Source organism: Pseudopodoces humilis, chromosome 9, assembly GCF_049639895.1.
Source record: "Pseudopodoces humilis isolate 2021_Gansu_Grassland_sample_001 chromosome 9, ASM4963989v1, whole genome shotgun sequence".
Taxonomy (NCBI): Eukaryota; Metazoa; Chordata; class Aves; order Passeriformes; family Paridae; genus Pseudopodoces; species Pseudopodoces humilis.
In genome coordinates this window covers 11,468,969-11,699,569 of record NC_142208.1, presented here as the reverse complement: position 1 = coordinate 11,699,569, position 230,601 = coordinate 11,468,969, and the positions used below count along the sequence as shown (strand labels likewise).

The following is a 230,601-nucleotide window of genomic DNA, read 5'->3' as shown; positions in this document are numbered from 1 at the left end:
GCTCCCAGATTACTGAGCTTGCTATCAAATGACAAGTGTTAGAATGATGTTGGCACTAACAAAGCCAATATCTTGGTTTGGAAGCAAACATTTAGTAACTCAATAGAGGACTTGAGATTCAACATTTGAAGTCTTGTAAAATGTATTGTCTTGTCTTAATGAGAAGAAAATTTGTTTTATTAGTCTTAACTTCTTACCTTTAGCACAATGGAGATAAATTTGATACAAGATAAGCTGTATAGACTGATGGCAATCAAGAGTGTTTGTCTGACACATTTACTTTACATCATTGACATATTAGTAATGTTAAAGCATACAATCCTGTACAACCATAGCTTCTTTTATGAGTTAAAAATAGGCCATACGGGATTTTTAGATTGAATTCATAGAATAGAATAGTCACATCATAGAATGGTTTGTGTTGGAAAGGAACTTGGAGGTCATCTAGTTCCAACTCCCTGCCCCCCAGCCCACTTCCCTGTTGTGGGGAGGGATACCTTCCACTAAAGCAGGTTGCTCAAATTCCCATCCAGCCTGGACTTGAACACTGCCAGGGAGGGATGTGGCATCCACCACTTCTCTTGGAAACCTGTTCCAGTACCGCACCACCTTCACAGTAAAGAATTTCTTCTTAATATCTAACCTAAACCTGCCTCCTTTCAGTTCAAAGCCATTCCCCTTCTCCTAACATTACATGCCCCTGTAAAAGACTCCCTGTCCAGCTTTCCTGTAGGCCCCCTTTAGGTACTGAAAGGCTGCTCTAAAGGTCTCCCCAGAGCTTTCTCTTCTCCAGGCTGAACAGCCCAAACTCTCAGCCTGTCCTTATAGGTGAGGTGCTTAGCCCTGTGATGGTCTTTGTGACCCTAGTCTGGACTCACTCCAACAGGTCCATGAACTCATTATGCTGGAGCCTCCAGGGCTGATGCAGCACTCCAGATTGGGTCTCACAAGAAAAGAGTACATGGGGAGAAACCCCTCCTTGACCTGCTTCCCATGCTGCTTTTGATGTAGCCTGGGATACAGTTGGCTTGTTGGGCTGTAAAAGCACATTGCCTGGTGATATTGAACATCTTTCCATTCTCCAGCCAGCCTTTGTGCTTGGGATTGCCCTGACCCAGGTGCAGGACCTTGTCTTGCCTTGTTGAACTTCATGAGGTTTGTGTGGGTCCACCTCTCAAGCCTGTCAAGGTCCCTGTGGATAGCATCCCTTCTCTCCAGTGTGTCAGCTGCACCACACAGCTTGGTGTCCTTGAAAAACTTGCTGAGGGTGCCCTCGATCCTGCTGTCAAACATTGCCCATCCCAATACCAACCCCTGAGGAACGGCAGTCTTCACTGGTCACCACCTGGACATCAAACTGTTGACAGCAACTCGGAGTGTGACCATCCAGCCGATTCCTTATCCACCACATGGTCCATCCGTCAAATCCGTGCCTCTCCAGTTTGAAGACAAGTATGTCACGTAAGACAGTGTCAAATGCTCTGCACGAGTCCAGGTAGATGGCATCACTCTTATCCACCAGCACTGTACTTCTGTCATAGAAGGATATTTGTAGGGTTTGCCCTTAGTGATGCCATGTGGGCTGTCACCACTTTTCCATATTTTGTCATCAGGTTCCTTAGCTGGTTTGGAACCTGATCTAACCCTATGGTGGGTGGTCCTTTATTCTCACAGTCCCTGCCTTTGCTACCTCAGCAAAGGGGCTCGTGTAAACTTGGGCCTCAGTGGCTGAAGAACTTGCTGGTGAAGACTGAGGCAAAAATGTCATTGAGTCAGCCTTCTCAGTGTCCCAGGTAACCAAGTCTCCCATTTCTTTCTGGAGAGGGCTCTCACTTTCACCAATGTACCTGTAGAAGTTTGTTTTTTGTTGCCATTGATGTCCCTGGCCAGATAGATTTGGCTTTAGCTTTCCTGACCTGATCCCTGGCTGCTTGGACAATTTATATGTATTCCTCTCAGGCTATGAGTCCTTGCTTTCACCCTTTTTTTGTGGGGGAAACATAGGCTTCCTCTTGTGTTTGAGTTTGCCCAGGAGCTCCTTGTTCATCCGTGCAGGTCTCCTGATGTTTTTGCCTGACTTCCTCTTTGTTGCATCGCTCCTGACCTTGCAAGAGGTGATCCTTGAATATTAACCAGCTTTCTTGGGTCACTCTTCCTTTCAGGGCTTTATCCCATGGTACTCTACCCAGAAGATCCCTGAAGAGGCCAAGGTGTGTCCTCCTGATGTCCAAGTTAGTGAGCTTGCTGTGTGCCTCCTCGCTTGCCTGAGGATCTTGAAGTTCACCATTCTGTGTCACTGCAGCCAAGGCTACCCTTGAGATTCACGTTCCCCACCAGCCTCTCCTTGCTGGAAAGAACAAGGTCCAGCATAGCAACTCTCCTCGTTTACTCCTCTGTCACTTCAAGAAGCAACCTACCCATGTATTCCAAGAATCTCCTGGATTGCTCATCCCCTGTGTCTTGTCCCTTCAACGGATATTGGGGTAGCTGAAGTCCCCCGTGAGGACCAGGACTTGTGAATATGAGGCAGTGCCTGTCTCTCTGTAGAGGGTCTCATCTGCTTGGGTCTCATCTCCTGGCTGGGTGGCCTTAGACCCCCACTATAATGTCACTTTTCCTTGCCCTCCCTTTAATCCTGACCCATAAACTCCTCATCCAACCCCAGTACAGCTCCAAACACTCCATGTGGTCATGGACTTAGAGGGCAACACCCCTTTCTGCTATTCCTGTCTGTCCTTCTGAAAGGGCCTATATCCTTCCACTCCAACACTCCAGTCATAGGAGCCATCCTACCACATATCTGATGCCAGTAAGATCACAGTCCTGCAGGTGTGCACAGTCTCCTACTGCTCTTGTTTATCCCCCATGCTATGTGCATTTGCACAAAGGCATTTTTGTTGAGCCCCTGATGGAGCAAACTTACTGGCAGGAATGGCTGGAATTCCCTTGCACAGCACTTCAGGTTGTCTTGCAATCTCTCTCCAGGCTCTGGGCATCCCTTGCTGGTGCTGGCATCAAATGAGTAGGAGTGGAATGGATTGAGGATTCCCTCTCCCAGCAACTTCAATTTAATGTCTTCTTCACCAGCTTGGCAAGCCTGTGACCAGAGATGCTCTGCCTGTTCCTTGGCAGATGGGCCCACATCAGATTCTCTCAGCCCAGGTTTTCATCGCGAGTCCCCAGGAGCAGCCAGAGCCCTGGCTGTGGCACTAGACCCCTAACCATTTGCTGATTTGCTAGATTCACCTGGCCCTTTCAAAGCCCTTCTCTTTGACAGGGAGGACTGATGAAAAAGCTGCCAGCACTTGAGTCCCTCACCGCCACTCCCAGGAATCTGTAATATCCTTGGTCTTCCTCAGACCAATCCTGGCTGTATCCCTTGTGCCACGTGAAACAACAGCACAGATAATGGTCAGGAGACTGTGTGAGGCTTGGCACAAGGCTCTGGGTGACATCCCTGCTACAGCTCTCTGGTAATCTGTCAGATTGATAAGTGGGTCCCTCTGTGCCTCTCAGAGGAGAGTTCCCTGCTACTCTCACCTGTCAACTTCGCTTGTGCTGGTTGTTACACAGGGAGCAGATGGGGCTGCCTTACTCAGCTCCAGCCTCGCTTCTGATGTGATGGGTCCTTCCTCTCCAGCCTGCAGAGTGCTGAAGTGGTTCTGCAGGGGCACCTCAGGCTTCAGGGAAATCTCTTCCTCCCACAGGTCATTTCAAGGGTTCATTCTTCTGCCTTACTGACACCCCCCCCTCCCGTCTGTGTGTGCGTGGTGGGGGAGTTTTTGCCTCTTTACTGCAGGCTGCCCTTGGAACCAGCCATCCAACTTCTTCACAGCCTGAAGTTATGTTGTCTTCTCACCCCCTCCTGCAGCTCTGCCACAGGACGTCCTCTGCCTCAGCATACCTTTTGCAGATATTCAAATACAGAGATTTTGTTTGCAGTATTCTTAAGTGGGTTGGAGACCCAGCTCTCAGCTCCAAAAGGCATATACTGCCATGCACAGAACACTGCCATCATATAATTCCAAATAAATCTAACACCTTGAAAGTAACAAATAAAAAACCAGTTGCACAGCAAAATTGGTCGAAAACACTACTGTTGAAACTACACAAGGAAAATGTCACTGGAATTATTTAAGGGGAAATACAAAAATGTTGTCCTTACAAAAGTGACTTGATATTTGGGAGAACAGTCAGACTGTGAGTCATGTTCTATGTGGAAGAGTAAATGATCAGCACTACTTTTGTCTTTATTTGTAATCTACCATGGTTAAGGGTAACCTTTAGTTTGCTACAAATGTTGGGATGTAAATCCCGAGTGACTCGTTGTTAGCGTTGTGATGGTTATTCTAAATAATCCAATTCTACCAAAGCTTGCTCCTGTCACAGTCCAATTTAGATGTTTCAGATCTGTTTTCGGATGTTGTTTTGTGTATCAACTTTATGTTTCCATTAAAGTCTGTGATTTCAGAAACATGGTCTTGAGTCAGACTGCCAAAACCTGAACACAGATTTTCATTTTGCAAAAAGTGGGATATAAAGTGGTGTGTTGGAATTCCCTGTTGGATTGCATACTTGAGCCTGTCCTGTTTTTGGACAAGCAGTAGGCACAGCAGCTTTTCCTTTGCACAGACATTTGCCATGTTGAGTAATGCTTCTGCACAGCAAACACACAGCTCTGTATGCAGGAGTGGCTCTGCTGTGATACCACGGTGATCTTCATTGGCATGACACGTCAGAGTGCATGCTTGGAAAACAAAGGGCACTGAAAATTAAACCCTTTACATGGGCTGTTTTTTTCTATTGAGGGATCTATGAGAAAGTAGACAAAAATTACACTTGTGGTAACTTCATGCTTTGTCTAGTTGTTTTCCTATATTTTATGTCTGTAAATGGGAGTTCCTCACTTGCCATGAGTAACAAAGGCATCAAGAATTTTGGTTTTGTCTGGGTTTTTTTCTTCCTTAAATGAAGAATGTAACTTTATCCAGTAAGTATCTTCAGCAACAGTATGCAACTGAGAGATGTGAAACACCCAGTGTCTAATCCCAACAGCCCTGTGACAACATTGCTGGACAGTAGGTGAGTGGGACAGTAAGTGATGCTGAAATAACCAGTGGATGCAGGGAGTAGTGTGTACTTTAGACTTTCAGCATAAGTCAATGTTGTTTCAGCCATTAATTTGTATGAAAAATTCACTAATAGTTATTGCTACCTATTCTACTGGACATAGATGATGCACATAAAATACATACACGGTCCATAATTACAGTTTCCATGCATAATAACCTGCATTAAGTGCAATTTAAAGAAAAATTACGTGTTTCCTAATCCAATTAATTTTTACTCCCTTCCTGCCTCATGAATGTTGGCAAGAAATAGATTATTGCTTTTAAGTATTCATTCATAATATGAAATCTTAGGTCTTCTGTGTAGGCTATTTTTGTAAATATTTCCCTTTAAGTGTTTCCTGTTTGTTCTGTGTTGCCACTGGTCAAAATGGTGACAATTTTGTTTCAGTTCCTCTTTAGAGAGTAAATGTACTTCCCACATGGGAAAAAAGTGATACGGCAGATGATTATTTCCATCGGTGCCAGAAATACTTATGCACTTGGCTGCCCTGAGGAAAATGAATTCAGAGGGAACAAATGACTCACCTAAATATACAGGTTGGAGGGAATAACTTTCTTAAAAATTCTGTCAACCTTTTCTAAATATCTGCAGAAATGATATGATTTACCTGATCGTGCTTTGAGTTGTGACACATGGGGGAGAGCATGAATCTTACATGTCAGTACAGTGCTTAGAACAGCACAAGGACATTATTGCAGTATTGGTTTCTACAAACTTCCAGAGGTAGGATACTCAGAAAATCTACTGTGAGCTTCAAGTTTTAATTTGCAGACATTAGCCTGTTTCATATAGTAGAAGTTCTTAAAAATATTATCCCATGGATATGAGGTATATAATGTTTAAATCATGGGGATTTCATCTACAATTCGTCATGCAAAATATGCATGAATCTCTGGTACCCTCAACTGGACCATAGCAATTCTCAAAAACATACAGTAAAAGCAAGCTTATATTCCTTATTGATTAAGTATCAGTCTCATATGAACAATACAAGCTTCTAAATACATATAAAAAGAATATTTCTACTCTAACTTTTCAAAGTTCAAAAAAAAATTGCTTATAATTTTGAAATACTTTGTTTCAAAACTCAGCTTACCTGAAACCATTGTTTCTCACTGTAGCTGCACTGGTAAATTTATAACAAAATACTGGAGATAATATTCAAAAGCACCTGCCCTTAAGTAGCACCAGGGAATGTTCTCCATGAACAGAGTGCAGATGGGCCATAATGTGATGAATGGTTTGATCTTTTCAGCCCAAGCAAACTTGCTGAAAAAGAACCAAATCATTCCTTAAAAATGTATGCAAGTACTTAAAATCTTAACAAGAAAACCTAAGCTGTTCACATCCTCTCTACCTAACTTCATAAAATTCAAGTAGTCCCTCTGAAGTTAGTGGGATCATTCATAAATACATTATTCATAGACATTTTCTGGTCTAAAATCCAATATCCCAAGAGTCAGCTAGCAAGAGTACAAAGGGTATTACCAAAATGTGTACAAAGCCTTGGTGTACCCATCCCTGGTACAAATTTTAACTTGCCTGTTGGGAAGCAGTCTGTAGAATTAAGTACTAGACACTGGAGAATAGGTAAGCACAAATAAATTTCTAATTTATACCTAGAAAAGACAGTGAACGGAGTATTTTTTTTGTATTTTTCAAGTTTTCCATTAAAGCTGAATTGTTGTTTTAAGCTGTGTTTTGTATTTCTCATTTCTAAACTTTGGGACAGCAACCTGTGTCTTCCAGTTACAACAGAGAGATAAATATGCCTAATGCATTCTGAGAAAATTAATAGTTCCTCTCTTTTTATAGTGTGGTTTTTTTTTTTGCTTTACCTGGTCTTTTAAAGGGTTACATGTATCTTAAAACAACAAATTTCTTGCTGAAACCTTTTTCTTTGAGCTGTTATCAAAGTTAATTTTGCTGATAATGTTCTGAAGTTAAATAAAAGCATATTGCCTGCCTGAGGATAGATAAGTAAATCTTCCCTTAAGATCATCAGAAATAATTAGCTCCTTATTTGGGTTAAAAAGGTACAATTCATAGAAATGCAACTTTATCTCATCTGAAAGCGGTTTCGTATGGATTACAGAGTAATCTAAACAGTGAGAACAGTTTAAGAACATTGCAGTTGTACTTGCCATAGATTTGAAATCCTGAACAATTCAGCCTTGATCTGGATATCAGCCAATCATTGCAGTTCCTAGTCTGATTTTTCTGCACTCAGCAGGTCACATAAATGATTGTTAAAGCTCTTATATAATTTTTCAGCTGTTCAGGACTTTCCTTCCTGACATGATCACAATCAAAAGAGTTTGATGTGAACACTGATTTTCATTTGGAACATGTTCCACTTTCATAGCTTCTTGCCAATGCAGTTTCTCTTCTGAATTGAGTGTCCTTAAGGATGGAAGTATTTTAAAATTTTTAATAAAACTAAATCAAATGAATATGTATTTTAAGCATTTGGTTTGTAAGAATCTGGCTTGCTTGTGTTTAGGTATATTTGAAAGTTATTTTGGGGGGAAAAAAACCCCGAAAACTCCACTTAGTCTTTCAGAGAATGTAATGTGGTGTAAACTATAGCCTAGCGAAAATCAATAAACCAATAGGATACACTCATCCTTCCTACTTTTTTTGCCAAACTGCTGCCAATGACAAGAATAGTATCCCTTTATTGAAGAGTATTTTACAAAAAAGGAAGAGATTCAGAATAAATTCTTGTCTGTTGGAAAAGCACAAAAATAAAAAGGGTGGCATCTCAGGTAAGGGGTGGCTGATGAGACAGATGAGGAGGCTGAGTGGGAGAGCTGATCTCATTCATTAAGAAAGCTGATAAAGATTCATCTTAAAATTAGTAAAAAGCTTGGAAGAGCATTGTAAAGACTGAAATATGGGAAAAGTGTATGAAAAGATCCAGGAGATCACTACCAGAGCTGTAGTACATTTTTTAAAATATATACAGAGCTTTGAGAACCAGCCAGTGACAAACAAGCAGGGTTAACTGTTCTCCAAGATAGTTTTTGTGTGGTCAAGAGTGTGTCAGCAGAAAACAAGAATTATTATTTCTGGTACAGGGTATAAATAATTGAGATTTTAGCATCGAGTCAGGAATCAGTTAAACGCTTACTTCACTGTTTTTCCTGTGCAGAGGGTTTCTGAACAGTGGCCTGGTCCAGCCAGCAAACAGAAAGGCATAAAGTTTATGCTGACTATAAGGGTTTTTATTTTAAAACATTGCTGTTGGAGGTCTAACCCAGTGTTGTTCTTCCAGGATAATTTGTTAAAATGAATTGTGACAGTTTGTTAAATACTGAGGAAAAACAGATGATGTTAGTTTTTGTAAAAACACTACGAAGGATACTTTAACTTATACTACACAGTATTGATTCCCATTTTTACATGCACAAAGATAAAGCAAGCACTCAAATTAGGCTACAAGAAGTTACCATCAGAGACAACTTTAGAACCAAACAGAAATTATGTTTATGGAATCTATTCTATTTGCTTACTGAGTCTCCATTATGGCTTCCTCATGTTAGAAAATCTGAAATGCATACTTTGAAATGCTAGACCTTAAACTAGATATTGCTTCTAATTGTTACCATTTCAAATGTAATTATATTTACTAGGCAACACATAGCAGAACATTTTTCAAAGGTATTAAACCTTGAAATGCAGTGATATGAATAGCACATATTACCTTCATTGCTATGAAAGGCATCAAGTCCACATTAAAGACCTTGTCATACAGGATTTAAACATAGTTCAGGAGGAACAGAAACATACATAAAATTATCAGCAGCATTTTAGCATTCACAAGTTAAGCTATTTTTTTTTGCCTCCTACACGTGGCCAAATTTTACGATTTGCATTTGTCTGCACTCATAATGAACATCTTCATGTTTTGAGTGTACATCAGTAATTTAAACACAGCTTGCACACAGCTTCTAAGATGCTTGAGTTGCAGAAAAAGTCAGTTTAGAAAAATTTTTATCTCTATGCTTATCCTGTCATAAATATGATTTGTTTTTTAAAATAGTGCAAATGCTTGCTTGTCTAGCATAGTGCCAGAACTGGTAACTGACATTCTTTAAATTCAAATTAAAAAGAGAATGAAACTGAAAGAGAAATGTCATTTACAACTATTCAATTCCATCTAGTAAATACTTCTGAACTTGATATTCCATCATTTAAATGGGGTGCAGGCTGCCAGATCAGGTCTTTCTCATTCTTGTTCTAAAAATAGGGACAGGAAAGGAGAAGCAAGAACATATTTTCCTTGCTCTTGAGAAGGAGTGGGAACAAATTCAAGTGATTTTCAAAGTATCTTGCTGTTCAGCTCTCCTGTAATTGCATTTCTAATGTAAAATCTTGCTTTGAATTAATTTGATTGGGAGTTTCATTTTGCCAACAGATGTGAGTCATTGTAAGGTGCTCATTAGCAAAACTTTTTCGTAACAAAGATAAAACAATAGTTACAAGTCAGCAATTAAAGAGAAGCTTGTGAGACTGCAAGGAATGCAGTGACATTTGATCCTTACTTTGCAAATCAGTTCATCCTTACCCACTGCTTTTATAATGATAACAACGAAGTCTCAATAGAAGATTTGAACGCTTTTCCAAAATCAGCCACTGCTTTTATGCACCACAGGAACAGATGCCAATTTCCATTAAAATCTAAACAAAGTATTTTCAACTGCTCAACTGAGGTGTGGTATTTTTTTCTGGTTGTCTGTTGCTATTCTGTGGCACCCAGGAGGGTTCTCTCTTGACAAGGGAACCTTCCTATTGCCCCGTGTTAACACTGTTACAGCCCTGTGGGAGTTTCCCAGTCATTGGTAAAGTACTGCTAATAAAATCAAAGTAGTTAGGTGATTTTATTATTACTTCCATGTCATTTTATGGGAGGAGTTTAAAAAGATGAAAAATGTTGCACTTAAAAACATTTTAATGACGTATATGCAACAATTAATAGCACCAGAAACAAGAAAAACAAATAATTTGTTTTTTGAACTGGCTGGAGTTTTCACTCAAACGGAGGAAGATCTTTTTTGGCCTGTGACAGACAAGTCACTAGCAAAAAAATCCCACATCCTAAAATGGAGTAGATAAATATTGCAAACAATGGACCAGCACAGTACAGACAACGAATAATAAAAGTTTCTTAGTCTCTGGTCCTGTCTAGTGAACGAATAAATGAACACTGGCTTTGTACTAACTGCTAAGCTATCAGCATGGATGATCATCTCTGTACTGGACCTTTGTACAGTTTTGTTGTTATTTTGTGTGGAAGGTAGTGGTGGTTTTATTGACTGTTGGGCAGACTCAGTGGGTACACCTGATCATGCAGTAAGACATTTCAAATACTTACATACTGAGTATTTTGTATAAAACATAAAGCATGTCAGATTAAGAAAGCCCAAACAGTTTTCTCTAGAGAGACTTGAGATACTTATGTGAATAACTTGAGCTTTGGTGAATGAGGCTTTCAAGCACAGAAAAAACACCAACCGGATAACCAACCAAAAGACCTTGATAATTTATATTGTTATCTCATCAGACAAGGAGTGTTCATGAAAGATTTTCTGACTTAAATCTTCTATACAGAATGTTCTAACTTCCTTCTTTTGCTGCATCCTAGGTAGTCAAGTCTACAGTTTAAAAAGTAATGTAGTAAAATTTATTTTAAATATGTTACTTTTTGGTATTCATAGGTTACTGTTCTGCAGTACTGAAGGACCAAAAAAAAAGGAATGTGTATTTTTTAGTGTGTTTTGCATAACACTGAGTCTTCCAGTCAAAACCCTCGTATTTGTTTTCCATTCTAGGTACAGAATAGGGTTGCTTGGACTTTGTTTTAGAGCTGCTTTGCAGTCAGTGTATTTGTGACAAAATTTTCATCTCTTTTTAGAAGAATGCCTGCAGCACTTCTTAGTGCTATTAGACAGCAGTAAAGTATAGTAAAGGTGTTTTTGAATAGTCAGAAATAAACCAGTACAGAATTCTAGCATTGCCTACATGGATTACTTTCCATATATGCTGTTACTGCTGACTCCAATGTGATACCCTGATGCAGCTGTGAGTGAGCAGTGGAACCCTGGGCACACAACCCATTGTTCCTGCCAGGAAAAATAAGGCCATGTGGCCAGGAAAAATGCTCAGCCACCACTGCAGAATATTGCCTGTTGCTCTCAGCTGGAGCATTTAACACAGCTCCCTGCTTGTCCCTTCTGTATTCCTTTTCCCCTGTGGCACCAGCCAGAGCAATGCTGTATTGGTGGTACAGGAATGTTTCCACAATCCATTTGCTACTGTCACAGAGCTCAGCAAACATTTGTTGCTAACAGCAACTATATGTTGGTTTCAAAGAGAAAAAGTTATTTGAAGAGGTTGTATCCAAAAAATTCTGATTTATCCTTCCATACACTTTTCCAAATGCTAAACTACCACTATTCAAAGAAAAAAGCAAGTGGACTACAGTAAGCACTTCTGTTATCAGAAGAAAGCCTTTTCAGATAGTAGATAAAACTAAATCGTGTTTACATTCACTTACAGCTCTGGTTGTATTGATTATGTTTTTATGATAAGTTGTTATGGTAAGTCTTCTTTCATGACTTAGTACCATAATTATTGAGTCTGCTTTAATGTATGGAAGGACTCTATATAAATTTAAAGTCAGTTGATACTGTTTTCTAATGACAGTTTTTGAAAGGAAGTAATTTAGCAACTGTGATCCCAAAACAACAGGAAAAGAGCAATCCATAGCAGTTAATTTCCCAAACATTATATAAATTATATGCTTCTGAGTCCAAAATTTAGTACATTATAATACCAAAGAATTACTTAATCCCAAAACACTCCATGAAAAAACATAGTCCTTCAGCACTCGAACACGTAGAGGCCAAAAGCCTAGGCATTGACAAAAAGAAAATGTTGCTCAGTGCAAAATAAAGGGCACAGAAACAATAAATACAGGAAGATTTTTGAGTGGTATGTTGGTACAAACTAATTTCACAGATGCACTGTCTCTCCTAAAGCTAAATCAAGAGATTATTGCAGTCTCTGAAAGCAGCAAGGTAAAATGCCCTGACATTCCAAGCACCTTTAACACACGTGGTTGATGCCCCACGAGGACAGTAAGACTGAGTCCTTTCAGAGGTACAGAGCAAGCCCTGGAGTGGGCTTTCAGTGCCCCAGCTGGTGTTGGCACTGCTGCACTGCCAGGTCAAGCTTGGCATTGCCCAAGGCAGATGGGAGTTAATTCTGTGAAACACATGGCCTCTCCCAAGACCCCGTTTCACTGCCCAGAGCAACAGGATGTGATTGGACAGGAGCAGTGACAAAGAGTTACAGAGTGTAACTTCATGAGAAGCTCAGATTGAGGATTTTAAGGGATATAAATCACAATGATAAAAATACTGTAGGAGGGTTGATTTCAGGCTATTAAAAATCCTTCATGATTTTGGTTGCATTGTTCAGTATCTGTTATAAATAATTTGCAACACTTAAGGAAAAAGAAAGCAGCTTCACATGGGATCATGTTGGAATTGTGCCATCAGTAAAGCTGAGCTGTGGTATTTGACAAAGCGCCTTGTGTCAAGACAAACTAATGACTATTGTTTGACAATTAAAGCTCAGAATTTTCAGGCAAAATAATGAACCATTTTTCTTACTCTACATGCACGTTTCATTTTGGCTCAAGAGGTTAATAGAACAAAACTATCCTTTGTTGAAGGATTGCTTTTTTACTTTTCTCCTTTGGCCTCATTTACATTACTCCTTCACTGTCGTATCATGTTCTCAGATCAGCTCTTCTCTTTCTTTTTCTTTTGTTTCTCCCCCTCCAGCCCACACATATGCTTAAAAAAAAAAAAAAAGGCACGAAAAAGAAAACCAAAACCACTAGAGGCTGGAGCTAATGCTGTTCTGGAAAACGCTTCTTTTTTGAATAAGCTATTGCCAGCCACTTCCTTTCTCCCAGCTGCACCAATTTAAGAACAGTGTTTAGCAAAGTTTAGGGAAACATTTTTAAAGTCTGTCTCCTAAATAACCATCCCATCATAATATTTTAGGAAAATTCAAAGCTGAGTCACATAAATTATAAATATATAATATATGTAATATTATATAGCTATTATATATAATATATAAATATATATATATATTATAATATATATAAATATCTATATACTATTGCCCTCAGATGCTAGGAGGTCTGCAACTACTTTAGAAAAATCCCCAGGCTGAAATGAATTGTGTCTTAAAACACAGACATTTCCTAAATGTTTTACTGCCTGCTTTATTCACAAACAACGTGGGAATTCCTCTGTAGGGGCCTGCTAAGATTAACACCAAATAGGAACTATAACATCTGTCAGCATAAATATAGGTCTGAGTTATGAAGGAATATCTAATCTTAGAATATTCTTCTGATAGAAGAATCAGGAAACTATACACAACATCACTGCAAACGCATCATTTTTCCTGACATGGTAGACCTTTCATACAGAGATGACTATGAATACTCATGTTGTTCCTACAAGAGGTTAAGAAATCTATTTTTTCCTTCTCTCAATCTGGAAAAAAACAACCTTTCTGGTAGAGAAGAAATTCTGGTAAAGAGAGAAAACTGGCACTTAGAGAAGAAGAAAAAGTGTTCTGTATAATCTGGAAGGCCCTGTATAGCTCTCCCCATATAGCTGCAACAAGCTCATGTGCAGGATAATAGAAGGACAATATTCAGAGTCTGGTGGCTCTCTGTAGGCCAGCCAGTGGGTGCTGCAGCATTGTCAGAGTTTGTTTCAGATCTAGAATATAGGGTTAGTTGACAAAATCAGTAATTTCAGTTATTTCCATTCCGTTATCTTCTTGTACTCACAAATATTATGTCTACAGAACACTGCCGTCTCCAGTGTGTCGGTGTCTACTCAACTCCTACTCATTATCCACAACAAAGACAACAAGCAAGATGTTCAACAGTCATCTGTAACATGCAATACTGAAACTTTGCATCAGGTCAGGTTTAAAATAGTAATGAAGCCACATTTAGCTAGTTTGAGGAGTGCATACGTGAATATTTAAAACCTGATAATTCTCTTCTATGAATATACTTTTCAAGTATATTTTTGAGGGATACTTAAAATGATGATCTAACATTGCGACAAGTTTTAATGGATAGGAAAGTGCCTGGATGGTACCTGAAAGTGCTGGTCATACCTGTCAAGTGTCTTTTCCCTGTTCATTTAAGGTATTCCCTGGAAAGACCTTTTCTGTCTGAGGGCTTGAAACGTAGACTGAACAGATCTGGTCCTTGGACACCCAGTCCCCTCCCACGCTATATGCTGTAACTATTTCTGAACAAATGGATTTCTGCCTGCCTGAAGACAAAGGGCTGCTCTGTGCTAAATGGGGTGCAGACCTCGGCAGAGCAGAAACATGACAAAGCATGCAACCTCTGCTGCTCACACCATCGGGGCTCTGTTCTGAAAAGCCCTCAGTGCTTGCCTTTGAGGCAGGTGAGCAGTCGGGCAATCCAGCAGAGTGATGTCAGGTTAGGGGATGCAGGCCTGTACATAATAAGCCTTTACTGGCTTTCTCTGTTCTTGATGAGTGGGACCAAAAACATTTGGTATATAGCTGTGGAAGAGCATTCATGCCTTACCTGCTTCCTGAGCTTTACCCTTTTAAACTGCTACAGGCCACCATTCATGCACGTGGCTGAAAGCTGCATGAGTTCCCAAAACTGTCTTCCTTTCAGGTCAAGCCTTGCAGAAAACTAATAATTAAAAAAAAAAAAATAGGGTAATGAAATGTTCTTCTGGAAATACAGAACTGTTCATAAATACTTGGATAAATAGAAAATAATTATTGGTAAATTCTGCTTCTTGTTTCCACCAGAAAGGCTACATCACAATTTCACGGTTTGGCTAACATTTGAGAAATCAGCATCACTGTGCTGCTGCCGGACCTCTGCGAGCCATAGGACTGGCAGAGCAGCTGTGCTGTGTGCGCTGGGCAGTGCCGCGCTGTTCCCGACAGGGTCCCTGTCCGGTGGGCAGAGCGGTGTCCCAGAGGTGCAGGGTCCCTGTCCGGTGGGCAGAGCGGTGTCCCAGAGGTGCAGGGCCCCTGTCCGGTGGGCAGAGCGGTGTCCCAGAGGTGCGAGCGGGCAGCGCACGGGCCGCGCCCGCTGCGGGAGCGCTCGGTGTGGCCGCGGCGCTGAGGGGCCCGGCCTGCGGGCGCTGCGGGCGCAGCTGCGGAGGCTGCATTGATCCGCCCCGGCTCTCGCCCTCAGGCGCGGGCTTCTCGCCGCTGCCGGGGCGCATCGCCGCGGGCGCGTCCCCGCCTCAGGGCGGGGGGAGGGACCCCCCCGGCCCGGCCCCGCCGCCGCGCGGCGGCGCCGGCCCCGCTTCCCCCGCGCAGCCCCGCGGGGGACGCGGGCCCGCCCCGGGGGCGGTCGGGGGCGGCCGGCCCGTCCCCTTTAAGCGGAGCGGCGGAGGGTCCCGCCCGCTCATTTCCGAGCACGCAGGAAGTGCAGCCGGGGCTCCGCGCCGGCCCGCGCGGTGAGTACGGCGGCACCGCGCCCCTCCGCCCTCCCGCTCCTCCCGGGCCCCGCACCCCTCACCTGCCCGCCGCTCTCGGCCGCCCCTCCCCGCTGCCGGCGGAAGGTGCCGCGCAGCGCCCCGGAGCCCGCTCGGCAGCGGCACCGCGGCGGGCCCTGCCCCGTGTCCCGGCCCGGAGCGGGCTGCGGCCGGCACCGAGCGCCCCGGGCGGCCGTGGGTCCGCGCAGCCGGGGCCGCCGGGGGCTGCCCCGACCGCCCTGGCGCGGCGGCCTGGCACACCGGGCCACTCGGTTGTACCGTAGCGCTGTCTCAACAATAAAATGAATCTGTCCCTCACGGCTGCGTTTCCATTGTGTTGGCTGGCCGTAGGCGTGCTGGGAGCGCGGTTGTGCAGCCGCAGGCAGCGGGATGCAGCAGGCGGCCCCCCCGCCACAGCGCAGCGCTGGAGCGGGCACGGTGGCAGCGCTCGGCCGGGCTCCGGGGGGGGCCTTTGGGCTTGCTGGGGCCGCGAGAAACCCCCATTCCTTCCTCCAGCCCCCCCAAAATAGGGGAAATGACGATGGTGGTGGTTAATTATCCTCAGTGGAATGCTGAGCGTTGTTTAAAGTATGGTTGACATCTGTTCGTTTTTGTCAGACGCGTTCTTGCTCGATAAATTCTGTGCTCTCGCAAACTGAGAGAGCTGGAACGTTTGGGTATTGAACATAAAAATAAATTGTGTAATTGTCACCAGCCAATTCAGATATGCTAAAGCAGAAACGGGGAGAGGGGTGTTGTAATTCGCAAGACCATTTTACCCCTAAATATGTAGAAATTTAAACTTGATAGCGCATGTTTTCATTGAAGTGTTATTCTGTGGTTTTGTTTGTGGTTTCTTTCTCTTCAAGTCCCTCTGTCAGGTGGAAATTGAGACACTGATCTCTTCTGCTAAACTTGTAGATGATGGATAAGGACTAACTTTATTCTCTTCTCACTCAGAAGAACTGCAGACAAGAGAGTGTTGTTTCAACACTGAGTCAGTATCTCTCAGGTTAGAGTCATACAGTAAAAATACTTTTTTTTCCCCCCTTTTCCTTGAGGACTGTAATGCTAGGCCTTATAGGACTGTTTCTTCTTTTCCAGCATGCACTAGCTGTAAGTTCCTATGCTGCTTTAGTGTGTTTGAAGGAAACTTATGGCTTTCCTTTATTTATTAGCTAGACAGTGGGTCCCCAAGGAGCACCAAAGACAGCAGTTTGGAAGTATTCCCAGTAGCTGTCAGTGGACGTAGATGTGTTTTGTGGAGGGGTGTTAGCTATGAGCCTCAGTTACACCCTGAGGTTTTTATGGGAGACTGTGTGCCAGTAAGTCCTTATCAGAAATATCAGGAGAGCCACACTGAGCATTGCTACAGCACCAGTGATGAACCATCAGCAGCTGAACATGGGAGGAAGAACAGTGGTTGTTGAAGTATATGACTGTACAGCCCAAACAGACATTCTTTAGTGTGTTTGTTGCTGGAGAAAACATGTGAAAACTTCAGTGTGATTAAGATTAGTTGATCTTGAATTTTTTTTTCCTTCTTGCTCCCATGACTATGTTTTAGGGTCTTTCTCAGGCTTAAGGAAGCAAGGAATAAAGGAAAAAAAGTAACCCCCCAAACCTGTCTGTACAGCTGCTACATTGTGGTAGAAGTTGCACCAAATTACTCTTGAATTTAAATTCTTTGCTTTTATGTTCCAACCCCAGGATATGGGTCTTCCCAAGTCAGTGAGAAACATCATCTGAGGGCATGGTTAAATAAGTAGCTGTTGTCTGTTACCAAGAAAACCCACAAGCATATCTGGCACGTGAATTTCAACCCCTGCATCACAGTCTGCTATTTCATGCTTGCCAGAAGTGTTCTGTAGACCTCTTTATAAAAAGAATCCATCAGAATCACCTGGACTTTTTTAAAAGAGATAAAACTAAACTCCCAGGAGGGCGGGTATGAGAAATATGAGGTCAGTTTTTTTCACTGCAGAAAACAAATTGCACAATATTTTTCTTGTCTCTGAAGCAGCCTGTCATTATGAAGCAAGCTTCATGACTTGCAGTATTTTCTCCTTAAATAATGCGGAAACAGGATCAGAGGTGGGATGAAAGTCAGGCTTTGGGTAAGTGCTGGAACTGATAATGTCCTTGGCTTTTTGTTAGCTCATCTGCCCTCTAAAGGATCAGCCCTCCAGAATAAAAGTCTGGGAAAAGGCCATAATAATTTTGCTTCTGGAAAAATAGCATAGAAAATAGGCATGGGTTCAAGAGTGCAAGACTTTCTTTTTTTTAAAAAAAAAATCATTCTTAGAGGGCACAATGGGAAGAAAACATTTTCAGGAGCATATTGTTCTTAGAAAAAAGACCAAACCACAAATAACTGCACTTTATCTATGTATCTAATTATGTTCTTTTAAGCTTAGTGCTGGAAATGGGGAAATGAGACCAGAACACATGTTGTTTATAAAACAACAGAACTCAAGATGTTTATAAAAGAAATAGAATGCTTTTTGAAAGGAATGGGAGTATAGTTTTATTTCTGAGTTGGAACCACAGCTTGTAAGAAGAATTTGTGGAAAAGCACTTCTTACTGTCTGCCACAACAGTTTCATTCTGAATGATGATTAGATGATGAATGATGATTAGAAAAGCCCAGCACATCCATTAATATTATAGCTCATAAAAAAAAAAACCAAAAAACTGAAAATGTGCATTTACTTTAATATTTTTGATTTATTTTTTATTAAGCTCTCTGGAATTTTGTTTTTTGAGGACAGGAAAAATTCTGCAAGTTGCAGCCTTCCAGTCATGAGTGCCTTTTGGTACAAAAGGAGTTGAACAGGGTACTGTTTTAGACCCTGGTTTAGAGGCCCATTTTAGGTGCAGCTAGATTCTGCTTTTATCCAGGCATTTTAAGAAATTTTTATTGCAAGGCTGCAGGTATTGTGTGTACCTAAAAATGTAAACAGACAAGTTATTCAGCTTCATATTTTTTGAGTATCTAATACTTTGTGGTGTGTGTAGTCTAAACTGGTGATTCTGATGGTCATTGCTAGCTGAGAACCTGCTTTAAAAAGAGTAACAAGGTAATCATTGCAAGCTATATATAGTCACTAAAGATGGGAGATTCAAGGGAAAAGAAAAATGGCTTTTTTCCCCCTAATCCTTGCCTTCAAGTAAGGTAAATGCTACATGTGGAAACATGGCACAATAAAATACTTGTGAGAAGCTTGCATTCTCTCCACTGTCTGTGCTGCAGCTCTGGGTTATGGTAAGGCTGGCAGGAGCCACTTGCTCCACAATTATTTCTGAATGGGGTGTGGTGGAATAATATTTTGGAACAATCTCTGCTTTACCTTACTTGTAAAAGGCTCTTTCCATTCACACCCCAAATCCTCTAAAAGCAAGTTGATAAAACTGGCAAGTTATTTCAAGCTGTGAGTGCAAATATGAGCTCTGGGAGGAGCATCAACAGAGTTGGTATTTCAGAGTGAGGTTCAGAGAATCCAAATCAGATGACATGAGAAAACTATCTTGAGGAAATCTTGTATGTACTTTTTAAATCTATTTCCTGATAATCCTCTCCAACTGTAATAAAAAGTGACTGTAGTGATTGGCCTGTTCACTGATTTGTGGCTGCCTGCAGTGTAGGTGCTTTCCAGCATGGTGTTGCTGGGTCTGATTGCTTCCTTTAGCCTTCCTGTGTTCCTGGGAAGGTTTTGTTTGGTCTGGAGCCCATCTCCCTGCCCAGCCTGTAGTGGAGGGTGCCCATGACTCCTTAGAGAGGTGTCTTTGAGGAGAGTGTTGGTGGCTGACAGTGGGGGAAGAGCTGCCTCTGTTTTACTTCAGCCTTTTCCCCCCTTTAGTTCTTTCACTGGTGGGGTGAGTGGGTGGTAAAGGGCAGGTCTGGTTGGCTTTTGTTCTTACCTTTCCTCCTCCCTGTACTAAATGGTGGTGTTTCAGTGGTGAAGCAGCTCGTGGCAGAGGATCCTTCTCTTTTGGTACTGGGCTTTCTGGTCGGGATGTCACTTAGGGCAGCTGTCGGGAAAGCAGATCAGCACCCGACAGCTACCATATGCATCCTGCTGTCAAAAGTGAGGCTTCCCATCAGCTCCTCTACTATGGCCAGAAATGACCTAAAATATCCATCAATGCATTGCTTCAGTAGATGGAGGGATAAGAATGTTTTCTGTGGGAGCCTGTGTACAAGTACACACTTGGCAACTGAAGAAAAAGTGTGCAGAACGGAAGTGCTGTAGCTGCCTTAGCAGCGTAGGGATGGCTGGGCTGATGCTGGGGGAGGTTTTGGTGGGCAGACACTTCTGGCACTTGTTCTCTCAAAATCTAGGGGAGGTAATTTTACTCTTCTCTGGCATACTGAAGGGAATTTCTGTTCAAGGAAACCAATATGCCAGCTGTAGAGCAGAAGTAAAATTCTCTCATGGCTAACAAATCCTCCGGAGATGGGTCCTACCCACATACTTTTAATCCTGTCACTGGCAGCAGTCGTCTCCTTTTGCTGAACATAGCTCCAGGCTGGTTCTCACATGTTCGCTGTTAAAATAATACAGTGCAGAACAGGGAGGAGTGAAAAGTAGCTTAGAAATACAATACCTGCAGTTATTATATTTCCAAGTAAAATTGCTGAATAGATGAGTCTCTTTTATATAGACACCTGCTTCTTGTATTTGACAAATGAACATCAGCCACAAAATGAGGTTAGTATGTCTGCACTGTTGATTGTGTTTTTTGTCAAGACAATAGATGAGTGCTTTCATAGAAGTCCAAAATTATAGGACACCTGTGTTCTCCTAAAGGTTGTATATGAATCTACAGCAGTTTGGTATTGACTAATCCCAGTTAATCATGTAAAAGGGCTGTAATAGTTTTTCCGATGCCGGTTGCCAAAGAAATGGAAGGACAGTTTCTGGCTTTCAGGTGTGTAATTGCAGGAAGACATGAAAATTTAAAGCTGATGGCTGAGGTGCTGCTGTACAGAGGTTCTGAGCTAATTGTGTGTGTAGATGTTGTGTTTGTAGTGTGTTGTGTGTGGTAGCCAGTTGCAGCCAGATGGGTAACCAGGCAGATTTTCTGCTACCCCGGTGCTCGTTTTTGGTGTTTGCATCTTCCCTGTAGAAACAGCAGAAATAATACTTAGAGAGTTCCGGGTGCAGTTTGCGTTGCTGCTGCAGGGGCAGGTGTTGAGCAGCAATGCACAGGAAGCAATTGAAGCTTGTTGGGAACACTGCTGAATTAAAGCAGAGGAAATGATGTAAATGAGCTTGTGTTTTGAAGCATGCTGTGAAAATACAAAACGCTAGTCTTGAGCACCGTTCAGAGTGAACCAACGGTTCTGAGGCTAAGTCATAAGTTTCTGTGAAATAAAATCTGTCCTGTAAGAGTGTTTCGGGTGACAGCTTTTAGATGACTTGTGGTAGCACTTCTGCTGTCTCCTGAAGGCTTCCCCAAGCAGTGGTGTCAGGAAGGATGGCACTTGTCAGCACCGCTGATGCTGCTCACAGCCCCAGGGGCAGCAGATGCCTTGCATGTCTTGTGCTCTGGCAGCATGAAAATTAAGAGCGCTGAGTGATAGTAGTTTAGTCCTTCTTTCATGTGCTCTGTGAGTTCCTGATGCACGTAGAAATCTTCTGAAGAAGAGAGACACAATTTGTGAAGTAGGAAGGTGAATATTGGTTGCAGTCAGTGCTGGCTGGACAGAGGCTGGCAGGTTTCTTCCCAGCACAGTCAAAGCATTGCTCCAGTAAGACGCCTCTGCGGGGCAAACTTTGCCCCAGTGTCCCCAGTGTTTGGCAAAGGACTGGGTGTTAACATCCAAAATACTGTATTAGATTCTCTGAAGTGCTGCTATGCACGTTTCTTTATGTTGGATTTTTTGAATTCGATTTTGGACATAATCCAGTGTTTTTGAATTCTTAGACATTCAACTCTTCAGAATTCCTCCTTAGTTTAAGGACCTGAGCTTCTGTTAGATGGGCAGTTGGCAGTGATAGGGATTTAAATCAACTGTGTGAGGGGAGAGGAAGGAAAGGAAAAAACCCAACTTTAAACCAGTGTTCAAACAGTGTAGTAGAAGTTGTTGCCAGTAGAACTGTGTATTGAAATACTGCACTCGTGACAAGTGTCTGTGGTAACAACCTGCATGTCCCTTGCTGTGAAGCAAAACAAGCAAAAAAAGTTAGAAAAAAAATAGTAGTAAAATATGAGCACTACAAAAGAAAAGTTCAAGGAACCTGCAAAAACTTAGCAGAGGTTTGCAAACACTCTTGGCTTCTCTCCCCATCAAACCACGATGGATCTCTTCCTGAACAAATGGGGAAGGAAGGCGGTTCAAGTGGTTCAAAGAATGACTTCAGGGACTTGAAAAACAAAACAAGAGGTGAAGCAGCAAAATGCAAAGTGTTCAGTGTTTGATGCTTCTAATTGTTCATACTGGCAACTTTTTCAATACAAGAAAAATACCAAGATAGATAGTTCTGACAAGCTGCTGGCTTTTTTCTTCCTGTGAAGCTTGGTATTGCTAGTCCTTTAAGAGTAAGTTAATGCTTAGTTATATTGTCAGTCTGAAAAATTACAGATGACATAAGCTGTGCTTCTGGAATGCACCAGATGTTTTTCAATTGTTTGGCATCCAGCTTTTGTGGCTGGTGACGTATTCATGGTTGATTTGTTGTGCTGAAAGCAGAACCTGAAATACTACGCTGAATTTTAGCCGTTCTAAAAACATTTGTAGTTTGTGTTCCTCCTTCCATCTTTGATTGTGGACTGAAGAATAACAGAGTGAGCACAGTTTTGAAAACCACATGCGAATTTAAGCTAGCTGATTCAGTTTTATATAAGAAAAACAGGACGGTGGTTGATTCTCAAAGCAGCGTTTTCTCAGGATTTCTGGATCAAGCAGTATTTTAAACTGGTTTTTGTTATTTTAAAACTCTCAGGCCAAACTACCACTTAGACAAAATGTACAGAAATGTCTTCCAGTGATCACTTCAGAGTCTTTGAACTTGCACTGAGGAGACTTAGGTACAAATATTCCCTGGTCCAGGTAGCCCTCCAAAATTTTGACAATAAATCCTGTCTTCAGTGAGATTATTGCTGTGGTGTATAATAGTTGTCCAACAAAACTTTTTTATTAAATTTCAATTTCCTATAAACATTTCTGTTTTTAAGATGGATATTAATAGAAGTTTGAAAGTAGTTTTAAGAAAGTTTTGGATGCACTTGAAAATTTAACTTCTCTCAGTTTTCACTTTAACTGCTACAGCTGCATCATAGTCTGGAATACTACAACCTTGAAAACAGTGTCACTCTTACCATAGAAAAAAATTCCCAAAAATGGAAAAAAAAATGAACTCCTCTACATTATTAAGTCTCTGACTTTTTTTTTTAAAACACTGGCCAATTTGCTGTGCAGCTCTTAGAAAGAACACTCTGGGTATGGACTGCCCTTTTTCATCTCTTCATAAATTAAGAAAAAGAAATCTCCATGAGAGAACCACCTGTGAGGGCCTCAAAGGATCTTTTTTACTCTACAGCATTTTCAGATTTGCTTTACAGTACGAGGAAACTGCATGTATGACCTTTATTATTCTCTCCCACATTCAGAAGTCTTCTGCTGGTTCCATGCATGAACTTGAATGGCAATTATTCTTAAAAAACAGCTAAAGAGTTAACATAGGTTGGTATTTATATTTTCACTATGCTTAGGTTACAGTAGCTATGCTATCTTGATCTCCATATATAGAGAAGTAGATGACAGAGAGATCTGAGAAAACAGAAGATAGCTTGATTCTGAGAATGTAGTTAGATGTGGAACTACATTCAAGTGAAGCAATTGCAAGAAAACCACATTATTCTCATCTCTTTGGTTTTGCCAGCTACCATTCAACAGTGGAATACTGTCATTCTCAGCAATTGGTTTTAATAAATAGAACATGGCATCAGTGGAAATGTAGGTGTGCTGTGCAAATGCTGTGCACATGAGCTGGGATCACCACTTCCCTTTTACTCTGTTGCATTTGAGGGAGCATGCTCATCTTCTGTGGGGGAAATATTTAGCTGGGGCCCTTAAAGTTGTTTAGACACTTTGAGTGCCTAAAGAATATTTCACCTTTCCTCATTCACTTTGATTAAAGGTGATGCTGTGTTGCTAAGCGTAACTGGTTTTCTGTCTTTCTAAAGCAGGCTGTTTTCTGTGCAAAAAAGCCGTACCTACAGCATTACCTTTTTGGGTGCTGCTCGGCATCTTAGATTTAATTTCTGCCTCTTGCTGCAGCTGTTGCCCTGTCCTGTAGAAAGAAGTATAAACATCTCCCAGCACGTGGCCTCGTTGAGACTACGGTGCATGCTTGAAGATAAGCTGCAGTTGCTGTAAGAAGTGTGATTTAGTTTTGCTTAAGCTGTCCTCCACAGTCTGTTTCCCTTCATTGGGTGAGCAGTGTTGCACAGGCTGTTGGGAGGCTCTGCCACCTTTCAGTGGACAGACTGCTGGGTGTGGTTGCTCAGGTGTTGTGCCCTGGCCCAGGAACTCAAATGCGGCTGTTAAAATGTATGCAGCCCCTTATGGGGGCTGTGTCCTTAATAAGGATTTAACAAAGCCTGTTGTAAAAGTAGGCTGGATTCTTGCCTAATGCTCGTGTGAAAAACAGCATTACTTACAAGATACTGGGAATACCAGGAGAAAGATCTTCCCTGATAACTGCCCTAAGGTAGCTCATGTACTTCTGTTCTTATTTCTAGCAACCAACAAAGTAGACACAGTAAGTGTAGTTATATAAAACTGCTGTTCCTTTAATTCCCTGACAGTAAAGGGAAGAAGACATGCTTCACCAAACTTGGAGTTTGTGGTTTTCTTGCCAAATTTAAAAAGAGGAATAGCACCAACAGCAGTGCAGGAACCCACAAGTTAAATAATGTAAGCTATAGGAAAAGTTGTGTCATATAGAAAAGCTACTGGCTTGTGAAAGCTGGAGGTAGACGAGCCTTTCATGATAGCTGTTTGATACAAGATTTAAAACAAGCAAGCAAATGAAACTCCTTCAGCTGGTCCTACCTCTAGGGCATTTTAGCTAATTTTTCTTGCCAAGCAGATGTCTCTGTTCATAAAAACAATAAATAGACTGTGAGAGCACTTTTTGTTTCCTGGTGTTATCTGAAATGGAATAATACTGACCAGTATGATTAAGGTGTAGCTTGTTAGATTTCAAGTTTAAATCTTAATTCAGCTTTTTCCAGACAACTGGGCTTGCTTTGGAATCACTGAAGCCAAAGAAGGACTTCTATTCATAAGCTCATTGCTTACTTTGGATTAGGTATAAAGTAAATAATGTGAATAATACTGTTCTTTCATTTGTCTACTTAACTATGTAATAGATTAAGTTTTGTTTAGGAGCATCAAATGCCAGAACAAGCTGCAACTTGCTTGCTTCTCTCACTTATAGGTGACAAAACTGCTTCAGCAAAAGGTTGCTCTTTTTCCTTGTTATTTCACAGCAGATGATGAAAGAATTGCATTTAAACTGCTACAGTACAGTTAATATTTCCTTCAAGGATGGCAGCGTGACTGCTTTTTCCAGGTATTGTCGTGGCAAAAATACCACCATTTTTAGGTTGTTGGGTGTCACCTGCTTTCTTTCTCTGAGAACAGAGATAATAAACCCCACAGTATTTCCTATTCTGTCAGCTTGGCAAGCTGATTTATTTTTTGGCCATGTACATGGGGCAGGGAAGGGGTGTGTGCTGCATGAGCAGGATGGGTCCTTCCTGCAGCCCCCGTGGCCTGTGTTGCTGTTGTAAAAACACATTCCAGGGAACTTGAAACTGAGGCAGAAATTGCAAGAGAGGGTTTGGGCAAGCTGTAAAGAGTGTGATCTGCTTGATTGTTCTTGATTTCTAAGATGATTGAACACTGCTATTAAAATGAAACCCTACTCTTTTCTATGTTTCTGTGTTTTAAAAGTTAGTACTAAGTGTATTGCTTTAGTTGCATATTCTGAAAAGATGTAATTAATAAGCAGGATCTGGTCCTTGGAAAAGGCAGGGCTTTTTATTGATTTTATCTCCCTGGTGTTGAGAGTGAGTTGATCTACCACATGAAACAAGGGAGATAAGAAACCTGATATATCTTCCATGTATACTGCATTCTTTAATGTGGCAGTGGAAATTTGTGGAGGTTTGGTCTTTATTTTGGAACACAGCATTTCTGCTGGCAAAACAACAATGTTGCTTTTTGTAAGAGTAATCATTTGCATGGAGAATATTATTTTCTGAGTAATAAATCCTGTGATCATTGCACCCTTCACTGAAGTAACTTTTTCCTCTGGTTCCCGTGCCTGAACTACTTATTTCTTGTGTACTGTGAGTTCTAGAATGGTCCTTGTGCCAAAGGCATGATTTTTTTTTTTTCCTTCCCATTTAGAAACTAAAGAAATGTCTGAAGTTACTTACCTATTGCATATATGTAAAATTTATCACAGGCTGTTCATAATGTGGACAGTTTACCACTGTTCATTGTTTTTTCCATGTCCTTCATTAAAAATGAAGTGACTTGCTCAGTGATCAGTGTACAGTCATCGTTGTCCCCGTTTCCCCCATGGGACTCTAGCTTTGGCAGAGGAAAGGAAACTGATGAAAATCAAGAGGTAGCTTGAAGAATTCCTTTTGGTGTCAACCAGGTAAAGTGAGCAGTAAAACTGAAATTCAGTGCTTACCAACTAAAGGGGGGAGTTGGGATGAATTAGATCAGTGTGTCATGCTCTAAACTTTGAAAAAGTTGAAAATAAGCTGCTGCGTGTGTTTGATGTGATTGATTTACCATAGGCAGTGGTTGAAATGTGTACAAGCAAAATGTTCAGATTTTTCAGAATTCAGTGTGAAACTGATAAGGTCTAAAATATATTGTGATTATTTTCACTTTCCTGTTGGTTTTATTGAATGCAGGTTGTCTTTCCGTGAATTGATAGTGGCTTTTAACTTCTCTCCCATTCAGCAATGCATATGTGTGTATGCTTGGGAGGCAGAGCAATAGCTGAAAATCAGATGGCAGAATTGTAAGATGATCAATAGAGAGGGTGAGATTCTTGACTAGTGTTCTGTGGAAAGTGAGAATTTCAGCAATTAATTCTTGTGATTTTTTTTTTTTCTCTCTTCCTTTCTTCCTAGTAGCTGACAAGTCTGACTTAGGTGCTGGCTCAGCTAGGACTGTGTCATAAAACCCTGGAGAAGTTATTTTGTCTTTTCTGAGACTATACCTCAGTGGACTGTCTGAGCAGTGATGATGTGGTACTTAAAGTATGATTTGAGGTTTTTCACTCTGGAGTTTATGCAAAGATTCTGCAACAGCAGATGCCCAACTTGCTTTGTGTTTGGTTTCAGCAAGTGAGAAGACAAAGGTGTACACAGTGTTCCTCTAACATTCCAAGCTATTCTGTTCTCAGTGGCACTGTTGTTCAGATTAAGAAGGGAATATGCAAGGGATGAGATTGGACCTTATGTTTTCATTGTATAACTTGCCAAGAAGAAAAATATGTGTGTGGACGAGGCTTAACACAGTGGCTATCTCTGGCATCTGGGTGAAATTATGAACAATAAAATAACTCTCAGCTGGAATTTCATGAGTAGCTAAACAGTGACCATCTAGGGCATGCTGAATGAAAAGGACATGTCTAAAGTAAAACATGCTCACACAAGGAATGTCCCCACGGTCTGGCTTGAAGCCAAGTGAATACTGAATTAGGTCACTGCTTTAAGTGTTAATGTTTCCTCACTTCAGAAAGATGTACTCACCCTTTGCAACAAGGAACAAAACCAGAATGCTAATATAATAAAATAAATGTAAAGCATTTTCAGTTGGCATCCTGGTCTATTCCCTTGTGCTTAAAGAATCAATGAACTTTTTTGTAAGGAATAGAAGTATTTCCATTGTTGAATATAGGGAAGGCCCTGGAAATGCAAAAAGAATTAACAACCAGGTGCTTCAGGAAAACAAGCAGATCTTCATGAACATTGTATAAGCCTCAGATGTCTCTTTCTTTGGAGATCATACAGACCATTGCAAATAGACATGTTCTGAAGAACTGATATGAAATTAAATACCAGCATGTGCAATTTAAAGTTTTGGAACTTAATCTTTAAGCGCTGAAATTCTAGGGACTTCTTTGTGATTACTTATTACCTGGTAATCTTACTGTCTTTTTTTATAAACTTCAAAATGTTCCATGTAACCCAATTAGTTTCCCTACTGTGATTTTTGGGATCCCATGTGCTTTTGCTTGTTCTGGGGTTTCACAGCCTGCTTTCTCTTGTAATCATATTCTACAGCCTAGTTACTCGAATTCCTAAAATAGGGCTGTGTCAGACCAAATTCATATCAAATTTGGGTTGTAAATATGCAAAAACAGGGCTGCCCCCTTTTTTTTTTTCTTCTGAAAAGAGAGGACAGTGCAATAGAATACTCATAAGCCCTTCTTTTCCAGTGGGATAATAAGGAAGATTCTTACTGCTTTCACTCAGTCTTTGAAGTATTCAAGATGAAATGTCTTCTTTATGATGACTTCCCTCAGCAGAAGTAATCCTGAAAGAAGAAAGAAAATGTCAATTGGCTCAGTTCCCACTGCTTTAGCAAACTAACCCATTCAGCTCTCCATGTGCAATTTAAAATTTTAATGTTCAGCATAACTGGTTGCACAAACATCCCTAGCCTTTAAAGGCCACGGTGAAGCTCTAGTGGGAAAAACACCTGTTCTTTATAGTCTATTGCAAAAAATGGCCAAACCTAAATAGGCAATGCCTCTCTCTGTAAAAAAGGCCATCTTGTTAATAGGATTGTCACTAGCCCATAGATAAAGGGTTTCAGCTAATGAATAATTAGAGCCTAGAAGGAAAAGTACCAGTGAGCTCTTTACAGCCCAGCTCATGTAGTTCTCATTGCTTCAGAAGTGGCTTATTGTATCTCTTCCCTGAGCACCCCTCAGGGCAGTGCTCCCCCAAACAGCCCTCTGCTGTAAATAGGTCAAATGCCAGTGGGAAGGGCCAGAAATCTGCAGATACCCAGCAGCAGTCCCGTGGGGTGTGTTGGCCTCCCTAATCCATGCTTACCATGATTTTTACCATGGTCTGTTTGGCCACAGTGAGGAAAGGTATTGAGGAACAAGAGTTCTCTCTCTGCCCCCTGCTATTCTCCAAGGGGATCTTAATCTCCTGGTACATTGTGTCCTCTTGACACCACATCAGGAGATCTGTTGTCCCTTGTTTCTAAGACATGAATGAGACCTAAAGTTAGTGACTCCTCAAAGTTGAGCACACGGCCATTTATTGTTAGAGCTAGGATTGGCTACAAAAGCCTACTAGAACTAATGCTCCATCTTCAGAGGTAGTGGTTTGTCAGTTCATGACAATTAGAATAGTTGGGGCTTGATTTACTGGTATTTTATACAAGTTAGATAGGTTGATCATTTTTCAATATGCCTTTACTGATTGAGGATGTATCAGCTTCTTCATAGAGTAGCTTCAGTACAGTTTAGCATTTACTGAGGTGTAAAGAAACTTATGGGTCTTTATGCTCTTAATTGTGGCTTCACCCCTTGCAGTCTAACAGAAGAAGAATTTGGTAAAGAAACATCATATGGACAACTTTGTACTGAAGAAAGTTTGGGATGATACTATGTCATTTCTGTGAACTGGTTTTATCCTGTAGATTTTTTTATTCTGTCTCCCTTGATCCATCACATCTGGACACTGGTCACTAGTCTGAGGATACATCTGGTGTTGATCACTCTTCATAGGCGTTCAACTTGCATTTATATAATGTTGTGTTTGTGCAGTGAGGAGTGACTAACTTCTGGCTTGTCTGGACTGGAAAGCATGTTATCTAGTATTCAGTTGATAAAACTGTTACTTATTTTGTATCAAAGTCTCTAGTAGCTTTCCATGAGTTCCAAAAGCTTCAGTTTTAGATGAGTAATTGTCTTTAATCTACTGTATTAAGACTTTCTACATAATCTGTGTACATTATTTATTAACATAGACTTTAGCACTACAAATACTAAAAGCTGCTTCAAGCAGTCCTATAGACTTCAGCAGGACAATTTCAAGGTGTGCAGCTCTTGCCCCAAACTTGGTGTGTGTGATATGCCTGCAAACTTCGGGTTGGCTGTGGCAGGCGTTGTGCTGGTGGTATGAGTAAGTCACTTAATCTTTCAGGCCTTGTAATTGGAGCTTTCTCACAAGTGAAGATGCTGAATATGATGATACCACTGGTATCAGGGGTATCAGTGTGAGTCAGGGGTACCTGATTCACATTGGAGCAGTATCCTGGTGCTGGAAGCTGAATGGGAAGGGAGGAGTGTCACAAAGACCCAACTGGGGAGACAGTGCCAGGTGTTTGCTGTAAACACATGGGGAGCATTGTGGTGCCCTGACTGACCCACAGGGTCAGCACAAGATGGGTGTGGGTGGCACCTGGAAGTGCCAGATAAGTTTGTCTAACCCATATAGAAGGAGTATGAGAGTGAGCATTTTTTTTCCTAGTCTCATAAGGATAGTGAAACTAAACTGGGACTCTAAGAACTTCCCCCAAACCATAATTGCATAACACAGTCAAAATGGATGTAGAGCTAATAGGTCCCTGGATAAATTTTAATGAGCTTCACTTATTTTATACAAGCAAATTTTAAATGAAAGAATTTTATTAATTTTGAAAGTAGACTAACATGCACTGAGCTTACTTCTTAGTTTTTTCTGCTGTCATTGTAAAACATTTATCTGGCTCTCAGTGCTGAGTAGGATCCTCCTCTTGCATAACTGTGGTCTGTCTCTCTGGTCTTTTGCTCTAGGCTGGTTTGGTCAGTCACATAAGAGTGTGACCCATGAAAATGGTCACTGCCTCTTCATGCTGCCCTAACCATATCAGAAGATGGAAGTATTAGCAGATGGATAATTTCAGGATCCCTTTCATCAGTCAGGGATTGGCGTTTGAATTTTAATTTCTGCTGAATTTGACTTAATCTGAGATGTGGTTTCTGTAAGCTTTGATATTTAAATCTATAATACTTTATTCATGAGTGAACAGTTATACCCTGAAAGATATTTACCTAAAGTAAAAACAAATGAAATTGCAAGTTTATGCTACTTCAAAATAGTTCATGGATTTTTTTTTTTGGTTGGTTGGTTGGTTTCTTGTTTTGTTTTGTTTTTTTAGTTTAGAGGAGTAGGAAAGGCATGGGGTTTTGGTATCTTTTTTTCCTCTCACAGAATAAAACAAAACAGAAGCCCAAGGAAGAATGGGGGAGTTAAGACAAACGTGAAATAAACTGTGGTGAGACTAGAACTGTTACTGCTTTGGCTAGCTGTGTGACAAATGTGTTTTATTGGACTGTCCATACTATTATTTTCCAGACACTATGTCAAAGGGAGTTGCTGATGGGTAATGCCAAGGAAATAAATGTTTTTTCTTTCTCCCTTTCTCACTCCCCCCACCAGCAGTCTTTTGCATGCATGTGTTAGAACTTTGTTCATGTGTTTCTCAAATGACTGTTTGCTTTGTAGTTCTAATTGCACCTTTCTTTTAATTTTAGGTTCTGTCTTCATTTTGCTGACTCAAACCACAGATTCCAAGGAAAGGAGGGGAAGTGGAATAAAATACTCAAGTGCCAGAGGAAAAGCAAGACTAGCCAATGAAAATTACTATTACTAAATTGTAGATTGCTCTCACACACAGTGGGGGGGGGGGGGGAAATTGCTATTCAAAGCTTACAAAATTACTTTTGCAGATTTCCCTCATAAAACATCAAATAAGCTAAGCCACTTCAACCAGGGCTGAATTAGGAAATGGAAATATGATTCCTTGCTGGTATCTTCCATCTTCCTCCCTCTTCGCAGTTTTTTTTTGTTTGGGGTAGGAAATCCTGAACAAATTGTATGGCGTCAACCGGACTTACAGTTGATGGTTATGGATGACATAGGAACTTCAGATTTACATCTTTGCAATAACACCTGATGCAAACACTTAAATGCAAAGCTTGAAAACTGCTCATCAGCTATGTTACCAGAACCTGTAGTAGCTATTATAGTTATGCTTTCTCTCTTTTTCTAAGATTTCAAGTGTGGGGTGATGTCCCCTGGAAAGCAAGAGCAGATAAGTCATCTTTTAGGATTGGAAACAGAAATAATATGAGAATGCCCAGAAGAGGCTTAGTAATTCAAGCCAGGACTCGTTGGCTATTGGTGGGCCTTGCTTTACTATTCAGTTTAGTCTTGCTCATGTATTTGCTGGAGTGTGCTCCACAAACAGATGGCAACGGATCTCTGCCTGGTGTCGTAGGTGAAAGCATGGGTAAAGAATACTATCAAGCTCTCTTGCAGGAGCAAGAAGAGCATTATCAGAACCGAGCTACGAGTCTGAAACGTCAGATTGCCCAGCTAAAGCAAGAGCTTCAGGAAATGAGTGACAAATTGAAGTCCCTGCAGGAAAAAAAGAGCCCAAAGGTCAATGGTATGAACTACCAGGGCACCAAAGAACAAACATCCAATGATCTCCTAGAGTTTCTTCATTCCCAGATCGACAAAGCTGAGGTGAGCGTGGGGGCCAAACTGCCTAGTGAGTATGGAGTCATTCCTTTTGAAAGCTTTACATCCATGAAAGTATTCCAGTTGGAGATGGGGCTCACTCGGCATCCAGAAGAGAAACCCGTTAGAAAGGATAAACGAGATGAATTGGTGGAAGTTATCGAGGCTGGCCTAGAAGTTATCAATAATCCAGATGAAGAAGATGGACAAGATGAAGATGATGGAGTAGGAGACAGGCAGCTATATAGTGAAAATGATTTTTTAGAAGGTATGTTCACATGCTTCCCAGCCCCTTAGCAGAATGTCACAACAGGCATTAAATGGTGTTTTTATTTTTAGATGTTTTACCTACTTGGATAGAGTCTTGAAGAGTAATTGCACAATAAGAACCTTTATTTCTAACGATGAGAATGTTACGGCTTCATTATCTTGGGTTTTTAGTGGAGTGACAAATGCATTTCAGAAGGGCTCACCACAAGAGGTGTACAGGGGAAGCTGTATCTATTTAAAATATGGGTGCATTCATAATTGTAGCCAAAGTCAGTGTGACACAGCTGCTTATGGTACTAAATAACAGAAAGACTTTCAGTGACACTGATGGCAGTGGGAGGGAGAAATTGATTCATCTCTCATGTACCAGAACAATTAAGCAATCCACTATGAAGCTACATGGTTTTTCTTCACTCATCTCTATACCACTTTTAGTTAATATTCAGGCATTTGACTCTCTTAGCGTTGACACAGTCAACTGGAGTCACAGTCTCTGGAGGGAGAGGGAGGCTGTGTTCTGGGCCTGTCAGCTGATGAACTTGGTGTCCTGAATAGACCTTTCATACACTTATGGGGTCTGCTAAGCTGTGCAGCCTTGAACTGTTCTCTTGCTCTCTCTTTTGTCTCGGTGTCTGTAAGTTTAATTGCAGAACACATATTATAAAGGCATATGTAGCAGTTAAACTTTCAACACTTTGTAAGGCCCTTAAAAGATGCAGTAGTGACAAATCCTATGGCAGGTGGCCTTCAAGGTATGGTCTCGTGCAATGGAGATCAGTATTATCAAAAGCTGCCCTAGTAACTCTGCTTTACACTTACTGTGTTAAATATAGTTCATGCTGCCATTAAAAGCCAAAAGGTGGACCACGATAAAAGACCATTATGTAGAAGGGATTCTGGAGTAAGTACTGATGTCTGTATTATTAAGCAAACATGCTGGAGAAAGGTACTGCTGGCTTTGAAATAATGGGTTCTTTCAGTCTCAGATGATGTAATTGGTCTGTAGTGCAAACAGTTTTAACAGCTACTGACTTTAAAGTTTGATGCAAGTTCTCTTCTTCATTCCAGAAGGTGGTGCAGGGCATGGAATCCACTCAGCTGGGTCAATGCAACACAGCCTGTGTTAGGCTCTTAGTACAGTTCTCATTTAAAAACCTCTTTATTTTTTCCAGGGGAAGTCATTCTTGCACTTTATTTCTACATTAAATATTCAGCCACTTTCCCATTGATGTTCTGGATATTGCTTATACTCTAGTAGATTTTTATTTTACCATGACTGAAATAGCTGTTGATTTTCTAGTGTACTGTCTTTCATGACAGACATTCAAGAAAGCAAATAGTTCTAGGACCTTAGAATTTTACTTCATACCTCTGCTTCTATTCACACCAGTATTTGTTTTTGGAAATCAAAGTGATTTCATTTTTCTGTAAAGACAGTAACTTCCAACACAGGGTTACAGGAACTATAGGGAAAGACAAGTCTTTCATGCTGCATACGGATGTGTTAGCAACCAGCCATAGCATTATCTATATCTACTAGTATCTTTCTTCGACAGAAGTTGTGGGCTGTGTGGGTATTCTGTGGGTTTTTTATGTGCAAATACTACTGGCTAATTTAGCCAGCAAAAAAAGGCATCTTCTGAATGGTAGCATATTTTTCCCCACGCTTATTTTTCCAGAACACAGAGGTAAGAAGCAGACTCAGCAGGTGTTGGTACATGCAGGTCCCTTGCCTGCAGCCCCATGAACAGGCTCTAGCACTCTGCCTCCACTGCCTGTGCATCCCCCTTTGATGGAAGTTCAGTTGGAAAACTAATGCCTTTCTGTTTGTAAAATACTACTCCCTTACACTGTCCTAAACTAGGATCAAATTGCATAGCAGACTTGGTGTGTCAGCTGAAGTCAAAACAGGTCCTGTAACTGTCCTCAGAGCATGTCAAAATTGTTACTGAATTAGTGTTGCTTATTTAGAGAAACAGTTTTTAAAGTTGGCTTCAGTTGAAGCAAATAATTCAAGTTCTACATCCTCTTCAGTTGGTAATTATTTTGTAATAAGTGGTTTGTGACTAAAACTAGAGTATTGTGCAATTTGAAACTGGAGGCTGAGAAACTTGGTGTGTGGATTTTCTTTTTTTACTTCTGGGACAAAAGAGAAAACATGGTACTGCATTAGTTAATACATAACCATCATGTTTTATGCTCAGTATAGATAAGTTGATTTTATCTTCTGACTTGCAGGATTTTTTTTCTCAAAACTCCTGTATATCCATATACAAAAACTTACCCACAAAACTGTGCTACAAAAAATAGGCATTTTTGTTCTAAAGTCTTCTAGCTTGTTACCTCAACAGGCTATTTTTATATAGGTCAATATTTGGTTCTGGAAATTATGTCTGCTATTTTTCTAGACTTGTGAAATAGTAGACTAAACTTTGAACCAAGAAATTTTTTGTGATATGTACTTTCAGGTACTCTCTCCTTAGAGAATTTAGTGACTGTTTAAATAAGTTTAGAATACATTTTCTTACAGACTTTTTTATTTAGCAGTGTCTTTTAATGTCTGCTGAATATGTCTGAAGTTCTTTCCCAGCATTTATGTTGCTTCTGATGCCCAGTCAGTGAATTGTCACTGTCTTCATTTGAAAAAGCATCAAGATCAAGAATGATTTTTTTTATACTGTGTTTTAGGATTTTTCTATATTGGAGTAACTTGACACAACAAATGCCATTAACTTGAATTTAAAATTTATTTGTTTTCTATTTTATAAATAGGAATTTCCTAAACAAACTTTTTTTTCTGAAAAAGTTACACTTAATTAGCCAAGAATATTTGTGGTAGTCTGAATCTACTGTCTTTTATTACTCTTAACACTGTGCAGGCCAAAAAAGTTCCAAATACCTGCTGATGGTTGCCAACTTTCTTGTTGCCACTCTGCATTTTTGCTCTGTGTCCTTGATTTAACTGTTCACCTATCTGCCTTGCTGCATGCTCAGCTTCTGTGGGCTCTGCATGAAGATGTTGTCTTCTACCAGTGGTGCAAGGAAGCTGTATCCACAACAGGGAGCACTCTGGCCAAGTGTTTTCTCAACTGATACAATATCTTTAGAGTTGCAGGACAAAGTGATGATCCAAATCTACTTTGGAATTGTGATAAGGCAGAGCTGCCACAGCCACATCTTGGTTATATGCAGGCCTTGAACAGTAACACTAGGTAAAAAAAAAAAAATAAAAATTCTAAGTGTATATTACAACTACAAAGATACTTTCTGAAAACTTCAAAGTATTTTTCACAAAGTTCAGTTGACTTAATCTGCTGATGAAGAGAAAACCAGCAAATTTTTGAGCTCTGTTTGCTGTACTTGTTTTCCTTTTCAGCAACCCATAATGAAACTTCCAGAATTCTAACATTAACAGAACAAAAATCTGACCTGAAAAAAAAGTCTTGTTCTGCAGTTGTTCTTTGAGAAACACTTTGAAGTTGTTTTGTTTTTTTTCCTTAGTGTTTACATTAGATCTAAGTGTATGAGAATCAAGAGTATCCTATTCTCTAGGGATGAAGAGTATCCCTAGAGAGGATAAAAGATGCAGTTTTACATATTTTCACAAATGAATACCTTTAGGATTATGAACAAGGGACCTAATTGCTGAACTGCACGTTCTATGACTGTACTCCATTAAAAATAGATTTCTTTGAGATCAGTATTTGATAATATTGAGAAATGGAGAGTAATTCAGAGGAGATAATTATATTACCTCTGTCTGTTCCCTTTCTCCAGAAGCCTGTAACATTGAGTCTTGAATGGTTGATAGAGAAGCCTTGACGAGCCTTCATGGACACACTTCACTATCAGTGTAACTGGCTTATTTGGGTTTACATTTACCAGTGTAATTGGCTTTTTTAATCAAGAGATTAAAAGCCCTTCCATTGCACAAACATTTAAAATTAACCTTTGGAAAACAGAAGCACCAGCATGTTTTCAGAAGCTAAATAGCAATTAGCTAATTGCTAGTAAAGGTCTTGTTATTGAATATCTAGCAGTGCTGTTCAGGTCCATTTCTCCTGCTTCTGTGTTTCCAATTGGAGCTGGGCAAAGTCTAGAAACTTTCTTTTAGGTCATCATCAAAAAGGAAGACTCCCCACCCATCCTTGTCATGTAAAATTCCCGTGCTGTCAGCTCCAAGTGCTTACCATCCATAGAAGAGTGGATGGTTGTTGAGCAAGCAGCCCCTGTCGTGTGTGCTGCATAAGACCAGAAACTGGCCACTGTCCTGGGAACTTCAGTGGAAAATTCTAATACACACCAAGAAAATCAGGTCATACATCTTAAATTCCATAGACCGAACACCTCTTTGGTAGTTGTAAAACAAGTAATATTCAAGGCAATAGAAGAGCAGCTTTTTGGCTTTGATAGTAACTGATCCCCAAGACTCCTATGTTTAATTTGTTTGGTGAGAAACAGAACTTTCTGCAAAGGGAGTAAAGCTTTGTGGACCAGGAATAGCAACTGTTAAATTATTTCTGCTGCTTTTTACCTCTTTGCTTGTGGAGTTCTGTTTTGGATGGCAGCCAGTGCATGCTAGTTGGAAGGTGAGATAACAGGTTTTATTAAATGAGTCAGTTCCAAGTGTTAAAAACCTGAATACACTAAGAAGTAAAGCAGATGTGGGTTCTTTTTCTGGCTATTCTCAAATCTGGCTTCTGTGTATAGAAACTTTAGTCCCATAAAAGTATTTGAATTAGTAGATTAGCAACATGAGGCTAGCTCATAGCAAGGAGAATAACTCGAGGGGTACATACTATTTAAAAGAAGTCTGGCTCTAGTAGCATGTTGAGATTCAAAAGTTTGGAATCTCGTATTTCAACATTTGAATGTTGGCAAGGCACTATTCAGATTTGAATTTGCATATTCAGGTCTATATGAAGTTACAGCACTGGGTTTTGCTTTTGGTTTTTCTTTTTTAGTTAATCTAGAAAATATTACTCTGTACTAGAGCCTTCTGTTGCAGACTGACATCTGAGCTTATCTTTTGATTAAAGATAAGCTATTGGCAGCTGATATGCTTTTTAAAAACTTCACTTACATTGTAAATGGTGTTTTTATCTGTAAATAGCTATTGGATAGCAGAGAAAATAATAAAATATGAAGTACTGAATGTTACTTTCCCAGGAGTCCTGGTACAGAGTATTTGCTTACATGAAAATGATGTACAAGCACAGTGGTGCATCAGCTGCTCCGATAACCAAGATGCTGTTTTCAAGCTACAGTGCTGGACTGTGCAGCACAAAGGGTTGGAATGGAAAAGGGTTAAGAGGGATTTAAAATCTTTTGCTCCTTCTGGCAGTCAGCTTTGTGGACTTCCATTGTTTGAAACACCATTTTCAGTGCTTGTAATTGACAATGATCTGAAAATAAGCATTAAAATGTGGTACATACTTATGCATCAGCATATGCTGACAGAAGCATAAATGTGAATTTCAGTCTTTTCAAGGAGAACATTGCAGAACTTTGTGCAAAGGGTAAAAGCCTCTCAGTTAAGAGGTTCAGTCATCTGACTTCCAGCGTGATGGACCAGCTTGTTCTTCTACATCATGTCCCACAGCCTCTCTGTGGTGGTCATGCATGTTTCCCACTGCATCTGCCAGTGCTTGTCCACAAGACAGGATGGACTACAGAGTGAGGATGGGAGGGGTGTAAGGAGCTTGCTGGAAAAGAGGGACTGCTAGGCAGAAGGAGGGAACATCAGTGAATGCAACTGGGTTTGGTTTGGGGATGGAGGCCGGAGCAGAGGAACACAGAGGTAGATTTAGGGAAAGGATTCTTTCTTTGTAAATGGAATCTGGGATATAGAGAAAAGTCAGGTCCGGGTGGTGTGCACAGTCCTTTGCTTCTTGTATGGAAAGGGAAGGGAACATGGAGAATACTGGCCTGGCCATAAGGAGAGACCCAAAGCTCTATCATCCATTCTTTCTGGTTCCTGAGACAGTCAAACCCAAGCTGCTCTGAGGCTGAGAGCTGTTTCTTTTACATACCTTGTCCAGTGTTGATTTAGGTTGTAGAAAAGATGACAAAAATGACAATATCAAAGCTGGGTACAAAAGAGAGCCTTTTGTGTTTCCAGAATGGCTTGTCTGCTCTGTGCTCTGCCACCAGCTGCTTTCTGGGTGGGAGGCCTGGGAGGGATTTCAGCTGCTGAGACTGGCTTGGAGAAGGGGCAGTTCAGGGCAGCCAGGTGAATGGAAAAGCATCGTGTGAGGGCTAGATGTGCATCACGCTTGGGAATATGCAGCTGTTTGTAACTTTCTCTATGGTCTGGGTGGCCACTTAACTGGAATGTAATGCCAGTTCATGGTATGGCTTGTGGTTCTTTTGGATTATACCTCTTTTCCTTGCTGGTGAGAGGAGAGCAGAGATGGGATGAACATAAGGCATTTTTGATGGAGGATTTTTCCTGTCATTGTTTCTTACTGTCAGGTTAGCATAGATGTGGAATTAGCAACACGGAGCTTAGCAGGGTCAAAAACGAAGATGAGCTTCAGTCCTTTCCTGTGTAGTGTAAAATTAGAGTCTGTTGGTTTAACTTCCTTCTTTGATGGTCCTTAAGTAAAAGGACCGTGTTCTGAAAGAAGCAGTTGGTTTTTTCTACCCATTAGGAGTAAAATATCTCTCAATATACAGTCCTGTTTCTGGAGGGACTAGCATTGTTGTCCAGAAGGTCTGCCTATGTCTTAAGAAGACTGTGGGTGTAGTAAAATACCACTTATTTATCAGATAGGAAGCATTAACTACTGCTCAGTAGTGAAAACAATTTAAAAGCATTCCAGCATTATCACACAGTTGTTTTGTTTAAACGGTACATGTCAGATTTTGCAGACTTTGTCAAGCAACTTACTGTCATTTGTTCTGCCCACAGAACAAATTGTGATTTTCTGGCCAGATGATCTCAGATTTTACTGTGGACTAGCTCAGAGCTAGATTCTTACTGAAGGGCTTAAGAGCAGGCAATATTAGATTTCAGCCATCCTTTTCCATAGCACATAGCTGAATTCCCTTTTTGTTGGGAAGACCAAACTCTTAATTCTGTCTGAGAAATTGGCATAGGACCATGAAACCTGTTGTCTGTAAGAAGCAGGGGAAGCTGGAGTTCATTTGGGATTGTTTCTCAGGTCTAACCTAAAATGGTATAAAGGGTGATTGTGACTAATAACAGTTTGTGGAAGTTTCATATGTTTTTAGGAGAAACCCAGAAGCTTTGCCCTGCTTCTTTAGTTCTTAGGAAAATCAGTTTCTGAAATACACCTGCTGGGATCTTTGACTTTACATATTACTTGTGTGACTTATTCTTCAGGTTACTATCGTACAGAAAGAGATAAGGGGACACAGTATGAGCTGTTTTATAAGAAGATGGATGGCATGGAGTACAGGCATGTCACCTTGTTCCGACCTTTTGGACCCCTCATGAAAGTGAAGAGTGAAACAGTCGATATTTCTAGATCGATCATTAACGTTATTGTTCCTCTTGCTGGAAGAACTGAGGCATTTGCACAATTTATGCAAAACTTTAGGTAGGTGCATGAGATTATATAGTGAGCTATGTTGCTGATTTTCAGTATTTTGTTACCTTTTCAATATGAATTCCTTTTCTGGTTGATTTGCAGCAGAGCTAATGATTCCAACATTGTGTGCAACTGCCTTGGGATGTTTGTAATTGAACCTACTGTATGGAGAAAATTCCTTCTAAAAGATTCCTTCTAAAAGGGCTTAAGAGATTCTTGAGTTGCAGCACAATGACCAAATGTCAGGGTCATTGTGAACCTGGACACAGATGATCTTGAACATAATTTTTGTGTTTACATCCATTGTAGAGTGCCTGTTCATAAAATAAGGTATTGGAATGTGACACACAGTATTGGAACCTTCTGACTTACGTGGACAAGATGGGGAAAGAAGAGGGGGAAACATCTCTCCTTGTTTTCTTTGAAGCCACTTGATACCTAACCAGAATATTTCAATCTGCTGATACTTTTTAATGCAGTAGCTTTTACGTACCTGAAGTTTTGCAAGTAATTACTAATACCAGCTTATCTTTGTGCTTATAGGGATGTGTGTATTCATCAGGATAAGCGTGTTCATCTCACAGTGGTGTACTTTGGACAAGATGGTCTATCAGAAGTAAAAAGCATCATGGAATCTGTAGCTAGGTAAGTGTATCAATCCAACATCAGTCAGTACAAACAATATTGATTGGTATTTTAAACAGTTTTTTTAAAAAGAATGGAGAAATATACCAAATAAAGTTTATACTCCATTACAGGTTATTAGGAAATTTATTACTTATTTACTGTACACTATGGTTGCCATTTTACAGCTTAGGTTGCAAAAGTTTCCTGAAGGCTACTAAAAATCAAGTTATAGCCAGAAAAGACTTTGATGTTTCTGACAGTCCAAAAAGCAACAGGCATGAGTTTTGCAGTGGATATTCAGTCATTCTAAGAGATTGATTAGCATTTAAGTTCTTTGGAACTGGGATGTACATTTTAATAGTTACTTCACTGAAGAAACAATTTTATTTAATGATAGGGAAGAGAAATGTAGTAGTCAAAGTAGGCCTGTACTTACTTTCAGCTGTAAAATAACTTAAAGCATCATCATGGCTGTCTCAGCAGTAGCATTACATCAGTATGGATGTAAAATTCCCAAATGTGTCTTTTATGGTTTTTGCTCCAGAGAGATGGGACAGGTGTCAGCATCCTTTACCCTATAGCCAAGGGGCTCCTTCACTACCTGAGCTCTTGGCACTCACCCCTGAGCTGGGATCCTGTTCCCCTTGAGCTCTCCTGTGATTCCTGACTCACCATGCTCACCAGGCTCCTCTCCATGACATAGATTAGACACAAGCTGCTTTGTCTCCAGCTTGGAGCATGTGATGGAAGTTGGTCTGACAGGTACAGGCATCTTGTAGGAAGGGAAGAGAAAATTCCTGCATTTTTTGTTGTGGTCTCTCTAGCACCTGCTGTGTGCTGCACCCCTCCATTTTTGAGGCCTCTGCTGCCTGCCCTGCTGCCTGTGAGATGTCCCTCTGAGCACTGAGTCAGTGCTGCAGGCTCACTGGGTATTTATCTGGTTCTGTATCTTTTTACTGGTTCTACTGTTGAATATCTTCAGTCTGTTCTCTTCAAGCATTGTCTTCTGAAGTGTCTCTGAAGTAGACACTTAAATTTGCTTGAAGATGTTCTCTGAGTGTGTTTCCAGTCTTCCTTGGCTGCTCCATCCCTCTTCTGCTGTGAGTACAGGCATGTGTGCCGCTGTTAAACAGCGAGGAGAGGCAAAGTGCTTGGGTTATGGTGGTGCCACCACACAGATGGCCTTTGCCCCATGAGTCTGGTGATGCCAGGACTCTGGCTTCCTGTTTGCCCTCTTCTCTGAGCTTGTGAAGACAGATATTTCTCTGTTAGTCAGGACTTCTTGGTTTGTGGGGACAAATTTTAGATGCCATTGTAATTCAGGAGAGCATTTTAATTCATGTCAGTTAACAAAAGGCCTTTTAATCTGTATGAATGATTAAACACAAAGTGAAGTTCTAAAGTAAGACTGATTCTATCATTTTAAAAGGTTTGAAATTAAAATAGACAAGTGTAACAGATATATTTTTCTCATTCTGGTCATGTAACTTTTTCTTTTTAAATTTCTGGAATTAAATTCCTGTAAAATGTTAAAAAAACTATAAATGATCCATCTGCCCCTCCCCACAGATTTATTTTGGGTTTGGCTGTGTTTTTCTTGTAGAGAAACTGACTTCCACAATTACACGCTTGTCTCTCTGAATGAGGAATTTAACCGAGGCCGAGGACTTGACATGGGTGCCAGAGCCTGGGAAAAGGGCGAGGTCCTGATGTTCTTCTGTGATGTTGATGTTTATTTCACAGCCGAATTCCTCAACAGCTGTCGCTTAAATGCTGAGCCCGGTATGTTCCCTTATTGTGCTGGAGGGGAGCCTTGTCACCTTGTGCTTGACTTCAGCTGACCTGTGCTGAGCACACAGAAAACAAAGAAGACTCAACTAGAACTGTGGTGCTTATTCAGTACCACACACCCTGGGAAATGAATCACACTCTGCACAAAAGGCAATCAGACTGAGAAATAACTTCTGCCTTAGTGTAGCTTGTTTTAAGAACGCATTGTCTTTTTTGTACAATTTTCATGTTTTCTTAAGATTTAGTTACCTGAAAGAAAGCTGGACAGTTTTGTAATTGTTGCTTTAACAATTACACTGCATGTAAATCTGTATAACAAAACTCAGTGTAGCTTCCACTTCCATCCGTGGAAGATGATTTTTGTTGTGCTGAAATCTGTAACAAGTTATGTTTATCTCTTCTCACACATGTACGCCAAGACATGTCACATGTGAATGGTTTTCAGTAGAGCTGCAATGTGCTCCGTATGGAGACTGAACTAATGTTCCACTGTTCCATCCCAAGCTCTGAAATATTCTGATTGTTTTTCTTAACTTTGTATGATGCTTGCTTGTTCTCCAAGCTTCTGCCAAGAAGGGCAAAACTTTTTAGAGTTAACAAGCATGCTGCTGAAGGCTTCCTCCTGTCAATCTGTGTTTGGGTTCTTTTTTTAATGATTACTCTTGTTTCAAATTCGTTGCAGTCAGAAACCATTTTCTCCAAATGTCAATTTGGAATCAATAGATATTTTTTCTTCACCTAACAAACAGGCAAGAAAATTCTTCAGAAGCCAGATATTTGGGTTCTGTTTCTTGCTTTGTCTTCCATTTCTGTCTGTCTCTCTACTTCATGAAACAAGTTGTATAAATAATTGGAAAAATTTTGGAGAGGATTATTTTGTGAGCTTTAACAGGGAAGAGAGTTCAAGAGACTGCTGGAAATTCATACTGGAAGTTTGTCACCTTTGCTTGAAATGAGATCTGAGAATGCTTCTCAGTCCTTCAGAGTTCATGCCCAAGTCAGGATAGTGAATATTCTTGTGGATTGTTGTCAATGCCTTTGCAGCATTGGCAGTGCAAAACATACATGGGAAAAAAATTTACCTGCCTTCTGTAATAGACAGAGAACTGGTGTTTTTCAGGATTCTCATGATGCTTGATGCCCTTGCAGGATATCCTGGATGTACCTGCTTTTACACGTTTGTGGAAAGACACAAATTCATAAAACTTAACAACGCAAGGTGTTACTTGGATTTGGTTTCTTTTTAGTTTTACTGCATATCATTATTGCAGGAATTTTTCAGTCACCTTGAATGATACTGAGATACCTAATATTTTATATAAACATGCACAACTATAGATAAATGTAAATCGAGTGTAATATGTATAATATATGTACTTTTTTTTTTTTAATCCTATGGGCTCTGTCCTACTAGATGTTACAGGCTTCCTAGGTGGGAAATGTTAGCAGCTAGAACTTGTTTTTATTTATTTCCACTAGATGCCTAATAGGTAATATTTTACATTAAAAAGAATGTTTCTGGTTTCCTTTTGCCTTCAGAAAGCATGCCCACAGTTACAACAATTACCTTTTGACTTCCAGGGAAAAAGGTTTTCTATCCTGTGGTATTCAGCCTTTACAATCCTGCTATTGTCTATGCCAACCAAGATATACCACCTCCTGTGGAGCAGCAATTGGTAAGCAGCTTGATTTATTCTGGATAGAATTAGGTGTGCTTTGTAGTAAAACAAAGCTAAGTGTAACTTAATAGTCTGTTTGGGATATCTAAAAACCTCTGGCACTGCATATCTAAACAGTTTTCTCCATTATGGGCAAAGCACTTGGAAAAAAAACCTTGGCAAACAGTACAAAATTCATTCTTAGATAAACTTGGAGTTCCATCTAGTTTAAAACAATTGCTATTAACCAAATAAAGGTGATAGTTCTGATCTGCTGCTTATTCTGGCTTCACAAGCCAGTATTTTAGGAGGATGGTGGCATTGCATGGCAGCAACTTTCATCTTATGTTCCAGCAAACAAAGCATTGGTGAAAGGCAAAAACCCCTGAATGATGTGTCCAGTCTGACTCTCTTTCAAGGCACTGCATAGATGAAATTGGGTTTTGCAGCTGAGACTTCTGGGATGGACAGGTTTGGAGGAGGAAGGAAGAGAGTAGTGTGAAGAAGAGCTGTACTGAAAGGAAAACATAATGGCCTTCATCCCCTATGTTGTTTTTACTGAAAGCTGGAGGGATGGTTTTGCATATAGTCTTGGATAATCACAGCTGAGAGAGGAGTGAGTTCCTGCCTGACAGCTCTTCTGTTCACTCTTTTAAATTTAACAGTATTATGCTTGCTGACTTCAATCACAAAACTTACTTTTCATGTCATATCACATCAAGAGACAAATGTGGCCTTGGAAAATGGGTAGGAAATGGAGTGTTGGGAACAGATGATTTAGCAATGGACTAATTTACTGCTTGGTCTGGGAAGATGCATAGGAAATAGAGGTGGTACAGCAGAAACTGCTGTGAAAACTGCAGTGAGGGTGAGCAGAACTGGAAGGCAGAGGGTGAAGTGAACAGCAGCCCACATGCATGAAAAAATGATTGGAAGAGCTTAACTTTGTGCAAAACCAAGTGCAGTGTACTCCTTGGTTGTATTTTACATTTCAAAATGATACTGGTTTAAAATTGCAGGTACACAAGAAGGATTCTGGCTTCTGGCGGGATTTTGGCTTTGGGATGACTTGTCAATATCGGACAGACTTTCTGACTGTTGGTAAGATGAAACTAAAGAAAAAAATGTGTTTAAAAAGTGGTTCTCTGGCCTTAACTAATGACAGGAAAGTAACACATTTATTTCTTGTATTATTTCCCCAAGCGCAGCAGTCAGGCTCGCTTGACAAGTTTGACCAATGAAATAAATGAGCTTTTCTGGATTTTGATATCCCATCTGTTGAGTGTTTTAAAAGACACAGTAGTTTCAGTAGAAACATTTAATTCTAGAACTTTTTTAAATACTGCTTTTTCTTTTTTTTTTTTACTTCATGTCTTTCTGAAGCAAATGAATCAAGTTTAAGAAACATGTCACTCAAATAAGCCACTCACATAGACAAGAAGCATTCAAATCCTTTCTTTTAAATATCCTTGAGAAGTTGAATGCAGTTGTTGGAGTCTTTAGCAATGTGCTTTACCCCCCCTTGTGGCACCTTCTTAAAACTGAGAGCAGCTTGGTGTGCTTAAATGTGGAAGATGGTGGTGAGGATAGTCTGCCAGAAGATGTAAATCTGCCAGCAGATGTACCAACACAGCCCTGTGTGCTGATGTCCGATGGCCTGAGTGCAGGCTGATTGCTAATAGCAGTCATATTGCCATCTGTATGGTATGTGCTGAATGAAGACTTCATCGTTCTGGAGTTTTGAAATTGTACAGGAGCCTGGGTTGCTCTTCACTGTGGTCCTGGAAAAACAAGAGAACTTAAAATGGTGAACCATGTTCCTTTCCTTAATCCAGCCTCTTGAATTGTGACCTATGGAGTAGTTGCTGGCATTGTTAGAGAGGATTTCTCATGCGGTGCATGACTGCTTCATTTTCCAGCTGCTAAAATCCATTATGCTTCCTAAAAATAATCCAAAAGCATAGCCACTGAGATTTGCCTACAGTTTTCTGCAGCTGTCACATGAGCTGTCATGCATAATGCAATTTGGAGACACTGCTCTAAGAGACTTTCTGAAGTCAGCAGATCTGTGTCCTGGACAGTTTCCACCGCAAAGGATGTGGTATTCAAGGGAAGCTCCTGTCCCTCAAATTGGCATGCTATGGCATGGGAAACTCAGATAATGGCAGCACAATTTCTGGAATGTAATGCCAGATCTGGTAACACGTTAGGCACAAAGTGTCGCTCTTCTTGCCCGTGCACGCAAATAACGATTTCTGATGCTGTTTTTGTAGGGGGATTTGACTTGGAAGTGAAAGGCTGGGGCGGCGAGGACGTTCACCTGTACAGGAAGTACTTGCACGGCGAGCTGATGGTGATCAGGACGCCGGTGCCTGGGCTGTTCCACCTGTGGCACGAGAAGCACTGTGCGGACGAGCTGACCCCGGAGCAGTACCGCATGTGCATCCAGTCCAAAGCCATGAACGAGGCGTCGCACTCGCACCTGGGCATGCTGGTGTTCAGGGACGAGATCGAGGCGCACCTCCGCAAGCAGGCCTACAGGACTAACAGCGAGGCCGTGGGCTGAAGGGCTCCCCGGGGCCCTCGGTGACTTCAAATTCACAGTGAACCAGCATCATTTTACAGCCTTAATTCAGCTTACAAATGCAGTGCCTCTCTTTTTCAGTGAAGAAGAGTTTAGAGGGTTTTTCGTTCTCGTATTTGTTTTCTGGGTAATCCTTTGACTGATATGCTCTTACCTACGTATCTTGTGAGCTCAAGCACCTCAGCTAAGTTGGACAGCATATGTAGTTGAAGGAAAGTGTCTTCAGTATCAACTGGAAAAATCTGTGGAATGTACAATTCAACACTTTTCCATGTGGTACATTTCTGTTCTTACATTTGCATTCTTTTGAGAATTAAATTAAATAATCTTTCGTGTCCTGAGTATTTTCAGTCTGTATGGCTCACTGCACTGTGACTTTAGAAGGATACTATGCTTAGACTCCATTATAGAGGCAAGAGAAAGGTGTGGAAAAATAATCTCACCGTGAAAGGTGTATGGACATGCTGACCATGACACCAGCAGCTGTGCAGGGTGCTGATTCCGCAGTAAGGGCTTGGTGCCACTGTTGATTCGCTGTATCAACAGACATTGACGTGGTTGAATAGAAATAATTTGGGGGTGTGGGAACGAAAATCCTTTTAAGTGGAATTTTCGAGCATATAATGGAAGTTCACACTGCAAAGGATACTTCCTATTTCAGAGATGGATCAGACAAGTTGGGAACATTCCAGCTGGGTGTTTCTGTGCCTGCTCCTTTCCCACAGTAGATGCCACATCCCTTCTATAAACTGAGCTGTGCTATCAAACTTCTTTGCTTAAATATTTTTGGCCCCACTCCTTCTTATTCCAAGGCCCTGCCTATGTATCTCATCCTTTAAGTTGAGGAACCATCTTTTCATTCCCATATGAATTTATTAGAGGCCTGTTTGCTATTATGCCAATATTTTCCTTGTGCATTCTTTCTCTTTTGGGCATTTTCCTGACATGTTTTTGTAAGGTGTCATGTATTCTCAGTTGTTTCAGTGACTGAAAAATCAAGTGCTATTGCAGTCTTTCTTTATACAATGCTCTTCATTCCACTGATCATCCTGGTAGCCTTATTCTTCACTTTTCAGTTGGAGGATGTTTTAAAGTGTTTGGTTTTTTTTCCTCTGGGTTTTTTTTTTTTTGCTTGTTGGGTTTTTTTGAGCATGTTTAAGCAGAATTACACTGTGGTCTCATTAGTGCCTTGTACAATGGCACTACTATTTTGGTACTTCCCTTTTGGTTGTTTTGAGATGCATAAACAGTTCAAATGCAGGCAGGTCACTTTTCTCTGTGTTGTCTTATATGATACCATATGGCATGCCTCATTTTTTAACACATTTGTTTATAGAATGAATGCAGAGAATGCCAATTCAGTGGTTAAACCATTTGCATGGTTTCTGCTGAGTTTAGCTATTAGTTGAAAACCTTTCTCAAACCAGGTAATTAAGATCTGTTTATGGATTTATTTTGCTCAAGAATTCTGAAGGCAACTAAAAATTCAAGTGATTGATTTCTGAATAGCAGATATGCTGTGCAAATAGTTCTGGGCACTGATCCTTTTTTATATGTATATAAAATTTGCCTTTATGTAACTTATTGTGGAGAACAGTGTACTGTATTGTATTTAGAGTGAAGAGAATGCATTGCAGGACTTCTTGCAATTGAAATTCTCAATATAATAAATGGAATTTCTGCATTTTAGAAACTGTTCTAAGCTGTTTCTTTGAAATATATTTTTACAATAATATTGTACAGAGCTTAACACACTGAATTCAAATAGCTGCACAAGAATAACCATCCAAAAATTCGTCTCACTGATACTACCAGTGCCTGACACACCCTGGAACGGACACGGAGGCAGGGCACAGGTATCCAGCCTTGCTGCACCTCAGCTCTCAGGCGCTGCCTCAGGAGGATCCAGTTGTCCCAGTTCTCATGTTTTGGAAACATGGCAGAGTGCTGATAGCCAGATGTCTTAGGTTCTGCTGTTTCCACTGCGTGGTTGTGCTTATCAGCCACAGCGAGGGAGATCGGTGTCAGCTGTCCCCGTCTGGGTGATGAAAACCAGTGCATGGTGTTGATGGGGGAGGGCTGGAGATGAATGTAGTCACCAGGAGCCACTTTGGAAACTTCCTTCCATTCATTATCCCAAAAAGGGGAAGCAAATGCATTGGAATTGAAAGGAAGTCAGAGCACAGAAACGTTGAATGTGTGTGTTGGACAGTGTACACAAGTATTCTGAATGGCTCATGATTTGAGGGTTTCTGTACCTACAGGAGCCCTTGCAGGCCTGGGGTTGTTTTCCCTTTTCTTAGTTCAGCTCCCTGCAATAGGCAGCTGTGTGAGATGTTGCTGTGGCACTCAGCAGCTCTGTGCACGCAGTGTTTGAGTGCACACCATTGCTTTTGCTCTGTAGTGGAACTGGAACAGAAATAGTGGGATATGCCTTTTTTAAATACCAAGTGATTTCAGTTACCTGAGGGTGTTCAGCTTCTGCCTGCCTTTGGGCACAGCCAAGCTGTGCTACAAGCACGTGTTTGTGAGCAGCAATGTTGCTGTTTTCGGGTGCTGCTGTCAGCTGCAGGGCAGGCATGTTCTTTCCCAGTCAGATGGGTAACTCCTCCTTGGATGTGTTTCCTAACTTCATCCAAGACAGGGAGCAAGTTAGTTGTGCTTCAAATATGAAAGTCTCTTGTTTGGGAGCAAGACCTGCTCTTGGCTTTCCCAAGGTGTGCTCTGACTGCAGAGGAAAAATAAACCCCACATTGGTGGGGGGGTGTTATTTGGCCTGGGGTGCTGCTGAGGCACTGCAAAGGAGAGTGACAGTATCAGGTTTCAGAGTCACAATCTGTGTGCCCAGGGTCGCTGGCTCAGGTTACATGGCCAAGTGCTGGGCCTTGTCCTCCTGTTTTGACAGATGCTGTTTACATAACACACTTTTTTTTTTTGAGCTGTGGTCCGAGTGTTTTCCTGGAGGAGTCACTGTGTTTTAGTTCTAGAGAAGTAAATATAGTAACACTTATTTAAATAGGAGCATGCTCCACTGAATCATGAAGTAATTTTTTTATTCTGTTGTGTGCTCTTCACATAAATTGTAACCTTTTCCAAGGAATTTGCCATCTGTAGTCTTCCCTAGACAGAAGTGCTGTTCATTAAAGGAAGTCGAGATTAGCTCAGAGTGCACTTTTACTTGAGACCCTTGCAGGGAAGAATGTGGGTTGTGCTTTTGAGTTTGTTTAAAAATACATCATTCAATGAGACTAGTAGATACTGGTTTGGAGAATCAGCAAATACACATGGAAAAGTGGAAAAAGCTTAAGGAAATAATTCTGGGTCTTCTGCATCCAGAAAAATTACTGGGGGTTTTAATTTTACAAAAGCCTTTGGACTTGGAGATGCACACATCTATGAAAAATCAAAACTTATTTGTAAGTTCAAGAAGGGAATTGCATCAGGAGAGAAGGAGAAGTGGTAGGTGAGCCCTAACCACTTGTAATCTGAGTGCAGACATTTAAATGGCTTTAGTTCATACAAAATATAAACTTAGAACAAAATTTTTGCCTTGTCAGATCCATAAATGAAAGGAGTAAAACTTCAAATAACCTTTAAAATGGTGTTTCATCATGAAGTAGTAACTTACTAATGCATCAGTGTAATGATAAAAGCTTTCTGTGTATTAAAGGTGGTTGTAGCTTTCATTTGCCTGAGGTGTTCTTTCTGTGTGTGACTCCCAAATACATCTTAAGGAGATAAATCATTCCAATTTACTCAGCTGTGAAAGAAAATGAGAATAACGAGCTTAAGCAATGTTTAGTTCATGCCCCAACGATGCTCACCTTTTCCTTGTTAGGCCTGATTGCAAACTAAAGGACTCCACCTGTTCTGACTGGAAAAGCTTCATGGGAAAGGAGACTTTGATAAAATTGGTTTTTTACGTTTCTGTGGTTTCCTTTATGGTATAGCACATACTATAGCATCATTTTTCTGAAAGCCTGGCCCTGAGCAGTGCATTTGGGCTGTGTAGGGACACAGCTGGGAGCTGCAAGCACCCACACATCCCAGTGCCCCTCTGCCTTCCCATGGGCCAGGCTCCCGCTGGTGCCAGTGTCAGCATCAGCATCACCTTCAGGCCCTGGGGAGCAAGGGGCTTTAGAGTTTTCTTAGAGGAGGTAGAATACTTTGCATTTGTACTTGACTTCCTGCTGAAAGAGGATATTTACTCATTCCTCATTCATTTGTGGCGGTTGTTCGTTTTGGGGTTGCTTTGTCAATTGCTTTGCACGTTTAAACCTCGGTGGGAGCACGTGCTCTTTACTGGCACCGGTGTGTTCTCTGGCTTTGAGTAGAAGTGCTGCTTTTACAAAAGGCTCTATCTGTGGAGTGAAATGGAATTTAATGCAGAGGCTGTGGAACAGCCTTCCCAGATGTGGTGTCTGATCTGGCTCCTGCTGAAAACAGTGGCAAATGTGCCCAGGCAGCAAAGTCGCAGCTGTGAAACAACCAGGGAGCTTCTCCTGTGAGAAGCAGGGGGAAAACAATATTCATCACAATATTCATCACAATATTCATCACAATGGGTGTGAGGGATGTGGAGGAGGCAGGAGGTGCAGCTGAGCAGAGCTGTGGAAACGTGAGCTAACAGGCACAGCACGGCTTTGGGCCTGTGAGAGCCTCAGCTCTTTGCAGATTTCCTGCAGCCTTATGCAAGCTTAAGTGGCTTCTTGCTGACTTCATTACAATCCATGGGGAAAATGATCATGTTAAAGGGATAGTCTGAAGCAAAAATAAAACCCTTTGAGATTGCTTGGAGTTTGGAACACTTTGGAGAGCAGCTCTGAGGTGGCTTTTGCTACTCTCAGGTTGCAAGTCACAGCTTTTCCTGGGCCACGCAGCTCCTGGGGAGCAGCTGGGATGCTGTTCTGGCCTGTGAATGCATCCACGGAGCAGATGGTGGTGGTGCGGGGGTGTTTGTGTGCTCTTAAAATCCTTGTCAAAGTGATTTTTTCTGGCTGCTGGATTATTGTGAAATTCTTTTTGGAGTACTTGGATACTTTGAAATTTTGAAGTAGTAAAGTGAAGGGGTGTATAGAAAAACAAAATGGATGTGTTTGCATCTGTCAAATTATTCATTGCTTGTTTGAATTTTATGTTTTTGAAATGTGTTAGAAGTGGGGGCTTTTTTCCCAAACTGAGATCAGGTCTTCAACAGTGAGCTATTATGTCCCCAGACAAGAATAATTCACTGTTTCATTAAATTCTGGTATTGTCCTAAACATCCAAGACTTCAGTCAACTCCATCAGTTAAAACTGTGTTTGCTGAGTCCCCCGGTGCTCTGTTGCTGTTACTGAGGATCTGTTGTACTTTGATTTAATAGATATTTGTGAGGTGGAGTATTGTTAGCAGTATCTTCTTTGAATGTAAACAAATGGATGTTGTGTAAATAGTTTAAAGGAAACTTTCACTGTTGACACTGATGGATAGCAAGATGATAGATTTAATTTAATATGCCTCAGAATCAGAATAGGACATAATGTGCTCATGTGACAGGGATTAAAAAGATGTTAAGTAGTTTTCTCTGTAATGAGGTTCTGTTGGAACTCATTTGACTTCTGCCCCCAAACAGAATTACATTACTTTTAAGATTGCTGCTTAATCTGAAGCAGCTAGATAAGATTAGGAATATTAGAAACAAATTTCCACTAAATTTCAAGTTTCTTCTTTTCTGTCCTGGATTAGGTGAGGATGTTTGAAGCTGGTCTTTTGGTTTGTGTTCACTTTGAGTTTTCTTTCCTGGAAGATGGTCTCCAAGCCTAGTGCTGAAGTAGGTTTGCAAACAGGACTCCTCTGTGTGGCCACAGCCCTGGCTTTTGGCTTTTTTGTTTGTTTGTATGTGTTTAGTTTTGGTTTGTTTGGGAGATTCAGTTTCCTGGTAGGTGCTACTAATAATTTCAAGTAAGTGTGCACTGCTTTTGCCAGTTTCTGACAGGACTTCTTTATGTAAAAGCTTTTTATTATTGGCTGTCAGGAGCCTCAATAACCAGTACTGTGAAGTATGCATCCTAACAGATCAGAAACAAGTTTATTGATTATTAACTGATTTATTGGCTGCTGCATTTCCTGGTGGTTTGAATTTCTTCCACTACACATCTTAAGGAGAGGGCAGAATGTGCCTCAGACTGTCCAGCACTCCCTGCTTGACATAGAACTTGATTGCTTTTTAGTATTTCTTTACAGAAATAAACCAATATCCCTAAGTTACCTTACAGCAATCAACTGCATCCATTTTCTGTGCAAAAGCTGAATGTGCTGTCTGGAAGCCATAAAAATATTGATGTCAAAAATTGTTTATAACATCGGGAGCACTCGAAATGCTTCAATTATTTATTTTATTTCCATGTTAGGGAGATGGTTATAATTTATGTTGTACCTCCACGTTACTGCAGAACTATACCCCCAACTGTGGTTTCTCTCTCTTCCAAAGGCCAAAGTCTACCTTGGGAAGCAGTGAAGGACAGCAAACCGCTGCACTGTCAGGGAACCTCTGTCAGAGGCCATTGGAACCTGCTGGGACCTCAAAATATTCCCAATTATGGGAATATGCCAGGGACAAGCATGAAAGAAGCTATTGCTAATATTGGCATGCTTAGTGGTCTGGAAACTTAAAATGCATTAACAGTTGTAGACTGATTCTTTCTGCAATCTGATTTTTAAAATTGTTTGAGTGTCTTGCTGTCCACACGGCCCTATTCAATTGCTGCAGAGAACAAGGTCAAAACTGTGCTTCCACACAAACTGCCTGTAGGCTGCTCTGGTTAGCTGGGAAACTGGGGCTGCCCTGATAAAATTGCATCCATTGAAGGCTGAAGAGAGAAGATCTGTCAGCAGACCCTCAGAAGAATTGCTGATTTCTCCCCTAAAGATGTACTGGTATCAGTTGGCAGCTAACTGCTCAGCTGAATTTTGCCCTGTGAGTCATCTGCTAAAAGAAAGCTGTTTCTTGGGAATTATTAACTTGATAAATCAAATTGCTGCTAACGTAACTAAGGATCCCTTACTGGCATTGAGCTACTGCTTGTCACACTGTTGTGCTCTAATGGCAGTGAAGTGCCTGGAAAGCAATTTTATTGTTTACTCTTATGCCTGTGTAAATAGCTAATTTATCCTAATGACTGGATGGGACATAATTGGAAGTGAGTTTTCAAGGATGCAATATTCATATTAATTATGAGTGTGAACTGGCCATCAGGAAGACTCTTATCTGCTCCATCCTCTTAATGCTGGTAAACATCATTATCTTTTCTGATGAGCTGTGGTGACTGAGTGTAGCACTGTTCAGCTCTGCAAGTGTGATGTGGGTGTCTGGTTACCAAAACCATTTCCTTAGAGACTTTCCAACAGATCAGAAAAGCTTATGGGGACTTCCAGAGCTCCTGTACTTCCAAGATGCAATTTAGTTGTTTTTCCCCCTCCAAGGCTTATATCCCTGAGAAGGGAGTGGCACTGGGGCAGGACAGCTGGGTTTTGCTCACAGCTCTGTGCTTGTCTGTTGTCTGTGTGACCCTGGAGAAGTGGCTTTGCTTCTGTACAGCAGGGCACGAAAAAGGGCAGTGGTTGCAAGCCAAGGTGCTGACAGGGGTGTTGAAATGCCAACAGAACCTTGCCACAGGAAACCAGCAGTCTGCTGCAGCCAGCAAATGTTCCTGTGCTCTGCTGCTCAAAGAATAAGCACAGGGGGAAGAAAGGAAAGTCAAATCTCAGGACACAAAATGCTTTTACACAGTGGAACTGTTGAACATTTCCATTGAGAGAACAAAAATATTCTGTAGCACAGAACCTATCAAATCCATAAAATACTACTGCAGAAAGAACATTAGAAGTGGCAGCATACTGTTGGCTTATTGTTGCTCTTGCCTTTGTTGAAAGAAATTTAAATATTTCATTCTATAGCTTTTCAAGTCAGAAAGTAACCACTTGGTTCATCGTGACCATGTTGCCTTCCAGACCTCATTCAGCTCCTGGGCTGTGGTTTGATACGTTTGCAAGTGAAAAATAACTATGGAAAAAATTAATCATGGTTGAAGCAATTTCTTTTTTTTTATTAATGCAAGCACATCCAGTCAAACACAGAATATCCTGCTTTATGGTACAGCTTTATATTTAGCATTTCAGCTCAGAATAGCAAAACACGGTATTTAAGGAATGTATCAAACTTAGGGAGGAAAAATAAAAGGGAACCAATGTAGATACTGCATGGATTTCAAGTATATACTTGGACTGATTGAAGTGCACATTCATGTGAAAGCTCTTTTATACATTTACAGAAAGTGTTCTAAAATTGAATTTCAAATATATATTTTTTTTTTCTTAAATTTTAAGCATCCCTTTTAAACTTCAGTTACATAAACAAAGCTGATATACAATCCCTCGTATAGTGTCCGACAATGTTACTAGCTAGAACATCTCTGAAAGTGCAAAACACTGTAATAATACAGTATAAATATTCTTTACTGGAATCCAGGGCTGAAGGCCAGTACTTCAGCACAGGAAAAATAGCAGCAGGTCATAAGAATTATCCCTTCCCCTTTCCTGGGCTGTTCTTGTTAACAGTTAATATTCTACTTCTTCCTTCCTCGTGGTGTAACTTGCTTTTGTTTCTCTTTGATGCCAATGCTATGGGAATAGCGAAATGTTGATTTGTCTCCCTTCCTTACATCAACTTACTCCTCTAATTTTAAGTATTTGTCAAGGGGGATGTGAAAGAGGGAAAGCTTTGTAATTTTTCACCGTGCTCCAGGGCCAATGGAGCAAATTTCTGCTAAGTGCTCTCAGCTGCTGCATCAAAGAGTGGCACTGCTCTTGGCTGTAGGCACTCAAGCAAGGAGAGTCTGCTGGACTGCAGCACACCAGACCCCCAGTCCAGCAAGTCTGGCCCCTTCTTCAACAGAAGGCAGAATAAGATAAACACCATCTACCTAGAGCTAGTAATTTTTAAAGAAGTCTGTTTGTGAGGCTGTAACCACTGTCACCTTCAGAGGGACTGGTTTTGTTTTTTGTTTTTTTTTTAAGAACAAAAAAAAAAAACAACAAAAAGGAAAACCCAGTCTAATTATCTGGCTCAACTTACTATCTTATATTCAGCCCTCAAGCCTTCAGAGGAAAAATTACTGGAAAAGAAAAGTAGGCATTTGTGGGTAATAATTTGTTCATTATACAAAATAATTTTTAATCTGAGCCTGTTTGTTTTTCTTTCCAAACTCAGAGATCAGTTGACAAAAATCCTAACAGTAAAAATACTGTTTTCATTTCTCCCTGGAAATGAATACCTTGAACTTAACAGAAGCTCTTCAGGTACTTAGTCAAATTAGGTGTAAACTCAATACTAAAAGGAGAAATTATAAATGGCAAGCATCAGTGGGTTTGCAGATCACCTCTAATTTTGGTACTGACCTGTTCAAAGGTTTGACTAATTTCTTAGAGTGTTTGCCCTTAGATTTCAATGAGTGCTGTCCCAGACAGTTAATCATGGCTTGCAAAAAAATAGAAAAACTTACATTCTAAGTTGGTCTTTGTTTTAATTGTCTGTAAGTGCAGAATACACTTTTTAAAGGAACCAGTGGAATTAAATAACCAATTCACAGAGACCATGAACTCTTCTTAAGCCTCTCATGAAACTTTAGCCTTAACTTTAAATTGGACATCTTGAGTTTACTTCCCTTTCCCATGCTGATTTTTTGTTTTCCAAAAATTCTTTTTAAAAAAGTGTATTAGGCCTGTTTTGCAGAGATTATAATCTAGGTTAGACATTCTTCTCTTCAAACAAAACAAAACAAAAAATTCCCTGATTTTTCAAAAGGAAAACACAAACTATTCTGACAGCCAGAATGTAAAGGATAGCTCCCAGAAGTATTAAAACTTAGACATGTGTGCATCACCACGTGAGCACACACACATACTCACACACAAACGCACAGACCCCAGCAGTTAACCCCTCTTATCTCTTTAAATCATGTAACAAAAATAGGTTTGCTGCACCATCAGTGTCACAGGCAGGCATACTCTACTTCATGTGCCGTCATTCTCCACTTTATTTAAAAATTACATTGTAGCTGGTTTCGAGACATCCATATTTTTATTTCCCTTACTTCCAGCCCAGTCAGAAGGTACAACTACACAAGCTCAGTACCTTGTAAGGCACTATTTGCTGATGGAGGAGAGGAACAAACACTTGTGAACAAATCTGTGAACAATTCTGCTGATTGGAAGGAGACCCTTGGTTTCAAAGCTAGGGAGACATACTGAGTGTTCTGGAGGATACTGGTCCAATGGGGTATTTAACCTGAACACTGGCTTCAGTTAGGATGTGTGTTTTAATTTGCATTTCTTTTGGTGGAAGTAATAAAAAATAAAAATTTGGATGCTGATAGAATAAGATACCATCTCCCATGATACATTTCATCTCTGAGAACAGGGCCCTGCCCTTGTATTTAAAATAAAAAACCAAAACCCTTCAGTAAGTGCCTTAAGGTTGACATGTGAAATATTTACCACATTTTATTTCATAAAAGTTACTGTATATACAAAACAGACCTCATCCAGTGAGGTCTTTCTTAGCTCAGTCCAAGTCTTTCGTTCAGGTTGTAAAAACATGTCCATTAGATGTGCTTCAAAGTCTGCAAATCTGATCCAAAAAGCTCAGGCTCTATTAAGCAGAGTTGTCCTAAAAGACGAAGCAATAAAAAAATAAAATTATCTTTTCTATTGCAACAAAAAGTTTTTAATTTTTGGCAATAGATCTATCTAGCATCATTAGTTGACAGCCTCTTTTCAAAGGATAGGTTTTCAACTGCTAGAAACTGGAATAAATCTGTGCATTTCAATAAAGATGCTGACATTAAATGAGATGAAAATTTAACTTGCATATAACATGCCCTCTGGATGAGCTCAGGCATGTAACATGTGTTATATGTCTGTCATCCTAAAGCACTGCAGGCTGAACAGTGCTGGATTTAATGCAAGGTGCATTGCACGGGGGTCATAATGAAGAGCTCCCATGGACATCCTTGGAAGCGTTGGGATCAGTGGGAACCTGTCTCTTGTCCAGGACAATAAAGTCCTAATGTGCCTCGACAGAGCTCAGGCCATGCAGGCTTTGTTCATCCTGTGTCTGGTACAGATATGTTAGGCCTTGTGTTTAGCACCATTCACAGATCTCTCTGCCTCGGCCTCAGTATTGGAAAAATTCTGAACAATTGATCTCATCATGTACACAGGAGGGGTGCTTCCCATTCTCAGAAGGATGAGGAGTCCTTGAGACTCTATCCCTTGGGCTAGGCTGACAATTAGAGTACTAGAAATTGTCATCCTTTTATATGATTTGTAAGAGCATAGCTGTGATGAGAGCACTTTCTTAGTGTCTCTATAGGTTTGCTCCCCTGAGAAAATCATGTCTGAACACTATACTACAAATGTACATTATTTTACTGTATTTGCCTAAACAAAGGATATTCTCTTTCACAGTCCCAGCAGTGATCTTGCAGCCTCAACAGATCTGGCTGGAAAAGCTGTATCAAAATCCAAGCCCCACTGATTTTTTTCAGATTGAAATTTTGAAGGAGAAAGAACTGTATTATGGTTTTAAGCTGGCTATGCAAATAGGACAGAAGAAGCTGATGGTTACATGCCTCTGTGGGTCTGCAGAAAGACTCATATTCTGAGGAAGCTTCATACCTGAGTGTTTTCCAGCTGTCTTTTTCCATGTGGTTTTCTGGACCTTCACTTTCAAAGGATGCAATGAACAGAGCTGGTAAAAAAAAGCAGTAACAATCAGATATGTGAGTTATACCTGAGAAATAAAATCTAAGAGTTACAATATAGCAAATATAACTTGGCAGTCTTCGCAATGAATATTGTTCTCATCAGAAGCCAATAGGCAAGTGGTAACACTTAGAAACATACTAATAAAATATGGTTTTGCATGTAGATATTTTTCATCTGCAGATTTTGTATTTTAACACATAGAAAGACTCACTAGAATGTTCAACAAAAGATTTTACCTTCTTCACTATAAATAGGTGCTGTGAGTAGGTAGGTCTGGATTTTCTTGTCTTTTTCAAAAGGACACTCAACCTGCTTCCATGTCAGGAAATCATGAATCTGTCTTGAAATTTCCCAGAACTTCTGCATGAAGTAATTAAAAGAATATTATTAAAGTAGTATTTGTTTTCTTTGAAATATTAGTTCATTTTTATTTCAGAGCCTCTCAGTCTTATTTATGCTGCTTTTCTTATTGTCCCTTACTCAGACTGACATGGAATTGGTCACAGCAACAACCTGACAGAATTCAAGAGGTATTTGGACAATGCTCTCAGGTACATGGTGGACTCTTGGGGGTGGTGCTGTGCAGGGCTGGGAGCTGAGCTTGGTGATCCCTGTGGGTGCCTTCCAGCTCTGCATATTCTGGGATTCCTTGTTATTCTATCTTCTTATGGCTCCCTTCATTTCCCTCTCTTGCTGCTAGTTCCTCATCTGCTGCCAGCCTCAAGTTTAGAACAGCCAACCATCTGATCTTTTGCCTTCAATTTTTTTCATCATCAACCCTTCCTTCCTGTATAATAGTGCCTATTTTCTGTGTTGAGTGTCTAAGGTCCTGTGACTGGAACTGGACAGTAAATAGCTTCTTCGTTTTACTTTTTACATTTCCAAACTAGTTTTAATGAAATATGACATACCTGATCTTTTCATAAAGCACTCTTTAAATTTAGGAAATCACAGTAACATACAGAAACATTTAGATATCCTTTCCTTCCTAGGATTTTAAGAAATCTGTCATTACTTAGGGTTTGCCCTGTGTCTTCTGTGTGCCCCCCCTCCACTTACACAGCCTTAATGATGACAAAAAAAATTTGCCAAGAAGTGCTTCAGATGGACTGTGTTCACTTGGACATGCACGTTTATTAACTGGGGAGAGAGAACCCAGAAGCTGTAGAACCTCCCTTGCAGACCTGATAAAACCATTTGCTGGTTATGTGTCATGTTTATAGCCAGCGAAACCAATGAGGTGAAATCAGCTAAGGTTGATGACTCAGGCTGAAGTTACCTATTAAACTTGATCAGATGTGATGGTTTGCTGCCACAGAAAAGCCACTGCTGGCTTTCCCAGAATTTGGTTCAAACCAACTGCTCTGGATAATGGCACCACTTGGTCCAGATCACTCGGGCACTGAGGGAATGTGTAATGTAATGAGCTAGAAGCCAAACGCTTGCAGGGCACCAGGTTGAAGTGGCAGTGCAGTTTCTGCAGCAGCAGAGTCCCACCTTGAAGTTTATCTGCCCGTTGGGCAGGCGGTTGGTGTGTATCTTGTGCAGGAAGTAGATGTCCTTGATGAAGAGGTTGAACACCGGGATGACGATTTTCTCGCGGTTGCTGTTGGCAGTCTGGGAGCGCTGCGCCGCTCCTTGCAGGGCTGTGCGGTAATTGCAGAAGTTGCTGGATGGGTCCATGTGGTGCTGTTTTTATAGAGAGGGGGGAAAGGCAGTCAAGTAATCCACGTCTCCTAAAAACTAAAAGCTTTGCTCTAACCATCAGCTTATTCTCTAAATTTTAAATTTTAAATCACGGTAGGGAACCTTTATACTGATCAGGTCTGGATGCAGATTTTTACAACTTCTGCCTTGCTAGAAAGGAGGGTTCTGCACTGGCTTTGCATCTATTCCATTAACAAACAGACCAAAAGGAAATCATAAATGACTGTCTGGGGGGGAAAACCAAAGTTCTCCTTTGCTGTCACCTCTGTTTCTGGTGAAGGTTTCAATTAGGTTTTGTTTCCATGCAGGTCTCCACCAGGTGGAGTCCTCTAATCAGTTTTAAGGGCAGCATTCACTGGAGTGGAAACTACCTTGAAGTTAAATCAGCAAAATTACACTAGGAAGAAATAATCTAGAGAGAGCTGGCATTCACTTCTCTTTGCAGACAAGTAGAGAATTTGAAATGGAGGAAAGATTCTCATAATGTTTATGTGCTGCTGACCACTGACAGAGGTGTCTCCTCTCCAACACAGTAATTAGCAGAGATTTGGATAAAACTATTTTGGCAGATTTCTGTGTAAAGTCAAAACTTTATACATACCTCTAAAACATCAAATTTGGCTGTTTTGACCTTGGACCAGGTTTTCTTTAACCGTGCCACAGGGCTCAAGTTCATGCCAGCTGAACACAGGGAGAGAGAAGACAAATAAACAACTGAGTAAAAAAACATACAGGGCTAATGTAACTGGGCTTATGGATCCACACCACGCATTCTGGAAGGTGTTTCAGCTTGACAGTCAGAAGCTGCAGCTAAAGCTCACCCACCCACACATTAATCTGTCACTGGCAGACGCTGTCCCTGTGGAAGTGTGCATGCTGGAAGTGTGGTCGGCCAATTCAGGGCGGGTGTGAGCGTGGTCTTGCCAGTCAGGCTGTGAAATGGAGTGCCTTTTGCCATCTGTGTTAAGGATACTCACAGATAATAGCCATCATTGAGTTGAAGTTTCCAATGTTGAAGCATTCTCTTGCCACATCAATGAAAAATTCCACCATTCTTGTACGCTGCTTTTTCTTTACAATCTAGAGAAAAACCCAAGAGGAAAGGGATTATCTGAATTTTGGATAGGATGTCCAGCCAAAGGCACTGTAGCAGGTTCAGTGAATAGACATTTCAAGACTTTGTCCAGATAAATCTTAATATAGGCCTCAGGATTTTTTGTTAAGATTAATTTTTAATAAAATAGCAGAAGTATTTGGGGTGACTACCAATTTCTTGTGTAGTTCTGGGGGAGTGCACATCTTTGTTTATACAAAAAAAGTCCATGGCTTTGGCAATTCTGCATAAACAGGCTGGACACTTTCAGCAATTTCCTGTTACTAGAAAAGGAAGATAATATGATGCTGCTATCAGAATATATGCAAAACATTTAAACCTCTCAAGAAGAGGGAAAAGCATTGGACAGATTTAAGATCAGGGTCATGGAACCTAAATGTGAGAGAAAGCAACTGCCACATCCTGCTTTTCTCGTTCTGCTGCATGTACTCCTAAATGACCTGTTGAGAGCAGGTAGTGATGATGAGCAAATATACAAATTCCCACTCACACAAACATGCACAGGATCAAGCAACTGATGCTGAACACCTCATCTGCAAATTCTTTTATAAACTGCAAAGCAAAATTAATTATTGCCTGGATTGCATTCATTCATGACAGTATTTCCCCTGTTTAAGCCTAAAAGTTCTGTCTGGCTGATATAAAAATGGCTCCTAAGCAGTGACTGCAGACTCTCTGACCTAAGTACTTTAGTTTCTGTCATATCAAAAGAAAATGCCAGTAGTCGAAGGCCTGGCTTAGCCCTCAGTGTGCTAAAACCTTTCTTTGATGATTTACTAAATGTATGAGCCCTACCAGCCAGCTCTGGAAGAGTCTTGGTGTGCCTCTGCAATATATTTCTGAGAGCAGGAAATCTCAAGAGATTAGGATCAGTACACTGGACTTCATGAACATACAGCAGGCACTGGGATTTTTACTGACCAAGCAGGAATAAGGGGAAAACAATTCCCATTTGCTAGAACTGGAATTAATAGAAATATTAAAAGAATAATAAGAAGATAAAAAGAGAACACACGTGAAAAAAAAAAAAAAAGTTTTCTGGGGCAGTACACCTGCCATTTCTTTGCCTATTATATGACAGAAGTTACCTGAACCTCCAGTAAGGTTATTCTCCCTCTTATATATTTTTTTAAAAACTTTCCAGCAATCCACTTTCTTTTCAGGTTTTAAAGAAAGCTTATTCTTGATTTTTTCTACAATGAATATTGTATGAATAAAATTAATGAATATAAAAAATTAATATATCACAGTGCTAATCTCATCTAAATGCAGTGAAAAGACAGCTGTTATTGGTAAATCTGCATTTAAAGATCCTTAAGAAATCTTTTGATGTATTTAAAAGAAGATAAATCCAAAAGAGCTGCTCAGTCCACACGAGCTCCCTTTCACTGCATGACTAATGCAGCTGCACAAAATTAGAGAATATATGCGAAGTCAAACATAGCCTTGAACTCTTAATCATAAGAGCATGCAATTAATTTAATGCTTAAATAATGCTATTATCTTTAATTGCACTGCTAATGTTTAAATCTCATTTCGACTACTGCCTGCCTCTTGTCCTTAAGGCCAGGATCCCTTTGCTGTCTTGTTTTCTATGAATACCTACCCGACAAATCTCTGTAGCCACCAGCATGCTGAGACAATTGAACCAATTGTCATAGGCCTCCAAATTATAGGTTTTGGTCACATCACTTCGGCACTGTAAGAGAACAAGTCACATGTTAAACCTCTCCTGTATCATGATAAAGTCAAAGTTTACCAAAAGATAAACTTCTTGACATATCTTGACAAAATCTTGTTGCACATGTTTTAAGGCATGAGCTTAAAAAAGCTTGGAAAATGTCAGTCTTTCTTGCACAGGGAATGTGATAAATGGAATACTCAAATTATGGAGTATTATTCTTTACTCTGGTTCATCTATGTTACCTTTTCCCTCTGTACAACTTTTTGTACCTTGTGATTATCCAGGGAGTCCATGTGGCTGACAATCTGCATCAGATCCTCTGGGTAAATGTTGCTCACCCTTTCCTGTGTTTGGAGAGAGGAGAGATTGTCATTGTACAGACAAACAGAGAGTTCTGTAAAAAAAAATCAAAGTTAGGAGAACATTTTGATAACTTTATTTTCCTACAGTGTAGATGTGCAAGGTTCTTTTATCAGTGTACCTAATTGGTCTTGTTCATTACTTGACTTGGTATTATTTTATTAAAACACTGGAGGCTTTCAGTGAAGCCATAGCAAAATTCATCTTGATGAGTATATTAATATTTAGTAAATTGAAACCAGAATACCCCACCCCAATCAGTGTCTCACCAGTTCGATGTAGGTCAGCTGCTGTGCCAGGATCAGAGGGTCACAGCACACACTCAGGATGTCCTTTTGAGTTGACTGGGGCTTGGTTTTGAGGATGGTGCCCTTGTCAGTAACAGGCTGACGGAATTTCTCTCTGATTTCCTGGAATTGGCTCCGTGCAGAGAGAGCCATCAGGAGATTCTGTGTCATCTGGCTAATGATCTTTTTCACTGTTCCATTTTCCTAAGCAGAAGGGAGAAACAACTGCTGAAAACCTTTAGCTATTGCAGACATGGATCACCAGAGAATTTCTGCCTGGGAAAAATAAATGCCTATTATCCATTTTCTTTCATATTTTCTGAGCTGATCATTCTGTGACAAATGACCTTGTCCTAAATACCCACACAACTCCATAACGACACTGTTCTGCCTGCCTTCCCAGCTCTGCTTTGCTTGGCTGGCTGGTCTGCTCCTTTGGGTAGTGCCCCATTTCGGAGACATCCGTGTCAGCAGCTGGAGTGGGCATGTGAAAGGTGCTGGAGTTGCTTGCACAAGGCTTCCTGGCACCTTGTGCACCAAATGCCAAAAGCTCTTATTCTGATCAGACCCACTGATGAATCCAGTCTGTCTAGCCCAAGCAGAATCCAGGAAATTCACATTATGTCCAGGAATATACCCCTAAAATATCCTATCTTAGCTCTGAACAGCTACAGCATCCAAATATTTATATAAGAGCACAATATACATCATGTTCTTGGACAACTAAAATGCCTTTCCTGTTTATCATGTGCAGATTTTAAACATAAGGTTTGTAAGGATTCATTGAAAGGCAAAGCCTCAGGAACACAATCCATCTGCTCACTGTTTTGACAACTAAGGTGATTTTTTTTTTCTGACATTGTGTCCTATAGACATTTCCCTGAGATCATCCCCAAACAGCTAATTTGATTGCTTTTCTATTCCTCCATCCTCTCTGCTATTGCTGTAAGTGACCCAGGTTTCTTCTGCTGCTTGGAAAATTAATTCAACCAGACAGTCCTCTCTCTTGCTTTCATGCAAATTACTTTTCTTGAAGTTAAGCACAAGGTTCACTTCTGCCAGTCAAAGGGACACGCTAGAAAGAGCTGCAATGAGTCTGTGAGCGTTCAAAGGAGCCACGAATGTGCAGCGATGACTGGAATTACGTAGCAGATGTGAGAGAAGACTACCAAATACTTGTCTATTGCCTCTTATAATTAAGCAATAATGGTGTCAGAATGGTGCTTTACAAGGCAATAATCTGACTCCCAAGTGAAATCAAATGAAAAGCTGAAGGCAGTGTAGCTCATCTTGAGGCTGGATTACTGCTGAACAGCAGCTGTCTGGAGTCATTTCTGATACTGTGCTACAAGTGTTCAGAAATGCCAAGGGAGCCTGGTGGAGGGGACTAAAACAAAGCAGAATTCTCCTCTCTGTTATGCTGAGCTTTCCACTGTGAATGGTTTGCCTTCAGCCACTGTGCTTGACTTGCCCATGTGTCTGGGAGGAAGCAGACTTGCTGGTAGGATTACAGAAAATGACACTTGAAGATAGGTGAGAGTATTGCAGATATTATGTAAAAATAAAGACAAACTCAGACATGAAAAGGTATGGCTTCCTTAAGCTATTAGGAATTATTAACATCTTAGTGCTTAGACAAATGTCCTTAAGAGTTTTAGCAGTTTTCTTTCATTACTAGTTTTACCATAATTTTCCCTACAACTTTGGAAGATAAGTCACTGACTGTACAATGATTTGTACTTGTTTGAGTTCATTTTTACTAACTTTGGGGTGCAATCCTGGATGTAGCTTTAGCTATTTGGTATGCTGCTGTCACCAGCACAACACCTGACTGCTTTGTGTGAGTTCTCAGTTGACTTTCTACCTTATGCAAGGAGAACAGTGTCCTAAGGGGATTTGAAAAAGTTTTAAAATACAAAATAAACCCACAACCTTTACCATAATTCCATGCTGAAGCATAGTATGGGGGGTTATTCGGTGTGCTAACAAAAACCTAGAGTGAGAGCTGCTTTTTGTCAGTGTCAAACTAGTATTTCCTAGGGGTCAGATGAGGCACAGCTCTTTGTTGATGAACCTTGATTGGTAGCCTTGTTAAGGGGGTAAATGAGGTGGTGCTGTAATTAATGGATGCCATCAGATGCCTCAGACACCACAGCACTGAGCCATTCCATGAAGATGGGTTTTTCTCAAATGACAATTATTCATATATAAGAGTGGGAAGGAAGGGGAAGAAGAAGAAAGGGCACAACTTCTTTCTAGTTCAAAGTAACAGACAAATAAGATAGAGAAGCTAAATAAAGCCTCTGCTAAGTCCCCTTTCACAGTGCTATCTCTGCCAACATCCACTCCTTTGCCTGCAAAGAGAAGAGGTTATAGTCCTAGTTCCTCTTCCCCTCCTCCTGAGGCACTGACATTCTCATCCAGCACCCACATAAACATCTTTGCTGATGCAACAAAACCAACTCACTTCCTTCTGAGGACTTGGTAACACCTCACTCTATTGTCCTGTCCCTGACTCATGCCATGCTGTCAAACCTGTTGCTCCTCATTTTTTCTCTACTTGAATCAACAAAGGCAGTAATACAACTGTTGTCCTGGTTCCTCCTAATTGTTCTCAGAAATATCTTGGAGTTGTGGGTTTAAAAATAGTACAAAGCTTCTCCTTCTGCATAAGTAAAACTTCACATTTGTACAAACACTTTACAACTTGTAATTCTCTTGCAGTTCTTGTACCCTTCCTTCTGGCTATTGCTGTTAACAGTGGCTTTCTCAATGAACAAAAATTGTAGGCTTTGTGAATGTTGGGAAAGAGTCAAAACTAACAAAAAACCCCCAACAACTCCCCCTCCCCTGGCCCCCTTGCTCCCCCCCGCCCCCCCCCAAAAAAAAAAAGCCTAGCAGCCCTTATTTTATTCCAATTCACTTTATCTATTTGCTTTAGAAGGTTTTTTCAAGGCCTAGTTTTCTTCAGAGGCTAGAAACTCAGAGCTGTTAAGACTGGTGATGGACTAGCTAGCAGAGGTCAAAGATAACTGGTTTTGTGGAAATACTGTGCCTGTCACCTGAAACATTGCAATAAACCAGCTGTTTTTTATTGTTAGAAGCTGGGAATGAGCTGCTAAATAACAAACACCTTCACCTTGGCCACAAGTACATGTGATACAACTAGTTGGCCTGTCTTGCAGAACTTCAACATACAGATTAGTGACAACATAAAGGATGGTATCTAATTCATTATTGAATCCTCTTGAGCCATTATAGTTACTGTTCTTTCTCCTTCTGCACCACAGTCATTTTTCACATTGCCATCACTATTTTCTCTCTTCTTACATGTGGTGATTAGACGTAGACAGCTCCTGCTAATGGACCATTAAGTCCATCAGGCAGCCCATGTCCTGTGGTTACCCTGACAACTTAGCAACTGCTGCTGTAGTTCATGTAGAAAATACTGCCTGCAGGATTGTACAGGACATGGCACAGTTCATGTAACAGCTGACAAACACTGCTTTAGCACTTAACTGGTTTTGCCCTCCCACCCCTACCTCATCACATTGTGTGATCCTGTGAGCGATCTCCTTCAACTCTTTCATGGATTTTTCATCTTGGAAATCATAGGGGAAAGTTTCAGTCCATTCCTTCAGGAGCTGAATGATTTTAGCAGCGAAGGATTTTAGTTTTGCCTAGAAAGAAACAATGAGTGAATTACTGACTGTAGACTTGTCTGACGGCAGATTAAACTGGCTGATAAAGGTTCACAGAAATCTAGAGACATCCTTGAAAAATACTTTGCATTAATAGTAGGTGATGGGGACAAAAAAAGGAACATATTTAACTGTGCACTAGATTCCTAAATAGCATCACTTAGCCTCCTTTCATGATAGCTTGGTGATGTCTCTTACCAAACACTTTGAAGATATTTTCAAGGTTAGTTGTATAAAACCAGGAAGATGACAGAACAGTTCAAGTGACTTATTTAACTGAAGTCCATGGCACTTAAGCTGATTTATGTCATCTGAGGCAGCAGTACTGTAGTGTTTGAATTCAAACATGTACAGACCACAGCACTCTAACAACCAACTTCCATGAGAAACATTTCCAAAGACATTTCTGCTCTATAGAATTTATCAGACCATCCAGACTGAGCTGTATATTAAATAAATGAATGAGAGGAAAGACGTGTGTATTCTCTCCATGACGTCTAAATCAAAGCAGACTTTGACAATGAAAGGTATTGGCTTTTGTTCAAGAAGCTATCAACCACAGAAAGGGCAGAGAGAGTATTTTTCTGGGTTTTTTTTTTTTGTTACCTGTGAACCTTCTAAGGCTTTTCATCAGTTAGACCTGAATTGGGTGCCAATTACTCCCCTCTCCATTGCATCAATGGACACCAGCACCAGTACATCCAAGGGAGCAGCCTTGTAAAATTGGAAGTGTGAGTGCTAAGAACACTTGTAATGAACTAGAAGAACCAAACCTTAATTCAGGTTGTATTTATCCTCCTACCCAATTTGTGATGCACTGAGGAAAAAGAGGAAGATTTGTGTTCCCTCCCCACTTGTGTAAGTGCAGCGGTCCCTGAGCATGTGAGTATTACCACAGGAAACTGGTGTAAGACAGAGTGTCTCCAAATACTGGTAGCAGCTCCTGCCAAACCAACATCTCATCGTGGCATGTCCCAGTTTATTTAATCAAAACCAAAGGTCAATAAAATTAATCTGGTTTTGATTTGCTGTTTTTTGTTGTTTTTTTTTTTATATCACCATCAATATGATGATCAATGAGAATATTAGTAATCATTGATAAGAACACTGAAGTTCTGAATCCTCAATCTGACAATTAGCCAGTAAGTCTAGAGGGAATTTACTTGGGTTGTTTTGGGGTTTTTTGAAGACCTGCAAATTGTTATCTGCTAGCATGCATTTCCTACCTGTTTTTATTGACAGCATTTAATTGATGCTGCTAATGAGATAAACACAGAATAGCTGGGGGGTGGGGTGGGCAAAAATAAAACATCATTATTCTTTTTCCCAGCAGTGGGCATTCCTGCAAAGCACAGTCTGTCAGTGCCCTTTGTGTGGAGCTTCAAGCTATTTCTCAACAGTGTGGGACAGTTCCAGATTATAGCTGCCTGTCCTCCGAACTCCCACTGTCATCTGCCTTGGGGAAAAGACAATTTATACTTATTTGCTAGGAAATGCATGGAGCCTGACATTATTAAAATAATAATCTGTAGGTGGTGATGGACGATTAATTAGCCAGGGAGTGCACTTCCATTCAATTAAAGTTAACAGGTATGTACCTACTCCACTTCTGTTTACCAAAAGCTGCTACAGAACTGGTTTTTAGTATTAACCATCCTGACTATCCTTTCTTTTTCATTTTTGGAATGAGGGCCAAAAGGTTTCAAAATCCCACCTTAGGCCATGGCAAGCATCTCCATATAAACACTCAGTTCATATTTATAGGTTGTCTAGACTAAACCCAGCAGCTGAAGTGACTAAATCAGTCATAGCTGATGCTTTTTTAATGCTGGTGTGTGTAAGATTGCTCCTTAAAGACCAGGAGCCCACTGCAGAGGTAGCACTAGCTGTCATGATTTAAAGTAGGTGCAGCATAACATCTATCAGGCTATGTTTTCTAACATCAGGCTATGTTTCATCAGTTTTTTTTAGGCACTGATATAGAAGGAAAAGGTTTGAAGGAGAAAAATGAAGCTTTGTTCTTGTAGTACTCAGCCAAACTACCTCAAATTATACCCCATGTACAGCTTAAAACAGTGATTTATGAACACTGACTTCCCATCTCTTGTATCTATTTTTGAGTTGTTATGGTTTGCCTTCTTAATAGGGCAGGCCAGGCATGTTGCAAGACGAACTGCAAACTGTATCACTCTTCAGGTTTAAAAAAGCTTAATGTTTCATCAGATGCTTTTTCAACACTCATGAAAATAAGGTGTACAGTTTCTAAGAACAATGCTGACAGACCTCAGTGCAGTAGAACATGGGATTTCTGTCCCACGTGCACTCTGCTGAAGCCCAAAGCAGCGTGACAGGCTTGGTGTGTGTGGTAACCCAGATGGAAACCTCACAGATCTGTGGGTAGCAGCACAGCTTCCTTCCTGTCATGGCTGCAGTAAACCTACCAACCTACTTTTCTTCAGTCCTACTCCAGACATGAGCCTCCCCTTGCGAGGCCTGACAGAGTCCTTGGGAATACTTCTCCCACACATACTTCTTTGATAAGAGAAATAATTCTATTAATTTAACTGTTCTGTGGATTTACCCTGTTCTGCATGAGACAAGACAGGACTGAAAAACAACTCCCAATTAGAAAGGAGTGCAATAGCAGTACTGTGCTTGTATGAAAGATTTAAAGGCAATGACCTGGTTATGAGCATCTTTTCATTTTTTGGTTTTAAAAAGGAGGACTTAGTGGCAAAAATCCCCAAGAGAAAGAGTAATTTTGAAGGAACTTACTATTCCAAGACAGGCAAAACAAACTAACTTCTATGTTCTTTTTTTATTTCTTACTTCTTTAACTTCAGATACATAAAGTACTCAAGCTTCAGAAAAAATGTACCACAGGTGTAACAACAGGAGGTTTTTCCATTCAATAATACTATACAAGTGATAATTTTGTTTGAGACTTTCCAATATCTAATGGACTTACAGAGAGTAAATTTTTTTCCTTTATGGTCAGTCTTAACTACTGACTTGCATGTTATAATTGATGTCTTAAACTGTGAAATTCTTGCATTTTATGAGTAGTTAAAAGGACTCTTAAGCAGACTCCAAGACACCCCCAGTGTGTTTTTATTTGCAATCTACTTTTCTCTGGGTTGTATTTCTGTAGAACTCTTTGGCTGGCCAGTAATGTCAAAACCAACAGAATGATAAGTATTGTGGTGTGTAACCTCAAAACCTGGTTTCTTGCCACTTTTTCAGCTCACATGCTATCCAGGCACCAAGTTGCCCAGCTTGTCTTAAGGGATTTGCATGAGCAAACTCTATCAGAGATGATCAGAGATGCTTTTGTCAGCTATTTCCTGCTATGCAGCCACTTAATTAGAAGGTGCTGGTAGCTGATGATACCTTAATGGATTATGACTGTGAATACTTGAGAGTATCTTGAGTGAAGAGTTTATAGAGTTTATATGCTGTATATGAAATGAGATTTTATTTGTTGCCATGTAGAAAAACAAATGTTTGCAAATGCTAGTGGCCAAACTATTCTAGAAGTAAAACATACAGGTGCTTGCAGTAGAGGGCAGTAAAGCAGTAATTTGAGAGGAATGTCAGAAGTTCATGTAGTGTTTCCTAAGAAGTTTGTGTTTAGAAGGCAGGAAAAAATTGTGGCTTATATTAAGAAGGTAGGAAGGGATCAAGGGTGTATACTAGAAAGAGCAACCAGAAAAGCATGTAAATTAAAGCCACCTCCCAGAAGTGTTATTGTCACCCTGCAGTTTGCTGCTTTTCCTGTAGATCCATGTCCCAGGTGCCAGCAGGAAGTGTAAGAGTGTGGGTGTTTGGAATATGAGCTGATATTAGACATCAGCATGTAATGCTATTTCCTTTCTATTAGGAAGTCAGGACTTTTTAACAGGTCTGCTGAGAATCCACACTAATACTACTTTACAATTAGCATTGTGTCTCTGCACAGCCAGCTGATTACTAAATCACCCCAGAGATGGCTTTCATTTGAGAATCTCTGAAGTGCATTGTTATTCACAGAAGCTTCATCTTATGTCCCATACATTTTAAATCCAGGTATTTCACAGATGTATTTAGACACTTTCTACTCACTGCAGTCTTTCTGTACATACATCTGCAGCTCAGATTGACTCATTCCATATTTCAGATGGTCCTGGCATCTTTTAGAGGTTCCCATCTCTGTTGTTTAGTTACATGTTGCTGAGGAACCATTACAACTTACAGAACAGAGTTTGCTCAGTCACAAATTAAGTTTGGCAGTGGTGCTACGGACATTTATCACCTCTGAGTACAAAACTGGATGCAGTGGTTCTGGCACCTTATGTCCCTGACCCTTGGTTTGCCCAGCATCTACAGGATGAGCTATGCAGACATTTGGAGAGTAGATCAGGGGACTGACCTGGATGAAAGTCATTTTGCACCACGGTTATTTTGTCCTGTAGAGCAATTTTGTGACATTAATAAGAGGATGCACATCAGGAATGGTGTGGGAGAAAAAGCCCTCAGGTCAGTATTGCTGTCAAAAACTCTTTATTGACCAACCAGAGTTGCCTTTTGTGCTCCTCTCTCAGAGTACTGATACACCAAGGAGTAAACAAAATGGGACTAGTAACATGCTGAAGTTTAGGAATGTGAGACTGTAATGTCTCATCAGAGAAGAACGGTTCCAAAACATGCCTAGGATTTGAACAATTTAGCTCTTTAAATACTTGTTGGTATCATCCTGTTTCTGTCACTCTTATTTACTGCCCAGCTTGGACTTTACTGGAATTTCAATTTCAGTCTTTCAATACACACTTTACAAATAAATGGTGACACTTAGATGGATTTAAGTTTGGTTTAACTGATTGTAATAAAACGTGTCAGTGCAGGTTACCATTTCAAGTAAGTGCATCTCTTTAATTTTTGGGAATTCTGAGTTAAAACACCCCAACAATAACCTGCAGCAGAGGTTATTGTTAACTCTAATAGGATGGTGAGGCTGACTGGAGAAAAGGAATTTCCTGAATCTGATTTTCCTTACTTGGTGAAAGCTCAAGAGTGCAAACCAGCTTGCTGGGCAGGTTTTGTGGCAGATACACACTGCTCCAGTGCACTGCAGCTGACTGGTAAGGCAGGACATAACCTCTAGCAAATGGGGCCAGCAAATGAAGTGAAGGTACTTCAAAGAGAAAGACCCAAATACAAGGGCATCCAGCAACAAATGCCAATTACAATTTTGTATTATTCTTTATCAGTCTATTTAGCTTTACAATGAAAAGGAGAGAGTGGAAAATAAATAACAGCAGCACAAGTAACTGGGGGACATAATGGTCCATTTACCTTTTCTGCCTCAGTCCCCGTTTCCAGCTGCTGCTTCTGTTTAATGCAGATCTGCCCCACTTTAGCCAGGAGCTCGTGTGGGTGAATGAAGACTCGTGAGCTCAGTAGGAAAGTGAAGATGTAAGTTCTCTGTGGAAGGAGAAAAAAAAAAGAAAGAAAAACAACAAGTTGAAAAGCTTTAGCAAAACTAATGTGTCTTCCTTGGAAAAACTAATCTGTAAACTATGAATGTAACTTTCCTTCATTTAAAATTTCTGTAATTTTTCCTGCCTCCAGAGAAATGGTGGTCTTTTCTAGCTCTGTTGAAAGGAAATGCTATAGGCTTCAAGGCTGTTAACTGTGGGGTTTTCCAATTATCAAATTATTTCCTTTTAAAATGCCAGACTGTGTGCCTAATTAGTCATCGCTTACCAAAGCCACAAATGAAATACATCTAAAGTAGGGTGTTATGACTCTTAAACACCACTATTTAATGCTGCTTTGTTTCTTTAAGAGTGATTAATTTTCACTGAGCTGCAGGAAACTGCTTCATGTGTATTCCAAACCACAGCTGTAATTTCTTCATGTATGGGGATTTTCATTCCTTTCTCCCCACAATCACTGACAAAAGTTTTCACTTAGTTTGGGGACACAGGACAACAATTTCATTTTAAGCTTGACTTTATTTATTTGGGGCTTGTTTCAGAGTCTTTTGAATATGAACACTGCTAATAAATACCGACAATGATGACGTCTCATTAGAAATAGCCTCTCCATTTGCAATTTAAAAGCTGTGATGCATTGTATGGCACTCTGGACAGGTATCCATTGTATCATATTCTGGATAGTTTAATTGAAATGAGGATGATTTTTTGTCCTAGTCTTGGTCGAATGTTTGAAGCCAGGCTTCTGTATTGGACTGTAATTGCCTGACTAATGACATCTCTTAAGTACTTCCATTTTCCCCTTAGGCTTTCTGGTAAAATTTGGAGTTGGGAAATTACAGGGGATCTCCTTGACATTGTGTTTCAATTAACCTTTGTTATGTTTGAAATATGCACTGTTACTTTGGCCATGTTTTAGTAATTTGACTTTGCAGGACAATGTGAGCTTGTACCACCTTGGGCTGGGCAAGTAAATTAAGACAGCTAAAATATTTAGGACCAGTTGTCTAAAATATGGTATCTCTACTATCAGCTACCAAATTCTGCTGCTTGCAGCCTCTAAAACAAGCTTATAATTAAAAACGAATGGTATCTTTATGACTCCAAAGGGGTTATGTGGTTTCTCTCTCTAATCAGAGTAAAACATACTATTAATGAAAAATATTTTCACTTTTCTAGTACTCAGTGTGCCCTATAAGACAAATTTAGCACTAACCGCCAAATATCAGGGGAAAAGGAATTTTTAAAGTAAGATAAATAATACTAACAAAAAGTGTTCTGGGAGTGAGTAAGAAGTATAATAGATTAAAGATCTGTCTAAACATACAGTTCTGTACTGAGTTTCTGAAGGAAGCTAATGAAAGTACAGAATGGAGTGTGATACAGCAGAGGCATTTAAAATGCTCATTCTGATTACAAGATCTTATTAGTTCTGGGGTTCATGTATTACATTAGGAACAGCATTAATTCTGTACAATCAAAACCAGAATTCAGTAGTAGTCTTTGCCTTGTTTGTTGTTTATGGATGGAGGAAGAGAGGAGGTGAAGGGACAGTTTGGGTCAGGTTCCTGAGCCAAAAATTCTGCTTCCACCAATGCCTACAGAAGATGCCCTGTGGGGCCATCTCACAATTGAGCTCTTGGTGACTTTGGGCAGGGCAGTGACAGGACGCTGACACAAGGCCTCCCTCCTTAATGGCACAGTTGCAAACATTCCCCACAAGTGTATGCCTGGAAATCTAAGAAATTAGGCTTCTGGTTGATATCTCGTGTCTCTCCAGAACTTCAGAGTTTATTTTTACATTTACAATGATGAAAACTTGAAGATCATCAATTCTATAAAAATCTGTGGTAGTGTATGTGACGTGTAATGTGCACTAAAATTAGGCTGAAAAGCTAACCTGATTCACAGAAGGGGACTCGGTTGTGTTATGGGGCAACATATCAGATCTTCTATTCCTGTGTGTATGAGAATGATTCCTAAAGTGATGTGTTCCCTACTCAGAATGAAAGCAACAGAAAGAACTGTGTTGAGTTGTGAGATCTGGGGTATGTGTCTTTAACTATGCTCAGTTATCCTCTGTTGCACTTCCTACATATCTTATGTGTTCATTGCTATCCCTGTTGTCCCTGAACTTAAAACTTGTGAGTCTGGACTATATGGAACAGGAATTTAGCTGTTGGGTGTGTCAGCTGTCACTGGGTTGTGTGAATTTTTTTGCATTGAAGACTTGAAGCACTTTTTACTATATTTTGCAATTGAGAGAAGAGATGGGGGGTGGCCGGGGGAGGGCAGTAGAAAAGGACTTGACGCTTTGATCCCTTCCCCACATTCTTGCTTTGGGAGTTGAGAGGGCCTGTCTGAAAGATGTCTGTATATGTCAGTAGCAGGGAACCACAACTTAAGGCACACTGCCCTAGCAGTGACCTTTGCTCTGATAAGCTGGAACACATTCTTTTAAGCAAAGATGTAATTTTGCTTCTCACAGTAATTCTAGTGTTGGTCTCCTTGGTGGAAGCATCTGTGATGTGGCACAGTGTTTATCCAGGGTGACTCTGAGAAAGGGCCACTCATTTCCCTGCTGTCACACAGCAAGAACAGTGTGACACAGATGACCTGTGCTTTTATTTGGTTTCTTTGATAATGTTTTATAGGATGCTCCTAACAGTTTTGACCTGGCAAGACACAGGAAGATACAGGCCATGACAGTGTGTACTTTCCATTTTGGGCTTGATGATGTGTCTCTGTAATCAGTAATAGCTGCACTGGACCCATGCAATGCTTTTTCAGACAACATCAAATTTTTAGGTTTTAGAAACAAATTATCATTCCTTCTGGAATCCATCTGCTGTATTTTTATTCCATTTTTTAGAGTCATTTAACTGGAACTATGTTCATTACTTTGGAAAACAAAGTTGTTCCATTGTGGTCAATCAAGATATGCTGGTTTACACTACACTGGTATCAAATTGAGGGTTTTTTTCATACTTTTATTACTAACACAGACAAGGACTACAATTAAGAAGCAAATTAAAAATGACAGCAGTACTGACACCTCTCTGCTAGTAGCCAGTCCTTATCCAATAAAGAAATTTCAGACTGAACTAAGCCATGCATTTCAGTTTAGTAGTAGGTCTCAGGGGCAAGGAACACAGTTTTGGATAGTAAAGATTTCATACTAATGTCATATGCCTTACCTAGATCAAGGATTTATGTGATTTGCTGCATCTGCACTACTGTACACAGTACAGTAATGTTTTAACAGTGTAAAAACCTACAGTCTCTCAGGCAGTCCTCCAGCCATGAAGGGGATGGTTTGGAGAAGGAAACTTAGCTCTGAAGCTAACTGGTTTGATAAAGAATGATTAAATAATGCATTCATAAGCTATAAGAGTGAAAGTTAAGCTCCATTTATCCTAAAAAGTGACAGGTATTTGGGAGGGGAGACAAAAAAAAAATCCTTTCTGCACTTGAGAGAACGTAAGTAGACACAAAAGAGGCTTGTGCTTTGCAAGAGAATAAGAAGCCAGATTCCTTTAGTGCCTAAAGTTGTTGCTAAGAGATGAGCTGAATTATATTAAAAAAAAAGAAAGGAGTGTGAGTGCACAAGACTAAAGAAGGAATTGTTACTCTCTGACCTAAGAATGCACTGATGACTTCTCGACGAGGGGGAAAAAAAATATTTCTCTGTGTGTGCACTCACTGCTCATTCTGGAACTTTGTGTTTGTGAAATATTTTCTTCAAATATTTTCTTGCTTGGGCACAAGGGTTGCAGACTGGTACATTCCATTCCTAACCTCCTGAACTCCTCTGTCTCATGAGCATACATTTTCCTATGTGCAGAGCAAGTCCCCGCACACAAACAAGACTCACAAGAGCAGTACGCTAATGTAGGCGCTTATCTTTCCTGTCCTCCCTTGCCTGTCTCGTGTTCTGCCAACATGGCAAACACATTTTTGCTCTGCCTCTGTAACCAGCACAGAAAGATACTGTGTGTTTGCTCTCTCTCCCCAACTCCCTTTTTCTCTGTCCAGAAGGTTACTGTGATCATAAGCTCAAGGTGCACATAGGTGGCATTCTGAGCATTGTGCTCAAATGTCGTGATCAGAAAACTTGGAGGAGCACTGCAACTTACAACCCTGACACTCTGAAACCAAGGTAACCTCTGCTCCAATATCCCCGCTAGCTTCTCTTGGTGAGAATTAATTGGTGATACCTTGCTGTCTTTCTTTGGATGAGTTATCAAAACTAAGAAGTTTTGATAACTTCTCTCTTGAACACACAGGAGTGGCTACTCTTCTGACAGGGTATCAGCCTAAATGGCTACCATTAACCCTCCGTGGCAACTCCCCTAAAACCACAAATGAGCATGAAAGGAAGTATAAACATGTAACTGAAGGGAAACAGAAAACTTGCATATGAAGATGACTCAAATACAGCTTCTTCTTTATGTTGTTCAGAGCTTATTCATCTACTCATTTTATAATTAATCTTTTCAGCTAAATTGATTGAGCTGGTTTAACTAAGGGTATGTGTTGTGCTGTAGAGGAGATGAGTTTGGCTTAATGCTGCTGTCCATCTCTTTCCCTGGAGTTACCCTTGACTGCTTCTGTTGGATGCTCAGCTGTGAGCTCACTGTGTATTTAAACTGCAGGGTGGGGTCCATGGCTGCTTGGTTTGTAATGCTCTCTTGTGTGGAATATGAAGGGATAACACCATGGAAACTAGCAGCATTCTAAAGTAAGTTGTAGACCCCTTAAGTAATACTCACTTTATGGAGCCATTTTCAGAGTAGCTGTGTTATAAATAGATTTTATGTTGCAAGGTACAATAAGGGATGTGCATTAGCAGCAACTTAAAAAAACTTAGCTACATTCCAAGTAACAAGTAGCCACATTCTAGTAACACACAAAAGACAAGGAACAGACTCCTTGGATTAGCCCAAAGCTATTCATTCCCCTGTTACACCACAGCAGCTCTACCCAATGCTTTCTTCTGTGCATCTGTTCTACAATATGAATTTGGGGGTGTGGAATGGGGATTTAATGTGTAACAAAGGTTATCCTTCCAAGTCTTAGAAAGGATTTGGTACTGGCAGCACAACTGTATGTTAGCCATATTTAAATACAAGGTTTAGAATTACTATCAGACTGGAATAGTAAACCACGCTGGTTTTGCTTTTTTAATCCTATACTCATGATTGATGGCAGTTCTGCACATTCCCATTGAACTCTCACATGGAGAGTCCCTTTTCTGTGGGTGACGACTGTGAGCATGTATGGTGTTATATGTGGGACCTTGGAGGGATTTTATTATGATTTAAATGAGACTACAATAAAATATTCTACACAAATTAGACTGAGAAATATACAAGATATAGCATGGCCCACTACAATAAACATTAAGTTTGACATACAAGTTAATAGTGATTGCACTTTCCTGCTCCCTTGTTAGTTTTTCAAAGTGCTAGGATACTTCTGTCATAGCTGCTGCTTTTTCAGAGCTCAAATAGAATGTAAGCTATATAGACTCTAATCTCTGGCCACTTGTTTCAATAGTATCTTTTGTTAATGGGCACAGAGAGTAATTTTAAGTGATAAAGTGATCTTAATATCCTAGGTTCAGATTCTTACTGCATACCCTAGAGTTATATATAGGTAGTGTTCACTTTGAGGATTGCACTGAGGATGTTCAACCAGTTGCAAAATCATTTTCAGGCTCAAGAACATACAGTATTACAGCACTGGCCCATAAAAAATGTCTTTAGAAATAGAATATTTTAATTAAAATCTATTTTGGGTTGTGATTTTTTTTTCTGATGGCCTAACTAGGATATGCATAGAAAATTGAGGGGAAAAAATACTAGAGCTGTTTTCAGGTCTGCTTCTCTAGGTAGGAGCTGGTTAGTAGTTAATCTTGGCTGCATTAGAGCTAAAGCAGCTTAGATGTATGAAAATTCTGTGGCTAATGCTGCTTTTAATTGGTTCTTAAGGCACTCATTTGAGCTCAAGATGGCTTTATCTTTCTAACAAGTGCCCTCATTTAGAAATAGAGAATATTCCTATTGAGCAACATCCTTAGTGAATGAATACTGCCAGCAAAATAAATGCATCTTTAGCCTACATCTTGAATCAGACAGAGGCAGAATTTCATGAGAGAGCACCAATTCAGATACTAATTCACTAAAAACCATGGGAAGTAAAAAAAACCCCTTTTGATGGCTACTTACATCTGGGTAATAGTCCATGGTGGGCACCAGGCGCTCTATCAAGGCCTCCAGTGATCCAGAAACAAGGTTCCCATCCTGATAAACAGGGTCCACACATCTCTCTCCCATGTCTGGCTGCACTTGCCCACTACAACTGGAACCAAGCATGCTGGAAAATATTGGCGTCTGGGGCATAGTTTCCTGCAGAAGCAGCAAAGAAAGGGAGAGAGGGTTAAGCTTTCTTCCAGGATTGTCTTATGTGTGGGTTTTACACAGGCATACATTAAACACAATTACATATTTGACTGAAGGCAGCCTCAGCATTCAGGCTGAGTTCTGAATCCAAGCAGTCACACATCTGCAAGCTGGCTTTGGCATTTGAAATGCACTTTAAGCGATGTCTCTAAGGCTGTAGATGCATGAGCTGTAAGAATTTTCCTCACTGCACTTATTTCTTCCTTCTCTTCAGTTTTTCCCTGGTTCATTATGCATAAAACTAGGCAGAGATGAAAATACAGAATGCTTTCTGAATTTCCAAGATACTGAAGTGATGCCTTACTGAACAAACAAACAAATACTAAGCCTTAATGTTCCCATTTTTACTCGTTTTGAAGTCAGCTCTTTGGCCAAAATACTTCACTTGTGATGATAAATCCTTCACCACTTCTGTAGCTAGATGTAATCCAGGTCTCAGCACAAGTGCATCTTCTAAATGTAGATATCACTGAAAACAGCAGGGGATATCCTGCCTGATCAAAATTGCCTTTTTTTTTTTTAACATGTACATGAAACCAGGAATTGGCTGGAACTGTGACATATACTCTAATATACAAGTCTAATTTAAACAGTCTCTTTGGAGATCTTTGCTTAGGATACAAACCTGTTGTCGCAACACAAAAACCACAGGAAGGTTTAGGGTTTGCACCTCCCTTCCCTTGGCTACAGCTGTATCACTGTACTGCAGCCTCCGAGTAAACTGTAGGGGGTTTCTTGTTTCTTTTAAATTTGCTACAGCTTAAATCTATGCAGAAGGCTAAACAAAACATCCTGCTACTGCATGTAAAGGTTGAAAATGCTATTCAGCATCAAAACAGTTCCCCCTGGCTGCTGAAATAGTCAAGACTGTTTAGGAGATCAAGTGCAAAGAAGGCAGCGTTAACTCTTGAGCTGCTGTCTCACTGTCTATGAAAGAGACAAGATTTTGACGTACATGAAAAGCACTTATGTAGATGAAAAGGATTAGGCCATTAACGGTACCTTTAACCTGACAGCTGTTTCTAACTGTGCTTATCTCTTGCACTTAAGTCTTCTCCTGAGCAATTTTTTAATGCAAGGCACATTCTACCTCTCAAACTCTCCAAAGTCAATCATTCATGTTTACAACTGGAATACAGAACATTTTTCTCTTCTTAGGCACTGATAAATGCTAGGTGCATTGTGAGGAAAAAATACCATTATTAACTGAACTTGTTTATCAAAGTGACAGATTTACTTATGTGTGGAGCTGATAAGTAGAACTGTTTCGTGGCTTTACCGAAAGACCATTGCGTACATACGTGATAAGAGATATAAGGGAAATGTAATTCCCTATAAGTTAAATATAGTAGCTGTTTAATAGCAGCCAGGGAGACCACAATGAGGAACAGAGTTCAGTTTCAGAAGTTCAGGACGTGGAGTCCAATAAAATAAAAAATGCAGGAACCAATGTCATATTAAAAAGAATTGAAAATGACAGTTCTACACAAAAGTGCACTGAGGTTACTCAGTATTTTACAGATTTATCTGTTAGGCCCAAACTTTGCAGTACATAGCAATGAGAAACGGCTGAAGCTAACGGCTTGGCTATCTGTGCTATGTAACTCGCCAGTAATTTGCTTTTTTCCCTTTTAAGGCCCATAGCAATACAGCCCCAAGATGCTTCTCAGGACGGTCTAGCTGTGAAGAGCACTTCCGGCTAACAACGTGAAGTTGCACAGGGCTTTTAAGCGAAGCTAACCATCAAACAAGTCCCCCCTGAAACGCCGCTATAGCGGGAAACGTACCCCGCTTTTGCATCATGCCTTTTAAACTCCTTTAAGGCGTTCGTTGTTGCATCAGTTTGGTTTTTAAAGACCCCTCTGGGGCGCAGCCCGTACCGCTCCCGGGCTCTCCCAGCGGGGCTGCTGCCGCATCCCGCGGTGCCAGCCCGCTCCCGGGGCCGGCCGGCTGTCGCCGCGGGGAGCGCTCGGCCGCCGGGCACAGCCGGGGCGCGTTCCGCCGCCGCCACCTCGCGATCCCGGGGCGCTGCCGGCGCCGCCAGCCCCGCTGCTCGGGCGGGGAGCGCTGCGGCACGGCCCCGCGGCACCTGCCGCCCTCCCCGGACTCCGCCGGGAGCCGCTCTCTGGAGTCCTCCGCGCGGCGGGACCCGCCGGGGCGCTGGCTCCACCGCGCCAAACCCACCCGTGCTTTCCACGCTTACGGGGGCTCCCGCTCGGCGGCACCCCGGCGCTCCGTCCCCCCGGAGCGCGCAGGTGGCGGGCGGGCGGGCTGGCTGGCTGCGGCAGCGGCGGCCCCGGCGCGGCGCTTCCCCCCATCTCCCTGCGCGCGGCGCCCCCCCGGGGGCGCGGGCAGCGGCCCCGCGGCCCCCGCGGCTCCCGCGGCTCCCTCAGCCCCACGGCCGCGCTCCCGCCGCGCCTGACGTCACGGCGGCCGCCGCGCGCCGTGGGCTGAGCGGCGGCGGGGCCCGTTCAAACGGGGCCGCGCGGGGGGGCCGGGGCGCCCCGACTTCTGAGAACACTCGAGCGTTCTGCTCGCCTTTGGCTGCGGGGCTCGTTGTTCCCTCCCCCCACCCCCCTCTTGTTTGTTTGTTTATTTGTTTGTTTTTTCCCTTTTCTGTGTTTTTCCCCACAGAAACGCGTCCTCCAGCCACCAGCCCGCCCGTCTTTCCGCGCCCCCGGCACTGCGCGGGTCCCTGCGCGCTCCCCCCGCGTGTGCCGGGAGCGCTCCCGGGGCGCCCCGCCCGGCCAGAGCCGCGGGACGCGTTGTCCCGGAATCGCGGCCGCCCGGCCCTCCCCCGATAATTGCTTTTATTCTTCTCTCGGTCGGAGTTGTTTCTCTCTTCTAGTTACCTGAGCCACTCATCTGATAGCCCTGGGCTTGTCCCAGGCCGTAGGGCTGACGCGGGACCAGACCCTGTTGTGTCACACACGGGCACGGGTCCTGGCTAGAGTCTGATCTCCCACGGAAAGGCTCCGAAGTGCATCCAGCCGCCCCACAGAGTCCCTCACCTGTACCCAGGAGCAGCTGAGGGTTGCCATCTTTGCAGCCTTTTCCCACACAAGCAAGTCTTTCTCGTCCTGTTGTTCGTTTTACTTGAATTGGGATGGTTTAGTAGTTGCTACGTTGTGTCCAGTCATTAATGAAATTTATTTTTGTCATTAAAATTATTTATTTAATTGCTGTGTTTGAATATGTAGCAGAAGCCTTCACTGGTTTCCATGGCGATTAATGTAGGAAAAACCTTTTTGGGACTAGGTACGCCACTCTAGGTAGGTGGGCATGGCAAACGAATTTGGGCATAATCACGTCCTCAGGAGTGTAAAGAATAGATTCATGATTGCTCACAATTTGAGGACAAGCACTGTCATCCATCCTAAATGCACATTAATTTTAGAAGGATGTGTATCTACTCACCATCTTTACTGTTTGCTTACTAAATTCCTTCTTGGTTTCCAAATTCTAACAGTTCTGCTATAGACATTATTTTCCTTCTTCAAAGTGAGGTTTTTCTTCCAAACAGCTAGTAGAAAAGTCACGTTTTTTTCCCCCCTGCCAAGTCTGCTTTGCTGTTAGTCTCAATCCTGTCTCTTAGCTGTACTCCACAACCATTAGAGCGTGCAGCTGCTGTAGCAGATCAGATGCCTGTTTATGCTGAGGCTTTCCTCAGCTACAGCACCCATCTGTCTTGGACACTGAGTAAGTTCCAGGCAGCAGCCCTGGGTTGGAATCCAGTGAGTGGTGTCTGACCTGCTGCCCTGCCACGGAAGGACCTTACTAGGTAATGCCACAGGAGGGTGAGGGACAAGTTTTGTTAAGTCCTGCTCAAACATCTTTAAGTTCTTTATAAAACATTATCAAAAGCAGAAGGTAAGAATTTGTAGGCTATCACTGTATAACATGATAATATTTCTTTCTGAATGCTATGAATATCTTTCAATACCTCATCTAGTATTTACGGCTAAGAGCAACACCAGAAAGCCTGCAAATGAGCATGCAAGAAAAACAGGTATTGGATTTCATTCTGTTTCTGTGCTAATCTGTTTTCCCACCTTACTCAAACATTTGCTGAGACTTGTAGAAGAATATGCCCATTAATCTTAGCAAAACATACCTAGTTAATTGAGCTCTAGTCACAGATTCAATCTGTTGTAAAAACAGCCCCTGATCTTTTTGTTTGTTTGGGGTTTTGTTGGTTTTATTGACACCAGAAATTAGATCTGTCCTGTCACTGGAACTAAGAAATGTAGGAATTAAGAAACATTCCAATAGAATTAAGGTAAACTATGCTAGTTAGGCATGCTGTCTCTTCTCTGAGACATGTATCTATACTGTGGTATTTCTCCACTCAGTGGCCCAGCAGAGTCTGTTTAGACTTTTTTGTATGCATATCTAAAGGAGCATATGCGTGTGTATTTCTTGTTTGTATACATACCTAGGTACGTGTATACAAATGTTGGGGGGTGTGTTAGGATAAAAGTTCAGTGAAATGTCTTTTTTCCTTTCCTAGGATACATGATGCTTGGTTTTGGGGACACCATATTATGCAGCCTTGTTGGAAAGGTAGTTTTTCCAAATCTAAGGAGCTGAAGGCTTAAATCCAGCTTGTACAGCATGTAACAGATGAATCATGTTATCTTTTTATTTCATTTCCCCTTCTGTAAAGTGTGGATGGTGACCTTTAGCTATCTATATTCTGAGTGTTGAAATCTGTTGATACAGAAACTCTCTGAGGTCTAATTGTTTTTGTAGTTATGTAAGTTCTGTTCCTCAGCAAATTGCTTGCATTTTGAAGATGTTTCCATCAGGCACTGCCTCATGTTACTGCTGGGTGGACCCTAGAGCAGGTTTAATCAGGAGAGCCTGTACTGTAGCTTGCTTTTGAGGCAGCACTGCTGTGGTTCACTTGAGCTGGTCAGAGCAGCATCTTGCTGCAGAGTGAGTCAGCAGCAGCCACGCCGTGACTGTCTCAACCTTCAAGGTTGCTTCAGCCTCTCTCACCCTGGCTAACATCACCCATCACCACGTTCCATTATCTTATGATTAACGACCTGGATTGACACTTGCAGTATTTGAGTTCTATTCCTGCTTGTGCTGTGAACACTTGACTGACAAATTTTCTAATCCCACTGTGCCCTCTGTATTCGTCTGTGAGATGCTGATAAGGTATTTTCACACTGTTGCACTTACTTTGTATGTTTTTATATTTGGGAAGTAAGATTTTGCTTTACTGTGTTGGAATATAGTTTCCCAGTACAGTTACATCTTGTCTTCAGTGGAAAATTGCTGGTCAATAGCTTGGTAAAAACAAGGAATTTTAGCAAAGAAAAATGGGTGAAGGTGAAGGAGAGATCAGTTTGAGAGTAAAGATTATAAAGAGAGTCAGGGGAAGAAGGAACACGAATTTTTTCCACTTGTCTTGGATAACAGCATTTTGGAAACAACTTGTTCAAATGTGCCTGTGTTTATATTTAAAATTCAATTGTACTTCAGAAAAGTCAGTCATTACAAATGCCATTAATGCTGATCTGAAGCCATAAAGTCAATTATAAAGGGACTCTCCTAGAAATGCTGTCCTTGGAGCTTTCATTGTTAAGCTACTCAAGTCACTTGCTTCGTCACCTTCCACACAAGTCTGTTAATAATAAACATTTGGTTTCATTTAACAGAGTATGTCAACATGCTTTAAAGCCCCAGAATCTGCAATGAAGGAAGTAAAGAGGGACAAAGCCACAGAAACTGGCATTGAAAATGAACCTAATTGTGTATGGCACTGTTCATAGGGTTGATTAAATACCAACATGGGATCAGGTCTTCATCTGCCCATTCCCACCCTTTTATGCACACAGTGGGATGAATACAGCGCAGTGATTAGGTCTTTGAAGGTTAGGTTTATGCCTAGTTTTGTCTCTTACTTGGAGGGGCAGCCTGAACTGTTACCCAGAGCTCTCCAGGCCTTGCAAGTGGCCAGGGTAACGAGGGTGACTGTGTTTGCATGGTATGTTCTCTTCCACCCGTTCATTATACCCACAGAGCAGTAGAGAAACCCTGCTCTATGCCCACCACCTTTCCAGGCGCAGTTACAGCAGAGTGTTCTGCTTCTTACCATTGTGGAAGGCTTTAAGGCATACACAGCCTGATGCTGTCATTTGGAATTTGAAAAAGAATGCTGTATTAAAAATGTGCATTATGTTCATGGGTTTTATGGATTGATGGCCTTGGTTGTAGACTGAACCCTTTTATGTAGACTTGAGATAAGGAATTTGTCCAGGAAATGCCATTAAACTCCACAGCAATGGCCTTAGATAGGGCTTTTACATGGACATGTCTTAGTATGGACCATTTGTAACACTTTATAATTTAAGGAGTAGAATGTAGTTAGAGCTTCAAAGCCTCAGGTGATTGTCTTCAGGGAGCATTTAGGCTCTGATCTTATTCGTAGGGCTGCACAAGTGTTCAAGATTTCCTTGTTGTACACAAATTTTAAGATTTAAAAGCTGTTCTCAAACCACTTATAGATGAATCTTTGAAGGCTTCTAAAATTCAGAGATTCATGCTGCAGAATAACTTGATGGCACATTAATAACTTGGCAGCAGATGGGAGTGGGAGGAACAAATTTCAAATAGTGGTTCTGAACTGAGCAAAGCTTGATAAGCTTGAAACAAGGTTGAACATGCTAGCCAGCAGTCTGTGACCTTGCCTTTGTCTCCCTCCCTCTGACCTGGGGCATGAGGAATCTTTCCACACAATATTTTTGTCAGAGCCAATGGATATTGTAGTTTAAAAATGTCATTTTCCATTTTGAAAATGTTTTGCTGAAGAGGTTCTGACCAGCTTAGATAGCCAGCAATTTTAAGAGCAAACCAAGATGAAAATACAGGAGCATCTTAAGATGTGGTTTGTAGCTAAGTCTGTTTTTAGTTCTACCTGAAAGGGAAAACTGGTTCTGAAAATTCTGCTCTGTGTCTGTGGAGCAAACTGCATTTTCACTGGCATAAGTTCAGCTCTGTGATACCACTGAGAAGAACTCTTTGCTGGGCAGTGTGAAACAGATTTTTCCTTGATGCTCAGTATGGTAGTTCCCCCTTGGACTGAAAGGAAAGGTCTTCCCCAGGATTTAGAGAGGACATGGTGCTAATCCCCAGGTATTTTTGTGCCTCTGCCAAAATAACAGATTTAACATAACCTGACACGAGTTGCCTGTGATACTCGTGTGTGGCTGTTAATTAACAACTGAGATTTTAATGGTTATTTTGGCACTGCTGCCAAAAGAATTTCACTAGTAGTCTGATTCCTGGTCTTCATAGGTACTCTAGTCATAGAAACCTGTGGTTTTTAAAAATTTTCTTGCCTGCTGATTAAGATTTAAGGTACATTCAGCTGGGAAACAACTGGATCAATTAGCTTTGATTAAATGAAATACAAATATAAAGGGTTGATACTTCTGCTTTGTATCAAGGATGTAACGAGATCCCTTAAAGGAGTCTGAGAACCTCAGCTCATTTAAAGGCAGAGGAGAGTTAGGGAGCAAACTAAAGTAAAAGATCTCAAGAAAGATGTTGGCTGGGCCTTCTCTGCTTAAAAGAGCTGCTAAAACTTGTCACACATAAATGGCAATTTGTGTGTTTTCAGGAACTGATGCAGCCTTCTTTATATATTTTTTTTTTTTAAGAAAGGGCAGAAAAGGCACAAAAAATCTATTTAGCTGCTTTTAATGTTTGTGATTCAATCTGATTTTGACTCCAGAAAGAAATAACAGAGGCATGTTAATGTAATATGCACTCTTATGCACAATATTAGTTTTATCTCAGGCCTTTTTAAGTTGACTATTTAAAAACAACCAATATTCTATTTTATATTGGGCTCAAGTTTGGGTTCAAGATGAAGGAGTTCTGGACTTATCCTAGCTAGTGTGTCCTTTACTTGCATATTCATGCTTGCTGTGACACTAGCAATTCCAAGACTGTGCCACTGAGCAAAAAGAGAAAATCAATTATGCCAAGAAGGGAGCATGTACATACATCAGTAATTTGGTGCCCAGGGGAAGAAAAATCTGCATGTCTGCTGATGTCAATCTTCTCAATATGGTATTTTTGTAAATGCACGTGGGTTGCTATTTCTTTTAACTAGCTCAACAAAAAATAAGTTTATTTTCAGTGTTATAAGCTTCAGGGCATCACAATTAACAGATCAAAATTGCCAGTTTGATTAGTCAACCTTCTGTTTGCTTTAGCAGAAACTATGACAGTGACATTGTTAGCATTCCCACAGGTATTTTGGAAGATTCATTACCATCAGTTATGGGTTCCATTTCCTGCCCCCCCCCAATTTTCATTCTCTTCGGTTCTACAGATTTTATATTTCAGCTGATGGAGAGAAATTCTGGGCTGATGAGCTCATTTGCAGTAACTCACCAGCAGCTGTATTAGTTTAAAAGCATTTCTATTAAACATGTGATGTGTCTTGTCTTACCTGAATTACTGCAAGTAATTCAGTTCCCATGAAGGTCTATTGCTTGGACTCCTTTTGCTGACACCGCCAAAAAGCTCATCAGCAGGTTTTTTTGGGAGTTTTACAGTAGTCTCAAGTCATTTTGCAGGGCTCTTAACTGCTGTTGGTTTAATTCTAATTGTTTTATTTGGAATAGAATCAAGGTGGGATAGTCTTGACAATATCTTGAGGAAAACATACAGAGAAGTATTGTGAAAATAGTTAAATACGATATAATTTTAGCAAGAGGCTGCCACCAAATGAAGTATTCAAAATTAATTTTTAAGGAAGCCTTTTGATGACTAACAAGAGCTAGTGAACAAATGGATGAGCTCCCAAGTAGGAGTAGTTTTAACTGAGTTTTAAGTAGTTTTATCTATAAGCACTTTTCTATCATCTACAGTGACTTTTAGCATAGTTTGGGAAGGACTGACACTATCATATCACAAGCTGTGTATTGAACTGGTGCTGGTTAGTTCAGAACTGAGGTTATTGTTTCATATAAATGTATGTTTGTCCTTTTTTACATAGCCTAGGACACAGACTATTCAAGCATAAACTCTTGAATGTGAAACTCTAAAGTAGTATGGCTCTATGTGGTCAAATTTGCACTGGGTTAAGCTGAGGACTGATCTTCAAGTGAGCAAACTCCCTGCTGTAGATACATAAATGTTGAAAGTAAAAAATAAAAAAATTCAATTATCTACCTGTGTGTTAGGGATATTAACTGAACAATTACTTAATTTTCTGTTTTGCTAAAGCATCTTGACATGAATCAGTCACAAAATTCACATGACTGAGCTACTTTGGCCCAAACTTTTATGAAAGTATCTTTACAAGGACATAAATATAAGTGTACTACAAATAAAAGATTTACTGTCTTCCTGGAGCTTTTCTTTTCCCTGTGTTTTGTACAGGTCAAGCCACAATTCAAATAGCTGATGAAAAAACAATGTGCTCATTGAACCTGTTTGCTTTGTCATTTAGGGCTGACACTCACCTGAAAGCTGGATAAGTCATAGGATAACAAGCTTCAATAATTTCTAGTTGTAAATTCTTTTAGGGGCAGGGGGAACACTTATGTCAGGAGTACACTATTGAATTTTTCACCCTTTTCTCTGCCTTTTTCAAGTTCATTGTGCCAGAATTAAAAATCATTTAGGGAGGCTGTTTTATTATTTTATTTGAATTTTACAACTGATATCCTTCTGCCTTCTTACCAGAGGAAGAATCAAATGGTATAAAACAAATATGATGAATTCAAGAGCCACGTACGTTTTGATGAGTCTGGATTTCAACCCTACAGCTGCTGCTGTGGCATGAAACAGATGTTGTGTCAGCCAGCTTCAAAGGGGATTCCCTAGGCATGAGCATGTGGGAAACTTAAAACTGATCCTATTTCCCCAGGGGAAGCTTGTTCCTTCTGTTGCTCACTTGTGTTCCCCATTAGGCTCTGTTCTCGGATTTGCAAAAGCTGTGCAGACCATGGACACAGCCTGGTTAATTCAGGTTTAGAGACTTATTTTAAGGTTGGCTGTGGGTGAATTTCTCTGTTTTGATTTGTTTGTTTTGGGGGGTTGTTTGTTTGTTTTTGACTTTTTATTTTCATTTGTGCAGGGATGCCAAAGCTCCCTAAAGTCTACGGTGATGTTAGTAAAAGGCTATTTAGAATAGATCCCAGTAATCTCTGTAGAAATTGGAAAGTGCTGTAGTGGTTGATGCTATTTTCCCTGCATTTCCTACTTTTTTAACTCCCTTTTTTTCTCCAGAGCTAGACAAGGTAGAAACAAATTCAGGCTGTCAATATACCTGAGGAGCGAAGCTGTAGCTTCTATATATCATATATCTATATGCTGGGTTTGTGAAATGAAGAGCTATCTCTTAGACATGGCTGCAATAAATGTAATAAAGCGTTAAGTGGTGTTCAGAAATGTGATCTCCACTTGCCCAGGAAAATATAGTCAACTCTGTTATTTAGTTTTCTCTCTATAAAGTCTTGAAACAAACAGCACTCTACATGCAAAGTGTAAAATGTTATGTAAATCTCACATACACCCACATTGCATAAAAACTAAAATATGTAATAAATATTTCAATTATTTTGGATAACAAGAATGAAAACAATTTTAAAAAAATATTTAATTTCCCTGCCATCCTGTCCCTCCCTGGTGCTTCTGTGTAACCTGAACTGATAGTTGCCTACTGTTTGACTGATATTTGAGCTGGTAGTTTAAAAGTAAAGGCTTTCCATGTCTTGGCAGATTTCCTGGCCAGTCTATTCATAATTCCTTTAACTTTCCTAACTATACAAGATTTTTGGACAGGTACTACTGTCACACTTCTTTAAAATTTGCATACATGAAAAAAGCTTCAAAGTGCCTTGTCCCCAAATGAAGCTGCATAAGCATAATGACTTAAAAGTGTTGCAGTACTGATTGTTAATTTGGGAATGTTCACTGAAAATCAGATTGTTTTTCTTGTGTAGGAGACTAGTTCCCAATGAGTATTTTATAATTTCCTCTTTTCTCACTCATGGCTCCCACAGAATACGTGCATGGCAAAGACGAGCTAGGAATCCTAAACTTACAAGACATCCCACTGGCAGTTGGTTCAGACCTAATAATACTGAAGTAAAAAATACAGCTTGTTTCACATGAAGTGTTGCAAATGCATTAAGTTATTTTAACAGTTATCTTTGCAAATTCTTTAATAAAATCTAGCCCAGTTTCAATTAGGGAGATCTAAAATGCTCTATTGTGTGTTTTTAGCATGAATGTTTTGTAGATTTGCATATCACAACCATTTTCTACCTAAGATACTATATTCTATCATTTTATGTTGTTCTAAGAATAATTAGGACCATAATATAAAGCATTATAGACAAAATTCTCCCATGATTACCCACCAGCCTGCATCCAATCCCTCTCATAAGAAGGCTGAGGAATTTCATATCACATTATACTTTGTGCAGAACCAGTCCAGAAAAGGGGGTGTATCACATTGTAACTACTGCCACGTTCCTTATTGGATCTGCTTTTTTCCTTTGGTATAAAAATTTGGTGATGCTGGAGAAATTTGAGGCTGGACAGGCACTCAGGTGTTGGCATTTTAAACACCTGTGGTTATGAGTTGAACACAGTCTTGCTGCTTGCCCTTGGTAGCTGAAGTTAAACACCTCCCCCCTCTCACACCTACGTCTATTGAAATAAAGAAGGGTTTGTTCAAGTGGAGCAGTTGCTTCTGGAAATGGAATTGTAATTTTAAGGCAAAAGATGACAAGCATTGAATATGTTTTTTTGGTAGCTATTTTCTAAAGTAAATGGAAGTCTTGAATGGCCCTAGCATTGCATGATACATAACAATTCATATTAGCTAGTAAATTAACTTTTGTAATGGATGTTCTGTGAATTTCTTGAAATGGCTGTTTTATGTTTTGCAGTTCCCAGTGAGTCTATTGAGTGAAATAATTATTTTTGTTGTTGATAAAGCTTGTTTACTGCTATTAAAAATCTAGAGAACATTGATTGTTTTATGTAATCACTTCATTTTTATGGTTTGCAAAATACTGGCAGACTTAAACTGAGGCTGGTGAAGGAAGGCAACAGAGGATTTCAACAAGGGCTTCTGTAAATAACCATACAGAAACCGGGACACAAACCATAAAAGATCATCTCTGGCCTGCTGTCTGCTACCCTTGTCAAAACTGTGAATAACAAGGCACTGAGCCTGAGTGCCAACCACTGCCTAACTTGGCACTGCCCACACTTACACAGAACTCTGGGAACAGCAAAGTGAGTCAAGAAAAGCAGGTCTCTGCTAAGAGTGCAAAAGCCAAAGGAGTAGCCATATTTATCTCCTCATTCCTACTATCTGCACTATCATGATGGTCATGTGAGCTCCAGTCTTCACAGAATCCACAAAATAAAGGAGAATTACAGATGTATAAGGCAACAGTGGAATGCTCATACCACATCTTTTTCTGTAATGTGGCATAGACATCCAAGGAAAAATAGCTTATCCAACTATGGAAGTATTACTACTTGGAAGATTTTTATTCTTTAATTAAAATGCTAGATTGTCAGGAAAATTTCCCAATGAATGGAAATAGCCTGCTTAGGCACCCTTTGATCTGAGCTGGTGTTTATCTCCTTGTTGGCTGATGAAACTTTCAAGATTCATGTTTTGACTGGGTATTGACTCCTAGGGTGCTATGGCAAATGACAAGACTTTTGGCATGGTTATTTCTTTAAAAAAAAGCCCCTAAATAAAATAAATCATAACTCTAGCTTCTAATTTTATCCTGAAAACATCAGAATTGCATTTGAAAACAATTTATAATCTGTCACAAAAGCCTGCTTTGACATGTATTTTGTTAATTGAACTACTGAGGATGTGCAATTCCAGTGTGTCTGTTTAAGGAAGCAGTGTGGCTTACCTGGTTCACGTATTCACAGCTAAGCTAAACTCTCATCTTTATTCTGTGCAGCATTGCCATTTCTACTAAAACCTAATCCATTATTCATAACTGCTTCTAATTTTGGCCTAACTTTGAACTGGAGATAATTGGAATGTCTCCAATTGTCTCGTATGTTCATACATCAAAGAGCATCAATTCAGAAGTTAGCATTGTTCTTGTGGTATATGTATGTGCATGTTTTAAAGAGTGAGGAAATATTGTTTGGTTAGTGATATTGGGATATTCCAATTTTTTCTTTCAAAATAAATGGTAATAACTTTTTAATCTTAGGGAAGGGGTGCCATAGGTTATCATGTCCAGATCCTGCAGATCTGCAGATCCTGGCTATTAGTATAAAACTTGTTAGAGGCAACAGAGCTCATCTAAGTGACCCAGGTAAAAGTTGATGTTCAGTGTTAATCCCTCCTTTCCCTCTGGTGTTGCTCATGATCACAAGTCCCTATTTTCATTACTAAGCAAAATGATCTTATCTTTTTTATTATTACTATTTTTCCTTATTTTTCCTTCCTCTATATTGTATTTATACACTTGGTTCAAAGTGATGCTGCATATATTTTGTGTTTTAAATGCAGAGAAAAATTACCTTACCAAGAGCAAAAATTTAAAGATTTTGCTATTTTTTAATTTTTTTTTCTAAACTCTGGATATGCTGTCTCTGTAAAAGTGACCACTAATAGTCTACACACCTAGGAGCTCCACTGAATCAAGCACAGCACTCCAAATGTTGCAGCACGGAAGTTACATCCCAGGTTGATACACATAGGAAATACTTAGATTTATCTTGAAATTGCCTGTTCAGTTTCCTGCCAAGATCTCTGCTCAGTTTAAAAGATAACCAAAGTTTCTACAGATCAGAAGCAGTTGATATCTCTTCACTGGCAACAGATAAAACCTAGCAAAACACAGTTTGTTCAGTGCATTTTTGTCTGTCTTTTTCTCCTCATGAAAAAGTAACCTTTGTTAGCAGCAGTTAGCTGTCAATACAGTCCTCAAACCTCAGCTAAGTAATCTGCTCACTTTTCTGGTTGCTTTGAGGAGCATTCCTGTGCAGCTATGGCAAATGTTCCAGCATAATTTTTCATATCCTTTTAGTGATAATTTGTGCTCAGTTTTCAGCTGCAAGGGACTAGAAGAACATTTCAAGCCCACACAAAGTCTGACGAGAGCTCGTGACTGTCTACAGTTTGGAACAGCAGGCTTCATGTTCCCTGTTGCAGCAGGGAAGATGGTCAGGATTTGGTTTACTTCTGGTTTCTTTCTTAAAATGCAGCTGATATCCACCAGGGAAAAAAAAATATATTTAAAACCAGCAATTTAATTTTTTTTTAGTTCCATGCCAGCAGAATAAATAATTTGGTAAGATTATGAGAAAATAAGAGGGTAAGGGTGGACTGAAGATGCAGTTTACTTCTTAACATGTTGGTGAATAATAAGGAGAGAAAAATCAGCCCAGGAAGAGCATCACTCACCTTGTAAGATTTTAACCTTTCCCCAGAGGCCTGTCCTGCAAATCCCTTGAAGTCCCATGTTCAGCTACCAGTGTTTTTTGCTACCCATCCTTTCCTTCCCCTCCTCCAGCCACCTTCTTGCCCCTTCCCCCCACTTCCTATGAAAAGGAAAGCTACTGAGAGCTCATAAGCAACAGACTCATGCTTTCAATCAAAGGAGAGAGCTGAATAGCCTTCCACTCCGAGCAAGTCCAGCGGATCTGCAGTCAGGGCCCCTTCATTAATGAGAAAGGAATCTGTTCACCTTCTGAAATCTTTCAGCACTCCCTCAAGCTGCCTGAACCACAAAACTTGCATTTCCCATAAACTTCCCCACTGTGACCACAGCTCCATTTCTCTCGTTCTCTCCTCCATCTCTTGGGAACTAAATATGCAAAGGTAATTTGCCTGCTTTTCCTGGGTCCATGGTCTTTCATTGCTCATTAGGAGATGCCATTTCAAATTAATTTCTTTCCCTGGCCCCTAAACCATTGGTTTCAGTGAAAAAAAAATAGGCTTAGAATTATATGCAAGAAAACATTACGTTTGCATCAGGCTTGCCAGACATCTGTGCAGTGCAGGTCCAAACACTGGTTTTGTTTCTAGGTTCAGTGGTTTCCACTGGCAGCTTTTTCACTCAAACGTCTTGTTTCAGTTCATACCAGTTGAGTTTTGTCTTGAGTTTATAGGGGTTGCAACAAACCCTTCAAATTCAAATGCAGAACTCAACTGAAACAGCTGCTGTCCTTTCTTTTGGTCCAAACTACATTACCACCTAAGATGCTAAAATCATCCTTATCTCCTGAAACTTACTTCAGGTTTGGTGAAAACCTCATAAACCTAGCATGGTTCCTGCTTGGTTTGGGAATGTTTTATTAGCTCATTTATTAGCTAATTAAACTAATTCTATATCATGAATATGAGTATGTACCACATCAGGAATTACATAATTTCATATGGCGTCAGAAATAGAGAGGCATTCTTAGTCATTATTAAATTTATTTTTTTTTTGCTGTGTCTGTATCTATGCTGTCCATAATGTGAAAGGAATAGTTACTGTCAATGAGGGAATAAAGGAGAATAAAGCAGTGGGGAAAGATGTCATACATGGTTTCTGTGAGAGGCACAGGGCAAGTACCCAATTGTTGTTCTGTGGATGGTCTTAATACTTTGGTCTGGGGAAAAATGTGTTGGTAGCACTCCTGCTATGACCACATAGGTAAATATAAATGACTTTTCTTGTTACAGACATGGGAGAAGATGCATTGTACAGAGGAATATGAATTAAAAAGGAATGGGAGTTGGTAAGAAATGGTTGTTTTTATAGATGCAGTGTCAATGAGCATTGGTTTAGGTTTTGATAGTGCCTTTGACATGAGGTAGTTTCAGTTCTCATTCTTATTTGGAAACAGTTATGCTCAAAATTCAGACCAAATACCCAAATTCTTTTGGTCTTTAGATCCATTCCACTTCAAGAGTTGTAATTTTCTATTAATGCATAACTGATAGTGAATATTTTTCTGTTAATCTCCCTGGTGGAACCATGTAGTACGACTTTTTCTACTAAAAAAGAGAAAGTAGATTGTTGAGTTCTGTTTGCTATTTTATGTTGATGTTGCAGCTTGAGGATATAGTGACTGACTGAATCTGAAAATCTGAGTGAAAAGTACATAGAATTCTTGAATAAAAAGAGATCTCTTGTCAAAACAAGCCCTGTGTGATAAAGATTTCCACGGCAGAAAAGAACGAGGAGAGAATGTACAACTGGAATGCTATCTATGGGATGTTAATTGCTGTGGGTGCTGAATGCTTTCTAATTTAAACAGATATTGTAACTACTCAGAACCAGGGTATGAAATGCTGGCAGTAGCTTTTTCTGCCTGACAATCATGTAAAAGAATATTTTTTGATTGGAATTAGAGACGTAGCTCTAAGGTTATAGGCACAACCAACTTATGTTTCTCTCTGCTCCCCTTCCACTTGGTTCTTGGGCTTTTTTTATGCCTGTAGTAACTTAATTGAAAATAATTGGGTCAGAACACAGGGACCAGAGTATCAGGAGCAGCAGTGCTGTAGCAGTGAGTTAAGCTCCTGAAGCATCCAAAGGCCATCATTGCAGCAAGCGGCTGTGAAATGTGCCAAACAGTGTCAGCTTGTTGTGACTCAGCCAGTGGCACAAGATCAGAAGAGCAGCTGTTCCTGGGGCCAGCGGTGAATGTCCTCAAGGCTCTGTGTTTGTGCTCCTGCCTGTGCCTGCTTTTCCAGCTGTTTGGTGGCAGTGCTTGCTGGCAGGCTCCTGAGCAGCCTACGCACTAGAGGGGAAGAGTTTTCTGCTGCTCTCCAGGCTTGGCTTTACAGCAGCAGGTTTTTCTGTCCTTGCCATCATCTCCAGGCAGAGAAGGCTGCCGGGGTGCACCGTGCTCGGGCTGTGCCCCTGAGTGCTCTGTGACCCAGCCCCAGGGTGGCCTCTGGCCCCAGCGCTGCCCAGATGGCTCCGCCACCTCACAGTCCTGCTTGCTACCCTCTGCCCTTTGGAAAATTCAGAAATCAAAGCTTTAAAGCACAAGACTTCTCCTCTCTCATTGCTTGGTACTAGCACTGCTTTGAAACATAGCCAGTATCCCCCTGTACTTCAAAGAGGCCCTGGAGGCTCTGCCTGTCCCGAGGGATTGTGTGTGTGTTCCTGAGCTTCAGGAGGGCCTTGGGCCCTGCTGTGCCAGAGCCAGGCAGAGAGGGGCTCCCGGCTGCGGTCCAGGCTCTCGGTGAAGAACCTGGGGAAGCAGAGGTGGAAGCAGCTGTCCTGGCTGTGCTCTTGGTGAGCTCAGGGCTGCAAGGAGAGCCTGCCTAGCCCCGACCTTTCACTTGCTGCTTCCTCACCAAGCACCATCTGAACATTTCACTTCCATTTTGCAGCGTTGCTTGGCCTCACCCCTCTGGAAACACAGGGATTGTTTGAGTCCCCATGAGCAACGACCTGCTTTTTTCAGGATTCTTCCAGTTAGGAAGGCTAGAAAGAACAAAACTCCTAGGCACAGCTGAAGCTCCTTGCAGTGATTAAAACTTGTGCGTTGCAGTACCAGCAAATGGCATGAGACATTTCAAGGACTGCTTGATCCTGAAATGTTCCCTGCAGATGTGCCCAGAAGAAGTTTATTTAAAACTTGTGTTCCTATTTCAGTTTTCTGAGAGGAGCATTCAGGCTCTATTAAATTCTGCCCGATAGAAAATAAACTAAGTTTTAGTGTCATCTACTTTCTGTATTCTTAGGATTTTAGAATTGATTAAAGACTTCTTTACTGTTACAGGGCCTGCTCTGAATTTTTCAGGTAGGCAAAGACGTGATCCTTTGAATTATTTAAGTCTGTGCTGGAACAATTACCTGTTTACTCTTCTGTTGCTACTAAATTTCAGAAAAGTCTAAGAAGTGTAGAAATTATCTCTGTTTATTCCTACAAAACATCTCTGCAAGTCCCACTCTTGCCCCACAGGAAGGACCACCCTTAAACCAGTTTAAAATTTGGGGCTGTAAGCCCAGAGCCTTCCATTTTGTTACTGCCGAGGTTAATGAGTCAAGGGTCATGGCATTAATCAGTGACTGTGGTGCAGAACAGAGCTGCAAAACTTGTGGTGAAATTTGAGCTGGCTGTCATGGGAACAGAGTGGGGAGGGCAACATTTGGGAAGAGGCAGCCCTACCCTGGCCAGGGGCAGAGCCCGGTAAGGGCACCTCTGCCTGGAGCACTGGTTTAGTGCTCATTACATCTGTGCATGCTGCACTTCATCTTAATTTATGGATCTTCCTCGATTCTTTTACAAGTCTGCTAGAGTCTGTTCCCTAAAATTAATGTCAGTCATCACATGCCTGATTATTGTTCTGAGTGGTGAGAAAGTACCAAAGACTAAGGGCAAACTCCACAACATCTGAAGTTTCTGAGATGTTATCTCAGTCCACTGGTGACTGATGCCCTAAATTCTTCTTTACTCAGGTCACAAGCTTTCTTTAGCACCAACAACCCTTAAAGAAAGGAGCTGTGAGCAGTGTGTACAGCTTTTACAGTACAGTTCTGAGTCATGTGAGCAGAAGTAATGCCTGTCAATTTATTATTATTAATTACAAGAGAGGACTATTTCATGCAGCTTCTCCCTTTCTTTCATGTAGTCAGCCTGACTTCTTCATTTTTATTGTTTAATTTGTGATCAAAACAGGAAGATGCTGCTTTTAAGAAATCCATCTAAATTAACAGATTGTTATTTCTTTCTTTAGAATACACAAATCAAATTTCATGGTCTCATTCAAGGCAGAGAATCTTTTCTCCTGGGTACCACCAGTCTACAGGGAAAGTCATTGCACTTTAATATAATTCCTGAAACATTAATTACAGGGACTATAGTTTTGCAAGAGGTGAAGTTTCAGTTGTTTACAGTCTGTTAAACTATTTATGTACTGTGTGTTCTCACTCCTCCCTTAAGACCTTCAAAAATGAAAAATATAAAGGGATAGGAGTTCCTTTTCTCATTTAAGTATGCAAACATGGTTTTCAGAGTTTTGGGGTTTTTTTTATCCTGTGGCAAAAGCAAGGTCAGAAGATAATATAAAATAATGAGTCTAAACTAGGTTCTGGTTATAATTTGAAAACATTCAGTACTGCTGTTGGGTTTTAGTTCTAAAATACTTATGGATACCCCATGGCACAAGGCAGGGAAACCTGGCAATTGCTTTATTTTGTCCCCAGTCTCTGCCCATAGACCTGGGCACCATGCAGAGGTAACAGGATCTGGTCATACCCCACCTCAGCTTAGTGTGTTTCCTGCAGCTTTGCTATCTTAACTTGCCCATCTACTCCAAGTAGTGCAGCATTATTCTCCTCATCTCAAGTGGTTATCAAATGTTAGACAGATGTTGTCCAGCTCTATGTCTGCAGACACCAGCAGGTGAGATAATGCCTACCCACCTCAGTGTAGTAGGGCTATTCTAGTTTACTTTCAAACATCTAATTTGGCTAAAGGAGTTGCATGGATTACTTAGATTTACAGTACCAGTTTTGGGATTCAGTTTCTCTGTCTTGTAAGGAAGGCTATTACTTGAAAAAAAAAATGCAACACACATTTCTGTTGCATTGGTTGCAAAAGCAGTAATGGGATGTCTACTGCTCATGATAAACATGTACAGTACCTAAAAACAAATTAAATTTTGGCCAGACTATTTCTAGATGGTATTTTCCTAACTTCTTGCCTTTTGGTGGATAAATAGCATTGCTTTTGCGGATTATATTTATTTCAAAACCTGTTTCTCATTAAAAAAATAAATTAAAACATATCAGAAAAATCAGACTTTTTTTCAGTCTCCTATTTTTCACTGTTAGTTTCCCAAATTATTTCCTTCCTCAAGGGATTTAAATATGTGAACTTCTAAATACAGAGATAGGCAGTTTCTCTCCTTCTGTTTCTTTTCTTTTTAAGGGATTTATTTTTTCTTAGTGCCTATAAGGCTGGAACCCTGGAGATTTGAAGCCTCTTTCATCCTCCAAAATGTCAGCAATTTCAAAGAAGTGGGTTCCCGTACACTTCTTTTGACATGCTATGTAATACTTTTCAAACTTGGCTTGGAAGCTCTTTCTCTGCAGGTGAGGGGCAGTATGGGCAGAGGACACATTTATACCTTAGACTCTGGCTGAAACTATCACCAGAGAGAAGAAAGCAAGCAAGCTGTGCATAGCCCAAATGATTGACAAAAATTTTGCATCTTCACCCTCTTCCTTCTGAAGTTTGCAAAGCATCAAACTCATACAGCTGAGAGCCAGCTTTAGGATGTCTTGGCTTTCTGTTCCTCTGGTGGGAAGACACATTAGAAACCATCAAACAAAACCAGCGGTGTCAAGTCCCTTTCTGTCACAGTCTGTGATCTGCACAGAGCAAGAACTCTCAGTCTTCAGCTAAAGTTTCTTCTTTCTGGGTTGCAAAGTACCAGGCGGCAGATCTGGGGATTTGCTTAGGCTCATGTGCAGGACTCCATCTCATCTCTTTGGTTAGACCAGAAGCTGATGGGGAGTGAAAGGAAGAGGGGAATGGAAACAAAATCCTCTTCCTGGAAACCAAAGCCAGCAGTGGTACTGAAGAGGCCAGCAATTGATAGGAGAGGAATGTAATTACTGCTGCCAAAGACAGCTGGGCCACATATTGGATTAGCACGGAGAAGGGATCAAAGCAGGAGGGTGCACATACCTGCTGGAGCAGCAGCAGGAGGGGTGGATGAGCTGGGAAAGTAGTGCATGTAAGGAGGGAATGCAGAAAAGAGAGTGAAGAAGTAGGAACACAGAAGTGAGACAAGGTCTATTTGACACTAAAGCGATTTAAAACTTCTGAAAAGTTATTTTCTCCACACACACATGTACTGCATTTTACTTCCTTTGAGGAAAGAAAGGCTTTTCCCATGTTAATATGAATGAAGAGTTTCAATGCAAATGTCTGCTTAGATTTCTGTCATGTGCTTTGGGCAAAAATAAATGGCTGTGGGGTTTTGTAAACAAAAATATATGTTTATTTTTTTAAGTTATATTATGTTATATATAGTTATATTATTTAGTTATATTATGGTGTTGAGGAATGATTACTTTTTCCTTTTGGTTTGTGCTCAGGATTTCATTATTTTATAATGTGTGAAGAGTACAGCTGTCATACCACTTGGTTAATGGCTTAAGCAAGGGCATAAGTGTAACTTAATTAGAGGATATTGTTTGATAATGCAGGAAGGGATCTTGTGAACATTTTTATTTGGGAGATGAACTGAGCTCTTCCAAAGCAAAAAAACCTTCTAGTTCTGGCTGAAACCTCCTCCCACAATTTTTAGACCTTAAAGAATAAAAAAAATTGATCTGCTATTCCTGGGCAATCCTCAGAATATTGTTTTTTCTTTTGCATCCTCAAGGTGCAAACCACAGTTTTTTGATGTAAATGCTATTATTACATCTTAATTGAAGTCTGCACAGTAATAACCTACAGGTAAGATTTTGCAGTGCGTAAAGATATATTGTGTTAATTTATTTGGACTTGGAGTAATATTTATGGGTATAGATAGATTAATCTCATTCAATTTAAGTATCCTAGAGTGTATTTAAAACAATTTTATTTAAAATAAATCCATAATAAAGTATTGTTCTTTCTCTGAGCACGCTCAATTTTTAAAGTCTTTTTTAATGGAAATGCTAATTGTTAATTGCTTGTCAAATCTGTCAGTAATACACAATAAATTTCTATTATAAAAATATCTGGGATTATATTAAGAGAAACACTTAATTTTTTTTCTGAGTGAAAAAAAGAATGACTAGTTTAAGAACAGGGTGAGAGGATTTCTAGAACTTAAAGGAATCTTAGCAATTGTGAAAAGGATCAAAGCAGCAACCTGGAATATGTATTTTCATATATATGTTTAAGAAATAACATTTTATATAGAAGAAAGTATTGGATGTCTTTTCTTTTCTTTTGATATGTTTTTTTCTACTCCCATGGAAATAAAACAGGCATCTACATGCAGTGTCCTGACATGCTAAACTGGAAAGAAATACACAGTTCTTGTTCTGCTTCATGTTGCTTTATCCTTCAAAGCACACAAAAATCAAATTTGGATGCTCTTGTTTCATGAGACCCTGAGGTTTCCAGATTATCACAGTGTGTCATTTTCTGCCAGGGGTGTTACTGAGAGGGACAGATGTGCCACAGCTTCCCTACTACAAATAGGAGTGTTTATTTTACTTATTGGGATACTAATTGCTTAATTGTCCTGTTTTGCAAAGCTGTGTGAAGATAAGGAGAAGAAGGGATCACTTAGAAAAATTCAAACCACAGGTTTGGTGTTGTCAGAGGGAGTGGGTGTTACATGTGGGAGGTAAAGTTTTAGGTAAAAGGAGTGACATTTACTGAACTTATTGCTCAGGCTCCTTGTAGTTCAGCTGTGCCTACTGATGGTATTTGTAAAGCAGCCTACATGTGAAAAAAGAAAAACTGACCTAGTACTGCAAAAGGTGAAAAAGAAAATTAGAAATCTCCAAGTTTCATTCTGTCTAAATCTGAAAATATGTTTGGCAATTCAGAGTAGTCCTTTTTTTCCTTTGGAACTATCAAATCTGTCACTGGCAAAGCCTGTATCAACACAGAGCATGTATTATACTAGAGGCATTTCATGTCAATAAGTAAAGCCTGTTGAAAACATAAGAACAGGTGTAGGGGTCTTTAGCTATTAACTGCTACGATTAGGTGGATGCCATATGGCTCAGCTGTGCAGTTCTCTGAACTGAATCTTCAGCTGTCCTGCATGAATGAAACATCTAAAACTAAACATGCCACGGGAGACAATTAATACAAGGTTTGCAGCCCAGACAGCAAACCCAACTGCACTTTATTTACTCTTTAAAGTTTTGATAGGGAAAATTAGCTAGGCAGCACTTTGACCATGTTGTTATTTACTCCAGTGAAAGAAATTAAAATCTTTGGTAGGTTATTTTCATGCCATTAAGCTCCTGAAGTCTGACTACCATGAAGGAGATAATGTAATATGTAGTTGTCAAGTTTGGGATTAATGTATTAGGATGCATAGTTAGTAAAAATCAGTACTTGTCACATCTGGGTGAGTCCCATGAGCTTTAGCCATCTCTATTGTTCCAGTCATTTTCAATTCTGTTTCCTACTCTGCCAAATTTCCCAGGAGATGTGATGGGTCAGTAGCAGGCCAAAGATGGGCTTCAGACCTAATCTAATCAATATTGTGACAAAGATAATGAAAGAAGATGTGTCACCTTGGAATCCCAGTAGGTTTTATCAGCTTTGCCCCAATGGGATGTGACAGTGAGGCTGATCTGTGTCTCCTTAGGACAGGACAGAAGTTGTGCCAGGGCTGGTGCAAGGATGGCTGCGTGACAAAGTGTAATCTAAGCCCGTGACCATTGCAGCTAAAGGCTGAAACTGGAGGTTCTTACAAGTTAAAGCATTAAATAGCTATTTCAATAACTTTAATTTCAAATGAGCCATTGAGGCATTCATTATATTTTCAGTTCCTCTAATATATCATCTGTGTTAAGAAACAGTAACTTGTTCTGTTTCAGTGGGAATGTTCTGAAGTTGTTTTCACAAATTAGAAGGCAGTAGTCACTGTCTTTATATGTATTCCAAGCAAAGCACTTTCACTCCAGTTCTCTGTAATGGTATTTTATTTTATTTTAATTGCTCCTTTTTGCAGTCACATACATTAATATAATTTGTACCCCAGTGTGTGGCTTTTGCATGAGGCTAAAGTCAATGATTACTTTTTCCTGGGATTTCCTCCCTTAGCACTTCCTTACCCTTAGTAAGTAATTCGGTAGACTTCACTGATGCATTCTGGTGTGCAATCTCAAATTTTTGTGTTGTAGTTTCGGAACAGCAGCTTTGCTAAAAATTTTTTTTTTGGTAATTCCATTTTCTGTGATTGGCATACATATTACCAAAACCAACAATTTTCTACCCTTAATTCTTGTGATTCCTCTTTCTCTGCCCAGCTAGGTTCAACTACTCCCCTCATCTGTTGCCTTTATGCCTTCTCCGTTCTTAAGTGTTGGCCCCATACTGTGATGCTCTCTCTAAAAAGTTATTCTCAAAGCATTGACTTTCTTTGTCTCTTTAACTTTCTCCCTCAAGATGAATGGCAATTACTGTCAAAATGTTCTCATGCATAGAAATCCTGTGACATGTAGATCTCTTGAATATCTGGAAAGCTGCAGAGATATTACCAAAGAAACTATCAGTGTTGGACAGAAGTTCTTGAATATTATTCCGCCTCATTGGGGAACTAATCTTTAAAGTTTCTTGTGAAAATTTACCAATTTCTTCTCTATACATATGATTTTTTAATATGAGAACACATGTTTTGTCCTGTAATGTAAGACGAAGTTGTTTCTCAATTTAATTTTCAATTATTCAAGCTTTCTATATGAGGATTTCCATAAATTGCCCTGATATGTAAATAGTGGAGTGAAGCTGCCTTATATTTTTTGCTAATCCTGCAATTACATTCTGTAGAGCCTTTTTACTTTCCTTAATATGAAACTAAACCCTCCTCTCACCTACTCCTTTACATAACCAATGCACTAAGAATTATGGACATGACAGCTAAATCCAACTTTTAAATCCCAGGCACAGTAGCTGTGTGCTGCTGCTGCTGCTCAGTGTTTCTTTCAAATAAGCTGTACACAGCGCAATATCTTATTAGTTAATTTGAAAATCGTATCTCAAGGGATTGCACGACTTATGTGCATCAGGTCCCTACCAATCCACTTAAAGCTTAAATGTACCAGAGAAACTTAGCCCAGAATTGGATCTTATTTGTTGCAGCAGAAACCTTTATTTCCCTGTAAAGTACCATGATAGTATTTTTGATGTAGCAGAAGTTAAAATGAAAACATCCCTCTGCAATTTTTTGAAAATAAAACCTATTTTTTTGATCTTATGGAAAATATTGCATAAGGTAACAGAAGGTGCATGTTGCAATTCAAACCCACTGTTACTCTTGAAATTTCAGCATTGCTGCTAAACTTGGAGAAAGAGGGACCAAGAGAAATCTGGGAAAGAGTACCCATCTTTGCTGCAAATATGAAACTTGATTACTGATGTTCTGGAAAGCATCACCTGAGTTTGGGGTGGGTTGACTCCAAAAGACAAATTCAAACATCCCTGCAAGAGAACTTTGATTCTGTGTTTATGATGCAGTGTCCTGCATCATTTTAAACCAGCCTACACAATACTGAAACCATCTCACTTGGCGAATATTCATTCAAAGCTGTGTTTCTGCCTCTTCTGTTACTCCCCTCCAGAGAAACAAAAAGTTCACAAACCGCAGTAACACGAAATATTAACCTTTTCCCTTTTCTCCACACCACGACTACATAAAGCTACCACCAGGTAATCTTCCTTCTGGGTGATATCACCTCATTACAAGTGACCTAATCGTGACCTAAGCACAGAATATCAGTGAATTTATAACCCACATCACAATTTTAAACGCGCTTTCTCCGTAGCATAACATTAAATCCCCGCTCCACGCGCGGCTGAACTCTCCCATACCCAGCACAGTTCTGTCCCTGCTGTTTTCCTGGAGCTGTGCGTGGCTCCAGCAGGACGTGGAGCGGACAGAAGAGCCCTCAGCACTGCTCGGACTTACCCGGCTCTGCAGGACCATGTTCCCTGGCAGCTGGGGGAGCCCGGAGCCTGGCCCGGTGCTGCCGCCGGAGCCCAGCGCTGCCGCGCCGCTCCTCCGGCCGCGCTCCGGGACAGCGTGCGGGGAGCGAGGGCAGCCCCGGCTTCCCCTGACATTTATAGCCAGAAAAACCGAAAGTGCTGCACGAGGGGAAATTCTGAGTCTCAGCCCTCCGTTACGTAGGTGTCATGTGCTGGGCACTGACTGGGAACTTCCATCCCTGCCTTCCTCCAGGCGCAGTGAAAGCAGGGCTGCCCCGCTCTTCCCTCTGCCTTTGGGGTTAGAGGAATTCACTTGCCACTTAAGACCTGTGCACAGATGTTGTGCAGGAAAGGAAGCAGATCTTGGACGTTTCTAACAGGCTGGTTTCTCACATAATTGCTTCCAAAATTACTCCAAAATTCCTGTTTTGGTGTAGTATGACTTAATTTGTTGATTCGGGTATTTCGGCAGTTTTGTTTTACTTTTTAATATAAAATTCCTACAAAGCTACCTAGAAACTGTTTACAATGTATTCGATGGAAATCTGACAGCTAAGTACTAGCAGTCTGGAATTAAACTTGTTGACTTTATATTTTTTTGAAATCAATTTTTTTTTGACAATTCTTTGTACTCGACTTTTTACATAGTAATGTCCAATGCATGCCAGAAATTCTTCAGAAGCTCACTTAAATCATACAGAAAGAACTGCAGCTGTATTCTGCTTGGAGACCTGAATCAGTAATAATAAGAAGTGAGAAATTCTCTCTATTCCATGTATATCTACAGTGTAAAATCTTCCAAGCAGAGGCAAATCTGTCAATAGTGAAAGGAATATCCTGTGTAGGTAATTTAGTTTGTAGTTACTGAAGACTTCAGGTTAGGGGGTGAGGTGAGTTTTGTTTGGTGTAAAGATATTCACAAAATATCTTATTAAATATTAAAGAAATTTTAATAAGGATGAAGAAATAAGTATACTGGGGAAACAGAGCAGTTGGTAAAGAATGAGGAAGAAAGCAGAGGTGACGGCAAAAGACAGTGACATAATTTTATGGAAATGGAACTGACATTTCTATACAGGAAATGTGAAGGAACAGGAGGGGAAGGTAAGATAGGGATGCGATCTTATGCTAGTAGGATGCTTTTGGAAGAGGTTAGTGAGATACACTTAATTTAGGCTTGCAGAGGAGGAGGTTTCTGCAATGGACACTAGTGATGGATAAGAATGGTTTGGCTTTACCAAGTGAGGTGTGTGTTTAGATGAGATTTGAGAAGTGGACAGCTGAGGAGCACAGAACGAGTCCCATAATCAGAGATTTGTCTGAAGTGACAGAAAGGAAGGATGGGGGGACAGGAGAGTGTGTTTTGAAAGCAAATATCAACAATGTGGAATTTTGCAATGAACTGTTATTTCAGAGTGCTTGCTGGCATTTCCTAGTGCACAGTTTGGCTTCAATAGTTCCCAGAGGCATTCTTCTGCTCTCTGATGTCTGAACCAAATTTTATTCAAGTCTAAGACTGCCCAATGTGATTTCTGAACAATATAAATCTCTAACTATAAATTATCCTGCACCGGTGCTTTAAAATTAAAGAAAACCTTTTATGTAAGACTCGTATAAAGTAAAATAATACTTACTTTGCATTTCTTTACAGCAGCTTTGCACAGTGGTTCTGCCATCCAGCCTGTCCCAGTGGGTGGACTTCCAGCTATTTCACTCTATGATTTTTGTCATGTGTCTTGCCTCCTTCCCCTTAAAATGAGGGGTGCAATGGATTACTATTAGAACACACTGCTAATTTGCACTGAAAATGCATTGTAGCATCAGAATAAAATTTGACATACATATTTTCAGAGAGGGGAGTATCATGAGAAGGAAATAGGACAAATTATAATATACAAAAAAGGGAAAAAGGCAGAATTTTAAAAACTAGGGGCAAAGAGGCAATAAGAAAGATTGGAAGGGTTAAATCCCCCCCAAATCCACCAGTGACAGCAGCTTTTAAATTGTCATTAAGAAGTTATTTCTAGTAAAATACCAATATTTATATTGCTAAATTGATTAGCCATTAAATTGTTTCACAAAAAACTTGGAATTGGGAATTTTATTCCTTAGTACAGTTATGATCCTAGAAGAATATGAAATCTTTTTTTTTTTTTCCTCCTTCTTGGAAAGTATTATCACAGCATAAAGAAAAGTGCCACCACAATCATATCTCATCAGGATGATGGATACATCCTTAACTATATATGTTTAAATGTGACATAAAAATAAAGAATAGGGAAAAACTGGCAGCTATTCTGTTGACACCTAAGGTAAAATGGATTGAAGAGAATCCAGGTTTGAAATACTCAGAGGCACACTGCAGTTGTAAATACAGAGATTATTCACCACAGAACAACTTGAAAACCGTCTTGTAGGTTTTCTGTAGGATCTGCATTTTTTTTTCTGCATTTTTTTCCTTTTCTTTCTACAGGAAATTCACTGTTGCTGAATTACTAAGCTGAGCTTTATGTTGTGATTAATACTGCTGATTTGGGTGCAGTTTGTCATTTCAAGGCTTTTTTTTTCTCTTTTTTTTTCTAAATATGAAGTTAAACCAGAGCTGGCTGGCACCAGCCTCATGGGGGTGTTACATCTGAAGCTCTTTGACTTCAGCCATGGCACTAACCTGAGCTGCTCTTCTCTGAGCAGATATTTCTTTAGCACTGAGACATCTCCGTTTTGCAAATTTGAATTACTTGCTGGAATTAAATATAGAGGGAACTTGACAGACAAGCAGAATAAGCACACAAAACTCATTTCCCTTGAAAATCAGGCTGAAAAATAATACTTATTTGCCCAAAAGCATAATATGTGACTGAATGTATAAATATTTACACCAAATGGGGTAGGTGTCAGCTATGAGAATGATAATGGCTTTATGGCCATAAGGAATTAAGGACTAATCTTCATATGCTTGTACCTTCAAGTCTGAATTATCCGGAGTGTTTCAATCTTATCAATTAATTTTGTTTTCAGTTAGTACTTGATCAAACTCTTAGCTTAAACCAACTTTTAAATAACCTTTAAGGTCTCTGTATTCTTAATTAAGCTCTGAGTTAATTTTAATTCAAAATAAAAGTTTTCAAAGCAAAATCTTTTTTCTTTGATTTTCATCATCAAAACAGAAGGAAAGATACAAAGTAAGCAAGAAATCAAAAATGCGTTTTTGAGTTGCCTGTACATTTTTCTGTTACTTTCATGTGATGCAAGATTTTTACATGTTAAGAGTATAATTGAAGAAATGCTGCTCCACTTCCTGCTGGAACTGGAGTGAAAATGTTGGGCTTTTTCTAGTTTTGTGTTTGTCTGTGGTTCTTTTTAAACAGTATATGTGTTCCTGATTCAGGAGCTTCTCCAACTGTTATCAGGATGAACATGACTTCTCTGGAAATATTAAGGAATCTTCTGGCAGGCCTTCCAAGCTCTGCTGCAGATGCCATCAGAGCAGATGGCATCAGAGCACCTAAAGCATCAGAGCAGACAACTGTGCTTAGTTTTGGCTGTGAGTAAACATGTTTACCAGGAGGCCTCTACGTTTATGTAGCTTCTACTCAAGACTGGCTTTTTTCCAGTAGTGTGTGTTCTTTAAATGCTCTTTAAATGCCAAAAGCATTCTAAGGCAAAGTTTGTCTTAACTTCCAACACTAGAAAGATGTGCTTTGAGTTGCTGGGTTGTGTTAGGTAACCAACTTTTACTCTCTTTCCTTGTTCAGCTTTGTGGATATATCAGACTTGGGGGAAGGTGGATGTGCCCGTAGAGGGTTAAAGTGGGCTGTGACTTCAGAGCACTGCAGACAGGCAGCTTCCCCTTTTTTGTAAAGAGAGCAGCTTCCTGCTAGCACAGACACTGCAGAATGTCTGAAGAGTGGAAACCCCCACCCCTCTCGGAATGTTGTGTAGTGGAACCTATAGCAAGTGTAAAAACATAATGGTATGTTTATTTTTGGAGAAGTGGGAAACTACCGTGGGAGTTAAAAAGTTCTCTTGGGGTTTTTTCATCATTCACCCAGTTACTTGTATGCAATGATGTGGAGAAGAGAAAAAAACCACAATACAATCTCATAGAAATGGCAGAATTTGAGGATATTTTTTCAAAACTTGGTATTAGAGGATATAGCACTTATGTCTCTTCTGCATCTTCCTTGTAAATATATTATGATAATACTAATGATGTCCCAAAAATATTTTTTCACTATTTGAGAGCTGTTTATTGGTGAGCTCAAGTGGTTTTTGTTTTTTCTTTATGTAAAAACCCCATGCTGCAGGCTTCAAATTAGAAGCACTATACTTCCCTAGAAAGCTGTAAGAGTGCTGTTGAACAAAAGAGTCCTACATGATAGGATTGTAATTCATACTTCTAATTTTGTAAACACAGACACAGACTTATTTTGCCATTGGAAGTCATCGACTTTGGAAGGAGTCATTTGTTTTGCCTCCATTTTTGATATGTAAAGGTTGGCTCCAAGTGTTTAGCAGCAGAGTTGATTTCTGAATGTTACTACTGCAGTTTAGTTCTGCTGTGCATTATCTCTAAGCTCTGGCAAGGCTGCTGCAACATATGAATATGGATTTAATTTCTTTTTCTTTTTTTTGTATCTGCATAGTGGCTATATTTTGACTTGCACTTCATTATAATGCTAAAATTATCTTGGTGTCTCTTGCTTGGCATTGGTTTGTTACTATCATTTGTCAGTGCCATTGATTCTGACCTAGAACAGGGAACTCTTACAGGATTTTAATTGCTTTTTTTTTACCAAAAGGGAGCAGATGCTTGTCACAAGGAAGAAAGTACAAGATGGGCAGTAATCTGGCCTTGGAAAGGTGATTATTAATACTACTACTCTAGAAGGGGATTTGCAAGGCTTGTGGGAACCAAACATTATTTCATGTTTAAACTTTTAATATACACTTGGAATAGTTAAAACAAAGGTGAAAAAGAAGAGTCATGGTTTTTGGATATGTGGGAATTTTTATTTTTTTATTTAAAATAATTTAGCAAGTAGTGAAAATTTTGAGGAAATAGTTCTTGGGTGAATAAAGCTGTCTTCCCTTTCAGTTTTATTTTAAGTAGGAAAGAGGAAGCACTCTAGAAAAAGACCCAGAATATAATTTCATGATGTCTGATTTGTGGCTTTCTGAAGACTGTCTTTGATTGCTCAATGCAACTAGTTTAGATGAGTGCTGGTGAGAAAGTGAAAATGCTTTAAATCATCCTCCCTACTTGAAAAAAAAGGGAATTTTTTTTTTTCATTCCTGACAATGACAGTAGAATGGAAGACAGATTTGATTATGTTTGTCACTTAAACTTTGAAAACATGTTAAATGTGGGAATGTGTCAGGAAAACATGTAGATTATGACTGATACAATCTTAATATTTTCCTTTAAAATGGCAATAACTTTCCTTTTGGCTATCCCTGGTACTATGACCAGGGATATGTTAATGTCTAGCAGAGGAAGTGAAAATTGGTAATTCCTTACAAGTGTGTAAGAGCACATCATCCCTGTGGTGCAGGTGAATCTGGCTGTGCTGCTTTGGGTCCTGCAGGCTGATGCTGTCAGAGGCACTCAGTGACTTATGGAAGTACAGAGCATTAGCCCAGGGCTTTACACCACAGGGTGGGACTTGGGTTGTAGAGCTAATTGCAGCATTTAGACCCTTTAAAAATGGACAAAATATACTGGGCAGTACTCTCTTCCATGGTTAATTTATATGCACATAGAGTGGTCCTGCTTTTTTTGGATGGTGCTTTGGAAAGTGACCCTGGGATGTTGTGTTTTAACCTGAGCTTGTTTCATGCAAAAAGCTGCTCTCAGACTTCAAACACTTGTTCCTCCCTGTGGCACCTGTGCAATTATGTACTCAATTTTTAAAAAGCATGGAGAGACACAGAGAGAAATAAAATGTTTTGTTTTACAGTGGTTTCCCTGTGACCTCTTTTCTTTTGTTGTTAAGCAGGCACTGTGGATTAAATGATTTCCTTTGCTTTTTCTGCAATTTGTTGCAGATATTCTCGTCATGCTGATCTAGATGGTATTAAATGTCTCTATTACACTATAGTTTTTAATGCTTCTCAGAAGTACTACATGTAAAATAAAGCTGCAGACCTTTGACCACATCCTGTTATGATCCTATCTCTGCCAGGACTCATCAGGCAGGAGCTAAGCACGGCCATTTGTAGAAACCTTGCAGGGTGGCGGTAAATGTTTTGGTCACCTGAGTTTTTCCCATGTTGGCAGCTCTGCAAAGACTACAGGCGCTGTTTTTCAGGTGTAAGAGATCACAGCAGAATGCTGGTTCTTTACAAAGAAATGCAACATTTTGCTACCCATAATAATTATGGAATGGTATGGCAGGCATGCACTCTTGGCAGTTTAGCTGTGTTACATCACTACAAATCTGATTAAAACAATATAATCTTAGGAGTGTCTGAAGACACAAGCTGGGACCAAGTCCATTTGATGGCTCTGCTGCAGATTCTTTTGTGAACTGTATTTTATATCCCTTATTTCTGGTTTGATACATGGCTATACTGCCTTTGATTCTTATTTTTCTGAAGCATGGAAGTGGAAGATGGAAAATATAGTTGTCTTTTCTTAATCATCTCCATCCATGACCTGTCACCTCCAACCATGAGCACTTTTATTTCAGTATTAAAAACTGGAAAATGGCAACTATTTGGCAGGGCTATTCTATGCCTTACTGTTGTTTCATTATGTAGAACTCTTGGTGATGCTGAATAATGAGCTCAAATTACTTGCACTAAGTCTGCTCCTTTTTTTTTTGTCACTTTTTTGTTGAAAAGTGTTTCAAATTTGCAAGTCAGAAGGGGAAATTCTGGCTGTAGAACTGCTGTATACTTTTCAGGAAATAGGCTATTTACTGGAATTTTCCTTGGTTAAGCAGATTACTCGGCATGGGCTCAATGTTGGAAAGTTTTAAGCCAGGTTTTCCTTGGCTTATCTCCATTCCTGGGCCCTATATCCACTTTTAATTATCTTTCTAAACACAAATATGTGTGGTCACATCACAAAGGAACAGTAATTTCTTCTAAGAAACACTGTCATCTGGTGAATTGCTTGATACTTGCATTAATGATGATCCATTATTTGTCTCTTACTGAAAACTGAAAAGTTGCATGTCATGGAGAAGAGTTGGCAGTTTTCTCATGTTTGAGGGCTGTGTTTTGCTTTATTTATATTCAGGTGGTTCTCTATAGCTTGGCTGTTCAGTGAAAGCTCTGTGTATGAGTTGGTGCTTTCAGCTGTTCTCTGTGTTCTCTGGTGTCCCTCAGCACGTGTCCCAGAACAGAATGAGGATCCTCCGAAGAGCGTGATGCCACAGGCAGCCACCTCATGTGACCAAAGCAGAAGCTGTGGAAAAAGCAACTGCCCCTAATTTTGAAAGGAAATACCCAACAACTAAAAAAAAAAATTCCAGGTTGGAAAGCACCCAAAATTTCCCACATAAATGTTCAGCATTTTTGTTGTTTACAGACAACTCAAAACTCTTTGATCTCAAAATGGTTTTTGACAAGTCACTATATGAAAATTGTTATAAAAGGTGTTTGAAATTGATAGTGTAGAAGAATGTGAACAGGTTTGAGAAGCAGTCCTTATTCCAAGAAGAAAGACATTATCAAAAAGGGTGCAAGAATACTTCTAGAAAGAAGAGGGGCTGGTGTTGCAGCCAGGATGTGTTTCATTGGTTTGAAGTGAAAAGGACGGGAAGAAAAGCTTGAATTTTGCACACATTATGAAGCCATAGAAAGCCACACATACATTAAGAGTTTGAAATTCTTTACTAATAAAATATTGCTTTTATGGTAATGTAGGCTAGAAATGTAGAAAATAAGAGTGGACACTTCAGGATCTGAGCTGAGGGCCAGCAGACAGTGAACTCTGCTTCTAGCATGAATCATGGTGGTGTTGTCTCAGTGACATGTTGTTTTCCTGGTAGATACAAAGGGCTACTCTATGGAAGATTGACTTGAAAGAGTAAGTAATGGTTGCTGTGACAAATGAGATTGGGGGAAAAAAACTGTCACAATTTGGTTGCCATTCTGCACACTAAAGAAAACCTCAGCTCAGCCAGTGGATTCATACCTTGTGGCTATGTGCCGTGTACAGGAGACAACACAATTCTCATACATCAGGATAAGATGGCATTAAAAAAGGCAAGGTGTGAAGCATCAAAATTTTAAAGGGTTGATTTTTTTTATGATATCCTTCCTTTATTGAGAATTTGTTTGAGTACAAATTGTATGTGTGTACACTTTGGCATTTCTTTGTCCTGTAATCAGGGTAGAAGCACTCCCCGCCTCTTATAATTTGTTTCTGAATGTTTTCTTTGCTAAGTGTCTCCTTCTTTGGATTTAGTTTGCCACATGGCATTGTGGTAAATTTATCTATTTATTTATTTCAAACATGAGTATATTAGGCTGTGCTCTATCATTTTGGTAGCAAAATATCACACAAGGCGAAAAACTAGAGAGGATTAGAAATTCCATGTTCTACCATCTTCCACCCCAGATCAGGGTGGATAAAAGAGAGGGAAAAGTACTGGAAATTAATGCTGTGCCGATCATAACCTGCAGTTTATGGGCGCTATGTCACATGTTGTGACCTCATTGCTAATGTGTTGTTGATTCAAGGTTTTGAAAGGTTACCAATTCCTATTAATTCTTTTGTTTTAATCAACAGCTTGCTTTTAACTTATTTTCATGAATTTTTTTCCAATTTTGTCCACAATGTAATGGATACTGTCACAAGCTACTATAAACAACTTAGGGATTTTATTGACAGATTAAATGAAATAATTTAGGAAAGTTATCTAAAAAAACCCTGAAAATCAACAGTAACCTTTCCTTTGAATAACTCTGCATCACTCAACCCTCCTTTTCTCACACCAGTGAGACAGGGTAGATTATGATTTGGTGCTGAGATTTCCTCACAACAGAAATGTTTCATTCCAGTTTACAGTTTGAAAAACTGCCAGTGTATATTTGTGTTTCTTAGAAAAACTTATTAAGACTACACTCTTTCTGTGATGAGAAAAACAAGACCAAGAAAGACACCTTTGGTAATTACAGAAATGAGACAGTCATCCTCCCAAAGAGACACAGGAAAAAAATAAAAGAAAATCACTATTTCATACTGAAAATTATTAAGACCTGTGCTTCCAAGTTCCTCCTCTGTTTTAGTAACTACTTTATGCATCTGTCACCAGCACTTGCTAGTAGATCTTTGCTTTTAGGTTTTCCCACTATGCAAGGTGATATCTTGGGTTTTTTCAGTTGCTTGGTTGGGTTGTTAGTTTGGTTTTTGGATGGGTTTTTTGCCTTTTTTTTTTTCCCCTTCTTTTTTGACATTTTTTCCCTGTTGCTAATTACATCTGAGGTGCAAGTCAAGCATGATGAGCACATGGGTACCCAGGAATGATTTTCCCAAGAGCAGCAACACAAGGAAAAGGCACCCCAGGGCATGGTTGGGTGCTGGTGTGTTCTCTGCAGCCCTGTGTGGTGCCTTCATGCAGAAATGTCCTTCCTGACCTTCCATCCCTCTGTTTTATATTGATCTCAAGGGAACCAGCCTCTATCTGACAGACTTGGTGAAGTCCAGAGTTGATCAGACACCCTGGTAGGTGTCACTGAGCTTGTTTAGCAAAGCATGATATCCACTGTCATACACTCATGAGTGCATAGGTGTGACATGAGTAAATACATGCTGAACTGATCAACAGTACAGGTGAGAAATACCATTTCTCTCCCATTAGGTTAATTTTAGGCATCTATTTTTGCCAGTCCCTGTGTTGGTTTATGACAGAGGTGTGTGTGTTCTTTACAGAATGACAGAATATTCTGAGTTGGAACTGCTCATACTGCTTCCGAAAACCAGTTTCAGTCTTTAGCTAAAATAAAACCTGATTTAGCTGAAATAAAACCTGATTTAGCTGAAATAAAATATGATTTTGATGGTCACAATGACCTGGCCACCAAAAGTGCATTGTCCAACTGATTTATTGATGCATGAGCTGGTGTACCAAGTATATAATGTAGTTCTGGCTACTGCTGTAGTTCCTGGAATGTATCAAGCCTAAAGCATATTTAAAGGCCAACTTTCAACAACAAACTTCATAGTCACCATTAGTCACATTTTATTTTGAGGTTCAAGATGGAGAATATATGAGATTCTCAGCTGAATTAATTCTTAATTCCATTAAAACCATCACACTGGCTGGAAACAAGGCCCAGTGCCCTACAAGATGATATAGGTCCAGTCTGAGAGCACTTGAAGATCTCTGCTCTGCTGCTGAGGCCACGGTGGGACAGATGGTGCAGGCCAGGTGCCATCTCCTTCTTACACCTCTGCCTTGCAGGTGGCACCTGCCAACACCCAACTGGCTAAGAGACACCTGGCCCTGCTCACACAGATTTAGACAACTTTTACCCCACCCTTCAGTCATATCATCAGGGACTTTACCAATCCTTTCATTTGCAGGCATTCCCTTTTGCTCCTAAGTGCTAAAGCAAAGGCTTTGTGTAAATGTTTTATTCCTGAAATCAACACTTGCCATTTTTAGCCATCTTTTTTTCTCAGGACTCTAAAACATGTAAAGCATGCTACAAACAGTAATAAATTCATCTTTCCTGGGGGAACTGGACTTTATTTGATTATTTTTGAGCAGCTGAGTTTGTTGGCTAGGGGATGTTGAATTGCTTAAAATAAGGTAATTAAAAATAGTGCTTTTCCTTCACAGATAAGGAAGTATTCAGAAAACATAAGGAGTGCCACTAAATTTGTTTTTCAAAGAAAGGAATGGGTACTCTGTTCAGTGACTTTTGTCTGATGCTGTTCTGAGCTGAATTAATGGCAAAGCCAGGCAAATCATCCAACCCTTATGGCATCCAGTGCTGTGACCCACTAAGCTCATTTATTGGTACAAAACCTCCAAAGAAACCCATAGCAATATTGTCTCTCTTTGACCTTTCATCATTCCTTTGTAGATACATGGGGGAAAACTCTTTTTCACACAGTTTTACAGTAGAAGAAATGAATAGTTTCTATAAGCAAAGTCATTTCAAGCATCTCCTTAGCTTTCACTGAAAAGAAATTTCATTTTAAATTGTATCTTAAAGCTTATATGTAATTAATCATATCACTGTGAAAGTGAGTTTCAGTTTCTTACAGATAGTTAATGTAGGCACGTGGTCTCCTGTGGAAAGCCTGATTTAACAGGTGTTTAACAAGCCTAATGCAATTCCTTCTGCTGAGGTCAGTGCCAGAGTGTCAAAATATTTTTTAAGGTTTTATTTTTAATCTTCTTAAGTCCTTCATTATAATTATGGGATACTATACATCTTGGTTGATTTGGAAGGCAGATATTATTATTATTTCATTTTTTTCTGCAAGTGTAAAAGGAGTTTTCCCTCAATTACTGGATGTTAAATCTGAATTAAAACTAGCATTCCTTTCTCATCTTCTTTAATTTCTCTGATTGCTGTAGCATGTAGGGACACTAGGAGTGATTTCTTTCTTAAGTTCTTTGACTTCATTCTTCTTCCTCTTGAGAAGAATGTTACAAAGTTGAATTTTAGATTAGGTATAGATTAAGTAGTTCATTTTTTTACTTTTGAATTATAGAGATTATGCAATTCAGTTGTTATTTTTGCAAGTCTAAGCCTTTTCTTCTTTTACATCTATTTTATACAATGGAAGCAGTGCTGGAGTTTGGCTTGACTTGTTGGAAATATTTTGGAAAAATCACCATAGGAATGGGGCCTAGAAGTGACCTGAGGTATCACCTGAAATCCACCCAAGATAAGGTGCACAGTATTCATGGATTTGAAGCGGCCCTTGAAAAGTTTCAATAAAAGAGTTGTTTGTGTGTGTTGCAAACCAATCCAGTCTCTTGGTGGGATATTTTCTGATATTCTTCATCTCTCTTGCTTTTCTCTGCATGCTGCATGTGTTTCATAGTTTGAAGCTCAAATTTGGGTAGTGTTTTCCAGCTGAGAGACACTAGCATTAAAAAGAGTGGATTAGTTACCACTACTGCTTGCACACAGAATTCCTTTCATCTCTTAAAATCTTGTTTTAACAATCACACTGAGTTCCATTGTTGGCCCATACTGTGATCTGCTGCACCTCCTGCTTACTGAGTTCCTCTCCTTGAGTGAGTGGATTTGTTAGCAGTTCTCTGGGCTCACCTTGAATGTGTCTAACTTGAACTTTGTCCTGTTGTTTTTAAGTTCTAGTTTGCCAGGAACTGCCAGTTTGAATTTAAATTATGTCTTCCCAAGTACATCTCCTGCTGTAGTAATATTCTTAAAATTCTTGTGTAAATTATGTATACTATATGTGTACATATATATATATATATAATATTAATAGAATAGAATAGAAATACTTTATATTATAATATAAATAATTTATACTATAAGTATAATTTATATTATATTGTATTATATTATATTATATTCATAATTTATGCAATTTTTGATGCTGTTAAACTACTGAATAGACTGGGCAGAATGCAGTGTTGACACTGTATAACCCCACTGGAGACAGCTGGCTGACGCAGGGTCACTGTGGCTCCATTGTGATTCTTCAGCTGATTGTGGTCCTGCTTACACAGTTCCCCTGCGGGGGAAGCTGTCCCAGAGTCCCTTTGAGAATGTCCTCTGTGGCAAACCAAATGGCTTGAAGGTACTTTAGATGTGTCACTGCTACTGCTGTATCTTCATTGCTGGGCCAGTTATCCTGTCAAGGAAGGGAGTTGGACTGCTTTGACATGATCTGCCCTCAGCAAGCTCATATTAGCTCTTTCTCATGGCTTTATTGTGCTCTAAGTGTTTATAAATAAATAGTTTCCCTTCCTGTGTCCTCCTGAGCATTGCAGTGGGCATCCCTGGAAGTAACAGCGAATCCCTCCTGCTACTACCAAGGAAAATTCTCTGCTCATCTTTCTCCAGTCATCTAGGATCTTCCCTTCTATGCTCTTTGCTGGTTGCAAAACAGTCTTATGGAATTGGCACAAACGGAATTTTGGAAAACTAATTACATATCTATTCTCATGAGCTTCTCATCTGAATACTGCAGCTATTAGAGGATTAATTAGCTGAACAAACATCAAATGTTTACAGCTAACTGAATTTCAGATTTACATCATGGACAACACTATTATGCTAAATTTGCTGTGACTTTTGCACACAAGCTCCAACAAAGTTGGTTTCCAGGACAGCTTCTGCTGGCTTTGCCCCAACATACTGACTCCCATGCTGAGCTGCCCTGTTGCAGATACACCCTTCAGCCTGCTCACCAGCTCCTGGAAGAAGCATGTCTGCAATTTCTCACCTGAACAACCATCGCTCAAAGTCCGAGTGCCTTGGCAAAAATGGCTAACAGCAAAAAATTATGCTAATATATTTGTGTTTCTGAGGCCTAAGTAGACATGGAAAGTAGAGTAAAATAGGGTTATAACTCAAAATGTCATAATCCAGGAGTTTAGTCCTTTTCCGTATTTGCATCATCTGTGCAAAACCCATATTTCTGCATTCTGTCTCCTTTCTCTAGTCATATTTATAAGGAATGCATATAGCCACTTAACATTTGTTGTTTCATTCACATTGAAGAGATTATTCCCAAGCTTAGCAATAAAGCAAGGAGTTGCAGGAATGTGCTTCCAGGAAATCTGCTACATCTCTTGTGACTGTTATCACAAATTCAACTGACAGCATTGAAAAGAGTAAAATCCTGTGAGTCTTTTTACACCCATCCACAATATCCTGTTTCATGAGCTGTTGTTGGTCCTCCTGTCCCCTCTTGTGATGCTCACCTGCACTTTTTAGCCCTGGAAAATGCCAGTGTTCATTGATTTTAGGACTACAAATTAGGATAATAGACCCTCTGACTGCATTAGTTCTACTAAAAACATCAAGATATTCTCTAGAAGCAAATTGTTTAGGTTACATTTGTAGAAATAATTAATTTGTGTCATTTAATGTCAACTCTATTTTAGAATTGTTTTTTTAGACAGTTGCTATCAGCTTTCTTCCTGGCACCTCATGAACCTGTTATGAAAGAACTTGTCCCAGATCAAGACAAGTAAAATTTATAATATAGAACTTGTATCTTTAGGGATCCTCTGTCAGCCAAGGAGACAAGGCCTCTTGTTTCCAGAGCTGCATACAACAAAGCCTAAAAGTGAAGCAGCTAATTCAGAAGTATTGGGGAGTTATTCTGAACTTTTGTCTCTTGGGTTTGGATTTGGCTTTCCTGGACTTGATCTCCTTCTGAAGCTGAAAAGGAGATTTCTATTGATATCAAGGGGAAGTCGGTCAGATCTTTTGTGAGATGTCATAGACTAAAGATCACCTAAGTGCTCTCAGCCTAGAATAAATGGGGCTGCTCCTGTGCTTTAATCAGACAACCTGTTCTGTTGATCAGCATTTGCCTATGCAAGGATAACAAACAGAACCAGTAATAACATGTGTGATGACTTGTGAGCAGAGATTTTATAACATTACACCAATTTCTGGAGAGCAGAGAATCACAGGGAAGCTTACTAGGCTGTGAATTTATTTTGCAGTGTTAAGGGAAAAAAATATATTATTATTCATGCTGCTCTGGAAATAATAATAGTAAAAATATCACTGTGTGTTATTCTCAGTTCTGGGAAGGTCCTTTGAGAAATGTTCAAGGTAGGGTAGCCAACAGAAACTTGCTGAACTTGCAGAGCTACTACTTAAAATACTCTGTGTAAAGACAGGAATTCTCTGCTTGCTATTAAAAACAAGCTTGGCCTTTTGGAGTGCAAATTCATATTCTGTGACCTTTTGGAGCATTGCTTTAATTCACACCTAATCACTTCTGAACATACCTTTTTCATATATTCGGTCCTAGATGTATTTCATTGTGTGATAAAGGTTTTGTGGTAACTACATAGTTAAATGTCTCTTCTCTTTTTTTATTTTTTTTTAATTCATCTTATTAAAGAAGCATTCTTCATTTGGACAGGCTTGCCATCTCTTCTGCCTCTGTTCATTTAAATGTTATTCTTGCTGGAAATTGTTTTTTATTCTGTTTTAGAAAAGTTTATTTGATAATTATGAGTTTTCCGTTTTTAATCAGCTGTTAACCTTTCTGAGTGCTGTACTAATGATGATCTGTAAAGGTAAAATTGATTAGCTTATCAAGATGGCTTTTGATCTCCTTGGACTGGGTTTGGGTTTTGTGCCCTTTTGGTTTCTAGTATATTTGTTTGGTTTTTTTGTTTATTTTGATTTTGTTTTTAACATGTGCAGAATAGTATTTTCTTTGGTCATTCAGCAATTTTGCTTTTTCATTGCTCATCACCTGCAGAAGAAAACAAAAGGAATGTCTTGATCCCAGCTTTACTATTTATCCAAAGTCTGAGCAGGCCATTGAATAGAGTCAGTGCATTGTGTGTGATGGGCTGCTGTTGAAGTTTAATTGCTTTGTTAAGACTCTAGAGATATTGATTTTTTTTTGTGTGTGTATATATATACATAATTGCATAATTTAAAAACAGCACAGTGATTGCTATAATCCTACTTGGATTAATTAGTTGTACATGAGTGGTTTTACATGTGAAATACTGATTATGATCTCAACAATAGGCAAGGAATAGAGAAGCAATAGCTACCAAAAATAAATTCTTATTCCCATAGTCCCTCAGAAATATAACTTGAGACAAACATAATGACAGCTGTAGTAATATTTAGCAATAAAATAATCTTATTAGATTATTGAACACTGAAATAAACACCACTTTTTGTGGAGTTCCTTTCCCCTTTTGCTTTTCCCCTTTTCCCAGGGAGGACAGGCTGCAGCCCTATCATTTGGTCACAGATGATCTGTGGGAAGAAGTGCAGCCTTGTTGCAGGCCAGGGAGTATAAAAAGTTACAGAGCTAGGAGAGATAAGTGCCTTTGAAGCTGATCTTATTTGCCTTTTGAGTACTCCCATATTGTGGTGCTGTTAGCAGTCCCTGCAAGATTTCTGTCATGTAGATATGAAACTGAAGGTATGAAATCTTCTCTGCCACAAATAGCAACACAAAGAATCATTGAATTCTTCAAATGATACAGGGAAAAAAAAAATCTTCATCCACAGTTTGAGCTACAGTAGTAAAGAACAGGACTGATCATATTTGCATTCAAAAAAATGCCTTTTCTTTTGTTTTGTTTTTTTTACTGTTCCTGGCTGGCTTGGTAAACTCCTCTTCCAAAAGTGTGGGGCTTGTTTCTGGAATGGTGGTTGTCCTTGAGTGTTCTTTCCCTGTCTTCCAAAGCAAAACTGATACTCCTTGAATTAGATGTATAGAGAAGAAACTCAGTCAGCTTGCTGTTAGTCTCTGTATTTCTGTAGTAAAGCTAAGAAACACATGCTTTTTTTCTTGTAACATAAAAAGTTCTTTCTGGTGTGAGAGTACTTTGGTTCTTTAAAATGTTTGGCTACAGTGTGTGTTTTGATATTTTGTGGCAAATAGCAAATGTTGCTAAATGTGCATTGGCTTGCTCTTGGTTGCTGATTCATGAGATAAAATTGCTGAAAAACAGATTGTCTCCTTCTTACAGTTCATACTCTGGACAACACCAAAGGACAAACCTTCACTCTTAACTTGCCTTCACTCCTAAGAACCCTCCAGTCAGATCTGCTCCCAACAGCAAGTGCAATTCCTGCCTCTTTCCTCTGGTTGCTGCTGCGGAGGGAACATGCAGGAGCAATTTCAGGCACTATTGCCATCTATTCAGCATTTGTTACCATCACAGAGTGTTGTGAGAGAACTACTTGCTTTTGGTAGTTTGATGGGCTTCCCACTGACTCTGTATGTTGAAATAGCTTTGTAAAAAATGTGATCAGTGGTGGGAATCAATGTGAAAGGAAGCTTGAAATATTTGGCCAGGAGTGAGAGGGTGCAGAAGCTGGTCTGGAAAGGATGGCAGTCAGACAGGGTCTGCTGTGAAACTGCAGCCTCAGCAACTGCCCCAGGTATTCATTTCTGAGATTTGGTTTCCAAAATGAAAAATCCCCTTTCATTCTTATCGCTTAAATTCAGAGACCTCTGCTTGGTTTTGGCCCAGGATGCTCAATTAAGTTGCACTGGAAAACTGTACAGTGATTGTGAGCAGAAGCCCATCTGCAGGCTGCAAGAGAGCTGCTGTGGTTTTACTTCTGGTTTTGATCCTATTTACAAATTTCCAGAAGTCTAGAAGCAATGACTTCCAGTTTTCTTTTATTTCTTGATTTTTTGTTGCCTTCAGCTGGCAAAGAAGTATTCTACAAGTTTTATTAATGAACACATTAGCAATGGAGTATCTTGCATAAAAATGCTTTTTGCCAAAGTTAATACTGTAAGGCTTGCCAAAAGGTTCAGTATTCCTTAAAATTTGTCAATTTGATATGCATCTGATAACCAAACATCTTTGAGAGTATTTCTCAGTTTTTCTTTTTTGGTCATCATCTGTCACTGCCTGTGATTAAAATAGTGATATTGAATTGTAGTGAATATTGAAGTGTATTGAATGTTACATCCCAGCCTCTACCTTGCCTTCAGCACTGTCCCTGTATGTGTTCCTACAGATGTAACTTCTGGTGCAGCATGACTGTACTATGGAAACGTGGTTCACGAATCCTGGTATTTCTAATTCTTTCCTAATATTCCATTTAGTAGCTAGTTTTCATGGCTACTCCCAATTGCACTCATGCAATTCACAGAGATGTGGATTTACATCCTGTGTTGAACACACTGTTTGTCATCTGACACACATTTCTATCCGCCTTTTTTATCTGAGCAGCCTGGGTTAAAGAGTACTGGATTCAGTCATCAGCAGGGGGAGAGACATTCCCATGGCAATAGAAGGAGAAGACTTCTGCTCATGGCCTTGTCAGAGAGGTGAAGGAATAATTCTATATAGAGCAGGATCCCTTTCAAATGTTCAGATCAGCAGGAGATCAGCATGTGTTAAGGGAAACCTCTCCTCAGGACACTTGTGAAATTTCTATCATTTAGATAAACAAATGGCTTTTTTTCACACTATCCATCATTTTCTTGCTCTTCATACATACTAAAATTCACCATAAAATATAAATAAAGAGTTGTATTTTTCAGCTCTAGAAAAGCCCATAGGTGAAAAAGAAAAATATAGGAATATCTTATACGTCATAATACCCTTATGATAATTTTATGTACTGCATTTAATGAAAATTTCTAGCTAATGAAAGGTAAACTCTGCCAAAAATCTTATGATAATTTTTGGTGTTCATTGCTCCACAAAAGCATTCCACAAGGTCATGTAAAAGGATTCCCTACACGGCTGATAAGAACCTATTCTGTAAACAGTCTCTTGCTGAAAAAACATTATACTTTGCTTTTATTCATCATGAATTTCCCATAAACAACAGTATCAAGGGTTTTAATATTAAGCTCTGTGAAGGGAGCCATAAAACTAGCTGCCCAGTGATGGTGCATGAAAAGTTTAACCCTTTTTTTCCAGATCCTCTAGTGTGAACACAATTGGAAGATAGTACCAATTATTATAAATCATGTTTGCAATTTGAAGGAGCTGTGTTTTGCCAAGTTATGAGAGTATGTACTGAAAACATAATGTGCTGGTTCAACCAAGCACTGCTCGGTGTATAATTTTAGCCTGGTGAATCATTATGTTGTGCTAAAAGCTTGCTACAAGCTTACTGCTGTAAAGCATTAACGCAGTGTCTGTAGGCCTCCATCTCCATTAAGTCAAATCCCATTATAAATGTCTCTCTAATGACATGAATTTGCTGTGGACTAGTAAATGATTTTTTCCCACAAAACATTTCACATCTACACGCAGGGCACTCCGTGGTAAATAAAGGTTACGTGAATTAGCCCGATGTGGGAGATTCTTAAAAATCTGTAACTGAATCTTCCCTATTATTCCTACACCAATGCTTTGACTGGAAACCTTATAGATGAACTCATTGAACTGGGAGCCATGTGGCAGTGATAAAGCATAGCAAGGACTGTGCAAGTTGAACACAGAGCCATAATTGGAAATTAGAGACAGTGTGGAAATCTTAAGTCTCAAAAGCATACACAGCAGCTAAACATCTACATAAAAAACCCTGTGTCTATATTTCAGCCCTCTCTTGTTGTCTCTCACTGTTCTTTTGAAAGGAAAACCAAAATGGAAAGGTGTAAAACGTGTTAAATCTAATACTCTTTCTCCAAGTAACTATATTAAAGCTCGAAAGCATGCTCACAGAAACTTTCTGCTGTGATCTGTTTAAAAATATCCACTGCAGAATAAAATTTGTACAATAATGCACAGTGCTTGAAACTTCATGTTCTAAAAGATATGGTGAGAGAACTGACAGTGGTATGTGCAGTTGTTATAACTTTTAATGTCAGAGTGTATTAGAAGACTATTTCAAACACCCACAGAAGAATGCTGAGCAACTCATCAGCAATGAGTTGCTGAAAGTTGCACAAGACTGCACATAATAGGTACTCTCAGGTAAGTCCAACAGTAGCATTATTCCTGGCATACTTACTCCTCTCAGAGCTTCATCAAATCATTGCAAAAATGTTTTTCAGAAAAATAAATAAATAAATAAATAAATAAATAAATAAATAAATAAATAAATACAAGGAATGTCCATTGGCATCCATGGATGATCCATTAATTCATTAGAATGATAAAGAACCACCTCAGGAAGACATGAAAGACAGTGATAGCTAATTTTTCACCTAGGGTTCCTGCACAGGAAATGAAAGGATGCACCACATTCAGATTCATGCTGTAGAGACATTTTAGAGTAGCAGAGGTGTGACCAGTTCATTTAGAAAGTGAAACAAGCAACATGCATTAGCAGCCTCAAGCAAGACCTCTGCTTCTCCAGATGTCCAAGTTCCTAAAGATGTTAGGCAGGAAGCCATCAAGGACCACTGAAATACTGCCCAGCATTCAGAAAAAGCTAATAAATTTACTCCCTTTTGATTTAATATCTTTATCTGATCATTTTTGTTCAAGGTAAGGAGTAAAATTTAAGTCATATAAAAAGGCACATATATTGACTATAGTTGCTGTTTTAATGTCTTATCACTGAGATACATTTAAATTATGTTTCAGAAGAAAATAAACCAACCTAAAACTCCATTAAGGTGTCTATCTTATAGCAAGTTTAATTAGAAATTGGGCCTCATTACTCTCTTCCTAATAATCTCAGTTAAAGCAGTGCTGTAGATCCTGTAATTTACTCTCAAAAATTATTTTTCTCACTGCATCTAATAATAGAATAATAGGAAGGAAGACTTCTTTCTTCTCAACATTTTAATTAGTTTAGCACCCTACACTGAAGATCAAATTTACCTGCAATATTTTCTGGTGCCATTTTTTGTCTTTTTTTTTTTACAAATAACAAGAAAGAACATTTTTAAGAAATTTGTTTGCCATTTTCATGTAACTAGTGTGTGTTTTCTGTAAGGAGCCTCTTCTCATTCCACAGCCCTTTTCTGCTTTTTAATGTTCACTGTTGAGTTCACCTCTGTATTCTGCAAAGTTTGCACTGTTTTGCTAGACCAAGACTACATCAATACCTGCCCTGTTCAAGAACAATATATAATATTAACAATTTTATTGTTAACAATATATGATATTGAACAATATTATAATTTAACAATATATAATATTAATTCTTATTGCTATAAAAAGAGATACTTTCTTTGCAGCTTCTTTTTCTCTTCCCTTCCTGACCCTCAATGTACACGTGGCTATTCAAAACAACTCATGTTGTACTTTTTATAGAAATATTTTCCTTATTGGAAAATAAAATTTGGTGCTCTTTAAATGAAGTTGTCTATATGCATTTCCCAAAAAAGGGATTTTAATTTCTGCTTCTCTCTCCTGGGCACTGTGTGTGGTCTGTGTCCTTTTTGCTGTGAAGAACTACAGCTTGAGCCCAGTATCCCCTTTGGATGAATTGACAGGAAAGGGTTGACTGCCTCTCCAATCTTCCATGTAGTATTCCTGTCATTACCCACCAGGATCACCTTTTTTTTTTTTTTCCTGCAGTGTTACATAATTGACTCAACTATGATTCATATCAGCACTCTGGTAGTTTTCAGCAGTCCTGCAGTGTAGGTTGACAAGTTCTCCTCCCCCACTATTAAAAAAAATGTATTCTCCTCTTTAATCCAGTGGCTTTGCTTTTGAGGTGCTCTCCACAACCCAGTTATCCTTTGGAAAATTCAGATATTAAAGATGCATCTAGTGGTACATGCTAGTCTTCCATGGGAAACTACTTGTTAGAACTAATGCTGAAGTGGTTAATTTTGAGCTGTGTGGTAAAACAAACGCAGCTCTCTCTGCTGGTGTTCAAGGCAAAGATACAAGTGAATACCAGGTCAGCCAAGTTGCTGTGAAGAGCCAGTTATGGCTGAGGAATGACATTTTTCCACTTGCACAGCACTTCCTTGTGTGCCAAGTATAGAAACAACCAAGTCTTAGTGTTGTAAAGGATGTTCATGGTTGCTTCAACTCAGTTTGAAAGGGCAGGAGCTCCACAGGTTGTCAAAACCATCATCCTTATCAATGGATTAGGTGGAGGAGGCAGGGGTTATACTGACCTTGAGACTATTCTGTCATTGTTTACCAACTTGATCCATTTAAACTCAGCCACATTTGTTTAACAAAGTACCTCGTATGTATCTCAATTGCTGCTCAAGTATGTCTGACCTCTTGCTTTCTTTAGGAAATTGCCTTATTAGTAGCAAAAGTACAAGCAGATGTCCTTTTTTATTTTCTCTTTCATTTCCTAATTTCTGATGTACACAGCTTCCACTTCATTGGAATTACAAGGAAAAAAGGGCTAAAAGGTTTTCAAAATTTTTGGAGGTTTATAAGCCATTGCCTAAGGAGAGTGTATTCCTTTAGCAACCAACCACTTGATTAAATTTTGCTGCTTAAATCACTATGAAAATTGGTCCTAAAATGGGGGTAATCTTGTTGCTTTCTTTTCCTGGGAATACCACATTGCTCAAAAGTTACATGGCCTAGTACATCAGCCTCAGTGGCATTTTTGTTATGGTTTGTCCTCTTTAGTGTCTGTCTCCATTAGTAAACCATAATTTGTCTTAGATTAGAGTAACTGTATTTCCTGCCTAAGGGATAAAATCTCTTGGATCATCTTACACCAGAGAAACTGCTATCCTTTCACAACTTCAGCTATGTAAACATATCTTCACTTAGCTTCCACTATCTAAATGTTTTTAAAGAAGCTCTGTGATTGTAACAAGGAAAGATGTAAAATGTGCTGCCTTCAAGACCAATAGAAGCCTTGTAGCCCTGGACTGAGACCTCCAAAGAACCGTTCTAGTCTGAGGGCTCAGACTCTGAGTTTGTGTCTTAACTGCTTATTTTAAATGCTTGGTTTTCCCCCTCACATTTACAGATACTTTTGCTGTGCTAGCTGGATGGGTTTTATTCTCTTTATAGCCAGTGCATGACAGAGAAATACACCTCTTAATGTGTCCAATCATCCCTAAGAGAAAAGTCTACATTTGCAGGAATTCCTCCAAGATCCGAGAAAACCTGGTTTAGGAAAACAGCCTACTGATGCTGTTGTCTTGGGTTCAAGACACATGCATCAAAATTAAACTGCTATAATGTGTACTAAACAAAGAGAAGCCAATGCTACTTAATTTACATAGCCATGCCAGCTAAGTGGCCTGGTAGCAATCTGGTACTAAAACATAATTATTTGAACTAGTCACCTGGTTAAAAATGTGGCATTCCTCATTATTAAAAAGGTATCAGACTAAGCCTCTAGAAGAGTCCTGCCCAATTATTTTCTCACTGAGAAATGCAGATTTAGATATAAAACCTGTTTAAAATTATTTTTTGTGCTATTCGCTTGAAAATATGACCTTTTTTCCTTTAAAAATACATGAATACATAAGCAAGTTGTTTTTTGCAGTTCTTTTAATCTCTTAGAAAATTAAGGCACATTTTTTGTTGTCATTGAAAAGCAAGGGTAGATGTCAAAGGAGGGAGTTTTGTATTTCTTAAGGATGTTACCTTTCTCTTGTTTATAAAGATTTTTCTTGTCCTTTTTATAAAAATCATTCAACAGTTTCTGTAACAAAACACTGAAAAAAATGGGCTAAGTAAGATTCCCTGTATCTTCCATATAACTGACCCTAACTTCTGAGTGAGCTGTTGCATTCCTCTTAACCTCTCAGCAGTACTTTGAGTGTCTAGGGCCACACAGTTTAATTTTGTAAAAAGGGTGGGATATTCATCTTTAAAGAAGCCTTGCACAGTTCAAATTCAGTTTCTTTAATCTAGGAATGCTTGTCAATTTTTTTCCCCCTTTAGTCACAGGGAGAAGCTATTTATGTTAAAAAAAAAAAAAAGTCTAAAGCATTTGATTGAAATATTTGGCAGAAGAAGGAATTTAAAATAGTGCCTTCAGAAGCTTATAGAATGGGCCAATGTCTTCTCTTTTTCCCTTGATTCTCACTGCATTAAAAACAGTGTGGAAAATACATGAGTATCACCAAAACTTTCAGAGTAGGAGGGAATAAAAGCTGGTCAAAACCAATGGGGAAATTAAGAGAAACCTTTTGACTCCAGCCCAGTAAGAGAAAGACCAGCTTTGAACACAATGACTGAGACAGGAGGATTTTTGAGAGAATTGGAGGCTTTTTTTGTGTCATAAGAGTTCAGATGTGTTTCAATGTCTATGATTCTCTGAAGGCTCTGTGAAAAGTTGTGGCTGAAGCTGCTGGGCTCTAGAACAGGACAGTTTCAGCTAGAAACATGCTTTTTTTGTTTGGAAGGTGTTTCAGACAGTTGCTACTGGTCTAATGGAAATGGCCTTAAGAGATTTTCTAGAGGAGAGAGTAGCTCCTCCTCCCTAAAAGGTGCAGTAAAGACTCCTGGTGAAGCACTTGGCACCGAGGGAAAGTTTTGGCAGACAGACCTTCCCTAAAGCAGTTTTTGGTTAGTATGTAATTTGTCATTATGTCTTAGGTCAGCCCGTGGTAGTTTCCCCTGAACAGAGAGAGTAAACCAAATTTTTTGTTGCTGTCTGGATCACTGAGCACTGCCTGCTGCGAACACGTAGGGACCATGGTGTGATTTATGTCACTTTAAGGCTGGATCAAAACACTACAGAGAGTGAAGTCAAGATTACATAGACTCTAATCATGGCCTGCCCTAGCTTTGGAATGCTTTACTTGTATGTGCAATTATTGCTACAATCATTTTGCAGCCTTAATAGCCTCCTCTTTAGCATACTTATTTAATTATGATTTTATATTTCATCCCCTCTTCACACAGGAAGATATGGGTTTTTGCTCAGTAGCAGTTTGTTCAGATTTCTCAGTCTAATTAAATGAGAAAAAATAAGCGACCTGGGAACCATGACCCACAGTACATGAACAGAAGACTCAAATTATTTATATAAATTTTGTTTTTTCTTTGATTCATGTATGTGTTTGCATGCATAAGTTATCCAAAAAAATGACCTGTTTAATATTTATTATTTCAGGTTTTATATTTAACTATTTGTCTTTTCCCTTCTCTCTTCTTCCCCTCCACCCAACAATTTCTGATTGCTATGAAATGAAAAATATCACTGAACCATATGTAAACTCTTGGAGCTATCAATGCAAATTCCTCACATTTTTCAGGGGAGGAGAGTTTTTGGCATGCACCATCAGTCTGTATGATGTCTTTATCTTCCCCAATGCTGCAGTTTGTTTAATGGTTTATTTTGTTTGGCATTGCCCACAAAAAAATAGAAATGCATGATAACTGTCCTTCCTGATGCAGTGTTCCTCTTCCAGCAATTTAACATGGAGACTTTTAACACTAAGCCAAACGCTACACAAAATCTGCTACGGAAACAGCTCTCTGAACAGCTTGAAGACTAGGTTGCTGTTATGCTAAAGCATTGTAATTTGTAAGTAAGATTGTGAGCTTAGCCTTTCTATTTCCTTTAGTTTCTGATATCTGGATTGGAGCTTTTTTATTGACCAATAACAGGAAATTATTTCAGATGCAGTTGTGTAGGAGTAAAGAGACTCATTTGCCTGTGTGATGTTCTGAAAAGGCAATTTTTTGGGGGAGAAGTAATAGATGAGTCTTTCTTTGGAGCTGCAATGCGCTGCAATGAATTTGCATTTCTCCTCTTAGCTCTGCATTCTGTGAGGAACCAAGCAAACATTTGGGAGGAGGCAAATGCAAAAGTACTTGGAGCCTTTCTTCACTGGCTACTGCTGTTGGGCTGTTGAGAAACACCACTGCAAAGAAGCTTCTTTTAAGAAAGGACAGGGAAATAGTGTGTTACACTCTTTAAAAATCCAGAGTGAAGAAAGGAATGAGAAAAGTTTCTAGTTCTTACTGTGTAGTGTTGCAGTCAGAGTATTTTCTGGATCAAAAGGCTGAGATCTATGAATGCATTGAAAGCTGATGTGGCAGCAGCATGAGGTATTTGATGACATGTATTTATGCAAGGAAGTTGAGAAATCTCTCCACCAGTGCTGATCAGTATGTGCAGAATGGTATTGCATAAAGTGGTTATTGCTGCCTGATTTAGACTGAATCTATATCCTTCCTCACTCACTAAACAGTTACTATATTTTCTCAGTAAGACTTCACTTAGAGCCATGACTGTTCCTGAGTGCAAAGCTTGGAATGACAATTCAGCAGCAGGGCCCAGCCACTTTTCAGTGTGGTGCTTTTTAGAATGACCCCAACACGTGACGTTCTTGTGTTTGCAGCACGGTCATTTCAACACCAGTATCAACACTTAATGCAGTACTGCAGTGACAGATCATTGAATTTTCTTTTGGGCCAGATGTTTCTTTTGTAGGAGATGTTATTTAGAGTGAATTGGAATTTTAATTTTACTTTAAGCAATTTAAATTCTGGTCTTGTTGATGCCAGCCCTTTCTTGAGGCACTCTACCCATTAACTACTCATTTTTCAGGGAATAATATAATGCCTTTCCAGATTATTATTACAAAGGCAGTCTTTTTCTCAGATTTAATTGTTGCTTGCACATAAGCAATCATCCAGTCTTCTTCCTACTAAAGAAACCGTATTGTTATTAAATGAGTAGCAGGACTAAAGTCACTCATCTTGGAGATAATGTCCATTGCTGACAATGCGGTTGAGTTCCTGTTATCTTCCTGAAGTGAAACATGAAGAAGAAAACAGCAGATCAATGCTGTTTTTTGGTTTTACTAAAGAAAATAATTTTAGCCTGGAAAAGAAAGTTAAATTCCTTTGATCAGTGCCATATGCTTGAGTTTATAATAGGCTTTTGTGTTCCCACTTAGCTGGATCAGATTGAAAGTTGGATAATTATCAGTGAGGGTTAGAAATAAAATAATCAGTTTGCATGTCAAAATATCTTCATTTCTATGTCAGTCATGCTGTCATTCTGGTACAGTGAAAACTGGCTCTGGGTTTAACAGCAACAGCACAATAAACAAACTTCAACTCTTCCCTAGGAATTGGTTACTTTGCCTTGTGGACAGGAGAATTGGAACAAATATTGCCAGCTATGGCTGGTGTGTTGGTATTAAGGCTGAAAGGTTTGCCTTGGGAAAATTTTGAAGCACACCCCACCAAAATGGAGATCAGTTGTGATGTAAGTGTTCCATTCCTGTTTATCTTAATTTTTTTCAGAGTAACATTCACATGTGAACCATCTATGCCATCTTCACATCTACATCTATAGAGTTTGACCAGAATTATTATTTCAGTGTTAACTTTGCATGCTCAGAAGCAATAGGTTTAATTCACTTGGACAGTTGCATGTTTTGGAGACAGATAAGCAAGTCTGCTTGGTATGTCAGATTAAAGATGAGTTTGTTGACATTATCTGTACTGATGTAATGACATTTATTAGGGTACCAGCAAATAGTGCTACTGTATTGTGTATTCTGTACTGTATATTCTGTATGTCCCTACTATGTGCCTCTGCTTTGCAACCACTGTGAATTTTAAAAAAACCCATCCAAAACCAAAACAAACAACAACCCCACCACTGCCTCAAACAAAGCAAAAAATCAAACCCAGTAATTTTAATGGTTTCACAGCAGTAAAACTTCTGCATCAGAATTTTTTGCAGAAGAAGCAAGAGCAAATATCTGGTCTTGTAGCTGTTGTCATCCACTCTGCTACTTCATTAAGAGTCTATCCAGGTAGGTTTGTCTTGGGAAATGTGAGCCAAAATTGTGTGCACCTGCTCCTAATTAAAGAGCTTCTAGTTGCTTAAGAGACATTATGACCTAAAGGCTCTTATAAAACCAAGAATATCTAAGATACATGAGGGAAGCACTAAAGTCTCCACTGAGATTGTGTTCTTTGTGCTGTTCTATTATATAACATTAAGCTAGGCTCCAGTAGTAGTAGGTGTTGGGAAAAGATAAGAGATTGTTGCTGTGCGTGACATGTATTGCCATGGAAATATGGTTCTTCAGAAGAAATAAGCCTCCTTCCTATTGTGTATTATGGACCTCTAATAAAGCATTTTAAAAAAAGAAAAAGAAAAAAAAGTAAATGAACTTACTTGAGCAGTAGGCAATAATGAATAGTTTTTAGAATATTGAAATAAGATGTTGCAGTTGGATTGCAAAATTGCATTTATTCTACAATGGTCAATAACACAATTATGAAATGTCTTTGAACACCTTCCAAAACCCATTTGATTAAGAAGGGCAGAACATGAGTTTGGAACATTGTAATTAATTTCATAAAATCAGTGTCCAAGAAATCTTCAATGCGTTGAAGAAGAGTGGGACTTCCCCCACCACCAGATTTCAATTGTGTATATGTTGTCCAATGGGATAATATAATAACTTTTGGATATTGTATACCAACTAAACAATAAGTAACTAAAGGTAGCTAAAGATTCTGTTATAATTTTCATAGTAATGGGCTATTTGTTTTCATTCTTCTTTAATTTGGGTAAGAGTAGATGGCTGTTTTTCTTCAGTAAATGTATACCAGAACCAATACAAGTGTTTGGGAAGTGTTCATTAGTGGAAGTGAAAATACTAATTTTTTTTTCATTCTTGAAAATTCCATTTATTAACATCTGAGAATAAAATTCTCTCCCTGATTTTCTGTCACACTGCTTAGAAAGCCTAAAAGCTGTTTTTAGGCAGTTCTTAAGAGTTTTATTTTTTTTTGCTGTCATTTTTTTTCCTGTTAAGAATACTGAGAGAAGGATGAGAGCAGAGATGTACTCAATCATATTCTCCAGTTTGCTGAAGACACTTAGGAGTCTGTTTGTTGACTGAAGTGGGTTTTGGACTTCTAAAAATCAGGAAATATGTTTGAGTCTTCCTGTTTTCTATGCTCCACAGCATGAGAATAAATGGATAAAAAAGCAAGTATACATAAACAATTTTGTTGGCTGAAATTGCTGTCATCAGATGTTACCTAAGTCAAGGTAACTTAGCTGTGTTTGAATAAGTATTAGGGAGACAATTCTGGTTGCCTCAACAAGGATAACAAGAGGAAGGTAAGACAGTTCTTGCTAATGAGGTTCTGTTTTTATCTGGAAATCAGTCTGATTTTTGACAACTCTTTTAAAGAACTGTTTAATTGGAGAAGTTAATCATTACTATTGCATGTCTACTGATTGTGTCATAATCCCAACAGGCATATAAAATTCCTAGTGGCACAGCAATAATTCTAGCTGTTTTAAGAATGAGGAAATATGCTGTTTCATTGTGATTGGGATAAATGCTACTGTCTTGGGATAAAGGAGTCCTTCAGCTATCAGTTCCTTCCCTCTATAAACATGTATTATTTTAGTGATGTTAATTTTCCCCTCTATTTCTTTGCTGTCTTTTACAACTGACAAAAGACATCAGCTACTGACATGCAGATAAGATATGCAGAAGAAGGGTACTGAAATTTGAGAACTGACAAAGAAAAAAAAAAGAAATTTAAATAAATGCATTTCCACAAATCCTTACAGATTGGTCTTTAAAAGACAAATTGTTTTTCCTTTTTTTTTTTTCTCCTCCCCCTGGTATTTTTGCCCATTCTTTCAGGTGTGCCTTCTAACTGTAAAAAAACAATGTCCCGTTTTGCAGTCTTTGCCATTTCTTAGAATTTTGGACTCCTATGCACTATGAAGTGCAGACTATATCCATATTTTATTAAGGCAGGCAGGAAAAAATTGTGCTGCATAGGTTTTGTTTTATTCAACCAATTTCTCCAAGACAGCTTTAAAAACGCTTAACTCTTTATAAAAGAGATGTGCTGCAAGCACATTGTATACTGTGAGGCGCTGTCTCCCTCTGAAGTACTTCCATACCCTGGTTGCCATGGCAAGAGAGGAAAAAGAATAAAAAATTCCTGTAGCGAATACCTTTATAATTCCAAAATCATTGCTCAGCAGGGCTGTGTGCTCAATAACTCACAAAAAATCATGTGGGTTTTTCGGAAGGCTGTGAGGGAATTTCTCCACTGCTCCATCTCGTCCTGTTCAGCCAATGGCACACGCTGCCGAGGGGCAGCAGTGACCCAGAGGGGCAGCTGGTGGTGGCTGGTTTTTGGCTCTGCCGTGGGTGTGAGCATGTTCAGAGCCTCAGGAGGAGAGAGGCTGCTCCCCTGGCCATGCAGGCAGTGGGAAGAAGCAGTGGGATGGAGAAGTGGGATGGAGCAGTGGGATGCAGCAGTGGGATGGAGCAGTGGGATGGGGCAGTAGGATGGAGCAGTGATGAAGCAGTGGGATGGAGCAGAGGGATGGAGCAGTGGGATGGGGCAGTGATGAAGCAGTGGGATGGAGCAGAGGGATGGAGCAGAGGGATGGAGCAGTGGGATGGAGCAGTGCTGCTCCCAGCAGCAGCAGTGGCGTGGGAGGACAGGGAAGCTGCACCAGCCCCCTGTGCCTCCTCCACATGGAGGAGGAGAGATGGGGGCAGCATGTTTTTCAGCTTCAGGATGAGTTTTTTGGCAGCTTCCTTTTCAGGGAAGGGTCCCTGAGTCCACATGGCTTGTGGCTTCCAGGAAGGCTGAAGATGCTACCTTTCAGTCACCATCTTTCACACACATGAGAAGTCCTCTCTGTGCCAGGTTCCAGCTCACATCCCTTCTGGCATCCTAGCAGGCCTGAATATCCCAGTGTTATGCTGTGTACAAATACACAAGATTTTCAAAAGCTCTGGGCTTTATGCTGGAGCTAGGGCAACATTTTTACTTAAGGTATTTGAATACCTTGTTTTGAATTCAGGGTACTGATCTCCAATATCCTGACTACTTTAAAAACATCCCAAGTCCTCCTAAGCCATAGGAATGTAATTTTTGAAGCTTTTCCAGAGAAGCCTGACCCAGGGGACCTGGTACCAAATAAATCATGTCAGTACTTACAGCATTTTTCAGAGTTCAGGTTGAGACCTGCAGTAGAGTGATGGCATTTTGAGACTTTCAGTGATAGATGACAGTGCCCACAGTCACAGCAACTTGATGCAGCATCCTACTGCTAGCACCATCTGCTACAATTTTTAAATATAGAAGGGGATTTTTCTTAGTCAGCATGTTTCTGTCAGAACGAGCTCTTCATAGGCCTAATCTGAATGCCACCACAGAGCTTCAAACTTCATCATCTTTCTAATGGAATAACCCAGTCTAATCTTTTCAAAGTGTTTGCTTTTTCTTAGCAAATGGAATCAATTTTTACTCTTCAGTGATTTCTGTGGCTGTGTCTGCACTTATGTCTGAAACATTTCCTGTCTATCATTTGTATTTCTATCAAGAACAGTTTTAGGGTCTGAGAAGTCATCATCAGCTGCTGAAATATGTGGATTCAAGCCTTTTTGCTTGAATATCGCTACCATAAAGTAAAATGTGTGAGGATGTCATCAAACAGCTTACTTAGCTTCATCTCACCCCAATTTTCAACTGATGGGTAATAAATGAGTATGGAAGCAATGCTAAAGGCCTGGCAACTATCTGCAAAATTCCAGGTAACTTTTCTAAGATTGTTTAAGCATCTGTCACCTAGAAATCATGAATGTTAAAAATATTTATAAAGCATTCTGAAGGCCACAGATGAAAATACCTGTTTGTATAATATTGCTTGTTGGTAGTTAAGATAGTGCTGTGCAGGTCCTGATCCCTCTCTGCTTATTGTGCCAGAAAAGCTTGTCATCTGAAACTTCCATAGCTCACACTGTCCCCTGCATCTGTACTGGTCATCTGCATGGAAAAGGGCCATGAATGTGAGGATAAACAGACCTGGAGGCAACAGCAGTACACACTGAGGGAAAAGATTTTTTTTCCCTTAGCTGACAGAAGGCTTAGGCCACCATCAAATGAGCTGGTTCAATCTACTGTCTGTATTTCCCCCTCCCTCCCTAGGAGACAAAACTGCTCTGCTCACATCTGAAACTTTTTACATGCAGGCTCAGAACAAGCTCAGGCGGAGTCCAGGGTGGAGTGCCACTGCTCATTTGCCCAAGTTTTTGAGGCATAATGATCTTTGAAGGAATGCACAACTTATCCTTACATTCAGAGGCCTTCCCTCACCTCCTCCCATGTCCTTTGGACCCCAAGGAAGGTGTGACACAATAGGCATGTCCCGCAGGGTCGACACCCGCACGCCACTTCTTCCTCTGATTGTTCCCCCACAGCTGTTCTGCAAACATTTCCTGCCCTTCCTGCCCCTGAGTAGCAGCTCAAGACACTAAATGTACAAGGGATTGCTCACTGTATAAGTGAAATACAACTTTACAGATCTATGTGGTGTTTGCACATCTTAGGGCTTTAGCTTGGTCTACTTAAAAAAAAAATTAATGTTTAGTCTTTGTTAAAATCTTGCTAAGAAGTTGTTTGTTTTGCCAAGATGAGTGCCTGTTTGTCTTCTTGAAATGTTTTAGGGCGTGGTTATACTGCATTGACCTCAAATGCTTCAATAATTTGAGTAGGTAAACAGATGACTTGGAGCATGAATTTATTTGTGTAGCAGTCTATAGTGCTCCTTCCAGAGCTGTTAGTTCCTCCTGCAAACATACAGCTCATTTAGATGTTGAACTGAGAATTTAGCTGTATATTAAATTAAGAGCCTCCTGAAAAACAGCTACAGTAATCATTCTTCATAGCTACATATCATGTCTGACACATAAAATGATAGAACAAAGTCACTAGCTGAAGCCTTGGACAGCAGATTAAATGTATGACTAATAAAGCCTGAAAGCCAAGATTGGTGACAGACATTATGTTCATCCTGGCCAATGTGAGTTTAAGAAGCCAGATATTATTTTATTTGAAGAGCCTTAATGAGGAAAAGAGTGGGAATCACTTACTAGCAGAACAGAGTGTGGTAGATGCCCTTCGGTGTGAACTTGTCAAACCTGGAAGGGGTCTGATTTGATGCTTCAATGTCACTTGCTCTCTGAATTAGCACATTTGCAAAATAGAAATAACAAATCTCTTTTTCTGCATCTTCTGTTCAGCAGATCCCTCTGCAGACACCATTCCTTTGTTGGGGATTTTTTACCTTTGTGAGTTAGCAAGCTTCAGCCTCAACTAGCCTGTTAGTGCTGCAGTGAGATGGAAGAAAAACACTCCAAGAGAGGTGACTGCCATGAAATATAATGGCAGCAAGTGTGAGTGTTGAAGCTAATCTCTAAAATTTTGTTCTAGTTTTGAGATTCGAATTCATTGTTAGCCCAATATGATTGAGAAGAAGGGCTCAGTATCTGGATTTTTTCAGAAATCTAGTTAAATTTCCTAAAATGTTATGCACAGGGCAATTACAGAGGGCTAGAGAGCAGAAGGAATGAATGATTATAGGATACTCATGATAAAAAGAACCTCAGATAAGTATATATTCTTCCCTGTTGTGCACTTGTTTTATTTTTTTGCTTTGCTAGAGTTCTAGTCTGGTTTCAGTAGTCAGTTCAGGTTTCTGTGCTTGCCTTTATATTTCAACAGAGCACTAATATAAGAGTAGCAAATGCATAATCTGAATGGTGGGCAACTCAATGAATCCTTGTGAGAGCCAAGATAAGCAATATTTCTTTAAATCTGCACACTATTGTTAAGCTATATAAACCACATTTAGCACCAAACAATTAGCTGAGTGGTTGGAAACAATTTCTGTAAGCCTGCATGGCAATGACTAGAGTTCCTGGCAAAATCAGAATTCTGACTCAAGTGGTCCAGCACAATTCCAATGATGATTCCAGTTCAAGAATTGCAGCAGTTAGGAGCTCAAACACAATATTCATAAATATGAAGCACGTATTTCTGTCTGTGAAGACTGCATTTCTGAGCTTCCTATTGACAATGTTACATTTGGTAAGACATATTTATCTGATTTGAGAAATGCTGAGCTCTGGTAAGGTTGCAATGAATGTTGAACTTGCAAGGAACCCACAGGTGATCTGTGAGCAGCCATGGGCTTCACTGACTTGTTTATCAGCCCTCTGAATTGTTGGTAAGTTATTCTGTAATGAATTCTTGGGGGATCTCCATCAATCCTGGCCACCTCAGGCAGCTGCAGTGCAGACAGGAGCTGCATTGCAGGAGTGAGCACTGGAGTAGAGTTGATGCCAGCTGACACAGATGATCAAATGGTCAAATTGCAGGGGATATTTAGCACAAATTTTACAGCTCTGCCTGCTGTGAAAAGTTTGGGGGAAGCTGAAATCCTCTATGTGAGCTCAGGAAGGAAATATTTTTAAAGCTACACCACTGATGGAGACATGATAATATATTGTTTCCATATAGCTCCTATCAGTAAATTATAGCTGTAAGAAAGTTGCTAGGAGATAACACTGGACACTGAAGGATTCATATTTTTGAAGCAATTGTCACTAAACTGACAGCTGCTGTACCATCTATCTTGGTGTATTCGCTTTTGCTGGGTGATACAAAGATAAATGCACAAAGGAAAAAATGCCTCTGCTTGTGTATTGTTAGGTATCAGTAAATGGTCTTTGAATAGCACATGACCTTAATTTCTGGAGCACAACATTCTCTAATGCACAGCTCATGAGTTCAGTTACTTCTGTATTTAATTTTTATTAGTTTTCTATTGTTGTGTTGTATTTCCCACCTACTGCCCATCATACAGTCATAAATTATGTCAATGTCCTATTTTCAGTCTCTGATGAAAACATATATTCCTATGTAGATTTTTTAAGATTCAAATCAAGGCTACTAGAATAGTTACAAATCACTTTTGAGGCAAAAGGAGAAAGTTTACTCCTAAAAACTGTTACCTCCTTGGCACATTTTAAACTCTGAAATCCCCTTGATTTATATCCTTTTACTAAGAAGGCAAGTAATGATGAAATTTTTCAGGTGTTCAAATTTTTTAATAAGTATGCACATTTATTTGGGGAAGAGTTCCAAAACACAGGTACTTTCCTAAGCTTTCACTGAGCTTTCACCTGCATTCTTGACTAGAAGCTTCTCCACATTCCTGCCTTGAGCAGAGAACTTCTGCTATTCAAGAGCAGACCAAAATCACTCATTTCTTTCCCCAAGTCTGGTTTGTGCTCTGGTGTGGAAATTTGAATTGGTTCTCCGCAGGAACACATTTGTTCTTAGCTGATGTTCCAGTTTATTGTCTGGGTAATGACTATAAGTGGGAGAAGTAAATTTTATACTTCAGATCTCTTTCTTTTTATTCTTCTTTATAGAACCTTGCAGGGCTTGAAAATTATCCTGGTTTTACCTGATGAACTCCAACAGAGCACTATTAGGTCAAGAGCATTTACTTTTTAAAATCAGTTATTTGGAAGATAAGGTGCCCATTCAACAGACCTGTCTCCCAAAGCCACCAGGGTGATTGACAGATCACGGTCCTTGGAACTCTTCTCTGCTTCACAAGTCTGTTTATGAATGCTTATCTGTCTCCAACAGATATAATGAATCTTTCTCCTGCTATTTAGGATCCTGTTATTTGTACCTACTTTTTATCACCAGTCACAGTAAAAACAACATTTTCAGTGTACAATTTCTATAACCAAAATAATATAATCACAAGATAATCACAAAAAATGGGTGATGTAAAATCTGTATTTTTTCATTTTAAGTTGATGTTGAAAATGCACATGGAATGGAATAATAATTGGGTTCATGGCAATTCTCTTAATGTAACTCTACTTATGATGACATCAAAAACTCAAAACTTGGCAAGGAGGGTTTTTAAAATTGGTTCTCTGCGTATTTACTGATGGACAATTTCTCAGTTTGTGATAATTGGTATGGATATATTTTTACATGGTTTTATTTTAATTTCAGATATTTCTGGTAACAAATAATACATTAAAGTGGCTGTTGCCTAGAGTGGTGCCATTGTACTTTGTAGCAGGCCTCTATAATGTGGTTAGGAGAGGGCTGACTTTCTATTTCTGGCAGATTTTCCAGGTGGAAGTACAGGTGCCTGGGCTTCACACCCTGTGCTCAGTGAGCCATGAGGCTCTGGAATGGGGAAAATAAATGTGTGCTGGGCTTGTGAAACTCCAGATGAGCCCTACAGTATCCCAACCTATTTGGGGCTATCTATGAGTCCAGCTAAGTGATATTTTTCTCCCCTAGAATGATGACAGCAGCTACAGCTGCCTTTGTCAGATAAAACACTCTGTTCTTGATCAAAATCAGAAAAGTTTAGTCACAGTTGGGTGTTTGCTTTGCTTTCTTCAATATAAATTGCAGTCTAAAAATGAACTTTGAAGGAATTTCATCTTACTGAAATGCCTCCTGTGGATTTTCTTTCCTTCTTTTATTTTGTATTGAATGAGAGGTTGTTGAAATTGATTTGTTTCTATGGAGTTTTACAATGCAAGTAAGTTATCAAAATTTTTAACAAACTAGTTCACTGCTGCTGACACTGATTTCAGTACAGTGTGACACATTAAAATTTCTGGGTTTTTTTCTATTTCTTCCAAGTGTGAAGCCTGTATTACACATAAAATTACATTTGCAGTGTTAAGTGTTGATAAATGGAGGCCTTCTATTTTAATGTTACTTTTATAGATTAGTACCTTTTACAGCAACTTCTGTTTCTTTTACATGTGTATTATTAATACTTTCTAGTTACTGTGGCACTTTTTCTCTGGGTTCTTTGATTCACTGAAGTGTAGGATAGCTCTCTTTTCTGAGCATGACTACTTTGTGAAATTTTGGATTGTTACTTTTTTGGAGAAAGAAATTAATGAAGAAATGCAACATCTAAAGAGTTGAATGCTCTCTTGGAAAAACAGGTTTCCTCAGTCTTTATCCCACGCAGATACTCTCATGGTATATGTGTAATAAAAAAATAGGTGAAAAGGCTGTAGGATTTTGCTTTGTTTTGTATAATGTTCCATCTTCCTTCTGTTTGACTTGGCAACCTTAGCTAAGTTTTTCTAACATGCTTTTTTCCTGTTGTTGCCTATAATGTATGATTGAATGACTGCACCTATAAAAATTTGTATTTCCTTCTTTTTTTGTTTTTTTCTGCTGTTGCCACTTAAATCTTGTTTACTTTTTGTCTCAGTTACATGGAGGAAGTTCTTTCCAGTTTGCAATAAATTCAGAGAATGAGAGTGTTTGCTCTGACTTTTTTCTTTAACCTGACTAGCTTACATAATACTGTATGACTTTTTTTGTGCTGCTTATTGCCTGCAAAAGTTTAGGGAATGTTGATTTCCTCTATGTGCTTTGTTCAAACAACTATGCAAATAATTCCCCTGCCTGAAAGTAAATGAAAAGTTTTTTTTGTTTTTAAACATCTGTCTTCAATGGTTTGATAAAAATTCTGCTGGAGCCCATGTAGAATGGAAATAAATTCCTGCAGCTTAGGGATGCAGGATTTTCTGGGGTGGTGGTGATTTGTGATAAGCATGGTAGAGTCCTATCTTCTGAAAAATATTCTGAAACCACCAACAGATTCTACACAAGTCCAAGATTTTTGGCCTCTTTATGGTCTTAGAGCTTAGGGGAATTTAATTCAGCAATGCTGAGATACACATGGATTCTTTCAGTAAAAGAATTCAAATTAGAATCATTAACTAGAAATATATAGGTATGGTTTGAGATTCAAAACCCCAAATAACAATAATTAATGTTTCAAATATATGTCAGTAAACAGCTCCCCATCTCACTTTGCTGTGGTGTTTCCTAGCAACTGCTGTGTTTCTCTGAACCTGTGTTGCCTTGACAATGCTTGTGGCATATTGCACATCTATACAGGGCATTTTGTTCAAAGGCCTTCACAGGCCAAGAATGCATTTGTGAAACATCCCTGAAATGCAGCTGTAATTTGGTAAAAATGAAAAGCCAGTAGACAAAACGCTATTGCATGATTTGGTGAGAGGGATGGGAGAATGTGAAACAGGAGTTTGGGCTGATGCTGGCAGGGACCCCTTTATAAATAACAGAGAGAAAGTCTGGCCAAAACTCACCCTTTCAATGTTTGAGATAGCAAGGTGCCTTTCAGATGGTGAGGGGAGGCAGATGAATAGACAATGCTGTTGGGGCATCTCTTGAGCAGGCCAGTGAAGCCCAGCTAAGTTATTGTTATTACTGCTGTGCTCTTGGGGACTGTCACAAGCCCCTAGCCCTGCTGCAGGCTGTGTTACAGCTCTGAACACCCTTCCCAACCCGTGCTCACCTGTGTGCCCGAGGCTCCAGCCCTCTGCACTGCTGCCCTCTCTCTGGTGAGCTCTGTCTGCCTCTCTCACCGGCCTTGACAGCTCCCACATCCTGAAAAAGCAGCTCCTGTATCCCATCTGCTGCCCTTTGGCTTTAAAACACAGACAAGGTGCTGCCCTTCTGAAATCTAAATAATATCATCCAATATCTTGTATGTAGGGCATCTCACCAGGCAAGTTGCTTTAAGTTTATGTGTTTCTGTATTCTAATATTAAGAAATTAATACTTTTGCTGTTACCTGTGGATCTGGCCAAAGATTTGCAAACATTTCCCAACTCAGGGAAAGCGGAATTTGTGTTTAGGGTGACTGTTGGGTCCAGACAGGGAAAAATTGCTTTTCAGCTCCTCTATCATGATTCTGCATTAATATTATCTATCTAATTTTCTATACATTCTCTTCCTAGGAGACATTAAAAGGCATGAACACTTAGATGCATTTAATTGTATGTTTCTTTCCATTTTTGCAGCTTTTCTTTCATTCCATTTTTGTTTGTCTCTTTTCATTTTTTTGAGGAGAAAGAATTTTGAAGCCTAGGGCTCTTGGTCTGGAACTGCCCATCATTTAAACAAATTTGCTATGGATTGTGATTTAACATTTCACTTTGTGTATTTTCTTCAGAGGAATTCATGCTGTTTTGCATCCCATGTAGTTGTAGATTTCCTGTCTGTTATCAGATCATAAGACTTCCTTCTGAGCTTTGAGTCCTTCAGTACTCTCCAAACTTCTGTCATTTGGGATGCTAAAAAGTAGGTTGAAATTTCAATGCTAATTTGTTACAAAGAAATCCATGAAAGGTGAATAAATCAGCAAACTCCTCTTTCCATCACGAGCCCATTTTAATAACATGAGCTTTGTTAAAGTTCAGTTTATGAATCTGTTACTCATTGCAGGTTGGCTTGGCACACTACCCTAGAAGTGCTGCCTTGAAATCAGTTCAAGAGCTGAAAATAAGTGTGCAATAAGGATTTTAATGGAAAGTCAAGCAAATATTATGGGTCGTTATCTGATTGAGCTACGTGGCTTATCATTTTGGGGCTACATATACCATATATCTGCATTAGTGAAATGTCTTTCCACCTTTGGGAAACAAAACAAAACACCTAACAACCAAACCCAACCACGGTTTGCATTCATTGGAGTATCAGCTGAGAAGACAAAGCAAGGAAAGCAATTGCTTAGGGAATTACTGCTGGCTCGGATGCAGTGGCTGAACAGCAAGGAGTGAGCGACCACAGCTGCTTCTGAAGCCTGCTCTGCTGACTTTTGTGCTGAACTGTTTCCACCCTGTGATTAATGGTGAAGTTTATCTTATGGAGCCGTCATTTTGACATCTTTCACTTGTACAGCAATCACTTTAAAGAAAATAAGAAAAAGGGGGGGGGATTTAAATTGGCCCTTTTATTTTTGTAATCAGGAACAGGATGCCCCAGCTCTTAGCTCAAACTGACCCATTATGTACATTTGAGAAATGAGTCATGGTCAGAACCTCTCCAAATAGGTTCTGGTTGGTGGGAAGACAGACAAACTCAAATTCCCAGATATAAATGTGCTTCAAAGTTTTTGTATGATAGTGAGATCCAAAGCAGCAGGGGAAGTACTTTGAAGTTCTTGGTTTAGAGTTCGTAGATCTGCTAAAGTGATGATAACTTTGGGATTTGGTTTTGGTGACATGGTGACACCATCAGATGTCAGTTAATGCAACATGTTAGGTGCTTTGCTACTGAGGAAAAGTAAGGAAGTTTGTTTTCAAGTCTAGTGCCCTCTGTCTACATTTTCAGTCCATTCTTTTTAGAGCCTGATATTGTTACTCCATTCATTTCCTCAGAATCTGCTGTCTTTGTTTCATAAATATCTTACTGAAAAAACAATTATTTTGGAGCATGCTGAGTTTTATCAAATTATGTTCTTTTCATTTAATGTGTGTTTTCTTTTAAGGCCTAGACCAAGGTTCATGCAAGGGTTTCTGACTCTGTCTTCTGGTGTCTCTCTAATTCTGTATGCACACTGTGTTTGAAATGTGCCTCCCTCCAGTGTGAGAAACAAATGATGGAAAGCCCCAGGCTGCATAGTGCAGATCTCCTTCCTCCTGTTTGTGATTGATTCTACTGTTTTGTTTTGGGTTCCTCTCTGCCACTCACAATGCCATTTCTGCAGCTACATTTCTGATCTCCTATCTAAAGCACTCACTCCTGAACAGAGATTACACCCACTGAACAAAACCTGAACCTTTACATCAGTCAACAGACATTGACAAATGGTGAGGTATGGGCCTTATTTGTCCATGTGAATGATTATGATTGTGTAAAATTGAAGAGATGTAGATTCATTTCCCTTATTAGAATTTGCCTTCTGCATTTGCCCAGAATAAATTTTGATTCTATTACTAAATTCCAGAAATATCTACCAAAAGAAGCTACTTACAGGAACAAATATTCTATCACAGTTATGCTTCTGCTTTCATTGCTTTTGGTTTTCCACAAGGAAAATGCTTCTTGGTTACAAATTTAGCAGATGAATTGCAGAGAATTAATTTCTGATTTACAGCAATCTCTTCCATGGGATATGCAGAGCACAGGGGTTTCTGCCTCCTTCTCTTGTACTCCACAGTGACACCATCGTTTGCCATTTCATTGGGGCAAAGAAATTGATTCCAGTGCCTTTCTCCTTACTGCATTTTAGTCAACTCAGTTAGTGGGGTGATACAGACTGCATTTATTAGATGGCATTTATTTTGAACACAAGTACATTCCAATTAGTTTCTAGCTAAATGCTTAGTCAAAACTGCAGTCTTTTGGAAAGGGTGGTCTCTGAGACAAAATATTTGCTAGAAGCTGCTTATAATTCAAATTGGTGTTTATAGCAGTGACTGGATGTGCATTCTAAAAGAATATCTTCTGTGTTTGTATCTTGCCCTCCATCCTCAGTACCTTCATAACTTTTAGAGTGGGTAAGAAGGAATTGTAAAGCAAAATATGAGCACAGCAAAAAAAACACAAACTCTCTCACAGTGCTCTCTTCAATGAACCAAAAGTAGAATCTGACTGATCTAGTAAGAGGCACAGTCAGAATAAAACCAGGGTAAACTGCAGCACTTCAGTAGGATTTATGAAAAAGCTGATGCCTGCACCCTAATTCTGATTCCAGCATTTAAAATAGCTAAATATTAGATTTACTGTTATATATGTTTTAACATTTTCTTGTTCATTGAGTATTGTTTGGGGAGGGCTTAGAGCACCACAAAGATAGCAGTTAAAGAACTTATTGCTGTGTTGGTGATGTTCCTCTTCTGCTCCCATTATCACATAACCACATCTTCAGTGTGAATGGAGGGAAGAGAAGGAAACATGTCTGTATTTGCTGGATTATTTGCAGTAAATAAGTCAGCCACTACACAACTCTGCCAAAATTTTTCAATATTGTACTCCTATATAAATCAGATTAAAATTAATGCGTAACAGTGTTGTTTCCTTGGGATGTCTCCCTGAAAAAATGAACTTTTTGGTAAATGTTAAATACAAATATGTCTTTCTATAGGAGGAAACTTTCAAAGTCTCAGCTTGAGGTTGGCTTGTGAAAGGATGTTATTATCTATAAAACTGAACCTTATGGGGAAAATGTAGACTACTAAAATAATGAGTATTTGGGATTATATATTTTAAGGACAAAAACCAGATTAAAATAATAGGATAAATCATGCTTTTAAATTTGATTTACAGATTTCAGACTTGGTCTAGAGGGTTAAAGGATAATATGTGCTAGTGACCTAAGGCTGAAGAGCTGTTAAAAATCTCACAAATCTTTGCTTCAGGTCTATCTTTGTGAAAACTCAGCTCAGTCCCTTTGTGGTTTTTGAGGCTGAAGCATCTTCTTGCTACTAAAAAAGTAATCCCTGCATGTAATCCCTGGGGATAGTGGGGAGGACAAGACATTGCAAATAGCCTATTAAAAATAGCAATAAATAAAACAATCACCAGTGTTATGCAATGAAAACATTCTGAGTTAGTTAATTCCAGATTATATTAAGAACTATAACAGTATTGCTGAATGTTGGTGGCCATTTCTGTTTCAGATGGGGGGTGGCACCCCAACCAACCAGAGTGCAAATGCAGCACTTGGACATATGAACAGTAAGAAAAAGCAAAGCAGAGCTCTGCTTGTCTGTTGTCTAACTGTGATTCTTCAGGAGCTTCATCTCAAATACTTTAACTGGAATGACTTGTGGCTGGACAGAAAGTGGTTTATTATGTTATTCAGCTTTAGTGGTCTATAGTTTGAAGAGCAATAGGATCAGCAAACTTGCCAAGAAGGGAGTTAACAAATAGCTGTGAAGTACTTCAAAATAGTTATCAATAAAATTCATCAAAGGGGAGATAATTTTATCAATTTTCCCAGGAGGGATTAATAGGTTTCCAGGTCTACTTGCACTCCCCATAAATTTCAGACCTTGTAACAGGGATTAGAAAAGCCCTGTTGTGATACCAAGCTGAGGGAGGGGAACTGGCAGAGTTCAGGCCAAGATGACACTGGAGAAGACAACAGCAAATTCCAAATTCCTGCACTAAGACTAAAAACCACAAGTGCAAAAAAAAAAAAAAAAAAGAAAATAAAGAAAAGGGGTCAAATGAAATGATGGGCAGCAATCATCTCCCCCTGGTCCTGCCAGGGTGTGCACGTGGCAAGGCTGGCCTGACTATGGGCACTGCCTATAAGGGAATGCAGAGCAAGAGCAAAGAGTCCAAGGAACTGCAAGAGAATGACAGAGATTTTTAGAAAATGTGTTTTATGAGGGTTTGAGGACCTGTTTGGTTGGATTTAGGGACAAGAGCAGAGTTTCAAAAATCTGAAAAATATAAGGAGAGAAGTATTCTCACCAAGGGCAGGACAAAAACTAAGTTGCTTAATTGCAGCAAGAGAGATTTTAATAACAAATCAGGAATACAAGTTTTGTAGATCAAGCTGTATTCCTGCCTCTTTAGGAGACTGCAAAATAGCTTTCCTTGGAAGTGTTTAAAAATGGATTAGATGGATATCTGCAAGGATACTAATTCAAAGCAGCAGTTAGCTTAGATCCTCTCTTCACCTTTCCCTTCCAGCTGTGCCTTGCTACATTTCTGTGATCTTTAGAAGAAATTCACTGCATTATTTATTCTGATAGGAATGGCTCTCTTCCATGTGTCAAAAAGAGGGTACCTGAAATTGCAGTTTGGGTTGCTGTTCTGCTTGACATGCAGCATTTGATTTTATTTTTTGGCAAGTAAGGTGTAGCAAAAAGCCCTTGGGAAGTCAATCTTGTAAGGGACCAAGTTACTTGCCGATGTTTTGTGAATACTGAAGGAACTCCAAGTATTAGTCAAGATTAATTACTCCTCACTTTTTCTACTGAGAAAGTATTTACATCTGAAAAATCTGCTGCAAGAGCATGCAGTGCCCAATAACACAAAATAAACAAAGAATAATTTCTTGGCTTTGGAAGGGATGGTTGGAATTTATCATAAAATTATATATATATATATAATTTTAGGTATTTATTTGGTATCAGTTCTTGATTTTGGATGAGAACAGAGGAGGGAATCGTACAAACACATTACTTTGCCATTTTCCAAATAATGTAGTGGAAGTTTGTGGCATCCATAAATGAAACTTGTAGACAACAGTGATTTTTGATAATTTGCAGTAACAGTTCAGAAAAATATTAATTTCAGTAAACTGTAATGATGTTGCCCTCTTGATAGCAACTCTAATTTTCTATCCTCTCATTGCTACATGTTCTTGCAGGTGGACCTTACTGCAATTGTTAACCTAATATACCTGCAACTTGTTTAATATTTTTCTATTAAATTCAGAGCTTGGTACACAGGATTGTGTCTGCTTAAGATTTAAACCTTTTCAGCACAAACATATTATAGTACAGAGGTGTGATCTTTTACTTAATTAGAAAAGTGATTCATATTTATGAAGGAAAATTAAAAAAAAAAATCATAAAACTCATTATGGGAGAGGATGCATCAGGACCCCTTTCTTTTATCTATTGTACCCAATGTCAGCAAAAGTCTTAGTTATTAGCAGAAAAATGCCATCAGTCCCTGTTAATTTGGAATCTAATAGGAATGTTGCTGCTGGTTAGCTCATGTTGATGGCTGAAGGAAAATAAACACATAAATAAACACATAAAATAAAACAAGGAAATAGTTTAGATGTGTGTGATTCACAGGTGGTTGTAAAGGGTTATTTTGAGACCTGAAAGTAAGGCAATATTTTCTAGAATGTAATGCAAATTACTGCCCGTGGATGTTTTCTTTTAAATTTACTAGTAATACATAAACTAAACTAGAAGCTTTGTCTTTACAAGGTTGTGCTGTTTTGCTGTGCCTGAGAAAGCTTTGTCTGCCCTGCTGTACAGTGATTCAAGAAAGCATCAGATGTAATAGGTCACAAATGTTATATCCTGGTGCTTCTCCCTACTCTCTATCAAATTAGGGGTGTAGCAAAATCAAGTAAAACTAAAAGTATAATTAAATGCATGTGGTACTTAAAGTTACTGCTTCGCCAAACTTAGTTTTTCCAAGCAATATCAGATGGTCTAATTTAAAATAAATTAATTTTTTTTTTCCCAAACTATATGCTAGGGGGAAAGGATTAATGAGACAACTATCTATCAATAGAGATTTTTCTTCACTGCACCTACTGGAATTCTTTCAGTTGTAAACACACTAATGACTTCTAGTACAGTAGCACACTGTTTACTTTACTATAATCTCACTGAGATGAAGGAAACTCCCATTACAGTCAGGTTTTCCAAATGCATTATCGTTTCCTTTTGTGGATAACCACACTAAAATCCCTAATTCTCAGGGGTTAGAAGACTTGGCACATTCTCATAGGGAGGTGCCTCTCTCCGAGCCAACATCTCAAGCTCAGCTTAGGAAAAGAAAACTCTGCATTTGCCATACTCTTTTTGCCATGCTCTGTGCTTCCATAACTGTATGCCTCATTTTTTTCCAGTATATAATATTCATAGTAGCCCTTGAAGAGTGCAAGACTCACCCAGTTTACAGCACAGTGAGGATTCTGGAAGTGTTTTAGAGCTCCCCAACTTCAGATCATTCAGTGAAGCTGTCGCCTTTCTCACAAAGGGCTGTTGAGGCTTTCTTGCTGAAAACAAATGTGCCATCAGAAATGCGCAGGAGTTAGTCAAGGAGTAAATTTGTCACTTTCCCCCACAGATTTAATGACATAATTGTGAGACTGCAATTCTCCTCACTGGGTTCAATAACCATGAATCTTGCTCTTATCTTTCATCTTCCACCTGAGCTACGAGGTGTTACGCTGCTCAGATAACGCTTGACTTGCAATAAAGGAGAAGGTGATCTTGTATAAATGCAAAAGCAACCCTGCAAAAGGAGTTTAATGATACTGGTAAAATTAGAAATATGTTCTTCCCTCATGGTGTTATAGTAACGTGAGTGAAAAAACAGCTTGTTCTACCAATTGGGGTGTGATGGTATAAGGCCATTTTCTTAAGTAAAATGGGGTGTTCAAGTAGGTTGTTGATAACTTTTGGAGGCAGGAAAATTTACAAAAATTGTTGAAATTTTACATGGCAGTTGGCCAAAGTATTTTGATTCTTGTGTGAAATATCAGCCTGCAGAACCTGGTATTAAGTATGACACCTTGAGCATGGCTGGCAGGAGCTCTGATGGTTCCATCCTCGCCCACTTCAGCTCACAGACAGCTCTGAGACCACTGGGCTGCAGTGGCACTTTCACCTCTGCTCCTTTGGTGGGTGAAAGGTGTGGTTGAAAACACTTTTTTATTTTAAATTACAAGAAGAAATCAAGATCTGTGTGCAAAGAAACCATTTGGTTCTCTGCACCTGTAGAATGCACAGAAATTGTGTTTCTACAACTGTTAGTAATGTTCTTTACTTGTGCCAACTGGTCATTTGCAGTGCTTGTCTAAATTAATTCTTTATTTGTAATTTGGTAGTAATTATTTGACTAATTTCTTCTCTTTTTTTTATGTCTTCAAACTATCACTGATGGATGAAATTTTTCCCAAATGTGTTTCACAAAGAATGTATCAAATAAGTTCATCAGATCACTAACAAGCAATTGCGAATATTTGGTGTAGGAAAACTGGCTGAATATTCTGTCCCAGATGTTCTGATGCAGGAGGTGTTTCACTAACTTCCAATAAGGTTTACTCCTTTGCACTTATTATTTTTGTTACTTCACTGGAAGAGCTCCTTGCTCAATTTGGTGTGAATGCTTGCAAGAAGTGAACTCTGTTTATGTGAATTGTGCTGCCAATAACTTTATTCATTTAGAAATGCTGCCAGTAAATAGACTATTCAGCAAAAATAAACACAGATGCTCATACATACAATGGAGATTAATCTAAAATTTCTACTAGTATTCACAGAAAATTATTTTCAGTATTTTTGCAGACCTATTTGCAGTAGTAAAATAAAAATTATTTTTCTCGTTGCAGATACTATGACTGGGTGCAATGGATGTTGTGCATATGCTCTTGGTCACTGTCAGAGACCACCTAGCAAATGTCAGGGATTTATTTTAAGTAAAGCTTGCTAGTTTTTGGGGGAAAAGATGTAACACTAACTATTTTAGAGTTTTAAAGCAGTATGAAGAACTTCAAACAGTTTGAGCCCCAAAAGGTACCAAAAAGGGCAGTTTTTTGTGTTCATTTAAAATCTGTCTATGATCAGGAATTTATCAGATCTTTCCTAACTTTCCTTTCCCAACTTTGATTAAATAGTAACCTCATGGGCATTTGCATTTGGTGAAGTGATGGTTGTAAAATGGCTGCTATTATCTGATAGCTCTGTCCTCCAGACAAGCACAGGAAATATGGTAGAAAATAAATTAGGTGAAAATCATTCCAAGATTGTTTTTTGTCTTTTGTACCATGCTACATAAATCTTTTCCATGTACAAAGTAACCTTAGTCATGTAAATTTAAGACAAAGGAATTGTGACTAAAACTGCAGATCACTTGAGGCTTCTTTGGTGCTAATTAACTTACTCAGCTCAGTTGGCTGGCAGATTTTAATCACTGTAAAAGCTCCTGTGGATATTTTAATTTGTTTTCATTTTAAAAGCAGAAGCATATGTTTTTTTAAAAGATGTATGGCTTTTTCTGTATTCATTTGAGAAATCATAATGTTTTCATGTACAAGACATACATTTAGTTTCATAATCACTCATTTTCAAACTTAACTCCTTGGAAACACTGACAGAGTTATGGTGCCAAAAACAGTCAGCATATAACTTAATTTCCTGAAAAACTTGCCTTTTTAACCTTAATCAGGGAAAAAAAAGCGTGTTTGCCAGTATTTATAATAAAATGACCCAGATAACAGTACAATCTCTTAAGCTTTCAATATATACTGATAAATTTTTGAAAGACAGGGTTTCTCTTTTTTAGAATTTCAAAGTTTTTCCTTTAGTAACAAAATAATTAGAATAACAAAAAATTAGAACAAAATCCAGGGTGTAGTTGGTGTGCCTTCAGACATCCTCCTTCAGATCCTGCCCTCTCTATGCTATTCTTCAGATTCTACCCCATCACCTATATAAGAAATTGCTACCCAATCCAACTCCAATTGTTCTCTAAAATGTTTTTTTTAATTGAAATAGTTGATGTAGACCAACCCCTTGTGATTGCAGGCCCGCATATTATATTCCCTTCTGTGAGTAGGTGAAAAAAGGCCATGATCAGGCAAGCAAATTAAATCCTCCTGGGCATGATTTAGTTGTCTATTAACCAAACTACTAATGATCCAAAAATGAAACTTTAGAAAGACATCTTGATATGCATGCTTTCATGAAACAGATGTGTAGAAGTATTTCCATTGCACATTCTGCATGTGCATTGAAGCCTTGACAAATAGGTTTGCTTCTTTCCCAGTTTATTCCATTCTTTCTCTGATTTCATATCTAGCTTTGTCCTACAAGGCAAGAGTGGGAGCATCAAAGTTATGGATATTTCTCTCTATGAATTCTCTGAAATCTTGTTAAGGAAAAATGTCCAATCACCACTGATGAGTCCAGGTTCATATGTTAGAGTTTGCATGTACTGACTGACAAATAAGGTTCAAAATACGGTGTCCATGTCTCATTTACCGAGTGTTATTACCAAGTGATATTTTCAAGTGCCAAAGATGGATTTAGCAATGTTTTAATACACTTGGATTGTCTTTCAAAATTTTATTATAAGAGCATGTAAGGTGTAGTTTTAGAATGTTGATTGTGCTGTTTTGATTCACTTTAGTCTCACTACTGTTTAGTATCACCATCACCATTCAAAGTAGTTTTAATTTGGTGTAAATTGTTGAACAAAAAGTAAAAAGAAAACTTGGAGAAAATTTCTGTGTAGAGTGCTCTTAATCTCATTTCACACGTTGCTTGAAATTAGAGTGTTTGGTGAGATAGTTACTATTCACCAAAAGATATTCCCCCCTCATCCCAAGCCCCAAAACACTGCAGTAAGATAACCTGCAATATTCTGCAGCAAAATAATTCCTCTGCGAGGTGGTAACAGCGGGAGGGAACCCAGAAAAGAGCACATCCTTACTGGCTTTCTGTCAGATCAGTGTTGTTTGCTGTAAAATATGTAAGGAGACCTCCATGTAGGTGTTTTTCTCCGAGCCCCTGTGGCAGTGCTGGCGCACACCCAGGCGAGCTCTCTGGAAGCCCGGCTGCAGCTGGGCTGAGGCTCTTACTGCAGCAGCATCCCTGGACTGGGATGTTCTTCCCATCTCTGCTGGAGGGAATGGGTTTTCTGTGTGCTCTGCCAGTATAGCCTGGCCTGCTGATATGCCTGTCATTGTCCTTTGGAGGAAGGAACATGTGGGGAGGAAACGGGGCCTCGGTGGTGCTCGCCCTCCCGAGCAACCACATCTGTGCTCAGATACTGGGGAGCAAGGGAAGCGAGGATTTCCACCCATTGTATTTAGGGAATGTCTTCCCTGATTACGAAGGCTCTTAAGTATAAGTCCTTTCCTGCATTTTCAGTTAAAATCTAGTTTTATTGCATTTCCATTGGGGACCACCTCAGTTAAGACAGTGTCAGCTCCATGTAAGTTTCTGTTATGCTGAAAAGAGCAGAACTCTGCTCAACACAAGCATTGCATCAGAAAATACAGCTATAGCTTTGGCTAAATGAGAAGGGTGTGCCACTTGCTGTGACAAAATGAGCTTCAGTGTGACTGAAGAGAGTGAATATATGTGTCTGTATTGCTCATTCATCTGCATTTTACAAAATTGTCTCTTTTTTATTTGTGATGTGCATTTGACTGTGAACATATTAGCTGCATTTGTACTGGATTTATTTCTTGCAGCAGTCATCAAAAATGTTTCTGAAGGTTCACATTTAGTCATGATTGCACACCTGGGAATGACTACTAATATAGTAGGATTTAAAATTACCTTTCTGGATGATGATTAACACGTAAGAGCTTTACACATCAGTAAAAATCCATATTGCCCGGAAAGTTAAGGAGCAAATATATCTTAAAGGAAAAAAAAAACAGGCCAAATGTAGCACACAGGGCATATTTATTCAAGATTTCCATGTGGCAGAGGACAGTGCAAGGTTGTCATGCAGGGAATAACTGCATTGAGGCAGTCCTCTTGCAGGGACTAATAAACCTTGAATTTCCTCTTGGAGTCCCTGTCTAGCGAGGCATGCTTGCTTCAGAAAACCCAGGTGGCACAGCTCCTGTTCCTGGGAGCACACTGTGCTGGGCACCAAGCAGACATCCCCAGGTTTTGCCCATCCACCTCGGATTTTCGGGGCTGTACCACAGGCTGCAGCGGCCTCTGTTGGAAAATCGCCATCTCCTGTGACTGCCTTAAGCCAGCGCTGTCCAAACCCTGGCAGCACCTCCCTGCAGCACCATCCCTCCTTCCTGCCTTTGCAAGGGGACATTGTCCTTGCTCCTCGGGCTCCTCCAGGACACAGCAATTCCCCTGGCTGCCTTTCACTTCATCCCTGATTAACTGTGCAGCATTTCTTCAGGAGTAAGGAAGCCTTTCCTTGTGTTTCATGCTGCAGTAATGCTGAGAGCTGTAATGCCATGCAGAAACCCCAAGTATTAAAGGCAGCACATTTTTGCTTTTTGGATGTAAATCGATCCTCTCTGCAAAGATGTTTCAAATGTGTGGCACAGCTGGGGAAGCTCAGTATTCAGCATGATCTCTCTGAAGTGATAAAAGTAGGGGCAGATTCTGGACTTGGTTCAGGTTAGGATATCTCAGCATGCCCTGCTTTTTGTGACATCCAAGTGATGTAATTGATATGGCAGTGATAATATACAGAATGAGTGCTCTATTAATAACTTCCCTTTAACAGCCACTTAACCCAGAACCTTGGCTTGGCATTGCAGCCTCCACTGATAGTGCTCTCAGCAAGAGTACTGACAGTGTGTCTTGAAAGCTAATGAGATGCCTGGGAACAAATGTTTGGCAAGATTGGCAACTTTTAGAGGTTTATTTCAGGTGCAGTTTGTCCTGCTGTAAGAGATGTGAAAAATATTTACCCCATGTGTTCTGGCTCTTTTTCACCCTTTCTCCCAGTTCTGTGACTGGAGTGATTTCCCTACCAAATTTGCAAGGGTATTATTAATCTCTTACCCTCTATATCCTGTAATAAATAACACTGTAACCATAGTAGAAATCCAGTTAATTTTTCCTTCCTTCCTTCCTTCCTTCCTTCCTTCCTTCCTTCCTTCCTGCCTTCCTGCCTGCCTTCCTTCCTGCCTTCCTTCCTGCCTTCCTGCCTGCCTTCCTGCCTGCCTTCCTGCCTTCCTTCCTGCCTTCCTTCCTGCCTGCCTTCCTGCCTGCCTTCCTGCCTGCCTTCCTGCCTTCCTTCCTGCCTGCCTTCCTGCTTTCCTTCCTGCCTGCCTTCCTGCCTTCCTTCCTGCCTGCCTTCCTGCCTTCCTGCCTTCCTGCCTTCCTTCCTGCCTTCCTGCCTTCCTGCCTTCCTTCCTGCCTGCCTTCCTGCCTTCCTGCCTTCCTGCCTGCCTGCCTGCCTTCCTTCCTTTCTGCCTGCCTTCCTGCCTTCCTTCCGCCACTTCCACCACTTCCTTCCGCCACTTCCGCCACTTCCTTCCTTCCGCCACTTCCTTCCCTGTACTCTGTTAATTTCTACTTTTTCTGCTTTGTGGTCTATAATTTCCTTAATTTCTCTGTATTAAACAGCAGTGTGTATGTTAGCAGTGCCACAGATGCAGTCTGTACCAAAGTGTTCTAAAATGTGGTAATTTGGGTAGAAAAATGTAAAAAAGCCACCACAAACCCCCAAATCATAACTGCAATAAATCATTTTTGCCAATCCCAAAATAAAATGAAGGTAAAATTACATTTTGTCTTTTGAGAATTTTAGCATTTTATGTCTTGTTAGAATAAAGTCTTAGTCACTTATTTCCTTAATGTGTTGGTCAAGTCTTAATTATGCTTGTACACAAGGTTTCCTGAACTTACTCAATGGAAGGATGAGAGAAGAATACATGAGAATAAATATTTTTAAGTACATGGGTTGCCTTTGGTGCAAGAAAAAGTTACTAGAAGCTTTCCTTGATGCAGTGGTTCAAAACTGAAGAGTGAAATGCAGATCTTCATCTGAGGTATGTAGTTCCTCACTTGAAACAGTACAGGCAGCTGACAGTCAGGCTCTGACACCTCTGATTCTGCAAATACTCAGAGTCTAAACTACTTTAAAATCAGTGTGATTTAAGCATGTGATTTTAATGTTAATTGCATGTTCAAATGCTTTGCAGAATTCATGCTTGAAGAACTTGAGTAGAACACATATATTGGAAATAGCTCTTACCAATCCTGCAAATAGTGTAAGTAGTTTTACAGTCCTCAGCCTTTGTAATACTCTTGCAGGACTGAATTCTGACCTGGGTCAAAGCCTATGGTTTTATTCTTATCCTTGGATTTTTTCACCTTTTGTTTGTGTTTTCTGTTGCATAACAAGTATTTTAGTTCTAAATTTTCTCAGGCTTTTTTCTCATTCTTTTACACTTACATTTAGACATAAAGTAGATGCCTGCAGGGAGAGGAAAAAGGAAGGGGGAGTACAAGAAGTAAAACGAATCATGCCTGTGCATGAAGAGGGATGTGGAAGCTATTTATACTGGTATAAATACCAGATTAGTAGGATTTAAAATGTTACTGTTCTGTAGATTTTAAAAGGCCTTATAAACTCTAGGTTAGTTTTGCTTCACTTCTTTCAAGGTAGACTTATTTAAGAAGACAGATATTTGCTATAATTTTTAATAAGATTTATAGTACATAATGCTTTTCTTAGACTCATAAACCATTTCCCTACCCACTGCTTGCTCTTTGAAAGAGGGGCTGTCTCACACTTGCCAAGGAGAAGTGGCTTTTGTGCTTCTCCTCTGACTAGCTCTCAAGTGATTCATTGCAGATTGGTGGGCTCTGCTCTTGTGAGTCCCCAAACACATTTGGCAATCAGTTTGTGTGATGCACTCACTACTGGATATGGATTTGCAATTCCTTATGGAAGAGGGAACTCTTCTTGTCCTATTTCTCCCATGCTGTTTGTGTTATGAGGGGGAATTTGTTTTTTCTTGCTAAGTAAAATAGTAACTTTTATTATTATGTATTTGCCAACAAATTCCTGGAAGGGCACAAAAAAAATTGTCAAGATGTATTGAAACATGTCTCTGTGCTTCTGAGTAAAGGTCTTTCCTGTCAGAGCAAACAACACAGTCCTGAAATGCGTGATGCCATTCTGGAAGTTATTTCTTATACATAAATCCTCTCCTTGGTCATGTTACCAACTGGCACTCCTCTTTTATTAGGTAAATACTAAATGCAAATTAATCTGCAAAGCAGTCTCTGGAGGAGAGCTCTCTTCTTATTAATCCTTTCAGACTTCTAGCTCTGTGTGGTAGTAAAAAAAGCAAATGAGGCTTTCTAGGATTGTTTAGCACATGGACAATTCTGGTACACTGAGAGCACTGTGCTATATATAAGTTCATTTCCTTATTGTGTCCTAACCTAGGAAGTTTGATTCAGTTGATACCAGGTTTCCTTTGCAGATGTCTTAGAAAAGAAAAACATGTCTGTCTCTCTCAACATTTTGGCATACAATTTATTCTTCTCTTGACGTGCTTTATTTTATCTGTTCTACATCAGACATGTTTTTTGCCTTGATGATTTTCTTGCCTGTGTGGTGAGAGCTAAATGTCAGTCAGTGTGCATGGCAAATTACTTTTCTCTTGTGTAGATTACCTTGAAAACACTGAATGTGTTGTTGGCAGTAGAATAGACTGATAGCAGAGTTGAGGAGGGGATTCTTGCAGAAGAGGGTGAAAACTGACTGCAGGCTTGCTCCAGCAGGGAGGCTCAAAACCCAGCGTAGGCCATTTGTGGTGCATGCCGAGATGTTGCAGTTGTGGGAGGGAGCATTTCTTAGTGAAAATTATTTGGGAAATGATTAGGAAATTAACAAGAATTCTTTATATCTCATGAGTGTACAACAGACACAGGACCTTTCATTTTAGTCATTTATTCAGGTCTGGAAGCAGATGCTGCTGCCTGTGTTGGAAGCTGACTAGACTGAAGACTGGTGGGCTTGGAGTGGCATATCCTCAGCTGGAATGTGTCCTCTGAATTGAGCATGAATATGGTGTTGATGTCACAGAATCCTTTAGATTGGAAAAGACCTTTGAGATCACGGAGGCCAGTGGTTAACCCAGCACTCCCAAGTCCATCACTGTGTCCCTGAGTGCCACAGCTACACAAGGTGACTCAACCACTTCCCTGGGCAGCCTGTTCCAATGCTTGAGAAATCTTTCAGAAAAGAAAGTTTTCCTAATATACAGCCTAAACCTCCTCTGATGCAACTCTTGTCCTGTTAGTTGGGAGAAGAGACCAATGACTCCCTACCCTTGACACCACCTCCTTTCAGGTAATTGTAGAGAGCTAGAGGGTCTTCCTGAGCCTCTTTTCCTCCAGATTACTCTCCCCCCCCACACACACTTTCTTCAGCTGCTCCTCATAAGTTCTGTTCTCTAGACCCTTCACACTTCATTGCTGTTCTTTGGACGCAGTTCAGCCTTTGTTAAACCAATGCCTTGAAATGGATTTGAGCCTGGTGGTAATGCCTCATATTTATAATAATCCCAGAGGGGAGTCTGTGAAAAGAGAGGAATTGGCAAATAATGCTGTCAGGAAACCTATTGTACCTGGGAAAAAGGACATTTTCCATGTAGTTGGTGTAGGTGTCAGGTAGAGACGTTAATATAGGAAGTATATGTTGGATGTTAGCATCTGGTATGACAAATCACTGGAATATTGAGTAGCAAGGCTGGGACAACTGTGCCTTTTGTCAGGCTAATTAGTGGTTAAGCAAAGCAGTTGTAGGTATTAGGTTTCTGGTAGGACTGATGTGCATGTAGTAGGTGTTGAGTGCTTACCACACCATATTTTAAGGAAATCATGCAAGGGCTTTTGTCTGTGGGAAGTAATTATCTTTGCACACTATATTCTCTACTCATGACATGATTCTAACCTCCTGGGAAAATCTGCAGTTTATTCTCTTATAGTCTTGATTTCTTTTAAGGGGAAAAAACCCCAATCCCAAAAAAGCCCAAAAGTTAGGCCCCAAACCTATGGATTTGCTGGGATCTACATCCATTTAATATATGGCATCTAAATATTGTTTTTATTTTATTTATAAATTATTGTTTATATTTTATTTTTTTTACAATAAAATAAATATTGAGTCTAAGTATTGTTTTTATTTTTAATAAAAAATATTGCTTCAGTTTTCTCTTTTTTGGGTTGACAAGCATATAACATGGATGATTGGTTAGATCTTCATGGAGTTGATTTTATTTGAAGGTATCTGTAGAGGTCTGCCAGTCTTGGGTTTGAAAGGTAGGAATGCAATTCCTCACAGACTGAGTGAGCCCTGTGCTGCTTATGGATGATTTATAAGGGACTCCAGTAATTTTGTAGCTCTCAGGGAATGAGTCCGTGAAAATGTCGATCTGGTGCCTCACTGAATGGAGACACACACAGACAAAAAGAATGTGAGTCTGAAGGTGAAGATCAATGAAGATCAATGCAGGGAATTCTATGTAGTACTTTATTTCTTTATTCTGTTTCTCTCATGCTCAGGAATGAAACAAGTGCTGTCCTTGAAACACTGACTGTTGAGTGCTAACCATATCATTCCTCTCTCTCCCTTTTTCACCTATGTGTTAAGAATAGTGGATGAAAGTTTTCAAATCAAAATTGCTGCTCTGCAGGGTTATTTTACTATGTGAGGTGCATGTCCAAATGTGCATAATTTCACAGATTAAACCCACAGGCTTTCACTTTCCTGTGCCTGAAAACATGATTTATAAAGAACTGATTTTGCCTGGCTTGTTTCAAAATGCAAATCCATTTCACCTTACTTACAGAAATGCATATTTTAGTTTTCTATCATCAGAATTCATCTTCAGACTCAACATATTTGTAGGAAAAGGTGACTAAGAGATGAAAATAACTCTTTTCAGTCTAACTGGAAATTAAGCCAATTTCAGTGATATTCTTAAATATCTCCATCATAATAAATAGTGTCAGTTTCTAGAAGTATTGCTGTCAAGTGAGTCAACCTTTTTGACTATAAAGGATTATATCATAACAGCATTATATCAAATAAAGGAAAATCAGTGTCTCTGGAGACAAGCAATAGGAGACCAGGCTGTCATCTTTATACATCTGGTTCAATCCCAGCACGGGGCCGTGCAGTCCCCTTCCTGGAAGGCTTTAATAGAAGATGTGTTTCTTCCTTGGATGGATGCTTCAGCAGAAGAAGAGGCTGCCTGCTGGGGCTCTAGACTCTTACCCTGGAAGTATGCAAGCCTCAGAGCTGTGGCTGATTTCGTCTACAGCCCCAAACTGACCAGGACAAGGTTGGATTTCATGACCACCAGCAGACTCTTCCAAATAAATTTTCTGCTCTTTTGTGGTAAACCTTGCTATTCCAAAGTGTTACATTTATGTGATGGACATCTTGGAATAACTTGACTGCAGAGCTTGTCTTGTTACAAGAAGAGACAAGAAGCTTTCCCTGCCTCTGTGTCCCTCCCTCAGGACAGTGATGACAAACTGGTATCCTGCTCTCAGTGCTATTTTCTCCCCTGTGTGGCTCTGTCAGGAGCCACATTTTCATCTTTCTGCCACTGTGATATCCTTTCTACCTGCATGCTGAAATTCAGTTCTGAACTGTCATCACTTAATAGACTGACAGGCAGAGTTTTTTTCCACAGCAGAGAATTTCCTTTGGTGAAAATATGAGACATGTACGTGTGTAGTACCCATGTGACATTAGTTGCTGGGCATAATACAGATCCTGACATAGTGTCCCAAGCTCGCCAGCACTCATTTTCACTGGATTTATCCCATTCCAGAGCAGAGGAATTGCAAGAAAATGCTGGTTGCTGGAGCGAAAGCAGACAGATTGTATCTGACTTCCTGTGGTTGCTCTTTTCCTCTGAAAAGCACTGCCACACCCCTTCCATCACGTTTGGTAGCTTGGTCACCCTGCTGAGCAGAGCTGCCTGATCCATGCTGCCTTCTGATGAGCTCCTCACAAAGCATTTGCAGCAGGACTGGTGGGGACTCAGGCCTGCAGGCTGCTGCCAGTGCTGGCACCTGCCCAGGACCACCTGGATGCAAATGGAGCTCGGGCCACCTAAATCCTAGGAACCATTCAGGGAAAGAAACATTTATTTTACACATTTGTGTTTCCTTTACCCATGCCTAATTTACAGGCACAATGATAATTTTTGGTTGCCTGGCAACAAGCTGGGGGCATATTGGATGGAAGGTGTGACTTAAGTATAAGGATTTGGGGTTTTTTTGGGAAGTGTCACAATAGGGGTTACTGCGTTCAGGTTTGCAGTATTGTTGTCTCTCTGTTTTAATTATTTATAAGGAGCTATACTAACTGCCTTGGCTGCTTGGGCAGAGCCCATGATAAGTGGTCTCTGTAAAAACCAACCCCCAAAAGCTCTGGTCCTGCAACTTAGTCCTCTTCTAAACATCCTTGTCTTGTTCTAAACATCTAAACATCCCTGTCTTGACCCCTGAGCACACACAAATGGTAACATGAAGCTAAAGGATCTTTGGAGTGGGTACAAAAATGCTACACCCAGGGAAAATTAACAGACAAAAAGGAAAACTTTTAGCATGTTGTGTGTCTCTTATATGTGTTTTTGTTTTCTTTCCTGCCCATGAAAATGTACTATTAATAGAACTACCTTTCTAATCAAGGGCTAGTCAGCACTGATATTATTGTCAGTTCTTCATTGCTGAATTCTTTCATGCAGATGCAAAATGAAACACTTGAATCGTGAAAATATAATCTATATATACATATCCGTATCATTAGCTTTTATTAGAGAATGGAAGATGAAATCTATTCAGTGTCATACCATGGTAACTTCCTGACATGTCATATGCACTGCTATGGTGCAAAGCAGTAAGGTCACAATAAAATTTGAAACAATTTTTCTTTTAAAAAAAGAAGAGAGGAAAGGGATTTTGACTGTGTGGTAAGGAAAGGTTTCTGAGAGTTTAGATGTGCTTCCATGTGACCAAAAAAGTAGTTCTAAATTATCAGAATTTCTGTTTTTAATTTTTTTTTTTTAAGAGGAAATTCTGAGTTCTTATTTGCTCCAAATCTCAATTGGTTTGATTTTTCAAATGCCTTGAGCAATCAGTGTGACACTGTCACCAAGGTCAGTGAGGCTGCTTACAGTGTTAGGTACTGCCCAGAGGTAGAAAGGCTGCTAATATTCAGATTGTGCACTATGAGAGTAGAGGCTAGCTGCCAAAATGAATGTGTTTGTTACTTTCACCAACAGGTCTCTGAATATGATTATTGAGGGGTTTTACTGTTGATGGGGGTTTTTTCCCTTCTCTTGGGGAAATACACTAGTAATAGATGCAGGCAAGCTAGTCCTGGAAACCCTAAGCACTAGGGTACCTGGGCTTGGCCAAATGCTGGTGTAGGCATATTAAAATCTTTAAGGGATGATGTGTTACAGGGATGAATGATATAGGGGAAGAAAGATTAAAATATGGGAAAGAAGGTATTATGAGACACTCTTGGAGGGTATTTGACAGACATAGGAATGACACATGTACCAGATTTAGCAGTTCAGTGGCCACAGTTGTGTAATCTATAATAATGGATTGGGGGGACCTGTGGTTTCTGACTTGACTTGAGTGTGGCTCCTGTGCTTGTTGGATGCTGCACAAGGAGACACGATAACGCTGTGTTGGGGGTTAGGCAGTGGCTGCTAAAAGTGTCAGAGGGAATCCTGCTTTGGGAAGAAATCATGTGCCCCTAATATTCCCACCCTGCACTGGAATGAAAGAGCCCCAGGAGTTGTGGCTTCTCCTGCATTGGTAAACCTGCCAACCTAGAACCCAAAAACTCCCATTTGTGAACATAACAAAAACATTCACTGAAAAAAACCCTGTCATTTTAGTGATACGATTTTTTTTTGTGATACCATTTATTTTTGTGAAGCTAGATATGTGATTGATTTGTGGAACTAGAATGGCTAATTGTTAAGAGTATGTGTCATATTTTTTTCTTCATCAATAAGAAGTGCTTTTAGAATATGTATGTATGTTGTTTAAATTATAAAGTATATATCCCAGGTAATAATTTTTTTTCCACTAGGGTTTGGCTATTCAGCAATATTTGGATTTTAAGCAGATGTCAGGGAGAGAGAAGTGACATTTATATCAGCCTAAGATATTTTTTTATTATTTTTTTTTTCTGAAAAGTAATTTAGTTAAAAGCTTGGTCTGAATTACAGATATTTGCTACTAGCTATCAAGTTTGGGTTTTATCTTCTCACTAGAGAGCCTGTGCTTTGCAGAAAGCCAGGTATTATCATTGTTTGACTCTTCAGAGGTAATTCAGCACCATGTAGTGCTGCTTCTCTACCATACTTCTGGATGTGAAGTGAGGGAAAATTTAATTTGCCTGACATGTGCCTCTGCCACTCAAGATGGACAAAATCAGCTGAGAAGCTGACATGCTGCAGTCCTATATTTGTACTTACAAGTTTTTAATCTAGAGACCCTTGGCTCTGAAAATGTGACTTGTTTCCCCTGTAAAACCTGCTGGTTAATTAATCATGGTTGCAGAACGCTGTTGCAGGCAGCTTCCTATAACATTTGATTTATAGTAAGTGCTGATATGGGGAATGTGTTACAGCAAGCAGTATCAAATCTGACAAGTCATCATGGCTACTCACTGCTCTGTGCTGTAGGCAGTTTGTACCCCCAAAATGTGTTGACCCAATTCTCTGCTGTTAAATTCTAAAGTTATGGTTACTATCTCGCAGTGTACATGGTGCATTCAACTCTCAGTTTGTCACTCTGGGATGCAGACAAAAAATGAGACTGCTGTGCAGGCAATTAGGTCTCTTTGCTCACCAACTTTTTGTTGTTTTTTTTTCCTAAGAAAAATGTTTTAATATGTGCAAATTTGCCAATGACTGCAAATTTTGTCCAAATAATCAGCTGTGTGATTATTTTTAAACAAATTATTCTGAATTTAAAAGAGTCTGGATTCTGAACTTTGTGATTAAATATTTAAGGAAAAAGTTGACTAAAATAATTCAATGAACTGGCATGCCAGAAGACTGCTCTCAGGGAAATGCAGTCCCATTTTTTTCTGGGCTGGGAGAGGTTAGGCGCTTTCACAAGCAAATGATCCTTTTCTGGATTCAACTTCCTTTTATTCACTAGACTTTCAATCAAGGTCTTCTTGTAAGGATCTCCTGCACTTTTGATGTCTGAACCATTTATCTCTGTGTATAAAATAAAACAAACTCTTGTTCATCTCTTAAAAAAACAAAAAACAAAAAACAAAAAAAAATCCCCAAACAAACAAAAAAATCCACTTAAATGAAGAAAAATATCCACTGCTTTTTTTGTTCCTTTTTGTGTCTTTTCCATATCTACACTAGGGCAAAACTAGGAAGGTCAAGTGACTAGCATTAAAAATATTTTCATAATACATACCTGAAAGGCAATTGCATGACACTTTTGTATTATAATTTTCTCCGATATTACTAAGTAAAGAATCTCATGAAACTCCAAGTGAAAGACTAAAGTGCATCAAAATTTGAACCACAGGCTCCACAAGACTTAATTTCTGGTATTTAAAGAGATACTTGTCCATAAATCTTTCAGCTCACTTGAAGGACGTCACTTTGAAGCACTACAGGCTTTTTTTTCTCACAGGAGATTGAAATTTTTGCAAAGTGCAACTGAATATGTTACAGATTGTTAAGGGAGTTCTGTTGTTTTGAGATAGAAGATTGTGCTTGATGCCTCTCTTTCTTAGGACTGAGTCTGGGAGATTATGTGAGGTCTTTTTCAGTGTCTAAGTTGACTTGGAGTTGAAGAGAAAAGGATTTGTACCACCTTTCTCTCTGAGCCATGGAGGGAAGAATGGGCATGATGTCAATATGAGTGCTCATAATTAATTGTGAATCTCTTCATGACACATAACGAGAGTTTTGTCCTCAATTCAGAGTTATTTTTGACACTGACTCAGAATGGGCTAACACTGAGATTTATCACCAGCCTACATCTTTTCCTGTTCTTACCATCAGACCACATTCTCTTAACTGTAAATGCAATGAAATGTTGGTATTTAAAAGCAAAACTATCCTGGTAATCACACTGAATTGTTCTCTTAACCCCTGTCAGTGGAAGGTAGACAGATGACTGAATGCTCCTGTAGCACTGCAAAAATTAATTCTCCAGTAAGATTAACAGGATGCTTATATTGAAGTGGTGCCTTTGAGATGGGCCAGACAAACCAGCAGTTAGACATTGAGAACATTACACCTGTTCTATCTTGACAACACAGTCCTGATAGCACTGAGGTTTTAACATTTAATGAACATGAATGTTTATTATCTGTTCAAGTACAGTCTGAAATAGTCAAGGCCTTTCTTACCACTCTTCACTCCATGAACTGACACATACCTCTGAGAAATACATCTTTTTAAATGCCATAAAATGATTCAGACCATATTTTGACGTGATAAAAGACAACTCCTTAAAGGTGGGGACAATATAAACTCCAAGTTGGCAAGATGGAGACTGAAATATAGGAAGAAGGGGTAAATTTTTTCTTTATCACAATTGAAGGGTCTTGGAAATGATACTGTAGTCTTTGTCTCTCAAGTGCCCTGCCTGTTATTCTTGAAACATAGCCTACCAAATGTCACTTTTAATTTCCTGAATTGACTAATTAGAACAGAGCAACAATAAAAAGAAAACATTACATTAGCAGAATTCATGAAGTTAGTGCAATTATCGTATGTGCAATCTATACACATCTCTGCTGCCTTACTCAGGCAACTTACTTGTTTCTGCAAATAATTCAAAGCTAAGATGCTCACTGACAGAAACTGCTGGTGGTCCTTAAAGCTGCATGATGTAAAATTCCTGTTAGGGCTGAAAAGCATTCCTGGATCAGGAACTGTAATCCCATCATGTAATAGGATTGATATAAATATAATCCTATTACTAAACCATGTGCTTGCATGTCAGAATGAACAGTGAATAAAGGCTAGAAGATGTTTGAGACGTTGCTCTTTCAAAATCAATGTGAACCACTGTAGTATGCAGTGATTTTAAGAAGTGGATTTTGGTGTGGACAGCAACATCTTGCCTTAAATTAAGTTTGCTAAAAATTCTGAGCTGTCAGTTCTTGAAGTTTGTTTCCCTTCTCTTTTCTTCTCCAGCAGCATTAAAATGAAGGCTGAAGTGATTTATTTTTAGTGAACTTCACTTCCCATGGTAGATGCACAACCAGAAATTATACCCCATGAAATAAACCCCTATAAAGTGTCAGAAGGGAGAAATCATCTAGCTGTGAAGAATATACCATTGTACACAGCTGATATGGATAAAGCTAAGTGGCTCGTGTCATGTCATTGCCAGAGTTATATTAATCCCTTAACAATGTAAAACCAGCAAGTATTTGTTGAAAGCCAAGTATGCAGGCAGAATGACCTGGATTGCTGAGTCTCTTGAACTGTAGTCATGAAGAGGTTGGCAAATTAAGTGCCTCTGCCCTGTCCTGACACATTAATCTTGCAAGGAAGACACTGTGAATGTTTTATGCACACATCATGCCATAGAAGTGCTGGCAGTAGCTTTTTTTGGCCCACTTCTTGCCATCAGTCTTGAGGTAAGAGGCACCCAAAAAGGAACTGCACTCCACACTTTTGCTAGTTTTGAAGCCTGAATCAAGATTAAAGTTTTACAGTAGACCAACACATTTCCTTTGGAAGTTTCATTTCTCAAAACACAACAGATTTCAAATTTCTTCATGTACCTTCATGATTTTATTTTGGAAGAAGTGTTAAATGTGTTTTTTGAATACAATGTAACATGTATTTTGGTTTTGTTCTGTCTATCCAGTATAACATTCTACCATGTTAAAATGACTTTGTTGATCAAACCTCTAAACTGTGCCCTCATAAGTAAGCATGCAATGCAAAAGTATATTTATGGATGCAAATGCTTTTTTAATTTTAGTTAAATAAGGAGGAAGTGAGACTGATTTATCTGCTCAGCCTTTGACATGCTCTTTCCAGTTCAGGGTCTGTAAAGACTTGTGTGGAATCCTTGGGCTACTGCCACCAGCCTGATTCCTCATTGTTGTCCTCAGGTGACAGTGTGTACTCCAGGTGGGAAAACATTTGAATTACCATCCTATCAGCATATCATTGTCTGGTAAAGCAAAAAGAACTGAAGAAATCCTCCTGGTGCATGCCACTTGAACACCTAGAGGCAGATCTGCCTCCTCTCCTGACCAGAAAAGTTTTTTCCAGCTGCTGTCTAAGTAGTGACATACTCTGCAAATACCCCAAGACTGGTAGACATTGAGGGTATACATTAATTACATTGTGATCTTGAGTTCTCCTGATTTCAGTTTTTATCTTCTATACTTGGGAGATTTAATGCAGTAGGAAGAGACAATCCCTCAAGAGAAAATTTCAATAATCTAAGCAGAAAATAGATTTATATTATTTCTAAAGGTAGAATTGGAAAAGAGGCAGAGAAAAGCTTGAAATTTAGTCCATGTCTTTTAAATCTCAGATAAATACTTATGATCTCAAGACTGTCAGGTCTCTAGAATATTTCATTTAGCACATTCATATTTTATACTTTCATTCTGAAGCAGCCTATTTTGCATGATTACAATCTGGGCATAAGGATGTAGCTTTATAGGTGGGATATTGGAGGAAATGGTTTTCTGGTGTTAGTGTGATTTATGCTAAAAGCTATTATTAGGTGAATGTGTATTATTTCACAAATCTCACACCTTTTCTAAACCTAGCTGAGAAACTCATTGTGATTTGTCCTCATCAGGCTTGGATTATCTCCCAATGTAAATATACGATTTATCTGTGGTGACAAATGCTACCTTGGCTTTGTGGTTCCTATTATGTTAATGGATCACAGCTTGCTGGAAAATGCCTTTTCTCAAATGGCCTGTCCTTGTTCAACAGCACTGAATTATTGGTTCACTAGCTTTAGTTTCTTCTTGTAATTAACTTTCAAATGTGCTGCAGGAACATAAGGAGCAAACAAACTCATTTTGCTGCAACCTGTAAATAAAACCATTTCCAAAGTAAAACTGACATTTAATACAAAGCAGTAGTGCGATTTGCTGCCACTATAGAGAGTCATGAAATTAATTACCCATGGGTATGAAATATTGATGAATAACTAATACTACCTCACTAAATATTTTTTTTTTTTTTTTCCCCATAAGCTGTGCAAAAAGGTGTCTGGGATAAGGGCAAGATAAGGGAACAGAACAGCTATCAAAGGTTCAAGCAAGTGTGGGGTTAAGACTGAAAATAAAAGTAGTGAGAATATCAGTTCCACAGATCAGGAGGAAACAGACCTAATTGATCAATTATAGTGTTATTTTTTCTGCATTAACAAGACTTAACTTTTTATTCCTGGAGAGGAGCATGACATAAACCTCAGAACCAATGAAGGCAGTGCAGGATTGTGGTTACCATTATAGATTGGGTGTCTTTGTGTGAGGGTTGGGTTTGAGGTTTTTCTTCCTTTTCATTCAGTATTTCAAAGCAGGGAATTATTGGATTAGTGTTTCTTATTTTACTTATGTCAGGATGTTCCTTCTGTTCCAACAAGCTTTTGCAGTTTAAGAAACCAGCAGGACCAAGTATGCTGAGCTTTTCCTCTACCTTCCTCTAGCAGTTGTTTAAAAAATAAAAATTCATTAAAAAGGCCCTTGGGAAAAACAATACTTAAAGAAGGAGTATTTATACTACACTTCTTAGTATAATTTACACAGTACCAGATTTGTCTTCCCTGGGAAACCAACCTGTGGTTAGACAAAGAAGTCTTGCAAGCATGTGTTACTGTGTTAAAGGTGTCAGAGGATGTAACCTCATGCTTCAAAACCATGCTGTTATCATTACAGGTGAGTTCTATGGAGTCTTACATTGCAATTAACATTTTTTTAAAAATCAGGCCTATCTAAGTCATGAAAATTATTATCTTGTTTAAAAAAGACCCCAGAAATGCCATTGTAATCTGTGCTCTAATGTAAATTCTACTCACTTCAGGAGGGAATAGGGAAAGACTTTGCAGAAAAAAAAGGGAAATTTTTATAAACAGTTTATAAAAACAGTTCTTTGGGTTAATTTGTTGAATTTTATTAGACTATCATACTGCTGAGTTTTTTACCTGTAAAGACCTGGAGGAAAAGTTAAATCCTGATAATGTGAATGCTAATCACATCCCATAGGTAGGTATTGTTTCTCCAGCCATCTAATCAGGAGCTGATTTTCACAAAACAAGTGGTGATACAGTAGGAATGTGAACAGAGAGGAGCAAGGTCCTTCTTATCATTTCCTTCAGACTGTACTGATGATAAGCTTATCTAAGGGTTTTGCACATGGAGTCAGGTTTGACTGTGGCCTTCACTAAAGAGATGTTTTCCTCCACTCCCACTGAGAGCTGCTCTTAAGAAATAAGAATGAAACAAACAGGTGCAGATTACTGACAATTTTTTTTTTTTTTTTGCAGAACCAGTGTGTTGCTTAATTTTAGTTATATCCTTTTTCTTTTGTCTGTAGTGATTGCACTAATTGCAGGGCAGTTCTGTTAGTGTGATGTGCATGGAAAAGCCAGTTCCACACAAAGCTGAGGCTTGACCCTTTGAGATGCTGAGTGTTCAAAACTTCCATTGAATGTGCTGAAAACATTTGTGTCTAATCAACTTAATCATGTGGGGGTCTCAATAATTGCTTTCTGTGACTGAGAATTTGTGTAACCCACGTTCATGATTGATTACAACCAGGAGATTGCTTCATTTACTCAACATCTCTTTTCACTGACAACTGTGTGGCAAACCCACAGATCACTTCTCACAATTAAATGTCCTTTCAACATGAATTATAAACTGTGCCATTGTGAAACATGGAGAACAGCTGGTCGAAGACAAGTGTTTTGGGAACATTTCTGAATTTAGGGCTTTTAAAAAAATTATATTTATTTAATCTTCCCAGTATTCTTCCATACAAACCGGAAGATTAGAATTTGTTTTAGGCCTCTTTTTAAAATTAGTTTGTTTTCATCTTTTCTTCTATTCTTTTTAAAAGTGTATACTTGTTGACTTCTCTCTAGAATGAATTCCTTCTGCATCAAATTGCTGAAGCAGTTTCTCCACTAAATACCTAGAAACAAGTAAACCCAGACTTCCTTACAGTGTATTCAAGTATCACAAAATAGTTGTGATATTTACAAATATTTACAGCTTTTATCCCATTTGTGTTATGATTACAAGGGTGAACTCATGTCAATGAGAAGCTTAGTAGTTTTTTGCTTATTGCTTCAGCTAAGTTCTGCACTCTGTGCTGGCAGGTAGAAGCAAGTTATTGCTGCTGAAGTTGCATGTATGTAGTCATAAAAAGACATTAATTTACCTTTTTTTGACTATTTTTTTTCCCTGCTGAAGACCTTAATGCCCAGAAATTAACTCCTGAATACTTTGTGTCATGTCATTGTGACAAGATTGTGAAGGGTGAAGTAATGTAGAAAATTAAAAGGTGAAATTTTTCAAAGCCAAAATTGATCTCTACAGGATAAGATGGTTTTCTACTTAGAATGTAACATAATTTGATAACTGTCTTAGGTAACAATACTTTTTAAAGGTTTTTTTGTTTGTTTTATTTTTTTAACTCCTCAACTCAAATAAAAAAAATCCCAAAGATAAAGCTCATTAACACTACAAATCAAAAAAAATTGTGCATGTTTTTTTCCTTCTCCTCTCTCAACTCCAAATTCCTCTTACCCATTATTCAGTCTAAAAATCTTCCTACTAAATCTTGGGGTTGTACTCTCACTTAGGATTTTAAAGTACTTTCTGTCTTTCAGTGATACTTTTTGCATATCTGAAAAGTTGCAGATTAGATGCAATTAAAAATTACAGAATTTACAGCTGTTACCTTTTATTTGAGAAATCTAAGGATTATTTATAAAAACATCAAGAAAAATGGAATTTTGCTTAGCAACATATGTGGGAAATGGAGATTTAACTCTGTGAGCTACAATGAATGATGATTTAAAAATCAAAACCTCAAAAAACCTTTTTCAAAACCTCACCATGCCTTTCAGCAGCCAGCTGCTGGAGGGTTCAGTCACACCCCTTCTGAGGTGTGTGTGTTGATATTTAATTAATTAGCAATGAAAACCTCTGCCTTCAAAAAGGTCTGTGCCTTGAGACAGTTTCTGGTGAGCTCTGTTCAGACAGAATTAACAATAAGCAGAAATTGTCTTTTCAGTTGACATGTTGTAAATTAGGACAGAGTAACACTCGTCTGTCACCTGTGTTAGTATGACTAAAGCTTATTTTAGAGAGTAATACAGAGAACCTTAATTATTCTATTAGATGTGGTGGTGTGTATGGTGACACTTGTTAAGCAAGTTGTGTTTTTCTCTACTTTGCAACAGAACAAGGATTTATTTCATGGATCTCTTTTTACTAAGTAAAAATTAATATATACAGTGGCAGTACTAATGTTTTCTCACAAGAGTTGCTGCCAAGTCTGCAGACTTGGCAAACATGGAGAAACATCACATTGATTTTTTTGTTGGTTTTTTTTTTAAATATTTATTCCAAACATCCCTGGGCTCATGATCTGTTCAAGATGCTCCTGTTACCAGTCTAAACTTGGGCATTAGCACACACCCAAAGTCATCTAGCCTTTCTAACCAGAAGCAAGTAGGCAGATAGCAAACTTTGCCATCTATGATGAGAGTGCACATTTTTTTAAATCAGTATCAACTCTGTGGTATAAACAGAAATATTTTGTGCATGGAATCTAGGGAAGGACTGATGCGTCTTGATGGTGCTGCCAGTCGTGGTGCAGGGTCAGTGCCCTGTGGAGAGCAACCTGCAGGATTGTCTGTGAGGAGTGCCTGACCTGGTGTGAATGAGGGACACATGGTTCTTTATGCAGGCACTATTCTTGTAATCTGCTGTGTGAGGGGGCAAAGAAACATAAAAAATATCTGTGGTAGTGGTGTTTTAACTGATTCCAGCAGGATGTGCTACAGCTGGTGTGTTAGAGCCTTTCCTTTGTAGAAGGAAGCTCTGAAGGTGATGGAGCTGGTGTTGGGTCCTGTAGCGTTTAATGCCCTGTGCAGAACAAAACCTGTCATACGGTTAATAAGCTATTTAAGAAAAAAAAAAAAATCCTGAACTCTCCAAGTGCATAACCTTAAAAAAATTTTAATTAATGTCAGCAGGGAAATCTCTGTGAGGGGAAAAAAATGGAACTGTAAAGTGTTTGTTCAGGTTTCATAAAGCCTTTCTGCCTCTCCCCTCCCCTGCTGGTTTCCTCCTCGGATGAAACCACTGTCTCCAAATGCAAAGAGATAAATATTGGCAGCTCTCAGGTTTGCTTTTCGTCCCATGCCTGATGGGAAAATGCCAGTCAGTTTTCAAGCTTTTCCAAGTCAGCCTTTAGGGGCTTATTCACCAGACTTTGAATTTCTGGTTAACTGTTCCCTGCAGCTTTGGTCGTGAGACATAAAATTAATTTGTATCCTTTTTGAAGTTTTTCCTATATTTATTATAAGCAAATTCTTAGAGGGATGTTGCTTTGTATGGAGCTGGTTTTGTTTGGTTTTTTAACTCTCTGGAGCTTTACTCAGACTGTTGTAGGCAGCCTTTTTAAGGCATACCCTCTAACATGTCTGTTACTTACTGACAAACATTATCTTTTTGTCTCCATTAAAATAACCATTAAGTTTTCTAAAATATTTCTGGATGAAAGGTGATTTTTTTGCTGTATTTCATGAACGTTAATGAATCATTATTGTCAGGCCACAAGGTGCATTAATTATTGCCAATATGACTATGAAACCGGATAGGTGAAAGGATATTGTACAAATAAACCCCAAAAGAATCTAACTCATAAAAAATTTCAGCCAGTGTTTGCTGTGTTGGTTTATAGCAACAAATTTAGGTAAAGGAGGTGGTATTGGTTTTCAAGAGAGCCACAAGTGAATATTATGCCTAAAGTAGGGCAGCCCACGAAAAGAGAACTATTTTCATGATAGGAACAGCTAAAACATTTAATTTAATAATAAGAAAATTACAATGTAAGCAATTGAAGTTCTGTCTGCCTCATTTCACTGCACTGCACATACCACATTTAAATGATTCTATGATAGGAACAGTGCTGCATTTTCAACCGAATAACCTTTCTGTTTTCACTAGGGAAGTCTTTTTGTTTCTATCACATCTATTAATTGGGGTGCTTTCCATCTCTGTAATTCAGTGGGATAAAGTGCAGACATGCAAATAAAGGTCTGAAGTGAGCTGATGCCCCATAGTTGGTCATGTATTCGTTCTTAATCCAAGGAAAAGAAAGAACTTCAAGTGAAGCTAACTTTGTTTTTGCTAGTGGTTTATCTGCTCTGGGTGGTGTTACTTGAGCTGAGAGCACTCACAGAGACCATTGCTGTTCACAAGTGTTGTGACTGGGGTAACTTCCTCCTGTCAAAGCTCTCAGTTACTTGGGATGCTCTTGTACCAGAGAAAGAAGATAATGATGATTCTTAAATACTGGTGTCATTCCAAGAGCTTTAGAGTCTTCCTCATTGATACCTTCCTTGTGTTTTTATCTTTAATTGTGAAAACTGTTTTGTAGTCAGACATGACAATTTTTTTCCTTATTAACTCTTTCCATTGTATTTTAGGTCTCTATTCTTATATGAAGGGACTTATTTCCTACTCTTATAGAGACTGTTTTGTCAGAAACATTTAACATCAGCATCTGTTGGTTTTAAAGGGGGATTGCATTTTTCCTTTTAAGATTTTGATTATACATAATATATTTATGTAATATTATGAACCACTCCAATTCCTTAATATAAGCACAAGATTATTAATTGTATATCACTTGTGTAGAGTCTTATAAAACTGGTGTTTTTTAAGGGCTGATGTTGAATATTGGATGGGAAATAGTGATAAAACAGGTGACAGACTTGCAGCTAATTCATAAATCTGTGTATGGTGAAGAACAATTAGTCTAATTCCTTCTTCACAGTCAGGTCATAATTCCTCTGCTACTATTAGACAAAAAAACCTCAAGTGAAGGAGAGCACCAGGCAGATGTAGGAACAAACCACATCCTTACTTACACTCCTCCAAGGAATGGTCTCACAGCCAGATGGTGCAGAAGGCTTTTCCACGTACTGCTTAGATCCAGTTCCCTTAGACTGATCTAAAGCCCTCAGTCTAGCTTTCTAGTGGGTACTTTGTGGTGCTTCTGACTTCATGATCATCACAATTTTATGTAAATTCCAAGTGTTTGGAGCGGGAGAGCTCTAGGCTTGCCGGAGTGCTGATCTTGTTACCGTTTCTAAGGGTGCGTGTTCTGTGCCGCAGGACACAAGGTTATCTGAAACTTAAAGGATGCATCTAGGACAATATAGGTTGGAAAAATGGATAATCTGGCCTGGTTTGGCCTGTGCTTTCTACTGGGAGCAGTTCTACAGTGAATTACCCTTCAAGGGAAAACTGTGAAGTAATAGGGATTCTGTGGGGAGCTAATTCTGAGTTTAGGGACTAAGTGGGAATGGTTTTACTCCTCACGGAAGAAGACATTTTATCCGTTGTTACAAGGCTATGCAGCTATTTAGAATGATTTGTTTTTCTTTAAGCTGAGTATCTTTGCTCTGAAAGTTTCAGCATTTTGGTTGTACTAAAAGTTCTGTGAGAGGACATGTGCCACAGATAACTTTGCAACACTGTACAAGAAGGGAAAGAAGGGGAGCGGCAGCTTCATGGCAGTGGAATCAGCACATCAGGGTTTCACAGTTTTGCAGTATGGTGCAGACCAACAAGCTTTGATGTGGTGCTACAGAGGTCAGAAAATAAATCAGTAAGTGCTAAATAATTTTTTAAGACAGATAATATATTACTAATTTTTAAAATAGATAGCAATTTTCTTTGTATCTTTGATTTTTTTTTCCCTTTTATCAGAAGGAGATTCAAATTTCTCAAGGTTTCTCGTTGCCCTTCTGAATTGGCTTGAAAATATTTCAGTTTTATGTCTTCTACACATCTCCCAAGGATGTCATCATAAAATGGCTGATGATACTGGGGCTAAAAGATTACTGCTTTCAGTGGATGATAATCCTAAGAAAAGATGTACTCTCTGAAATAATTAAATGGGAACAATCGTGGATTAACTGAAATTAATCTGATAAAGACAATTCAATACCTAATTAGTGTCTTGTCTTGGTTGCATGTTTCGAAGCTTGAGGTTCATCATTAATGAAAGTAATTAAGTGAACAAGTATTTTATCACCAACAGCATCCTGAGAGAAGGGGACAGGTTGGCAGTGAAGGGAGAGGACAAAGGCATGGGTGGATCAATAGCATGCAGTTCTGTCTTTCCTAATGACAGCTATTGTGCTTCCAATTACAGCTGTTTTGATAGCATCCAGGGAATCTAAGTTGAAGTGAAGTGTGCAGAGATAAACTGAGATGCAGGGTTCCCACAATAATCTTGGAAAGGTGACGGCTGTACTTTGACTTGACACTTTTTTGTTGCTTAGAGGACTTATAATAAGTTATGTGGCTTACTAGAGCTTGACCAAGGGACAGACTGAGTAGGCTCTGCTTGGCAACTCGTGATGTTGTTCTGATTATCTCTTGACAGCCACAGTTAAAGGCAAATTTGTACGGCAGCACATTGCTGCAAGTGATTAGCCTTTATATTGTCATTCTTGCTTCATTATATGAGGTTATTTGCCAATGGTCTCTCTTACAAAGTGAAGAGAATCTACACCTAAATTTTAAAAAAACCCCATGAAATTATGCAGATAAAGATAAAATATTTGGAAAGGCTTAGAGTAAGATATTGACCTCTGATGCATTTGTTAGACAAAGAACTTAGTAGATGGGATGAAAGTATTCAAACGTATTTTGATCACGGAACAGCTAATAGAAATTCTAGATTTCACAGACAAATAAGGATCCACATGATAAAACTAAAATTTAATACTTAGTACCCACTGAGCCTGGACCATTGGAAGGACCAAGAAATTTGCAGTATATTAGATGAGGAAATGCAAAAATTGTGCATTAGTTTTGGAGAGTCCTCCTGCACAGAAACATGAATAACCCTCAAATACCACCCAGTTACTTATGTCCTAACAAAGGATGAATTTACATTGATTGGAGGGATGATGGAAGTAAGTGGAGCTGCACACCTTTGCCCTGCAATTGGAATATATATTGAAAGTAGATGATAGTTGCTCATGAAGGTCTGATTATAAATGTCCATGTTGGAGCTGAGGAACAGGGAACAGGGAATTTCTGTAAAAAATTGATCTTTGTTTAGATACCTTTTAGCAGCAAAATGTACTTGGGCAAAGGCTTTTAGTCTAACAATCTATATTTGGAGCTGTGACATCCATTAGATGATTTAGAGAAGAGAACAGAAAAGCAAAACTAATAAACACAGTAACTTCATGAGGAGGAGCCGTAGAGCTCAGCTTGAGAGAAAATTATGAGAAAAGGGGATACTTTCAGAATCCAGACATAATTGGGATATAATTTGGAACTGGGCAGTAAACACTTGAGTCATTCCCAGCAAGCCAGAAACTCCCTGTGGTAGTGTGACTCAGAAATGAAGGCATTTGTAAGTACTTCCATGGCAATATTCTCCTCCACAGCTCTTATTCATATCCTGCAGCAGTGCACGGCGTTCCTCAGAAGGACAGAGCCTGTGGCAATGAACAGGTAGCTCTGTCAGCCCTGTTAAAAATGTCTGAAATAACACAAACACTTGGTGTTAAAGATCCTTTTCCTCCCCTTTTTTGAGATACAGGCTGTTGATTAAGGCCTGGGCTTGGAAGCAAGGTGACTTTTCAAATATTAACTTAAGGCATCTTTAAAAAAGCTGAGGGAAGAATCAGGATGGAGATGTAAATAACCGGCAAGCAGAGAAGAGCAAATGATTATCCAGTTCATCTATTATACCTGGCATAGAGACTCCTGTCTGTTGTGGACCATGAGTGACTGGCATATCAGAGGAAGGCCTAAGGTAGAAGGAAAAGAAATGCAACAAGTGAAGCAAAGGACCAGCTTACAGTTCACTGAAAAATACAGATTTTGCAGCAATGTGAGTTTTATAGTTCATTGATCCTTAAACTCTTTTTGATACTCTAATGGCATATTGATTCAGGAGGTTGTTATATGGGAAGAATGACATAGAACTGCAAAATTGTTGCTAAATTATTGGATAAATAATTATTATGGGTTCATGGGCTTTTGAGGACTTCAAGCTATGTTGTTCTTCTGGTTTTGGCTGGGGTAGAGCTAATTTACTTCACAGTGGCTGGTATGGGGCTATGTTTTGGGTTTGTGCTGAACACAGAGTTGATAACAGAGAGATGTTTTTGTTGTTGCTGTGCAGGGCTTGCACAGAGCCAAGGCCTTTCTGTTTTTTGCAATGACACACTGGTGAGGAGTCTGGGGGCGCATGGAAGGGAGGGAGGAGACAGCCAGGACAGGTGTGCCAAATGACCCAAGGGATATTCCAGACCATGGGACATCATGCTCTGTAGATAAAGCTGAGGGGAAGAAAGAGGAAGGAGGGAACATTTGAAGCAATGGTGTTTTCCCAAGCACCTGTTTTGTGTGATTTGGCCCTGCCCTCCTGGGCACCTGCTTACCTGTTGGGAACAGTGAATTATTTGTGTGCTTTGTTTTGCTTGTGTGTGCAGATTTTGTTTTCTCTATTAAACTGTCCTTGTCTCAATCAACTGGCTTTTACCCTTCCAGTTCTCTCCCTGATCCCACTGGTGGGGGAGTGAGTGACTCTCTCCGTGGGGCTTGGCTGCAAGCCAGGGTTAAACCACAACAGTTGTAAAATGAGATCATTTCACTAGAAAATTCTTGTTTAAAGTTCTACTTGCTATTGCCAAAAGCTCTGTCACAGCAATTAACCTGTGTAATGGTGTGCTGGTAGGGGATCACTGAACTGAGCTGTGGTTGTCCCAGACTTCAAAACACCTGACATGCCTGTGCTATCTGGGAGAAAATAAGATTAAAGCAAAGAGGTTTTGAAACCATTCTGATAGGTATATTGCTGAATGTGTAGCCTCAGAAGCAGAGAATATTCTGTGTCAGTCTTTGTACACTAATGATATAATTTAGAAACCATCTTTAGCTCCCCTTTACCACTGCTTTAACAGGGAATTCATTACTAGGTAAAATGTCTGTTTCTCTATTTTTTTGAAAAGTAGGGGATAGCAAGGAGCATATGGGGAGGTTTTTTAAAGCTTTGTGATCTTTTTGCACATAGACATCTCTACAGTGTGGGATCTGCAAAGGAAGGAATGAAAGGAAGGAGCCAGCACAGCTCTGCAGAATCCACTGCCTGGAGGAACGAGGGATGCTGAGCTCAGCACATTTAAATTCTGTGACAAATCTAGCTCAGATTGTCTCAAATGATCTCTTCAGAAAACGTTGTACTGTTAACTCGTGGGACTTTTGAAAGGTCCCAGCTGTACTTCACAGGTGGAAGTGTGGTTGGGTGCATACACACGACAAGGAATGATGATTCGCTGCAGTGGGTGACACCCTGCTCTGGCTGTTGGCTGCCTTCAGAGATTGCTTGTTGCCCTCTCCCTGTAACCTGTTCAGTGCTTCAGGTAAAGGATAAATAGTGAATTTATAGTAGCTATAGAGACAAGAAACCCATTTGTGTTAACTGCAGCTATGTCTACTGGCAATGATGTCCAATGCATGATCTGGAGAAAGCCTGCATCCAGCCTGTGCCACATGGTTCAGTGTTTGGGATTATTATTATTATAATTGGGATTATTATAATATTAATGCACACATTTCTTAGTACACCAGTTGCCAAGTAAAGAGCAGGTGCATGTAAAATAAATAAAATATTTTTATTTATAATAGCCCATATACTCAACCTTTTTACACAGGTGTTAATAAATCACATTTTGAATTTGTGCATAGAACATATCTTTCATGCACCTTTACATTTCAGAATCTAAAAATTGGAACTTTCCATTATGAAATCTAAAATAAGGCTGACAGTATTAAGGATTGTTAGTGGAGCCTTTCAGCAGTAACTAGAGAGCCAGTTTAAGCAATAAGCAGAAGGAAATTTAGTCTGACAGTTAGGTGTCTAATGATTTCATCTTTATTGCAAGAAAATAAAGATGATTCTATTAATGACTAAAAAAAGCATGTGCCCTTATTAGTCTAAAATGTTTGCAAATTTGTTAATAACTTGAGTATCCTTAAAAACATTAGTGGAGGCAAGCTGTTTTTTTCCATGTACTTTAATTTAATTTAGCTTAGTTAAATATTTGACAACATTTGAACTTTTAAGGGATCTTAATAAAAGAATGTGCATGCAGACTTAATCAACAGCATAAGATAGTTAAGCTGATATAAATTAGAAATGGTACAACTTGGATACATTATGAAAGACTGTTGAAAAGAGAGAGGTGGGGTCAGTTGACTCTCTGAGATGTGCCATGCTTATTAGAAAATTTTGTTTTCTTTGAGAGTTCCCAATATACTTAACTTCTAAAAGTTAAATTTCTTCAAATCATTTCTGACATTTGACTATTTTTGTAGTCTTGAACATGTATAGATGAGTGGTTCTTAATCTGCATGAAGTCTGTGGAAAAGCTGAAAATCACACATGAAAACCCAGGATTCTTTGATAAATTTGATAAATAGCTACAATTAGCAACAAAATATACTTTGCTCAAATGTTTTTGAATTATTTATAAGTATTTTATAATTATTTTTTTAATGACTATGAAAGAGGATATGGGTTTGACCTGTTGTCAATACTGTCCCACCACTAATGAGTATTTGATTTGCTAATTGTCATTACAGAGGAACAGTAGATGACTTTCTTATGAAAGCTGGGAGCATGCTAACAAAGTCTAAGCATTTTTCAATTCCCAGAATAGGTTATATTAGTGCAATAACCCCCCCCATTTTGTCTGTCTGTTGGGCCTTTTAATTTAATCACAATGAAGCAGAAGAGTATGAGGGAAAACTACATTAAAATGAGCAACAGCTTTCTTGGGTAAGTAGGAACAACCCCACTTCTGCTTTAACATCCAATCAACTTCTGTGATTGTTTATAACTGAGTTATAAAACTCTCCCCAAATCCACCATAAGGGTGGAAAGTGTGAAGATACAATTATCTAATAGCTGGCAAGCTTGCAGTGCTCCATACCCATAACTTGTTTTTATTTAAAAGTTTATTTGATCTTTAAATAAAGGAGCAGAAAAGGACAGCTCTGCAGTTTTAATGGCCACAGTAAGAATCCCCAGAGGATGCCCTATGTCTCAGTTAATCTCAAATTTATCTCTCTTCATCATATTATAAAATGTTAATAAGATTTCTTCCATAAAACCCACTGTGAGAGCATACATATTTTTTGAGAAATTTGAAAAGTCCTCAAAAACATAAGCCAAAAAATACTGAAGTAGTGGTTTCTCAGGAAAAAATTTGTAAGTTCAATTGTGAGATTTGGTACTATAATATATTATAAATATTTAACTATTGATAGAGATATTTAATCGGTATAAAGGGAACTGATGTTATAGAAGCAATTGAAGTTTGGTATTTTGCTCACTCTGTCTGCACTATCACAGTGACTTGATAAAACATAGAAATCCTAGTAAGAACTGGGTCCTAAATTTGTGGTGTCTTTTTAGTGCACCTACTTGTGGCAAATTTTGGGTGAATGGATTTTGCAGCCCTATGGCTTAAAAAAAGTTGTTATGACTTTGGAGTTTATTAAGCAAGAGATAACAGCAACAGTATTTAAAAATAATTATAAAAATGGTCTTATTGTGACTCCAGATGGTATCTCTGTCTTCAAAAGGGAAGAATTAGTTTGCATTTCATAATGGCTGGTTACCAGAATAGGCAGAAATGTTTTCTTGAATGTAATTTTTTATACCCAGAACTGCATGTTAGAAAATACAGCTCATCTAAAGGATGCTGTAAAGAGAAAAGGCATCAGTAAGCTTTGGATTGTGCCTGTGGGTCAGTGCCAAGTGAAGGTGTGTCCTGAGACTGCCCAAGGAGAATTGGGAAGCTGAAGACCATCACACATCTGGATGACTGACATGTTGTAGCACTTAGCAAAAGAAGACACCTCTTTGAAATAAACTTATGTGACCTGAGAAATTTATTAGCAGGAAAAAAAATGAATGTGAAGAACAAACTCATTCTGTTGCTGTCAGGGAAACTAAAGCAGCCGTGAACCTGAAAGTAATGATGAACATACCTCAGAAGGTTTTGTACAAATAAGCATTCAACTGCCTAGAAAGTAATAAGATCAGATGTGCACTGAAATTTAATGAAAACTATTTCAAAGTTCAGAAATGCATTCAGGTTGTGCTGGAGTTGTTAGAGTTCAAGAATGCTTAGTATGAAAGAGTTGTTCATCCTTTCCTAAAGAAAGATCAAATTTCAAATGCAATGCTAATCCACAAACTTGGAGGGCTTAAATGTATTTAGATCTTAAAGTAAAGAGGAATAAATATGTGTGCTTAAGTGCTATGTTAATACAATGTAATGCAACAGAAGAGTATCAGTGGTAGGGCAATATACTTGTAGGGCCTATTTTTATAGAAATATTTCTACCCTGTGCAATTTCCCACAAGGAATTTTAGATTTGCTTCTGTTGAGGTACAACTTATGGATTCTTTGCTCCCTGATTTGTGCCCCTAACTATGCACCAGCTGACTAAAACTGGGCACCATAAAGCAAGAATTAATGCTGATTAGCTGAGACAAGCTTCAGTCTTAATGAGAACTTGTGTTAAGATAGATGACTGGGCTTTATCTGTAGGAAAGAATACTCTGGTCACCATGTTCTCTATACTCTGACAAGAGGAATTTACAGGAAGCATTTGTGCTGTTGTCTCGGTTACTGTCATGCTCTTGCCACGAACCATAGGGCTGGCATGACCTCATCTGCACATGTGAATTGTGATCCAAAACGTGCTGAAAGGCCGTTCTTTATTCTTATGACTGCAGTTTTAGATTGTAGTGTGAATTTTGCATAGCCAAATTTCAGGGTTAACATTGGAAAGTTGATGCTCTGTCATTTTGTTCTTTCTAGGCAGACTTACACCCCTTACTAAATTGTTAAATATGTCTTTTAGTCCAAAGGGATATTAATTATTTTTTATTTAGCTAATATTCTCTTTAATAGATCCTACTACCTGTATTAGGGAAGATATTATTTTCTGTCCAGGCGAATGTCTCTGCCTAGGACAATTACCTGGTTTCTGTTCCCACAGTATCTGAGCAGCTCGTATCACAATTGCTCTCATCTCCTCCGTGTTATGCCTTTACCTTGGGACACAGAGAAGTGGCAGTGGCCAGTGTTGGCTCCAGAAGGCCAGAGGGTGACTCCAAAGGGACGCTTCCTTCTTTAGGAAACTCACAGTACAACACTCAGTTGTCCTTACCCATGTCTTTCCTGAGTAGCTTATGGCCATGGTGGGACATGCTGTGTTCATTTTGAATTGATATTACTGGTGTGTGCCTGATTATATTTCTTTCTCACACTCTCAGAAGTAAAAATAGTAAATCGGTCCTAAGGGAGACCTGCATGAAGGTGTCAAAGATAGCCACGTAAATGAAGCTGCTGAATATGAATAATGAATAGCAAACTCTTTTGTAGAAGAGTACTTTTGTCCTCTATACCTTTATTGATGAACTAATCAGATTGGACAGACTCCAAATTCCCAGACCAGACAAAGAAACTTTGCAAAGAATGGAACAGTGCCTGTGAGCTCAGAGGAATGCACACTGATTAAATCAGGTTAAGACAAAGGCCTATGGACAGCAATTTCATCTGTTACCAATTATGGTAGGTTCTTAGAACAAGTGGGCCTCCCAAAACTTGCGAGAAAAACTTGCCTGTAGGTCCTATGCATTTCTTTCTTACCCTTTTCCTCTTATGTTTCCTCAAATGAATAACTTTTGAAGAGTCACTTTGTACTTTGATAGAAATCAGTAAAAGAGATCAGCGTTCAATTACTTTCTGAGATAATCTAGGTGATAATTTCATCTGAGGGTTCCTCTTGCTATAATGTTTATGCAATGAATAGAGGTGAAATAAGCAGTAAAATCAAAACTAGACCAACAATCATGGTCATGTTTCTTTTCTGTGGCTGTGTCCAAACACATAACCTAGAATGGTATTAAAGACCTGGCTCTAATGTTGATGTGTGGTGAAGGATGGGCACAGTAAGCTAATGACATTAAATGCAAATATCCTCTATAGATTTGCTGTAGGTTTCCTGTCTTCACAGAAAAAAAAAAAAAATATTGTCTCTCTTTGCAAGCACATCCTTTTTGAAGATATCTATTGAGGGTGTTAAAGATAAAAATGTTCTGTAATGAAGAAACATTCAGTAATTTTGATTTTCAAGGAGATGTACTGATAATCAATAAGGATATTTTCTCTAGAGCATGCCAAGAAGATATGTCTTGACTTTTGTAAGAGTGAAAAAAAAGTTTGGCTAGTGTATAGCACTTTCCTCAGGTCTGTGAGCTGCTGTACACGATCTCCCACTTCACAATATTTTTCATTTAAATTGATGGTCATAAAAATGCTAGACTGGATAATACATCTTCTGAGCTCCCAGAGCTAAGGGAGAAATACTTGGGAAGGTTTTCCTTTAAATAGGTATTTAAATTTTTAATGAGATTGCTTTGGTAAAGGACATACCCCTCTGAGGTTTTGTTTGGCACAAATGTTTGTGCAATGAAGCATAAATGTTCATACCGGTGGTGAAAATTATTTTTAAGCTTTCTTATCGGCAAAAAAGATGGAATTCAATGAGTAAAAGATGAGTGAAAATAAAAATCACTTTCATGACTGGTCACTGCACTATACCTGGTTAGAGAATATCTGAACATGGATGAGACCAGCAATGTGTGTGTGTGGGGATGATCCATAGTTCTCTCTGTAAATGCACATCCTAGATTATATTTATTTCTCTTGCTGTACTCTCATTAAATCTTTTTTTTCTGAAGTTAATTATTGATAAAATTATTGTATCTCTACATATTGAAGAATTTTGGAAATATGCTTTACAGTAGCCTCTGGATGGCATCCAGCTTTTAATTACCATGGCATCTGGCTTGCTGTAAGGTGGGTTAGACATCATAGCACTGGGGAACATCTGCAGCCATATGGTGTTCTTCACGGGCCAGCATCCCCAGTGTTGCTGCTTCTGGGGCAGTACCAGGTGATGCAAGTATTGGTGGGAAATTACAGGGCTTGACTTAGGTCAGGAAGCAATTGGCAGCAGAGAGGGACCAAGGACAGCTTAAAAAACAAGTGTGACTTCACTGGGGGAAGTATCCAATTTAGACAAAACTGCAGAAGGGGAAAGCCAGAGGTAACCAAACTGCAGTCCAGCCAGGACACTGCCTGATCTAGTTGTGACCTACAGCTGTGAAATCATTCAGGGGTTATGATAACCAGGATACCCCTGATTCATTAGCATTCCAATTACAATTTCCTCAAATATGGGAATTGGTTTTATGCTTCTTAATGCTGAGGCAATTTTATCCTGGCTATGTTGAAAGTGAAATAAGTGAAAGTGAGGTATGGTTTAGTTGCAGCAGAGGCAGGTAAATTAGAGAACTGAATAGAAGTATAAATCCTGTCTAGTTTAGATTTTTGGAATAACACGAATTGCTGGAAACATGGTGCACGATTCACTTTGCTGAATTTAATTGTGACAAAATTCAAGTGCTAATGCAAGTTTTAGAGTCCCGAATTCACACAGCCTTTTCTGACATCATAAATAATATTTTTGGAACAGCAAATATGAAGGTTTGAAGCCACTGGCATACAAAATTTGATGTAGGCCCTTTGGTTTTGGATTTGATATTTAGTTTGCTACTTCTCTGTGAATGTATGTTTTCAATGTGATTTTTTCAATGTACAATTAACAGTATATTTTAAATGAGGTGTCATATGAATGAATCCCGTAAAAAACATAATGCATATAATTCCTTGTCCAGTGTATCTTGTTGGAAAGTTCTGCCTACACTGAAATGTAGAGATCAATGTGTATGAACAAGATTTTTTGCTTATTTTCCTAACTCATTTGACAGCTATAAAATAGAAGATCATGCTTCTATGTAAAGGCATTAAAATATCAGTAATGAAAAGCTGGCAGTGGCTTTTCAAAATGCCTATTGGACAGCAGAGTTACATGTTCAAAAAACCCAGTATTAGTCACAAGGCTAATACATCTTCAATACATCAACACTTAGGGAATTTTGTGTTAGAACATCTTGTGTGCATGGGTGCTAAGGCTTCTGGATTGAATGTAAGCACAAAATGAACATGATAGGCTGTTACATGGCACATAGCTGAAGAGTAAAGATGGTGGATGGGACCTCAAACCCAAATTGTTTATGTAGCAGGAACAGTGTTTTTGCATTTCTCTTTACAAATATTTTTTTCTACTTGTTCACTAAGGCCAGGAGGGAGGGGGTAACAAATGTGCAAAGTGTGGTCAGCCAGTTTAAAATTCTAGGGTCTAGACAGGTTGAATGAAAAAACTCTCTCTGTTTTAATTCACTAAATCATAACTTCAAGTGATACAATCCACTTGTATTTTTACACAGAGAATAGCACTGGTGAACTTGTTTCTCCTGCTGCTTAAAGTTTTATAGGCCCATGTAAAACCATCCCTTGATCATACCATTGGCATCTAAGCCTGGTGTCTTCTCAGTCTTCTTAGTTTTCCAGATAAAAGTTACTCTCTACCTTCTTATGGCTCCCAAACATATTTGGAGAATTTTTTTTTTCTTTCCCTTCATGATTGAATGTTTGTGAAACTGCTCAGAGCAGCACAGAGGTTCAGAGAACAGGTGATCCAAGGTTCCGTCAATTCCTGCCCTCTGCCCTGCTGTCGTGGCCTCTTTCTGAGCAGCTGGCCCCTGACAGAGGTGCGGACAAAATCCGTGTTCCGTATTTTTCCCGTGTCACATCTCTCACAAAGCCACCCTGCTGAAACTGGGCAGATTCTTGTGCTGCAGCAGCCTCAGTGCACAAACTACGCTTCAGTTTCAAACCAAGAATATTGCTGGCACCCATTTTACATCATTACCTGTGTTGTTCAATTCTAAAGTGACAAGCTACTTGTCTGCTAAAATTTTGTTTCATGCATCAGTGCTTTATGTCCTTGATTATTATTTAGGTTCCTACTATAACTTTTGCCTGGGTGCCATTGAATGTAACTATATTTCCAGAACAGTGAATGTTTTTCTCTTTACTTGTGATGATACATTTTCATTGCATATTATAAATAAATTTTTTACCTAAATTATTCTTTCCTTTGTACTTTGACTTTCTGTGATTAATTTGGCTGAGTAGGTTTAGTGTGAAAGCATGGGAAAAAAAAAATCCACATTTATCTGAGACTACTCTTTCATTTTGGTCCTTATTGAAATCACAGTATTTATTACTAGGGATAACACTATGCAGCATTATCACTAAGTTTAAAAGTTTTTTCTACAGAATCATATTTATTTTTTAACTAGAGATGTTTTGTTAGAAATTAGTGAGTTTTTACCACCAAGTATTTTTTAAGCTATTCAAATAATGCTTATATTGTTTCTTCTGGCTGTGCTATACCACATTTTATTAGTGCCTTCCTTTTTCTTCTCAGTCTCCTTGATATCATCTTTTTGCTCTGCTCCTTGTTATCAACAATATCCACAATCTAAATTTCCTATGTTAGCTTCTCTAGATGAGGTAACTTTATAACAATTGGGATTGTGACCTCACCCTGAAAATTAAAACATCCTTTCTATTGCATGCTGTGTTGGATGCTTTACTACAGCAACTGTGCATTAGAGTTTCTGAAAATCTTTTCCATGTTCATATTCCATGTGAAAATTTATCACTTTCTAGGCTGAGATGTCCTAGTATGGCATAGCTATTTTACTTATTGTTCATTTTGAATGAATGATATGTAAATTGATTAAAATGCATGGTGTAGGTGTGGAGGGTGCAGTGAGGTGATTAAGAAGTTGTGTAATTAGGCAATGAGTGAATGGATGGCCAAAAGATCATTCCTAACATCACACATTTGTAGAAGTTAGGGTTTATTTTAAGGAAGTATTTATGAACTCAAAACAAATTTTCCATTTCCCCTTGGTGCTACAGGGAGACTGATATGTATTAGCTGCAGAATTACAAAAGGGAATTTTGAGCTGTTCATTACATAGTTGTCCAAGAACTAAGCACTTTCGTGAGACTGAGCACTTCCTTTGCAAGTTCATCATATATTGCTGTTACCTGTTTGCAGTTTTCACAGCTCTCCTTGAGTTTGCTTCCTGGTGAGAATGGACACAAGGAGTTCAGCAGTGGAATTGTCTGTGAAATTTTAGGTACTCAGAAGGACCTGTACCAAGAACCATGTGCAAATCCTAATGCTACAACTTGAGCTAAACAAAGTTTTCCAACAGGATTAACACAAAGGACAAACACAGAAGAGAAACAAATGAGGTGTTTTAATGCACATCTTGACCCCTGGGAGTCAAGAAGAGCTAATGTATAAGATCTTTAAGTCCACCAGTGATAAGCAGTTATGAATTGGGTGTAAAACAAGCATCTGTTTAACATATCAGAACACTGCCAAGCTGTTGAGGACAAGTAACTTCCCTTCTCTAGTCTGGAATATATTGAGCAGCTTGAGCCAAAGAACAATCAGTTTACTGGCAGGGGTGGAAAAATGTACTTGGCTTTCCCCTCATACAAACAAATAGCTGAGAGGAGTACACTGGCATGGACGAAGAAAAACAAACAAAAACCCGTGAATTAAAAGATGTGTTGATTTCTATCCACTGGGATTGAGAGTAGGTTAATCTGATGCTTTCTAAACATGAGGCAGGTCCTGAACATGTAAAAAAGAAAGGAAGCCCTCTTGAAATAGATGGGTTTAATTGCATTTGCTAGCCAGATTTAGATGAAGTAAAGAAATGGGAAATGATGTACGTGGCCACCAAGTGAAGATGCTAGAAAATTGCCAACTCTGACAAGAAGTGACAGGAAGATGGTGATTAACACCACATGTCACACTAAAAGGATAGTTTTGCATTCCAGATGAATCACAGGACAACAATGTGAAACTTTCCTTTTACCCACTGACTGAGAGAGATAAAAGGAGAAATAAAAGCTGGTGAATATTGTAAGGATGGGAGAATAGCTACTAAACTTTTAAGGAATGAAAAGGAGAAGAGGTTTCCTAGCTGGCATAGGGTGAAGACTTCTACTGTCCATTTGTTTTAGTCAATTTTCCCTGAAATTGAATAAATAAATGTTGCTATCTTGTGAAAGAAGTTAAAATAAACTTTGTAAAAATAATATTCATCATAAACACTCTTTTTTTGTTAGGAGGTTATTGTAGTGGGACAATTTTGATGAGAAAGTACTTTAATTTTGTTTTCTTCACAAGTATGGTAGCATTTCTTCTCCAAATAGAACCTTTTATACATTGCAAAAGCAAAGTTAATATGTCTCGATATGCATCTGAAAGAGTTATGTGTAAGGCTTTTCTCTCTGTTTTATACATGCCTTCTCTCCTCTTTGACTGAATTTTTCATTGATTTTTCCTATGCATGGATTGTTTTTCTATAATTATCTCTGGGTTATTTTTGGCAGATCCTAGGATCATAGGATAAATCACATTGGAAGGAACCTCACAAGGTCTCTAGCTCAAACTCCAGCTCAACTCAGGGTCAGCAGTGAGAACAAACCCAGTTGTTCAGAGATTTATTTGATCTAGTCTTGAAAACCCGGAATGAGGGAGATGGCAAAACCTCCCTGGGCAGTCTATTCCACTGCTTGACCACTTTCATGGCAAAACATGTTCTTTATGCCCAGCATGAAACTCTTTTTTGTTTTTCCAAATTATATCCATTGTCTCACATCCAGTACCACAGTAAAGAGCCCGTCTCCACCTTCTTGATAACCTTCTCAAGGATTATTCTTTATTTTAATACTGTTTTTTTCTCTTCCAGATTAAAAAACACAAACCCAGCAAGCAGGGCTTTTCTGACCTACCCCTAGGTGACAGCTGTTACACCTGTCTCCTGTGCTGAGCAATGACTTCTCTGCTTTTTGTTACTTTTAGAAAGCAGGAGTCTTAAATTAAAACTATCAGCTTTCCTGCCTCATGCTTACACTTTATAAACTTCTCTGGAGTTTCTGACACTTTGTAAGCCCCAAAACAGCCTGAACAAAGGTCTTGCAAAAATTCCTAGACTGCCCTTCTATCTGTGCTGTGTTCCTTTCTGACCAGTGGCTCAGTCTGGCTATGTTGATGTTTGTACAGTAGTGACTGATTTTAGCTTAAAGAGCAGAATTTCAGTGCACATCAGGCCCAGCTTGTGCATATTTTGCCCAAGGTCACAAGGGTGGGACTTTAATCCGGGTCTTGAGAGAGTGATGCCAATACTGCAGCTGTTCCATGTTGTTCCTGTACCCTTCCCCACCAAGCCCCTCCAGCCCACCTACCCAGGCTGCTTTTTGCTGGTGAGCATCAGGATGTGTCTCAGGCTGAAAAAAAGCAGAATTTTGCCTGTGTGAGAGAGACTGAGACTGGTGGGGTGGTGGAGTGTCTTCTTCCAGCTTCCACTTCTGAATCCAGTCAAAATGACTGCACTATTTCATGACTTCCAGGAAGAGCCTTAATATCACTGTATATGAAACTCAGGAATGTCTGTTGTATGAAAAATGAGCTAGAATGGCAAAGAGTTGAGTGTTCCTAATTTCTCTCTGTTGTCATGTTGTCATGCTGTCCTCTGCAAAAGGTCTTGCATTCTGTGCATGTTGAGATAGCAGGAAGACATGCAACATTGATGGTGATTTCCTTTTTCTTGGCACAGAAATGAGAACAACAAAAATTGGGCAGTAGCAGTATTGAATTGGGGTAATGTCAGAAGGTTTCAGCAGAAACCTATAGCAGCAAAGGTTGTGGCTGTGCATGGCTGAGTAAAGTTCTGCTCTCCACATATGATCAACAAACTATGCAACTGGGGGCCAGCATCTCTCCTACGGTGTGTCTGCTAAAATAACAAAACAAAAGTGCTCACAAGATTAGTAATGGCATGAAGAATCTTTGTTCCTCTGGTTATTATGACAAAAATTTGTAACTCCCTGTCATCTGTTTGGCTTTGTGTGTTCAGTAAACCGATGGGTCTAGCTGATGACATGTGGGCAGCTGTCCTCGCCATGCTGCTGGCACTCCCTGACAAGCACTCAGTAAGGCCAGGTTTTGTATGGCTGGAGAGGTGCAGTGCTGCCCTTATGCTTAAATCCATCCCCCTGTGGCTGTGATTGATGTCATTTGGCTGTCAGAGCTGTGGAGGCAGCTTGCACTTCTACTGTGTGTGCTATGTTTTTCTCTGCTTTAATGGAGTGGTTCAATTTTCATGGCTGTATCAGCCTGGCTTCTTCCTCAAGCACAATAAAAATTCCTTGAACACACCACATGTGTACTTTTACTTAATTACCAAAACAACATTTCTCAAATAAACAACAAAAAAACCAACAATACTAACTGACTTCTCATATAGAGTGTGATTTAATGCAGTGGGCAGGCAGTTAGTTACAAAAGTCAAAGGGCTTATTTTTTTCTTCATTTTTCTTAAAATCTGAAATCTGCCAAAGCTGCCTGCTGCTCTAAATCTTTGAGACATAATTTAGTGTCATGCAGACATGCCTACACTTACCATTTCAGCAAAAGGCTTCTCAAAAGAATTCATGAACTTGGATGGAGAATTAAGGCACTTCAGCTAATTTATTAGCTTAGGTTAGTTTGGGTGTCTCTGCATAGCATTGCACTATGTGGCATGGACAGAGTATGGTACATCTAAATAATAACTTTTTGTCAAGCCACACTTTTAGTCTTCCTGTGGTTTAGTTTTGATGTTCTACTGCCAAGGTCTCTGAGTTAATGTATGATATTCTCCTTGATCTTCATGAGCTTGATTATTTGCTTGAATAATTGCTTGCAACTCTGGCATGAGATTGTCTGCCTGTGACCAGTCACGTATGGAAGAAAAAGCAGCTGCAGAAAACCCTTCTTACTGCATATGTTGCATGTCTGGCCTTCCTGCCCTTGTAAGCTTTTATTTTACTTGCCTTGCAATTCAAATATGTGTAAAGTAAATAGAGTTGAAAACCTTGAGCCATTTCACTCCAAACTTATCCTCCAAACCAGCCTGTGCACCACCTAGAACTCCTAGGAAACCCAGGCAAAGTGCTGAATCTGGTGCACACCACACAAAAATCTGTGTTTTACCTGTGCACACCACAGTTAAACCTGAGCCACGCAGCACAGAGGCACTGGCAACAAACCTCTCTCACTTGTCATATTAGGAAGGGAAATTTCCTGAAAACAGGCAATGTGGTTTCATAAGATATTTCTCAGAGTTTTGAAAGAGAGACTTACCTGTCCCACTTATATACCCTAGCCTACTCATTATTGCTTTATTATAAATCAATATGTTCATTCTTGACTGGAAAAAGTTCAATCTTTTTCAATTAAATTTCTTATGAGAAGTTCCAATTTCTTTAAACAAAGAAAATTTTAAAAAACCCCAAACCTTATAGCAATCCTGTTGAAGAATGCTACTCTGTGAAGGCTACTGTTAATAGGATGTAAAATCAATACTCTTTAAGCTGATGGACATTTAACATCCATTTGACAGTTTTTCCACCCTTGGTAGATTTTAGTCCTTATAGTCAGAATATCACCCCATATTATACAGTTATAGCCTAATATATATCTATCTAAATTCTCACTGAAGTGTTAGGCAGGCATATGTTATTTTGTTCGCAGAAATCCTCAAAATGTGCATTGTGGTAGAACTGAAAGCTGCCAAAATGCTCTGTGTGCCTGGTGTAGGTAAATTTGCTCTAAGGCATATTAGGCTTGTGAGTTTTTTATTTAAAATGGAAGCTGTTCTATAAATGTTTTGGGCATAATTAGAATATATTGGGAGAGAAATCCCAGTGGAAATAAGCACAGAGTGTGATTGGCTCGTGCAGGCTCTCCAAGGTGCTGCCTACATAAAACATAGGAAGCGCTCAGTCAGCTTTAAAGGTAGGTGAAATAAGCATCTGCTTATCCTAGCAAGGTGATACAGCTTGAGAAGATATAAAATAATGGAAATTTGCCCTGGTGGCTCCTTTGCTATCTGTTGGCAAGGAATATTTGCTGCTAACATTTTCAAAATGTTGAAGCCAATCTTTACAGAGACTTGGTAGGTTAATAGGGGAGGGAATGAGAAAACTCTCAGAAATTAGTCTTCCTAGCAGCACCCATTTCATCTTGGATTTGTAGCATGTGTGTAAAAAAGTGCAGAGTGGGCTTAAACAGATGAACAGAAGTTTATCTATGGCTACTTTGTTTTACCAAACCAACCCGATATGGATGCAAGGCGCCCAATGGAAACAGGATTTATTGTAGGGGTAAAAGAAATTGTATGTAACAAGAGTAGACCCTTCCCCTCTGTGTTTGTTTGATACAAAATAAGTAAAAACAGGACTTAATTTAATTTAATTTACTTCCTCGCTCTGCTGTAAAATTGTATCTTGGAAATGTATAACTAGAGTCTAAAATGCTGGCTGCTGGGTGTTATGAGAGAGTAATTCTATTGAACTGTTTTTGACATGGTGTTAGTTAAGATTTTGGAAGAAAGCCATTTTTTGAGCTAGTATAATAGCTGTGTGAAGTGGAAAGTAAATTTAATGCAGGGGCTAAGTCATTGCTTTGGCTGAGGAGATGCGATGTGAATTCAAAAGAGACACTTCAGCCAGCTAAAGTTTGTGGCTGTTTTTTAAGCAAGTGTCTGTACACACATACTTTGGTTTTATTTAAATAGACACATAAATTTTTAAATGTGACATTGTTTGGGGAACTTTATCTGTCTTCTTCAGCTTATAAAAGGCTGAGCAAGTGCTTAGGTGCTCAGAATAGTTAATCACCTCTTCTTGTTTACCACGGTCTATGGTTTGTAATGCCCCAGCCTTTTCCCATCCTCTAGAGGTGGAATCTTAATTTATTCATCCTTAAAATGTGGCTGTATTTCCAATTAATACCTGATATTTGATATCTGATACTTGAAGTGCTTTGAAGGAAAGTATGAAGATGGAAGGGACCAAAGAAGTGTAAACTGTTATTGCTACTATACTTCAGCTAAAAGCAAAATTTGTTCTATCCCAGAGTAAAATCTGCCAAAGTTAATGTTTGTTGTAGAGGACTAACAGTAATTTATTCTAAACCCATGCAATGGAAATGTTCAAGTGTTGAAGACTGCAGAATTTAGCTTTTATAAATCTTTGCTTTTTAAAGGAAGCAACAGATTCATCATTAATTTTTGGATGATCTACAGAACAATCTCTCCCCCATTCCATCTGATTTTCCCTTCCTCGGCTTTTATTTTTTCCCTTCAGATCAGCAAAATTGCGAAGTAATCCTGAAGACAGGCGCTGTATTTATAGCCCCCCACTTAGCTCACAGAGAAGCATTAATGCAAATCAGTTTATGCCTTTTAAAGAATGCTGCAATCATGTGATGCCTTCCTAAGGCACGAAAGATAAGGTATATCAAATTTAGAAGCTCTTGGTAAAGGTATATCCTATATAAAAAAAAACCTTTGCTGTCGTGAAATGAGAAATACACAATATGGAAAAGAAAAAGTGACATATATGTTTTAGCTAAAAAGTGTGTATTTTGGGGGGGATCTAATAGAAAGCCTGTTAGACTATCTCCAACTCCTGACAATCACATCATTTGTGTAAAAGCTATGCTGCTATTTGTTAACATGGCTGCTATGGCAACAGAAAACCTTCATCTCTTCAAGGTAAAATCACAAGTGTGGTGAGTGTGGAAATGCAAGAACTGACTTTACACATACAAAAATGCATGCTTTTGTCTCTTATTCCTCATTTCACGATAGAAAAGGACTAAAGCTTCTCTCTTTTCTATTTCATTCTGGCCCTGGGGAGGTCGATTGGGATTTCTAAGTGGTAAAATGTGAAACCCACTGAGGGGCTGAGACACTACTGCCTGCTGGGCTGCCAGTGATTCCAACAGATGGTATCAGGTCTCAAAAGAGCCTAATTGGCTTATCATAGGCAATGCACGTGTAACAAGGGCTTAGATAAAGCCAGCAAATACACGTCCAACTTGATGGCTTGATTTTGCACCTGTGCTTTTAAAGTAGAATATAGCTAAGACAGTATGAATCCATTTGAGAGAGCTGGATTCAAACCTCTTGGAGCCCTCAGTCTGCTGGGGTTGTAGTACAAATTACTAAAAACATCAGGGGTGGATGTTGCAGGCTGGCACAACCTGTGCCTTTGCACGGGAGTCTCTGTGCTGCCTCTGCTCTAGCAATTGTAAGGGAAGATGAGCCAAAGTGTCTAAAGCAGTGTCATGGGCTGTACAATATCCATGGAATCATATGCTCTAGTTTAGGGAAAGGCATGGAATTCAGAAATTGTCACTTTGTCAGAGGTAATATAGTTCAGCTAACGAGCTGTATCTATCAGTTTTAATGAGCACGAGGTCTTTTCCTATTTCTTTCTATAAGGCTGATCAACAAAGTAAGTCCTTTGCTGTTAGCAGGGTTTTCAGAGTTTTTATTTCAAGGCTGCTGTTTGAGTACTCAGATAAGAAAAATAATCATAAAAATAACTATTCATTTATGTGTTGTGTAGTGATTGGGTTTTCAAAAATCTCCATTGTCCTGGTTTGAAGCAGGCTTTTTTTTTCCTACTTCCAAAATGTGTGTGTCCTCAGTCGACAATGTAACTTAAAACCAATAAAAAAAAATAAACAAAACCCTTCAGAGAAGCTAATTCTTTGTCTCTGGCATAGAATATGCCATCTAGGGAAAAGTAGCAAACATTAAAGCACAAATAAAAATACTCACCCAAAGCTCTTACAAACTTGAGGATAAAACCCTGACCTTGAAAGAACATATGGGCTTGAACAGATCCTGTAGGGGAAATTATACTGAATCTAAAACAGAAATTAAGAAAACTTATTCTTTGTAAAGTTCTTGAAAGATTTGAAGCATAGACACCTTCAGATGAGTTTGGGCACAAAGGTGCTGCATCAGATGACAAAAGGAAATCTCCCTCTGGAGAATGATTTCCAGAGATTCACTGGATTCACGTGAACAGGGGCTCAGAAGTTGCTTTTGTTGATTTACACAATGAGATTATAGAAAAGTGTAGATTATAGAAAGGGAGCAGACCTAGAAAGTCACACAGTATTGTTTGTTGATCATGTTGCTGAAATAGAATTTCCTACAAATCCTGATTCAGTTCCACATTTCCTTGAAGGGTTAGGCACATATTGAATACACATATTTTGTAATATTAGCTGACTGCTTATGGGATAGAATTATTTGCAACATTCCACAACCTGGTCAGTATTCTACATGAGAAGTAATATTTTTGTCATCCTTGGATTTCGTATTTCAGTTTGCCAATTGTTTTCAAATTTGAAGTTTGTTTTTGTAGTTGCTAACACGTTAGAAAGTTACCAAAAAAGGGAGTATAAATCTATTAACTGCACTGTTCTTAAATTGCTTTTTGTATGAAATCTTGAGGTTTGCAGTTAAGCTCCATTCCTCTGGAAAGAAACAAGTATGCTGGAAGGTTTCTCTAAATTTCTTATATATAGGGAGAGCAAACAGTCTGTAAAAGCCAATAAAGTGGCACCCTATGTCTCCAAACTAGCAAGCAACTAGAGTTTGATTAAAATTGCTATTGGATTCAGTAAGTTAGAGGGTTCTTACCTAGCACTACCTATAAAATTAATCAGCCACGAAATACCTCATGCAGATTGCCAAGCTCTTCACCCAAGAAGTTTTAGAAAATAAGCACAACTGGCACTTCAGATCCCCAGCATGTATGAGAACAATATGCTTCCCAGCAGTTTGTGATAAACCAGCATGCATTTTAGCACTTCATTACTCGTGGAGGCTGTCACACCTGCAATAAATGCACGTACATGTAGTGCTGTTCCTGGCATGCTGCTTCATCTCATGGGCTGGTTATGACACCCATTGTCACTGACTGTCCCTTCCCAGAGCAGTTGCTTGTTCCTGGTTTCACACGAGCTATTTGGAACACAGCAGGGGATAAGCCTGCACAGGGAAGTTTGCTGTGAAAGCTTAAAGGCATCAGCATTGCAAGTACCCATTACATTGCCCCTGGAGAACGCTAAGGACAATAATGTGATTATTCATTTGGATCTGAAGCTGTATGTTAAAGCCTCAAAAGCTATGGCAGCACAGGCTAGAGGAGTTCCTCCATAACTCAGCATCTCTGTAGAGACTGGGCTGGGAATTTAGTTCCTAGTCAGTGATCATATGAAAAGAAGGTACGTGTTTCTCTAGCTCCAAAAGCCAGATCTCTTCAAAGTGCTGTTTGCTACCTCATTAGTACTTCTCACCCTGGCATTCATTAACCTTCTTCTGATGTGCTGCACAAGCTCTGCAGAATGAGGGAGTCACAGTCCTTGCAATTTACAGTTCCAGCTAATCAGTCTTTACACTATTAAGAATCTCTATTCCAGGCTGCTCCAAGCCAGTAGCCCAGGATCTTATTTCCTAACCTGTCATTTATTAACACTGAACTAGTGTCGACATTAGATGGCTGAGAGAAGGTCAGTTTTAGACTTTTATACTGGATAGGCCTTTCTTTTGCTATACTGGGATGCTGGAGGAATTGGACTTTTTTTTTTTGTCCAAGTCTTTGATAGATTCAGGTTGGATTATTTCATGCTGATCTTCTGGAATAACTATGTCTGCAAACCAACAAAATCTTATATTTCACTAGTAAGCCTATTCCCCAGGTACACAGGGAAATTCTGTCCCAGAGTTGTCAAGGTCTGCTTTGCAACCTTGGTAATTTCCAATATCCTGGCAATCCAAAAAATGGCTTTTCTGGATTTTAGTGCAGCAGGTGCTCCTCTGGACGTGGTTCTGGTTTTCTGCATTTGCTGGCTGCAGCCAGCAAGATCCTCCCAAGTCAGTCCATGCACCCAGCCCTCTGGAGGGGGATCCACAGGGATGTGACCTCAGTGGGACTGAACAGTGGCATGGGTAGGAATACAAGTTCCTGCAGATCAGAATGATATTACTCAAGGTCAAACAAATTTATGAAAAAAAATTTGAAATAATTCTGCAATACTGGTAAGATAGAAGTGGACATTGTTTTTTGTATTGCCTTCTTTCTGATTGTTTGGGACTAGATGTTTTTCTCAGGTGATTCTGTAGTACAAGGTCAGTCCATTCATTATTAGAAAGCAGTGTTTCTTTCTCCCCAGAGCTTAATTTCTAAGCCTCAGAGCTGCGTTGTAGACAATAGATGGTTAGAATTGATTTTAGAAAGTTATTGTTCACAATCATTGTTCAGTATGTTCCAAGGTTGCTACTTCATGCTTTCTTATAATTACAATCTCCACTTCACCAACTTACTTGTAATGTTTGGGTGATTTGAATTGAAGTACATTATGGTTTTGTGTGTTGTTTTTTCTATTTTTAGTTTCACAGCCCCCCATGCCCCCCAACAAAAGCAATTTCATCAGAAAATTTAATTGAGAAATCAATTTTAGTAGACAAACAAGTCTTATACTGAATGCCGTGTAAGTATAGAGTGTAATCATTTGTCTAAATTGTGCTGCATGTTTTGACTTGAAACAATTTGTCCCTCATAGCTAATTTATAAGTTTTGGTTGTGTTCAGGCTTCAAATGAGGTTTAGCAGTGTTGGGAAGAGGAGGGAGCTAACCACTGTGCAAGTTTGCAGCCTGTACTTGGTGACTTCCAGCAAGATACATCATTACCCTCAAGAATTTGTGGTTACAAATTACTCCTCCTCTTTTCAGTTCGGTCAGCAGAACATTGGATCTAATTTTATACCAGTGCTGACCTAATTTTAGGAAACTTGAGCTCCTGTGGGTCCTGTGTTAGTCCCTAGCCTATTTTCTGTGAAACCCCTCTTACAAGGGGATTTTGAGGAGTCTAAAAATCTTGACCAAAGGCAACACTTAGAGCTATTTTTATGTAGGCACTTGTTGCTTGCATGAGCTATACCCTGCTGTAACTTTTCCTTTAAGGTTTTCTTTAGGTAGCAGTTATTCTGATTCCTTGCTGCTTGTGGATGCAGTAAAAGATGGAGCACAAAGGGAATTTAAATTATCTGAATTCTTTTCAACCCAACGCATTTCTCAATCACGCTTATTTCAAATGCTAGCATTCAAGTCTGCTCGATATGGCTTATTATGATGTGAAAGCTTAGGTCTATAAATAATAAATTAAATGTATCATAGCTTACCAAACAAATAGTTTCCAGGAGAAGAGCAAGTGATTCCACTCACTTAGATAGTTATTTATTGCACAAGCATTTATACGAGTAGGGGGAGGGCGTTAGCTTGAACCATTTCTCTTGGATTACAGACAATCCCTTCTTTTTTTTGAAACAGTGATGACTCTTACAGAAATGGCTGGAGAACAGAGTGAGCTAAAAGAAAGTGCTCCTTTCAGGGAAGCTAAGCACACTGTGCCCACTTCCCTTTGACACAGCAAAATGCCATTGTTTGGTTATTGCTTGCACACTTTTCCTGTTTCAATGTACCTGAGTCATCACAGTTGAATAGTGTCCATTATCTGTGAGAAACTGTGAATAGGGGATGATGAAGTGGTGGTTTTCTGGAAAGAAGCAGAATTAATCTTCAGAATTCCCTATCCCTTATCAAAGGACTTCTGATGATCTGAAAACTGACAAGTGTGAGCATTGTTAAAATTCATGTGGCTTAGAAAAAAGCCCTGTTGGATTTTCCATTTAAGCACATTTTTAGGCTGGGAGCTTTTACACCAGAGATATATTGATTTTTAAAAAGAAATTATTGACCTTTAAAACCCTGGAGTCAGCTGCTGCCTGGCCTATTGGAGACATTCAGATATTTATATTCACAGAGGCCTAGGTAAGAGCTGGCAGTTTGGAGTCAGACCCTGGACAGTGATCAGAACTGAGGAGTGGGTGATGAAAGCACAGGATTTGCTAACATAGAATTACACAAGACTCACTACAGAACGCTGAGATCACACTTACAGGACATCAGACTATATTCCAGACTGGAGACCTTAAACTTAATTTCCTTACTACTTCTACCTTATTTCTGGGACAATTTCCATACCATCTGTGTTTTGAAAGGATTTAGTTTATTCTTCTCCTCCTGTCCTGCTTGTGCTGTCATAACATTAAAAACATTTTAGCAATATTAGGTTCTACTTTCTAAGTAGTTGAGTACTCACAGACATGTGTGATTGTAGGCTTCTTAATGAGGGTATACATATGAGAGTCTATGTATGTAACACTAATTTTCATATTTACCAAAGGATGACTGGGCTATTTCTGCTGTGCCTTGTATTTATATTTTCACCCCAGAGAATAAATTGTTTCCTAAGTTCAGGCGGAGGAACAATTCTCTGGCTGTCAAAACATATCAAGAAGCATTATATGAATGGGATATTAGTCAGTGAATTAACAGTACAGATCTGAAGATGAAAACAATGATGTTGTTTAGTGACTATACATTGATTATAGATTAAATAATACACCTTGGGCTGCATTTCTTTCTGTTGATTTTTCTTCTGGTTTTCCTTACTTGAAATGCTCAGCTAGTATCACAGAAGTTTTCATCTCCAGCAGGTTAACTGGCATAGAAAGCTTGGCTCTGGGAATCTAAGATCAGTGAAAAGAAGTTGTAATGATTTAGCATAGCTCTGAGTCACAACAATCAAATCCCCACTTAGTTCTACATCTTTCCACTTCTATACTAGTGAAATACTGGCACCCACAGTTCTTCTCTTCCATATTTCTTTCTTCAGCAGATTACAGTCCTGTACTACTTCAGTATTTTTAAGGAGATGTTTGCACCGTGTTCCTTATATTTCAGTGGTTGTTCCTAGGCCTTTTATTTCTTTTGTGCCTCTCAAGAATCACTGTCTCATACCTCCACCTTCTACGATAATCTGTTCCTTCTGGATGGGCACTCTTGTGCGCTGGAAGTGGGAGACTAAAATGCAGCATGGCTTCTGCTGTCTTGACAATTTATGGGTACTGAACTGTCCAACAGAAGATCAGAATTCATGATCCCTATCCCACTGTCACAGAGAAAATCCATTTGTCCCGCAGTGCTTCAGAACATGATTGACAGGACGATGAAAGGTGTTGAATTGATTCTGTAGTGTGCAATAAATTGATGTCAGAGTGACAACCGTGTTTTACTGTGGAATCTGGAGTCTAAGAGCAGCAGCCCCCACCCCTACCCCAGCTCACCTCCAGCAGGCATTATCCCTGCTCCCACTGCAGGAGGGCTGGGAGCTGAAGGGGCAGACGCCTTGTCAGAAGGGTTAGAATTAAACACACTTGTTCTGGTTCCTGCCCACAGTAATGCACCACAGGACAGCCCTGGCTTTCGGGGAGGGGACATCTGTTACATCACCTAAATGCTGCATTTGGAACTTTGTTTCATTCCATTTGTGTCCAGCTCTGGGCCCCTCACTGCAAGAAGGACATTGAGGTGCTGGAGTGTATCCAGAGAAGGGGAAGGGAGATGGTGAAGAGTCTGGAGCATGAGTCCTGTGAGGAGCAGCTGAGGGAGCTGGGGGTGTTTAGCCTGGAGAAAAGGAGGCTCAGGGGACACCTTATCACTCTGTACAACTGTCTGAAAGGAGGCTGGAGCCAGGGGGCCTCTTCTTCCAGACAACCAGTGGCTGGATGAGGGGGAATGGCCTCAAGCTACACCAATGGCAAGCTGGGCATCAGGAAGAACTTCTTCACTCACTGAAAGGCTGGTCAGGCATTGGAATGTGCTGCCCAGGGGGGTGGTACAGTCACTATCCCTGGAAGTGTTCAAGAAATGACTGAATGTAGCACTCAGTGTCATGGTTTATTTGGCAAGGTAGTGTTTGCTAAAGGTTGGACTTGATGATCTTGGAGGTCTTTTCCAATCTTAATGATTCCTTAGTTTGTATTTGTTTTCTTTTGTATCCATCTTAATCCTTATTTCTTTATTGATGCATCACTAAATCCACTATAAGTGTCAGAAATGTTGAGAGTAATTACTGGGAAAACATCTATTTATTTTCTTTTTCCCTTTCCTTTCCCTTATTTCTTTCATTCATTTTCACATGTGCACTATAGCTCCCTTTTTGCCTCAGCTGTGTTCATGTTATTCATTAGCAGAAACAATCCTGCAGACAGGTTTTTCAGGCAGTTGTAGGAAGTGCTGAGGGAACTGAGGAGTTTCCTCTGTAAATCCCACTATAATGCTGCACAGGGTTGTCTCTCTTTGTCCTGTTCTTCCCTACTGTGTAAAAGCCATCCTTCCATTTTTTAATTCTTTATGTTATGTATGCATCCTTTATGTTATGTATGCAGACAACTTTATACATTATCTTTGCAAGAAACTGCACTGAGTTAAGATTTACATTTTCCTTTTGAGATGCAGCACTGAAAATCTTTTGATTAACATTAAACCTAAGAGTCATTCCTCTTTCCCCATTATGTTATCCAAGAAACAATGCTGAAGAAAAAATACATTATTCAGGCAGGAACCCTCCAAAATTAGTAGTGTGATGTGGCTACAATTTTCCTGAGACTTCTGAAATTATAATTTTTGGGGGTATTTTTATAAAAAATGGTATAAGTGCCTGTCAGCTCTTGAATTCTAGCTCAGGTCTTCTAACCAGTTTCCTTTTCTTTTTCAAGGTTCTCTTAGCTTTCTGTGAGAAATGCATTTTGAGATTAAATTGCCATGTTTAGGCAGGATGACTGTGCTGCAGGTAGGGGGCTTTAGGTTAGCTGGTGTGAAGACAGGAATGATCCCACTCTGTTGTGATCAGCAGCTGTAAGGTCCTGTACTTGCTGCTTGTATTATAATTTTTGAGATCTGAAACTATTTTTATAATAATGGACTTACCTACATAAGATATTAGGTTTGACACAGGTAAAATTGGATGAAATGACAGGGTTGCTGTGGTATGCTGGAAGTCAGGCTCATTCAGGGCTCACATTTGACTTTATGGATCTTTCTGCTACTTTCGGGTTTTTATTTTTTTTTCGTCAAATATCAAACTCCATTGCAAGCACAAAAATCCAACTTAATTATTTTCAGCTCCTGAGGTTTCAAACCCATTAAACAGCAGAGAGGCTCGGTAATTGTTTTATTACTACTACTGAAAGTGTAATAATACTAGTGGCAACAGAGGACAGGGAGCAAAACAATGAGAGAAATGTAAAGGCGTAAATAGAATCATTAAAGCTGTTTCACATGAGATAAACACCAATGTTAGGTTAATATTTCAAACCATAGACAGTGTGTTTAATTAACTCTTTCTTTCATTTCCCTCTTGAAGAAACTAGCTGTACCAATATTTGGCTTTCTTAGAAATGCAAGGCTTTCTGTATTGCTTCCTTCCCTCTCAAATCTGTCACCAGCTATAAAGAAGTTAACAGCTGTAACATAGGTGCTTTCTGCAGTTCCTGGTAACACAGAGGCTGGCTATTTTAGCTCTGTCCTGGCCCAGTTCTGTCCTGTTTTGCTCTCCAAGAGCAGTAAATGGGATATGCCCAGTTCCAGGTGGTTCCTGGCAGGGTTGGGCAGTGCTCTGCTGCACACGCCGGGGGTGTACACAGGAAGAAAGCCTGAACTGTGTGCTCCCATGGCAGGGGCTTATGTGTTTCATGACCTGTGTCCTGGAGTTTCATGGGATAATTTCTTGTTTATTATATATTCAGTCTATTAGACATGACACAGTAGTGACTGTAAAGTTGTAAGGATGCAGTTGTGAGGAAGGCAGAGCTTGTAGGTGTTTAGGAACTGAAGAAAAGCTACTCTGCTCGAAGATTCCATGTTCTTTTCTGTGTATGTGAAGACTCCTATTTAATTACTTTCCTAGAGCCTTGCCTCAAATGTGATTCATAAAACTGTGGTTGTATTTCTGTTTTGAGGGTGGTTTTTGGCTTCTTTAGGATCTGGAACTTTTCTGGTGTCACACATGCACATGTCTGTGTATACAGCATGCAGTTTCATGGGATTTTTGAGTGTTTTATCTTTTTGAGTTTCATGACAGAATCTGTAATGTTTGCAACTTAGGAAGAAACTTGAGTCTTCTCATTGCAAAAGTTGGGAAGAAGTCTTTAACAGAGAGTTACATATCTCATTTCCTGTTACCACCATACACTTTGTGCTCTTGTACATCTTGATGCATTGGTCTTGTCCCATAAACCCTCCAGTATCTCCACAATACAAAAAATCATTGCTACGTGGCTTCAAGTGTGGCTCCAAGTTTCCTTATAAATCAACAATTTACTTGGCTTTTACTCTGGTTGCTTCACCATGTGGATCCTGGTATTGGTCTCTGAGTAACCTACACTTGGATGATGCATGTTTCGTTAAATGTTACCCAACATTGCCGGTGCCCTGAGGAATAAGAACATTTTTCTCAAATACACACCATTAACGTGAAAAGGTTGGGAAAGACACGAGGAGAAATAGGAAGGAAAAGCCATACAGACATTGCTGAGTATAACTGAAAACTCAGATTGTGTCTAACATCCATTTCAGAAGTGTCATGCAGGAGAAATGCCCTAGAGAGTGTACCCTTTGCTTTCACAAGTGTTTCCCATTGGACAGTTGTTAGGTTATTCACACAGATTGTCTTTAACAGAGCATTCCTAAACTAGCCAACAAGTCAGTAATGAAATTGCCTCAAAACCTAAAGAGAATAGAATAAGCATACTTATCTTCCTCATAATTTTGGAGATTTGAATTACAATCAAAGCAACACAAACAAGCAAGCTGATATTTAGTGAAAAGACTTTTCACACGTTAACGAAGTGAAAGAGAAGAAAAAAAGTATTTTTCTGTTGGTTCAGTTTTGAAAGACACCAGTTTTCACAAATCACAAGATAATTTGACAAAGCTCGAGTATGGGAAAAGCTACTTTGTGATAAACACAATATTGTTTTTATTTTGTTCAAGGAAGAAAGAACTAAAATGGTGCCTTGGAATCTGCATCATCTGTGTTTTATTATAGAGAAAATACACACCATTGGATTAAATAAATACAGAAATAATACAGATTTTAATGGAAAAAAAATCAGTCCTAACAAAATAAACAGAAAACTAAAATTCCTGCTTTTATTTTAAAGAAGAGTCTGTTCCAACACAGTTGTGATTGAAATTGGACATATTGCCTTGTATTTATATTAGATTCTGACACTATTTCCACACATATACTGAGTACACTACATATTTGTTACATTACTCTTACTTTTTCAGTTGGATGTACCCTTCACCACTGTAGGTAGTCAAAGTTTCAAATTCTATTGGACTGAAAATGCTAAAAGAGTGTGGTAAAGTTTGTTGAAAAATGCAAGAACTGAAAGAAAGCAGTAGTTCTTATAAGCCAAGTTCATTCATTACTAACTTACAGAGTGTTTGAAAGATGCCAGGAAAGAGTGTTTCACCCAGAGGGTGTTTGGGCACTGGAAGAGGCTCCCTAGGGCAGTGGTCACAGCACCAAGGCTGGCTGGGCTCAAGAAGTGTTTGAACAACTCTCAGGCCCATGGTGTGACTCTTGGGGATGGTGCTGTGCAGGGCCAGGAGTTGGACTTGCTGATCCTGATGGGTCCCTTTCAATTCAGAATATTCTACAATCTTATAATTCTTATAATTCTAAGTCTTATAATTCTAAGACCTCTTTACTTAAAGAAAAGTGCTGTTCTCAAAAGGTAATGCCTAATCTTGAGGGTTGGATGTCTATTTTGCATCACATATGTGCCTTACTTTAACTCCTATAAACGTCCTCAATCTTAGACTGAGATTAGAATTGATCTTAATTGATGGGAGCAAATTACAAGAAGGTAGTGGAAACTGTGCAAAGCATTGCTTATTCTAAAAACAGGGCTTGTGTAAATTCAACTGGAAATACCATCTTCATTATGATTAATAGAACTGTTCAAAGTGTTACTTGTAGGTGCAGTTGGCTTGCCTTATAACAAACCAGTATGCAGTGGGGAGGAGGTAACCTTGACTATTCAGGGTGCAGGGAATAGATCTACAGCTGCTGGAGCTACAGTGACATTAACAGAGAGTATGAAAGTGGCTAAGTGTGCTTGTTTTAAAGGAGATGGAACGTAATCCATTCTTGCAGGCCTCTGTGCAGACAGACTATGGTTTATCAAGTTGTTGGGATGGATTTGATACCTTTCTTGAGGTTGTTATCAAGAGCTTGTTCTTTCCTGATGTGTAAAACCTTGTTGATTTGTTTAGAGCTCTTCATCTTTGGGTGGACCTTTATGCTCAAATTAAATATACAGAACTACCAGAGAATTGAAGAACCTTCTATTCAAGCTGATTTTTTGAGAAGACTGGATGTCTGGACATTTTTCTTTTCTAAATGAAATCAGTTGTGAGACTGAATCCATCTAATTAACCAAAGCAAAAATCCTGCCTCTCCTGAGTTCAGTTTCTGGACGTGAAATGCCAAGAAGGTGTGAAACTCAGAGCTGAGGGGATCCCTGGCCACCCATTAGAGCAGCTGACTCTACTTTGAGCTGGTTTGTGGCTGATTTTGTCTTCTAGCTCAAGCAGAGAGCCAGAGTTGAGCATGTCTCTGTCTTTCCTCCCAGTTCCAGGGTACCAGCCCTGCATCCTATTGGTCCCTGAACATGTTTCACTGATAGTGGATTCTCTGTTTTGAGTAAAATAGGTAGGACAGTAGGTTGCATTGTGCTGATTTTCCTTGTGCTGTCATCCCACCTCACCAGCAATGAATGACCCAAGAGTCTGATCATAGAGAAATAGCACTGGAAGTGTTTGTTTATTTTGGTGAAAGTATTATGCCAGGAATGAAGCCTTTCACACAAAGACCAGTGATAACCTCATGCCACTCATACAAATCTTGCCACCTGGACCACAGGCAGACCATTTTTCTGTCAGTGATACTAAATGCCATGTGTTTCCTTAATAATTCATCTTGCAACAAAAAAGACTGAAGTTAAAGCATGTGTTTCTGCTTCACAAACGGCTCCTTGCACATGTGCTGACTTTGCAGCTGCTTTCTGCAGTCTTTGACTTCTGTAATTAGAGCAACTGGCCAGCCCAGCTAATGATATTAAACTGACTGGTCTAGAATGCCATTTATCTCAAGGGTTTAATTTGCTGAGTACAGGGCAGCACAATACAAGGTTTGCATGTGTTATGGCTGTGACTTGATTTTTTTAGCTCTTGTTGCTAAGTTACAATAAACTGTTATCACAGTAAATTGCCTGCATTTAAATGGGCTAAGATTCCACCTGAAAGGAGCCACCCAGATGAGAACTGATAATATTCTGACATCTCAGAAGAATGGAAAATAACACAGAAAAGCCCAACTTGTGAGCAGGATAATTTTGTATTCTAGACATTAGCCAGACAGGCTCAAAAATAGCTGCTCAGACCCCAGAGACTATGACATGTGCTTCCCTAGCAAGTCACTAAGAGCTGGTGTACAATAAATAGGTACTAATTTAAAAATAAGTTGCATTAATACTACCAAGTGTTAATAGAATCACAATGATCTGTTGTCTGAATTCTACTTTAGAATTACTTTCCCTGGAAATAATCTGATACCCTTTCAGTCAAGCACCGACCAAGCACCATATCTGTATGCTAAGAAAAATAAATAAATTTCAAAAAAAGTATCAAAGTCTCTGCCCGTGTCCAAATGACTAGAAATAATCTTAAAGCATAATGTTGGTAAATGCCTTCAACTTTTACAAGTGGAAAATTGTACCATATTCTGATGGGAAATGATGTAGAAGCCGTGCTGACACATCAAGATGTTGTCCTACCTCTTCCCAAAGCTCTGTATTAAATTTCTGAAAATTCTCTGAAAGAAGAACCCTTTTTCCCCTAATCTATTTTAAAGAGTGCATGGAGGGGTAGTAGCTAAGGGGAGTGTTCATTTGTGCCATGTTTGAGTTAATTCTAACAATATCCATGCTGGGTCAACTGATTGTGGGTCTTGGTGGCTACTGGGAAGCTGAGTGGTGTTTTTTTGCTAGCTGCTGATACCTGTTTGATCTCCATGGGTGTGATCAGTGTGGGACCTGTCATCTTCCTTGAGCAGAGAGTCCTTTTCGTGGCAGTAATATCAGGGCAGCTTTTAAAAAAGGGTTTGAAAGTCAACCCTTAATAAACCTATTGCCAGCTCACAGAAAGTCTGAACAAATAGAACGTGGAGGGTATTGCAGAGAAACACCAAAAAAAAACCGTGTGGGAAACACAGCTAAATTCAGTTACAATTGTGACACTTTCCACAGTACAGAAAACCTGTAAACCAAGCCAAATGTCTTCCACTGCAGTTACACCATTAAAATCCAAAGGTAAGACTGTGGGATTCTGCAATGTGCACCAGCTGGTCTGATACTCTGTTCGCAGGTCTAGAAAAATGTGACCCTGGGTTAATTTTAAAGGTGTCACCCTCCAAAGAAAGCCATTTGCTAAAGAGCATTGGATTGACAGAAATGAAGCTGTAGACATTCAGCGAAAGATTTCCATTAAAATCACAACTAAAAACTGTCAATCAGCCCCAGCAGAAACCTGCTTAGATAACTCAGCTAGAAATGCTGTACCTCCTCGGAAAACAGGAGAATATTTTGCCAGGATTTCAGAACAGGGAGAAGCAGCTTCTCCCTTTAAATTGCTGTGCCAGAGACATTTACTGTCCTTGCAAAAACCCTCCTGCAACGCTGAATTTTTGATTCACAGCAGAAAAAGCAGAGAGGAATGCAGACAGAATATGTAGTGCAGCACTGCTTCAGCAGACTTGTTCTGGTGATTTCAGCGAGCACTACTTTTGAAAAGCCCGAAAATGGATAGCATCTATACGAGAACCCCTCGGAGAGAGGGGGAATGACAGTGAAGCGTTTCTGTGGACTGTGGAATTTCAACTCATTAAAGTGTTGAAACAACTGCTGTGGGAATGAATCCACACGGAGTCCATGACAGACGCCTGCTACGCTCCATTCCCAGCAGCACCACACAAAAGCCTCATCATTCGGCAATATTGAGAAGCTTCTTGTATCCACGGGAGCAGGTGGCAGTGCAGCCGCAAAAGTTGCATTAAGGGGAGAAAATGCGGCCACTAGGTTATATTTTGACCTGCAGTCTCTGCCCCCGGGGGGAGCCGGGTGGTACACACAGGGTTAACACCAGAAAGACCCACTGATGGCATGTAATGACAGGTGTTGAGACACCCACCGAATTCAGTGCCAGTGCCAGCTTTCGCACACAGCCTGGCGCCCTGGAAGCCTTGGGCGGCTGTGGGGTAAAAAAAAAAAAAAAAAAAGACACTTAAATCTCTTACCTTGGTCTAGTCCAGTGTAGCTTTTTGGTTGTTCTCCGTCCACTATCAGAAAGAGAGAAATTAATGCCAGATTCCAGTGAGTCATCCTAAATGCCAGAGTAGGCTCGCTCCCGGGGCCGGCTGCTGGCTGCCTGCGCTGTGTGACAGCTGCCGGCTGGCCGGGGAGCGAGCGTGTCCCATTCTGCAGCCTGCGGCAGGGGGAGAGGGGAAGGCCGGGGGAGGTGGCAGAGACAGCCGGAGAGAAGGACCGAGAGAGGGAGAGGAGAGCGGCAGAGGCAGGAATATACCATGTGGCTGCGGGCTCCCCTTCCCCGCCTGCCCTCCAGCCTCGCAACGCGCTGCCCCGAAGTTACTTTTTAATATGTGATGCACTCTCCGATTTTAGAGCATCCCTGCTCCCGTCTTCTCTGTAGTCTGTGCTCGGAGGAACTTCTCGGCATTTCGGCGATTACATGATGATCTCTCTCCTTGGGAGGCTGGCGTGGATGCTGCACGCAGAGTAGGCTCAGTGAGGGAAGTCTGTGTGTGGCTATGTGAAAAGCAGCACTCGGCTCCTTGCAGCAATTTTATAGGCTGTTTATCTGGGAGTGGGAAACCCGGGGCAAGGGCGGTAATTCTGGCATCAGAGGGGAAGAAAACAGGAAAATATGTTTAGAGCCACGAAACTGTACACAAGTTGGGAGAGCAACATTTCTTGGTTACTCTTAAAAGAGCAAGGTTGGGATGATTTCCTGGTCTGTGGTTTATCCTATAAGGATGTGTCTCTGCAGATCAGAAATCGGTGCTGGACACAGAACCTTTCCTGGGGATTCCCAAAATAATTTTCAAGAGGGAAAAGGAAGCTGTTAGAGTGGGTTACTTGCACTACATGGAAAAGATTTCTCTGGGCAAACACTGTTAGTTTCTAACTAAGTCTCCAAAGTATGGTTTGATAATTTCATTACACTCACACCCCTTGTAGCCATAAGTTTGTTTATATAAATATTTTCTTAGGAAGCTAATAGAGTACAGCTTCACAGAAGCTGTTGAGGGCTGTAAATACTTTAGTGTCACTAGGAAAGTGGAAGAAATGTTTAGGTTCTCACTGTTGGCTAACTAGTTTGCTAAATCTGTAAGGCTTTTGTGAGCTTTTGAATGGTCTTTATTAAAATATTTGCATTACTACCTCTGTGTCAATCTATGCTTAGATGCTCTGAATATTTGTCAAATTTATCTGTATCTAAAAGGGGTCGTGGTGTTTCATATTTTATATTCCTGAAATATGACTGTTTGTGGATGATCTTAATCCTAATTGGCTCAAAATTCCCCAAGAAAACTAGGAAAGTAATTGCAGCAAAAGGTAAAAGAGCTAAGACAGGTGTATATTCTTGCTTAGAAAACTGAACGTAGGATAGGCCAAATGACTGCTCCAGTTAAATATCCATTAGGTGTTCTGCCTGTGTTTCCCTCTGCAGAGTACAAAATGATTGGGCTTTTTTTATTCTGGTCTTATTGGATAAGGATGGTCCTGTGGGAATGAGATATGAGCTCTCCAGATTTATTTTTTACATTTGATTTAATTATATATAAAATTCTGGCTGTGCTGAACGTAGTAGGGATTTACTGGACTCTAATTCATAATGAGGCAGAACAGCAGCCCATATCCAAGAGCTTAGGAAATGTTTCCTTAGGCTGATTGCAGGCAAAGTCACACTTTGGGGTTTTTATTTTTCCCCCTGAAAATTTGAACTAACATGACAACTTTCTTTAAACCCCATTAATTTCCACATCTAACTCTGTATGATGGCATGAATAGTAAACACCTGTGTAAAGAGATTTCTCCTTCAGCCTGTTAGTGAATAGCATGAACTATATCCACAAGAGTGTTTAATCTGAGCTCTCTGTGGACCTAACTTCATCAGGAGAAATAATCATTGGTACTGCTGGGTAGTGGCCATGGAGAAGTGCATCATTATGGATAATCAGCTGTGTTCAAGACGTTTATCCAGGGTTAATTCAGGTCTCAGAAGTACACCATAATTGTAAGTGTATTCAAGGCGTAACAGACCTCAAGTGGAAAATGGTTGGGTAGGAGAAGAAAAAGATTTTGTGCCATGGAGGACACCTGCTATAACAAAGACTGTGCTTCATCCACTCTGGTACTGAAATTTTCCCTTAAGATCCTGCACCACTGGGAATATTCAGTGGAGAGAGAACGGGCAGGGACAGTTATCAATGACTGAGGATATAAGCAAACTGTTAAACACATTTCTCTGGAGTGACAGAGGCAGTGGCTGAAGCTGGGTGTCCTCCATGGCAGGATAGGAGTGAGTAGAATAATTGAAGTGACTGTGACTGACATTCTTGCACATTCAGAGAACCACAGACTTGGTAGCTCATTCTTTAGTACCATTTTTTTCACATTGATAGAAATGTCACTGCATCGCCCACTCATGATCATATCAAAAGACATTAACATTATTATAAAAGTGATCAAGAAAGCATTTCAAAAATAGGAAGGACTCCCTTGAAATCTATCTTTCTATAGCCTTGTCCTTTAAATTCCTAAGGGGTTACTTTATTAGTCCTTTGCAAATTCATTCTCCATTGAAATTTGACCCAATGCAAGAGATGGGGAAGAATAGATCCAGTTTGGCTGGGAGGATTGCTGCTATTGTTTTGTCAATGACTGTTTTTGTCAGAGTAAATATGGAATAAATTCCAATTCCAATTAAACTTGTAAAGTTACATATTACAAAAGCTGCATGAGTAAAACTCTCTCAGATGTCTATTTATTTAAACGCCCTAGCTGATGACAGGAGCATTATTTTCTGGAGAGATTGATTGACAACCTTCTTCATATTAGATAGTGGAGATTTGCATATGCCAGAGTAGTCCTTAGGTTACTAATTGCCAAAATAATTGGGAGTCTTTTCTGCAGAGATAATGAGCAGGTCAAGAATCAAACTGAATTATAAGTCAGAAGTTGGCAGTGTTGCATACAAAAACTTGTAGTGCAACTGCACTTGCCTGTAGCTGCCATGGAGCCCAGGCTGCCTGAGGAAGCTGTGACATCTCTACCACTGCAGTATTCCAAACCATCTCAGACAAACACAACACCAGAGGGCATCCAGAAAAAAAAAAAAAAGTATTTTTACTTAGAATGTGGTTACTGTGATTTTTTTCCTACATGTTAAATAGCCACTGAATACACAAATGGAATGAGGTCAGAGCTGGCCCTTTTCCTTGACTTATCGTTGAGTGCAACACGATGGACTTGATGATCTCAAATATCTTTTCCAACCTAGTTAATTGTGTGATTCTGTGAAAATCACATCATTGCAAAATCACTTTAGACCAATCAGCTTTATCTGTTGAGTGGCTGGGCACTTCCAAGAAATGACCAAAGTCTCTGGAAAGCAGTGATTTTCCTGAGTTATTCTGAAGCAACGTAACCCATGTACTTATTTCTTACCCTCCCATATCCAATTCCTCACCCATGCTAAATTTCATCTCCTCACACCTCCTTGTATTTTGTTACAAATAAAGAGAGAACAAGGAGTTTTTCATTGTTATTTTGCCTTTTTCTTTTACAGACACATGCTTCTGTGTTTAGTCACTGTTAAGACTCCACACTCAACTAAAAATTTTGCACTTCAATTTAGATGCTGAAAATTTTGTTATTTTAAACTCCAGTAACAAATTCCAAGCATTAGACCTGTTATAACTTCTCTCTCAACCATTATTTTGATGTTAAAGTAATAAAATTAGAGTTCTGGAAAGTAAAATAGATTTGAGAGAAACTTTAGCCTTGACTGTTAAGTGCAAACCCACTCCAGTGGTGAACTGCTATCTACAGAAATCATCGACTTAAAAAGTTCAATTCCAGAATGCAAAACCACTACAAAAGTTGTATCTTTTCTTTCTTTGGTTTGCAGCCCAAAAATATTACATTTGATGGTAAAAATGTATTTATGTTCAGGAATCTGAACTCACTGTAATACCAGTGGGTTTTTTGAATGGCAGTTAATTATGTCCAGATGTCTATAAATATGAAAAATTATGTTTTCAAAACCAATTAAATAAATGGTATTAATGATTACTTTGGCTGAAAAGGTGGCTACACACAGCTGCCATTAGCTGTGTGTAGGTATTTGTGTTTCTGTTTACTTTTGAAATGTGAAAAACCACATGGAGACAGAACACAAGACCGTGTTAAAAAAAAAGAAAAAAAGAAAAAAAACCCAACTTTTTCTCTGTAGATAAATAAGTTGTAATATTAACCGGGGAGAATATTTTGTGATTGCTGAAGCTGGTGGAAAAGCTGAAAATTGTCCTTTTTTTTCCCCAATTCCATTTTGCGAAAAGATGGAGATTTTTTAAAATTCTGAATTGGACTGATTTCATTCCTATTCCACAATGCAGCTCAGCCTATGTTTTTTTGGGTTTTGCCTGCACTCTCTGAATGTTCCAATGCTGTGGATTTCTCAGTTGCTATCGTCACCTTGTTGCAGTAGTTTCATATTTTTGTTATTAAGAAGCTTGGGGTAGGTTGTTCTCTTTGCCTGATGTCTAAGGCAATGTCTCATCAGAACAGTCCTGACAGAGTTCATTGATTGTCTCTGTTTGTCCTCATCGTGGCTAAGGGGAGCTGATTCATTCCTTTCTGTTCCTGCAGCAGATTTTTAAGCAATTGTTGTGTCTGCCCACATCTCAGCTTACGAGGTGGGCAACCCATCTCTGAAAACATTGGCCTCTCGCTCTGTTCTCACATGAGAGGACACTTCAGAAGACAGAGGGATGCTCCTTCCTACAGAGAATTCAAGTGAACTTAATTCTTCGGTGCTGTACTGGTGACTCAGTATCCCTGCACATCAAGGAGATGATCTCAGGTTTCTAAAGCAATAGCCTTGACATATAATGTGCACTACCTGATTTTACAAGGATGCTGAGCCCTTGGAAACAGATTTTATAAAGTGTTTTTAATACTGTGGCTTATTTCAATTGCAGTTTCCATTGTGAAATGGTATTTTGGTGTCTGAAACCTTCCTGAAAAAAAGGATCCCTTTAGTTCTGTCATTTTTAGGGACTTGAGCCTTAGATTTATTTTTTCTTTCTCTATTAAATTGGGACAAAATATATTTGGGCATTGGTGTTTTTATAAGATTAATTAATATGTGGTTATAAAACCAAAACTCTCAATATTTACCTGGAACTTAGAAAGATGCAAATCTCTAAGGCTGAAAATTCTTTAACAAATATTTTCACGCTGAAAAATTAACAGTTAATTAGCATTAATAAAGCATTAAATGCTGGGCTAACACTTCTTTCCTACTCTTTTCTCACCAGAAATGTGTCCAGTTTGGTAAAGAGTTTAAATAGTTCATTCAGATGAATGATAATTTGCCTCAGCTAAATGATGGATTCAGATGCAGCCAGTATTTGGAGTTAAGACTCTTCCTGGAAACCAACTTTAAATTTATACCTTAAATTGAATGACAAAGGGTCCACCCCTGACTCAGAGGAGTTGGGAAGTCTGCCATGTCAGTTGTTATTTCAGAATACTAAAAGGTTTCATTTCAGATTGCCACAGAACCCAAATAAATTTTAAGTTTAGAATAAGCCCAAAAGCCCAAGGAGTCTGCTGTCAGGGGAACAGATAGTTCAATAACAGGTATTTATGTGCGTTCAGGGATAAATTGGATGCCTTTTCTCAGCAGTACACTTTGGCTTTGCTCTTATCAGAGGCTGGCATGAGTGATTGTCTGCTGTTTATTCAAAAGCATTAGAAGTGCCCTGTGGCGCGTGCACTCCTACTGACGAATACTCAGATATTTGGGTAGTGCTGACTGTTCCAGAAACTTGAGGTAGCTCAAACTGTGTGCCCAAAATGGGAAAAAGTACCTCTGATTTCCTTTTTGTGTAACGGTGATACACACGAGGACCTGTTTCTCAAAATCTTTGTGTTCTCCCTAAAACACTGTGAGAGAATCTCTCTCAATCCCACAGTAGCAATTTTCGCTTTGGATCATTTTCAACCCATGCAATGTGGGATAAGGTACAGAATTAAATTTCATTGAATTAAATTAAACAATTTGAATTAAGATTTCGGTGTTTTGCTTTGTTAATGAAATCAGTTTATTTTGGTCAGAGGAATATAATTATATACCAGAATAAGTTGTTCAGAGCCCAGAAATTCTGAGTGGTTGGTATCTGCTGAGAGCAAAACATTTACATACCTTTATCCCTGAAAGGGTAGTTAGCAATGTGCTGTTTGGTGTCTCCCTGACTAGTAAAGCCTAGAAAATGCAGCTTGCTTCACTGAGCTGGCTTTTGTTGCTGCAGAATTGGTCCTTGGTGCCAGTTTGCTGTTGTAGGGGAAGGTATTAACACAGAAATGCCAAGCACAGCGGCTATTTCGGGCTTGAGAGGTAATGAGAGGTTAAAAGGTGCGAAGGTAGGGTTCCAGCTACCCGGTTTTGATAGCCCATGCATCCTGGAAATTTAATTACATATTAACGGCTCCTTTCCATGCTATTAATGTTGTGAAATGGCCTGTGAGGGAGACGGTCTCAATTAGCCCTTGCATTAACTTTTTGTCATTAATGTGTGTCAGTATTGATGCTTTTAATTGCATGAGACTTGAGGAGAGCTCAAGCAGTCACACAGGGATGCCTGATTTGACTGAAGTCTGGCCTCTCAGGTCACAGCAATACAGAACAATTTGGTTTGGTTTAAAAAAACAGAATAATCCAGAAATAGGGCAGCCAGTGGAAAAAGATATTCTATTTTTACAACGCTAAGAGTGGTTTAGAGCTTGCTGTTATTTCTGAGTAAACTGATCCTTTGTAATGATAAAGAAGCTTATCTGTGACTTTGTTTTAAAATCTTAGTAAAGTTCACATTGGTTTTCTTGTCTGTCCTTCATTTATTTTCTGTTAACTCTCTCTTTCTGCTTCTTCCTCCATCCCTCCCAGTGGCTCAGCCTTTTAAAGATTTCCTGCCCTCCTGTTGGACGCATCAGGCATCATAGTGACAGCACAGCCCAGTCACCATGGCATCAGGCTCCAGCGTTACCATTTTCAATGCAAGGAAAATTTCAGGAAAATTTTTAGTGCCAGATATTCTGGTTTTACCTGCTTAAAATCTGATTTTTGAACAGGAAGCACAGGACTGAGAAAGATCTGCTTGGAGTATGGGATATCTTAGAATTGGTTTAATGCATTAATTAAAGGAGTGGATTTTTTTCAAGCTTACTGAATAGATGTATTGAAGTCACAGTGATACAAGGCTTCTTGATTTTAGGATAAAATAGTGTTTTGAAACAATTCACCCTTTTAAATTACAGATTTACTCCTAAATCCATCTGCTTTCCCCTCAAGATTACATATTATTGAAGCCAGACTATTTTAATCTCAGTTTCTGAACATGTCCTTTGTCAAGTGCATGATTTTTTCTCTTCTCTAGTTGTGGTAGAGAAGATCAACCCAGAAGAGCAGCTAGTAACCTGCAGAGCAGGTTACTTAAAGTTATTTTCAAACCTTGTTTATGCATTTATAATTTCAATATTAGTTCCAGTTGGAGCCAGGGGTCATCCAGGACTGTTAACCTCCTGCTTTTTTCCTAAGTTTTGTCTCCATATCCATGTGGGTGGTTCCATTTCAGTACACAGATGCTTCTGTTTCTGTTTCACCAGTCTTGCATGGAAAAAAGGCAATAGATTTATTTAACTTTTCCTGGTCATCTTCCAAATGTGTGACTACTGATATTTGTTTCTGTATAATTTCCAGACTTCTACTAGCTCAACTTTCAAAAATTATTATCTTTCCTATAGCAATTTACAAAAATATATGGTATTTGTCTCTCCTTTTTTCCAAACCAATTTGCTATTACTCCACCTAATAACATTTTCGAGCCTAACACTGCTTTTCTCCTAAGCCAATCTAACAAAAAAATTAGTTTTGTTAGTTTATCTTTTTTATTTTTTTACTTTTTTTAGTTAATTTTTTGTTTAGTTTTGTTTGACATTTTGTTAGTTTCAAAATCAATAAATACCTGGATTATCATTGTTGATCCTTTTCCCCCTCTCTTCCTCTCTCTTTCATTTCTTTTCCACCTGGAAAATTATTCTTCTCCAACACAAATCTTGGTTCTTTTTGTGTCTCTAGTTACAATACAGAGATATCTAGGTGCTTATACTCTGTTCTGATGATATGTAAATCTGTCTCAATTTTCCTCCAGAAGCACCTCTGTACAATCATTGCCTAAGGGCCTATTATATAAATTGACTCTGGATTATCCATACTGTGGTTTTATGAGCAGAAATGCTGTCTCATTCTTAATATTTTTACAAATCACATTATATTTGTAATATTTTACATAATTTATTTTTCTCTATTGATACTTATGTCAAAATAATTTCATATTTTATTCACTGCAAATTCACCAGTTTGTTTCTAAGCTTGAATAAACTTGTATGTAAGGAGAAAACTTCCTTGCATGTGCTCCTAAAATACCTTTCAAGGACAATCTAAATGGATTAATGAATTATCTAATTAGAATAGTTCACTTTCTTCTAGGTTTTATTTATATGTAGTAAATCCTATCTGAAACTAAAAAATAGGAAATAAACACTTTTTCAGGAAGGTTCACTTGCAAACCTAAGCTGAGTTGTGTTAACTGAAAAGCTGTAAACTTCACAGAAGGTTCATGTTTATGGAGTTGTTAATCAAAGCAAAAACTCAGATGGGTCTGCTAGACTAGTTCAAAGTTATAATATTAATTTGTAAAAAGGAAAACTGTGTTTTTCCTTTTTTCCCCCCTTACATATGGACATGTATGAACACACACAAATCTCGTTCTGTATCAAAAAATGCTCAGCCTGGAAATCACAGTCAAGTTGATTGGAATTTGGTAAAGTCAAAAAAGAACCTCATAATGGAGAATTTGGAGGAAAACTTTTTTCTGTCTTTCTAATATTTTTTTCCTCTAAAATGTTCTGTTATAGTCAGTGACCCTATTAAATATAAAAATAAGAGCAAAAATTGATATGAGTTTATGCAATTAACTCCAAACCAGGCATGAAGCATCTAATTTTACTGTTAATTGTGAATTTTACTTGTTGAAAGGTTTCATGCCCAGCTGTTACATATATTAGTCAGAAATGGTTTGTAGTATCAGGAATATAGTTCTATATAATGGCAGAAATGGAGAGAGGTGTAAAGAGGGCAACAGCTGGATTAATGGTGACAGCTCTGAGTGTGCTGTTTCTTAGCTTTGCCCAATTATGACTTTTGGATGTCATTTTTAATTTTCACAAATTTGAACTAGAGGACACAGTAGTGTGAGTCTTCCCAACCTCATGAAGACCAGACCTGTACATCTGTTAGACAAACCATGGCTGTTTCTTTTAGTTACCTAATTGAATGGTGAGAGATATTGAAGGGCAACTTTATTCCTGTCATGCACATTTGAGTGCTAGAGAGAAATATTTTCCCCTGACTGCTGAGTAAGTTTGCATCTATTTTTTTTTTCAATGCAGAAGTGTTCAGAAGCGGTGTTTTAAAAACTGATAAGATTTTAAAGTTTAAAAATAAGTAAGTATAAAATAAAAGTAATTTAATATAAATAAAAATAAATAATCTGGGTAATTTTCTTAAAAAGAGAAACCTGAAGAGTTTTCAGAGATCATGTGGTAGTTTTGATATCAGCAGAACTTGAAATCTGAACATCCATGCTTAGGATGTTGTTGATATAATTTTTTAAATACATCTTTTCATTGGTATTGATATAGCAGTTAAAACTGAGCAAAGCAATTATTAACTTTTCTCATGTATGGCATCCAGCAGTTTGAATTCTGTCTTGTCCTTGCCCTTCATTCACTGAAGTGATCATGCAAACAAAGATCAGAAAAATAAAGGGTAAAATTAAATGCTGATAACTTATATGAACCTCGGTGTCTTAGGAGTTTAACCCAAACATCTGTCTGCTATTTCTGCAACAACAGATTTTCTTTCCAAAAGAGTTCAAGTAGTGGAAAAATAATCATAATATTAGTGTTATGTGGAGCTATTCTTAATCCAAGTCTTGCAGTGGAGGTGTGTATTTCCCATTTCCTCCCACTGTTCTGGTTAGGAAGAAGCAATAACTAAAGCTGAGTAACTTTGGACTTCCATCCAGCTTTGGGAACTACTTGAGGAGTCCTTCTGTCTGGCCAGCCTGGAGCTCTTTCCAGACCATAGAATGGTAGAATCATAGAATGTTTTGGGTTGGAAGGGACCTTAAAGTTATTATTGACTTCCAGCCCCCCAGCCATGGGCAGGGACACCTTCCACTGGGTCAGGTTACTCTCAGACTCCCACCCAGCCTGGAATTGAGCCCTTCCAGGGCTGGGGCCTCATCAGTGCGCCATCACCATATGAATAAAGAATTTCTTCCTTACTTCTAATCTAAATCCCTCATCTTTCAGTTTTAAACCATTCCCCCTTGCCCTGTCACCATCAGCACACATAAAAAGTCCCTCTCCCTCTTTTTCTCCAAGTAATGCAATGTTACAAATGTAAGTAATAATAACAAGCTTAATAATAAACTCTAAAGTACTGGAAGGCTGCAATAAGGTCTCCTTGGAGCCTCCTTTTCTTCATGCTGACCAACCCAAATCTGTCAGCCTGAATTCACCGGAGAGGTGCTCCAGCCTCTGACCACCTTTGTGGCCTCACCTGGACTCTCTCCAACAGCTCCATGAGCTAGATTTGTAATATTTATAATTTTGCACATAGCTCAGAAATAATAGTTATTAATCTGACTGGTTTATGGTTGAAAAGATATTGCTATCCAAGATATCCAAGATAAGATCAGTTGTCAGTAGGCCTTTTATTTGCAGGGAATGGACAGCAGATGCTCAGGAGAACAGATGTATAGGAAGAGCTACACCCAGGGAACCACTTGACCCAAACCATCTTTTATTAGCCGCAGACAAAGCACATGGCTGCTAAGAAACCTTTACTAATTTGTTTATTTAATTCTGCCACCAAAAATATCTGTGTCCTGTTTGGGCTCGTTCTGTGCACAGGAATCAGCATCCCATGGGAACAGGACAGTGGTAGCTGTGAACAGTTTACTTTATTAAGTAAATTTACTTAATAAAAGAAGTTAATTAATCATCTTGCTTGGGTAATCTCTTTCAGTGTAAGCTTTTGGAAATTTTATTGCTTTTCCTTTTCATTGCTTTTCTTTGATACTTTGTTACATTGAATTCCAGATTCAGTCCATCTGCATTAAAAATTATTTCACAGTTTCTGGGTAGAAAGTGTATATTAGGAGAGTCTTTGAAGTTAGAAACCATAAATCAGGAGAGGTTCTTTGATTCAAGGCTTTTTCAAGAAGCCCTAACAAACTGTGTTTGAGGTGTTGGTTGAGTCCTTTTTCTTTCTTTTGCAGTTTTGTTTGTTTGGTTGGTTTTTTGATCATTATTATTTTTTTTATTCCCCAACTAGCTAATATTTCTTCAGCATACAATGAAAGTTTTAATCTCTTTACTTAAAAGAAAATTTGTTTTGTAAATGAAACATGTCATTAATATTTATTTTACAATATCAGCATTTGAGACTTCAAAGACACAGGCTTTCTAAATAAAAAGGGGGAATATGGTCATATTTTCCTGTGCAATAAAAATTCCTATTCTTCCAAATAGGATCTGCATGAATTTAAAATATGTGAAACTTTAAAATACATTGATATAAAATTTACCAATCTTAGTCTCCATGTGCCCCCCCTTAGCATGTTAATTTGTTGAACTAACTCTTCCATGCTTCAAAACATCCAAGGAACTGATTAGACCTCAAATCCGTGTTCTGTTCCCTGACTTTGCAGTTATCTTTTCAATTATCTCAAATTTATCTTTTTGTTCACCAGGTTTTGTGCCATTTTTCAGTTAAATGTGATTTCATTTCTTCTGCAAATGATGTTTGATTAGAAGGAATAATTTGTTTCCTCTGTGAGTATTTCTCAATTAACTGATTAGCAAGTTTGGCTGGGAGGTTTTAGTCATTTTTTTTTTCTGTTTCAATATTCTTTCCCTGTTTGAATCAGAGGTTTCAAGAATCCCCATTACATTATTTCTCTTTTGGTGTCTGCTTCTTTTCAAATATCTGAATACTTGATTTATTTTTAATAATATCAGCAAATAACATATAGTTTTGGTTTGCTTATTTATCAATTTCATTTTGTTTCAAAATCTGTTTTATGAACACATGACGTTAAATATATATATATGTAAACTGCATTAAATCTTCCAGTTATTTGGGAATTTGTGTTCTGTAATGATTTTTTACTTTGTGATTTAAGAAAAATATTGAGGTAAGTAATCAACATCTAAATCTTTTCTTGAAACTGAAAGGACAATTCATATGTGAGAAAATTGTATTTGATGTTTAGGAGATTAAGCCTTCTACAGGCCATAATGTTCATTTTTCCAGTCATGCAGTTGAATAAATGACCCTTATTAGCTATCACTATTACATCAGTTTAAACATGAAATGTGACAACCTTCTTTTATTAAAGATGTTGGCAATGCTTGCAGTGACCTCACAGAACCAAAATATAGATTATACATAATCTGAGAATTATATATAATCTGAGATTATACATAATCTCAGAATTATGTGCTGAGAAATAAAAGCTTCACTTCTATTTCCACAAGGAAAAATAACCCTGGTAATTCAATAGATGAACTATTTTATTAGAAAATTACCTCTTTTTTTAGTATGCCTGTCTCAGCTGGATGAAAATTTTGAATCTTTTTATACTCATTAGTACTGAACTTGTAGCTCTTCACAAAAGAAGGTGAAACCCAGCTAGCTGATCTTGTGAAAAAGCTTCCACAGCTCTGGAATATGGGCTGGAAACTGCAATAAAACTGATAGGTTTTTGGATTATAATTTGAAAACTTTTTTTTTCATTGATGTTATGGAAGAAGATACAAACACAGAACTTTAAAATCTCACTGTGAACCCTGGCTGGGTTGCTTCACTGTCTGAGATGAATGTTTGAGTGTGTATAATTTCATAGATTAAACCACTATCAGTTTCCCTGTGTCTAATAAACATGATCTATGCAGAATTGATTTTTCTTGGCCAGTTTCAAGACGAAAATGTACTTTTATCTGTTTTTCTAAAGTGTTTATTGAGGTCATTTCACATACTGCAGCAGGAGAGGTAAATGTTCAGCATTTTCATGAGATGGATGAGCAGCAAGATGATAAAATCTTGTTTGAACAACTTGGCCTGCACCAAATTAACCCAATCTCAATGCAAAAATGAAACTGGGAAAAAAATATGTGCAAGACAAAACACAAGCACAGAGTTTAAAGTTTTTCATAGGCTCCACACAGCACTGCATTTCATCTTCCCTTTTGGAAATTCTGGAATGTGCACTGCACTGACACCAAATGCTGGGGTGTGAGGAAACCAATGGAAGTTCTTCCATTTTTTTAGTACTGCTCTGGGTCTCTCTGTGATGAGGCTGAAAAAGCCAAACCGTGGGTTCTGTGTAATTTACCTGAGCATGGCTGGGTGCTGAGCTCATCTGAGGCACCAGAATCTCCTCTGAAACTGAGCTCATCATCCTTTTGTGCCTCCTTCTAACTAGATTGTTCCAACCACCAATAGTAATGGGGGATTTGTATAGTATTTCAGTATTATCACTTAAATTGCCAATTTTTGGCAATTCTCTCTGCCCTCACATTTACTCAAAGGTGGAAAACATCTGTTCCCATCACAAATGCCTGAAATACAGAATTTCAAGCTTGGTGACACGTTTGCTGCATCACTTGATTTTGAATGCTTTGCTTATTCTGTTTTTAGAACTTTGTTTGGGCCACATTAGCATTTGAGTTACCTAAATAATTATTTTTATTGTGTGTCCATGTGGGAGAGAAAGAGTGTTTGTGCATTTTTTTTCAATACCTATGGTTATTGATCAATGTAAGTCTGGAAGAGGAGTAGGGAAACAAGTTTAGTGATCTAGGACACCTTTTTGGGACATGTCTCTGCTGATAGAGACAAAAAGGAGCAAAAAAGCAAAATTCTTGACAATTTTTAGTGATGTACAAAAAGCTAAACTACAGACCAAAAATACCTGCACTTAAATCTTCTGTGGTAATATATCACAGATAACATTCTCTCTAAGGCTGACCCTCTGTTTACTCAACATATGTTTAAATGATCACCAGTAGCAATTTTGTCCAAGCAGGGATGAGTTAAAAGGATTATTATTATGGAATTTTAACATTCCTTGGCTCTTGAATATTTGCTTTCTCCATTAAAGGGTTTTTTATTAGGGGATCTAGAAATAGCTATGATGACCTAGGGGAGCATCAGGATTTCTGTTTACCTATGAATCCATCATGCTTTCTTATCTACTAAGAGAGGCTTCTAGCAAAATCAGTAGTTTACTATCAGCTAGATAATCAGAAATAGCACAGGTAGGATACATGTTTTCAAGTCCCATCCATATGTTTTAATAAAAATAGATTTAAATTGACTTTTAAGCCCCATACTTTCTAATTGGTATTGCATCCATTTAATACCATAATAAATTTGTTGCAGCACAGAAACCTTACTTATAACATTTTTTTCGGTAAGTGTCAAATCTGAGGTGTCACTTAAGCTGACCACGAGTATTTGTTTTTATATTTTAAAAAAGTAGAAGAGATAGTCTCACCATAAATATAACTGCAGAGGTTCCTAAAGCATGACAACAAATTTTTCTCTCTGCTCTTACAGCTTGCGTCATTGGTAGGGTTAAAAAGAGAAGTGGTTGTCTAGCAACACTGACATCTTTATTTCTTGTTTTGATGGTGCTAATCTATCAGCATCTGCAGCTAATGGGAACACATAATTTCGGATTTTTTCTTACAGCTCTGTATGTGAAGCAAAATATAATTTTAGTAGTAGGCAAGAAACTGAATTTGACCTTCGTTTTGAAGAGATTGTGTTGTCATTTTAATATAGCATAGTAATGCATAGTAATTAATAATTAGTACATGTACAGTATTTTTGAAAAGATAATTAATAAAAATTGTATTCTTCAAAAGTAATTCCTGACTGTAGATTGACATAATACTAATTCATAAATTGCAGTAGGTATCATCCTTTGGATTAATCTTTGTATTGTTAGAAAAAAATAAGGTGTTTTCAGCTTTTTTTTTTCCCCCCAGATGATTTTTATCAAGTGACAACTATATTTACAGGATGGTATTTTCTGCCGAATTAATATTCTTTTCACTTCTTAGCCTCAGTAGTCTGATTTGTCTGGTGGCCAAATTTCTTTAAAGCATAGGAACAGCAGGGTGAAAGCATAAAGGAGAAGGTGATTGAACTTGGGAATGGGTGATTTCAAGGTATTCAACTTAAACAAAAGAAAAATTCTTAAATGTGGAAAGGGTTCATGTGCTAAAGGAAAGAGGGAAGTGGTGCATCAAAAGTGCACTAAGACATGCTCAAAAACTGAGAAAAAAGAGTTAGAGAAGGTATGGGAATAGTGATGTAGTTCTGAATTGTATTCAGCTGTGAATCCAGGTGAAGACATTGTAGTTGATGTGGCCTGTGTGACTAAGAAAGAGCTCCTTGGTGTTATGCTTGAAAAGGGAGTAAATCAGTCAAATACTATCAGTAAAATTGTTCAAAAATAGGCTAAATACAGTGGTTCTGTTTGGTGATTCTGTAATTGTACAGTAGAGCACTTTAACTCCTAGGATAGAGGAGGGTTTTTTAGAGAGGTGATGGAGTGATAGTTAAAGTATTTCATTCTGAAGTATGGAATTTTGAAAACAAAATATAATTGCTGGGATCCTGGGTTTGATTAAAAGTTCTCCTTGTTCAGCAACCCGTGAAGGTAAGAAACATTACATGTCTATGAAAACCTGTCTTTGGGATATTTTTTCTTGCTCCTGGCAAGTACTTTTGGGATATCTCAACTCAGAAGCTGCACATGAAAGAATAACTTTTTATGGGTGTTGTTGGATGTGTTCTCCATTAGTTATTCTCTTTCCATTTTTGATCACTGTGTATTTTGGGTCTTGGTACTATCTGAATAAGGAGCTTCAAAGCTTTCATGTTTTGTACATTCCTTAGCTTGTTTTAGCAAGCTGCCTCACAATAACACTGATTTGCCCGTGTGTCGTGTATGATGGGAAGTAGTAAATACTAATTTCCCACTTGCTTTCTTGGTATTCATAATTTTATAGCTTTGTGTGACAGTTCCCAGTCATGATTTCCCTAAGAAATGCCCTTCTTGGGAGGCAAGTACAGTGCCATGGAGCCAGGGGTAGCTGTCCGTCCCAGCAGGTGGGGCTGAAATGCAGACATCCATTTACTGCAGGTCCAGAGAACAGATGGCCAAAGAATATGTCTGTGGGGAGCCTTTGGAAAATGGAAACGACAGTCTGGGGCATTATTTATCCTATATATGGTGAGCAAGACAATCAAAAGTACTTCATATATTATTAGAAGCCTTGTTACTTGCAATTGTAAGCATTATAAGAATTCTTGGGGTAGTGCAAGGATTTTTTGTAATTCTTATATATAAAAGAAATCTCCTTCTCAAGATAGCATCATCACTCATCAGTTTTCTCAGATATTGAATATAAGTTTCCCAGAATTTTTTGTAAATCTTGAGCAAACATTATCAGGCCTGGATAGATTCTTCAATAAACCTAATTCTTTTAGGACACCTCCAAGATATATGTGTAAATGCAGGGGATTCTCAGCTGAAGCCTAGAAAGTTATTGCCATATACCTCATACCTTGAGAACATACATCTGAATTACCACAGAAAAGTACTAAGTGTAAGAATGATTGAAAATTTGAAATATTGGGGTGTACTATCAGAAACATCCAAGTTGAACAGCCTTGGTACGTTTAATGATGTACCTGGTGAAGGTTTCATGGCATGGTTAACTTCCCTAGTTTTTCCATCAGTTGGTTAAAGGTTTATCAGAGGAGGTAGAAGCATGTAGTTGTGTCATATTTGCACTGCCTGCTGGGGCCAACAGTTTGTGTGCACAACACTGAATAATCTGCTGTAAATCATCCTGTCACAGGGTTTCACCTGACACTGGGCACAGCTGCCTTCCCCCATCTACAGGTGGGCTCTGCTGGGTCATCTTATGGAGACAGGAAAATGTTCATGTCCTTCTTTCATTTGGTTATGGAGAGATTTATCCCATCTGGACAAGACTGAAGTTACAGAAGTTTGCTCTGCAGTTTCAACAGAAAAAAATTTGAGTGAGAAGGGTCTAACCCTCCACCCCATCCCAGATCATAGAGATGGTGTCAGGCTTCGGGAACTGGGGAGCAAAGGAGTTGAGGGAGAGTAAAATAACTAGGGACAGAATGTGTTCGATGTTTGAGGACTGAGATGGGGGGAAAAAATGGTGGGAGCTCAAGGAATGAGGGATTCTTTGCCTCGCTAAGTAACAGCCTAGGGCTCAGCATTTAAAACATACTAGAACCCAATCCCACATGCCAGCATACTGTAGACATGGGAGTGTGTAACTCATTTTCTCTTTTCATTGTTAATACCCTTTCAGACTGTTATGTCTTCCCATCCTGCCTCCATTTTCAGCTACCCAGGTTGATAAATATTTAATTATATAAATTTTCCGTCATAAATCATTTCTTCCATGCTCTAATCTGTTCTGCTGGTCTTAACACACTGCAATTTGTCAGTCTTACAGCTAACATTATTTCCTGCACTGAATTAATTCTTTGTAGTGTGTTCATGCCAAAAACCAGCCAAAGGTCAGACAATTATAATTTCTGCAATGCATTGTCCTCATGGATTTTAGTCTGCAACTGCACTAATCCTCTGTTGTTTCTTGGTATTTCTGCAATGTGGGAGTTTCTATCACCCACACTTCTCTTTTGTTGTATTTTCTAGATTTCTTCTACTCAGTGAATAGCCAGCCACACGTTGATTTCTATGTCCCTAGGTGTTTTTTATGAGCACTTTTATAAATTCAAACTCATGCTGTCATTTTCTGCCCACTAGTGCCTCTGGCTCTGTCACCAGCATTTCTCAGCTCTGACTGATATTCACAACTCTTTCTGATTTAGTATTGTCTGCAAATTGCACCAGAGCATTATAAAGATATTTTTAAAAAGACAGAGCTCATTAAAAATTTTCTAGAAGACATTTTTCCCTAAACTGACTATGTTCTCATCAACCACCTTGTCTGTTGTCCCCAGAGGATATCATACTTTGTGATATCAGAAATCAAATCTCATACTTAAAAAGGATAATAGCCTTCATTTTCAGATTGGTGCATTTTTTCTTTTTAATGGTATTCTTCCTTGGTCTCTAAAGCACAAAGTTGAATAAATATGTGGTGTACATAGGAAAACCTGGCAAGAGATTTCTCTCATTACAATATTAAGGCTAGAAGTCACAGCTTATTTAAAAGGGTGATGCTATTTAAAAGGAAATGGGAAAATTCTTCAAGAGGAAAAGACAAAGCTTCCTAAGTTCTTCATGCTCAGAAGACTGTAACATGTTGTCCTTAGACATGTTTTGGAGAACTGCAGTACTCCTCAGTGCTATTCCTGTACAGTTCTAGTAATTTGGCTAGATTTCTCTGGCTGTCCTCCCAGGTGTCACGGGAAAATAAAACAGAAAATGAGAGATTGTGAGACTTCTCAGCTTGGTGCTTTGAGTGAGAGTACAGCACATGGTGGGTGAAAGTCAGCTGACTTGATCAGGAGTTATGTTCACAAATCTGGCAGGATGGCTGTGTCTAGTGCGGTGAGCTGTGGTTTACTGCAGAGATCCCATTTGGATCTATCAGGTGCCCCTGCTGATCAGACCCTCTAGCTGTGACAAATAGAAGCTGGTTGCTGGCTCTTTGGATGGAGCACTGAACACTGCTACCTGGAGAGGATTATGGCAATCATGCCTAGGAATAATAGCAAGGGACAAAAGGAGCAGTGTGCAGCCTTCCAATCCCACTTGAAACTCCTCTACCTGTTTCTAGGGAGCCTGTCAGTTCCCCAGGACAGCTAAACACACTTTTGTTAGGAAGGTGACCAGTGCCAAAGAGCACCTGACACTGGGAGATTCTCCTAAGGCTAAATGTCTCAGAGTAAAAGACTCTTTCTGCCAATTTGCCACGTGGCTCAAGTGATAACTGAGAGAGAAACCCCAGGTCTGCAAAGTCGCTGCTCTGCCATGGACACATGGTAACACAGCGAGGAAGTTGGCATGATCAAATGAATTACCACAGCCCCCTGCAAGCTATCTGAGGTGAATATCTTATTGAATACACTCATTTGAGGTGGTGGAAGAGATACAGATTCAGGGACAGAGGCAGCTGGGAACAAAAGTTTCCAACTTTTAGTGTGTCATTAAAGACACAAAATGAGTCCAACAGTAAAAGGAGCTGTTTTGGAGGAAATTTCCTTACAACAACAAAAGTCCTCTGATTCCTGCTTAGAGATGTGCTTTACCACCAATCAGAGAAAGAGAGGCATATGGATCCACCAAATCTCAGCGTCTTCCAGTGCTCAGCACATCTCATAGAAAACTACAAATGTATTATCCACTGGTATAAGAATTCTCAAATTAAGAAACTGATGCTCCAGTGCAGCATTTGTATCCTACAGTGAATTAAAAAAAATTGAAGCAGGGAGTGGGATATTGAAAAAAAAAAAAACCAAACAGAAAACCTTCTTCACGAGCTTTCAGTATCCCCTCTTGTAGAATGCAATCTAGATCTTTATTTCCTTACTATTTTTAACCTCTTGGGGTTCTGCTGCCTTCTGCTCTTTTGCAAGGCTGTATCTAACAAAGAGCAAGCACAGAGCCAATGGAACAGCTTGTGCAGTTATTGCTACTGAGGCACTTTAATTCTTGGACTTGCCCCCTTTCCTGGGGCAGCCATTTAAGAGAGGTCTCCCACCAGGTGCACAAAATACTCTTCCAAGGAAATGCAAGCTAATTGCTTTCATTCTGCTTCAGAACCTCAGTGCCAGGGAAAAGACAATGGTCTAGAAGAGAGGTAGCTTGAGATACTCAAGTTTTATTGGCAGTTTGCTTTAATATGTGCAAGAATTCAGAGCAAGGTTAATAAAAGCAGGAATGTTCATGAGGTCTAATTTCTTTAGTTTAAATATGGTTTAAGTTTATTCCACTAAGGTAGTTTAATAAGGAAGCAAATGCACAAAAATGTTCCTGCAGTGGGGAATCAGGTTTGGGAATACTGTGGTTTAAGATACTGGAACTGCTTTTCATAAATGTGCTCCTGGGTCTTAATGAAATGTTTGCTGTAAATGGAAGATTAGTTATGTTCTCATTGGTCTCAGCTTGTTGACTTATTGGAGTTTCCTCACTGTCACAGATTTCTGACACAGCTTTTTGTCAAAATAGGACGATGCCTTTATTAGACCATTCACATACTGATTTGAGAAAGAATTGTTGTGCCCTTAAACTGTCTCAGGGCCAGGAATACTTCTTGTATTTGGAATCCTGGAAGTGGTGTGAATTTTTATAGGATTTTTTTGTTAGTTATTAAACATCCTGAGAGTGCATTCAATAGGAAGGAGGCTGCAATGGCGGGTCTGAAAGAAATAACATACATCTAATATGAAATTCTCCATTCATGCTTTGAAATAAAAACACAGAGTGAAAGGTTTTAATAAAATGTGCAATTTAGCAAGATTAGCTCAAGCTCTTTCTAGAATTTGCCATGTTTTCAATGTTACAGTAAGCTGGATGCAATGTACAAGAGATAACAAGAGATAAATACTTCTGCATAGCTTTGAAAAGCTACACTTAACCCTCTAAAGTTTTGGGTACTCTAATCCTTTGGAGACTTTTCTTGGAGAAAAGCTCTGATCTTTGGTTAGAATTAAACAAATCAACTTGTACTGTAAAGCACAGTTACTGGCTTTTAAGTTGGATGTCCAATTAAATGTATTGCAACTACTTAGAGAAAGGAGATGACCTAAAATGAGATATTAATTGATTGACATGAACCCATTCTGCTGAAGGAGTTCTGTCTGTTGATATTTAGGCAGGAGAGCTAGCAAGAAAGAAAGAAAGACTACCCCGTAGAAGATTAAAAGTAAGTATCCAGAGCTCTGGAGTTGGCAGAAATGTCACACTAGCCAGTCACCCTCTTTCTGAGTCTTTTTTTAACATCACTTTCACTGTTACCTTAGCTTGTTCACACAGTCCATGCAAAAACTCATTATATAGAAACTAAACAGCCCTTGTCTTGTCCCCAGCAGTTTGGAGATCTTTTTGCCATTTCAGAAGCTTTCAGAGCACAGTGCTGAGAGGAGCCCGAGTTCTGCAGGGATTTACGTAAGACACAGAAAGGTGTAACGGGGGAAGAACAACTCGTTCCTTCCCTTCTCCCTCCCCCCGTTTTCTTTTGTTCTGTGAGCAGTTTCCCCCAAATCTCACCCCTTTAAAGAAGCTAATTACTGCTCTTCGCTGGCATGCATTAGCATTATGCTGTTGTCAGTCTGTCAGGTGCACTTAGTCAGGGTTTAATAGGCTTGCAGTGAGCTACAATTAAACTCTGGAATTAACATTTAAAGAGTGTTTACATGATTTCCTCTTCCCTTCCTCCCCCGCAGCAGTTTGCTTAAAGACGCAAGCAGCTTTCTGCTTTGCTGTAATTATTGTGTGAGGGAAA

At 39.3% G+C, this 230,601-nt stretch overlaps 2 protein-coding genes across 6 annotated transcripts; one reads left to right on the top strand and one right to left on the bottom strand.

Moving 5' to 3' along the window:
• Window positions 1-15,659: 15,659 nt before the first annotated feature.
• Window positions 15,660-47,108, top strand: CSGALNACT2 (chondroitin sulfate N-acetylgalactosaminyltransferase 2). 2 transcript variants are annotated; one of them, XM_005520476.3, is made up of 8 exons: window positions 15,660-15,698; window positions 31,301-32,559; window positions 39,910-40,126; window positions 40,661-40,762; window positions 42,348-42,526; window positions 44,117-44,211; window positions 45,213-45,294; window positions 46,467-47,108. In XM_005520476.3, the coding sequence occupies exons 2-8, from the start codon at window positions 31,896-31,898 to the stop codon at window positions 46,757-46,759; spliced, it is 1,632 nt and encodes a 543-aa protein (XP_005520533.1). In that variant the 5' UTR covers window positions 15,660-15,698; window positions 31,301-31,895; the 3' UTR covers window positions 46,760-47,108. The 2 variants fall into 2 exon arrangements, with proteins under 2 accessions (XP_005520533.1, XP_014105942.1); XM_014250467.2 differs by lacking the exon at window positions 15,660-15,698 and adding an exon at window positions 17,816-17,833.
• A 7,727-nt stretch (window positions 47,109-54,835) lies between these two features.
• Window positions 54,836-209,443, bottom strand: RASGEF1A (RasGEF domain family member 1A). Of its 4 annotated transcripts, none has more exons than XM_088059789.1 (14): window positions 208,926-209,443; window positions 106,665-106,779; window positions 79,141-79,320; window positions 72,768-72,896; window positions 67,278-67,415; window positions 63,718-63,939; window positions 63,358-63,432; window positions 63,011-63,103; window positions 61,268-61,370; window positions 60,892-60,971; window positions 60,081-60,272; window positions 58,820-58,943; window positions 58,494-58,566; window positions 54,836-57,483 (listed from the first exon to the last, which is right to left on the bottom strand). In XM_088059789.1, the coding sequence occupies exons 2-14, from the start codon at window positions 106,704-106,706 to the stop codon at window positions 57,459-57,461; spliced, it is 1,476 nt and encodes a 491-aa protein (XP_087915915.1). In that variant the 5' UTR covers window positions 106,707-106,779; window positions 208,926-209,443; the 3' UTR covers window positions 54,836-57,458. The 4 variants fall into 4 exon arrangements, with proteins under 4 accessions (XP_087915915.1, XP_087915916.1, XP_087915917.1 ...); XM_088059790.1 differs by lacking the exon at window positions 208,926-209,443 and adding an exon at window positions 149,803-149,899; XM_088059791.1 differs by lacking the exon at window positions 106,665-106,779.
• Between the last annotated feature and the right edge of the window lie 21,158 nt (window positions 209,444-230,601).

Coding starts and splice junctions, on each gene's coding strand:
- RASGEF1A (XM_088059789.1), bottom strand. CDS start 106,706: ATGGCAGAACCACTGTGCAAAGCTGCTGTAAAGAAATGCAAA. Junction 79,321..106,664: donor CTGCTGTAAAGAAATGCAAA/GTAAGTATTATT, acceptor CTGCTTCTGCAG/GAAACTATGCCCCAGACGCC. Junction 61,371..63,010: donor TGGCTACAGAGATTTGTCGG/GTAGGTATTCAT, acceptor GTTTTTCTCTAG/ATTGTAAAGAAAAAGCAGCG.
- CSGALNACT2 (XM_005520476.3), top strand. CDS start 31,896: ATGAGAATGCCCAGAAGAGGCTTAGTAATTCAAGCCAGGACTCGTTGG. Junction 40,763..42,347: donor ATCATGGAATCTGTAGCTAG/GTAAGTGTATCA, acceptor TTTTTCTTGTAG/AGAAACTGACTTCCACAATT. Junction 45,295..46,466: donor GACAGACTTTCTGACTGTTG/GTAAGATGAAAC, acceptor CTGTTTTTGTAG/GGGGATTTGACTTGGAAGTG.